The sequence below is a fragment of the Ictidomys tridecemlineatus genome, chromosome 5 (assembly GCF_052094955.1).
Source record: "Ictidomys tridecemlineatus isolate mIctTri1 chromosome 5, mIctTri1.hap1, whole genome shotgun sequence".
NCBI classification, from domain to species: domain Eukaryota; kingdom Metazoa; phylum Chordata; class Mammalia; order Rodentia; family Sciuridae; genus Ictidomys; species Ictidomys tridecemlineatus.
The window spans coordinates 95,921,245-96,161,591 of record NC_135481.1 but is presented as its reverse complement, the minus strand read 5'-3'; the positions used below and the strand labels follow the sequence as shown (position 1 = coordinate 96,161,591).

Sequence of the window (240,347 nt, the reverse complement as noted above, 5' to 3'; positions counted from 1 at the left end):
CTGCTATCCCTACCAGAAAAGGAATTCCTTAAGAGCAGGTGCTAAATTTACTTCTACAAACCTGTCAGATTTTTAAAGTTTCACTCACTTATTTCATGCTGAGTTCCAGACCCGAGCATTTTCCCTCCAGGTTTTCAAATTTGTTGCTCCCTCTGCTGGAAAACTGTCTCCTCACCTGATAAAATGCTCTAGTGACCCTTCAGTTTTCAGCTAAGACACTTCCCAGAGGAGCCTTCCCTGCCTACCACCCAGACTTGGCTCACTGTCCCAGCTATCTACTTCCACACATACACATTCTTACTCTATCTGCTTATTTCCTTGAGGATTAAATGGGATGACATATTTTCAGTGCCTGGCATATAAATCCTTCAATGAGTAGCAATAAGCTTATACCCAAATCTTCCACATACAGTCATGTGTCAACAACAGATATATGTTCTGAGAGATGGGCAATTACTCAGTTTCATGACTGTGCAACACTGTGGAATAGACTTGAGAAAAACAGATACAATTTTACTAGAAGTAGACTCTTATGGAGCCCCCAGTGAAGATGTCTTCATCACTAACTGTACAAAGAGCACCTTTGTCTTTCTCAGAAGTGTGCCTTTCAGGTGATCCCTTTCACATATTCCCAGTGTCTAGATTTTGATTTCTCTTGTTAACTTCCCAGAGAAACTTAGCGTATTTTTCGAATACTCAATTAACTTCTATTTGCTTTCCTAAAATATACATCTATAGGTTAGGACCAAACATTTTTTGGACTTTTTTCAGACTTTGAAATATTTGTAAATCTAGAGATAAACCCAAGATATCTCATTATATATGAATTCCAAGCTAAAACATGGAATTCATTTGTTTTAAATGCACCTTATACACATAGCCTGAGGGTAGTATTATATAATCATTTTAATATATCTGCATTTTGTTCAAACTCATAATATGAGGTCAGACGTGGAAATTTCCTTTTGTCATGTCATTGCTCAGTTTCCAACTTTGGAGTATTTCAGATTTAGGGATCAAAGGTGCTCAGCCCAATTGTAGTCTGTTCTTAACAGATGGCAGTATTGGTCCATGGCATTAATGATAAAGACACATTAGAAATCCTAAAATCTGAGTCACAGGCTCAGCTCTGACACTTCTTGGAAAGTCAGCTAACCTGTCTGAGCTTCAACTTCCTCATCTAAAGAATGTGGACAAAGGGGTCACAAAGCTCTTCCCCCTTATTTGAGCTTAAGTGCCCACCTGCTCCCCTGATAAGATCATTTTTTAATTTGTGGTGCTGGAGATGAAAACCAGAGCCTTGCACAGGCTAAGCAGCTTCCACCGAGCTACAAACTATCTTTATAGATAAAATTGTTTATGATGAAATGAAGCCTGGTGATGGTTCAGTGGGACTAGGAAGAACTATAAATGAAATATAAGTACCTGATAAGGACACCATGCTTTGGGCCTCCCTGGATGCTGTAATGCATCACAGGCACACCCTTTGTGGATCCTAGAATTCCATCTATAGAGTTATTAGAAGAGATAATAGTGTCTGTGGAGCAAAAGTGTACCCTGAGCTACCCTCAGAGCACTTCACGGAATGCTATGCAATCTCAAGAACTCCAACCAAAAGGAATGCCAAACACTGCTGCCCTATTGACAAACTGTGCTCGTTTCCATATCCTCCTGAAGAATAGTGCCATGTGTGGCCTATGACAGTTTTGTGAAGTTGAATGTTTATAGTTAAACCCAAGATTCCTGGTGAGTTCTGCAGTGATACCTCCCTTGCCTACTTCAACCAGGGTTGAAGTACTGAATGAGATGGTGTAAAAACACTATATAAAAAAATGGCAAAGCACTGCATAAGTATAATTGCTATAATTAAAAATATAGGGCTAGGGTTGTGGCTCATTGGTAGAGCATTTGCCTCACAGGAGGACTGGGTTTGATCCTCAGCACCACATAAATAAAGGTATTGTGTCCATCTACAACTAAAAATTAATATATATATAAAGTCTCATGGGGTAAAATAAGTTGATTCTTGTTACTAAAGCTAATGGTAAAGGTCACCACAGCCTAGATGGAAACATTCTTTGGCGTGGAACTTTAGAGCCCAGATAATAAAGGTGAAGGAGGGCTGGGGATGTGGCTCAAGCAGTAGCGCTCTTGCCTGGCATGCATGCAGCCCAGGTTCGATCCTCAGCACCACATACCAACAAAGATGTTGTGTCTGCCAAAAACTAAAAAATAAATATTAAAATTTTATCTCTCTCTCTCTAAAAAAAAAAAAAAGATATAAAAAATAAAATAAAGGCAAAGGAGCTGGCATGACAGTGTCCTGCCCTTCACAGGCCCAGCAAAACAATTAAGTACCAGCAAGCATCTGCAACTTGTGCTGAGGCAGAACACCATGTGGCTAGGAAGGAAGCTGTGCTGGAGTGAAAAGCAAAGAGCTACTACTTTTACCTGGCTCTCTTTTGGTTACAGACAAGGAAACTGTGAAAGCCCCCTTTGTCCCAGATGTGCCAGAGGTTCTACAGCCTGCCCTGAAGGCTGCTCTTTGTGACAAGAATGCCAATGTGAAGATGGCAGCAGCAATATGCCAATATGTCATGCAGTCACATAATCCTCTGGCACAGGACATCATGCACATTGCCCTTCTGAAAGGTAACCGTGTAGAAAGAAGGGATAAAGACAGGGTGTCTCACCATCAGCTTTCCCACCCTTTTACCCCAAACTGTCATGTTGTGATGTCTGCCCTTTTGGGTTTGGGGTTATGTTGGAACATTCAGAAATAATTTCTTCATAGGTACTGCTAATTGATACCTGGACCAATCTTTTCATAGATGCATGCCTTAAAATAGATGGAACCAGAGGACATTATATTAAGTGAAATAAGCTAGACACAGAAATAAAAGTACCATGTTTTCTCTCATATGCAAAAGTTAGTAAAAAACAAAGTCAACCTCAATGTAGAAATATGAGAATAGAGTTACTAGAAGTTGGTGAGTGGTTGGGGGGAACAAAACATGGAAAACAGGAGGCTGGATTTGATCAGTGCATATGATATATAATATGAAAATTCCTTGCTAACCCCCACTATGTGTAATACATGTTCATTGAAAATTCAAGAAAAAAAAAAATCAGGGCTGGGGCTGTGGCTTGGCGGTAGCACACTTGCCTGGCATGTGTGAAGCACTGGGTTCAATTCTCAGCACCAAGTATAAATAAATAAAATAAAGGTCTAGTGACAACTAAAAAAAAAATTTTTTAAATGGCCTCTTTCATACCACCTGATTTTTTTTTATAATATTATTAAGTGCATTTTGAAAATTTAAGAAAACCACCACCTGACTATCATACTTCCATTTTTTTTGTAGAGTTAACTTCCAGGTATTATCTGTACACACTGTTGGAGTTATTTAATCAAAAAGGCTGTGTCAGGGGAGAGGCCCAATATACTTAACTGCTCTGAGAAACAAGCCTTACAGGGGGTAGCTGGATGACTGGTTTGGCATTCTGCAGACAGACTTTCAACTGCTTAATTCCTCCATCTTAGGAAAGCCTCCCTCTCTAGTTTTCCCAACCTCCAAGAAGGAAGGCCTTATGCCTGTTACCTAACAATAGTCTTTAGTATTTAACTTTCAGGTTGTAAATTTCAGTTTATATCTAAAATGTTGATATGCTCCATTTAAATATGGTTTAATTATGGGATTGATACACCCCATTTAAATATGGTTTACACATGGGACTGGGGCACAGGGAAGTGAGGCGTCAGGCAGGCAGTGATCTTTGGTACCCATCTCTGGAAGAAAACAGATCACCATCTGCATTCATGTTTTTTTTTTTTTTTTTTTTGCTCCACTGTGGCAGGCAATAGTGTGGACAGCTGGGTTGCAGCTCAGTGCTTGGCTCTGGATGGTATTGCCACTTACCCAGTGATTAGTAGGATCTTCTACCAGCTGTTCAACAAGAAGAATAAGGACACTGAGGACCAGGCCTGTATTCTCCTGAGATATCTCAATGAAAAGACAGTATGTGTCCATTACAGGGTTGGAGAAGGAAACTAAGTTTTGGGGAATTATGATCAATGCATGTAAAGTGTCCAAACTAGAGGAGGTTTCTATGTTTTGCTGCTAAGATAATCAATCACAAATATAGGTAAAATAGGCTAAGTGTGGGTAAACCTGGGTACAGAGGTATATATATATACAGGGAGCTGTGACAACAAATAGCTAAGAAAGAATTGGGTTGCAAATGATTCTAACAATAAACAAGAAAAGTGGTAACATGAAGAATTTGCTTCTGATAGCAGCTTACCATTGAAAACTACACAGACCTATAATTGTGATAAGCTTGGGATATCAATCATGCTAGATGCCATATTAGGATTTAACTTCTTCAAGATTCTAGTATTTCTAAAGGTAATCATGAATGTCCATACAAGTCTTTCATTTCCTCAGACCCTGATACACAACATGCTTGCTGTGGAACTGAATAGCCAACGATGGAGGGATCGGATCCTGGCCTGCAGGGCTTTTTCCCAGATCAATGGAAATGTCTCCTTAGTAAGTCTTATCTTTATTTGCTCCAGGACAGAAAGCCTAAGCAAGGTTGGATGAGGAAGCCTTTCTGTTTTGCTGCTAATATTCCAATCTCACCACATAGATCTCTATCTCACACTGCTGTCTCTTAGTCATAATTATCTTCAAATATCAACATGTCATTCTGTGACTTAAACTACTTCTTATCAGTGTGGTGGCAATCCACAATCTGTATAATACAGCCACAATAAAGCACAAAAGCTAAGAGGAAGAGCTTAGAAACTTATAGTATTCTGACACTGTTCAGTATCAATGGAGTTTATAAAACTATCAGTTAATGACATTTTTCCATCCCACCTCAGCCCTAACACTGATTCTTCAAAAGTTTGAGAAGCACTGAGTTAAAAAAAAAAAAGGACACAACAAACCAACTAAATGTTTGCACAGTTTCTTTGAGTGTTTAGCACACACACATAAAATATGATCCCTGCTTTCAAAAAACCGATATTGCAGTTGGAAGCAACAAGACAAACAAGCACAAATATTCGAGAGCAAGCAATAAATGTAAAGTTCTTTTTTTTGGTAAAGTATTTTTTAAAAACATTTCAGAGAGAAATATTAGTGTGGACTGAATTTATCTGCTAAATTTCTACAACTGGAGAGGAGATTCTAGGCAAGGGAAATCCTGACCTCCTTTTTACCATTATTTTCAAATCATTAGCTGTCCAAATGGGATCTTTTCCAGGATGGCCCAGGATTACACTGCCATTCCTACTAGAAGTAAACAGCCTCCATTTTTTTACTCCTCATATTTTAATATGGAAAACATAAATCAGGCCATTCAGAATAATTGCCTGATGATGTTTGAAATGGCTTAATTCTTTGCTGTTGTTTGTTTGGGTTGAGTCACAATTTAAAAAAAAATTATTAGTGCATAATTATACATAATATTGGGATTCACTGTTACACATACATACATGTGTACAACCTAAAAGACTGAGTTAATTCTGCCTCAAGTGCAGGAGTATCTTGCTGCATCACCTGGGAGCTTGCTATAGAGATGCAAAATCTCACCTCAGGTCAAACCAGTCAGAACCTGCATTGTTACAATATCTGAATTCATTTGCACATTCCCATTATTGGAATTTGTCATTCAGGATTACCAACCCCAAATACACAAACAATCAGAGCTAGCAATGTACAAGATAAAGGTGATGAGAATTTCATGGCAGACTACTGTAATTATGAAAGGCAGTATGTATGAGTTCTTTCACTCATTCACTAAACAAGCAGTTTCTGGGTATCCTACAGTCTCTAGGCATTGTGGATGCAAAGGCAATATATTTTTGCATGGCAAGTGTTATATAAATAGCTAAAACAAAAGCAGCTGTAAGGTATAATGGTAGTTCCCTATGCTCACAGAGATAGAGAAGACTTCACTCGGGAGGTACTTTTTGAGCTAAATCCTAAAGAGCAGGAAAACATCCGAGCAGGGGTGGAAAAGTGAGATGTTGCAGACAAGAATAGCTTTGGGCACATGTATACCATCATTAACAAATTGTAGCAATCTTTGTTCTTTTCCTTCTGAGAAACATGCTGATAGAGTGATCAACTATTCTGGTTTGTCCAGAACATGAAACCTTCAGTACTAAAATTAGGCAAGTCCCAGGCAAACAGGGATGAGTTGTTTACTTCAAATTTTAAGTCTCTCACAAAGATCCTATTGGTCCTGACATTCTGACACTATACAGAATTTCAGAGGGTGAGTGTGAGAAACAGACCTGTATTTGAGTCCTGGCTCTAGCACTTACCAGAGCCTCTATTGTGTCATCTGTAAATGGAAATAACATCTTCCTCAGTGGATTGTTCAAAAGATTAAGGGGTGGGGGGAAGCACAATGTCAAGTACAAAATTCATGTTCAATAAATAATAGCCAATTACACCTGATTACAGGATATGAAACGTAAATTGATCCAGCTTATGTGGGATGACTGGAATAATGAAGTGAGGCAAGCAGCTGCCCAAGCACTGGGGCAAATGAGCCTTGGGAAAGAAGTACATGACACAATCAGGTAAGATCTAGTCAACAAGAGAAACTCTTCTATTCTTAGAAGTGTTTAGGAACCCTTGGATCTAACCAGCATTTGTTGAGCTCAGCATAGTAATAGGTCCAGCTATGAAAAGTCCCTAAAAGAAAAGTCCCTAAAGAAACTAGCAATGGGGCTGGGGATGTGGCTCAAGCGGTAGCGCGCTCGCCTGGCATGCGTGCGGCCCGGGTTCGATCCTCAGCACCACATACCAACAAAGATGTTGTGTCTGCCGAGAACTAAAAAATAAATATTAAAAATTCTCTCTCTCTCTCTCCTCTCTCTTAAAAAAAAAAAAAAAGAAGGAAACTAGCAATATGGCTATGGAAAGAAGCACCAGGTGCCCACTAATGTGAGGCAATATTTTGGGTATTTGAGGGAGTTCGAAGTATGACACAATTCTGATGAACACAGGCAAGATACACAAATGCTTAATTTAAAATAGTATATCATCAGAGGCCACCTCAGAGACAGCATTGTTTGGACCACATATGTTGAAGTCTACAGGAAAAATGAAGGCTTTAATTGAAAATGTTTCAAACTCCTAATGGACAATGAGCTGAAAAAAACTCCTGGTTCAGCTGGTTTGGGAGGGCTGAATTTGGCTAGTAGAAAACAACACTATTTAGTAAATACCTGGCTTTAGTATTCAAAGGTGTACTTTTTAACGTAGAGGATTAAGCAATAATGGAAGCACCATAACTTTGTTTTGCTTTTATGAGATGGTCAGTTCTGGAGCCTCCTATAACATACTGAATTCTGACATGTTTTTCACATTTAGCCAGGATGTTGAAGCCTCCGATCTTGAAAACATTTGTAAGATTTCAGATCATAGAAAGGACATTTGTGGATTTTACTGTGCATTTTAAAATTCTTAACACTAATTTATCTGTACAAATGTTTTATATACATATATTTGGATATAAAACAGTTTAAAAAATTATCTGTGAATGACAATGAGGGTATTGTTATCTTCATTTGTTTTCAGTGAGCATTTACTATTCAGTATGGGTCAGCTGGTATAATGTAAGTTGTTGGAATAAAATATTTGAGATTAGAATCTTCTTGCCTCTAATAGAACTTTTATCTTAGATTCTCTCATTTTTGAAGTGGAGCTTTGAATAGGAACCAGTTGATGTTCACTGCTGCAATTCCATATGCTTTCCATTAGAGGGAAGTTGAGAACCAGGATGGCTGCTTGTACCTCATATTGCATCCAATGCTGAGGAAACAAATGTACTTTTCAAGTGGTGACAGATTGAATTATTGAATTAAATCACTTAAATATAAACCAGATATGCCATCTTTCTTTATTTTCAGTTTAATAAATGGCATCATAAAAATGACTCATTGCTAAGTTGATAATACTTCTGGAAATGTCAGCATAATGGAGTTTAAAAATTTTTTAATATTGGTCAAAATATTTATAATGAAACACTATTAAGTAGGACTATGACTTTCCTATATATTATTTATCATTGGTCAGAATGCTGTTCTGATGAATTAATATAATGCAATGTAATCCTTAGGTGTTACTGGAAAGCAGAGAACTGCCTTTCTCATCTAGGGCTTATAAGGTCATTTATAAGTGCTAAATAAACTTTCATGATTTTCTATTTGTGATAAATTCAGCTAATAGTTAATGCCAGAATTTCTTACCATGAGTAAATATTTGAATTTTTTAAAATTTAAATCTAGTGAAGAAAAGTTATACTTCCTGGAAGGATTAGAAGATAAGTAGAAAGACACTTTAAGTTACTAAAAATGTTTATTGTTCTCCTAAATATTAACAAAAATTATTTGAGATAACTTACATAGTTTGGTTATTTGGCTTAGGTTTAAACTGTGGCATGCTGTTGGTTGATATTGTTTCTAATTGTTTGATATGGTTTAAAAATTCTGCCTTTTAAGAAATTCAGAAAATCCATCTGACACATATTTTGGGCTCCTAAGAAATTTATATTTGCATCAGTATTGAATTTTGGCTAGTGCTCCAATGTAAGGAAGTTGCTATTTTAAAATAAAGCAAACTATTATTTCCCTTGGGAAAAAAATTAAAAATAAAATAATATATCATATTTAAAACTAGAACAAATGGCATATACCAAGACTGCCATAGAAAAATTGATTACTCAGTATGAGCAAGAGAAGGCCATTTCACAGAGAATGGGTAAGACAGTCATTCTGGGCTGGGAGTCAATTGCTGAACTATGCATCACACATATGATAGCAATGCAAGAGAGAACCTGTCACAAGGGGTGAAAGTTGACACTTAATTCTGTCATTCAGCACAGTTGAGTGCCAGGATGAGGCTGGATAACAGAGTCTACAGAGCTAAAAATTTATCCTGAGGGTGAATGGATGAGTGGGCGGCACTGGAAGTTTAAGGAGGGGAAATAAAAGCAACTTGTGCCTTATAGGATTAAGCTGGGTCTAGGAAATCCCCAGAAGCGTGTAGAAGCCCTCTACCTGATAGGTGGGCTCAAGCTCATGACCGCCAAGCTTCTCCCAAGCTTTCTGCGCTGTTTCTCTGATGATTTCATAGCAGTTCGGCAGGCAGCCTGTTTGGCAGCTGGTGCCCTGCAGATCCGCAACAAGATGGTAAGTAAAGGAAACACGTTCTCATCTTACCTGATAGACTTGAAGAAGGCCTACCTTCCCCTCTTGTGCACAGTATACTCTCTTTCTGTGGGGACACTAAATGAGACTTCAGAATCAAGAAGTCATATCAATCAGTATGGAGGACCTTTTAGCTCCCAGCTAGTCCAATCTTCACTCTAGAGAATACCTCTGAATCCTGTTAACTAGCTTCTCAATATCTGGGTGCTGATGGGCTTTAGGATCAATTCCAGTGAATGGAGTTTTAATCCCAAGTTATTAGGGGAAAATCTGATTGGGTATTCATAAGAAATCTGGGACTCGGGTATAACTCAGCAGTAGAACCCATGCTTAGCATGTGCGAGGCTCTGGGTTCAATTCCCAGCACCCTACACACACAAAGTCTGTATGGCCATAGATCTGTGGGTTGAGAAAAATCAATCCAAAAAGCAGATAATCCAACTAATACACTGTGTATAGGCTGGTAAGTTAAAATTCCAGCTTGTTTGTCCCTAGAATTGATAGGTCATTTTTCAGTTAAAGCACTTTGTAAATAAGTGGGCTCCTGGTTTCTGGTCCATTCTTGTTTTGGTTCTCCCCTTTCAATACTGCTTCTTATCCATCCCAGGTGATTGAATGCCTCGTGAATCTGATGCACCAAGATCCATACTGGAAAATCAAGGCTTTTGCCATTCGAGGTATTACAAAAATTATGGCCCCAACTTTAAATACTGTCTCCTGTGCTAATATAGATGATGCCTAAAGGCTCTCTAGTAATTGGGTTGGAATGTAGGGAATGATGATCTTAGCTTCTCAGAAGTTCCTTGCATGAGGAAGAAAAAAATACTCTTCCTCATCTTAATTTTTAATCAAGAATCCCAAATCTAGATCTATGAATGACTTGTTAAAGCAAAGGGCAGCAAGACAGTTCCTAACAACAACACAAAGTTCCAAATAGTTATTTACTGTTTGATACATCTTGCTTTCCCTGGAGGTTTCAACTATAGCACTTTGCAAAAGTCAGACGATGCCCTCTGATATTCCGAGTTTCTCTTTAGGATCTTTGGCATTGCTTCTCTTATTGGCAGTCTTTGGTAGGTCTCTAACATAACCAAACCTGGTAAGTGAAATAACTGCACCTCCCTTCCCCCTCTCTCTGCCTTGATTAGGCTGATCTTCCAAGTTATCTGTCCCACATTTCATCCCTAAATAAGCAAATTACACTTTGTTCATATCCTAATGGGCAAGCATGGGATGAAACAGCCCTTGCATAAGAATCCTTTAGCGATAATACCTTAATCCAATCCATACCAAATACTTTTATAAATGTATTTTTTAAAATATTTATTATTTATTTATTTAATTTTTTAGGTGGACACAATATCTTTATTTTTTTTTTTTATGTGGTGTTGAGGATCGAACCCAGCACCCGGCACATGCCAGGTGAGCACGCTACCACTTGAGCCACATCCCCAGGCCCATGCCAAATACTTTTTAAGTTATATATTTTTTGGACAGTGCAGGGGATCAAACACAGGGCCTCACGCATGCTAGGCAAGGGCTTTACCACTTAGCTACACCCACAGTTCTCTAAAAAGTTCTTTTTAAAAAGAAGTATTACTTTTTCTTTGTGTATGTGTCTATGTTTTTTTAAACATTAATTTTTTTTTTTAGAGAGAGAATTCTTAATATTTATTTATTTTAGTTTTTGGCGGACACAACTTCTTTGTTTGTATGTGGTGCTGAGGATCGAACCCGGGCCGCACGCATGTCAGGCAAGCGCGCTACCGCTTGAGCCACATCCCCAGCCCCTAAACATTAAATTTTAAACCTTAAAATTCTAATGGTGATTGACTGCCATACAAAAGGGAAGATGTTTGCAATATTCAATTTATTTCTGGATGCTAGGATACAGCCAACTCAGGCTTCAGTGACGGTGAAACATGCTGCTCTCTCATCTCTGCAGCTTTGGGACAGATTGGGCAAGCAAGTCCCCAACTGACTGATCTCCTGCTCTGGGCTATCCACTATGAAGAGTCACCAGGTGTACGACTAGAAGCTTGCCGTAGCATCCTAGCCCTCAAACTTCAAGGGGCCCATGTCAGGGATACCTTCCTAGATGTGCTGCTCCTGGAGGAACACGAGGCTGTTTTAAAGTAAGCACTAAATCTCTGGTCTCTGCCATAGCTTCCTCAACTGCTAACTCTCCCATTTTTTTTCACTGAAAATTTTTCTCTGCCTTTCACTCTCCGTAGTGGAAAAGGTAATGTGCCAATCACCTACTTATCCAAAAATCCAGCCTAAGATAGATTGGCAAGTTCATGTTCTCTCCTGCAGGTAATTTCTGGGTTATTCATAAATTCAACTAATATTTATCAAGTGCCTATTTTAGAATACAAAAAAAAAAAATCACACTAGGGTTTAAGTTCCAGTTCTATCGTGTAATAGGTATTTAAGCCTGGGGAAGACACTTAAACTTTGAGCCCATTTTTCAAGTATCAAATGCAGATGACAGTCTACATTATAGAGACAATGAGATTACTTTTAGGTAGGATCTATCATAAAGGCACGAAATACATGTACCTTCAAATATATCATTTCAAAAACTGCACCATATCTATATAAGCTGTGTCACACCATTTTTTTCAAAGGTGGCTCAGCAAAACTGTAGTTAAGACTGGAATTTAAGATTCTTGACTAATTCTAAATTCCATATTTTCCATCCCCACATGCTGTAAGGGTATAACCACTAAAAAGTACTTCTTTCAGGGAAATTTATCATGCAATGAAGATACTCAACTTAGAAAATGAAGGAAACCAAGAAATGATTCAGGAAATCAAGAACAGGGTAAGAAAATTCAAGCAGTGTTTACAAAAGAAAATTCAGAGCTCTCAAGAGTTCCTCAAATCCTTTTTCTCCCTAAGCATGTACATATGCTTTCCCCTATCACAGACATACTTTCTACAACTCCAGACACATATATTATATTGTATGAAGATACAAAACATCTCTGCAGAATTGGGTTATAAAATCCTAATAATAAAGACAACAAAACAAAAATTCTGGTAGTCTTTATCAAGTAGCCCTCAAAATCAGGGTTTACTATTATTTGTTTTACTGATCCCCTCCCTTCTCCCTCCCCGCCTCCACCATCCCTTAAACCCAAAGTGTTCTCTCTTTTTTGCATATAGGCATAAAGAAAGAAGAGGGACCAAACTGAGCCTCCTAGATTTTCTTTTTCCTCCTCAATTTTCCTTAATTTCTAATCTGGGCTCTTTCACCAAAGGAACTCTGTAACTAAAAGGGTTGCTCTAGCTTTTCAAAGCTCTTAGATGAAATGAAGGGATAGAAAAGAATGTTAAAAAGGTAGTTGACAAAACCAACTTCATACCAAGCAGCATCTCTTAACAGGCTCATCATGCCCTCCTAATAGCTGAAGCAACCATTTTCATTAGCAGGTGCAAAAATTTCTATTCAATAGCACAAGAGAACAACATTCTTAGATATTCATAGATCACCTAATACAAATAAGCATGATACAATAGCTAACCTTATTAATACTTTTGGATGACTTACTGCCTAATGTATTTTTTAAAAACATTATTTATTCAAATCTAGATTGAATCACTAAGCCAAAAAGACTTGCTGACACAGAAAATATTCACAATGGAGATGGCCGTAAGAAAAGTGAAGGATGAAGCAAAACATATTTACTCACAACCCAAAAAGGGAAAAGAACCACTGACACTCCAAACTTTTATTCAAGAAACTTTTCAGAGTAAGTTTCCTAGGGGTGAATCCTATGCTTTGACTCCTTTAATAAACCCATTCCAGGATCTAGATGTTTTGGGACTTAGTTGGGGAGCCCTGTGAGGCAAAAGTCAGCAAAGTCTTACTCCCCCCTTCTTGGTTACCAACTACTGAGTCTTCCTATTATTCCTGACAGGTTTTCATTCACTTTCTGTTTCTTTTTTTTTTTTTTTTTTTGGGGGGGGGGGACATACAGCTTTATTTGAACTGACTGAAAAAATTCAAATAAAGGGCATGAGGATACATTAGCTGGGCATGATAGCACACTTCTATCCCAGCTACTTGGGAGGCTAAGGCAAGAGAATGGCAAATTGGAGGGTAGCCTAGGCCAACTTAGCAAGACCTCACCTCCAAATAAAATAAAAAGGGCTGGGCGAAATCCCTAATACCCCCCCCACACACACACACACCACAAAATTACCTCTGAAAAGTAAGTTGGAGGGGAGCTATCATTTTTATTTTATATACATCTTTGCTTTTATAACTTTTAGAAAAAGATTACAAAAGTTCTCAACCTTAAAAAACTGAAACTGCCAGATATAATGACAGGATCTTAAAGAGTTCCAGACACAATCTAAATGATAAGGGTGCAGATATCAAGCTGTTACCAAAATATACTTACAAAATCTGTGTGTCCGAGTGTAGCAGCAGCCTCAGATCACTCAGCCAGCTGCCTAACAGCCACCACCCCAAACCCAGGTCTTCTGGTTCCAAGGCTCTTTCTGGTACATCAGGCTCTTTTCCACCAACCATGAGAGAATATTCACTTGCCAGATTTTGGGAAGTTTCTTCCAACTGCCAGAAAAAAAATGAGAGTGGAAAGTAACTTGAACACCAGCCTTCCCTCCAGGCCAGTTTGCTATAAGTTGGTTGATAAAGGACTGTGAAGGCACAAGTAGGTGACATGCTGCCCTTTAGGGAGCAGAACCAGCCACTGATTCAAGCAAGCAATGAACAGGATACATACTCTTAGTTGACCATGATAGTGGAAAATGACTTTTCTACTAGGATTGTGCTGTTTGGAGTTCAAGTACTGTAATTAAAATGAGTAAAATACTTCCAAAGTTAAAGAAAGGTCCCCAATCAAATGCAATTTTTTTCTTTATTGAATCTGTGCGTATGTGGTACTGGGGACTGAATCCAGGGCCTTGTGCACATGTACTCCACTGCTGAGCTATACCCCTAGCCCTCTCTTTAAAAAGTTTAACATTCTACATTTTATATCCTGCAATCACTCCAGGTTGCTTTTCATGTCAACCATTATAGATTTTATCTGCCCCATCCCCACAACCCACATCTTCAAACCAAGCCACATAAGAATCTAGCCTCAGAAAAGGGAAACATTCTTTGGTACTTTAATAACTCTTCTAATGTTCATACAAACTTAATAAGAAAACAGAATACTGATCCCAACTGCCCTCCCCCACACACCATTTGATGAAAGAGAACTCAAATGAAAGATATAACTTCCAAACAAAAACTTCTAATGTCTCAAGCAGAATGATATAGCCAGTGCTACACAACACACTGAAGCCAGAGGGGGATGAAGCTGGTGCTCTAAAATGATTAGGCATTAAGGTTACTTCTGTAGAAATAGCTCATTTTCCTCCTCCATTTTTTTACTTTTGTACCTAGATGAAGTGGTTCCTTCTAGAAGACTGTCTGAGATTTGTGACGTTGAAGCAGTCATAAAGGTAAATAAGTAAATGTGACCATACTGATGGTCATCAAGGTAAGAACGCCAGTTTTTAAAAAAAAGTGAACTGGTGGCAGTGGTAGTGGACAATCACTACTGCTTTGTTTCCAACAATCAACAAGAAACTAGTTTAGAGCTAGAGGCATCTTGGTGAGCAGCAGCCCCTTATCATACAACATGGTTGCCAAGGAAAGCTGATCCTCCACACTGTCACAAGGCAGATCCCCTACTCTTACAAATTCTGGGTAGGAGCGAAGCAAGAGTTCCATGGCATCAGCTTGCTGCGGGTATATTTCCAAGCACTTGGGTTCCTCCAGATGATAAACACGAGAGTTTTCCACCGTGTAATAGAGAAATAAATGGCCCCCTTCACCCACCAGGCGAGCTATCCCATCCTGAAGCATGTGGACTTCTGTTTCTGTTGTCAACTGGGCTCCCACGTTTACAGGTTCTCCAGCCTCCCAGCGAATTGGAAGCCCATAAACACTTAATGCCCTCTCCCTATCAGTCAACACGGGGGGTAGTGAATCATGGATGAAATCTTTGGCTCGCTGGTCAGCCACAGCATCAACAGGAGCAAAGTGTCCCAGACGGGCAACTAAGACCCGGACCTTCTCCATGAAAGCGGTTCTTCTTGGATCCTTAGAATCCGAATGCTGGGCCCCCATGTAATCCATGAAGTCTCGAGGTAGACCTCTCCGAAATTCTACATTTTCTTCCATTGCGGCCTGCACAGCCAGAGGGAGTATGGCCTCTAGGAAGTCGCCCCAGGTATTCCGCTGGTACGTGGACACGGTGAGGTGCAGAGAGTGGACTCCATCCTGGCATTCAGCCTGGTGAATGAAGCCGCGAGGAAAATAGAGCAAATCTCCAGGCTCCAGCACAGTCTGCAGCACAGGCTCACCAAGGTCCTCCTGGCTGAAGTTGGGGCTAGATGTCAGGGCCAGTTCCTCGTTTGGCACCCGAGGACGATAGACACGCCAGAGTTTCCTACCTTCCAGTTGCAGCACGAAAGCCTCGATGTCGTCATAGTGGGGGGCAAAGCCCTGAGAGTTGGGTGGCGTGAGATAAACGTTGGAGCCTGCCATGCTTCCAAACTGCTCCTGAAGAACAGCCAAAAACTGCCACACGGTGGCTGAGAAAGCCTGAGGGCAGAGAAGGCGCAAGGAGCAGCCTGCCTGGTACAGGGACCAGGCAGCGGCGGGCAGGGCTCGGCCCGGGGGATTCAGGGTCTCTCGCCGCCCATTGATGTAGCGCGCAGCGTCTAAGTGCTGCCCGAACTGCACCTCCTCGTTGCGGAGCATGGAGTCCAAATCGGCAGTAGAGAAAAGGCCCTGGTAGTAGGTGTGGTCCTGCCGCCGCACCAGCACCGCCTCCCGCTCCCAAAGGCGCCGGTAGAAATGTTCCGGCGGCATGGGCGCGATAAGCCACTCAAAGAGGCGCGCCGCCCGCCGTCTGCTGCTAGGGATGCGGCTCAGCTCAGCCAAGACGCGCTGCAGCGGAGAGTCCCAGGGCAGCTCCCTACCCGCGTTTTCCACCTGAGAGCCCAACAGCGTCGCAGGCGTCCAGGGTGGTGCAGCGGCTCCTAAGGGCTGGGAAGCACATAGCCGAGCTGAGGTGTCCACCGCTCGGGTGGGTGCAGCAGTTACCTCTACCAGGCGCGCAGGTGGCGCCGAAGCCGGCCCCAGGCGCGCGGGCGGGGTCTGCGCCTCCACCAAATGCGCCGGCGGGGTCTGCAAGGAACGCGCGGCGGGCGAGGCCTCCAACAGCTCAGCAGGCCCGAGGTGGCCGTATGGCTCTCTCCGGGCCGTCTCTGGACTGGCCGCCGCCGCCGCTCCACCAGGCAGCGAGTCCCCCAGATCGTCCGCCGTCGACTCCACTCTGGAGTCCTCCGAGTCTTCGCTCGGCAGCGCCTGAGCCCTCAGAGCGGCCATGCGGGACGCAATATTTCTCCTCAGCTGCCTTCGGATCTTCCTGGGCCTCAAGGACAGGGCCAAGACCGACCCGCTGTGTGGCTGGGGCTGGCGCCGGCGCCTCAACCTCCCGCGCCTCAACAACCCAGCGCTAGCCCGGAGCCCGTCCATTGCAAGACCGCTCTCCCAGGCCGCTTAAGTTGGAGAAACGAGCCCAGCCGGGCAGTGGCTGCAGTGCACTCTGGGAAGGGGGCGTGGCCTTCAACCTCTGCTGCGTTGGCCACGCCCACCTCGTATCTACAGGGCTTCTCCTGCTCGCCTTAGTTAAGAAAAATTACTTTCTGTAAATGCGCGACTTCACACTACAGAGGCAGAATCCTTAACAATTAACAGAGATTCCATACTTAGAGACCAATTTTTAAAAAATTGCTAGGCACTTCAGGAGAAAGAATATTGGCTAGTTCTTTGCTTGTAGTCTGAATACATAGCGTATTCGCAAAAGAGTCTTTTTTTTTTTTTTGGTTGTAGATGGACACAATACCTTTATTTCATTTGTTTATTTTTATGTGGTGCTGAGGATCGAACCCAGGTCCTTACCTGTGCTAGGCAAGTACTCTACCACTGAGCCACAACCCCAGCCCAAAAGAGTCTTTAATATACGTTCGCCAATAGCTTCCCACTAGAAAGTGAACAATCCTTGTTTTCAAAGAATGCGCTCAGGCAAAGTTCGAGATTCTATACAAATTCCAGTCCAACCGATCCTTTTACCCTGTAGATAACATCATTGAATGAAGCCCTAAGAGGTCCTCCAGCCAACTTCCCTTGCTCCTTTCTCCATTGCAAATCCTTGTAGTCGCATCCTCTCTGAAAAAGAAGTTAGTAAATTCTCTGTGGCATTCTTTATATCTGCCCTTTCTTCCCCACCTGTCTGAGATTTTGTTTCATTAGCTACAACTTCGCTCCAGAATCCTCAAACTCTACCTCCTCTGATTCTTAAATCGACTTCTTAAATCTGGGCTTCTCATTTAACAGGCAATGTGGTTAGTAGGTGGAGGATGGAATTGTTGAGAACATGGTTATTGTCTTTATGTACCTTTGTTGCTTTATACATAAGCAACAAAGATTACTCATCTTCATTTGAATCACATAAGATAAATTCCCAGAAATAGAATTGCTGGATCAAAGGGCAATATAATTTTTGTGATTTTTTAATAGGATTTTACCAAACTGCTCTCTAAATGGCTTTATTTACCAAATCACCCTGCAAAAGGGTGCAAGCAATTATAAGCATATAAGACTACAAAGCCTCTAGGGCTTTTTTTGCTATTCTGTTTGAATTTACAACATGCGTCTTCTCATTCACACTCCTATCCAAACACTTGTCAAAGGTTTTAAATTTTACCCCTACCCATGTCTTAACACCCTGGCCTTCTTTATTTCCCACATGGTCTATTGGTTCTCAAATGGAGGTGATTTTGCCTCCCTAGGGTCATTTAGCAATGTCATATGGGGGAAGGGAGTTTCTAACACCTGGTAAGTACTGACTAGAAAAGCTGCTAAATATTCCACAATGCAAAGTAAAAACCCCCACAACTAACAATTACACAATAATTCCAATAGTATAATTCCAATAGTGCTGAGGCTGAGAAACCCTGATCTATTACAATTAGCCTTCCAAATAAACTCTTTACCTTTACTCACTCTTTTTCTCTTTCTTATATGCTAATAATGCATATGCCACAGATATATGCCACAAGATTAATTTTTTCAAGTTGTGTTCCCGAACCAGACATCACCCCTGTCAAAACCTATCCATGTATCCACGAAGCAACCCAAGCTCCTGTGCTTACATAAAGTGCTGAAGTCACATAGTGCTAATGTATGCCCTATCAGCCTAAACTCTACTTCTACAAGCTATTTGCCATTCCTTGCTCCAGTCATCCTCTACACATTCTCTCATGCTTTTCCTATAAACGCGGTCTCCCAGTCATCTTTTGTCAAAACCCTAAAATCCATTCATATTTCATCTTCTACCCAAAGCCTCTACCATCTCCCTGATTAAAAGAGTACTTTGACCCTTTCACATGAATTTAATATGTTGTACTTTATATTGGTGAGTTATGTACTTGTTACAGTCCTTTCTAAACTTCCTCAACTGTAAACTCCTTCAAGGAAAGGACTTCCTATACCTTTTTATTTTTTCTATAAAATGGAGATAATAATTGAACCTACTTCTCCATAGGGTTTATGAGGATAAAAAATGCAGGTAAGGCACTTAGCCTCATACAGAGCTAAATAATACTTTATTATTATGGAGCAAAGCCCTATAGGAAGAATAGATGGGTAGAATAGGGATGGGCAAGTCCTTGATTTGGGATGGGTAGCCATGAGGGATGAGTATTAACAATTATTTTTGCATATTTTGCATATGGAAGCATTGGAAGATCAGTGGGAACTATATCAGACAAGGCCATCTTGGGAGGTTGCTCAGGAATTGCTCTATACAAAGATTGTTGGCCAAAGGCTAGAGTGGGGGCCTAAACCAGCCAATGTTCTCCCAAGTCCTATGCCCTACTGCAGGAATACAGTCTGGAAGAAGGGGTATCAGGAGGGAGAGCCCTTATCTTAACTGACACACAAGCTGCATGTGCTGGCAGAACCCTGATATTGGATCCTTTAGAGAAATGAAGAAGGCAGGTCATATTTCATTCGGAGATTGAATTGCCTTTCCAAAGAGAGTGGTTTTCAGGTGACAAAGGACACCTCTGTGTGAACAAGGGAATGTACTGATCTTCTCTGCTTGCAAAGCTGGAGGACCCTCCAAGTTTGCCATTTCTACATGCTGTACAAATGTCTCCTCCTCCTAGACTTTCCTGTGAAATCATCCTTTTCTTTTCCCCACATCTTATGATTTCCTCAAATAATAGTTCCCTTGTGATTGAGCAATAACCTAATCAATAAAACCCTGGAATCTGCCCTAGGGTTTTAGCTTTGGAGTGCTTGGTTCTTACTACTGGCTACAACCCTCCTTATAGGGCGAGAAGTCCCGGGGGTCAAATGGGCATGCCCTACCAGAGTCCACACCCTACCTGCCTTTTAGAACACACACTCTGGGCACCCAAAGCTCTGGCATTTCCCACACAGTTTGGGGTTTGGGTGAACTGGGCTGTCTTCCCAAGCATTGCCAGTATACAGCTGGACTCCAGGAGAGGCCAATAGGTGGTTGTTTGCAGGAGTATGTGAACAGAGCTTGAGTATGTAGCAGACACCTACATACAGTCTGGGGTCTCCAGATGTGTAACTGTGAGATCCTCAGTATGGGTTGGAGTTAGAAATGGGAAGAGATGGGTGAGTCACCAATTAGCTTTCCTATGCCACTCCATTCTGGCAAAGAATCCCAAAGAATTTGAGAACTCAAGCTCAGACCTGGTCTCCTCATCAAGGTAAGTATTTTACTCAACATGTTATTAGATTGATTTATAAAATATTTAAATATTTAGATATAGAGTAAGTTGGCTTCTATTTGTACTTTTGTCCCAGAATGAGATTTCATTTGAGGGCAAGGAGGATTTTTTCTCATTATTCTATGGAGTAATAAGACCTGGATTGACACTAGAACTACCTATACACAACTGGGCATGGTGGCACACACCTGTAATCCCAGTGATTCAGGAGGCTGAGGCAGGAGGACCTCCAGATTGAGACCAACCTCAGCAATTTAGGGAGAACCTCAGCAACATAGTGAGATTCTGTCTCAAAACAAAAAACAGGAAGGACTATGGATATTGGTCAGTGGTAAAGCACCACTAGGTTCAATCCTAAGTGCCCCCACCACCTGAATAAAACAAGGGGAAAAAAACCTACATTTCTGAGGATGCAAGGTGCAAGCACAAAACTGGTCATCACTACATTGCCTTATGAGGTTAAAATAGAGCACCCTGAGTGAAACTACCTCATCAGTACATTCCAGGAATAAGAGTCTTTTCTCACAGCTACAAAAATTTCTCTTGTGAAAAAAAAAAAAACGGGAGAAATTAAAAGATTTAAAATGTCCCACAGTTCGAGCTGGGGCTGTAGCTTAGCATGTGTGAGGCACTGGGTTTAATCCTCAGCACCACATAAAAATAAAGGCATTCTGTCCATCTACAACTACAAAAATTGTTTTTTAAATGTCCCACAATTGCTGCCACGAAGCTTCTTTCTATCCAGATGTGCAAAACACAAGCTAACCTCAAGGATCACCATGAAATGGCCATTCCTTCTCAAGTGAATAATTCAGGCCTATTCGCCACATTAGACTTGTGACTAGGGTCAAGGTAGACAGATCTTGAATTTATAGGTTCTGTCTTCTTATTGATTTTAGTCAATCATAGAGCTGTTCTGACAAACTAGAGCTAAAGAGATTTTTCACTTTGGGTCTGGCTTTTCACATGAGACCACATGTCTGACATACTCATCTGCTATTATTTCTCTGCAGCCTTTGAAGCCCCGCAAGCCGAATCCCTGGTTGCAAAGTCCAGCCTTATACCAAAACACAAAAAACAAAGGTCAGTCACGGCTTGTCAGAGATCTACGAACCATTCGGGAAAAAAAGATTGAAATGGGGCCATTTGAATCTCTTTCTGCCATTCAATAGTTGGATAAATACACAGAGGATTTTTTTCTAGCATCAAGCCTCTAGAAAACTTCTCTTGCTCCAAGACGCAAGCAGCAGCAGACCTGGTCATATTTTGTCTCTTTCATTGAAATTGTACAATCTTCTTGTCACTATGTTTATAAAATAAAACTAATAATTGATTTGATATCTTTCTTTATTTCCCCCCAGTACTGGGGATTCAACCCAGGGCCTCACACAGGCAAGCTCTCTACCTTTGAACGATATCCCCAGCTTTTTGTATTTTATTTTCAGACAGATGTTGCTAAATTGCCTGGGCTGACCTTGAATTTATAACTCTGCCACTATAGCCTCCAGAGCAGCTGGGATTACAGGGGCAATGTGCCACTCACCTACTTTACTTGATTGATTGATTGATTGATTGATTGATTGATTGATTGATTTTTTTGTACTAGCGATTGAACTCAGGGGAGCTTTACCATTGAACTATATCCCCCATCCTTTTTATTTTGAGACAAGGTCTCACTAAGTTGCCAAAGATCTCAATAAATTGTGATACTGGCAACTTGTAATCCTCCTGCCTCAGTCTCCTGAATTGCTGAGATTACAGGTGTATGTCACCGAACTCAGCTTGACCTGATTTATTTTTTTTATTGTAGATGGATACAATACCTTTATTTTATTTATATTTGGTGCTGAGGATCAAATCCAGTGCCTCACACATGCTAGGCAAGCACTCTACCACTGAGCCACAACCCCAGCCCTTGACTTGATTTCTTAATATTCACCATTAACACAGAGATTTAAAGAAGACTGAGATTACATTAGGTGACAGGCTTTACTTTTCAATACCCCAAAGGTCATATATAAGTCCAAGCTCCAAATTTTACTAGAGTAGAAATATCAAAAGACTTAATATTGGCCAAGTGTAGTGGTACATGCCTGTACCTCAGTGGCTTGGTAGGATGAGGCATCAGGATCCCGAATTCGAAGGCAACCTCATCAACTTAGTGAGCCCCTGTCTGAAAATAAAAAGGGCTGGGGGCGGGGGTGGGGGGGGCTGGGGTTGTGGCTCAGTGGCGGAGTGCTTGCTTCACACAAAAGGAAGGAAGAAAGGAAGGGAGGGAGGGAGAGAGGAAGGAAGGAAGGAAGGAAGGAAGGAAGGAAGGAAGGAAGGAAGGAAGGAAGGAAGGAAGGAAGGAAGGAAGGAAGGAAGGAAGGAAGGAAGGAAGGAAGGACTCAATACATTTGCAAGCTATAAGATTTCCCTCTAGACCCCAAACTAGAATTCTGTTTATTTAAGAAAGAAATGGTTCAAGTGACTTTTTTTTTTTTTTAATCTGCTTCCACAGGTCAACATGGAAGCCATATCACAGGACTATAATGGAAAAAAAAAAAAGTCAACACAGTTCTCTCCCCCTTCATACTGAGTGGATGAGTATGAACACATTTAGCTCCTGGGAAAATGATGCCACAGTTTCCCAAGGCCAATTAGCAATTCTCATGAGCTTCAGTATACTTAATACTTAAAAGATTTAGACATTGCAAAAGATTTAGGAACAGCTGCAAACTGTATCATAAGACAGGATTGAGTTAAGAGCACATGATAGCCCCAAAAATAGCCATGGTAAAGAAGATACCCAGAATTCAAAATAGTGTGAATCCAGCTTCCTTTCCTAAATATTGATTGCTATTTATACCCTAAAAAGCATTGAAACATTCAACAGTGAAAATAATGGCAGCATGAACCTCTCTTCTTTTTTCTTTCCCTTAATCACATCCTCTTTTTCAGTGATGTTGTTGTCATTGAAATATAAAAAGTAATATTTCCCCCATGAGGAAATAGGGGGAAATATTACTTTTGATATACTAGCAGCTATGAAACATAGCCAGGAGAGAGCTTTGAGGAATATCAGCTAGCCATAAAACAGAAAATCTTCCCTTTTCTTAATTTTTGCAATCTGTTTTTATTCTCTGTTTTAAATATTTCATCTAAGTAAAATACTAATCTAATGAGCATCCACGTACAGTATATCAAAGTTATTTCTACATCTAACTTGAGGATTCTGGGATCTGGCTCCCATAAGGCAATTGAGACAATGAATAATTCTTTACCAGTACTTTTTCAGCCCCTCTATCTTTGAATTTAATAGTGAAAGGACTTTATTGTGCACTCTTTGCATTGCTGGCAGGAGCTAGAGAGCTGAATTGAACCCTACAGTAAGTGAGCCAGCAAGGCGGTACACAGGGTCTCTTAGGCCATCAGTACTGTGGGAGATGTAACAGCCACAGAAGAAATGGCCCTTGTCCTCGAGGAGTTTACAAGGGGTTTCATAAGACACACAGACAAGAACCTTTCCAGACAATATGCCTAATCCAGTGGAGATTGTGTGGTACACAGCAGATGTGCTGAAGGAGTTCAGGGGAGGAGGGAGATTGGGTTGTCCTGGAAAAGCAGGACAACCCTGGGATCTGAGATAGATGGAGGGGAGGAGGGAGAACCTCCAGGTAAGAGGAAGAACAGGAGAAAGGAATAAGCTTGGCAGGGGTCAGTGACAGCTCTTTTTCCTCTCCTGTTTCCAAAGAGGTTTGCTTGTTTCTTTACCACAGACAGAGAGGCTGGCATCCCTCCCCATCCTTGTGTTTTTTCTAATCTATCCACAAGAATAATGTCATAGGGACAAAAATGCTCCAGAATTCCACGAATCCTTCCTAACGGACTCTACCTGTCCTTCCAGTTCTTTCTTCTCACTGACCATTTCCATTGTCTTCTTTTCACTAGCCCTCCCTTTCTTCTGCCTTCATTAGTTCCACTGGTTGATGAGGCAAGTTGCTTCCCATCTTACCATTCACTGGAAGCTTTGGTCTGGCCCAGCGGGTGGGAGAAGAACCCTGCAGGTGTTTCTTAGGATCTAGAGAAATTTTCCATGTTTCAATAAAGATTCATGGTTTTCTTAGTTTACACATTCCATCTAAGTTATCCCCCTTATCGAACCGCGAACCACCAACAGACCAGACAAAGACCAGAGAAACAGCAAAGTGGGGGTTGAGGAGCAGAAGAAAAGCACTGTTAGAATTTACTCTCTCCGCTACCACCTCCTGTTGGTTATTGCTTGATTCTTCCACCCTGCCCTCTCATTTCTTGATAATCTCTATTGTCAGAAAACATTTAACAAATACATGTGCCAGTAGTCATCATGGATATGCCAGCAAATGTAAGACAGGATCTTGCTAAATTGCCTGGGCTGACCTTGAATTTACAACTCTGCCAGCAAGTGTAAGACAGGTTTCCTGACTTTGGAAGGTTTATTGTCTTTGGATAAAATGAGGTTTTCTTTTGAAGACAGCAGCAGAATCTTTCAGAAGTCAAGTGTAAACTAGTCACTCTGATTTTTCTGAGATTCCATCATATTTTTTTTAAATGAAGAGCCAGAAAATATTTTTTAAATTATGGTAGAATTTTAATATATACTTAAATTATTGGGCTTTCTTTCTTTTCTTTCTTTCTTTCTTTTTTTTTTTGGTGCTGGGGATTGAACTGAGGGGCACTTGACCACTGAGCCACATCCCCAGCCCTATTTTGTATTTTATTTAGAGATAGGGTCTCTCTGAGTTGCTTAGCCTTGCTCTTGCTGAGGCTGGCTTTGAACTCGAGATCTCCTGGCTCAGCTTCCAGAGCCACTGGGATTATAGGGATGTGGCACAACAGCTGGCTTTAATTATTACTTTGAAGCACACAAAAAATCATAATGCCAGAAATCCAAAATGACATGAATGTTCATAGAGCAGTATTTATAATAGCCAAGAAGCAGAAACAGTCCAAATAGCCATCAACTTATGAAGGATAAATAAAATTTGGTGCACCTCAGCAATAAAAAGTAATGACCAACTGATGCATAAAACAAAAGGGCACCTATACATAAGTCCATTTATGCAAATGTCCAGAATAGGCAAATCCATAAAGATGGTATATAAGTGGTTGCTTAGAGCTGGGAGAGGTGGGTGGGGCTGGGAATGGGAATTGACTGCTAATGGGGTTTCCTTTAGCCCAATTAATATGTACTAAAATTAGATTGCGGTGATGGTCACATAACCCTGTCACTACACTAAAAACCACTGAGTTGTATATTTTAATGGACAAATTGTATGGTATGATAATTATATCTTTTTAATCAACATTTTTTATTGGTGCATTATATTCATATATAATAGTAGAATTTGTTGTAATAAATTGTACATGCACATACATTATTTGTATTTATCTACAACTAGAAAATATTAAAAAACAAACAAACAAACAAACCAATGAGGCTTGTTCATTTTCTAAGCCTGCACTAAGAAGCTGTCCCTACAGGATGGGTTTGGAACAAACTCAGGCTTCCCTGAGCTTTCAAGATCATCTGTGGCAGGCTAACTTAGAAAACAGTATCAAATGTTACGACTGGGCCCTTTCATCTTCCTTTATCTGACAATGTTTATCATCTCAATTGCTATTGTCCAACCTGGTAAATGTGTGGCAGCAATATAGTCAGCACTTTCATGGATCTCAAAAGCAGATGATATTTAATCTGTGTGATCTCAGAAAAAAATTTAAATTTATCTTGTAGTTATTCAGTTTGGAGCCAAACAATCTCACACTGCTAATTTATCCATCAAAGGAGCAGGTGAATTTAAAGTTCTGAAAAGAAAGAATCTAGAGAATGGATCAGGCAGTCAGTGCCCTCATTGGATCTTGCTGCCCCATCAATACCAAACAGTTATTGGCAGAGCTTCAGCTCAAAGAACCACGCAATTAATTCCCCCAATGCCCTGAGTCGAGACTTCCACAGGAAGAACCTAAGGGGCAATTCCGACCTTCAAAAGTCTCTGCAAAGACAACATGATGTAATGGGAAAATGGTAGATTTCAGTTCAAATTCTTGCAGTTACTCTGTATGACTTTATGGAAATAACTTTTCCTTCTCAGTTTTACTTTTTGTTGTTGTTGTTCCATTGCTTGAAATCAAATCCAGGGCCCCAAACATGCTAGGCAAGTGTTCTACCATTAAGCCATAACTCCAACCCCTGAGTTTTACTTTCACCATTTGTAAAATGAGGATAATAATTATCTCATGGATCTATTGCATATTAAAATCATTTTTATACAATGTCACAATTTGAGCCACACCTCCTGCAAGGTAAATCAGATGGTGAGACCCAGATAGTAGGTATTTTAGGGAGGGAGGAGGGGAATACTGGAGATTAAACCCAGTACCACTGAGCTATATCCAGAGCACTTTTTTATTTTGAAATAGGCTTTTGCTAAATTGCCAAAAATCTTGTAAAGTTGCTGAGGCTGGCCTTAAACTTGTAATCCTTAGCCTCAGTCTTTGGGTTTACAAGCAGATGCCATCACACTAGGTCCAAATGGTATGTTTTAAAAGCTTTACAAGCCGGGCTAAGGTTGTGTCTCAGTGGAAGAGTGCTTGCGAGCACATGTGAGGCAGTGGGTTTGATTCTCAGTACCACATAAAAAAAAATAAAGTTAAAAAAAAAAAGCTTGGCAAGTCATTATAACATGCATACTTGTGAGGATTAAACACTGTTAACTCACATAAAGCAGGTGCTTCCTTGATTTCTGGTGATTCCCCAATTTAAGTTACAAACCAGCAATTACTTTTTACATGTTCTAAAATTGTACCACTAGGTGTCAGTTTGACCATACAAGTTGGTTCCTGTCAGATTCTGATGATCTGTTCCAAGTTTCAACCCTGTGTCATCACCACGACCATTTTTCAAATACCTGTGGTATGCCAGGCACGGGCCAATGACTCTTAAAAACATTTGATTTCTAATCATATAACAAATAGGCAAGTAGCTATTGTTTCATTCAGGAGGAAGGTAAGGGTCAAAGATTCTGTGACTTGTACAAGGATACATTGGAGGTATCAGAAATGGAATCAAGCTTAATTAATTCAAAGGGAGACTGGGGTTTTGACTCAATGGTAGAGCACTTGCCTACTTCACGTGAGGCACTGAGTTTGATTCTCAGCATTGCATATAAACAGATAAATAAATAAATAAAGGTCCATCAACAACTAATAAAAATATTGAAAAAAAAACTACTAAAGGCTCACTATGGTGCTGTGCAATAGCAGAAAAATCATCTATTCCTTTGATGATTGTGACCTGGGACAATTGCTGTTTAGGTCATTTAGGACAGGTAAGCATTTTCACATAATTCTTACTCCATGCAAGTTCATTGTTATTATTCAAGAAGAAAAGGTAGGAACTTCCTTTTACAGTTTTTCTTGGCCTCAGGTTAGCTCCATCTTCTAAGAACTTATATGCTGTGTTCCTAAGAGCATAAAATGACTCTTTAATAGAGTTTCCTGAGATGGCTATGGTGTCTCTAGCCATTACAATGAAAAGTAGTTTCTGAGAGCATACTAGACAACTAAAAACCTTTTAGTCTGGTCTGTTTTACCATAATCTTATTTATTTATTAATTTATATCCTTAGCAATAAACCATTAGTCTAGAGTATATATCTAGCTTTCAATTAGTAAATATTTAGTAAATAAATGAATGTTTAGTATTGTGTTTAAAAACTGTGCAAGAAGAGTCATGAGGGAAATATATAAAGAAGTCTGCAAGCCCGGCACAGTGGCACACACTAGTAACCTCTGGAGGCTGAGAAAGGAGGATCACAAGTTCAAGGCCAACCTGGGCAACTTAGTAAGTCCCTGTCTCAAAATAAAATAAAAGGGCTAGAGGGTGTAGCTCAGTGGTAGAGTGCTTGCTTAGCATGTTCCCAGCCTTGTTCCCAGGTCCAATCCCCAGTACTTCATGGGGAGAAAAGTATGTACTTCATCCTGGTAAGCAAATCTGAATATTTCCTTCCAAAAGTAGTACCTTGTTCTAAAAGCCCCAGCTGGTTCATCCCTGAGGTGGGAAAGACTGATTTTGGAGAAGGCTCTAAATGAGCCAGGAAACAGAGGACTATTATCCTGCTGGATTCAATCCATGGATTTGGAATCTAATGGCTGCTCTGGAGTTTGTTCCTATGTCACAAGGACACCAGCTCTATCTAGTCTGAGTTGTCATTCACAAACAAGCAGTTTGACAGTTAGGACTATAGGGATTATCCAGTTTGGTTCAGACCTTACATTCTATCCAATCTTCTCATTACCCAGTTATGATTAGAATCACTTGAGGAAGCTTTACCAAAATATAATACAGATCCCTGGGCCCTATTCCAACCTACCAAACTGGAATCCTGGGACTAGGAGAAGAACTTGGATTCTACATAGGAGGAGGATTGAAAATGGCTAGTTCAAGATCCCTACAGCTTCATTCATGCACAGCCCTACAATGAATAAATTTGCTCTGATATTTTATGTATTCAGATGATATTCCCTCCCTGGGTAATGAGTTCCATGTAGTTATTACCTTCACTTTGAAGCAGGGAAATCTACCTATCTATCTCCTAAGCTTAACTCTATTAGAACTTGGAAAGTGACATTGAGATCCAAGATTTGGGGATTTGAGAGATGAGACCATGTTGAGTTTACCTTCCCTTTTGTGATACCACAGACTTAGCTCAGCTCTCGCCATGGGAGCTTGCCCAGCAGGCACATGTCCATTCTTGAGATTTTTCTTGGTCTGCAGCAGCTCTGGCTTTATTAAGTGATCTGCTTTACAACAGCTAGGCAAATTTTGTAGACGTCATGCAAGAGTAGAAAAATCATATCTGTTCCTATGGCGATAGTGACTGCGATGGCTGCTTTTTAGTTCATTCAAGACAGGTAAGAACTTGTTCCAGGCTTGATTTAAAGGCCTGTTCTGAGTGTAGTCTGCCTATTAGTTTTGGAGAGACCAGGAAGGGGAATGTAATTTCACTCATGAACTCAGTGACAAATGAGCTCCTTTGCAATGACAGTCTGGATGGTTCAAGGAACAGAGACAAGAAGAAGGAGTGGGGAAGAGAATATTTATGGTTAAACTACACAAGGGATGAATAGAAGAGTATATCAGGGTCACAAGCTGCCAAATAGAATAATGATCTATGTTAAGCATACATGTTCCCTTTTATTTATTTGTTTGATTGTTTGTGTAGAGATGGAGAGTCACAATTGGGATAATCATTTAGGAGTCCATGTGTCCTTTAGTGAATCAAAACTTCCTTTTTTTTTTTTCCCCAAGAAGGGGTCTGGCTATCTTGCCCAGGCTGGCCTCCAACTCCTGGGCCAAGTGATCCTCCTGTCTACCTCAGCCTCCTGAGTAGCTGAAACTGTTCAAGCCCAAGTTTTAAAGTAGCTTTATGCACATGTAAAAGAGAGAGAAGAGAGAGAAATGTTACCAAATTGTAGTCAAGCCCCTTGGCAAGTTAGGCTTGGTCAGAATCAGTCCACATAAGACAACTGTTGAAGCTTGGTTGGAAATTTCTATATTCCAGTGTTGGGATTTCTGGTTGTATTCCTTAAGGACCTCACCATTGACCCTATTCTCGACTAATGCTAACAGAAAACCAGGTCTCCAGGGACTGGTCCACTCAAGATGGAAATACTGCAGCTTCTGATACAGGCTCTGAGATGGTCTGGCTTCTCTATGATCAGTGCTCAAAGTAATGATAGCTTTTCCTGGCATTTCCTTTCATCTAGAGATTTCAAAGCTTCCTGAAAATTTGTGCCCATCCCATAGGCATCTGATTAAGTCACATCTCTGACAGTCATCTTTTGCTTGGGGTCCTCCCCACAAATTGGCAGATGAGCTGGAAATAGAGTGTGGGCCTTCTGATTCAGGGTCTTATGCTGAACATCCACTCTCTCCCTTTGCTACCCAGTCTTGAGCAGTCTGTGGTCTCCCACAGGGCGTAGCTCTTTAGAGGGGGCCTGTGTATCAGATCTGCCTGCTTCTTTGTCGTCAGCACCTCCCACTGATTACATTTCTGGGTTTCTTGGTGTCCTGGCAACTGGGCTGTGCCTTGGCTGTCCTGAATGTGAGAACTGTTGAAGAATCTCCAGGGATTCTTCATGTCTTCACATCCTTCATCCCATTTCATCTCCCCCTGCCCATACCTTCCCTTCCATCCTTCAAAGTACTGTGCCCTCAGGTTTAGTCTTCCTTTCTCTTCTGTTCTAATCTCCCTACGGCAGAAGAAAGAGGGGGGAAAAAAAGACCATGTGCTCTAGAGGTAGGAAAGGAACAGAAGAGTCTTTTCCCCTCTCGGGTAGCCCTCTAGTTCACCGGCAGAGGGCCAAGGCCGTGAACCTTGGCCTCAAATGGGTGGAGGAGGAGATTAGCAGGCTGAGTCCTTACTTCCCACTCCCCTCCATGTCCCCAGAGAGTTGACTTGTTTTGACTGGAGGAGGGGTGACTCAGCACAGACCCTTGATAGGGAAATAAGCCTCAGAGCCTGAAGGGAAAGTAGCAGAGGGCCTGGTTCTTTCATTTTAGACCAGAAAGCTTTCATGGAGTCTAGGGAAATTGAGTTCTCCTTGTTCCCAGTGTTGGCAACTCTGTATAGAATTTCCCAAAGGAATGTCCCTGTCCACAGATAGGCAGTGGGATTTCAAATTCAGAGTGCAGAGATGGCCCTGCACATACTAGTGGAGAGCTTTATTTAGTCGTACTACACCACTGTGCTTTTACCTACTAATTACTATAACCACTAGTGATTATGATATGATAATTAGCACATGCTTTTTTTATAACTCCCAGAGCACCACCCCAAAATAAATGATTGTGTCTAGTGGCAAGGCGGCTCCTAGAGACATTCATTCATCCATTCACTCACTAGATCTTTAGTGATCTACTGATGGCCAGGTCCTGTGCTAGGCAGCCATTGCTGTATTTTTGTTCTCTAGACTAAAAGGCTCGGGGTCACTCCAGGTAAACTGGGCTAACTGGGCTGCACAAAATAACCACACAAGAGACACAAACACTTTTTTCTTTGGGGTCGCTGTGACGGCTCCTCTGACCTTAAGGGTCTGCAGGGAGATAGGCAGAGAGAAAGAAAGAGAGAGAGAGAGAGAGAGAGAGAGAGAGAGAGAGAGAGCAAGCGCGCACACACACACACACACACACACACACACGTGCTTTTTTTGAGGAGAAGCTATTCAAATGAAGCAAGGGGTCAGGTTTCAGGAGGCTGAGTCTATCTTCATGATGTCTACTGTCAGCAGGCTGACTGATATCCTGGTAGGCCACACCCAAGGACAGAGTAAGAGAAGGGGACACACACATGGAACATTCTATCTTAAACAGGGCAAGGGGTTATATTACAAAGGAACAGGTGAGCATAGCTCCACCCAAGGGGCTGTAGGAAGACACCTCCAGGCACAAAGACACAGTCACTGGAAACCTAGAAGAGTGGAGCAGTCTAGCAGCATGGGTGCCTGATGCCACATCGCCCAGCAGGGGAGTTAACTCAGTCACGTGTGAGATGGTCTCACACAAGCCACGAGCAGGAAGGATATGGTCCTTGGATCACAGTGCTGACTCACAGCAGAATGGATAGTCACCAAGCAATTATACCCAGGGAATGTGTGTATCCAAAGTGGAAGTGCAGTGTGTGTAAGAGGGGTACGTGACCCAATGATGGCTAGGCCCCCTGTAATAATAACTTTGAAAGTGATCTGTAGGATGAGAGGGAGCAAGTAAATGGAATCCAACTTAGAGAAAACCTATATGATTTGTCAGGTTTCCAAGAAACATAAAATTAGGCAAATTTTAAGCTGCCTCCTCATGTTAACCCTCTAATGCAACTACTAGGCTAAGCCAATTGCAGCGCCTCCAACTCTGCTTCTATATAACTTGATGCTACTTTGGGAAAGTGTGAAATTCTATTCAGTGGAAGATATAATTATTTTATCCCACTAGAGAGAGTATTTCAGGAAGAAGATGGCACCAGGGAAGTAGGCGTGGTAATCAGGTTCTTCTGTTATTTCCACAATCAAATCCCAATGCCCTGGGATGGTCTGGGTCTGTAATAGGAAATATGTTTGTCTTCACTTGAGCAACAACATCCTTCTTATCAGCTGCTGTCCTGAGGAAGATACTGATGTCCTTTTGCAGGAAACTAACAGGAAAAGAAAGAAAGCTTACCACTAAATGAACTTCCTGAAGGCAAAATGAAATGGCTGATGCTCTGGCTGCAGCATAGGAAAGGGCTGAGTAAATAAATACACCATTCCTATTGTGTAGTCAGACCGCTTCTTTCCCTTCTAAAATGGGCCAAACTGCCAAGGGGCAGACAGAGGTCTTTTTGAGTTATTAAGAGGTATTGAAACTTTCAATCTCCTCTGTCTAAAACATAGAGGAAACACAGAATTGGAATGAGAGAAGATAAGAGTCATCAGAAGAGGAACTTGGTATTGGTACATACCTTCCTTTTATCCTTTCAGCACTTTCTCAGCAACTTCTGCTTTGAGTATTTCTGTGCACAATGTGATAACATTTGTGAATGTGTCAGGAGGAGAAGGGGCCCAGAATAGTGTATCCCAGAAAACTGCTAAGCTTCTTTAAATCACAGCTGCACAGGTGACTTGATTTGGAGGCAGAGGTGCAGGTCATTATTACCTGTGACTACTTTAGCTTTGATGTGTGACACCATAGCAGGTGCTGCTAGAGAAGGTAACTCTGGATCTGGAAAGAATTCCAGACATTTCTTAGTAAGGATAGTTTTCTTCTGCATGGGACACAGAAGAACATGTGCAAATATTGACAGGGGGTGGGGGTGAAGGAAATAATTTGAATAGACATTCCTGGTCTGAAAAGATGAGATGGAATGAGTTGCAGACTTGGACCTTTCTAGAGAATTTTGGTTTAAGACACATTTATACTTCAGGAGATTTTTTCTTCCCCCCCCCCCGCCCCGTCTTATGTAATAATCATGTGTGCCCTAAGAAATTACTCAAAACCTAAATAATGGGGTTTCCTTAATTATACTTCCTTGTTTTCCTTGGCCACAGGCCAACCCTCAATTTCTTCTTCCCTTATAAGGAAGCCAGCTTCAATCCAGCCCTGCCTAGTCACCCCAAGCTCTTAGGCATCATGTTGCAAACTGGACTCTCTTCTTCCAACTTTCTAATTGCAAAATTGCTCTTTATTCAATCTCGTGTTTCTTACTACTTCCAAGGAAGGTATGGGAGCCTCCTCTTGATTGTCTTATCCAGTCTATAGATCCTATGCAGGATTCCTTCTCCTTTCATTCTCAGGTGAGGACTGACTCATCATATCTTCCAGTGACCAGCACTTTTTGAAAGAAACAAAGGTCACACATCCTAGTCTCTGCTCATTCTTCCAGGCATACTTCCCTATCTCTGGAACCTGAATGGCGCTAGGTTTGCACTTTTGTAGGAGGTGCTGCTATAATTAGTCCATCTTATAGGTTTTGAGCATACCCTTCGTGGTATAGGGCAGGCAGGAAATTAGATATTGTTGATAATATTTTATGAACCCCAAATCTGGACTTGTACTCTGGCAAGTATAGAATGCTCAAGGAAAAATGGAACAAAATATATGGAAATAAGACCAATCTTGTAAAGTTGCCAGAGTTACCAGAGTTCATGAATTTCCTTCCAATAGCTTGGAGAGGCAGTTAGATGTTACACATTAATAATGCTAATAATTACTAATGGTTATGGAGCACTTACTATGGTCAGGTCCTGAATTATATATATTACCTCTGTAGTCCTCATAAAAGATTTTCTTCTGGTAGTTAGAAGAGAAAATGAGCTATTAAAGATACTAAATAAACTGAGTGCTGGGCTGCATGCCTGTAATCTCTGTTGCTTGGGAGGCTGAGACAGGAGGATCGCATGTTCAAAGCCAATCTCAGCAATGGCAAGGCACTAAGCAACTCAGTGAGACCCTGTCTCTAAATAAAAATGCAAAAATAGGGCTGGGGATGTGGCTCAGTGGTTGAGTGCCCCTGAGTTCAATCACCAGTACTCCCCGCCCCCCCAAAAAAAGATACTGTATAATAACATTAATAGTAATAATAGTTGTTCCAGTTATATACTGTTATACACAATGACCCCAAATTGAACATAAATTTTCTCAATTAATGATTATTATTGTTGTTGGTATTACTATTTTTGTACTGGGGATTTAACCCAGGTTTCTTACCACTGAGCTACTTCCTCAGCCCTTTTTATTTTTAATTTTGAGACAACTTCTCACTAAGTTGCTTAGGGCCTCGCTAAATTTTTGAGGCTGTCCTGGAACTTGCAATCCTCCTGCTTCAGCCTCCTGAGTCCCTGGGATTACAGGTGTGTATCACTATGCCCTGCTCTCTCATAATTTTATTTTATTTTTCTGGGGAATGAACCCAGGCCTCAGACACTTACGTGGTAGGCAAGCACTCTACCACTGAGCTTCTACCCCAGCCCCTCATTTAATTTTTAAATGAACCCTACAAATAATATATTATTTATTATTAGCCCAAAGTAGGCTGCTTCTAACATGACACCTGCTGGTATTTACATACTCATGTGATCCCCTCTCCTTGAGTGTAGACTGTACCTAATGACTTACTTCTAAGAGATTGTGATAAAAGTGATGGAAGGCCACTTCTTTGATTGTATTACAAAAGATTTGTGACTTCTGTCTTGCTATACTCTCTCTGGCTGGTGCTCTCTCTTGCCTTCTTGTTGTGGCTCTGATGAAGTAAACTGCCATGTTGCAACATGCTCTGTGAGAAGGCCCACTAGGCAAGCCACCTAGCACGCCACCAGCCACCAGCTCCTAAGGACCTAAGAGCTTAGTTTAAAGCCTGTGCAGAACTGAATCCTACCAACAACCATGTGAATGAGCTAGGAAACAAAACCCAAATGAGCCTTGGGATGACTATAGTCTTTTTTATTTTTTTAAGGTAATTTTTTTTTAAAAGACAGAGAGAGAGAGAGAGAGAGAGAAAATTATTTTTTAATTTTTTTTTCGTTTTCAGCGGACACAACATCTTTTTTTAAAAGTTTTTTTAAGAGATTTTTTTTAATATTTATTTTTTAGTTCTCGGCGGACACAACATCTTTGTTTGTATGTGGTGCTGAGGATCGAACCCGGGCTGCAGGCATGCCAGGCGCACGCCCTACCGCTTGAGCCACATCCCCAGCCCCAACTGTAGTCTTTTTGAGAGACCCAGAGCTAGAGGACCCAGCTAAGCCACAACAGGATTTCTGTCCCAGAGAAACTTTGAGATAATAAATGAATAAATGCTGTGATTGTGACTTTTTTTTTTTTTTTGAGATGGGAGTCTCACTATGTTGTTCAAGTTAGTCTCAAACTCATGAGATCAAGTGATTGGCCTGCTTCAGCCTCCTGAGTAACTTGGATTATGGATGTAGGCCACCATGCTTGTCTAATGTTATTTCAAGCTACTAAATTGTAGAGGAATTTGTTACACAGCAAAAGATAGCTAATACACATCTTAAGGAAGAAAGCGAAGCCTCGGGAGATGAATTAACTTTCAAAAAGTCACAGTTAGTAAATGGCAGAGCCAGGATACACACATACACACACACACGCACACACACACACACATTTTAATACATTAGGTTTGAGAGTCCGAGTTTGAGTCTACTATTTTATGAGGTTCCAAGTGATTGGGTCACTGGAGTTCTAGAAGGCATTCTACTCTGAGAAACCTTGGAGAGTAGCCATGTTTCCAGGAAACTCTTTGTACGCATGTAAAACAGGAATGAACAAAAGTTTAAATGGTACTAAGTACTCTGTATAGCCCACTCCCTGCTGCAGAAGAATGGTGGATCCACCCATAGATCTGGTGATAGTAACTAGGGGCTCCTTTCAATAAGCACAATGGCAGAGCTAAGAGCTAATTGCCTAACTATTTTATAAGCCCTTAAAGTCATCTTATAATATGCAAGGTGGGTTGAGGGGGTAACTGCTCTTTCTTTTCTTTTCTCTTTTTTTGTTTTGTTTTCACTGGGGATTAAACCCAGGGGTGCTTAACCACTGAGCCATATCCCCAGCCCTTTTTATTTTTTGAGACAGGGTCTCATTAAATTGCTTAGGTCCTTGCTAAATTGCTGAGGATGGCCTTGAACTTGTAATCCTCCTGCCTCAGCCTCCTGTTTTTTTTTTTCCCCTTGAGGATGAAAATAAATGTACTTAGTAATAAGAAAACATAGTATAGTATTCAAAAGTCACACAAGCCCTGGAATTAGAAAGCAAATGGTTCTGCCTGAGAGAATAGCCCCTTCCATTGTCTTTTTTTTTTTTTTTTTTTTCTTTCTTCCCATCCAGGAAACAGAGCCTTAAACCTTGAAACTACAGTACCTTGTTCCAAGGTGGAAAGCAGCCTGGCTGCCCGGGTTGGGATGGTAAAAACATCTTCTCCCAGATAATCTGCCTTTGTTTGGTCAGAACTTTTTTTTTTTTTTTTGCCAGTGGTCTCCTTTATGAAGATACGGACCTCAGCGGACTGCATGAATCTATTCTTCCTTGTCAGTCTGCCTTAGTGCCAGAGCAGTAGGCTTTGAACTCACAGAGGATTTCCAGGTGGCAGAAGAACAGTCTCATAGGCTGGAGCCCTGGCACACTTCCCCTTTTAACCAGAGGCAGAGACTGTGCTTTGCTGGTGCAATTATGCAACCTGGTGTAAAGTCCACAGCCAGGGAGGGGTTGGAGCAGGGCTCAAAGCTGGCTCAGCACTCAAGTTGGGCTTCTGGATTCTCTTTCTAGTTTTCTTTACCTTCTATTTTCCTGACCCAATGTCTCTCTTTTTCTGTCTTGTCTTTCCTGGCTATCTCTCTCTCCTCCCTTTTCTCTCTCTCTCTCCCACTTCCCTTCTGCCTCCACCCTCTGGGATCCCTAACCAGGAAACCACCTCTTATCCAGTGTCTTGGCTTGCTTCCAACTGCTAGTGGCAGACAGCTCTGGCCCTTGTCTGCTTTCTGAGTGATTTTCTTCTCCATCAGTTGTTTGTTTCTCTAATCCAGTTGGAGTTGGAATTAGAATTGTGTATAGAATACTGGGGAGGGAGGGGGGTGCAGTATGGGGGAGATCCCAAAAATAAAAAACAGAACTTTGCCATGGTGAGATTTTGCTTCTCTGGACTAAAATAGATATGAAAGGAGATTTGGATTCTGCTCTCTTGCAAAGTGACATTATGAAAAGAGAGCTGGAGAAGAAGTAGCATTACTACCCACCAAAGCCCAAAACATCCATATCACTCTTCAGATATTGAGACATGGCTCTGAATCCTCCATTTTCCACTTAATTGGATTTATAAAGGCTATTTTTTTTTTTTTGCCCTTCATATACCTGCCATCCTAGTCTTGCTCCAGTAGCTCTGAACAGATACCATCTTTGCCACCTACACAAGCCTGCCACATAACACAAAGCTCCAGACTCCCAGACTCCAGTGTTCTTGCTTTCTAAGAGGGGGCCCCAAGAGTCAGGGAGAGGCACAGAACACAGGAAGGAAAAGAGAAGCTGGATGGAGTAATTACATTACAAGGTTACTTCGTGCACAGAAGATCAAAACGTATGGTTCAAGGAATAATCTCTTCAGTACTGACAGTCTTTGATAACACAATAGACTTTTGTTAGTTCCAAGCATTTTAAAACTTTCATGTTTTATAAAAAAGGCTTTCCTTCTTACTGGGTTTATGTATTTACATTTTCTTTCTTAACTGATTTTCACAAAGAATGGTGGTCATAAAAGTACATATACATGTATGAGCAAAAGCATTTATGAAAGCCATTAAGTGTTTGAATCAGGATGAATAACTGACCTTTGTGCAATTTTCCCCCACATTTTGTGATAGTAATTTTGTTGAGTTCCTAAACTTAGATGGCAGGTCCTCTTAGTGAGACTGGCCTAATTCTATGTTCTCTATGGCACCAAGTCACTGTGGCTGTGCAAGAGCCATTATTACTCAAAGTACCATAATAATGGCTATTCCCTCCTATGACGTTATTGTTTCCTATCTGCCAGGACATTAATTGCCTTCTAGCTTGCTCTAAAATTGGTAGTATAGCACACTGCCAAGGCTAGAGAGAAGAAAGCTGCTGGTGATATATTAAAAGGCTGTGTGAAAGAATGCATTGCTGTTTCCTTCTCATTGGGACATCTTCACATTTGCATGTTACTGCATTTATTGTGGGATGTTAGCTAAGGCTTTCATCTTGACTTCCAGCTTACCATGGTCAATGTCTGATCTTTCCTTTAAGTGAATGATTCAGACATCTCTGAAGTTATTTTGGATTTTTCACTTTCCTTTTATGGGCTTTTTTCTGAGTCAGTGAATTGAATGGGAGGTTATTTCTAAATTGGAAGGTGAGGATGAGAGAAGGGGGAGTAAAGTTCCGGAAAATAACTAGGAAAAGACACTTTTTATGTATAGTTACTGGAGGAATAATTTCCACTTGGTTTGGTGATAGAAGTGTGTAATTTATTTACATTTTAAAGATATAAGCTAGAAAATTATTTTTTCTTCTGTATAACAAACCATACAGTTTTAGTTTCCTTGTAGCTTGCTCTGCAAAGGATAGGTTAGTAAGTAAAATAGACAGGAACAAAGAGTTAGCAGGAAGAAGGTAGGGGCAAAGTACAAAATTTCCAAAGTCCAGATTCTTGGTCCCACAGAAAGATCTCAATCATAAAGTAGTGCTTGTGAGGTGAACAGATCCTTGATGGAGTTCGTGTATGTTTCAAGGACTGTGGGTTTGCTTAGTATATAGGTAGATATGTGAAGAAGGTAAATTTAAATATGATTTAGAAATTCAAAGAGTAATTAGGACAGCATTTTCTTATTCAGGAGCAGGAAAAGTGGGTGGAAATGAAAAAGAAAAGCAAAAAAGCTAATGATGAATATATTTCTAGGAGCACAAGAGTTTTTATAGCAACACCAGATTTCTCAAAAATGCCTACTGTGATTTGTACCCAAATGAATAAAAAATGCAATCACTTATTCTTGTGCATTGTGCCAAGAGAGACAGAAAAGAAAAAAACAAACAAACAAACACTGCAATTCATTCAATGGCTCTAATTTAGACTGCTAGGAAGAGGTTTAGAAAAAAAAACACAAGCTTTTAAAGTATCTGACACACAGCTCGTAGGACTATTTAAAAACTGCTGAACATTAAAAGACAAACAAGCAAACAAACAAAAAAAACCAAGCAAGGATGGAAGGAGAAGAGGGGGCAGGAATTCTTATTTCCAGAACATCCACAAGGGTAAAATGTGGCCCGCTTATTCAAAACTTGCTGATGACTGGCTGGTCACTTGTCAGAAGCCCTTTAGGAATGAGTCTGGAAGCTGGAGAGCTCTCGAGGTTACACTTCATTTTATTGACGACTTATATAATCGCAACTGAAGTGGACTGTTTGCTGCTAAATAGAATGCTGCTCTTTGCCCTTTAGCATGGAGATTCCCGAAAAGAACTTCAAGGAAACTGGGAGCATTGGGACCTCAAGGAAAGGGGAAAATTTTATCTCTACAGTACCTTTCTTCCAGGGGATTAGAAATACTTCTTAAGCACAACCTCTGGTATTGGTGTTTTGCAAGGGTTACCTCTATGAGTAAGTTGGCACTGATAAGCTTCGCCTTGTAGGAAGGGAGCCGGAGAAGGGGAAGAGTTTTCATTCCACAACAAAGAGTTAACCCTTCCCCAGAAACCTCGGATGTGAGTGTATGCCCCTTCTTGGCTTTCTACTGCGCAACCAAACTGCACAAGCTTGAACCAACCGTGGTGGTCACATCCTTTGCCAGTTAACTTAACAGACACTTCAAGCAGCCTATCAAAACTTCGAACTGCCCAACTATCAACCAATTACAAATAAAGCTTGGTCTAAGGCTCTCCAAGTCCGGGCGGGGGCGAATACACGGTCCAGGAAAAGGGGCGTTAAAGACGCGATGATGGGCGGGTAAATTGAACCAATCATAGCAGAGAGCCGCCGCCCCACGGTCCAATGGATAGGTCGGAAGTATGATATAGGGTGGGCCTGTTGTCATGGGGGAGGTGGTGGCGCTTGGTGGCTACTGGCGGCCGAGGTAGAGGCAGCAGCCCGGGAGTTGGTCGGGGGCCCCGGCAGGTGAGTGCTGTAACGTGGGCCTCAGGTCTGGAGGCCGTGGTGGGGTGGAAACTCCAGCTCAGCGCTCTGGAGGCGGAGGCCGGAGGAAGGGGGCCTGGACTACGGGCCGGGTTGGGGCCGGGGCCAGGGCGGAGGCGAGTTCGCCCTGACTGGGCTGGTGGGAGAATGGCCCGGTTCCTGGAGTTCGCGCTGGGAAGGTAGGCTGGCGCCGGACACCAGCAGGTCAGGCTGGGAGGTCCTTTGGGACATCCCGCTGCTCGGGTCTGGGGCGCTGACTGCGGGCGGCTGTGTAAGAGGTAGCTCCCTGAGGAGACGTTAGCGACTGGGGTCCCAGAGAGAGGGGGGTGACTCGGGGTGACTAGTCCGAGGGCGGGGTGATTTGGGAATAACTAGGACGACTTGGGAGTGAGAAGGGGAGACCCCGAAAGCTCGGGAGCAGCGGGTGCGGCCAGAGCTGGGGGTCAAGGGAACTGGGAGTGGCCCCTATGGGAGAGAGAGGGAGGTGGGGAGCCCGAGGGCGGCCGGGGTCCGGAGTGACAGGGGGCGGCCTGGGTCCGAGTGGGACGTCTGAGGAAAGGCACTGAGCCGGGTGAGAAGTCTCCTGAGAAAGGCGGCCGTCCGGAGGGGAAGGGCCCCTGCGGAGATGGCGAGCGGCGGGTCTTCCGAGGGTCGGACCCGCTGAGACCTTGAACCGTCTCGGGGGAGGAACCGCTGCGCCCTGCCCCCTCCCCCCCCCCCCTTCGGCTAGTTTGGGATCAGAGACCCGAGACCGGACCGGCAGCTTGTGGATCTGAAGATCCCCGGGACACGAGGAAAGAAATCCTCGAGGAGTAGATCGGGTGAGGGTTCCGCGGGGAAGTGGAAGTTCCCTCCAGCGAAATGGAGTGGAGGTGGGTGGAGGTGGGAGGGGAAGAGTAATTTCCCTGTAGGAAGGGAGTAGTAGACGCCGCCAGCGAGCGAGAAAGTTGCGCAGGAAGAGAGTAGTGGTCCTGTGGAGACTAGCCAGGACAGTAGATAAGCGAAATTAATGGTGGTGCCAGTAATAGGTTCTAAGGTCTTCAGAAAGGCTAGAAACTTCAGCTTCATAATTAATACTAAGATCCCATCTAGGACCAGAGAAAAGGTCCTAAAAAGCAAGGTTAAGTAACTTGCATTCCACTGCTTTAGAAATTTGTTTTAGGACGACAGCCATAATACTAGAAAATAAGGACGTTGACAGGACGGGGAATTTGAGAGGGGAAAGGGGAGGAGTACTTGAACCAAGGGAATGGAACTGGGGACTTGATCAGAAGGAAGATATTCATGACAAGGATAGGCATACCCTGCTAAATTGAAAATAAATTTAAATTCTAGTTCCACCACCTGGCTTGATCAGCTTAACTCTGTGTTTTTTTTCTCATCTGTATATTAGGGAGACTGATAGTTTTTTGGTTTTGTTTTGGAGTGTTGGATATTGAACCCAGGGCCACAGGCGTGATAGGCAAACACTTTGTCACTGAGCAACATCCCTGACTCTTTCTAAAAATTTTTATTTTGAGATAGAGTCTTTTAAATTTCCCAGGCTGGCCTCGAATTTAGTGAGCCTTCTGCCTTACCCTCCTGAAAAGCTGGGATTGCAGGCATGCCCCATGGTGCCAGAATTCTCCCAATTACTAACAGTTTTTATTTAATAGGGTTCTAAATTTTTATTTATTTTTACATGTTAGTGTTTGTAGAGCTTTTAGACTAGTGACTGGAACATAGCACTGTGAATTGGATTGTTGAGTAGAGGCTAAAGATCTGAGTTTTTAAGGTGGAGATCTTCAAACTTTTTTTTTTTTTTTTTTTTTTTTACCTCAGAATCACTTGCTAACTACAGATTGTTTGGCCCCACCTGGGGTTTGTTTTTGTTTGTTTTGTGGTATTGGGGTTTGAACCCAAGGCCTGGTGCAGGCTAGGTGAGCAGTATCCCACTGAGCTGGGCCACAAAAGGGGTGGGTACCCCTTTTAAATTTTGTTTTGACTGCTGGTCTCACTAAATTGCCCAGGCAGCCCTAGAACTTGTGATCCCCCTGCCTCAGCTTTGAGTAGCTGCAATTACAAGCAGGTGCCACCATGCTGGGCTCCACCTGGGGTTTCTGATTCAGTAGTCTGGGGTGGGACCCAAGAATTTATATTTATCTCAAGTGATGCTTATGTTGGTTAAGGGACTGTACTTTAAGAACTACTTGCTTTTAAGGAAATAGTAATAATTAGCAGCCTGAAACTACCTGCCCATCCTGCAAAAGAAACAATTAGAGGCAAATTGCAAAAAGGATCCTATTATAAAGGATAGGTGACACCCCCCCCCCCCCTTAAATATATTTCATGCTAGGCAAGTCTCTACCACTGAACTACACCCCCAGCCCCAGGATACCCTTTATTAAGCCTGTTTTTAAAACTTTGGATCATGATTAGTTAGTAATTTATAAAATCAAATTTCCAGATTACATCAGCATGGGAAATACAATGAAGAAGAACAGAATAAACTAGTTGGTAAGGAAAAGTATTATTTTGGGAAATTTCTCAAACATGTTTGTACTAGGTCACAATGTAAAATGAAATTTTAAATTCAAAGTTTGAGAAACTCTTGAGCCATTCAGTATAGTAAGAGCAACTCTCTAATATCTAAGCGCTGGGTTATTTACTCATAGATCTTTACATGGTTATCCTATCTCAGATGATGACATTTCATTAATTTTTTTGGTTTCTGATTTGGTTTCTCTTGTGTTGGTGTTATATATTGTGTTGTGCCTCTGACTCCATATTTTTGGATATTGAGAATCTTGCCTTAAGGACTTAAGAGAAATTGCTGTTTTTCCACTTTTGTTTCACTTGAGCCCTCTTGTTTAACCCCCCCACACTGTACTGTAAAGCATTGTCTGTAATAATAATCATAAAATATAAAAACCCTAAGTATACACAGATGTATTGACAGTAAACAACTGACACTGAAATATTTGAGAACATTTCAGGTATGGAAAGTAAGCAAAAATAAAATAAGAAACATTTCAAAACAAAGTGAAAAGGTATTTTGTGTTTAGACTGTCAAAATATTTTCTTGGCTTTTTTCTTGACCTAATACAAAATACATTTTTAAGGAAACCAGCAATATGATTTCTAGCTTTCTGTAGAGAGAAGAAAATGGTGTTAATACTTGACAGAAAAATGCACTGGGATAGAGGCTTACCTACAAAGACAATTGTTTATTAAGGAGGAGCTTTTGTTTCATTGGTTTTCTCCCCAGAGAGTGAACTGGTTGTGGCATATGTTGTAAATTTAACTTGTTTGAGGAACCTAAAGGTAATCCACAGTATTTATGCAAAGTTATATTAAGAATATGTACATTGGGCTGGGATTGTGGCTCAGTGGCAGAGTGCTTGCCTCACATGTATAAGGCACTGGATTTAATCCTCAGCACCACATAAAAATAAAATAAATAAATAAAAGTATTGTGTCCATCTACTAAAAAAATTTTAAAAGAAGAATATGTTTTATGTTTTTCTTGATTTGATTTTTTTTTTTGAAAACTAGATGGCTTATTTGAAAAAAAGATAGAGTTGATTTAGATCTGTTTTTATGGATATGAGAACAAAAATCAATATTGAAAACTGAAAGAGATCCTTGTAGCTTTCTTTACAATTTTTAATCCAGGATATTATATAACCTTTCATTAATTTTTTATGAAGTTGTGAAAAAACTATTTCCATAGCTTTACATCAAGATTTTTGGATAGTTTTTTTTTCCTTTAAAAAATGTAATTTGAGGATTGGGGTGGTGGCTCAGTGGTAGTGTGCTTGCCTAGCATGTGTGAGGTACTGGGTTCTATTCTCAGCACCACATATAAATAAATGAATAAAGGTCCATCAATAACTAATGGAATTTTTAAAAAATATAATTCGATTACAAGTATTTCTATTTCTTTAAAAAAGTTTATGCTTTCCAGCCTTCAAATAACATATTTGAAATCAAAGGCAAAAGCAGGTTTTTTTTTTTTTTAAACAAAACAAATGTACTGAGTTTTTTGTCACAAAGTTTCCATAGATGAAAGCTTTTGATTTCTTGAATTGAGTTAAATGGAATATCCCTAACACTTTCAGTCATTTTACATTTATATAGATCACTCATTTCTACACCAAGTGATGGAAAAATGTAAAATCTTAAATATGGGGGAAAAAATCTAGAAGTTCATTCTACATAATTGTGAACCTTGAACAGTTTGGTTACTTAATAAATGGACTTTATTCAGTTGAATTATTATTTATCCATAATTTAATCATACTTATCTATAAATAGCTTTAATTGCTCAACTCATTTTTCAGTGAGATCTGTTAAGCTATAGTTGAATCAATTGTGTTTTTTTAAATCCCAAAGAAACTGTGTGCTCCTAATTGTATTATTTTGTGAGATTCAGTTTCACTTACCAAGATTTATTCAGATAAATGATTTTTTTAAAATGGAAGTTTAATTAATGAGTTAATCAAGTTTATTTTCTATTTCATAGAAGTTTTATCCTTTTTTAAATAAAAGAAATTGTTTTTGCATTTTATTTTTTAAAGAGAGTGAGAGAGGAGAGAGAGAGAGAGAATTTTTAATATTTATTTTTTAGTTCTCGGCGGACACAACATCTTTTGTTGGTATGTGGTGCTGAGGATCGAACCTGGGCCGCACACATGCCAGGCAAGCGCGCTACCGCTTGAGCCACATCCCCAGCCCTGTTTTTGCATTTTTTAAAAAATATTTTTTATTTGAGGATGGACACAATGCCTTTATTTTATTTATTTTTCTGTGGTGCTGAAGATCAAACCCAGTGTCTCACACATGTGAGGCAAGCACTCTACCAATTAGCTATGACCCCCAGCCCTGCATTCTTCTTTTTTTTTTTTTTTATAACCTTTATTTTATTTATTTGTTTTTATGAAGTGCTGAGGATTGAACCCAGAACTTCACATGTAATAGGCAAGCACTATACCACTGAGTACACCCCCAGCCCAAATCTTATCCTTTTTCACCCAACCCCTACCCATGGGATGGAATGTAGGCCTTTATCACTGAGCTACATCTCTTATTTTTCATTTTGAGGCAAGGTCTCCCTAAATTGCCCAGGCTGGCCTAGAACTTGTGATCGTCCTATCTGTCTCCCAAGTCTCTGTGATTACAGGCATCTGGCTGCTGTCAACTACCCATACATTAAATTTTTTTTTTTTTTTGTACCAGGGATTGAACCCAGGGGCACTTAACCACTGAGCCACATCCCCAGCCCTTTTAAGAAATATTTTATTTAGAGACAGGGTCTTGCTGAGTTATAGGGCCTCACTAAGTTGCCAAGGCTGGCTTTGAACTCACGGTCCTCCTGCCTCAGCCACCCAATCTGCTGGGATTACAGGCATGCACCACTGTGCCTGGCTCATACATTAAATCTTAATGGAAATTTTGGTGCCTAAAAATATAGTTATGTAAAGCGCAAAACCTCTGTATCTGGTTTTTAGCTTGCTTCAAGAATTCTGTTGTCAGTCTGGTGTGGTTGTTGACATCTGTTGTCCTGCCTATTTGGGTGACTGAAGCAAAAGGATTGCAAGTTCAACATTAGCCTGGACAATTTTGCAAGACCCTGTCTGGGGGCGAAAAAAAATAAAAAGTGCTGGGTGGTAGAGCACTCCTGGGTTCAATCTCCAGTGTTGGGGGATGGAGGAAGAATTTCTTTATCAGAAAAATCACTTGGCCCATTACCCGAGGTACATGTAAGATTCCACAAATGGTGTGACTATATCATGTACAACCAGAGAAATGAAAAGTTGTGCTCCATTTGTGTACAATGAATCAAAGTACCTTCTGTTGTCATATATAACTAATTAGAACAAATTTTTTAAAAAAGGAAAGGTCACTTAGTAAACTTACCACCTTAAAAAAAGTATTTTATGTAATAAAGTAATTGAAAAGCTACATTTTATTTTGGATTTTCTAAAACACATACATTGTGTTTAATAGATTTTGATTTTTAGGAAGATTTTTAATTCTGGAAGTTTCTGAACCCTAATTTGTATTTTTCTTGAAGGGCTAAGAGAAATGAAATAATGTATTCTCACAGGGTGCAGCCTGAAATCCCAGTGGCTCCCGAGGCTGAGGCAGGAGGCTCACAAATTCAAAGCCAATGTCAGAATTTAATGAGACCCTAAGCAATTTATTATTAAGACCCTGTCTAAAAATAAAAAGGGCTAACCTCTGACCCCCCCCCCCCAAAAAAAAAACTTTCTAAATCAAAAAGAATTTTTTTTTTGCCATCTTATTTTTATCTTGACATTATGGTAAATGCTTTAGTAACAAAATTTAAGCATAACATTGTAAATTTCATTATTATAGGTAGAAATATTATATAGGACTTTAGGATTTATATTCAGAAGTGAGACACAGATAATGATGAATAGTTACTAAATACTAGTACTAGTATTGTTACTAAATACTAGTACACTATTTCCATATATTTTGGAGAATATAAAATTATGCCCTTAGAGATCTTAAAGCAAAAATAAGGAATACTAGAGAATGAGAATACAGACATGTGCTTAAGGAAGAGTCTGGAGAATCTGCAGGAAGTATGTCTAGAGAAGTGAGTGGTTCTTGGCAGTTTTCCTGGAGTGACATATGTAAAGGAGGATGGTCCTATTTGCAGCATTCTTCCATGTACTTATTCTTAGTTCTCTGCAGCTTTAATTGTTATAAATCTTCCTTTGTTTTCTTCCACTCAAAAAATCATGTCAGAATGCAAATAAATAGACTGAGAAGTGCTAGTCCTAGAGAATGAGAGGCTGTGTAGGACCATGTTGATTTATCACTGGGTTTTTTGTTTTTTGTTTTGGTTTGTTTTTGCAGTGTTGGAGATGGAACCAGGTCCTTGAGCATGCTAAGCAAGTGCTCTACCACTGAGCTACATCCCCAGCCTTGAGCATGTGAGTTTGGAAGAGGACTCAACATTATCTCTGCTTTTGCAAATTCTGGGAATAGCAACCATAGCTAGGGCAAGCCTTCCTACTTGTCCTCTCCAGTGGAGAAAAGGATTAGAGGGACTCCCTAGTCATCCTTTTTTTTTCCCCTTGTGCTACTGGGAATTGAACCAAGGGCCTCACACATGATTATTAATTTTTTTTCCATTTAGTTAGGGAAGAAACAGGATTGAAATTTGTAGAACATTGCATGCCTCTGAATAAAGGCAGTCAGGAATGCCAGGAACTAGCAAGCAGGTACCTGTACCACTGAACTACATCCCTGACCCTTTTATTTATTTATTTATTTAATATTTATTTTTTAGTTCTCGGTGGACACAACATCTTTTGTTTGTATGTGGTACTGAGGATCGAACCCGGGCCGCACGCATGCCAGGCGAGCGCACTACTGCTTGAGCCATATCCCCAGCCCATCCCTGGCCCTTTTTAATGTTTTAATTTTGAGACAGGGTCTTACCAGGTGCTCAGGCTGGCTTTGAACTTTCAGTCCTCCTGCCTCAGCTTCCCAAATAGCTAGAATAACAGATGTGCACCACTCTGCCAGGCTTCCCCTTAGTCATGGAATGGATTAATCAAGGAATTGCTGTTAGTAATTAATATTCAGTGACTTCTCCCTTTCTCTTCATCCAAATTCTATTTCTCCCCATTTGCTGGCTGCTACTTTAGATTCTTTTAACTAAAATCAGTCTCAAATTCTCTGATTAACAACCAAATCTTAATTATGGAATCTTGGTTATACTAACATATATATAGTTATCTGAAAATGATTATTAATTTTTTTTCCATTTAGTTAGGGAAGAAGCAGGACTGAAATATGTAGAATAGTGCATGGCTCTGAATAAAGGCAGTCAGGAAAGCCAGGAACTAGCAATCAGGTAAATTTATGACTTAGTTAAGATTGATCTTGGATACCTTTGGCCTTGGCAAAGTCAAAGTTAGCAGTGCTTCATTTGGGTCAGTTGTGCATATGTGTAGCTCTGGTACGTTTTAGTTGTATCATGTGGATAATTTATTAATTGCTTGTAATAGAATTAACTCTTATAAGGAATTTTAGCTCTTAGTATTTCATAATCAAGATTAATCCTTTTATTTTTTTTAAACCTAGAATCTCTTTTTTTAAAAGTTTTTTGTAGTTGTGGATGGGCATAGTATTTTTATTTATTTTTATGTGGTGCTAAGGATCGAACCCAGTGCTTCACACATGTGAGGCAGGTGCTCTACCACTGAGCTGCAGCCCCAGCCCTAAACCTAGGATCTTATAGAACCTCAGAATACCTTGATGATGCAGAAAAATATCTGTCATTGCCACATAATGAAATTGAAAAAGGTAACATTTGTATTCAGAGAAAAGCATGGTAAAAGAGACAAAATTCAAGTTTATAATTTTATGACTAAGTTCTTGAATTCTGATTTTATTAGTTTACTGATTGAGAAGTTTATTTAACTTCTCTTAAATTCAGTTTTGTCATCTGTAAAGAGGAATTTATATATCCTCCTTACTAGACTGATGGTGAGAATTAAATGAAAAGCATTTTGTATAATGCTTTGCTTATAGGAGGCACTGCATTCATGGTATTGTTAATAATTAAAGCAATTTTAGACTTACTATAAATTTCTCTTTGTAAGATAAGTTAATATTCCAGATACTGTGATTATAAGCAATATGGTATTTAAGAAAAACACTTGACTTTAAAACTTTACATGTATTTTAGGCATTTATTATCTTTGTGAATGATTTAGATAGTGGATTAGACATATTTTAGAAGGAGACAGATGAGGCTAGCCTTGGGTGGTCAGAGGCTGTATCTCTAGCATATTACATGGTGTTCTAAGCATATGAGTGTTTGGTTAACAGTGGGGAACCACTAACCCTATTACTAGAAAAAACAATTGAATGTTAATTTTATTATCAAAATCATTGCTTTTATTGAATGACTTTATTTAACAATATTATTAATGATTTTAAATTAGTTCTAAATGCCAGTTAGAATCAGCTTATTTCGGGGCTGGGGATGTGGCTCAATCCGTAGCGTGCTGGCCTGGCATGCGTGTGGCCCGGGTTCAGCCCAGGGTGGATCCTCAGCACCACATACATACAAAGATGTTGTGTCCGCTGAAAACTTAAAAAAAAAAAAAAAAGAATCAGCTTATTTTTCCCAAGAGTTAACACATTTTTATAAAAGCTGGGCCAGGTATCTTGTGCCTCCTGTTCCAGCTATTTGGGAGGCTGAGGCAGGAGGACACCTAAAGCCCAGGAGTTTGAGGCTAGTCTGGGGAACATGGTGAGATCATGTCTCAAAAATTAAATAGTAAGAAATAAAAATTGAAAACAACAACAACATTTTTCTTCACAATTCAAGTAGAATTAGATTTTTATTTCAGAAGTTAAGCCCTGTATCTTCCTTAGTAAAGAATTTGGTCAGAGGTGAAAGAAGAATCTTTCTCTCAGCTACTCAGGATCTAAGGCAGGAGGATTGCAAGTTTGAGGCCAGCCTGGGCAACTCGGCAAGACCCTGTCTCAACAACAACAACATGAAAAATGCTGGGAATGTAGTTCAGTGATAGAGCACCTGCCTGACATGTTTAATTCCCCAGCGCTGGGTAGGGTAGGGTGGGGTGGGGGAATCTGTATGTGTGGAAAGCTGCTAAAAAGTTATTTTGTTTTTAAATTGTCTGATGAAAAGTAGGTATGCATTTTCCATCGCATTCATGATGTAATGACTTTCTTTAAATTTCATCAATAAACTTAATTTTTGAATGGTTAACTATTTTAAAAAGTTGACAATCTTATTTTTGAAAATTATTTATTGGCAGTATGAAAGAATATTTCCTATCATAGTTTAAAGTCTTCCTTACTCTTGCAGTGACAGCATTACCATGTACTATATTGAAAATATTGGTAAGAAAATGAACTTCAAATGTTCATTTACATGACTGATCATCTTTTCTTCCTTTTTTTCCCCTCTATGGTGCTGGGATTGAACTCAGGTCCTTGCTATACTACTGACCCACAACTCTAGCCCATTTTTTTTGTTTTATTTTGGGACAGATTCTCCCTGGTTGCCTAGGCAGGCCTCCAACTTGAGAACTTCCTCCTTCAGCTTCCTGAGTCAGGTTTGTAGGTGTGCACCTTTGCCACTGGGTTCTGCATAAATGAACTCTTAGCTTTATTCAGTTTTCTCACCTGAAAAAATTAATTGCTTTGAGGATTATTTGAGATAATCCATGTAAAGTTAAACAGTTTAACATAGTGCTTAGCTCACAGTAAATATCTCAGTAAGTGTTGGTTATTGTTGCGAGGATCCAGCATTTTTAGTGGAGCAGGTCGGAGGTAAAAACTTTTTTTGTGTTTTTGGAAGGGACTGTAAGAAAGACTTATGCATTAAGTTGTACTATGAAACTTAAACTTAAGTTGACATGTAAAGGAATCTTGATTTCTCCTGACTCATATTTTCAGTTATCCTTGGAAAAACTTGAATCTTCATCATTTTAATTCAGCTATGTTTTGCTTTTAGGTCACAGTAAATTCTTATCGGCATGACTTATAGCTAATCACTAAACTCTTTTGGAATATGAAGTATAACTATGGAACTTATTAGATAAATTTTTCATTAGATTTCTATTTTATATGCTAATATTTAAGTATTGAGTCTCCTTGGCATTGAATATCCTTATCAACAGTTTTCAGTCTGTTACCTGCAAAATTGGGGGTAGGTGTTTTCTGCAGTAGAATTCTACAATCTATTATGTTTATCAAATATTATCTGTATACTAAAGTAATATGTTCTAAACATACATGTGTATGTATACTTTCATTATTCAAATAAATATTGAAATGGATTTTTAAAAAAATCTCTATTTTAAAGACTAGACTGAATTCAGAGTAGCTTTGGTTATTTCCACGATTTATTCAGCTATTACTAAGTGTGGTCACTTATAATATTTTGGCTTTTAAGGGCTGGGGATGTAGCTCCGTTGGTAGAGTGCTTGCCTCACATGCACAAGGCCCTGGGTTCAATATTTTGGCTTTTAAAAATGCTTGCCATACATAAAAGCTCTCAGATTACTCTTTCTACTTTTTTTTCTTACCCAAATGTACCATTTCAGAAACAATAATATATATTTCTTCCCCCAACAGAGCATATACATTTTTGACAGTTTTATTCATGTTTGGCATAAATGAAACTGTACATAAAGTATAGTTTGAACTTATATATGCATTCAAGGCAAGACCATACTTATCACTCCCAAAATTGTTGTGCTTTTCTTTTTCTTTTTGGTACCAAGGTTTGAACCCAAGGGCACTTATCCATTTCTTTTTATTTTTTATTTTATTTATTTAAAAAAATTATTTTGTGTTTTGCTGAGGATTGAACCCAGTGCCTCACACATACTAGGCAAACACTCTACCACTGAGCCACAACCCCAGCCTTATTTTTTATTTTGAGACAGGGTCTTCTAAGTTGCTTAGAGCCTCAATAAGTTTATGAGGCTGGCCTCTAACTTGTGATCCTCCTGCCTCAGCCTCCTGAGCCACTGGGATTATAGGTGTGTGCCACCATGCCTTACTTCTTTCTGTGCCTTTTTGTAGTCCATCCCTTTCCCCTACTGGAAACAACCCTGATCTGCTATCCATCATTATACATTAATTTGCATTTCCCATAATTCTATGTAAACAGAATCATAGGGTGTGTGTGTGTGTATGTATATATATATATATAATTTTTTTTGAGAGAATCCATATGGCTTTTTTCACTGTGCCTAATTAGAGATCTATCCATTTTTTTTCTGTATGTCAATAATTTATTCCTTTTTATTGACGAGTAGTATTCCATTATATGGATGTATTGTGTGTGTAATTTTTTTATGCTGCTGAGGATTGAACCCAGGACCTTGCTCATGCTAGGCAAATGCTCTGCTGCTGAGTTATACCCCCAGCCCTGCATGTATTACACTTTAAAATACAAACTTTTTTCCCCCCCAATAATAGATTTTGGATTTCTACTTTTTGCCTATTCAGATAAAACTGATATGAACCATGTACAGGTTTTTGTATAGATACGTATTCATTTCTTTTTAGTAATTTCATAGCAGTGGAATTGTTGGGTCATATAGTAACTTCAAAGTTAGCTGCATCCTGGAAATGGAATCTACAGCTTTGGAAGTACTAGCTCTGCCTCTGAGCTAGACCCCTGCCCCCCGGTTCCCCCCTGGCTTTATTTGTTTTTTGATTAGAATAATTCTAGCAGGTTAAGTTGAAATTCTGGTTTTGATTTTAATTTCCCTGATGGTTGATGATGTTGAGAATCTTTGTGTGCTTATTGACTATTTGTATGTCTTTGAAGAATTATTGATTTTGACATTTGTCCACCAACAAATTTGAGTTGTCTTTATTGAATTATAAAACTTCTTTATATATTCTGGATATAAATCCCTTTTCAAACACAATTTTTTTTTAAGAGAGAGAGAGAGAGAGAGAGAGAGAGAGAGAGAATATTTAGTTCTCGGCGGACATAACATCTTTGTTTGTATGTGGTGCTGAGGATCGAACCCGGGCCGCATGCATGCCAGGTGAGCGTGCTACCTCTTGAGCCACATCCCCAGCCTAAACACAATTTACAAATATTTTCTCCCTTTATACAGGCTGTTTTTTCTGTTTTTTTTTTTTTTCTCTCGTAGTGTTGGGCGTTGAACCCAGGACCTTGCGCATGCTAGGCAAGCATTCTCACACTGAGCCACATGCCCGATTCTACTTAGCATTTTGAAAGAAACTTATTCTTTGTTTATAGAATATTTAACTCTAAATTGGGCTTTTAAAAATAGCATTAAATATTCTCTTTTGGAGATCTTTTTTTTTAAATTTTTTTTTTTCGTTGTAGATGGACACAATAACTTCATTTTGTTTATTTAATTTGTGCTGAGAATCAAACCCAGTGCCTCACACATGCTAGGCAAGCGCTCTACCACTGAGCCACAACCCCAGCCCCTCTTTGGAGATCTTAAGACGAAAGAGCATACATTTTTAAGAGTATTTGAGTTTACATGTCTCATCTCTACTTAAAGAGTTATGTTCTTTTAGAATATGGGGCCACTTCTTTGTCAAGTAAGAACTAATTTCCTGGGAAATCAGATTGCTGGCTTGACTTCTTGTGGTGCCTTTCTCTTCTTTTGTTTCTTTTAAAAGAGCTGAGCCCAGTCCTGTGGAAAATCACAAAATCATCTAATTATTTTCTCTAGTTCAGATTGGTTTATATTTGCATTGTACTGAATTTTATAATTTTTCTAGACTATAGATTTGTTAGCTTACCCTGAAGGCCTCTGACTTCATTTACTAAACTAAGTATTCATGTCTGAAATAACGCTCATGTTCTTTTTGTCCCCTGCTGCCCAGTAGACTAGCTAGTGCAAGTTGTCTCTTGTGTCCTTTTTATGAAGCCCAAAGTACTTGTGAAGTAATTATCATAGTTTCCATGATATTGATCCCTAATTCATTTAAAAAAAAATCACCTCAAAGAGGGGATGTGTGTTGAAAAAAACTGGCTAATGGGGATATGGAGAACAAATATTTGCTTATTTGATAGGGAGAAAATAGTAACTGGTTTTTGAAATTTGTATATATTTGATCACTAGTGGAACATTTAAAATATCATAGGGGCTGGGGGCAGGGAACTCCGTGGTAGAGCATGGATTTAGTTATGAATGAGGCCCTGAGTTCAATCCCCAGCAAAGTAAATAAATTAATTAATTAATTAAATAAAATCATTAACCTTGTAGTAGTCAAACCTTTAAATGAAGTTACTTGTTCCTATTCTTTATTTTTCTCTTGGGTAATCACAAATTCTTAGGTGGTGTCTAAGGATGGACATTCTTCAAGCCTATAACTTACCTGCAGAAAGTTGTCTCATGTCTGTTTCAAATCAAGTTAGTTTTTGGCCTCCCTCTCATGAACTACTCTCCGATTTTATGTTTTTGGGTTTCACAGAAATGGAATCATACCATATGTACTCTCTTTTTTTTTTTTTTTTTTTTTTCTAGCAGCTTTTTTGGATGGGAGAGAATAACTGAGAATTGAACCCGGGGCACCTTACCCATTGAGCTATATCCCCAGCCCTTTTTGTTTTTTATTTTGAGACAGAGTCTTGCAAAGTTGCTCAAGGCCTTGTTGAATTGCTGAGGTTGGACTTGAACTTGGCATTCTCCTGCCTCAGCCTCCCAGGTTCTGTGCCTAGCTTTATCTGACTTAACATGTTTTTGAGATTCATTCATGTTATTGTGTATATTAATACATTGTTTTTTATTTCTGAATAGTATTCCCTTTTTCATATTTTTTATTTTTATTAATGAATAGAAAATTGCAAACTTCAATTGCAAACCACAATTCAAGTATTAAATTTATCTGAAGTCTAGGCTTTATCTTTAATCCTAAGATACCATTTCTATCATAGTCAATTAAATCCAGTCTTCTTTTTATACATGGGGAATTTTGGAAAATACAGCTTTGTTAGGATGAAAATGGATAGAAGTTAGCATAGGAATAAAACATATATGCAAATCCATATCAGAGTATCACTCAATAAAACTCTGGGACTTGTTTGCTTCCAAAAGCACTAATTTAAAAATTTCTCAATAGTTTATAGTGGCAAGAAAACTCAAGTGAGTTATTAAACAAAAAATAAGGATGTTTTCAGAACCAAAATGATCTTCAAGTAGGGATTGTTTAAAATGCATTTTAAGAATTTGAAGAAAATAATAAGATATGCTCATTGAATAGTAAATTCTATATCGTAATTGTAGACAACAGATACTTCCTAGGCGGCACAGTATTCCATTTTATGAATACCCCTCACTGTTCTTCCATTTCTATTTTTAATAAACATTTTTGTTATTTCCAGTTTTGGGCTATTTGAATAAGATTGCTGTAAACATTCCTCTACATCTTCATGAACATATTTTATTTCTCTTTGGTGAATACCTAGGAGTAGAATTGTTGGGTCCCAGGATACATGTTTAACTTTTATAAGAACTTGTCAAAAGTGGTTATATCATTTATTTTTAAGCATTTTTTTTTTTTAGTTATCAATGTACCTTTATTTTATTTATATGTGGTGCTCAGAATCGAACCCAGTGCCTTACACATGCCAGGTAAACACTCTGCCACTGAGCCACAACCCCAGCCCATATCATTTAAAAAATATTTTTAATTATAAATGGAAACATACCTTTATTTTATTTGTTTTTTTATGTGGCGGTAAAGATCAAACCAGGTGCCTCACATGTGCTAGGCAAGCCCTCTGTCGCTGAGCCCCAACTCCAGCTCAAAAGTGGTTATATCACTTTATACTCCACCAGCAGCATGTGAGATCTTGTTGCTTTACATTCTTGCCACCACTTGCATTGTTAATATTTTATCCATTTTAGTTTTTATGAAGTAATGTTTTAGAGTGGGTTTTATTTACATTTTCCAGATGACTAAAATAATAAGAACTTACTTGTTTTGGTTAAAATCTTTGAAAAAAGCAATTTTGCCATTGATGGTAAATGTCGTGTGTGTGTGTGTGTGTGTGTGTGCGCGCGCACACGCACGCACTGGGGATTGAATCCAGGACCTTGCACATGCTAAACACTTGCTCTACTACTGAGCTACCCCCAGCCCTGTAAATAACTTAATAAAAGGTTCATTGAGTTTCATTACTCTCTATGGGTCTAGACATTAATTTGGTATTTAAGATAGAGATTAATTTGTAATTAATGCTAAATTGAAAATCAATTATTCCAAGATTTTTTTAGAAATTGCATATTGTGGAAATCCTTATTGATTTCTTGGCATTAAGTAAATATTTGCTATTGATTAGTATTAATGGAAACTTTGATAATTAAAGGACAAATGGAAGACTGCAGGCTGTGTTTTATATAGCTGCCTTTTGAATTTGGTATATTGAATCATTGGCTTAGGAATATTAAAATTGCATAATCTGGTTGGGAAACTATTTGAGCCACATTCGAGAACTATAGTAAGGCATTAAACGACAGCAACAACAATAATACTATCAGTAGCTAATGTTATATTCCAGGAATTGTTCAAGTGCTTTACTTTCATTAATTTAATTCTCTCAGTGGACCCTTCTTATTTTCTAGTGAAGGAATCAGAAACAGGATGGGTAAAAAAAAAAAAAAAAAAAAAAAAAATTCCCAGTATCTCAGAGCAGGTGGAGACAGGTATTCAAACCCATGTGATTAGACTCCAGATCACATCCTTTAGCTTTCATTGCTAACGTCATTTAAATTCAATGCAATCGATTTTGTCTTTAGAACATATCATTATGTGGTAATGATGGCCCAAGTTTAAGCTGAGATTTGTGAGTTAACAATTAGCCTCTTTATCACTCTCTTTCTCTTCACTACCAACATTCCTGTCATATCCAGGAAAGTTTTATCTGAATTAACAGAAAATTTCATTGAGATTGAGGACTTTCTTAGAGAAGATGTAATTTCTCTCTAAACCATAATTGAGTAATTGAGTCTTAGAATTGGAACAGCTACTTTTAGACATTCTTCAGATCTTTGTGAAATTTCTAATTGTCAGTGTTTATCATAACATCTCCTGCTGAGTGTCGTGGCTCACATCTGTAATCCTCGGGACACAGGAGGCTGAGGCAAGGGGATCACAAATTAGGGACCAGCCTTAGCAATTTAGTGAGGCTCTGAACAACTTAGTAAGACCCTATCTCAAAGTATACAAATTAAAAGGGTTTGGGGATGTAACTTAGTGTTAAAAGGGCCCTGGGTACAATCCCCAATATGAAAAACAAACAAACAAACAGACCCCCCCCAAATCCTCTGGAAACTGAGTGAAATATGAAATTGATGAAAAGTGTTTGGCTTAATAATTGATCCTAATGAAGTTATACCTAAGTACTTGGTATTCAGGGGTAATCTGTTAATACCTGTGACACAAGAATGGTAGTTGTTAAAACTCTTTGTTGTTTTTTTTTTTTATCCTGAATTGTCTGCATACTGAAACCATGTAACTAGTTTTTGTCATTAGTTTGGGTTTAGAGAAGATTGATTTTTCCATGGGAAGGCTAGAGTTTTTGGCCAGTTGCCTTGAAAGAGGATCTGGGGATCTAAGGAAATGAAAGTATATATTTGGCTGTTTCCTTCATCACACCTTTTAATGGCTTCCATTACTTCTGATTTGATATTCTTATTGCTACCATGGATGGCTTAAAGAACTTGGGGTGAATGGAAATGTTCATGTATGTGTTGAATATGTGAATGTAAATTTATTAATCATAAGGTAGGAGTTTAATTCCTGTACTGTCATATTCTTTGATTTGGCTAACTACCTTCTGGGTTTCTGTTTCTTCTTTTATAATGTGATGTATTGGACTGGATGATATTTAAAGTTTTTTTTTTTTGGTGAAATATTTCAGTTATTCTAAAAGTTATTATGAGTAATTTAATGAATATAATTGTTGATTTTCCTCCTGATAGTGGAGATACAACCCAAGGACTTGCATATGAAAGGCAAGTCCTCTACTACTGAGCTACACCCTCAGCCCTTTAATTCTATTTATTTATTCTACTGAGAATTGAACCTAGGAGCACTCTACCACTGAGCTACATCCTTAGCCCTTTATTTTAACTTTTAAAAAAAATTTTGAGGTATGGTCAAAGTTATTCAGGCTGGTCTCCAACTTACCTTGGATTTCCTGCCTCAGTCTCCCAAGTAGCTAGTATTACAGGTGTGCCCCACCATGCCTGGATTCAATACATTCTTATTGGATAAATGTAATGAAAATCTAGTTACACTTTTACATATAAGAGTATTTTAAGTGAATATCAGTAAATCAGTAAAATCATTACTAAATTTTGAGTGTGCTGCTAAAATACTTTTTCTTTTAGAAGTGTTTAATTAAATTACTTTAAAATTTTGTCTGGGTATAATACTTAGGAATTTCCTAGAGTCTGCCCACTCCACCCTTTCCTATTATTCCATATTCCCTTTGGTTGACAGTTTTGGAAAGATTATTATTTTTTAAAAAATTGTTTAGACAGGTAGTTTAAAACTACCTTGGGCTGGAGGTATAGCTCAGTGGTAAAGTGCTTGCCTACCACCCATGAGGCCCTGGATTTTATCCCCAGTACCGCAAAAACAAACACACAAACTAAAAACAACAACAACAACAACAACAAAACCAGACTACATTAAAAAGGTGTGGTAAACTGGTGGCATGATGATACATGCCTCTAATTCTAGCAACTTAGGAGGCTGAAACCGGAAGATTGCAAGTTCGAGGTCAACATGGGCAATTTAGAATGATCCTGTCTCAAAATAAAAATATAAAAAGGACTGGAGATATAGCTCAGGAGTAGAGTGCCTCTGAGTTCCATCCCTAATACCAAGAAAAAAATTTTTAAATGCATGAAAATAGTGAATTGTATATCTCAATGAAAAAACTAACAGAATCAAATTTGATTTTGTTGAAGGCCACACTTAAGGTTAACATTTAAGATGATATGAAGGATTAGAAGGAACCACCATGCAGAAAGTTGGAGGTAGGGTATTTTCTGCATGTGGGGAAAATCTAAATTGGGAAAGAGTTTGAATTTTTGAGGAATGGAAGTGAGGCTAGAGCTAAGTGGGTGGTGTGAGGAAGAGTAACTTTTTTTTTTTCCTGGAAATCAACCTAGAGCTTTGCTGCGTGCTACACATGCATTCTATCATTGAGCTATATCACTGAGCTTTCATACTGTGAAATATAAGTTGGATAAGATGGAAATAGGACCAGGAGACTGATGAGAAAGTATAGGGTTTTCATAAATTGATCTCATCAAGAACTACAAATTATTTCTGAGGGCCCACTTGAACAATTGAATTGGAAGTATCAAAGTTTTTACTATGTCATTTTTCTGCTTCCTTCTCATGTACATCCAAAGTGAACAGAATTTTTAATTTATACAGATAACACACTTGGAAACTGCCATTTAAATTAAGATAATTTAAGCCTACATTCTAGCCAAATTGATTAAATATATTCCACATAAGAGTGATTTCAAACACTATTTTAAAGTCTATTAAAAATTTTTGTCTATTTGATAAATACAAATATTTATTAATCAACTTCCTTTGTTAACTTCTACTTTCTTTAAATAGGTCACAGGAAAATCATTTCCTCTGATAAATATCTGTATATATTTAGGATATTTCTGGGAAATTTGTGACATAAGATCTAAACTTGTTTTTCCTTAAAACCATTCAAAAACTCTTACTCATTGTTGGTACAACCCTTTTGGAAAACAGTTTGATAGGTTCTCATGCACAAAATATAATGAGCCTAATCTACTTTTAGATATTTACTCAAATAAAAACTTAGTCTTATAAAAGCCTTACGCTAATGTTGGAATTGCCAAAAACTGGATTCACCAAAATGCACTTTAGTTGATAAACTAATAAACCTTAATACATCCATACAATGAAATATTTTTTGGCACTGTGTTCAACGACATGGATGAATATCAAATATATTATTCTAAGTGAAAAACGCCAGAATCAAAGGCTATGTATGATTCCATTTTTATGATATTTTAGAACAGACAAAACTATAGGGACAGAAAACTAGGGGTTGTCAGAAGTTGGGTGAGGGTTTGACTGCAAAGAGAATGAGGAAATTTTTTTGAATGTTCTATTTGTATGTATCCTCTATCTTGATATTTATAATGGTTACATGACTATGACTATGTATTCCTCAGACCAAGATGTATAGCACTAAAAGGGTGAATTTTAGTAAAAATTATACCTCAGAGTTCTAGCTTTTAATATATTACTCTATTGGGAAGTATTGGAGTATTTCTGAAACATATCAAATGTTTGTTTTTAGATGCTTCTTACGTGATATTTGGGGGTGGGAGAGAGGGACAGGCATTATTAGCACTGATAAAGTTCTTGAAAGCATTATGTAAATGCTGATTATCTTTGTATTTAGCAAATCTTCCTATCATGTGTTTAGAAGGATATTATAGTGTTAGGGTTAGAAAAGGCTGGGATGTAGCTCAGTGGCAAAGCATCTGCCTTGCATTCTCAAAGCCTTGGGTTCATCTCCCAGTTCCAAAAAAAAAAAAAAAAAAAGAAAAGAAAAGAAAAGAAAAGCCCAGTAGACCTTATGAAGTGTCCTCATTTTACAGTAAAGAACTAGAAACTTAGGTAGATGAGTTAAAGCTGCATAACTAGTTGGGGGTACAGGTAGGTCTAGAATGTAAGTTATAGAGTACTAATTTGATGCTTATTTTACTAAAATACACTTTTTATTTCAAGCTATTCTCTCTAGAGACTATTTTTAATTCCTTTTCAAAACCTTTCAATTGTGTCATCCTAAAACTGGAAACCACTCCCTTCCTAGTGGTAGGAAAGTCCTGTGTCTGGTTGATGATAATAAGAGGCTAAATTTGAGATTTCCCACATCATTTAAGTTCGCTTAGACAAAGTCAATAAATTTAAGTATAAAGACACTTTTCCTTAGCTGTGGGAAATCTGAATGCTTAAGTTTTGTAGTTATTGAATAGTGCAAGTTAAAAACAGGCTTTTGTGATTTTTTTGCATATAGAAAAATAATCTTTTATATTATCGTGATTGTTGGTTTATTGGCAAGGTAGAAGAGATTTAAACTTCCTTAGTTACCTTAAGTGATGAGGGCTTATCTTTTAAATGAGGGATGTGAGGGAACACTGGAAACTGTGTATTTTTTGGGAGGGGGCCCTAGTGGGTACCAGGGATTGAATCCAGGGATGCTTTACCACTGAGTCACATCCCCAGTCCTTTTTATATTTTAATTTTAGACAGGATCTCACTTAGTTGCTTAGGGCCTTGCTAAGTTGCCGAGTCTGGCTTTCAACTCAGGTTCCTTCTGCCTTAGCCTCCCGAGCTGCTGTCATTACAGGCATGTGCCACTGTGCCAGGATGAAAACAGTTTTTAATATAGTCATGCATTTGGGAAATAACAGAATGAAATATTGTTCTGGATATAACAATATAAATATTGTTCAGGAAATTATGTATTTTATTTAGAGACAGGTTTTCACTGAGTTGCTAGCACCTTGCCATTGCTGAGGCTGGCTTTGAACTCCTCCTGTCTTAGCCTCTCAAGCTGCTGGGATTACCGGTGTGTGCCACTGCACCTGGCTCAGCTATCTTTGTAAAAAATTTTTTTAATATGTATTTTTTAGTTATGGATGAACCCTTATTATTTATTTATATGTGGTTTTGAGAATTGAACCCAATGCCTCACACATGGTAGGTAAGTGTTCTACCACTGAGCCACAACCCTGGCCCCAACTTTCAGCAATCTTCTTAGTCCCACTTGTATAGCTCTTTTACAGTTCCTTGTGGAGCCCAGTTCTGGAACCAGCCTTAGAGTTCCTACCTGGCAAGAGATATTGATGATTTTGAAAATACAGTTACAGAGCTGGCAGGTGACTAGGGTTCTTTTTTTGTTTTGTTTTTTTCTTGGATTGGAAGCTGTATCTGTGTCCTCCAGCCTTTCTGGGAGTTATTTCTTAAAAGCCATAGCCCCAGGCAGAAGTTGTTTTCAGCTGCCTTTTATAAGTAAGGAAGCCCTGTTCCAGTCCTAGCTCTGGCTTGTTTTCTGTCTTACACAGTCCCTGTTCCCTAAGGAAGCCACCTCCCTATCGCCACTGCCTGTTTCTAAACCAAGATACTCATAGGCCTCCTGCTTCAGTCCCACTTTCTGATTTCCCCTTATATTCCTGAAGAAAATGTTTCTTCTTTGGGTGTTACTGCGGTTTTAGTTCAGGGGTGCTGTACCATTAAGCTGCATCCCCAGCCCTTTAAAAAAGTTTTTATTTTGAGATAGAGTCTTACTACGTTGCCAAGGCTCACCAAGTTTCTCAGCCTTCCAAGTTGTTGGGATTATAGGTGTACACGACTGTGCCCAGCTTTCCTGAAAGATATTTGTTATTTTTTGAGCCAGCTATGTATTATTTATTTGATACATTTATAGATATAATTGTTATTTAGGTAAATTTACTATCTTGACCAGAAGCCTCTTTAATCATTCAAATCCACAGTTTCTTGTCTTGAAATTGGGAATTAGAACCCATCTTTAATTGTTACAAAATTACACACACGCACACACACATATATTCTCAGTGCCTAGTATATATGGGTGCTGTATATATGGAAACTATTATATTTGCAAATAGGTCCTATAATTCCTTGTTGGCTTCTGTGTTAAGACAGTATATATAATGACTTCAAAGTACTTGTCAATCTGTATTCAAAATTTGTGCAGATGTGTCTGGGAATTATGGAATGTTTTGACAAATTTGGGTGAGACATTTAAATTTAGTTTTAATCTATATCTTAGCAATCTTGAATTGGATGATTCATCATTACATGATGAATTACAAAACATTTTTTAATATGACAGAGTAGTGTTTTGTATTTATAGTAGACTTTTTAGAAATAGTTAGATGTTTGTTTTTTTTGTAGTGCTGGGGATCCAACCCAGGGCCTCGTGCATGCTAGGCAGGAGCTCTGCCTCTAAACAACATCTCCAGCCCTTAATGCAATTGAGCTTAAAAGAGTATTATCTTCCCCTTAGCTACTAATCATTGAAGTCAATATAGTAGGTATAGTTGTCATAGAAGCATCATTATGGAATTTGTAATGGAGTACATTTTTTTTAAAGGAGTAAGATTTACTCAAGTGTGAAGAAAGAAACAGAACTCTTGCAGGGGCAAGAGGGGATACTGAAGTGAATTTTAAATCGGGAAAAAGGATGTAAAACAGTGGCATGAAGGAGCACATAAGGTGATGTGTGGGTTAGAGATGTTGGCTCAGAGTACCATAATTCTGACTGAGGTAAAGATTCTCTTGGGATGGGTCTGGGGATGTGGCTCAAGCGGTAGGGCGCTCGCCTGGCATGCGTGCGGCCCGGGTTTGATCCTCAGCACCACATACAAATAAAGATGTTGTTTCCACCGAAAACTAAAATAAATAAATAAATAAATAAATAAATAAATAAATAAATAAGTATAAAGATTTTCTTGGGGAAAGAGGAACAAAAAGGAGGTAAAAGTATTATGAGGACAAACTCTTGGTTTGCAAGTTTAGACTAATATACAGGTATATTATAATTCCTAAACTCCTTTCTCTAGTCAGTCTTAACCTATGAATTCAGAAGTATATATTTTTTCTTTCTTAAATACTTATTTTTTAGTTATAGGTAGACACAATATATTTTATTTTTATGTGGTGCTGGGGATCGAACCCAGTGTCTCACTCATGGTAGGCAAGTGCTCTACCTCTGAGCCACAGCCCCAGCCCCAGAAGCATAAATTTTTTTAAAAGATATATATTTTAATATCAGATATCAATTAAATTATTTTTTCCTGTTTGGGTTTGAATGAGGGGAGGGATGAAGCTTGTAGATTATTGTCTACTATTTTTTAGGAAAGGCTAAGTATATTATTCTGCCCTTTAGAGATTGCACTTGTTGATCAATTGTCCTACTTCCTTATTTCCTCAGCTGAAAGAATAAGACACATCACTTTTCTTCTTACATCAAGCCCTTGGTTTTGTTTTTGTCTTGTAAACTGGTGTGTGCAAATAGGTGCTTGGAACCATGGGAGTGTTTTATCAAATAAAAAGCATGGCACCATTCCATTAATACTTTGATGTTAATCTACAAGCATGAGTAAGAACTGACTCAATATGTCATCCTGTCATGTATTCATTCTTTGATAAAGATGAACTTCAGATAGGTGTTCCTTAAAGGAATGATATAAGTGACTACATTATAGGCACTTTGGTTAAGCTGAGGTTGTATAATGTTTATAGATTTCCGAGATTGTATAATGTTTATAGATTTCTCCCTGAACTGAAAGGTTTTTTTTTTTTTTTTTTTTTTTTGTGTGTGTGTGTGTGTATGTGTGTCTGGATAAGCCTAGGGCCTTGAATATGCTAGGTACCTACACCCTTAGCCCTTTTAAACAATTTTTATTTTGAGATTAGGGTCTTCATTGCCCGGGTTGTCCTTGAATTTACAATCCATCTGCCTCAATCTTCCAGTCGCTGGGATTACAGGCCTGCTTCATTGTGCCCTGGCTCTAAAAGGTTTTTGACAAGTTTGTTAACTCTTTGTCAGAATCTGTGGTGGTATTCAATAATGTCTGATTAAATTGAAGATTCATTAAGATTCTGATTCAGAATCTTTTAGGAAATAGGAAGTAATTAGACAATATTATGGTTACTCCTAAAACTTGTTTTTTGTTTATACAAATGGTTTATTACATAAATTTTAAAAATATATAAAATAAATTGAGTAGTACAATACTCCTGTCTCCCAGTTTCGACATCTGTTAATTATGTGCCATTTTTACTTGTTCTATGTTCCTACCCATTCCCCAGCCAGGCCCCATTTTATTTACTTTTGGCTGAGTTGAGATGTACACATATTGAATGTAACAAACATGAACAAATACAGTTTTGACAAATACACCTATAAAACCTTACTGCTTTCAAGCATAGAATATTTACATTATCCCATTGTATACATCTATAATCCCAGTGACTTGGAAGGCTGAGGCAGAAGGATTGCAAGTTCAAAGCCAGCCTCCGCAACTTAGGCCCTTATTATCTTCGCAAGATCCTATCTTGAAATAAAATATTAAAAAAGGTGGGGCTGGAGTTGTGGCTCATTGATAGAGCGTTCGTCTAGCACTTGCAAGGTTCTGGGTTTTATCCTCAGTACCACATAAAAACAAATAAAAAAATTTAAAGATATTATATCCAACTAAAAATAATAAATAAATATTTTTTAAAAAGGCCTTGGTTAAGCACCTCTGGGTTCAATCCCCCATACCCCCAAAATATTTACAGTGTCCCAAGAAAATAAAACTATTTTCTTTGTCAATGTTGTTCTTTTTCTTCATGAGACATGTTAGTTTTGTTTTGTTTTTAAACGCAGGAGGCTTTATTTTATTATATATTTATTGGCAGTGTTGGGGATTAAAACAATGTTAGCTTTTAAAACTTTCTCACTTTGAGAAATAGCTGATATATATAGTACAAGTTTAACCATCTGTCATGTATCAAAATAGATCAGGAGGCTTTATATTAATCTTTTGCCAGTAACACTTCACTGTATAGACTGACAAATTTTCTTTTATCTGTTTTGCCATACTGGACTTTTGTGAAACAGTATGGACTGAGTAAACAACACAGAATTTGAAATCTGAGAGCTTGAAGTCCTGTGTCTTGTCACCTAATAGCTCTGTCACTTTGACAGTTCTGGCATTTCTTGTAATTACTAGGCGAAGAATGCTATCTGTCTCATAGAATTGATATATAGATTAAAATAGAATAAAAATGCTTTGTGTAAACTTTAACATACCTATGAGTGTAACATTGTTTTATATTTGGACATTTGTATTTTACAAAATAACACCGTCTTCAAAGATAGGTGAAGACTGCTAACCTCTGGTTTGAGGTATTATTTTCATTTAGGGGCAGATATCTTTATGTGTGTTTTCTCCTTTACCCCCAATACCCACTTGTTTCAGGGATTGAACCCAGGGCCTTGCATATGTTAGGCTAAGTACCCCAGTGTTGAAATTGCCACTAGCCCCTTTTATGTTGAGACAGGGTTTCAAAATTACCTAGGCTGACCTCAAATCTGAGATCCTTTTGCCTCAGCCTCCCAAATAGCTGGGATTGTGGGTGTGCATCACCACACCCAGCTCCTTAGTTTTTATCTTTCTATTTCCCTAGTAATAATTTTTGCATTGTGTAAGGATTCTTCTATTGCCAAAGTTAGAAATTGGTTAAGTTTTTTGATTTTTTTTTCCAACTAATTTTTATTGATGCATTACAATTATACATAATAGTAGATGGTTATGCTTTATTTATTTTTTTCATTCTTTTTAGATGTACATGACAAAGTAAGTGTATTTTGACATATTATACATACATGGAGTATAGCATAGTCTAATTAAAGATGAGTTCTTAATGGAGACAGTACTGCTGCTATGGGGTGTTTATATCTTTGAGGGTGCAATTTTTGTTGACACATTAATATGGCAGGATAGGTACAGCTTTGGTATTCAATAAGCAGGAAGAAGCCAGGAATGCCAGTTGCCCCACAAGGCATGATACAGTTCTGTATGACATTTCTACACTTCCTTGTAGGTGAAAAACCTGTTTATCCAATTCTGATCCTAATTCCATTTTACATTTAAGCACAACGGGCCTTTATTTTTTAGGGAGTTAGTAGATAGTGCATTTTCCAGGAATGCAACTACTCAGTAAACCAAGGGAAAATTGAACTTAGTTTTGTTCAGAACTTTACTAACAGTTGTTTGCTATTTAGAAAATCCTTTTATCAGTGGCATTGCTCCTTATGATATCTGATTTTCCTATTCAGTTTGTCTGCATTTCTAGCCATCACACTCATGGTGATTCTATGTATAGTTATGGACAGGTATCTATTTCCTTAATGTAAATGTGAGAGCAGTTATACATGAGCATTTATATATTAAACTTGTTTATTAAAATTTATTCTCTTTTGAATTTCATTGGACATTATATTAATTTTTTTGAAATGGGGGGTGTTTTACCATGCTGCCTAGGTTGGTCTCCAACTTGGAATCCTCCTGCGTCAGCCTCGAGCAGCTAGGACCACAAATATATGCCATTGCACCTTATGTTAATTTTTAAAATTTAAGATATATGAGCTTTGTACTTGCATTTCATTTCTGCTTTATGCCCTTGAAAAAAATAAAAACTTATTTTAGTGGAGTTTACATGGAAGTCCATGTTGCCTTTTTAGGGAGAGATAAGAGGTCCATGTTGACCTGCATTATAGGTGTATGTATACTTTTCTTTCCCTCCATTTCTTCTTCTTCCTGTTTCTCTTTATGTTATAAGGTATTTGATACATAAGTAAGAACATAGTACTCTTTGTGTAAGTAATGAGCATGTGATAAAACCTGTGAACCCATCCTCCCCCTTAAGAAATAGAACAATAATAGTAATATTGGTATACTTCTCCTGATTTCTATTTAGCTGTCTTACTACTAGAGGCAAAACTATTCAGAATTCTGTTTTGGTTTTATTTTATCATTCTCTTCCTTTCCTTATCAAACTATATTGTTTAGTTTTGCTACTTTTTTTAACCATACTGTATTTATTTATTTATATTTATATTTGCTTTGTTATTATTATGTTTTTAAGATTCTTTTATATTGATGTCTATAAATGTGGTTTATTTTCTCAGAGATAGGAGTTAATTGTATAACTACCCTAATTTAGTCATTTTTTAAAAGATGGATATTTGTTTTTTCTATTTTGTTAATATTACATATTCTTATGTATTAAGGTGCACATGTACAAGAGTTTCTCTGCAATAGTTAATATTAAATATTTTTATGGTGATCTCTTTCCCAGAGTTGAAAGAAAATACTCACCTATATACATGTGATACACTAATCTTTTCCATTCTCCTCCTCTTCTGTCTTCCTTTAAGTACTGATTGTAACCTTCTAATGATTCCATAGTTAATCTTGCAACTGAAGATAGCTGTCTTAGTTTCCTTTGGAGAGTATGTTGACTTAACTTTCCTTTGCTTCATTGATTGTGTGAGAGGACAGCACCTCATGGGATGAGTACCTGGCTAAGCCAGAACACTACTCCCACACATGGAAACACAGTTCTTTCTTTCTTTCTTTTTTTTTTTTTGTAAACACAGTTCTTGAGCTCAATAAAGTTTTAGCTAGGACTAAATTTGGATTCAGCTCTTAAGTATCCCCCTATTCTTTTTTTTTTTTTTTTTTAAACACCATTTATACTTGCATCTGGGCTTGCCGGTGTTTTTTTTTTTTTTTTTGTTGTTGTTGTTGTTGATGTATGTTCTCAAAATCTCATGTGTGCTGTGCTTAACCCCTATTATTGATGGAGTAAATCCCCCAGGTGTGCCCCATGTAATAGTTTGGACTATGCTAGAATTACACTAATCTCTGAGAATGCAAGGGGTATAGTAAAATTGGTTGGGGCTTTCAATTCTTGATATTTACTTTGATGTTAGACTTATCTCCCCTTTTTATTACAAGTTGTGTGTTTTTTAAGGCTCAGATCTCAATAGTTTATTCTTTATTGTATGTATATACTACATATATTTATCTCTTCATTCATTGATGGACATTTGAGTTGTTTTTATCTTTTGGATGTGGTAAATAATGCTGTTGTGAATGATGGAGTACATATTGAAAGTCCCTGCTTTCAATTTCTATGTATAAGGTTTTTTTTTTTTTAATAGTTGTAGATGGACAGAATGCTTTTATTTTATTAAATTCTAAGGATAGAACCCAGTGCCTCACACATGCTAGGCAAATGCTCTGCTATTGATCTACAGCCCCAGCCCTATGTATAAGTTTTTTTTAATATTTATTTTTTAGTTGTAGTTGGACACAACACCTTTATTTTACTTATGTATTTTTATGTGGTGCTGAGGATCGAACCCAGGGCCTTGCATGTGTTAGGCAAGTGCTCTATCAACCGAGCCACAACCCTAGCCCAAAGTTTTTAAGTAATGTTTTGAGGTAGGTGTGTGTGTGTGTGTGTGTGTGTGTGTGTGTGTGTGTGTTTCATATTACAGGTGTTTTGTATATATGTGTGTATTTTTTCTGGGGATTGAACTCAGGATCTCACATATTCGAAGTACCTTTTCAACTACTGGGCGACCCTTAGCCCTACACACACCTAGGTAGGAGTGTGCTTATTTTGAGTGATATGCTGTATTGCTTATACTGGCCTTAAACTCCTGGGCTCAAGTGATCCTTGTGCCTCAGCCTCCTGAGTTGCTGAGATATGTACCACTACTCCCTAGCCTTGATAGGTGTTTTTTATTTATTTTTTATTTGTGGGGCTAGGGGAGCAAATTCAGGGCCTTGTGCATGCAAGGCAAGGACTTTACCACTGAGTTATAGTCCCAGCCTCCTATAGGTATATTTTTCATCAATAATTATAGCTCTGCATTATCATTTTCAATAGCTATATAGGATTTTAATTGCATGGGTATGCCATGGGTGTATTCATATAATAGATACTTTGTAGACATACCTATTAACAGTTGCCATTATAAATAATACGATTAATTGTTTCATCAAATATTTATTGAACACCTACCATAGGCCAGGCATATGTAATGTATCTTATACATGTAAATATTAGCATAGTTATTAATTTATTTAGAATAAATTTTCCAAAAGTAATTTGCTTTGAGTTAGAGGATGAGCATATTTGAAGTGTGATTATTTCCCTAGAAGCTTTTATACTAGTATAACATTATTGGATATAGCCTAATAATAGTGATGACAAGTGCCAGATTTCCCATACCTTATACAATATTAGATATTATTGATCTTTTAAATGTTTGTTTGTTATGATGCTCATTTGTATCTTTTTATTACTAGTGAAGTAAAAGTCTTGTGCTTATGGTTTAATTTCTTTTGTCAGTTGTATGTTCATGTATTTCTGCTCATGCCTTTTTTGTTATTGTTTTTAGTACTGGGGATTGAATCCAAGGGTAACATTGAGCTTTTATTTTTATTTTGAGACGGGATCTCACTAAATTGCCAAGGCTGGTCTCAAACTCACAATCCTTCTGCCTCAGCCCCTCCAGTAGCTGGGATTATATATGAGCACGTCACCCTACTGGCTTTTTAAAATTTTTTATTTTTTTAAAATAACTTTTAAGTTGTAGATTAACACAGTGCTTTTATTTATTTATTTTTATATGGTGCTGAGGATCAAACCCAGTGACTGACACGTGCTAGGCAGACACTCTACCACTTAGCCACAACCTCAGACTGGCTTTATTTATTTATTTATTTTTATTGATTTGTAAGAGTTCCTTATCCCATTAAGGGTATTAAATCTTTGTTTTATGTTTTAAATATTTTTCAAATTTGTCATTTGTCTCAATGCCTTTTTGCAGTGTAGATTTTTTATTTTTGTATTCAAATTTATTAGTCTTTTATGATTACTGTTTTAGTCCCTTGTCCTGGTAGTCTTCCCTTCCTTATTTTAGTCTTAACGTAATTTTTTTCCTTAAAAATAACAATTCTGGAAATTTGTTTTGTACTAGGGATTGAACTAGCTATATCCCTCAGTCTTTTATTTTTTATTTTGAGATAGTCTCATTAAGTTTCTTAGGGTCTTGCTAAATTGCTAAAGCTGGCCTTGAGCTGTAATTCTCCTGCCTTAGCCTCCCAAATTCCTGGGATTACAGGTGTGTGCCATCATGCCTGGTAGAAAATGTTTTTTAGAAAAATCAATCTCCAAGTGCATTAATAGCATCTGTTTTAGACTGATAAGCAGTTAGGGAAAATGAGCTATAGAAGATAAATGCGGTATCACAATATTAATGAATTTTAAAAAATATTTATTTTTTAGTTGTACTTGGACACAGTACCTTTATTTTATTTCTTTATTTTTATGTGGTGCTGAGGATCTAACTTAGGTGAGCGTTCTACCACTGAGCCACAACCCCAGTCCTTAATGAATTTTTTTAAGGTGAAAATCTTCATAGATATTGATGAAAACTTTTCTATAACAATACTTACCATAGAAGACAATATATATTTAATTTAATTTGCTTTTAATTGATCTCTAAAGGGTTAGGGATATTATTTCCTTGTTAATTTAGATATGTTAGATTATGATAAGTAGAGAAATGAATTTGTTCTAAAATTTTCTTACATTATTTGTCTTAGAGGTTATTGAAATGGGTGCTGCTTCTGTTGCTATTTCTGTGCTATTAGCTGCCTTGCCTTTTCTCCATAAATCATATTCCTGAATCTCTTGATTTCTTCTAATCTTTGTTCTTTTTCTGTAATCTCTTGCTATATCTATTCTATAGTATTTTTCATTTTGTTTTTTGGTACTGGGTATTGAACCCAGGGACGCTTTACCTCAGAGCTATATCTCCAGTCCTTTTTATTTATTTTGAGATGGGAGTCTCAGTTGCTTAGAGCCTTGCTAAATTGTTAAGACTGGCCTTCAATTTGTGATCCTCCTTACTCAGCCTCCTGAGTCCTTAGGATTATAGGCTTGTACCACCAAACCTGGTGTGTTGATTTTTTTCTTTTTCATAACTTTTTTTTTTTTTTAGTACCAGAGTTTGAACTCGGGGGCACTTAACCACTGATCCATATCTCCAGCCCTTTTTTGTATTTTATTTAGAGACAGGATCTCACTGAGTTGCTTAGGGCCTTGCTGAATTGCTGAGGCTGGCCTTGAGGTTGCAATCCCCCTGCCTCTGCCTCCTGAGCGACTGGGATTACAGGTGTGTACCACCATGCCCAGCTCTTTTGGTTTTAAAGAAATTAATCATTTTTTGTAATCTTTAATTTTTTATGTCCAGATTCTTTCCAATAGAGTGCACATTTTTGGTTTACTTAAGCTCCAAGTGCACAGTTTTTCTGGGTAGTTGAGTTTTTGTGGATGTTAGTGTATATATAGAAGAATGTTATTGTCATTTGACCTGATGCAATAATGAAATACTGATCTGATAAAATATTAGCCTTCTGAACTTAATAGTGAACCTGCTTTGTAACCTTGATCATGTAATTTAAAGTAGTATAGTTTTCATTTTGTAAATTTAGGCGATCTCATATTTTACCTTCTGTTTCTCTGGATAGAATTTTGCTATCATAGCAAGTAAAAGAGCCAAAGATTTAAGGAGGACTTTTAGGGATTATCTAGTGTCTGTTTTGTTCTTTCTATAAATATTTGCCTGGTACTGTTTTAGTTTTAACAATACAGTGAAGTTCCAGGATTTATGGAGTTTATAATTTTTTATGAAAATAAAGTTGTGAAGAAACTATATTCTTAAAGTTTCTCTGCTTTATTTTGGTGAGACTTTATTATTATTATTATTATTTTTTTTTGGTACTAGGGATTGAACTCAGGGGCAAACAACCACTGAGCTACATCCCCAGCCCTTTTTTGCAGCCCTTTTTTTTTGCATTTTATTTAGAGACAGGGTCTAATTGAGTTGCTTAAAGCCTCCCTAAGTTGCTGAAGCTGACTGTGAACTCGTTATCCTCCTGCATCAGTTTCCTGAGCTGCTGGGATTATAGGCATGTGCTACTGTGCCCAGTTTTTGATGAGTCTTAATATGATCAAAAGGAAAAAAAAATGTGGTTCCTTATATGCCAGATAGGATATAAGGAACTATAAAGAAGGAAAGGATCCTGAATGATTGAACTAGACAGTGCTTCTAAAAATTCTGTGTGTGAATAATCTGAGGATTTGTTAAAATGCTGATTCTTATTGGGTGTGGTGGTACACTCCTGTAGTCCCAGCTACTCCAGAGGCTGAAACGAAGGATTGCAAATTACAGGCTAGTTTGGGCAATTTAGCAAGATCCTGTCTCAAAATTTAAAAAGAGCTAGAGATAAAACTCAGTGATAGAGTTTGCCTAGCATGTTGCAAGCCCTGGGTGAAATCCCCAGTATTAATACAACAGAAAGGAAGGGAGGGAGGGGAGGTATGGAGGAAGAGAGCTGATTCTCATTCAGTTGACCTAGTGTATGAGCTGAAATTTTGCATTTCTAACAAGCTTATTTATAGGTGTTGGTGATGCAACTGGTCTGTGAACCACATGGTAACAAGAATGATTTGAGTATATAATTAAGAGAAAAGAAGTGTATCCTGCTGCTGCTGCTGCTTCTTTTTTTGTGTGTGTGTGTGTTTGTGTGTGACAGAATTGTGCTAAGTTCTTTAGGGCCTCCCTAAATTGCTGAGACTGGTCTTGAATTGTAATCCTTTTGCCTCAGCCTCCTGAGCCCCTGGGATTACAAACATGCTCCTGCTATCATTTTGACAAGAGTTGTTTGAAGCCAGCAGCAGGGTCAGAGTTGTGAGCTGTAGATCACAATTGGCCTTGGTAAAGTGAAATTATAAGAACTGTTGATGTTGGTACTTGAAGAGGAGACAAAGTACCAACTTCTTTTTTTTTGAATAGCATCCACAATTGAGATTGGATGGTGAGCGGGTCTAAAACCTTTGAAAAGGTACTAGGACTGGCATTCTAAATCTCGAAAGAGGAAAGGATCTTTCAGTGTTATAAAAGTTAAGTATTTAGTCAGATAAATGAAATTTAAGAGTTAAATATTTTTATTTCCCAAGAGAACTTTGGAATTGGGATAGTTTCTCTCACTTCTCATATTTACTGTAACTAGCATAGTGATTCTACTAAGAAAGTAAAAAAAAAGTATGAATTTTTTCAATTAGATAATATTTTTTTCCACAGCCATATTCTGTATGGAGAGTAAGTCAAAATTCTTTTCCAAGACTGAACAAAGTTTAAATGTTGGGCTAAAGTTCTCTCAGAACTCTTCTGCCAGTGGCAGCTGCCCCACATGTAAACAATCTGGGTGTTCTCTTCAAAGAATTAGGAAGTAGAATAAAGTGTTATAGTGATAGTGAAATTTGTCCATAAGTGAAAAAGATATTTAAAAAAAATATATATATTATATATATATATATTAGTTATAGATGGACACAATACCTTTATTTTGTTTATTTTTATGTGGTGCTGGGGATTGAACCCAGTGTTTCATGCATGCTAGACTAGCGCTCTACCACTGAGCCACAACCCCGGGCCTTATAGGTGAAATTTTGACAAGCCAAATTGTTGCATTAGCAACCTTTTGTAGTTTGCTTCTGTGAATTCACAGTGCCAGTGTTTCAATTGTGTTTTTAGAAATTTAGATTTTTGTTTCTTTTCTGGTATTATTTTAGAAATAATTCATTAGGGTTGTGGCTCAGTGGTAGAGCCTTACCTAGCACATGTGAGGCCCTGGGTTCAATTCTTAGCACCACATAAAACTAGATGAATAAAATAAAGGTATTGTGTCCATTTACAACCAAAAATAATTCATTTTCACATTTCCTTTAGTAATAGTACCTAAACTATTCTAATGCTAAAATACTGAGAAATTACGAATAACACCCAGTTTGTCTTTTTGACTAATGTCATTGGAATATTGGTTTCCTTAAAAATAGTTACAAGACAGTAAGGAGACAATTTATTGTGCTGTTAGAGGCAGAAAGATGTGAAATGTAGTCCTGGAAGAAGGTGAGATTTAATCTTATAAATTAAAATGTTTCTTTAATTATATCAGCTACTTCAATGTTCATTTTGGTCCTATATGTCAGGTCTTTTCCATAATAACACTGGTTGCTTGCATGTCTTGAAAAGCATTTGCTACACCTATTGTTATTTCTTTTTTGTTGGTATTTAGCTCTCCATTAAAATTGAAAAAACAAAACAAAACAAAACATCAAACACATTATAGTCTGTTTAAGAATCAGGCCAGTGAAAAAATGAATTGAAACACATTACTGGCTAAAAATACAATTTGCAAATTACATCTGTAGCTGTTTTGTTAGAGCATCTATCAGAAATGAAATTCAGTTGTTTTTATTCTGTTTGTTTAAAATGTCATTATCTCAAAGTAGATGACCACACAAGAGTTTTTAATGTCTCTCAGTTTTTAACCTATTTTTCCTTCAAAATTGTATAAACCCTTCCTGTAATCCTCTGAAAACTCAAGGTAGTAATATGTGAAATTAAGAATAAGTAAAAAGGAAATTACATATAAATCTAACATTGAGATAGTTGAATGTAAAACAATAAAGTTTTGGTGTGACTACTCCCCCACCACCCCACCCCAAGTGCTGGGGATTGAACCAAGGTCTTGGCTCATGCTAGGCAAGTGCTCTTTCACCGAGTGCTTTGACTACTTAATGTTATGGTACCACACTGAAGGGTTCTTGAGGGCAGGGACTGTATCATATATTTGTATTTAGCATGCATAATAAAGGAATTCTTAGTTAGAAAAAGAAATCATTGGAGCTGGAGTTGTGGCTCAGTGATAGAGAACTTGCCTATCTGTGTATGGGGGCACAGGGTTCGATCCTCAGTACTACATAAAAATAAGTTAATGTATTGTGTCCATCTACAACTAAAATTTATATATATAGTTTTCATATATATAATACACACACATATATATAATACACACACATATATATACATATATATGTTTATGAAATATGTATATATATATGAAAACATCTGGGGCAAGTGCTCCTTGTTCTGGTAGTCTGGTTTTTTTAAAAAGCAGTTATTTAGGTAAAGACATTAGAGTTAGACATTCTGATTTCCTTTGTTGTTGTTTTTTTAATCTTGGCCCCACCACTTAGTAGTTTTGTGCCTTTGGAAGTAACTTGAATCCTCTGTGCCTCAGTGCCTACTAATTGTAAAGTGAGAATGTTATTAGTCTGTTTCATAAGAGACATTGTCAGGATTAAATGAGATAATCCTCAGAAAGAGCTTAGAAATAACAGGAGGCAAATATAAGTGCCCAGTAAATGTTAATTGCTGTCAGTCTTTGTATTCAGGAAAACCATTATTGCATTGTCTGTGGTAAATTTATTTTGCTTCTTAAAACAGGTATATGCATATTCAGATTCAAATATGGTATGTGTAGCCACTTAAATTATACACTGAAAATTCGTTTTGAATAAAAATCCTAAGAATTTTTACTTTTAACTACTGTAACTTTAATCCCTATAAAAATAAAGAAACTATTATTTCACTCAGTCATTTTTCTCTAATAAACTATTGATACCTGCTACTTATTAGGTGCTTGGAATGTAAATGGAGCAAACTTGGTTCTGACTTTAAGCTGTTTAGAGGCTAGTGGAGAGAGGTATAGTGTTTTAAATAAAGAATATTTACATTGTTGTTAAAAAGAAACTTTTTCACTAGGCCATTAATAAAATGATATTTTATTAAAATTAATTTGTCTCCTGGAAGGTGTCTAAATTGAACTTTCTTGTGGATTGTTCTTTTACTTTTAGCATCTTATCCATTTACCACAACTCCATGGCACTATAATTATTCCTGGTTTGCAGATATGGAAATCAAGATTCAAAGAAGTTAAGTAACACAATTGCAGAACTCACTCTAGACCTACTTTATTTTTTTTTTATAGTGTTGGGGGTCAAATCTGGGCCTCTTGCATGGTAGACAAGCATTCTGCCACTGAACCATACCCCCAAACCACCTACTAAATTTTAAAATTCATGTAACCATTCGTCCCTTTATATGGTTTATTGCGTCAATGGAAGACTTGACCCAATATATATATATATTTTTTTTTAAAGAGAGAGTGATAGAGGGAGAGAGAGAGAGAGAGAGAGAGAGAATTTTTTTTTTTAATATTTATTTTTTAGTTATCGGCGGACACAACATCTTTGTTGGTATGTGGTGCTGAGGATTGAACTCGGGCCGCACGCATGCCAGGCGAGCGCGCTACCGCTTGAGCCACATCCCCAGCCCCATTGACCCAATATATTGTATTGGGGTTTAGGTACCTGTTTCCCTATTCAATTAGGAGCTTTGCTAGAACAGAGACTGACCTTATTTGTTTTTTGCCTCCTATCCCAGCAACTAATAGAGTACCTGTCACATATTAGATATCTATTATATTGATAGTATTGTAGAATGTCAGAAGTAGAAGGAATTTTAGATCTCTTGTAAATCATACAGATACCTTAATTTCTAAAAAGAATTTAGGTTGCTTACATGGGATTACAGCTTTTTATTTCAACTTTGCAGTGTATCTAAACACCCCCCCCCACACACACATACACATACACACACACAGAGCTGCTATCATCACATTATAAGAGAAGCCACCCCCCACCCCCACAGGCCCACACACTTTTTTGGTGGTACTAGGGATTGAAGCCAGGGTCTCCACTTGCTAGGCAAGTGCTCTACCACTAAGCTATATTCCCAGCCCTGTCATCCCGACCACTGACTCTGCCTTTTATTTTTATTTTGAGACAAGAGTCTCACTAAGTTGCCCAGACTGGCTTTAAACTTGGGAGCTTCTTGCCTTAGCCTCCTAAGCAGCTGGTATTACAAGCATGCACCACTGTGCCCAGCAAGAAGCCATTTTCACCTCAAAAAAGTAGGAAGGTCATTCTTATATTAAGCACAGTTGGTAAGTTTACAAACATTATTTTGTGATGACTGGCATCTATCTGTTCAGGAGCTGGACTTTAGAAACCATTATCTAATTCAATCCTTTTCTTTTAGAAATGATAAAACTGAGCCCAGGTATGTATCACAGTTCTAAAAGCAAGGCAAAATAACTGAATTTGGAACCTGGATCTTCTGATACTCAGACTAAAAGTTTGAGCCTGTCCCCTGAGTTTTCCTCATATGATCAGACTTAGATACAGAGAACATGTCATATGAATTAACAAAGATCCTATGGTTCTTAAGAAAGTAGAGCTGGGGGCTTGAATCCATATCACCCAACTCTGTTTTTGGTGAAACCTGTGCATTTACTTCTGTTTACCGTAATGGATTCCATCCATACCCATTTAACTATAGGGGTAGAATTGTAAGTGATTGAAATTGAAAGGAGATATCTGTATTTAGGATTTCCTTTCATTGAAAATTTCAGGGAAGAGTGCTAGTGCAGCTGCTGTTGCCATCCAAGATCTTGATCCATATACATAGATTGGAATATTGGTGGGGCAGCAATCTTAGACACCTCACTTAGGACAGGTAAGTGAAAGAGATAGTTTAGAAAAGAAAAGTGGGTTGAGTATTAAATGCCAAATTCCTTCCTGCTTTTAGATGAAAATTAGATGACTGCCTTTAAAAATGTAACCCTTTATTTTGGTAAAAACAAAGCATTTGGAATGTTAGGTGATGGGGCACAACATTTTCTTGATTGTAAAATGTGTCAATGTTAACAATGGTGAAACTTTTTTTTTTTTTAAGAGAGAGTGAGAGAGGAGAGAGAGAGTGAGAGAGAGAGAATTTTTAACATTCATTTTTTAGTTCTCGGCGGACACAACATCTTTGTTGGTATGTGGTGCTGAGGATCGAACCCAGGCCGCACGCATGCCAGGCGAGCGCGCTACCGCTTGAGCCACATCCCCAGCCCCAACAATGGTGAAACTTAAATAAAAATTGTTTTTCTTTCTATTTTTGTGCAGTTTCCAAATTGTATTTATGAGATTGTTATTATTACAAACTACCCCAAATTTAGTGGCTTAAAACATAATCCTTTATTTTGCTTATGATTCGACAATCTAGTCAAAACTCTTTTGGACAGGGGTGCTTGTTACTGTTAATAAATGACATGAGGTAGGATTTCTGGAAGGGTAGGGGAGACTCAGTGCTAAGAGCTAAAGTAGTTGGTTGGCTTGCTCATTCTTATTGTATGGTGATGCTGGCTGTTGGCTGGGATCTCAGCCTGGGCTATTGGCCAAAACACTTCCACAACACCTACCCTTATGGCTGCTTGGCTTCCTCATAGCCTAGAGGCTGGGTTTCAATAGAGCGTCTTAAGAGAGGAAAGTGAAGGTGCATGGATTATGTGATGTAGTTTTGAAAGTCACAAAGTGTGTCTTTATTCTGTTGATTGCAGTAGTTACAAAGGTCCACCAGGTTTGGAGGAGGGTTGAACTAGGGTGTATGTACATAGACCCCTACTGCTTGAAGTTAAGAGTATCAGTGTTACATTGTAAGAAGGGCAAGTGAGATGGACTCTACTTTTGTAGCCATCTTTGGAAAATATAATTTGCTATAATTTGTAATACTTCAAAGATAAAGAATATAAATAATATGTGAAAAAGTAATATTTGCAGGAAATTATTGTATATGAGTCCAATAAGATTTTGATAGTCTCTTATTGTCTGGTAGAGCATGATTTTGAAAATGGGATGCTTAAGTAGAAAGAAAGGAAACATATTGGGTTTTCTTTTATGTCCACAAGGCAGATTACTGCTATGATCAAAAGTAGAGACTAAAGTTCATAGGGCTGGGATTGTGGCTCAGTGGTAGAGCGTTTGCCTAACATGTGCGAGGCACTGGATTCGATTCTCGGCACCACATAAAAATAAATAAAGGTCCGTTGAGAACTAAAACATATTTTTAAAAAAAGTTTATAAACAAAGTGAAATATAAGGGGCTTGGGATGTGGCTCAAGTGGTAGCGTGCTCGCCTGGCATGTGTGAGGCACTGGGTTCGATCCTCAGCAACATATATATATAAAAATATAAAGATATTGTGTCCACCTAAAACTAAAAAAAAAAAAAAAAATTAAAGTGATATAAGATTTGTAGCTTGGATTTTATTTATTTATTTATTTATTTATTTAGAATTTAAATATTTATTTTTCAGTTTTCGGCAGACACAACATCTTTGTTTGTATATGGTGCTAAGGATCGAACCCGGGCTGCACGCATGCCAGGCGAGCGCGCTACCGCTTGAGCCACATCCCCAGCCCCTATTTATTTATTTTTTTATTTGTATATGACAGCAGAATGTATTACAATTCTTATTATACATATAGAGCTTTTATTTTTGAGAACATACTAATTATCTTAAAGTTAGCTTGGATTTTTTGGTATTTTTATAATTTGAGAATTATTTGGGCAATGGGTCTCCAATATAAAGTAGAAGAAAACCAGTGCCATTTTAATCATTATATACATTTTATTTGTCTTTGCTTCTGTTAATTATGAGCATGTGACCTTTTTTAGACTCATATAACAGTCTTACCTACTGAATTTCCAATAGATTTAAAATTTTTATCAATGAAACAGGAGAACTTATTTATAGAATATTTGGTTGTCTTAATTGATCACACTTATCAATACTCAATTTTTGGATGCAATGGTATAATATTTTTGGATAATCTTTTAAGCTTTGTTTAGAGCTTCATTCACTGTAGTTAGGAAATGGGCTCTAAAGATCATCTCTTTTTTGTGTGTGTGGTGCTGGGGATCGAACCCAAGGCCTTGTGAACGCTCGGCCAGCACTCTATACCAACTGAGCTGTGTCCCCAGCCCCTAGAGATCATCTCTTAAACCCAGTAAATTTTCTTGATGTCTAGATGATTTCCATTCCTAAGTACTTTAAATCAGCGAGTCTAATTCAGCTGAGTTAGTTAGCACAATTTCCTCACTACTCAAAGGTAAAGAGATATTCTACAATGCAAAATAATTGGACTAGTATAATAATAATAGAAGTAATCTCAGAAGTTTGCTAAATCTTCACTGTGAATGATGCGAATTGACAGTTTTGTAAAACGGCGTGTTTTAGTTCAAGAATTGCTGTGTGTACTCACAGGTCTAAAGATTGTTTAAAAATGCAAAATGAATTTTTGATAATTGTGGAAGGCATAAATTATATTGCTTTGGGGGTTAATTGAACTTCTCTATGGTATATTCATATATGGACATAGGAAAGGTTGGTTAGATTCATTCTACTCATCTTCTATTTTTCTGTCCCTCCTCCCTGCCCTTTTTAGTCCCTTTTACTAATCTCTGTTTTCATGAACTTTCCTTTTAATTTTTATTTAATTTTTTGGTGGTGCTGGGAATTGAATCCAGGGGCACATCCCCAGCCTGTTTTACTTTTTATTTTGAGACAGGGTATTGGTAAATTTCTGAGGCTAGAACTTGATATCCTCCTATCTCAGCCTCCCAAGTTGCTGGAATTATAGGTACGTACATGCTACTATGCTGGAGAGATCCCTACTTGCAAAAACAATAATGATTCTAATTTTTAAAAATATTATTCAGTTTGGCTTATGTAGGTTTCTTGACAATACAGAGTTGAATGACTTCTTATTATCCCCTATCACTCCTTAGTTTATTTCATTAGTACTGAGAATTGAACCCATGGATATTCTCTACCTTTGAGCAATATCACAACCCTTTTTATTTATTTTTAAAAATTTTTTAAATTGTTGATAGACCTTTATTTATTTATATGCGGTGCTGAGAATTGAACCCAGTGCTTCACACATTCCAGGCAAGTGCACTACTTCTGAGCCCCAGGCCCAGCACCCCCTTTTTATTTTTTATTTTGATATTGGGTCTTGCTAAATTGCCCAGGCTGGCTTTGCACTTGCCATTGTCCCATCTCAGCCTCCTGTGTATCTGAGATTATAAGTGTATGCCACTATACCTGACTTAACATCAATTATTATGTGACATAGTACTTTTTATGAATGCTTAATGAAAGTAGTTAAAATGCAGAGTAAGGATGATATTAGCATAGCAGGAGATTCACCATGTTAACTGTTTTTAAATGTATTGTTCAAATGTTTATGCACATTCAAATTATTATGTAATTCATCTCCCAAACTCCTTTCATTTTACAAAACATCAACTCTCTATTCATTAAATGACAATCCTATTCCCCTCCCCTTCCATCTCCCAGCAACCACCATTCTACTTTCTATTAATTTGATTACTCTAGATTTGTCATATAATTTGGATTGTGCAGTATTTGTCTTTTTGTGACTGGTACATTTTTTTCCTTTCTTTTGAATACTTTTTTTTAAAATTAGTTACACATGACTGTAGAATGCATTTTGACACATCATACATAAATGGAGTGTAACTTCTCATTCTTCTGGTTGTACATGATGTAGAGTTACACAGGTCATGTAAGCATATATGCCTATAGGTTAATAATGTCCAATTCATTCTACTATCATTCCTACCCCTGTGCCCCTTCTGTAGTTTGATTAGTTTTTAAATGTTTATAACCAATATAATCAATATAAAAGCATTTCCATTACTATTTTAAAATTTGAAATCATGCAGACTGTTTCCTACATGATTTATTACATTAGAAACCAACAGAAAGATATATAGAAACCCACCCCCATGTCAACTATTTCAAAATTAAATGTTGCACTTATAAATCTTTCAAAAGTCAAAGAAGAAAGCATAAGAAAAGCAAATAAAAAGTGCTTTGAACTAAGTAATAATAAAAGCTAGAATATCAGGATCTCTGGGATGAAACAGTATTCTGTTGGACTTTTGTAACTTTAAAGTACTTGTATCAGAAAGAAGCTAGAATAACAAATTATTTCCAAATTATGTAAGAAGGAAAAAAAAGTAGGAGCAAAAATATATAAAACAGAGAAGATATAATGCAGCTGTAATTTGATAAAAATCAACAAGTGTAATCAAGAAAAAAGCAAGAACACAAAATTAAATATCATCAGAAAGGGAATTCTCAAAATAACCCTGCAGAAGCTAAAAATATATTAACACTACAATTGTATGCCAGCATATGTGATAGCTTACATAAAATGGTCTATATTAGAGAAGGATCCGTGTGCTGCTGAGAAGAAAGTGTATTCAGTTATTGATGGATGAAATGTTCTATATATATGTGACTGGTACATTTCACTTAGCCTAGTATCCTCAAGGCTTATTCATGTTGTGGCACATGTCAGACTTTTCTTTTTAAGGCAGAATGATATTTATTTGTGTGCATGTGCATATGTGTGATGTTTATTCATTCGTCAGACACTAGGATTTCTTCCAGTTTCTGGCTGTTGTGAATAATGCTGCTGAGAGCATGGATACGTAAGATATGTTTGAGGTCTTTTTTTAATTCTTTTTGGGTGTGTAACCAGAATTGGAATTGCTGAATGATCTGATAATTCTGTTTTCAAATTTTTGAGGACCCTGCCATATTGGTTTCCATAGTAACGCATGCACACGTACACACGTGTGTATATGTATATACATCACACATATGGTTTTATGAATGTATGTATTTGAGACAAGGTCTTGCTGTGTTGCCTGGGCTCCTGGGCTGTAGTCAAGTGATCCTCATGCCTCAGCTTGCTAAGTAGCTGTGACTATGGGTACATGCCACTGTGACTGACTTTTAGCAATTTTATTGACAGATTATTTGTGTCCCATAAAATTAACTCATAGTAAATATACATAAGAATGTTTTCTTTATCAATTTACAAAGTTGAACAATCATTACTATAAGCTAATTTATAGAATGTTTTATCACCCTAACTCCTAAAATCCTTTGTGTCTCTTTGCAGTTAATTCCTGTTCCCACTTCTAACCTCAGGTAATAACACATTTACTTTTTTTAATATTTATTTTTTAGTTATAGGTGGACACAATATCTTTATTTTTTATTTTTATGTGGTCCTGAGAATCAAACCCAGTGTCCCACACATGCTAGGCAAGCGCTCTACCTCAGAGCCACAACCCCAGCCCAACACATTTACTTTTGTCTCTGCATATTTGCTTTCACTAGAGTTCTGATATAAATGAAATCATACAATATTTGGTGGCATCTGACTTGTTTCACTTAGATTAATTTTTAAAAAATATTTTCTCTACTTGTAGTTGAGCACAATACCTTTATTTTGTCTATTTATTTTTATGTGGTGCTGAGGATCGAACCCAGGGCCTCACACGTGCTAGGCGAGTGCTCCACCACTGAACCACAACCCCAGCCTAGCTTAATGTTTTTTGAGGTTCATTACACTGTAGCTTGCATCTACTTTATTCTTTATATTACTGCGTAGTATTCCATTGTATGGATAATAGCACATTTTGTTTATGGATATTTGGATTGTTTCTATTTTTTTGTTATTACATTTATTATCTCTATTGTATGTGTCTAATCAGGTATATAATGTATGAACACAGAAATAACTTAAATGTAATATAAATATATATCTAAATGTATATGTTGAGGGATATACTCAAAATTTTTTAATAATAGGGATGTAGGATCAAAAATATTTTGAAGTCACTGTTCTAGTTTGAAAAATAGAAAATGAGTAGAATTATCCTTTACAGAGGTTTGGTTCTACTACTCATAATTATACTCTACTACTAAAGAAATAAATTAAATTTGTTAATGTGATATTTAAGGTGCTCTGCCATCTGACTAAGGTTTTTTCTCTGCTTTCTGCCCCTTTGGTCTTATAACTTGGTACGTTCTTTTAGATTATTACCACCAAATTTCTTGTTCCTTCAAGAAATGATGCTCTTCTGCCTTTTGATCTTTGCAAACTGTTCTCTTTGCCTAGAATGCAGTATATTAGTTAAGCTGTAGATAAATAACTTCTCTGAAGTGCTCCTTGGTTTATTCAGATCAATTTAATCACTTTATCTTGTGCAGTACTTCTATGGTACACACTTTATAATAGCTCTCAAACTAAATTGTGTTTATTTCTAAGCATATTTGCCTTCCTGACTAAACTACTTCTTGAATAAGGAAAGAACCTAATTCAGCCCATATTTGTTGAATATATGAATGGGCAAGTAGCCTTGTGATTGAGGTGCTTGTATGCCTCTGAGAGTGTCTTCTTAAATTTTAGGCCCTAGTCATCTCATTTGCCTCACACTACTTTCAGTCCTACTTGTCAACTCAGGTCAAATGGGTTAATGATAAGTGTTGCAGAAATGAATTTAAGGATGTGTAAAGCCAGATATATATTTGGGAAATCAAGGAACACATTTGAGGACCATCAAAAGAGCGAGCGAGCAAGCAAGCGATGCTTTTGGAGTTCTCAGGTTCTTCTTTTAAAAGAAACTTGGTGAGTGGTGGGCGTGGGAAGGTATGTGAGGATAACAGAATTCTGGTAATGACATGATGGTTTATAGTGGTCTCCAATATCTGATACATAGTGTTGAAAAGTCCTCTAACTTACAGATTTCTTAAAATAACATCACTCTTTGTTTAATCTATTTATTGTGGTCTGATTAACAGTGCACAAGGTAATTTTCATGGGTGAATTTATGGTAAATTAGATTTACAAATTTCCAAGAAAATTTGGAGTGACAGGTCTGGAATAAAGAGTGGCTTGGGAGTGAAAGACCTGGAAAGGAATGAAGAACGTCAGATTAAAATTATATTTACTTACCCTTCCTTTTTTCTCCTTTCCACTTATTCTTTTTAAAAATGTTTTTTTAGTTGTAGATGGACACAGTACCTTTATTTTATTTTTATGTGGTGCTGAGAATTGAACCCAGTACCTCACAAGCGAGTGTTCTACTATACTGAGCCACAAACCTAGCCTCAGAGATTTAGTCAAGAAAGCTAGAAATATGCACTTGAAGAGAAAAAATGTGATGTGTTTTGAAATTAAGATGTGCTTTGGGGGTCCTAGACTTTTTTTTTTTTAATATAGTGGAGGTGAGCATGGGAAGATATATGGGGATGTCAGTCAGATGATCATGACAGTTTATGGTGCTTCAACTGTTCCAAGGATCTTCATGTTGATATTGTCTCCATTATCTGATCAATAGATAACATTTTGAATGTCTCTCATTTTACACATTTCTTAAAATATTGTATCTCCCTTTTGCTAAATATTCTGAAAATGTTTGTTTTAGTATATTGCACAGGAATGTTTTCAGAAGTGAGTGAATTTATAGTAATTTTTAAGATTTGTAGATTTCTCAGAAATTTGGGAGTGATGAAAGAAAACTGACTTGAGAAAAGTATGAGAAACTTTAGTAAAAGGCTTTACTTCTTTTTGTCCCCTTTCTACCTATCTTTTATTTCTTCTATTTTATCTCAGTCCCAGCTATGCAGAAGAATCACTTGAGCACAAACAAGAGTTTGAGGCCAATCTCGGAAAAAAAGGAGAGAAAATATATTTTAATTTGAAGGATGCTGACATTTTTTCCTACAACTTTTATTTTGGCTATTATCTTTTTTAGTTTTAAAATTTCTCTTTTGTTCTCTTTGTCTTCTATTTCTTGGTTAATGATTTCTGTATTAATATTTATTTCAGAAATATTTGGTGTTGAATATTTGTCTATTTTTGCAACAGTTGTTTTAAAGTACCACTCGGATAATTCCATTATCTATTTCTTTTTTTATTTTTAAAGAGAGAGAGAGAGAGAGAGAGAGAAATTTTTAATATTTATTTTTTAGTTTTCGGCGGACACAACATCTTTGTTTGTATGTGGTGCTAAGGATTGAACCCCGGCCGCACGCATGCCAGGCGAGCGCCCTACTGCTTGAGCCACATCCCCAGCCCTCCATTATCTATTTCTAATTCTTCATTGAAGTAGTCTTTCCCAACATAAGTTAAGATTTTGTGATTCATCTTGTGCTGAGTAATTTTGATTTGTACCCTAGATATTTTGAATATTATGTAATGAGATTTGGTTTTCTTTGTATTCTGTGGAGAATGTTGATATTTTTGTTTTAAACTTCTGTGGCTTGAGGTTTCACTTCAGTTTAGTTTTCAGAGCTCTGACAGTTATGTTCAGATCTGTCGTATATGTGTTCTTCCCAGTGGTCAATCTAGAGTTTGGGTTGACATTTACCGGTATCAGACCCATACCTATACAGGTTGAGCCCAGTAGTTCAAAAACAAGTTTATGGGGTCACTTTCCTATGGAGAGAAAGAGATAGGGAAGGAAGGAGGAACAAAAACAAAACAACAACCAAAAAATTAATGGGTTTTGGCCTGCTCACTTGGAGGTAGTGCTCTTCTGAATGGAGAAGTAGTTTCCCCTCCCTCAGAATTTTTGCTCCTGAAGGCTTTCTATCCCCTAGTGCTGTTGTTGTTTTTGTCATAAATACCGTAGATGACCTGAGGACTGGGATATGAGAGTATGGAAAGACAGGACAATGAAAAAAATTCACGGGGGATGTTCAACAGGTTCTCTAAACATTTAGGAGGTTTCTCCTGTTTTTCTGCCTGCATTATAGTGCTTATCATTACTGGGTTTGGGTTTGAGTTTAGGCTGGAGGTCACTTGAGAGAAAAAAATGGTAAACTCACACCTTGTGTGATGATACTTGGAATTCTGGAGCACTTCCTGGATCCATCTATGGTATTTACTTTTCAGAGTATACAAATAGCTGCTCTTACATTCTGTCCCTGTTTTATAGTGGAAGATAAAATGGAGGTGTGTATTTACTTCATCTTATTAAACTGAAAGTCTTCTCAAAATTTTTGTTTCAATTTTTTATTTTGAAATGATTTTAAAGTCATAGGAGGTTGTAAAAAAGAGGCCAGTGAAGTCCCCTGTGCACTTTACCTAAAAACCCAAGGGTTATAGTTATATAGCTGTGATACAATCCCCAAACCAGGAAATTCCCATTAATACCAACTTTTTATTATGAAAGATTTTAAATATACAAGAATGTATGTTTACCATCTGTATGTTTTCCCCTGATAATTCAGTAATTTTTCACATTGTTCCATGATTGCTTTATATGTATTCTGATCTGTGTGCTCTTTTATGAACTACTTGAAAGTAAATTGCAGTTATTTCAATTTATTTCTGTCCAGCAGGAACAGGTTTTTTTGTTTTGTTTTGTTTTGTAGTGCTGGGCATTGAACCCAGGTCCTTGTACATGGGAGACGAATACTCTATCAACTGAGCTATATCCCTAGCCCAATTATTTTAATTTACCTATAAATATTTACACATGCATCTTCTGAGAAAAAGATTATACTTAATAAAGATTTATTGAATAAATGCAAACTGTTTCTAAATAACCTTAATACCAAGGATAATACCTAAGAAAATTAATAATGCCTTTATTTATTTATTTATTTTGATAGGAGTCTTAATGTTCCAGGGTGTCTCTTATAAGTAAGATACTTTTTTTTTTTTTTTTGTGATGCTGGGTATCGAACCCAGGGCCTTGTGCATGCAAGGCAGGAAGTAAGCTACTCTTTGAAAGGTTTTTGTTGTTTTTAAAAGGTAGCCCTCCTGATGATATGCTCTTGGTAATTATTTTGAGAGTCTAGACTCTGCCATGTATGTGATTGAGAGCTCAGGGAGTTCCTTGATTCCATATTCTGTTGTCTCTCATTCTTCCCTCAGCTCAGTATTACAGGTCCCTGAGCAAATATACATTAGAATAATTCTTACCAGGAGATTGTAACATTGTCAGAGTAATTTAGGACTAGCATGTGACTGTTTTAAAGTATTAATCTGGAAATTACTTATAGTTAAATCATGGTGAAGTTTCTGATATGGTGATTTATAGTGATTATATCTAATTTGAAGCAACTGAAAACCCAAGTACAAGGCTTAAACAGAGGTTTGTTTTTCTTACATAAGTTTGGAAGTAAGCAGTTGCCTTAACATTTTTAAGGGCTGTATTTTTGTGATTTGATTGGTCTTCATGGTCCTAAGAAGCTGTGTCCAGTCTTTTACCTACATTCAAGGAGGAAAGCAAAAGGACCATGCCAAGCGAGAGTTTTCTTATTAATGCTTCTAGCAAACACTTCAATGTCTTGGACCAAAACTGAATCATATGGTCACCTCTAGCAGTTTTTAATCTTTTGACCTCTATAGTGAGAAGCAAGGAGGGAGTAAAGATTTAGAAATGACTTTTTGTATAGCTAATTAATGGGATCTGTCACAATTAATAAGATGTATTTGTTTAATTTCTAAATTAAATTGTGTTCATTTTGTTTATCATGTTCAGCACATAGGTGTTTTATGGTTATATAATTACACTTTACCTGAATATTGTGGAAAACAAAAGAACTGAAAACAGTAAAAATATTTCTTTAGTTGCAAAGGTAAGCTTTTTGTAGTGTGACATGGCATTGGCTTGCATTTTGGAACCTTGGGCAATTTATTGAACTTAGAAGCTTCTGTTTCCTCACTGTGAAATGAAATTAATAATACCTGACTTTTATGATGTATTAAGAACTGTGTAATGTTTTGAACGACCAACAATAAAAAAAAAATAATACCTGACTTTTAGGGTAATTTTGAAATGTGAAATTTTGATAATTTATATAAAGTACCTAATGTGGTACTCACTGCATTAGAAGTGTTCCACTGGAAGATATTGTAATTGTTAGGTGGGTATACATTGTCATAGAACGGAAGAACATAAGCTTTGTAGTGGACAGATTTGATTTATTCCTAGTTTCACTACACACTTGATGTGTGGTCTTAGGCAAATTGGTTCATCTCTGAGATGGTTTACTAATATAAACAATCTAGGGGTGATTTACTACTGAGCTACATCCTCAGCCCTTTTTATTTTTTATGTTGAGATGGCATTTTACTAATTTGCTGAGGCTAACCTCGAACTTTGTAACCTCCTAAATTGCTGGGATTATAGTCAAGCACCACCAGGCCCAGCCTTTCACTATGGTTTTAAATTCTTAATCTTAGATATTTTATTAGTGGTTTTCATTATACATAATGGGTATCCTCAAGTCCTTTTCATACTTCCAGTTTTGCACTTTTTTCCTGTCTATAGCCTGTTAATCCTTATTGGCTCACATATTATTAATCACTATGGGGTGTGCTGGGGATTGATCCTAGGGCCTTGCTGGCGATTGATCCTAGGTCCTTGCACATGCTGGCGAAATGTTCCACAACTGAGCTACAAATCCAGCCTATTTTTTATTTTATTAAAAAAATATTTTTTTTGGTTCTGGGAATTGAGTCTAGGGCCTTGTGTATATTAAATACACACCCTTCCCCTTCCCCCATCATCTTTTTTTTTTTTCAATTTAGGCAAAATATTTTTTCAATAAAAATGTAGAAATAATTTACATATTATAATGAATCAATATAAAGTCAAAATTCACAATTTTACACGTTCCTAAAAATTCCAAACATTTTCCTCAAAATGATTGGTTTCTGTACAAGATTTAGATATCCAATGCATGTAGTTTTTACTCAGTATGCTATAGCATTTAGAGGTTTTGCTCCAGTATTCCCCAAGTCAAGCACAGAAGCTGTCTCTTCATCAGTTTCTCCAATGACTGCAATATTGTCGCTTCTTAAAATATATAGCCCTAGTACCACTTGTTCTACTCCCTGTGAAAAGCTATTCATGGCTTTCATCCAAAATCAAATTAATGGTCTGGTCAAAACCTTTCAGTGTTCCCACAATCATTCTCCCATCAGAAGTAATAGCAGCAAGAGTTTGATTGATATGGTTTTCCAAGGTGGATGTCATGCTGCTTGGCCCTGAGGTTCTGGGCACTGAAGCGGTACAGGCAACAAATAGAGCTAAAAGGGCCCTTGAGAAACAAGCCACAGATTATGCCCACCAGTGGCAACAAAACTCCACCATCTGTTTTTGAAGACTTAATTTTTTAAGAACACTTATTATTTTTATTAGAACACATTTTTTACTGGAGGTTGAAAGTTTTTTAATTGTGGAGTGAGCTTTGGTCCTTGGGTGCATTGTCTAAGATTAGAGCAATCATCCTGACTAGGAAACAGAAGTACAGCAAGGCAGGATAGTAATCTGAGCAGGGATATTGGAAGGTGAGGGAAAGGCAAGAGAAAGTGAGATATAACCCAGAGAGGGGTGGGTGGGGGGAGGGGCAGACCAAAATGCTCCATAGTGATTAGGCTTTGGGCTTTTGTTAAGATGCAGGTGGAAAACCTTAGAGAAGCCATTTCAGGCCTGGCACTTGTTCAGCTGTTGCCGTCTCAGGGGTAAGTCATAAGCCTGCACTGTGAGAAAACTGAAGGCATGTACCTGCGTATTTAAGTCACTTCGCCCTTTTTTGCCTGGCACAGCTAGTGGAAGGAAATACATCAGTCAACTGACCTTTGGAGCAGCTTGTGGGCACATGCACAACCTTGGGAGCATGATGTATACTCATAAATCTCCGAAGAAGTGTGATGGGCCCCTTTGCTGAAATGTGGGGGGAGATTGGTGGTGCTACTCAGTGGCTAAGTAGCCGGCCTACCTTCCTAAGACAGATTTCTTACATAGCCCCACCCATGAAAGGGGGGGGGAATTTATGTCCTTATAGGATAACATGATGGGTATTGAGTCCTCTAGGTCAGTTGCTGGTCATGGGCCCTTTTACAGCTGCCCCGCCTCTTGTTTCCCCCTTCTCTCATTCCTGCTCATCTTTAGCTGACTACCTGCACTACCAGTTTTAGGTTATCAGTGAAATGAAGTACAGAGTACAGAGAGCTCCCATATATCCCCTGTCTTCACAGGCAGCCTTTCCTACCATCAGTATCCCCCTCCAGAATGGTACTACATGAAACATGGTGAAAAAAAAGAAACCAAAGTGTTTCCCTACTCTTGCACAAAATACAACAGCACCTGTAGTCACCAAAATATGAAGATTTCTCTCCATCAGCAATCCATTAGTTCAGCTGTGAACACCAACTTTGTGTCATATAGTTTAACATCTGGAGGTGGTGTCAGATCATAGTTTGAGCATTAATTCTACAAGATTGTACCTTCACTTAAGATCTCAGTAGCAAACCCCAGGTTGTGACCTGTGTTTCTGACTGGGTATAAATTCACATTCCCAAGACCCCCTCCTTAGATTTAATTAATTTGCTAAAGCAGCTTGCAGGAATTTGGGAAACACTTTACTTACCTGTACAGATTTATTATAAAGAGTATTACAAAGGATACAGATGAACCGGCTGACGGAAGAGGTATACAGGGCAAAGTGTGTGGAAAAGGGACCTAGATCTCCCATGCCGTCTTCATTCTTGCCTCTCCAGGAACCTCCAGAAACTCTGTGAACCCTGGTTTTTTTTTTTTTTTTTTTTTTTTTGTGGATATTATGTAGGTATGACTGACTAAATCATTGGCCATTGCTGTCAGGTTGCCCTTTGGCCCCACTCCCTTCTCTGATGTTGAGGGATAGGGCTGAAAGTCCCAACTCTTTTATCATGCCTTGCTCTTTCTAGTGACCAGCCCCCATCTTGAAGCTATCTCATTTGCATACAAAGATACACAGCATTCCAGAGATTTCAAAGGCTCTCCAAACTGTATATCAGAAAACCATATAAATAGTTCAGAGTATTGATACCTCATTATTATCCAAAGTCTATAGTGTACATTAGGCTTCACTCTTGGCATTATACATTCTGTATACCCCACATCCACCTATCTTACTGACTAGTTCCACAGCCCTAAAAATGGTCTGTGCTTCAACTATTCTTCCCTTTCTCTCCCCTAACCTCTGGCAACTACTGATCCTTTTACTATCTCCATAGTTTTGCTTTTTCCAGAATGTCATACAGTTGGAATCCTACAGTATGTAGCTTTTTTGGATTGACTTTTTCCACTTGGTAATATGCATTTAAAGTTCTTTTATACCTTTCCATGGCTTAAGAGTTCATTTCTTTTTTTTTTTTTTTTTTTAAAGAGAGAGTGAGGGGGGGAGAGAGAGAGAGAGAGAGAGAGAGAGAGAGAGAGAGAGAGAATTTTTAACATTTATTGTTTAGTTCTCGGCGGACACAACGTCTTTGTTGGTATGTGGTGCTGAGGATCGAACCCGGGCCGCACGCACGCCAGGCGAGCGCGTTACCGCTTGAGCCACATCCCCAGCCCAAGAGTTCATTTCTTTTTAGCACTGAATTAAATAATCTGTTGTCTGGGTGTACCACAGTTTGTTTATCTGTTGATCTACTAAAGGACATCTTGGCTGCTTCCAAGTTTTAGCAATTAGGAATAAACTTTCTGTAAAGAGCCATGTGCAGGTTTTTGTACCATCTTCTTGTTTTTATTATTTTTTCTTACGTATCCCCAATTTAGTACATTTAAAAATTTTAATATATTTAATATGTTTAATATAGGTATATACATATTTTTAAAATATCTTCATATTTTGTTTTAAATCTGTATAATGGTATTTTCCTGTGAATATAACTTTTTCCTTTTTGCTCAGTACTGTTTAAGATTTAAACATTTATGGGCTGGGAATGTGGCTCAAGCGGTAGCGCACTCGCCTGGCATGCGTGCGGCCCAGGTTTGATCCTCAGCACCACATACCAACAAAGATGTTGTGTCCGCCGAGAACTAAAAAATAAATATTAAAAAAAAATCTCTCTCTTAAAAATAAAAGATTTAAACATTTATTTACAAATCTAGTTTACAACAACTGACTTGAATAATATTTCATTATAAATGCGCTTATACATTTTATGCATTTCTCTATATTCATCAGCTTTTCATTACTAGATCAAAATACCAAGAGAATCGACTTCAAAGGAGGAAAGGTTTATTTTAGTTCAGTTTCCATCCATTGTTGTTTGGCCCTATTGCTTTGGCCCTTGGAAGACATGCTCTTGACAGGAGCATGTGGTAGAGGAGTTCTGTTCACCTAATAATGCCTAAGAAGAGAGACAGAGACAGGAGGGGACTGGGGTTCCAAATCCCCTTCAAGGCATGCCTTTGATGAGGTATCTTCCTCCCTTTTGGCTTCACCTCTTAAAGGTTCCACCACCACTTTCCTTTTTTTTTTTTTCTTTTTCTTTTTTTAGGTAGGTAGACACAATATCCTTATTTCATTTTTATGTGGTGCTTAGGATGGAATCCAGTGCCTCATGCATGGTAGTCGAGTGCTCTACCTCTGAGCCACAATCCCAGTGTCTCCACCACCACTTTCTAATAGAGCCAACTTGGGGACTAAGCCTTTAACACAAGGGCTTTTGGGTGGCATTCCATATCCAAATTATTGCATTAGGTATCCTTTGAAAACTGCTAACATAACTAGTATTACTATGAACGTTGTTATACATAACCCTTATTATGCAAAGGTTTTTCTGTAGTACATATCAAGGAAAGGAATTGCTGACTTGTGGCTCATATACATACTTAATTTTACTAAATATTATCAGATTGTATTCCAGAATGGTTGCACGGGTTATGCTCCCACAAATAGTGTGTTAGGGTTCCCATTTCCCCAAATACTCATCAACATTTGGTCTTATCCATCTGTTTAGCTTTGCCAATTTGATGGGTGTAATAGTTTTTTTCATTTATATTTCTGACATTGAGAATGAGAATGGAGCATCTCTTCATTTGCTTTTTAGATTTGGATTTCCCCTACATGTTAATTTATAAAAGTACATGTACACATATGACTTTGTACATGTACCCAAGTCATACATGTACATATACACAAACATGTATTTGTTAATCAATGGGATCATATGCACAATTTACATTTTTTATTTCATAATAATTTATGACCATTTCCCTATGTTTTTCTGTATCACCATGTAATATATATGTATCATTTCATTTTATGGCTTTAAGTTATTTAATATTAGTCATGGAATATTTATGTTGGTAAACTATTAATCAAGTTTACATTTTTGATGTGCCACAGCTAAAGGGAGTAGTAGGCTCATGCTCCCTTTGTGAAACTGGTTTTTATAGCAAGTTGCAGAATAGGCTAAGATTAGGCTATTTTCTGCTTGGATTCTAGGGCAGCTATTAACACCCCATTTTATAAAAAGATATTAGCCCTTGATGTTCCAAGACAGCAGTTCAAAGACTTCCCAGTTGAGCTTTTATTCTCCTTCCTTTCTTCCTTTTATTTATTTATTTATTTATTCATTCATTCATTTATTTATTTATTTATTTATTTATTTATTTATTTATTTATTATTTTCCACTTTGGCAAGGCCAGGTTAGCATAGTAAAGTGAAAGAATGTACTTAGATCCACTTTTTTAAAAAAATATTTTTTTAGATGTTGATGAACCTTTATTTTGTTCTTTATTTATATGCGGTTCTGGTTATCGAACACAGTGCCTTACACATGCTAGGCAAGCGCTTTACCACTGAGCCATAACCCCAGCCCTTAGATCCACTCTGATAGGCTGGTCAATTTCAGCTATATGAAACTCTAAATTAATAACTTCATTTTGTTTTTCAAAATGTTAGTAGCTTTTTATTATAAAATTAAGAATGTTCATAAAACAATTAAAAATGGAAAACCAAAGCAAAAATAAAATTACTACATTCCTCCAAAGATAAATGCTATTACCATTTCATTATACACCTTTAAATGTTTTTCTAAAGTTGTGGCTTGAGCTTTTTAGGACTGGCTTACCAAAGCCAACAACTAGGGAAACCCACATTGTTGGTAGCTTGGTATCAGCCATATGAGAGTAGTTATATCATGAAATTTGACAAATGCTACAAATCAGGGCTTTCTCCTCCCTACCAAACTCCTTCCTGAGCCACTTTATCAGTATGTCACTGAATAGGAATATAAACCTATTTCATATTTAATGACATCACAGAAGTCCACTGTCTGTATACAACATTGGTTCTGTTTGGTTCTTGGACCAGCAGTATCAATAAATTATCTGATTGATCTGATGATTTCTTATGATAAATTCTAGGTATTTGTTTCATGTCTTCTGTATGATAAACACTAGGTATGTGTTAATTTTTAAAGTTTTCAGATGCATATTACAAAACTTCTAAAACGGCTATTACTAGTTTTCTTTCCCTGAATGGATATAGGTTTTCTATGTATAGAGGAAAACAGCTGTTAAAGTTATTTGTTAACCCATGATATCTGTCTAGCCATCCTAGAACTCAGTTCACCTGCATTTTCTTCAACAATATATATATATATATTTTTTCCCTTAACCATACTAGGGATTAAATCCAGAGGTGCTTCACCACTGAACTACATCCTCAGCCCTTTTTATTTCATTTTATTTTGAGTTAGGATCTCACTAAATTGCTGAGGCTGTCCTCTAACTTGCAATCTTGCTGCCTTACCCTCTCTAGTACCTGGAATTGCAGGAATGTGGTGCTATACCTGTTTTTTACATTAAAAAAAAATACAGGGGGCTGAGGCTGTGGCTCAGTGGTAGAGCGCTTGCCTAACATGTGTGAGGCACTGGGTTTGATTCTCAACACTGCATAGAAATAAATGAATAAAATAAAGGTCCATACATAAAAAACAATTTGGTTAGGGATGTAGCTTAATGGTATAACACTTGTATGCATAAGGCTCCTGGGTTTAGTCCACAGCACCAAATAGAAAACAAGCAAACTACAGATAACTGAGATTTTGAAACAAAAACTACAGACAACTGAGATGTTGAAACACGAGAAATCATACTTTGTCATTAGAACACATTCAGCATCATGTGTGAATATATTTGTGAGTACCTACTTTTCATCCCTGTATGAATTATTAGATTATAATTCATTGCTTATCTCTGACATGTATCATTAAAACATCATTTTAAAAAATCTTAAGATTCATTGCAAGATTTCTTCATAATAGCCAAGATGTGAAATCAACCTAAGTATCCATTGATAAATGAATGGATAAAAAATGTAGAATAGTACTGGGGTTGTGTCTCAGTGGTAGAGTGCTTACCTAGCACTGGGTTCGATCCTCAGCACCACTTAAAAAACAAATACAAAATAAAGCTTAAATTCTTTTTTTAAAAATGTAGAATATGTACACCTTGGTAATACCAGTCAGCTTTTAAAAAGAAGGAAATTCTGACATTGCAACATCATAGGTGTTAGGTAGGCTAAGTGGAAGGTGTTAGGCTAAATGAAATAAGCCAGGCACAGAAAGACAAATACTTCAAGATCTCACTTATATATGGAATCTAGAGAAGTCAAATTTTGGGGTAGGAGTGGGGAATTGGGGAGATGTCAGAAGGCACAAATTTTCAGTTAGATGGTATGAATGAATTCTGGAGGTCTCTTATGTAGCATTGTAACTGGAGTTAATGTATATTTAAAATTGTGAAGAGTATATCTTAAGCATTCTCATAACAAAAAATGATAAATATGTGAGGTGATGAATGTTAATTAGCTTGATTTAACCATTTCACAATGTATACATTTATCAAAACATCACAATGTATACCCTAAATTATGTAATTTATATTTGTCAACTATATCTTAAAATTAATTTAAAAAGGGTCAGATTAATTTTTTTCATTAGTTTATTTTAATTAGGTATATATGATAGCAGAATGCATTTTGATTCATTGTACGCAATTACACACAACTGCATTTCTCTGGTTGTATACTATGTAGCGTCGCACTATATATACAGTCATATATGTACGTAGGGTAATGATGTCCATCTCATTCCATCATCTTTCTTGCCCCCATACCTTCCCTCCCCTTTGTCCCATCAGAGTTCCCCATTACTGATCAGCATCCACTTATCAGAGAGTACATTCACATTTGGTTTTTTGGTGTTGGCTTACTTCGCTTAGCATGATATTCTCCAACTCCAGCCATTTACCTGCAAATGCCATGATTTTATTCTCTTTTAATGCTGAATAATATTCCATTGTGTACTTATACCACAATTTCTTTTTTTTATTTAAAGTACTTTTTATTTATTTATTTTTATGTAGTTTTTATTTATGTATATATGACAGCAGAATGCATTACAATGTACACAATTTCATTATCCATTCATTTATTGAAGGGCATCTAGGTTGCTTCCATGGTTTAGCTATTGTGAATTGAGCTGCTATAAACATTGGAGTGGCTGCATTACTGTAGTATCCTGATTTAAGTCCTTTGGGTATAGACCAAGGAGTGGGGTAGCTGGGTCAAATGGTGGTTCCATTCCAAGATTTCTTAAGGAATCTGGATTCTGCTTTCCAGAGTGGTTGCATCAATTTGCAGTCCCACCATCAATGTATGAATGTGCCTCCCCCCACACACACATCCTCGTCAACACTTACTGTTGTTTGTATTCTTGATAACTGCCTTCTGACTGGTGTGAGATGAAATCTTAGAGTAGTTTTGATTTGCATTTCTCTGATTCGTAGAGATGTTGAACATTTTTTTCATATATTTGTTGATCAAATGTATTTCTTCTTCTGAGAAGTATCTGTTCAGCTCCTTAGCCCATTTATTGATTGGGTTGTTTGTTTTTTTGGTGTTAAGTTTTTTGAGTTCTTTATATATTCTGGAGATTAGTGCTCTGACATACATGTGGCAAAAATTTGCTCCCCAAGTGTAGGCTCTCTTTTCACCTCATTCATGGTTTCTTTTGCTTTTTAGTTTGAGTCAATCCCACTTATTAATTCTTGATTTTATTTCTTCAGGTTAAATTCTTTAAAAAGTATCATGTATTACTTGCTATGAAAGTTGTTACTGATAGTGTCAAGCTGTTAGAAGTGGGGAAAAGATCCCAGCAAGAACTTGTGACTCTTTTTGGCTCACATAGAGAATAAGCTGGAAGTATTTTATTTAAAAACATGTATTAGATTAGGAGCCAGAATGTATAAGTATTAGTGAAAAAGAAGGATAATTTTGGCAGGATTCCCATATTTTATTGATTATTGACACCTAATGTTTTTTGATTTTATGCTTTTGTTGAAGAGCAACTGTAAAGGCTAAAACTGGCCCATTTCCCAAACTTTATCTTTTGGCTGCTCCCCCCAAGTTTTGGGGGCTAGTAAACTGTTAATTTTATGATGTCATTAATGGGAGTCTGCCAAATTGCCAAGCTTTCAGATTTAGTCAGCCTCAGAAATCATTTGATTTAATCAGACATTGCATATTTTTACTTTCTTTTCTTTTGCATGGTACCAGGGATTGAACCTAAGGACTTGTGAATGCTAGGCATATGCTCTACCACTGAGCTCCATCTGCAGCCTTTTTTTTTTTTTTTTTTTTTTAAATTTTGAAGCAGGATCTTGCTGAGTTGTCCCAGCTGGCCTCCCCAACTTGCAATGTTCCTGTCTCAGACTCCTGAGTAGCTGGGATTACAGATGTGTGCTACTACACCTGGCTTTGCATATTTTTATTCTTATTAATATCTTCTAAGTTTGTTCTTGATCTGAAGAGAAATACGCTCTGAAAGAAATGATTAACATTGCAACTGAAATGATAGCCCCTTTTATGACTCTCTGTGTGTGGGGGGGGTGCGTGGCATGGCTGAGGATTAAATCTAGAGCAGAGTGCATGCTAGGCAAGTACTCTATTCCTGAGTACACTCCAGCCCTAAAATGACTTGACTTATATATAGTTCACTATAGTATGGTAGCTTGGATATCTAGCCTTAATTTTTTAAAAATATTTATTTATTTTTAGTTGGACACAATATTTCACTCATTTATTTTTATGTGGTGCTGAGGATCGAACCCAGGGTCTTGCACATGTGAGGCAAGCGCTCTACCACTGAGCCACCACCCCAGCCCCTTAATTTCTTTTCTCAGTTTTCTTATCTGCAAAATTGGCTGCTGATGCTCATTTCACAAGATTATTATTTAAAAAAAATTTTTTTTTAGATGTTGATAGATCTTTATTTTATTAATTTATTTATATGTGGTGCTAAGAATCAGACCCAGGGCCTCACACATGCTAGGCAAGTGCTCTACCACTGAGCCACAACTCCAGTCCCTCACATGATTACCATCAGGATTAAATGCAATATGATCCATTCATAGCACAATTCACATAGCACTTAGTATTTCATAGATTCCTTTTAACTTCTTAATATAAGTGCATTTCACAGTGTATTTCTCCTTTAATATTTCCTTTCCTTACATAAGCAGTTGTTAGTCTCATCTGCTCTTTAGAATCTGATTTAAGCAATGATCCCTATTCTCAAAAACAGGAATGTTTATTCAACTTTGTCTATTATTTTAGGACTGCATAGATCCCCTGAAGCTCATCTGTGTACCAGGTTAAGCACCTTTGTTGAACCTCTTCCTTTTGGCAGACTTAATAAGTTTTCTGGCTTGAGTTGTTACTTCAGTATAGATGGCTTCTAAGTCTGGTTTTTGCACTTTTGAACTTAGACCTGCCACTATTTATGTAACCAATTTAATAGGTAAATAGAAAAAAAAAAGTCACAAAATTTAATTATTGATATTGTAAGCCCAATAAATATGACACTGTGGCTAGACCCACAGATCTTTGCTCATAGGAAACTATCGCTAATAAAGTTAAATCAGGTTAGCTGTTAACCAAGGTACAACTGTCTAATTTCCTGAAATATCCATTGAAGCTATCTTGTGAACTCACAAAAAGGTTTTCTTTTGGTCGTAAATTTTAGCTAGAAAATTAGCTTCCAAGAGGCCCTCAACTGTAGTAGTGTCTTTCAGATTATAGGCTACTCCAAAATGTAATCCCCAAAATTGGCTATTTCACTTTCTAGTATTATGAATTTCATTGTCAAATATTATCATGGATGCTATTGAAGGACTTTTGCCTTCACTTCTTCCACTCATTCTTCTCTCCGCAGTTTTAATTAGCACTCTTAGAGATACAGGTAACAAAAACCCAGTTTAAGGAAAAAAAATTATTGGTTTAAGAAATTGAATAATCAAAGTTAAATCTCATTCAGATTATTTGAGCCAATCTATTTTAAGAGCTTAAATGACTTTCAGGGACTCTTACTTTTTTTTCCCCCCTTTGGTACCAAGAGTAAACTCAGGGGCACTTAAACACTGACCCACATCCCCAGCCTTTTTTTGTATTTTTTATTTAGAGACAGGGTCACACTGAGTTAGTTGCGTAGCATCTTGCTAAATTGCTTTGAACTCAATCCTCCTGCCTCGGCCTCCAGAGCCACTGGGATTATAGGCGACCAGTGACTCTTAACTTTTTTATGCCTTACTTTTCAGCTTTGTTTTTCTCTGCCTCTTGTCCTTCCTTCCACTCCTAAAGCAGGAAAATAAAACCAAGTCTGGGAGAGTTTTAAAAAGTAATCTAGGTAGTGTCTCTAAAAGTTGAAGTAAAATTTGAATGTATATGTTCTACAAGTGTTTCTAAGTATTTAGAGGCTAGAAATGCTTAAGACCTAGTTTTTGTCCTCAAGGAGTTCAGTCTTATGAAGAAAACAGTAGGATAATGACTCCTATAACAAAAATAGCTAAAGAGTAATTTGGGGAACAGTGGAGGGAACTTTTGACTTTGCTTTGGAGGATTAGGGAAGTCTTCAAAGAAGAATGGGATCTTTGATGTTTAAATAGATAACATTTTAAAAATTCCTTTGATAAACAAAATTTCATTCTACTTTTATACTTAATGAAATTTCAACATAATTAATGTTCCTGAAAGTAAATCAAAGCAATGAAAACTTTAGATTTCTTTTTTCAAACTACATTTGCCCTCTATTCCAGTTTTTTTTTTTTTGGGGGGGGGAGCTAGTGCTGAGAATTGAACCCAGGAGCTTCATGCCCACTGCATACTAGGCAAGCTCTCTACTACTGAGCCATATCCCAATCCCTATTCCAGGATTCTAGTGTGTTCTTGTTTTAGCACTTCAGAATTTTAAAAGCTACGTTGTATATCATAGTTTGGATATATCAATTTATTCAACTAGTCCTCATTTTATATATTTAAGGTTACAATTTTTAGTATTATAAATGGTGCCACAATTAATGTTCTTTTGCAGTAGGCTTTTTGTATTTGTATTATGCCCTTAGTATAGTTTCAAGAAATAAAATATTTGACCAAATATTTCTATGCAGATTTATGCTTATTTAGTCATAGGTCATTATCCTCTACCCTTTTTTCTTGAGTGGTATTTGCATGTCATTTTTTATAATATGAATTACATTATAGTTTTTTTAGTACATATATTTCATTTTTCATTTTTCTTGATAAGTAGATAAAATGTAGGTTAAATTTATGATGGTCTTTTAGCATATAAGCATACAGAATAATGTATTACACATAACCTGCATGTCTATGGAAGTGTGGCTTAAGGTAGTATATCAGAAAGGAAAAATGCCAGTGGCAATAAAGAGAAACATTATTGTCTCATTTTAAACAATGACTATTTAGTCATTTGATATTACTCATTTGCTTCATGTGTTTATTTCCCTGTCAATGACATAAGCTTTTGCCCCCTCTATATGATGAAAAGGGAAGATAATTATAAAATAGAACCAGTGACATTATGTGACATATATGAAGACAAGAAATTGAATTTCACTCCCCTTTCAAACAAGTTTATAGGGGTATTAATCTTGCCTCTGCTGAAAGTTTTTTTTGGGTGGCACTGTGGATTGAATCCAAGGGTGCTTTACCACTGAACTATACACCCAGCCCTTTTAAAAAATATCTTTATTTTGCTTATTTATTTTTATGTGGTACTAAGGATCAAACACAGTGCCTCACATGTGTGAGGCACGTGCTCTGCTGCTGAGCTACAATCACAGCACCCCCAACCCTTTTTATTTATATATTTTTTTATTTTGAGGCAGGGTCTCGCTAAGTTGCTTTAGGGCCTTGCTAAGCTGCTGAGAATGAACTTGAATTTACTATCATTCGGACTCAGCCACCTGAGTTGCTGGGATTATAAGCAGGCACCACTGTTCTGGGCTGTAGAAACTTTTTATGTATGAAATAAATTAGCTGGTTGAATGTATATCCGTCATCTCTTCTTTCATATTTGATTTACAAATGATTAAAAATGTAAAACTGAGTTCTTAGACTTGTGGTAGAGAAACTACACTGATGCTTAAAAGGAAAAATGACAATTCTGTACAAATAATTTATTCTAATAAATGTCCACCAAGTTTGTTTTCTGGTATAATACAGTCATTGAAAGTTTTAAGTTAGTCCTGAGTTTTTAAAAAAGATATCCTCACAAGGAAGTTTTGTTGTTTTTTTTTTGATAAGGAACATTTTTTCCTGAATTTTAGTTTTAGGAATAAGGCTTTTACCTATTAGAATTCTCAACAAAGCACCTGATAGTCTTTTTATCTTTCCCTGACATGTTAACAATTTCAGTGATTAGAATTAGGGCTAAGTGCTTACCAATTCTCAGCAAAATCTTTGTGGGTTGTAAATACTGAAGGCCTGTAAAAATCTTAAAACTTAACTATATAGAACAAATTTTGAATTGTAGTTTACTTACTTCTTTGGTGTTCTGTTGAATTTCCTGGTAGTATTCAGTTAAGACTAAGGGATTTTGTTCTGGAGATCAGGCAGTCTAAGGGAGAGTTATTCAAAATCTTTTCTTTGTGGTATGTGCTTACCAGGCACAGGAGCCACTGTATTCCAGTAAGAGAACCTATTGCCAAAACACCCACTAGAGCAGAAAACTGACCTACTTAATGCTGACAAGTTAAAAAAAAAAAAAAATCCATGGAATTGTAGCAACATTGAATCAATTTCTTCCTTCTCTAGTGGTAGATGGGGTGAGAGTCGAAAAGAAGATGATAAAAGAATGCTGAACTGCTGCAGGGGATTAAGTAATACAGCAAATGAATATTTAATTACCTGCAATTGATTTGATTAAAGATATTCATTTGGTGCAACTTGAAGACCTCTAAAATGTGGTTGTTTTTTTTTGTACTGGGGATTGAACCCAGAGGCACTTTACCACTGAGGTACATACTCCAGTCCTTTTTATTTTTTGAGACAGAGGCTCACTTAGATCCTGAGGCTGGCCTTAAACTTGCAATCCTCCGGCCTCAGTCTCCCAAGTAGCTGAGATTACAGGCTAGCAGTTCTTGTTAAATCACTTTTTGACTTAAAAAAATGTATACATGCACACATATATAAAAATATATAATATATACCTGGAATATATTTACATATATACCTGGAATATATTTACATATATATATATGTATACAGATAAATATATACCTACAAATTATGTGTGTATCTCTATCATAGGCATTCCTAGAACTTTCATGGCATTAATCTGGAAAAGCTACTAATTAAGGTTGTCAATCAGCATTTCATGAACAGTTTTCTATTGCAGGATGTACCAACTTTATTTTTAAATAACCTTTCAGTTCATTGTTTTATCAATGTACTGTACTTCAGATTTATATATATTACAGCCAAAAGAAATGGTTGGAATGCTTGTACCAAGAGATGGTTGGTCTTACCTTTATCAAACTCATTATTTCCACTGTTGTCCAACTAGTTTTTTACTACTTTCAACATCACTAGCATCTAAGTTCTAGAACTGTGCTATTAAATACAAAAGTCACTAGCCTTGTGTGTTAATTAATTAAAATATAATAAAATTAAAACTCTAGTTTCTCAAACTAGCCATAAGCACTAGATTTGCTTGCTTGTTAGTGGCGACCATGTTGGACAAACAAATATAAAAAATTTCCATTGCTGAAGAAAGTTCTTTTGGATAGGATTGTTTTTAAAGCTGCTCCATTGTATCATATTTTACATGTTTTTCAATTTTGGCTCTGTTGACACTTGGGCCACATAATTCTGTGTTGTAGAAGGTTGTCCTTATAGGATATTTAGCAACATTTCTGTTCTCTGCTCATTAGGTAACTGGTAAATCCCGCCTACTCAAACTAAAAAATGTCAAGACATTGCCATAGCCTTCTGTTACTATAACAAATACCTGAGATAATTAACATAAAAAGAAAAAAAGTGTATTTTGTTCACAGTTTTGAAGATTTTAGTCCATGATTAGTTGGCCCCATTGCTTTGGGTCTGTAGTGAGGTGCAAAATAACCGGGGTGGGGGGGTGTGGGGGGTGGTGACGAACAACTTGTGTACATTGATACAGCAGGAGTGGGAGCCGTTTATTGTAGGACAGGAGGGGTATATATACATTCCAAACAGCTTATCTTAATTAACATAAACTAGATACAGCAGTCAACCAATAAGGAATCTCCACACTTAATGGCTGGCTGGCGTTACTTCACAAACCACTCCCTCTGGCAAAATGCCAGGCGCCATCCTGACTTGTTTACAGACTCTTAACAGTGAGGCACTGCATCATGGTAGCAGCATATGGCAAACTGCTCACTTTTTGCCTGGGAAGTGAAAAAGAGAGGAAGAAAAAGGGGCAAGGGACCCATCCCTTTCAAGGGTATGTCCCCATGACCTGAAGACACCTCATAAGGCCCCACCTCTTAAAGTTCCATAGCCTTGGGCTGGGAATGTAGCTCAGTGGTAGTGGGGTTTGATCTTCAGTACCTGGGGAGGGGGGGAAGAGAGAGAGATTTTGGAACAAGCTTTAACATATGGTTCTTTTTTAAAAAATATTTTTATTAGGTGTTAATGAACCTTTTTATTTTATTTACTTATTTATATATGGTACTGAGAATTGAACCCAGTGCCCCACACATGCTAGCAAGCTCTCTACCACTGAGCCACAACCCTAGCCTAACATATGAATCTTTTGGGGACAATTAAGATCCAAACTATAGTAGTCAGTTATCCTAGGGGAGCAAAATTAACCCTGCTTGAAAACCACTAATCTACTTATACTTATAGTTTTGTATCAGCTTTTGCTGCATAAAAAGTTTAGTGGCTTAAGTAAGTTATTTAGTAGTTCATAGTTGGTGTTCTGGTAGTTTTGTCTTAAGCTACGCTGATCTCTTTGGTCTGCCGGGGACCATAGATGGGCCAAATGATACAGAATATAGCCTTACTCATGTGTTTTTTGGTTGTCAGGTTTTTGACCCATTTAGGAGTTGGAGAGTTTCTTCTCTATGTAGGCTAACAGGAAATTTCATTCATCTGGTGGTTTTAGAATTCTCTAAGTAGCAAGAGAGGACAAATCCCAGTGTGCAAATGCTTTTCAAGTCCCTGCTCTTTTCTCATATTCCACTGGTCATAGAAAATCACATGGCCAAACTCAAATTCAGGAGATAGAAATATAGATTCCATCTCTTGATAGGAAGAAAATAAAGTCACATTGTAAAGGGTTGTGAATAAGGAACAGAAGGAATTATTGTATCCAATTTGCACATAATCTAATGTGCAAAGGGCTCTGGCGACCTTACAGCCCCTTCATGACAATTATCATTCCCTCTTCTTTGCTTTGTGTTCATTGTTGTAATTTTAAATAATCCATAGTTATTTAATTTTACCCACACTTCTCCTTTCTGGTGTTTTTGGTTCTTTTTTGTTTTACTTCTATGTATGATTCTTTGGTTTCTTTATAGACAGCTCCCTTCTTTTAATGTGAGTCTGTTGATAGTGAATGTTCTGTTTTGTCTGAAAGCATTCTTTGTCAGTCTTGATTTTGGAAGGATATTTTCACTGGACTTAGAATTCCATGTTGGCAGTTGTTTTCTTTCAGCATTTTAAATACATCATTCTATATATTGTAACTTTACTGTTTTTGTTAGGGAAGCAATTTATTTTGTTTCTAGTAATGCACCCAGGTGTTTTCTTTATTTAAGATGGTTGTGGTTCATAACTTGATATTAGTCTTCTGTCAAGTTTGGAACATCTCTTCTGATATTGTTTCTATTTCACACTTTCACACATTTTCTTCTGAGATTCTAGGTAAGTGCATTACCTCTGAGCACTTCTGGAATTTTCTGAGTCCCATATGTCTATCATGCCCTTTGCTCTATTTTTCCCATGCATCATCTGCATATTTACTGCTGATTTTTCTTGTTGATCTAATGTCCAATCTGTTAAAAGCATCTGTTATATTGCTATTTTATTTTAATTCTGGAATTTCATTTTATTTCTGTTTTGTTTTATAGATACTAGTTCTTGCATATGAGATATGATAGAAGCTCTTGATGTTGATATTGTTTAGAGATGATTTAATTTTCTTCTGATGATAGTTTAAAGTAGGAGCAGATGACTTTGAGCCAATATAGGCTTGAGATGACCTGAGGCTTTGTTTAAGGCTTCATAGGGGCTGGTTTACACTCAGTTTCTACTTACTTCTGGAGTGTTGTCTTTCAGAGGTATCAAATGGAATCCTGGAGTGTTTTGCCAGTTCCTCTATTTCTCAGCAAGCCCTGAACTCTTAATTTTTTCTTTTCTAGTACTGTGAGACAACCAAAGTTCTACCTACTTTTTTTTTTTTTTTTTTTGCCTTAAAATAGGCACTTTGTTGGTTCTTGGCCTCTTGCCCCCACACAGGTTAGAATTCAGTAAATTTCCAGTATAGGATGTCCACACTTGCTTTTCTGTTATTGCCCTTTTTTTTTTTTTTTTTGGAAGTTTTAGCCCTTCAAATCCTGCCTGTATTGGTAGCTCTGAACTCCAATTTCTGCCTTTGCAGCCCCATGAGATTGCCAGAAGTTCTTGTCTGCAGCTAGTTGTTCCAGGAGGAAAAAGTAGTGAAGAATGTCAGGATTAATCCTGTGTTTCCCTTTTCTGTGGTATTTTGGCCTCTTGCGTTCCAGTTGCTTTTTTTGTTTGTTTTTAGAATTTTTCTTACTAGAAGAATTAATCTGATAAAACTATTCCATAATAACTGGAAATGAATTTTCCATGTTACTAGTGATTTATTGATTAAACATTATTATCAATTTCTAATAGAATAATATAAACAATTTCAAGCATGAATTAATCATTAACTTGGTATGTGAACATCCTGCTCTCATTCAACTGAGCTAATCCCCAGCCCTTCTGGAATTTTCTGAGTCCCATATATCTTTCATGCTCATTGAGAGACATATTCTTGTGAGCAAAAAGGTATTAAATATACACTTTATTTATTTAAAATTGCATAAAGAAGCACAGTATGTTAGGAGCTTATTAGAGATCTTGACTTAGTTGAAGTGGGGAGGTGATCAAAGACAACTACTTTGAAAAAATATATTTAAGCAGAACTCTGAAAGATATATAGGAATTAATTTAAAGAAAAGAAAGCGGTTGTTAGAACTGTGGATTGGAGACCTTAAGATGAAAAGAAGCATGTTAAGTTTAAGGCATCAAAGAAGGCTGGTATGGGACTGGGGATATAGCTTAGTTGTTAGAGTGCCTGTCTCGTGTGCACAAGACCCTGGGTTCAATCCCCAGCACCACACAAAAAAAGAAAAAAAAAAAAAAGAAGGCTGATATGGTTGGTCTGATAGGCGAAGGCTAAATCATGCCAAGTTTTTATAAGGCATATTAAGGATTTTCTTCTTTTTCTGATTTAATTCACTTTTTACATTTCCTCAGCCCAAGACAAAAGTTATTTATTTATCTAGTTATTTATTCTATAAAATTAGGTACCTTTTGTAGATGAGGTTCTAAATTAAATACTGAAATTGATTAAGGACAGTGTAGAACTTGGACAAACCTGAGTTTGAATATTAGTCTACTTAGTAGCTGTATAACTTTGGATTAGTTAATCTCTCTGAACCTGAATTTTTCACTAGTTAAATACTAATAATAGAAGTGATATTAAAAGGATTCAATGAACTAACTGTAAACATGCTCACTAAATGGTAGCTCTCATTACTTTAATTATCGAACTATATATAAGCCGTAAACCAGATTCTCAAGATGCCAAAATTTAATGGAATCATAGTATATACCAATAGTTATACCATTTTTTTACTGTCTACTATAATGTATTATAAGAAGTAGAAATAGTGGTGATTCAGAGGGAAGAGATACTACATTCAGACTTGGGGATTAGGACTGCAGTTTCTCTATCCATAATTGGGATGCCATACCCATGAAGGGTTTGTTCACTGAAGTATCCCAAGCACCTAGAACAGTACTTGGCATAGCAGAGACACTCAATAAATATTTGGTGAATGAATAAAACTTTTGGCTGAAGCCTGAATAATATACCAACAGTACAGCAATTTTTTGTTGTTGTTGTTTGTTTGTTTGTTTTTGACTTTCCCAGTCCTGGAGATCAGACTCAGGGCCTTGCTCTTGCTTGCTAGGCAAGCACTCTGTCACTCCCAAGCACAGGAGCTTTGGTTGAAGATTGGGAATTGGAGTTTTACCCACTGACTCCTGCCCTCTTTGACTTGGTGGCATCTCTTAAGGAACACAATTTGAAAATTATAAGTAATGATCTATGAGATTACTAGAATATGGTTCACCCATTTAATTTTATCTTCCTTTTAGTAATTCCCAGAAAACAACTGAGTCTGGGTGGGATGGTCATGGATGCATGTAATGGCTACAGCAAGGCTCATTTATTCCTATAGGAAGTAGACTTACAAACTTTACAGCTCTATGCAACCTCTGTAATTGCATTTAATTTTTCTCTGTAAGAGAGAAAACCCTGGAAGCAATGTATAAGTTCAGAATTATCAGAGAACCTTGCCATACTTAATGCTTCAGATACTTATTAAAAAATGAAACCAGAAAATAAAATCAATAAAAAGGGGATAAACCCTAAAATAAAATAGAACAAATAAAGCTAACTGTATTTCAGATAATAACATAGCCACAGTGAAGTATGAAAACAAGTAATATTTGACCACAGTGTATGCTCAAGATCAAGATAAGCAGAACTACAAACAAATAATGAACCCTAGATTATAGGCTGGCTTTTTGGTATTGTTATATATTATGAATTTTGAAAATATTTTATGGAAATTTTAGAATTGAACAAATGAGTAAATGTATTGAGGATAAAGGAGCCAGATTTTTTATTGCTGGAGAAGGGAGTTTTATAAATAGAAAGAAGGAAGGGTAGAATGAATCCCTGGATGTTGTATTTGAATCGGAGGTTGTGAATTAATGGTTGTTGATCTATTTATATAAAGATAGATAAATATACACATATGGCTGGGTACATTTACATCTTTTTCTCATGTAGAATAAGTATGTATGCACACATGTGTGTTCTTTAATATGCATATATGCATGTTATGTATGTATATCACAGCTTTATTTGAGAAAAGAGCCTAGAAGCAATTACTTTCCTTGTAACAATGAATACATTGAACACCCCTATCTTAGTTTCTCAGTCATTCTCCACTAAAAGGAAACCAGAGCTCCTTAGAGAAGTAGGTCAGGGAAAATACAACATGAATCTGGAAAATTTTATTGCATCAGAAAGTTAACAATAATAAAGAATGATGAGGACATGTCAAAAGGAACAGGAGCCAGTTTAGAGACGCTTACACTGGCCAAATAGGTAATGATAAATAATACAGATAAATACAGATATAACCCATTGAAAAAATAAGAGTCCATGGGTCTGTATAAATATAAGTAAATAAATGAATGTTGAAGTTGGGGAAAATCAAAGTTATTCCTTAAAATTACAAACATAATTGTTTGAGTTAGAAAATGACCATGTGGAAACAATTATGTTATTTTGGCTTATATAAAACTTATTGTGGGTATCAAAACTTTTGGGTGATAGTTTGATGAGGAACATCAAATGACCTTTAGAGCTATTTATTTCCTCATATGATATTCATATGATATTGAGATAATTCCTTTTAAAATATTTACTCATTACAAAGAGAAAAACAGTAACTTTACAGGGGAGAAAGCAAATGTCACCTTAATCAAATGATCAGAGATCGCTGATAATAGAACCAACAAGCAACTTGCAGCTTCTCATACGAAATAGAGTGAGAATAGGACATCACTTTCTGATAGTTTTTCATGTTTAAATTCAGGCTATCAGATAAACATAAATTGAGGGATTATTTACAAAATAACTGGTCTACACTCTTGAAAAATATGGGTCTTAAGAGATTTATAGAAAGACTGAGGAATTGTTCAACAAGATAGAATTTTTGTCCCTTTTGTTTTATGGTACTGGGAATTGAACCTAGAGCCTACCACATACTCTAGGCAAGTTGTCTACCACTGAGCTATATTCCCGCCCTTTTATTTTATTCCAAAGCAGGCTCTCACTAAATTGCCCATGCTGACTTCACATTTTCAATCCTCCTGCCTCAGCCTCCTGAGCATCTGGGATTACAGGTGCACACCCCCACACCCTCAAGTGAGATCTGACAATTATATACAATGCTTGATCATAAATTAGATTCTGCATTAGGGAAATAAATAGCTCTAAAGGTCATTTTTGAGGCAACTGTTGACATTCGAATATGGAATATAATTACATAATAGAAAATTTAATGTGTTACCTAAGCAAATGTCCTTGTTCCTGGGAAAATATAAGAAAATATATAGGGCAGTTCATTCTCATGATTAAAAAAAATGTGTGAGAGACAATGGTTAAGCAAGTGGGGCAAAATGTAAGTACCGTATTTCACTGCATAATTGTTGCAATTTTTTGGGCAAATTTTTTTGCTTAAAACGTTTTTTTTCTTTGCAAGATTAGGAAGCATGTGTACTCAGACATATACCTTAATGCAGTCTGACAATTATGTGATGAAATACTGTAATACTTGGAAATTTTCTTTAGGCTTTAAGTTATGTAATGATAAAATTTACTTACACGCTTTTTAATTAAAATATTTTTTCATATATCCAAATTATAATTGAACCAATTTGAAATTGTTAGTTGTATGTATAATTTATTTAAAAAGGACAAAAAAGTATTGTCATCATTTAGAGAAAGTAATGAAGGAAATATTGATCATGCAGAAAAATTCCAGATTGTTAATGTAAGAGCAGTACATTTTTTTTTGTCTGTTTTCTATCATCGCCTATTCACCCCAAGCACCTTGTATTCTATATTCATCTGCCCTTAGTGTTATAAAATAGGTATTTCAAGGACTTCTTAAATATTGATTTAATTAATAAATTTTCTTAGAAAAGGATGCTTCCTAAAAATTAGATGACTTTTTCCCAGACACATATGAATTTTAAAAGAAAATTTGAAGGCCATTTTTGCTATAAGATAATATTTTGGAAGTAGGCTTTCTTTCATTATTAATATCTCAGCTACAGTGAACACAACACAGTGACATTTTTATAAGATTTATTAGACTGGTGATGTTTGTTTGTTTTGTGGTATTGGGATTTGACCCAGAGCTTGATGCATGTGATAAGCACTGTGTCAACTGAGCTATATTCACAACCCAGACTGATGACATTTATAAAATTTCAACTTGATAATAGTATTGATGAACTGTTTAACAACATTATCCTATAGAATTTTTATAAAATAGTATTCCAAGAAATACCTAGCCTTATCACAGATATATTAATGCCAAATGCAGGTATGATCATGGGCTGAGGTGCTGTGTGGCTCAGTGGTAAAGCATGTGTTTAACATGTGTAAGACATTTGGATTTGATCCCCAGCAACATACGTACATATATACCTACACACACCAATGCAGGTAATATAGAAACATGGCTATTTATTTGATTGAGACTCTAAAGGTAGCAATATTAGCTATTTAATTTTTTTATTAGTAAAATATCAGGTATAAATGAACACAATCACTCTTCTTTAGTAATGATAGTTCTAGAACAATACTACTTACTCTTCAAATATTTGAGTGCTTTTTGTGTGCAAAACTTGTTTGTGTGGTAGGAGGGATGAAGATGAAAGTTCAACTGTGTTCTCTTTCTTCAAGAAGGCAATTGAAGATAACCCCAATACAACACCTATATTAAGTAACATGAGTGAAATATAGTTGAAACAGCAGGCAGTATAGAGGAGGTGGCATTTGAATATGACTTTGAACAAGAGGATTAGAATAGGGGAGAGTTGGCAAAAAAAAAAAAATCTTATTCCTATATAGGAAAAAGGCGGTGTGTAAGGGACTACTAGTAGTATAACTTCACCTTGACTATGTAGGAGGAAGGGAAGGGAACTAATATTTTGGATCAGCATATATTCTGTGCCAGTTACTATACATTTAGTTTCTTAGTTAAACATCACAACTTTATGATCCAAGCTTCTCTCTCTCTCAGAGAGAGAGAGAGAGAGAGAGAGAGAGAGAGAGAGAGAGACCTAGGATTTAACCCAGGGACTATCCATGCTAGGAAAGCCCTCTATCACTGAGCTACAGCTCCAGTCCCACCCTTTCATATTTTCATTAGTGCATTATAGTTATACATAATATTGGGGTTCATTTTGACATAATTGTTCAAGCATGGAATATAATTTGCTCCAATTGAGTTTCCAGTACTTCCCTTTCCCTCTTTTCCTCCCACCCTCTATTCCCTTTCCTCAATTCTGTTGGTCTTCCTTCTATTTATAGTTTTTTAAAAAAATTAGTGCTTTATAGATGTACATAAAGGTGAAATTCACTGTGGTATATTGGTAGTTTGGACAATTTCATTTTACCTTTCCTCCCATTTCCCATCCCTCCTCCCTCCCCTTCAATTCCCTTTCTCTTCTCCACTGATTTCTCTGTCCTATTTTCATAGGATTCCCCCTCACACATTTTTTATTTTTTATTTTGGTCTAGCTTCCATTACACCTATTAGAAAAAAAATTCAACCCTAGACTTTCTGAGTCTGGCTTATTTCATTTAGCATCATGATCTCCGATTCTATCCATTTACCATCAAGTGCCATAATTTCATTCTTCTTAATAGCTAGATAAAATTCCATGTGTCACATTTTCTTTTTCCATTCATCTGTTGACAGGTATCTGGGCTAATTCCATAACTTGGCTATTGTGAATTGCATTTCTGTAAACATTGATGTGGGCATATCATTAGAGTATGCTGATTTTAGTTCTTTAGGTAAATACTGAGGAGTGGGGTAGCTGGGTCATATGGTAGTTCCATTCCTAGTTTTTTTGAGAAATCCCCATATTGCTTCCCAGAGTGGTTTTACTGATTTGTAGTCCCACCAACAATGTATGCATGTATCTTTCCCCTCACAGATAGTCTCACTCAGTTCCTCAGTCTGGCTTCAAACTTAGGATCCTCCTGCCTCAGCCTCTAAGTAGCTGGGATTACATGTATACAGGTGTACATCACCGAACATATTTGTTATTTTTTTTCTGAAGAGTCGAGACTCCTAAGTAACTTGTCTGATGTCATCTACTATTGAAAGTGGATTTGGGTGTGTGGGGGAGGTTTGTGTGTGTGTGTGTGTGTGTGTGTGTGTGTGTGTGTGCGCGCGCACATGTGTGCTTCGTGCTGAGAATCAAACTAAGATCCTTGTTTACGCAACACAAGTGCTCTACCATTGAGACACATCCCCAGCCTGAAACTGGAATTTCAATTCAGATTTGTCTTAATATTATGCTGTCAGCTTTTATCAAGGATTGATTTAAAAACTACTTTTAAACAGCCAGGTATAGTGGCACATCCTGTAATCTCAGCAGCTCAGGAGGCTGAGACAGGATTGAAAGTTCAAAGTCAGCCTCGGCATCAGCGAGGGGCTAAGCAACTCAGTGAGAACCTGTCTCTAAATAAAATAAAAAATAGGGCTGAGGATGTGGCTCAGTGGTCAAGTTTTCCTAAATTCAATCCCCGGTACCAAAAACAAACAAACAAACTACTTTTAAACAATGAGAATGTGTCCAACATGAAATTTAGCTCTAAGAATTAAGACAAATCTGACTTCACCTTCAAAAGAGGAATTCAATGAGAATGTGTATAAATTATATAAGCAATAACATAGATCAATCTCATAAACATAACGTTGAGTGAAAAAAACATGTATAAAACAGTACATCCTATATTAAGCTTTCTATAAAATGCAAAACGGGCTGGGATTGTGGCTCAGGGATAGAGCGCTTGCTTAGCACATGAGAGGTGCTAGGTTCAATCCTCAGCACCACATAAAAATAAATAAAGGCATTGTGTCCAGCTACAACTAAAAAAAAAAATGCAAAACAGACAAAACACATCTGTGTTTTGTTGAAGTTCTTAACAGCTTTTGTAGAAATTATAATAGTGATATCTTTTATAGGAAGAAACAATGGGGTACTCACAAGAGGGAAGCATAAGAGGAATCTAGGATACTACTGTTGTTTTCTTCTTGATCTGGGTGCTAGTAATATAAATGTGCTTCTTTGTGAAAAGTAATTGAGCCATATACTTATTTGTGTACTTTTTTTTATATATGCTATACTTAACAAATTGTTAAAAGATGTTTGTATCCTATGTGAATCTGTTACTAAAGGCACATTTTTAGTGCGTTTTTTTCATAAAGATCCATATAATAAATTCCTCTTTTGAAGGTGCAGTCAGATTTGTCTTAATTCTTAGAGCTAAATTTCATATCCAGTTGTACTTTTTAAATTCTTTTTTCAGAAGCTTATGAAATATTAATAAATGAATTGAATGAATAGCCTTAGTTACTTCAATTTTTTTCTCTTTATTTTTCAAATTTTTTGGTATACAATTTTAAGGTAGTATTTCAATTATATAGCTATTCTTGTCAAACTCCTTTTTGAAAATATTCTCTTAAATTTATTTAATTTTCGTTTTCAGTCTCCATTTTAATAGTAGCCAGTAGACAAAATACACCTCCTTATAGACAAAAACTTTTTGGTTTAAATTGTCTTTATATTCAGAAGTTGAGGTTGTTGGAATATCATTTTTCAAATCCTTCAGTGAAATCTTTCTTCATTTCTTCCGTCTAATTCAGTAATCTCAACTTCTCTTAAGTCAAACAGTGATTTGTGCTGTTCTTAAAGCATTTATAGTTTGCTATAATATAGTATTTTTAATATTTTTTATTGCTCCCAATTGTATTTTTTTATTAATGCAAAAAATTAAAGGCAAAAAATGTACTATAAATCTGATAAACAACAGAATGCAGGTGATATTCAATAGCATGATTTAAAAATATAATGACATCTGAAATTATACTTACTTTAGTTGACATGAATTGCATCATATATAGAAAAATTATCATCTTCAATTTAAAAAAAAAAGTAAAGGTTGAAAGATGGCATACTTTTAAAATGCTTGATGGGCAAGGTAAGATATATGGTAGAAGTTGTAAACCATGTGTATGTTCTCATCACTTCAAATGTGAGGCCACATGAAAGACGGTACATCTGTTAAATTCCATAATCTGTTAATGAAAAAAAGGAGGGAAGGCTTCAACACCCCATCCCCCAGTATTCTCAATATTAAAAGCATAGATGAAGTATTAGGATTTGAAATCTGATACTGCCCAGGTACTATGAGAACCTAGAGCTTAGAGATTGTTATTTTTCTATACCTCTCCTAATATTAAGTGTATTAGTCAGTTTTCTGTCACTGTGACAAAAATCTACTTACAAGTAGGAAAGACTTATTTTGGCTTGTAGGTTGAAAGGTTTCAGTCCATGGTCAGCTGTATTCATTGTATTTAGGCCTGTGGCAAGGCAGAACATCATGGCAGGGAGCACATGGCAGATCCAAGCTCCTCAGCTCATGGTCGGGGGAAGGGGCCAGGAATAAGATGTAACCTTTAAGGGAACACTCCCAAAGACCTACTTCCTCTAACTAGGCCTCATTTCCTAATTTTCATCCATCAACCAGCATTAAATATTGTTCATTCGTCATACATTTACCATGGGTCTTTGATAGAATTAGATCCATCATGATCCAGTCATCTTCCAAAGGTGCCACCTCTGAACCCTTTTTGCTTTGGGAATCAAGCCTTCAACACTTGAGCTTTTGGGGAACATTTCAAATTCAAACCCTAAGTATTGTGATCATAGTCCACTTGACAGATTCAGATAGTCAATCTGAATTGCCTTGTGTTTTTCCTGGAGTGCTATTTCATAACTTAATGTTGCTTGTATAATTTTCTCCATAAAGCAGAGATCTTCAATATACATTTTCATTTTTAAAATATATTTTTAGTTGATGATAGACCTTTATTTTATTTTTAAGTGGTGCTGAGAATTGAACCCGGTGCCTTACACATGCTAGACAAGTGCTCGACCACTGAACTACAACGTACCTAACCCCATATTTTATTTTTGACCACTTTTTATTAAGATTCAATCCCAGTTCTATAACTGTGACTCTATAGTATTTACCCTATACCAATCATAATTTTTGTTTGGGACAGAAGAAATATACAGAACAAAAACATTCTAAGCTAAATATTTTTTAACACTTTGAGGAACTACTGTTTGCTACAAGAAAATGAACAGAGTTTTTTTTTTCTTTTATGAAGAAGAACATACAGATATGATTGTGGAATTAAATGTGGAGATACTCTAGATTGCTTTGAATAAGTTTCTCTCGTATTCCACTGACCCTGGGTTCATTTCCCACCCTACCTTTCTTTCTGTTTTTCTTTTATAAAAAATTCTTTCCTACCAGTATCAGGAATTGATCCATCTTGACATAGCCCTTCTCTTTTAGGCCCCTTAAATACTACTAGTCTTAAAGGGAATATGTATGGAATGGGATTTGTGGGAATGGCTGTCAATAAATAGCAATGTACTATTTGCCTCTTTATGTATGTGCGGTATTTTTGTTTTAAAGATCCAGTGATTTACTTCTAGGTGTTTGATTTTTTTTTTTATATAGGGACATTTTTGTTGTTGTTATATATTAGAGAAGACTGTGGTTCTACTTTAGTGTGTGAATCTTGCAATTGCTGCAGTAACTTGAAGTAATCATCTTCACTATGTCATTATAATAAAGTCTTGTTTCCTGGGAGGAAATTGAGAGCCTCCTCTTTTTATTTTGTGTATCTTTGTTTACCATATCAGTATCATGTAGCAATAATTATGTTACTAACAACAATTTTGTGAGATGTTTATTATTCTCATTTTACAGATGAGGAAACTGAGGCTTGGTGAAGTTATGAAACTTGTCCAAAGTTACACAGCTTGTAAAGGGCACAGCCAAGATTCAGAGCCAGGTCTGTCCAGCTTCAAAACTATTCATCATAGCCATGACACTTTGAAATAGCTGTGAAGTATCAACTTATGATAAATTGTTTTAGTATTATATTGCCTGTTACTTAACTCTTAACTAATTTCTAATGGAGAGGTTTTTTTTGTCCTTCATAATTTCCTTTATCATTTTAAATATATTGTGAAAAGCAGCATAATGTAGTAACTAAGGGTTTGGGCTCTGGAGACAGACTACCTGGGTATGAATCTCCAAGATTTTCCACTTATTATGTGATATTGGAAAAGTAATTTAACTTTTTATACCTCAGTTTTCCTATCTGTAAAATGATGACAGTGTACCTGATAGGATTGTTGTGAAAATGACATGGTTTAATATGAATCAGCACTTATAGAGGAGTGCCTGGTGCATAGCAGTCATTCAATGTATGTCAACTATAAATATTGTCATCTTTGGGTAACTCTAAAGCAAATGATTATTATTTATAATTCCTTTAGGAAATTTAGGTAGAGCAAAGTTTAGGCAACAATGTAGAATATCACAAAAATTATAAACCAAAATTAAAATTAGATCTAAAGAAAATCACTCATTTTGTCAAGTTTAGATCGGTTGTAAAGCAAATTGGATACCTGCTTATAGGTTTTACATATACAAGAGTCAAACATATATAAAGACCAAACATAAGTCCACTAGAGACATTTTTTGAGCCTAATAGAATCATTGTATTATTAATGCATTTTGCCTGTTTTCCCCTGAGAGTACAATTTCAGAGTAAATTTCTACATTTTCAGGTGACTTTTAAGGAGATGATGTTTTAACATGTTGACAGATCATTACTAAGAATCAAACCTTACATGTTCTGTAAAATGTTGGCAACATTCCATCACTGGTGGGAGTGGTTATCCGAATTTATGGTATAGTGAATGTACATGACTGACCTTCCAACCAGTAGAACCACAGTCATTCAACTAGAACCCATCCATACTTGTTTGTTGCAGTTGTTAGAATTCTAAAGTGCTGTTTCAACTTTTACTACAAATTAATTAAAATGCCTATGAGTAGTGATTATTGTACCTATGATTAGTTGCTGAACTATCCTGAATGGGAGGTAATTTGAGTCAAATTTGCAAAAATTCACAAGCTATTGAAGAATGGGATTTGTCTTTTATATGTGTATGATCTCTAGCTTTTAATCTATGCATACATTTAATTTATTCCCTTATTTTATGGCATTAAACCTTATTGTTCTTGATCATAGTATATCTTTCTCATTATTTAGATATTTTAAGATACCTTTCAGTAATCTTAAATTTAATTATTAGTTATCTTATTGTTAATGTTGTATATATTTTTTCTTTACAATTTCTATTTGCTCATATAAGCTTTTTTAAAAAATTGAAAAGGTTTATGCTCAGTCATCTTCCTAAATTGTTTATTCTAATAATTGATCTATGAATGGTTTTGGGTTTTCTATGTAGTCAATTAAACTATTGTGAATGAAAATTCTTTCTAGTGCTTATCCATTTAATTTTTTTCTTGTCTTCCCGCACTAGTTAGGACTTCTAATAACTCAGTACAACTTTTAATAGTTGGGATCTTTATGTTGCTCTTAATTTTTTTTTAAAGGAAATGTGTCTTAGGTTTCACCATTAACAATAGTGTTACAGAGCTAGGTATGATGACATGTACCTGTAGTCCCAATATTCAGGAGGCTGAGGCATGAGAATCACTTGGGCCCATGAGTTTGAGACCAGCTTAGAAAACAGAAACTATCTATCTACCCATCCACCCATATGTCTGTCTGTCTCTCATTCACAAACACGTGCGTGCGTGCACACGTGCGTGTACACACACACAATATTGAACCTGGGGCCTTATGCATGCCAAGCACATACTCTGTAGTTGAGCTACACCCCAGTCACATCCTGTAGATTTTTTTAAAAAATTATACCCTTTAAAGACATTTCTATTCCTAGTTGGCTAAGATATTTTTTGTGTGTGAAGAATGAGTATTGAATTTCATTAGATGCCTTTTGTGCATTTGAGATGATCATGTGGTTTTCCTCCTTTCTTCTGTTAATGTGGTAAATGGCATTTATAATTTTCTAATGTTAAATTACTGTTGTATCACTGGAATAAACCCATCTATGTCATGATAGTGTTTTTCATATACAATTGGATTTGGTCTTTTAATCATTTGTATGAGATTTTTACATCTATGGTCATAGGTGAAATTAGCCCATAATTTTTGTTTCTTTTATTGTCCTTACGTAGTTTAGATATCCAGACCAGATTATGCCAACTTCACAGATTGAGTTGGGGACTATCTTCCCCACCTTTAAAGGATTTATGTAAGACTGGAATGATCTGTTTCTTAAAAGTTTGGTTACACTTGTACTCAACTTCCTGGGCTTAGTATTTGGGGTGTGGGGTAGGGTTAATATTTTTAGAGGGGGGGAAGAGGCTATGTTAAATTTTCTAAATGGTTTTATTGAGGGTCAGTTTTTAGAAAGTTTCTCTTTTTCAGGAATTCACTTATTTTGTCTGAGATTTTCAAGTATTTGGCATAAAGTTAATCAAAGAATTTTATTACTGTTAAATTTCTTTAAAAAATTTTGCTGTTTATATGTTTCTGTCTTTGACTCCTAAAATTTGTTTTGCACCTTCTTTTTTTCTTCATCATTCTTGCTGGAGGATATATGGTTTTAGCTTTTCCAAAGAATCAGTGCTTGAGTTTGGTTTTCTGTATTTTATGTTTTCTATTTAATTAATTTCTGGCCTTTCTACTTTATATACATTTTTATAGTAACAAGCAGAATTTAAGATAAGGACACAGAGATATCTGTAACTTCCCAAGGACAGAATGTTATTAGGTTCCAGGAATAGCTTGAACCAGGGGTCTAAAATGCTTTTAGGAACTTGCCTCATTCTTTCTTTTATAGGTCTGCTTTATAGGTCTTTCTCCCTTTCTGTCAATTGACTTTCTGCTCTTCAGTCTATGGGGTAGAAAACAATGATCACGAGCCTCTGAATTTGATGTCAATTCTAAACTTTTGTTTTGATTACTCTTAGTATCTTAGATTTTTCTGTTTGGATTACTTTCTTCCTGAATATTTTTTTTCTTAAAGGTGTGTGTGTGTGTGTGTGTGTGTGTGTGTGTGTGTGAGAGAGAGAGAGAGAGAGAGAGAGACAGACAGACAGACAGACAGACAGACAGACTTTTACTGGGAATCAAACCCAGGGCCTCAGGCATAGTAGATAAGCACTGTACCATCAAGCAGTATCCCTAGCCCTAGAGGTCTCTTAATGAGATTTTCTGTAGTAAACTCTTTTTAAAAAAAAAAAATATTTATTTTTTAGTTGTAGTTGTACACAATACCCTTATTTTACTTATTTATTTTTATGTGGTACTGAGGATCGAACCCAGGGCCTCACACGTGCTAGTCAGGCTCTCTACCACTGAGCCACAACCCTAGCCCTCTGTAGTAAACTCTTAAAGTTTTATATCTGAAAGTAGTTTTATCACCCTCATTTTTGATAGATATTTAATTATATATAGAATATGAATTGGCAATATGTTGTATCCCCCTGAATAATTCCACACTTTTTCTGGTTTTAATTGTTACTATAGACAAATTAGCTGTCCAATTAGTTGTTCTTTCAGGCCTGTCCTTTTTGTGTCCGGTTGCTTATGGAGGCCTCTGTGTGTTTTGGTTTTCTATGTTTCATAAACTGTGTGTAGATATGGCGTGCTGTTTGGTTTTTACCCTGTATGAGATTATGATTATAAACTTTTTATTTTCTCTGCAAGAAGTCTTTGTGGGTATTCTTGGGGGCTCAAGATGGAAATGTATTACATCAAGATGATTTGCCTTTGTTTTTTCCAGGTGCCTCAAAGTACTTTGGTGAAACTTTAAATTTATTCCTTGAAGCATTTTAGACTACCAAGTGAAGTATATTCGAGTTGCAAATATGTACATGGACTTGCTTATGTTTACAATCTCTTAGAAATCTTTCTTCTGTTCAGCAACAAGAAGGCAACTTTCCTGTAGTCCTTTAGTTAGGTGTGGGGTTGGGATAGAATGGTTCACTCTTTTCCAGCGGATGAAACTTTTGGGTGGGGGGAAGCAGTAAGGTTCCAGCTTTATGTGGAAGGAATCTTTATGTGGAAAGATTGCCCATGGTAGGTGGGCCATGAACTTTTTTTTTTTTTTTAAAGAGAGAGTGAGAGAGGAGAGAGAATGAGAGAATTTTTAATATTTATTTTTTAGTTCTCGGCGGACACAACATCTTTGTTGGTATGTGGTGCTGAGGATCCAACCCGGGCCGCACGCATGCCAGGCTAGCTCGCTACCGCTTGAGCCACATCCCCAGCCCCGGGCCATGAACTTTTGACCTCTCTTCTTTCCCTAGAGACCATCAAAACTAAACTCATGTTTGTTAGAAGTCATCACGGAAAAATCAGTTTCATATGCCACGTGTCTCTTTGAGTTTCTGCTTTTTCATGGATTTTGGTCTGGTAATTCCTTTGCCGTACTGTCAGCTCTTCAATGTATTTAAGATATTTTTGAAATAAAATTTTATTCATTTTTTGTTTTCAGTGAGAAAACTGTTAAAACAGTCTAATATGTTACTGGAAGTGTATTTACTTCTAATTTTTGTATCTTTAGTTTCTATGATTCCTTAAGATAGAAGCTTATCAATTATTGACCTTCTTTTGTGTGTGTGTGTGTGTGTGTGTGTGTGTGTGTGTGTGTATGCATGTGTGTGCGCTGGGGATTGAACCCTGCATGCACTCTACCACTGAGCTATACCCACAGCCCTTATGTTCTAATATATTTGGCGCTGTTAAAAGTAGCTCGCTCTCTCTCTCTCTCTCTCTCTCTCTCTCTCTCTCTCTCTCTCTCATACACACACACACACACACACATATATACAATAAAACAAACAATAAATAAAAGCAGCTTGCCAGGCACTACTATAGTGCATGCCTATAATTCCATTGGCTCTGGAGGCTGAGACAGGAGGTTCACAAGTTAAAAGCCAGCCTCAGCAACTTAGCAAGGCCTTAATAACTCAGTAAGACCCTGTCTCTAAATAAAATAGAAAAAAGGGTTGGGACATGGCTCAGTGGTTAAGTGCCCCTGGGTTCAACCCCCAGTACCAAAAAAAAAAAAAAAATGAGGGGCAGCTCATGAGTTTTGAAATGAATTTTGAAAATCAGCCCATGAGTTTTCATTATCAATTATATATTTAAATTAAAATTTTTTATGATAAAAAGATTTCCCCCACCTCTTTAAGCCATGAACTATGATTCACAGATCATTTACAAATGTGATTTTAAGTTTTGAAATATTTGGATTTTAAAAGAAGGATCTTTTTGTTATATTTAACTTACCTTTTTAAAAAAAACACAATTTTTAATTTGAATTGTAAAGCAAGGCACAACTGTGTATATGAGGCATGCTTAAAACAAAGTAACCTAGAAAAGTTAAATATAAAAGGGTGGGCAAAGGAATACAGGCAAATAGAAATTTTAAAAAGTAAGAATTGCTGTATGACCTCTCTTCACTACATCCCTCTCCCCTTCCTGATAACAAACATGTGGATAACCAGTGTTCCATGGAAGACTGATTTGTGTTAATAATAGAAATGTTGATTTTCTTTTTCTTTCTTCTCTTTCTCCTCTTAACTGCTTTTTCTTCTCACACTTTAACATCTCTGGAATTGGCATGTATCTCTTCTTGGAACGAATTTTACTATTGATGATATGTAATTAATGAACAATTAACAATTTTGACAGCATTTTTCTTCTTTAGTAGAATAAAAAATAATGGTGCATCTTGCAATTGATCCTATAATAACCTTAATATATATTTTATTTTTTTATACACATAACCATAGTTCTTCTCCCTCTGTCATGCCCCCTTTCTTTTTCTTTCATTCTGCACTTATCATTCAAGGCCTTCCTTAGGGCCTTAAAGAAGGGGTGTTTATGGGGGTGTGTTTAAGGTTGCTTTCCCTCCCATTTGTGGTATTGGCATTTGAACCCAGGCCATGCATATGCTAGACAGGTATTCTACCACATGCACAGCTCCCAGGAAATAATTTAATTTTTCTGTCTTGGCTCTTCTTCCAGCACTTTCTTCTTGATGAGAGGAGATATATATTTAAGATTATTTTGAATAGAACAGAAATCTTTAAGGAAGGTAGAAATTTTACTGAATGGATGTTAAAGTATCTGATCAAATTCAAGGAAAAGTTGAATAAATGAAACAAAAAAGTTACAAATTATAAAGCAGTAGAAAAGAAATAAAACAAGTAGAGTAATAAAGAATTATATAGAATGATGTTTAGAAAGTTTAAAGGGCCTCATCTGAGAGATAAAATTTAGGTTAAGTCTTGAAGTGTGAGTGGTAAACAGAAGCACTTGAAGAGTCTGGGATAAAATCATTTCAGGGAGAAGGAAACAGCAGGCTCAAGTTGGAAACAAGCCTGCATTCAACCAAAATGATGATAAAGAGTTAGGAAAAGTGCCATTTCAAGGTAAGAGAGTCAGGTAGGATCATACCTTAATATAATAACATTTACTGAGCATTTGTGATATTCTGAGCACTCTTCTAAGCACTGCCTGAGCAGCGTGAATTATTGTGTTATACTGACTCACTGAATACTGAGAGTTTAGATTTAATTTGAAGGTGCATTAAAAGCCATGGAACTATTAAGCAGTGTCATGATCCATTTTACATGTTTAAAAGATTTTACTAGCTACATTGTACACAGTTGATCAGAGAGGAACAATAGAAGGAGTAGAAATAAATCCTACTTGGTGGTTTATAGTAGTCCAGGTAAGAGATGAAGTTGTCTTGAATATGGTGGTTCTGGAGGTAGAGACAGGAGTAGTGGACAGATTTGAAATATATTTCAGAAGTATTTTGTTGATGGATACGGGGAAATATAATTAGAGAAGATTAAAGAATTAAAGAGATGTGTAGATAAATTGCCAAGTTATTTGTCAGTAAAAGGGAGCAGAGCTGTTTTTAACTGGCTTCTTTTCTCTCCCTCTCTCCTTGCCTCCTACCTTTCATTCTTGGAACCAAATATATTTTTTTCCAGTATTTCTCTCCAGATTCCAACACCTTTTTCTCATCCCACACTTGACAGATGCTTAGAGGAGAAAAGTCAGTGTAAAAAGTAGGCTAGCATTTTCAGCAGTTCTGCCCTTTTTCATCAAGATGTTCCTTGCTAAATCAGTCTTTGATATATCAGAACAAAATAATTTTGTTCGCAAAGTAAAGATTGAATTCTTAAAGTAATGATCTTAATGAAGTCTGTATATATATGTGTTGTGTGGTTCAGAGTGATGGCCATATGTTTTTATCTGTAAAATTTTAACATGACTTAAAAGGTAAGGGTTGCTGAATCACAAATTCAGCTTGCCAATTGGAACTCAGTAAAAAGGCAAATAACCAATTAAAAATAAAATTTGTTTTATAACTATAAGAAAAGCTTTCTCTTTAAAAAAAATTCCTAAATATATTCAGGTTTAGCTTTAGCATTCTTTGAAACCACCTTTGACTGAAGTTTTAAATAGACAGGGTTCTTCCTTGGTTTTTGAAGCTTTAACTTTCCATGATTATCTTTAAGGAGTAAATAGGAAAGCCCTGTATCAAAACAACAGGAGAAGTTTTTTGGACAAGGTAAGTGGGGAGATGAAAATTCATAAGGCAGAAACCTAAACGTAAAGCCAGATAAGGATGACCATTTAAATAAGTGGCAAATTTTATGTCATCATAGAATTCTTTGAGATTTTGATGAAAGAAGAATCTGGCCCCCAAAAGCAAACAGACATACATTCAAATTTGTATGTAATCTTAAAGGGTTACTGAACTCAAAGAACCTGTAGGATGGATGTACATTGTTGTCCCCTGGTGAAGAACATGTGGTCTAAATGGTAATCAGGGCTGAGGAGTATGTGGCTGGAGAACTTTGACATCCAAACTATGACACTGCTCTGTTCTCAAATACCAGTCTTTAGTACAGCCAAAACTTAATTTGTTGTTTTAAAATGTTTGATCTGACAGCTAATGAAGCAAAGTAATTTTTAGTTTTAGCTCTTAAGAAATTAAAATCATCTATTCCTAATTTTTTTCTTTGAAAATGCTGTACATGGTATAGTTTTCTGAAATAAGTGAACATAGTCCCTAACCTGTGTAGCCTATTTTTTAAAGAAGAGTTGAACTGGGCTAGGGTTGTGGCTTAGTGGTAGAGCACTCACTTAGCATGGGTGAGGCATTGGGTTCAATCCTCAGCACCACATAAAGATAAATAAAGGTATTGTGTCCACCTACAACTAAAACATATTTTTAAAAAAAGAGTTGAACTGAAATAAAAATAAGTTTCAGATTTATGGAAGCTAAATGAATGTTTCTTTTGAGAAGTAGGATTTAATAGGATACATATTATCCCTCTGTTTTCATTATCATTCCGTGAATCAGTCTGTAAATTAACTTCTATCAGAAAACTACAAACTTTAAAATGAATTTTATTAGTCATGTAAGTTAACTACTAGGTATTTATGTAGCCATTAGTAATAAAACTACTTTGTCACTGTTTATTCATCTCAATGCTTAAGGTACAACACTGAATCAAGGATGCACTTGGTTATGAATTGTATCTTTTTTTTTTTAGTTGTAGATGGACACACAATACCTTTATTTATTTTTATGTGGTGCTGAGGATCGAACTCAGTGAGGCAAGCACTTTACCACTGAGGTTCAGCCCCAGCCCACAAATTGTTTTTTGTTAGACAAATTATATCAGTTAGGTTAATATTGCATGTAATCTATTGATAGAATAGAGGATTCATCTGCTTCTTCTCCTTGGCCATAATAAGAATATAACATTCCAAATATATATATATATATATTTTTTTTTCCAGTTAACTTGATTAAATAAAAGGTTTTTTTCCCTTCACTCTGAATCTTGAAAGCAAGCACATCATAAGAAATAACAAGTCACTGACTACTATGACATATATAGCAAATATTAGTATTTTGATGTATTAATATTCATGCTGTGTTTTCAAAATAATGAATGAATTATATTGACATATAAAATCAAAGAAAGAAAATTTTAAAATAATATTTTATGCTTATAATTTACTTAAATGTCATAATCATTTAATTTGATATTTTAGCTTGAATTTCAGCAAGGGAACAAATGATTTCTTTATTTTGGGGTAATGCATATTTTCTTAAGATTTTGGAATGCAAGTGTGACTAAGAATACAGTGGAATTGTATATATTAACATTGAAGCATAATTGTTCAGGAAACAATAAAATTGAAGATTTAAAACAATTTCTGGATTTGTACTTGCTAAGTTTCTGCTGTACAGTGTTTTTATTTTCTGCATCCCATGATGTGAACATGTTTAATTCTAGTGTTATGTATTTTTCTCACAGCCTCTAAAAATAAAACTCCTCCTTTAAGTGTGTTTAGTTGAAAATAACAAACTGGTCTATACTTGGGGGAAAAAAACATGACTGTGATAGATTTATTGGTAGTGTACTGTGTAGGTTAGCTAAAACATTTTTAATACAATTTTGAATTTGTGATTTATGTCTTTAGTGATACCTTTGGAATTTTTTACCTAAGTGAGCGTAGCATCTCCTGAAAAAGAATTAACTAATTTAAGATAATTTGCAAGTATATTATTAACACAATGATAAATACAATATGCCCATAGTTTTATGTGTTATACATTGTTACATTTGGAATTAACTAATGTAAAAATTAAAGTAATCTAACATTTTGACTATTTATTTATTTCAGGGAAATGATATTAAGTATCAGGGTCATGTTTGTGAATCTCTTGTGTGTATTGTTTGTACAGTAGGGATTTGTTTTTTGCTTCATTTTTTTCATTGTGATTTTTTTAAGTATAGATCTAGTCTTTGTAATTTATATGTTATGGGTACAGTTGTGGTTATAGAACAATGGAAAGCAAATAAGCTTAATTTAGGGAAGAAAAGTCAGTCCCTCAATCTCTTAAGAGTTGTGGCTCTTTAATGACCTTTCAAAAGTTTTTGTACAGACTAAATTTCAATAAATATATTGTTTTTAGTAAAAATGAGAATGTGTGTGTGTGTGTGTGTGTGTGTGTGTGTGTGTGTGTGATGCTGAAAATTAAACCCAGGGCTTCATGAATGCTAAGCACATACTCCACCACAGAGTTCTCCCCAGCCTGAGAGTTAAATTTTATAACTATGTATGACTTACTTTTCTTTCTTACCTTTTATTGGATGTTTCATAATTATTTGTATGTGTATGTTTATATTTCTACAGCCCATGTCTATTCTCAATTTCAGAAAAGACTTTAAGTGACTTAGTTTTTACTACTTAAAAGTATGAACTAGTTGATATGTACAAAAGAGTATATGTAATGCATGTATATGAAGCATGATAAAACTCATTAGAATATGACTAAAACTTTTGTACTCCCCATGCAAACCCATCCTAATTATATTCAACTTTCTTTTCTCTTAAAATTAGCACTCTATTCAATTACATTTATTATTCTCTTGTTTTTCTTTATCATTTTTCTTAGCATATATATCTCTAAATGTTATCTTGTTTAGTGTTGTGTATTTTTGAGAGGTAATGTAAATGTAAGGATAAGTGCATAGGTTCTGACACCAACAGATTTCTGCCATGCACTGAGCAGGTGATTTGGGCAAATGACTTAACTGCTTTGTGCCTATTTCCTCATTTATGAAATGGAAGTCTAATTACTAGGACTGTTAGGATTTCATGAATCATTATATGCAAAGTGCTTAAAAGAATGCCTGGTAGTATTTTCTGAGTGTCAGTTGTCCAGTATTTGTAAAAAGGAATCATAATATGTATTCTGCAATTTGTTCCTCTCCCTAATGTGTTTATAAGATTCATCCATGTTGATGATTATAACCTAAGATCATTCATTCTTACTGTAATGTGATAATGAAATAGGTGAATATTGTTTCTCTCTTTTGTCAATGGATATTTAAGTTCTCAGGTTTGTTGTTATTTTACTGTTGTAGACAATATATAATTCTACAAAGACATTGTGCATTCTCTATGCATGTGTAGGAGTTTCTCTAGGGTGTATACCTAGAAATGGAATTATTGATTGTATTCAGCCTCCCAAATTGCTGGGATTATAGCTGTGTGCCACCACACTCAACTGAACATCTTTCTTTACTGTGTTCACAGGCCATTTCTCTTCTATTGTAAAATGCTTATACATTTTGCCAACTTTCATTAATATTCTATTTTAAACCAATATTTTATTTTATTGACTTAGAAATTATTTTTATTAATTTTATTGGTATGTTATAGTGGGATTCATTGTGATATATTCATATGTGCACATAGCAATTTGGTCTATTTCATTCCTGGCACCTCCCTTTTCTCTCCCCTTCTTCCTCCCTTCCACTACTGTACTAGTCTCTTCTCTTTTTGGTATTTTAGGTTAGAAAATTTTTGTTTGTTCAGAGACATTGTTAGTATTATACCTTAACATGACTGATACGGTTTTAGATTCTTTAGGGAATTTTAAACTTTTTAGTTAGTATGTATAACAACACAGTTAAATTTTGCTTACCAGTTGAGTCTTTTTTGAACTGGAGATTGAACCTAGATGTTCTTTACCACTGAGCTACACCCCATTCGTATTTATTTTTTTTTAATCTTTCGACAGGGTCTCCCTAAGTTGCTGAGGCTGCTCCCAAACTTGGATCCTCCTACCTCAGCCTCCAAAATTGCTGAGATTATCGGAGTATGCTCTGTGCCTAGCTCCAAATAAGTTGAGACTTTTTCTTAAATATATATATCTTTAGTTGTAGATGGACACAATGCCTTTATTTTTATGTGGTGCTGAGGATTAAACCTAGGGCCTCACACATGCTAAGCAAGCACTCTACCACTGAGCCACAACCCCAGCCCAAGTCTTTTTAAATGTTTTTATTTTTTATTTTTTTACTGTTTTAGTTGTGGATGGACACAATACCTTTATTTTATTCATTTATTTTTATGTGATGCTGAAGATGGAACCCAGTGCCTCATTCATACATGCTAGGCAAGTGCTTTACCACTGAGCTATAGCCCCCAGCCCAAGTTGAGGCTTTTTTACAGAAGAGAATTCATTTAGGAAGTTTTATTTTGCAATTCTTTTTTTAATGTTTAATTTTTTATTTAAAACAATGTTTAATTTTTTAAAACCATAATTATATCCCATCCCACAACACAAGCATGACTCAGTATGAGTGACATGACCAAGTATTGACATGCATATAAAACAGGTAGAAAGAGCCACTCTGGCAACAGTTTTGCCATTCTGTTAACACATTCCCTAACACAGAGATCCACTTCAAGAATCAGTCATTGAGGGCCGGGGTTGTAGCTGAGTAGTAGAGCACTGGCCTAGTATGCAGGAGGAACTGGGTTTGATTCTCAGCACCACATGTAAATAAGTAAAATAAAGGTCCATTGACAACTAAGAATATTTAAAAAAAAAAAAAAAAAAAGAATTAGCCACTGAGAAAGACAATGTGATTTTTGTTAAGTTTCTTTCTAACTGTGGCTTCTGGGGAGCATTACATGATTAATAACTTGCGTCAGGCATTTCATATTTCTTAGACTTATAGAATTATTTCACATGGGTAGTTTTCACAAGACTTGCACAGTGTTTATTAACACTGAAAAAAATGTCAAGTATTTCTCACATTAACAGGGTTTGGATGCAGTGTGCATTTTTTACATGTTGTAAGCTGCAGGCTAGCTGAAGATTTTTCCACATTGTTTAAATTCAAGTTCTCTTTTGCTGTGTGTTCTTCCATCACTTCAAGTTCAGCTTGGAGAATGAAAAGCTTTCCCATGCTGATAATATTTGTAGGCTTTCTTTCTATGGTTTTCTCACATGGGCCAGTAGGGTTGTGTGAAAAACTGTCCCACATTCTGTACACAGTAAAAGTAAAAGTCTTTAATGCTTGGGTAATACCGTATTAAATTTTTTTCATGTACTTCTAACCGAAATAACTGAAATAACCATGTCACACTCGTAATTCTTTTTTGTTTCATATAGAACACTTTGGAAATGATTCTGCAGTTTGTCTCTTCCCTTTAACTGGGACAGTCACTGAATAATAATGTATAAACTTCTGTATAAAACATCTTCTATAGTACTGTTTGCATAGTGGATACTTACTATTTATTATTTCTTCTTCTCATTTTGTTCTTTTCAAGGTAGAATGAATTACTGTGGTTGGGGGAGGGGGCAGTATTTGTGTATGTGTACATACATACACATACATGTGTACATGAAATCTAGATATGACTTCCTGTTTGAAACAGTTGTGTTAATGAGTAAGATGAAAGTAAAACAACAGTGATGCGTGTTAAAATTTCATTATTGGTTGTATTCAAAAATTGTTGTGGATTCTAAAGTCTAATATCTGAGTCTGGCATTCAGAAGCCTCTACAACTTAAACCAAATCTGGAAACCAAACCCCTTAAACAATTACCTCAAATTTAACAAGTATAAACATGAAGATTTTTTTAAATTCCAGCATAAATAATACAATCTTTTCTCTCATTTTAATAATCTAAGTCTGATTTCAATAATTATTTTCTTATTGGATAGGGCATTTTCTGGAGGTTGTATGGAAACAAGATTCAGGAGCACATCTACCTCAAGTTCCATCCATTTTTCTTTCCCCAGACCCTCTTAAGGATTTGTTAGAATTTGTATTCTTGATGACTGATTCAAATGTCGGTCTATCTATTTAGGGATGGTTAGTTTTTCCCCCCTCCTTAATTTAAAATTTTATCCTGCCCCCAGCACTTTTAATTCCCCTCTTAGCTCTGCTTATCTTTTTCTGTGTAGCGATTGCCACCTATCCAGTTTGCTGAGGCATAACATATTTAGGTTTCTCTTCCTTTCTCACCTTCCAAAGTCAATCACCAATTTCTACTGTTGACTTTCCCTACAAAGAGAATCTTATTTTTAAACAATGAATTTATTCAGTTTATTGAATGGAGAGCTCGACTTTAACAGTAGTTAAAGGAAAGTAGTTAAAGTAGTTATACTCAAGTAGTTTAAGGAAGTTCCTTCAAAGTGAGATTAAACAAAGTATGTGACACAATATTTAGAATAAGTGGATATAGCAAGAAATGATCTTTTGTTATCCTGCAATTGCCCTGATTTTAAAATTGCCCAGATAGATTAATTCACAAGAATCTCCTGAAGAAAACAGGCTGGTTATTGGTTTATATTCTGCTCATCCTAGGCAAAAGAAATGTCCTGGAGTACAGGTACATCAGGTTGGTTGACTCATTTCCCACTGCTAGTCTTCTAAACTTTTCTTCAGTGTCCTTTTCTCCACCAGTGCCAATACCATTGCCCTAATCCAAATTCTCTCATAACTTGCCCAGACAGATTAAAAATCCTTGGAATTTGTATGTAGTCTTTTCCCTCTTGGATTTGTTTTCCACACCCCCACCAGAGAATGTAAACTAAATTACATCTCTGGCCTGTTGGTGATGGCTTAAACCCTTTAAATAGGTTCTGATTTCCTATAAATCCTAGATCCTTATAGGACATGATCCATGCCTGCTTTTCCAACCTCACTTCTTTTACTTTTCAAAATGCATTGCAACATATCATTTGATTTCCTGCATCTGTGCTTTCGTTAATGCTGTTGCCTCGCCTTTTTTCTTTTCTTTCTTTTTTTTTGCCTCCCCCTTTTTTTAAAAAAATATATTTATTTATTAGTTTTTTTAGGTGGACACAATATCTATATTTTATTTTTATGTGGTGCTGAGAATCGAACCCAGTGCCTCACACATGCTAGGCGAGCGCACTACCACTTGAGCCACATCCCCAACCCCTTTTGCCTCTCCTTGAAGTAACTTTTTATCCTATCCACTACTGTATGTGGCTATTTGTTTTTCTTTTAAAATTTATTTGACTCAGGTGATATCTCCTGTATCCCAGAGGATATGTGTATAGTACTATTGTTATATTCACCCTACTGTATAGAAATTTACATTTTATAAGGAGACAGAGCCACCTAAAGGCAACGAAGTAGTCTTATTTCCATATCCACTAACACTAACAATAGTATCTAGCACACAGTAAGTTCTAAAACAGTTTTTACTGAACCAAACAAATTGGGGTGGAAAGGGAAAGAACTTTAGGGATAGGAGATAAGAGGTGATGATTTAAGTTTGTTTTAGAAATAATACCTCTGTACTTAAGTAGAGAAATTTGAATAAGAGAGCAAGATCTCCTTTTCACCCAGAAGTTGGACTACTATTACATCTACAATCTTTTCCAATAGATTCTGTGGTATCATATGTCTAGATTTACCCTACCTACTAAATAGCCTCTATTATCTTTTTTGTTCCAAACTCAATTTAAAAATGGTTGGAAAATATGAATGCTGCACAAAAAATGATATACAGATGATACAGCATATGAGAGATGCCAAATACCATATGTCATTGTGGAATTGCGAATTAAAGCAACAAGATACCTATATACCTATTAGAAATGGCAAAATCCCAAACACTGACAACACCAAATGTTGGCAAGGATGTGGAGCAGCAGAGACACTATTCATTGCTGTTAGAGATGTAAAGTGATAGAGCTAGGACTCTGTATTTGCTAGGACTGCCATAACAAATGGCCTTGACATGCTACAGGCTGGTAGCTTCAATTTATTTTCTCACAGTTTTGCAGGCTAAAAGTCCAACATCCAGCCTTGGGCAGGTTAATTTCTTCTGAGGCCTCTTCCCTTGGCTTGTGGATAGTGTCACATTGGTGTTCCCTCAGTGAGAATGCATTTCTATGACCAAATTTTGTCCTCTTATGGTACTGGATGGGTTGGATTACAATATATACAATCTCTTTTATTTTTTACTTTTTTTATACATGACAGTTGAATTTATTTTGACATGTCATACATACATGGAGTATAATTTCCCATTCTTACGGTTGTACATGATGTGGAGTTACACTGGCTGTGTATTCATATATGAATATAGGAAAGTTATGTTCAGTTTATCTACTGTCTTTCCGTTTCTCATCCCTCCTCCCTTCCCCACTTCCCCCTCTCCAATTGGTGAACTTCCCCTCTTTCCTTCCCCCAATGCCTATTGTAAGTCAGCATTCACATATCAGAGAGAATATTTAGCCTTTGGTTTTGGGGACTGGCTTATTTTCCTTAGCATGATAGTCTCTACTCCCATAGTCTCTAGTTCCATCCATTTATAGGCAAATGCCATAATTTCATTCTTCTTTTTGGCTGAATATTCCATTGTGTATATGTACCAGATTTTCTTTATCCATTCATCTGTTGAAGGGCACCTGGGTTGGTTCCATGCTTTGGGATTGCGAATTGAGCTGCTATAAACATTGATGTGGCCAAGTCATTATAGTATGCTAATTTTATGTCCTTTGGGTATATGCCGAGGAGTGGTTCCCTTCCATGTTTCTGAGGAATTTCCATACTGCTTTCCATAATGGTTACACCAATTTGCAGTCTTCACCAGCAATGTATGAGAGTGCCTTTTCCCCCACATCCTGGCCAACATTTATTGTTACTTGTATTCTTGGTAACTGCCATTCTTACTGGAGTAAGATGATATTTTAGTATAGTGTAGTTTTGATTTACATTTCTCTAATTGCTGGAGATGTTAAACATTTTTTCATATATTTTTTGTTGACTGATCATATTTCTTCTGTGAAGTGTCTGTTCAGTTCCTTTGCCCATGTGCATGCAAGGCATGCACTCTACCAACTGAGCTATATCCTCAGCCCTGAGTTCTTTATGTATCCTGGAGACTACTGCTCTATCTGAGGTGCAGGTGGTAAAGATTTTTTCCCATTTTGTAGGCTCTTTCTTCATAGTCTTGATTATTTCCTTTGCTGTGAAGAAGCTTTTTCGTTTGATAAAATCCCACTTATTGATTCTTGGTTTTATTTCTTGTGCTTTAGGAGTCTTGTTGATGAACTTGTTTCCTCAGCTGAAACCAGGGTCTCTGGTCTAATGCCTAGGTATTTAATCAACTTTGAGTTGAGTTTTGTGTAGGGTGAGAGATAGGGGTCTAAATTCATTTTATTACATATGGATTTCTAGTTTTCCCAGCATCATTTGTTTGAAGAGGCTATCTTTTCTCCAGTGAATGTTTTTGGTACCTTTGTCTAGTATAAGATAACTGTATTTATGTAGGTTAGTCTCTGTGTCTTCTATTCTGTACCATTGGTCTTCATGTCTCTTTTTGCGCCAATATCATGTCATTTTTATTACTATAGCTCTGTAGTATAATTTAAGGTCTAGTATTGTGATGAACTCCAGCTTTAGTTTCTTGCTGAGGATTGCTTTGGCATTCTGTCCTATAATTTTTCCAAATGAATTTCATGATTGCTTTTTCTTCTTCTATGAAGAATATCATCAGAACCTTAATAGGAGTTTTATTAAATCTGTATAGTACTTTGGTAGAATGGCCATTTTGACAATATTGATTCTGCCTATCCAAGAACATGATAGATATTTTCATCTTCTAAGGTCTTCTTCAATTTCTTTCTTTAGTGTTCTAGAGTTTTCACTGTAGAGGTCTTTTGCTTCTTTTGTTAGATTAATTCCCAAATATTTTATTTTCTTTCAGGCTGTTGTGAATGGGATAGTTTTCCTAATTTCTCTTTCAGTTGATTTATCAGAGATGTATAAGAATTCAGTTGATTTATCTGTGTTAATTTTATATCTACTACTTTGCTGAATTCATTTATGAGTTCTAGAAGTTTTCTGGTAGAGTTTTTTGGGTCTTCTAAATATATAATCATGTCGTCAACAAATAGGATAGTTTGAGGGGTTTTTTTTTTCCTATTTGTATCCCTTTAATTTCTTTCTTCTGTCTAATTTCTCTGGCTAGAGTGTATGATGGTCTATTTTTCCTTATTATTATTGATTGATTGATTGATTGATTTTTTAAAAATATATGTCAGCAGAATGCATTACAGTTCATATAGTCATTATATTTATGACTTAGAATTTCATCAGAATCATTTCATTGATTCAACCCATGATAGTCTATTTTATCTTTCATTTCTTCAAATTTAGAGTATGCTCTATATGACAGGCACTGTTAGGATGCAGGGACACTATTTAAATAAATAATATGCAGTCCATCATTAAAGAAATAGAAATTGCTCTAAGGTTTGATGAGCATAATAATAAAAGGTAGCAGAGAGTATTAATGAAAGAAAGCATTATAAAGTGGATGAACCTAACCTTGATCAGGTAGGGGCTTATCAGAAAAGTAATGCTAGCTTCCCTGAAGAGGTTAAAACTCCTGTGCTCACTCTCAAAGTTGAGTAGACTTCAACCAGAAGTGAACAGAGAATCGTCTTTCTTTCTAGGCAGGTAGGAGAGCACATACTAAGTCATTGGAAGAGGACTTACTTTGGAGAATTGTGCATAATTTCATGTAGCTGGAATTTAGTATGTGAATTGGGATTAGTGAGAGAAACCTACTAAAGGATGGAGCAGTTTGTACTTTATCTTATAGGTGATGTAAAGCAATTGGAGGATTTTTAAGTGGAGTAGTTACCTGGTCAGATTTATGTTTTAGAAAGTACTCTGGCAGTAGTCAGGAGAACAAATTGAAATGAATCTCTGCTGGAAGCAAAGAGACCAAGTAATAATCTTTTGTAATAATTTAAACCGAAATGTCTCAAGAGAGTGGAACTGTTAGGATGGGAATCCAAGAGATATCAATGAGGTAAAATCAGAGTTATAGATGAGAGGAAGAATGAATAGAGGGATGATCATCAGACATCTGGCTGGACCAAGTGAATAAGTGGGTAGTTGTTAGGACACAGGGTGGGAAATTATGAAGAAGGGACTTATACGCTTTTTGTTGAGTTCCATCTTAAGCAAAGATAGAGATGCTTTCTATTTTCTTTATTTATATTCATGTATATTTTTATTTTTATTTATTAGCAATACTTGAGCTCAAACCCAGGGCCCCATGCTTGCTAGGCAAATGCTCTATCATTGAAGCTACACCCCTACCCCTGTGTATATATTTATATTTTTATTCTAATTAGTTATACATGAGAGCAGAATGCATGTCGACACATTGTACACAAATGGAGCACAACTTTTCATTTCTCTGGTTGTACACAATGTTGAGTCCCACCTCCTGTGCAGTCATACATGTACATAGGGTAAAGATGTTCATCTCATTCCACCGTTTTTTCTACCCCCATGCCCCCTTCCTTTCCCTCCCTTCCTTTGCCCAATCAAATTTCCTCCATTATCCCTATGCACCCCCCCACCTGCCCCCATTATGGGTCAGCATCTGCTTATCAGAACATTCGGCATTTGTTTTTTGGGGGGGATTGGCTTACTTTGCTTTGCATGATATTCTCCAACTCCAGCCATTTACCTACAAATGCCATGATTTTATTCTCTTTTAATGTTGAGTAATATTCCATTGTGTATATGTACCATAATTTCTTTATCCATTCATTTATTACAGTTTAACAATTGTGAATCGTGCTGCTATAAACATTGAAATGGCTGCATTACTGTAGTATGCTGTTTTTAAGTCTTTTGGGTATAGACCAAGGAGTAGGATAGCTGGGTCAAATGGTGGTTCCATTCCAAATTTTCTAGGGAATCTCCATACTGCTTTCCAGACAGGTTGCACCAATTTGCATTCAAACCAGCAATGTATGAGTGTACCGTTTTTCCCCCACATCCTTGCCAACACTTATTGTTGCTTGTATTCTTGATAACTGCTATTCTGACTGGCATTAGATGAAATCTTAGAGTAGTTTGATTTGCATTTCTCTAATTACTAGAGATGTTGAACAATTTTTCATATATTTGTTGATCAAATGTATTTCTTCTGAGAAGTGTCTGTTCAGCTCTTTGGCCCATTTATTGATTGGGTTGTTTGTTTTTTTGGTGTTAAGTTTTTTGAGTTCTTTATATATTCTGGAGATTAGTGCTCTCTCTGACATGTGTGTGGCAAAAATTTTCTCCCCAAATGTAGGCTTTCTCTTCATCTCATTGATTATTTCTTTTGCTGAGAAAAAGCTTTTTAGTTTGAATCCATCCCATTTATTGAACCTTGATTTTATTTCTTATACTTTACGAGTCTTGTTAAGGAAGTAAGGGCCTAACCCAGCATGATGAAGATTTGGGCCTATTTTTTCTTCTATTAGGCATAGGGTCTGTGGTCTAATTCCTAGGTCCTTGATCCACTTTGAGTTGAGTTTTGTGCATGGTGAGAAATAGGGGTTTAGTTTCATTTTGCTGCATATGGATTTCCAGTTTTCCCAGCACCATTTGTTGAAGAAGCTGTTTTTTCTCCAATATATGTTTTTGGTGCCTTTGTCTAGTATGAAATAACTGTATTTATGTGGGTTTGTCTCGACATCTTCTATTCTGTACCATTGGTCTACAAGTCTATTTTTGTGCCAATACCATGCTGTTTTGTTACTGTAGCTTTGTAATATAATTTAAGTTCTGGTATTATGAAGCCTCCTGCTTCACTCTCCTTGCTAAGGATTGCTAATTGGCAATTCTGGGTCTCTTTATTTTTCCAAATGAATTTCATGATTGCTTTTTTCTATTTCTATTTTGATGTGTTTCTGTCTGGTTTGGGTATCAGGATGTGATACTAGCCTCATATAATGAATTTGAAAGGGTTCTTTCCTTTTCTATTTCATGGAATAACTTGAGGAGTATTGATATTAATTCTTCTTTTAGGTTTTGTAAAACTCAGCTGAGAGTCCATCTGGTCCTGGGCTTTTCTTGGTTGGTAGGCTTTTGATGATGTCTTCTATTTCCTTGCTTGACATTGATCTGTTTAAGGTGTGTATGTCCTCCTGGTTCAGTTTGGGTAGGTGGTATGCCTCTAGAAATTTGTCAGTGTCTTCAAGGTTTTCTATTTTACCAGAGTATAATTTTTCAAAATAGTTTCTAATTATCTTCTGTATTTCAGTAGTGTCTGTCATGATATTTCCTTTTTTAGCAAAATTTTAGTAATTTGAGTTTTCTCTCTCCTTTTTTTTTTTAAAATATTTTTTAGTTGTAGGTGAACACAATACCTTTATTTTATTTTTATGTGGTGCTGAGGATCGAACCCAGTGCCTCACACATGCTAGGTAAGTGCTCTACAGCTGAACCACAACCCAGCCCCATCTCCTTCTTTTCTTTAGGGTGGCTAAGGGTTTGTCAATTTTATTTATTTTTCAAAAAACTAGGTTTTTTTTGTTTTGTCAATGTTTTGAATTATTTCTTTTCATTGATTTCTGCCCTAATTTTAGTTATTTTCTGTCTTCTTCTTTTAGTATTGGTTTGTTTCTCTTTTTTTTTTTAAAGAATTTTTAATATTTCTTTTTTAGTTCTCGGCAGACACAACATCTTTGTTGGTATGTGGTGCTGAGGTTCGAACCCGGGCCGCACGCATGCCAGGCGAGCGCGCTACCTCTTGAGCCACATCCCCAGCCCATTGTTTCTCTTTTTCTAGGACTTGGAGCCATAATTTCAGGTCATTTATTTGTTGACTTTTTCTTCTTTTAATGAATGAACTCCATGAAATGAACTTTCCTCATGGTACTGCCTTCATAGTGTCCCAGAGGTTTTGATATGTTGTATTGGAGTTCTCATTTACCTCCAAGAATTTTTAATCTCCTCCCTGATGTCTTCTGTTATCCATACATCCTTCAGTAGCATATTATTTAGTTTACAGGTGTTGGAGTAGCTTCTATTTTTTATTCAATCATTGATCTCTAATTTCATTCCATTATGATCTGATATAATGCAGGGTAGTATCTCTCTTTTTTTGTATTTACTGAGACTTTCTTTGTGGCATAACATATTGTCTATTTTGGAGTAGGATCCATGTGCTGCTGAGAAAAAAGTGTATTCACTTGTTGATGGATGGAATATTCTAAATATGTCTGTTAAGTCTAGATTATTGATTATTTTATTGAGTTCTATAGTTTCTTTGTTTCATTTTTGTTTGGAAGATCTATCCAGTGGTGAGAGAGGTGTGTTTAAGTCACCCAGTTTTATTGTGTTATGGTCTTTTGATTCTTGAAGTTAGAAGGGTTTGTTTGCTATAAATAGAGTCCCATTGTTTGGGGCATAGATATTTATGATTGTTATGTCTTGTTATGTATGATTCCTTTAAGTAGTATGAAATGACCTTCTTTATCTCTTTTCCCTAAGTTTGGTTTCAAGTCCAGTTTATCTGATAAAAAGAGGAAACCCTTGCTTGTTTACACGGCCCATGTGAATGATACGTTTTTTTCTCATCCTTTCACCATCAGTCTGTGGATGTCTTTTCCTATGAGTCTCTTGAAGGCAGCATATTTTTGGTCTTTTTTTAATCCAATCTGCTAGTCTGTTTTTTAATTGGTGACTTTAGGCCATTGACAGAGTTATTATTGAGACATGGTTTGTATTCCTGGTCATTTTGGTTTATTTTTGGCTTTTACCTTGCCTTGGTTTTTTCCTTTGATTGGCCTTTCCTTTAGTGTAGTTCCTCCCTTGGCAGATTTTCATTGTTGTTTTTCATTTCCTCCTCCTGGAATATTTTGCCAAGAATGTTTTGTAGTGTAGGCTTTCTTACTGTAATTTTTTTTAGCTTTTGTTTATCATGGAAGGTTTTTATTTCATCATCAGATCTGAAGTTTAACTTTGCTATAAGGTTATAAGATTCTTGGTTGGCATTCATTTTCTTTCAGAGCTTGGTATGTTTTGTTCCAGGATCACCTGGCTTTGAGGGTCTGGGTTGAAAAATCTGCTGAGATCCGAATTGGTCTTCCCCTATATGTAATCTGATTCTTCTCTCTTGTGGCCTCTAAAATTCTATCCTTATTCTTTATGCCAGGCATTTTCATTATAATGTGTCTTAGTGTAGATCTGTTGTAACTGTGCATTTGCTGACCTGTAAGTCTCTTATATTGGATTTTCCAATTCATTATTCATGCTTGGGAAATTTTCTGATATTATTTCATTGAAGAGATTGTGCATTCCTTTGAAGTTTGAATCTCTGATCTTCCTCTATCCTGATAAATCTTAGATTTGCTCTTTTAATGTTATCCTATAATTCTTGGATATTCTGTTCATGGTTTCTTACCATCTTCACTGTGTTGTCAACTTTATTTTCAAGATTATATATTTTATCTTCATTGTCTGAGGTCTTGCTTCCAAGTGATCTTGTCAAGTGATCTCTTTGTTGGAGTGATCAATTTTTGCCTGTATTTTCTCCCAGATCATTTTAATTGTGTACATTTTGAATTTCTTCTCCTGTGCTATCAATGGATTATATTTTTGTAGTATCTTGATTGGTTTGGGGCACTTTCCTCACTTGTTTTTTCATGATGTCTATGTGTCTTCCTCTCTTGCAGTATAGATCTGAGGTATTGCAGCTTCTACCCTATTGTCTTTTACTGTCCCTGCAGGTTACCAATATCTTACCTTTAAGGGGGTATCAATGTTCCAGCACCCAGTATAACCAGTATGTAGCAATAAATCAATTAGCTTCTATTTTGACATTTACTGTTTTGTTGCTATAAGCAGAAATGATGAGTTTGGTTATATTCTACCATGTATATGGTCATATATATGGTCAATAGGTTTGCATAATGGTTTACAGTTTCTAATGGTACACAGGGAAGGGGATAGGATGTGAGAATATAGAGGTATTAGATTATATGACTAGGAAAAAAGAAGTTGGCTGTTAGCAGGAGAAAAAAGAGAGTCAACCTTGTTACCTCTGCAACAGGACAATGATTGTTAGCACCCCTAGTAGAGATACCTCTGGTGCACCCAGACCCACAGGGACCTTGTTGACATTTTACCAGGTCATGATTGTTGTCCCTAGATTGAAGCCGTGATGTTATGGCTTTGGTTGCAGCTGCTTTGTCAAGCCTGTAGGTACCTTGATGTTGGGCTGTGGAGCCACACTCTGGTGAATAGGGAACCGCATGGGTACCAGGTATTCCACTCCATACAGGCATGGGGTATTCCTCTCTGCAGAGGCGGCCAGTGTTTGTGGGTCAGGCCTCTCCTGTATATATTTTTAAAAGTGATTTGAAAAGAATATAACAGGATATATTTTCAAGGAAGGTTATGGAATAATTTTTGGAAGTTTATTAGGTTAAGGTAGACTCATTTAGGTACTTTTTGGAATGGGTAATCTGCTTTTATTTATTTTTAGAAGGTCCATAGATTTTTATATTTTTTGTCAGAAGTTTTACTTATAATGAGTGGTAAGCTTGGCTTGTCTCTGCAAATTAGCTAATTTGGCATAATATTTCTGCTTTGATATTATACATTTTAAAATACAAAATGATCTGCTCAGAATGCAAACTTTGATTCTCAAGTCTTTCATTACTGTCATGTGGAAATTAATATTCCTGAGAATATGGTTTCTTTTTGTAATTTTGTCACATCATTTCTGGATTTAAGAACCTCAACTAGCCTCAAAGTGATCTTAACTCCTTCTGAAAAAGAATGAGCCATGCTTCTTAATAGAAAATTAGAGATATTAGTTTCACATTTTGAGATTTTTCCCTTTTATAAAGGGGCACTTATTCTATCACATATATTTTGTGTCTTGAATGTTGTTTCTTATCAGTTAGTTCGTCTTTTTCTTCAGATTAATTTAGTCCTGGTAGAACTTTTTCTTTATGTTGAAAGAAAATTTTTCATCCTCGTCACAAAATATCTTTTATGAAAAGATGACTACAGTTCCTGCTTTGCCTATTGTCTTTCAATAATAAGTCAAAAAGATCCCCAAGTTTCTGAATGATATTCTTCTTAACAAGTTAGTATAAAAGTTTTTAGAAATTGTTAAATAGTCTATACTTTGGCCTACATGTAAAATTTTCATTTTCAGAAGAGAGAATTAATTTGAGAAATAGATCAATAAGAATAATTTCTCATTGTTTTAGAAAATTAAATGTTTGAAATTTCTTAAAATAATATTGTTTCAATTCCTACTTGAAATTGTTATAGTTTTTATAAGGACTAGTATTGTAGTTGTCTTTTCAAAAAGAAAAATGATTTGTTTGACTTCTTATCATTCTAAAAGGAAATATACTAATTGCTCATTTCCTCTTAAGCCAAAACCTTTAAATTGGGGCATTATGTTTTTACTAGTATGGTATCCTAAGTTTAAATAAGTAAGAAAATCATAACTTCTTTTTCATATGTCGTTTACTCTGTCACAGGTTATAAAAGTTAAGATGAACAAACTACGACAAAGTTTTAGGAGAAAGAAAGACGTTTATGTTCCAGAGGCCAGTCGTCCACATCAGTGGCAGACAGATGAAGAAGGAGTTCGAAATGGAAAATGTAGCTTCCCAGTTAAGGTAAAAGCTGATGCTTATGTAAATCTATGTGATGAAAAAAAAGAAGAAGAAAAATGGCAGCCATTGTATGTGAAGACCCATTAATTAGGACAATTAAATGAGAACCCTCCAAAAATGAATTTCTTCATATTCTGCTTCAATGATGGAATTAAATGAGAAAAAATAAATTACAATTAGTGTTTTTTCTTTTTGTATTTAAATAAGAATTTTTGCTGTTATCTGCAATCAGTACAAATACATTCACTTCTGATGAGACTACTAATCCTGAAATATATAAAGAGTCTGAATTTTCAGGACTCAAATTCTTTTCAGTGAGATTCGCTTACTAAGTGATAAGGGGGTGGGAGTCTACTTTGTTAAATACAGGTTTGGTATGTTCTAGAAATCTAAGGAGAGTTAATCAGAAGAATTAAAACAAAGGGAGTTTTCTCTTTAATATTACAATTTTTAATCATATAGAGGTCACTGCTTCTGTTTCCAAGGGTAGAAAATGGTGCAGTTGCACCTTCGGAGTTGGTGGCTTGAGATTAATGGGGTTCTATTTTCTCAAGGAAATAGGAAGTGAAGATATCTGTAGAAGAGTGAGTAGAGAAGTTGTGGGTGTGAAATTGATTTTGAGGATGGTAGAACAGTCACTGTGAAGAGTAGGAGAGAAAAGCTTAGAGGAGATAACCAAGTTAACTAAAACTAGCTTCATCCTACTGTGTATGTTTAAATGCACTATAACTTGCTCATTATTAGAGTAATGATAAAGTAGTTTTCAAGCTCTGTCTTACAATTCTATCTGTGACTGTAACAGATAAATTTTTAATGGAGGAAGAAAATTAACATGACAAATGAAACATTACCTTTCCATACAAAACTTAATCTAGTGGTTCTCAAAGTGAATTCCCCAAAACCTTTTTCAGGAGTCCTTAGGTAGTCTCTTTTCCAGCCATGTGTCTGTTTGAGGTCAGACTTTCTTCATATACTTTTAATGGAAACAACATAGTGCAGCAGCTTGAATGTAGATTAAAAATATGGGAATCCAGTTTTCTTATAGTAAGCCAGATATTAAAGAGATTTTTTTATATTTATTTTTTTGGTGTAGATGGACACAACACAATGCATTTTTATTTTTACATGGTGCTAAGAATCAAACCAGCGTCCTGCCCATGCTAGGGTGAGCGCTCTACCACTGAGCTATAATCTCAGCCCAAAAAGAGATCTTTAAATGTGATTATATGGAAAATAGTTATTTTTATTAAAAATCTTATTTATGCTAACACACAATTGAGTTTATCATCATTTTTTAAGTAACATTATTGTATTTTTTATGCCTTTATTTTATTTGTTTATATTTATGTGGTGCTGAGGATTGAACCCAGAGCCTCACACATGCTAGGTAAGGAGGCACTCCACCTTGGTCCTATTATCATTTCTTTTTTTTTTTTTTTTTGTAATGCTGGGGATTGAACCCAGGGCTTTGTGCATTCAAGGCAAGCACTCTACCAACTGAGCTATATCCCTAGCCCTATTATCATTCTTTTTAAGTGAGTTAAACATTTTAGAAGTTCTTAATTTCTTGTATAGTAATTGTTATTAGCTATAACTGAGATAAACAAAACTCTTTGGGAGCCTCAAGGTAATGGGGTCTTGAGACCAAAAATTTTGAGAACTGATGATTTAAACAGTACTTTTTATCAATTAAAATAATATACTAAGAATCTATAATTGCCTAATAACATATTTTTAAGTGCTGCTATTAATTATGACTGTTAAATAAATTGGTAGAATCCAAGCCAATCCCTTGATTTATACTAAAAAATCTTAATCTTCTGATTAAATAGAACATATAACATGTTAAAATGGACCTTCTATTGGGTATATTTTGGAGGTCACATTATCTTCATATTTGAAGGCATAGAGATTAAGGAACTGAATGCAGAATTCATACCTATTAGTTATATTTATAAGTTAGTTTGATTATTTTAACTCACTGTTAAATGAGATGAAATTGTTTTCTTATCCCTTTGTTTCGTGGGCTATAACACATTTATTCAGTTGTTCGTAGGAATTATGTGCAAGTAGGATAAACCAGCTGGAGAATTGAGCATATGGATAGTAGAATTGGCATTTGTTTGTTTATCTCCTAGACCAACATTTTGTTTTATGAAATGATCTTCTAGATGGTTTAGAGGACCACACCCTTCTAAGATAAGGATTGTCATTGTGCTAGAAATTATAAGAGATATTTTAATAACAGGCATTTCTTATTTTACATGGAACTAAGAAACCATGGTGGAGAAAGTAGACCTCCTCCTACTTCTTTATTTCTAAGAGGCTAGTTCCTAATCCATCTACCATTTAATAATCTGTGACTTCAGAGGCTCTGGTTGTGGAGCAGGGGTAGAGCCTACCTAGCACATGTGAGGCACTAGGTTCAGTCCTTGGCACCATATATAAATGAATGAATGAATGAATGAATTGTGTCCATCTACAATTAAAACTATTCTTTTAAAAAAATTTTTTTAGTTGTAGATAGACAAAATATCTTTATTTTTATGTGGTCTCACGTGTGAGACAAGTGCTCTACCACTGAGCTACAATCCCAGCCCTAAAACTATTCTTTAAAATCTGTGATTTGGGGTATAAAATGTTATGCCAAACTAGAAGTTGCTACAAATAAAAATAAAATGGGAAAATAGAGATGAAATTTGAAAAATTTACTCTATACACATAAACCTGAAAAACAGGGATAAAACTGATAATATTCTTAAAATGACCAAAACTAACTCCTAAGAAACTAAAAGTAAATAGTATTAAATCTTGGAAAAAAAATTCAAAAAAAAAAAAAAAGGAAATAGTAGGGGCTGAGGCTGTGGCTCAGTGATAGAGCGCTTGCCTAGCATGTGTGAGGCACTGGGTTCAATTCTCGGCACCATGTATAAGTAAATGAATAAAATAAAGGTCTACTCATATAAAAAAAAATTTTTAAAAAAAGAAATAGTATTAAACCTTAAAAAAAAGATAAAATTCCTGCTTTATCTATTCATAAAAGCCTTTTAAGTTTGTTTTATAAACTTATAAATTCTTTTTATATATGTATTATTTAAAAAGATATAGAACATCAAAAAAGGAGATTAGGCTAAATTAATTTATAGATATCAATATAAAGCTCTGGATAAAACATTACAAACAGAATCCAGCAACCCAGTTAAGGAATAGTTGGGTTACCATTATCTAAAGATACAAAGTTAGGAAGCAAGTAACTTTTGTATCTGGATGGGATAGTTCTTTATACACACACACACACACACACACACACACACACACACACACACACACGATTCTTATTAGGATCAAAGGAAATGCTGAAAACGTAATAACAAGGAAAGCTAAGAAAACAATTATTTTTTATTTTCAACCTATACCATAGAGGTGTAGGCTCTTCTAACAGGGAAACTGGTTGAAGGAATGGTTATCTTATAGGCAACTAACAGTGTCAACTGTTCAAATGGTTATGATTTTTATCTTAGTTTTGTTAAGTGGTAGACCTCACTGACTGAATATTTTGAACAACCAACCTTACATTTCTGGAATCTCAACTTAATACCCACCACAATCAAGTTGAGTATATTACTTTTATTTGCTAACATTTGTTCAGAAATTTTATATCTATTTTTGAGACAGATTGACCTATAAAGTTTCCTTTCTTGTAATATCCTTGTCAGATTTTGTATTAAAAAATTGAGGCTGGATTAAGTTTTGGCAAGCCTCTGTCTACCTATGATTTGCTTCCATTGCTAGGGCATACATTTCAGTTGTTCCAGCTGAGAGCATGGGGTGTTCAGTGGAGCCCACTTCTCTTGTAGGTTCTGAACTAAGGTGAAAATAAAAAACTCATTTTGTTTAACATGTTCCAGCATTTCCTTTACTTCTTTTGAGTTGGTAGTTTCATAGGTTTGATCAGATTTAGCTTCAGTTCCCCCCATACCCAAAATATTCATTGGTGGTATATACTGTTTTCAGGAGGCACACAGGCCTGCCCTACCATGCCCAAAAGAAGTCCAAAGTTCTATTATTGGCTCTGTTAATTTATTAGTTACATGACCCCGTCTAAACCACTTAACTTTGTTGACATCTAGGGTAACATTTTTAAAGTGAATTTTTTAGGGCTGGGGTTGTGGCTCAGTGGTAGAGCACTTGCCTCACAAGTGTGAGGCACTAGGTTTCATTCTCAGCACTGCATATAAATAAATGAATAAAATAAAGGTCCATCAACAAATAAGAGAACTAAAAACTTCACTTTTTAATTTTTTTAAGAACTAAACTTATAAAATTATATTTAATACATTTGCTTATGTCATGATTTGTTTATAACTATAAATTGTACTACAAATTTATAGTTAAAAACTAGCCTATTTTAATTTGATTTCACTATTCCTCTTTGGTTAAAGATACAAAACAAGGCTTGATATTGTTTTCTGCACATCTACATACTGTATTTTCTATATAGTATAGACTATGTATATGTGATAAGATACCTTATAATTCCTTATAAATTAATGATTATAATGTTACTTTTTATTAATGCTGGGAACTGCTAATGGTACAGTGTCTCACATCAGAGCTCTGTTTCTTCTCATGGATAATATTACCAAAGTGGGGGGTTGGTATCTATTTTATAAATACTTTTTTTCAAGAATGGGAAAAAATGATTTGATTCATTCAAGAATGAAATTCCACATAATAGTTTTTCTAAGTACATTTTTGTGAATAAAAGTTCCCTTACTCAGAGGGAGTTTGGGAAAGGAATACAGACAAAAGAAGTCCCAGTGTCAAATATTTTAGCCATTAAAGCATAAGTCAGCTGCAATTCTTCAGTGAGGTAGTGTCTCAGAGAAGAAAAAGACCTTTTTAATAATGTTTATTTCAAACAGGCAAGTTTTTCTCATAGTCTAATAAGATACAGGCTGATTTCCATCTTCACATTTCTAAAATAGATAATACAACTGAGAGTCAGTCCAAATGCAGAATATTTTGTTCTCTGCATTCTACCAAGTTTCTTTTTGGTGGTTGTTGTTGGCATGAGTAGCCATATGTGACCAAATGAATTGATTAAGGTAGATGATAGAATGAAAACAGAAATTCTTAGAATCTTGTATTCATTCCTCAAACTAAAGGGAACTCAAATATCATAAAAGCCTACTTTCTTTTTTGGGGGGGTGGGGGGTTCTATTTATGTATTTAAATGTGATGCTGAGGATCGAACCCAGGGCCTCACACATGCCAGGAAAGTGCTCTACCCCTGAGCTACAATGCCAGCCCATAAAAGCCTACGTTCGCCAGGTGTGGCAGTTCACACCTGTAATCCTAGCAACTCAGGAGGCAGAAGGATCACAAGTTTGAAGCCAGACTTAACACTTTAGTGAGACCCTAAGCAACTTACTGAGACCCTGTTTCAAAATTAAATAAAGATAAAAAGAACTAGAGATGTAGCTCAGTGGTAAAGTACCCTTTGGTTCAATTCCCAGTACCTACATAATAAATAAATGCCTACTTTTAAATTTTATTCTTAATTTGAAGTGAAAACACAGAGACTGAAGTTAGTAGTAGAAATGAGCCTTAATAAAGAAAAAGAAAGAAAACACTCTGTGTGTGTGTATGTGTGTAGTGAGAGAGAGTGTAATATACATACTGACATACATACACTGGAGATAAGTGGGGAGACCCAACCAGAGACCCCCAAAATTAAGTTGCGTACTTGTAATTTATGTTGATAATTTTGAAAATTTAACAAACTGAGTGTTTTAGGAAAATATATCTTATTAAAATAAACTGAAGTTAAAAAAAAAAGAGAGAGAGAAAGAACATTTGAATAGACTCCTAACAGTAAAGGAAAAGAAACTAGAGAAAGCTATTATAAAACAAAAAGTAGGGCTGGGATTGTGGCTCAGCGGTAGAGTGCTTGCCTAGCATGGGCGGACCCGGGTTTGATCCTCAGTACCACATAAAATAAAGGCATTATGTTAAAAAAAAAAAGTATCTCTAAAAGGACTGGGTATAAATGGCTTCACATGTTAGATCTTTCAATTCCTCAAAGGATAATACCTATGCTATTCAACTGTATTAAACTATGTAGGAAAAAAATGGACAGTTTTCACATTTTTTGCAACATTTATCTGATAAAGCTACCTAACAAAGCACAAAAATAAAAAGAAAATTATAGATCAAATCCACTTATGACCATACATGAAGAAGTAGTCATAAAAATAGTACCAATGGGATTGGAGTTGTGGCTTGAGTGCTTGCCTAGCATGTGTGAGGCCCTGGGTTCAATCCCTCAGCACCACATATGAATAAACAAATAAAGTAAAAAAGAAAACCATTGGCAACTAAAAAAAATATTTAAAAAGAAAAGTACCAAATGGATTTTAAAAGTATACCAAAGTCCAAAGTAGAGTTTAACACAAGAATTCACAAATGGTTCAATATTAGCAAATTTGATAACTATAGCTCATCACATTAATAGGTGTAAGAAGAAAGAGGACTTCATCATCACAATGAAAGCAAACTTGATTTTAAAACAGTACAAAGCTATAGTGTTCAAATTATTGTAGTATTGGCATAAGGATAGACATATAGAACAATGGAATTGGATCTAGTGTCCAGGAATAAACCTATATGACTATGGCCAATTGATTTCTAACAAGAGTACCAAGACCAATGGGGAAAGAATAGCTGCCACAGTCTGGCTGGGCACAAATCACAAGCCACTCAAGCAGGAACAAACTTTATTTCTGAACTCCACCAGCACACTCCACACACGCTCCCCCCCCCCCAACTCTCCCAAACTCCACCCACGCGGCTCCTCCAGGAACCACCAACTGGAAATCCCTCCTTGGGCACTTCCCCAACCAATGTGAACTCTCCAGGAATCCCATGAGAACTCCAAAGTAGCAGGCCAAGGCAGACAGTAAAGGTCTAATATACAATTGAATCAATCCAGCATCATCTTAATGGCTCGCCTCTCAACCAATACTATTGGCAAAATGCCAGGGGCCATTCCGACTCGGCTGTGGCTCTCAGCAAATAGTCTCTCTATCAAATGGTAATGGGACAAATGGATTTTCAAAAGTAAAAAAAAGAAGTTCAGGGCTGGGGTTGTAGCTCAGTGGTAGAGTGCTTGCCTGGCATGCGCAAGGCACTGGGTTCGATCCTCAGCACCACATAAAAATAAAATATTATGTCCACCTAAGACTAAAAAATAAATGTTTAAAAATAAAATGAAATTCAGCACATAAATCATATTCCGAAATTAAAATAAACCAACAACATAAATAAAACTTTTAGGAGATGACTCAGCAATAAATCTTCACAAACTTGGATCTGGCAATGGATTCTTGAATTTGACATGAAAAGTACAAGCAGTCAAAGGAAAAATAGAAAGTAGAACTTCATCAAGGTTAAAAACTTTTTTTAAAAAATATATTTTAAGAGAGAGAGAATTTTAATATTTATTATTTTTTTAGTTTCCGGCGGACACAACATCTTTGTTTGTATGTGGTGCTGAGGATTGAACCCGGGCCGCACACATGCCAGGCAAGCGCGCTACCACTTGAGCCACATCCCCAGCCCAAGGTTAAAAACTTTTGTACATCAAAAGAAATAATTAAAAAAAGTGAACAGGCAACTACAGACAGCAAAAATACAGGAAATCCTACATCTGATCAGAGTATAATGTTCCAGAATATAGAAAGAATTCTTACAACTCAATAATTTTAAAAATATACAGCCCAATTTAAAAATGCACAAAGGAGGGGAATTGGAATTTCTCCAAAGAAGATACAGAAGGGCCAATTTTGCTGGCACATGAAAATATTAATACTCAACATCTTTAGACATTAAAGATAGCAAATCAAAACCACAGTGAGATGCCACCTCATATCTATTTTGATGGCTGTAATTTAAAATAAATAAGCAGGGGCTGGGGTTATGGCTCAGTGATATAGTGCTTGCCTAGCACGTGTGAGGCACTGGGTTCGAGCCTTAGTACCACATGAAAATAAATAAAATAGTTGGGTATGGTGGCACACATCTATAATCCCAGCATCTTGGGAGGCTGAGATAGGAGGATTTCAAGTTCAAAGCCAGCCTTAGCAAAAGCGAGGCACTAAGCAACTCAGACCCTGCCTTTAAATAAAATATACAATAGGGGATGTGGCTCAGTGGTCAAGTGAGTTCAATCCTCGTACCCCCAAAATAAATAAATACATAAAATAAAGGTATTGTGTCCATCTACAACTAAATATTTTTTTTAATAAGCAAAGTTTGGCAAGGGTATGGGAAAATGAAAACTCCTACATTGCATGGGAAATGTAAAATGGTGCAAAAGGGTAGAAAATGGTTTATCATTTCCTCAAAAAGCTAATAGAATTACACTCGTGAGGATATACACAAAGGAATGAAAGCAAGGATTCAAATAGATACTTACATATTAGTGTTCATTGAATCCTTATTCACAAAAGCCAAAAGGTAGAAACAACCCAAGTGTTAGTCAATAGATGAATGGATGAACAAAATGTAGTATACATATGCAATGGAATATTATTCAGCCATTAAAAGGAATGAAGTTCTGATACTATATGATGAACCTTAAAAATACACTAAGTGAAATGAGCTGGACCCAAAGGACAAATATTATGTGATTCCCCTTTGAAATAGCTAGAAGAGGCAGATTCGTGAAGACATAAAGTAGATTAGAGGTTGCCAGGAGTTGTGGGGAAAGAGTGGATGGGGAGTTACTGCTTAATAGTTATAAAGTTTGTGGTTAGAGCAATAAAATAGTTTAGGAAATAAATAGCACTAAACAGTAGTACAGCATTGTGAATATAATTAATGCCACTGAATTATACACTTAGAAATGATTATAATGGTAAATTTTGTATGTTTTTTACCAAAATTTTAAAGTTAATAATATACCAAAAACTATTGTACATTTTGAGTGAATAAATTGTATGTACATGAATTATATCCCAATCAGCCATAAGAAATTAGTGGATTACTTGGACACAAGTGAAACTACGGGATACCAAAGACTAAGACAATTCTTAAAGCAATCAGAAAGAAAAAGATTATACAAATAAAAATAGGTGTATACACTTATTAGAATGCCAAAATCCAGGGCTAGGGTTGTGGCTCAGTGGTAGAGCACTTACCTAGCATGTGTGAGGCACTGGGTTCGATTCTCAGCACTGCATATAATGAATGAAATAAATAAAGATCCATCAATGTCTAAAACATATTAAGAAAAAAAAAAGAATGCCAAAATCCAAAACACTAATACCACCAAATACTGGCAAAGATGTGAAGCAACTGGAACTTTCATTTATTGCATATGATACAAAATACAAAATTGTTGGTACATGAAAATATTGATATTCAACATCATTAGTTATTACAGGTATGGAAATCAAAACAACAGTGAGATGCCACCTCATACCTATTTGGATTGTTGTAATTTAAAACAAAGAAGCAAAGTTTGGCAAAGATATGGGAAAATGAAAACAGCCATTTTGCAAGACAGTGGCAGTTTCTTATAAAAACTAAGAAAATCTCTAATGCTATTCAGCAGTCATCCTCAACCCAAATGAGTTGGAAAACTTACTATATTCATAATTGCTAGACTGGGAAGCAACTAAGATGTCCTTCAGTAGGTAGATAAACCATGCTATGTCCAGGCAATGGGATATTAATTTAACACTAAAAAAAAGTGAATTATCAATCTGTGAAAAGACTCGGAAGAAACTGAAATGCACATGGCTCAGTGAAAGACATTAATCTGAAAAGGCTGTATACTGAATGATTCCAAATGCTGTTTTGGAAAAGGCAAAGCTATGGAGACAGTCAAAAGGATCAGCAGTTGCCAGAAGCTGATTGGGAGGGATGGATGAATAATGTAAAGGGCAAACCTATTCACAGTAGCGACAAAATTATGAAATTCTTAGTAATCTATAATGAAATGTACAATACGTGTAAAGCTACTGTAAAACTTCACTAAGAGAAAAGACTTGATTAAAAAGTACTGAATGGATTGACTCAGTATTATAACAATGCTAAGGTTTAGATATTTATGCGTTCCCTAGAGGTCCATAAGCTAGGTAAGGGCTTGCTCCTCAGGGAGGCACTGTTGTGAGGTAGTGGAAAATTTAAAAGGGGGGACCTACTGGGAGATCATTGGGTTATTGGTTGTTGGAGGCTTACCTTGTTCCACACCCCTGCTCTTTTTTTCCTCCTTCTGTGAACAGTTTTGCTGCCTTTCCACCAGCCCAACCCAACAGGGCTAACTAGTCATGGGCTAGAACCTCTGAAACTGTAAACCAAGAGAAACCTTTTCTCTTTGGAAGTTGATTATCTCAGGTATTTGTTGTATCAAAAGACTAGCACAGAAAATTTGTTACCAGTTTTCCCTCTTTGCTCTTATTGTACACCTCATGATGTGGAAGAGCCTTTGGAATTACTTTCCAGGAGAAGTTTGGAAAAGTTTGAAGTAACAGGCTAGAAAAAGACTAGAATGCTATAGGTAGAGTTTAATGGGTGATTTTGGTGAGATCTTAAAAGATCAAAATGTAAGCCAAGCACAGGGGTGCATGCCATATAATCCCAACTACTTAAGGGGCTAAGGCAGGATGATCACAAGTACAAGGTCAACCTCAGCAATTGATTCTGCCTCAAAAAAAAAAAAAAAAGTAAAAGGATTAAGGATGTAGCTCAGAGGTAGAATTCTCCAGGGTTTAATCCCCAGTGTGTAAGTGTGTATAGAGTAGGGGATTAACACAGAGAATATTGTTAGGAATGCAGACAGTAAAGTCCAGGCTGATGAAGTTTCATATGGAAACCAGGACTCAATTGGTAACTGAACTAGAGGCAATCCATATTACACCATGGCAAAGAATTTGTCTGAATTTTGTCCATACCTGATACATTATAGAAGGCCAGGTTTAAAGGCAATGGACTAATTTATCTGGTAGAGGAAATTTTAAGGCAGCAGAGCACTCAGATTACAGCATAGTTATTACTGGCTTCTTTTAGCCAAATTTGTAGTGAGAGTTGGGATGAAAAAGAAGCAAAGCAGAAATATATGAAAATTTGTTACATTCTAATGTTAAGCTTTGCAGTATAAAAGCTATCAACTGATTTTTCCACTAAACTGGAATTTTAAACTTCATTTCTGTGTATTTTTGATTTTGACTTATTTAGAATTTGAAAATTAGTATAGTCTTAAAGAGGATCTGTTTTTTTAAGGATGTACATAAAATGCAGAACTATAGAAATAAGGATAAAGCAGAAAATAAATTAATCCAGTTCAAGAATATATTTTCTTGTAGCTTAAAAAAATGAATAATGTACCCTCTACAAGTCATATATATGAGCTAGAATGATCTCTAAGAATTGTTGTACTTGAGTAGTACAAAAATCCATCAATTTCAATTGTATTTAAAGTTTTCTCAATAATGAGAACTTGGTCAGTACCATTTAAATGTCATTAAACCTCTCAATCAGCCTCATCTTAATAATTCTTTTCAAAGTGGAAATTCTGAAACTTGAGAGAAATTGAAGTGAATAATGATGAAATTATTTTAGAGTTTTCACTGTATTTTCAGAAAGACTTGCTTATTACTCAGTTTTAGCCCTATGAGAGGGAAAATTTTTCAGATGAAATAGCTTTTATTTTCAAAGTTGTAGGAAATAAATATAGCAAAAGAAAATTATTGGTTTTTTTTAGGTTTGCTTGTAATAGGAGTGAGTAACTAGAGAAAGTTTTCTTGAATTGAGGTAAAGTCAAGCGGGAAGACTCTTAAACTTTGGAATCAAGATTTTAAATCCTTCTTCTCCCTTACTAGCTAAATATGTGGCATTGGGAAATTATTCAGCATTCTTAAACCTTATTTTCTTTCCTCAGTTTTAAAATCAGGTGATCATACATACCTTTCTGAGTAATTACTGAATGTTTAAAGCACTCAGTTACTGGCACTTTGTAGGTGATGAGTGTTATTTCCTTTTTCCTATGCTCAGGAAATGCCTTTTCCTTCTTTCTCTACTTTTGGTCTTTTACATTATTTCTGAAGGAGCTAAAAACCAAAATATACAAAATTACTTTTCAAGTTTTAATGCAGGGGTGTTGAATAGGAGTGGTAAGAGGACAGTCTTGCCTTGTTTCAGATCTGGGGGGCAAAGCATCTGATTTCTCACTATTAAGTATGATGCTAGGTATAAATTCAGTTTCAGTTTTTTCTATCTTCAAATTCAACTCTTTCTTCTGTCATCTCCATTCTCCTATTGAGTGTGTTTTCATTTTAGTGGTTGTACTTACCAGTTTGAATTTTTCCATTTGGTTCTTTTTATATTTTCTCTTTCTTTCCTGAGACTTTCCATTTTTCTTCTGTTTCTAGACTATTAGCTCTTGCATTTTTTAACTGCTTTAAAGTCTTTGTCGGATAATTCAAATAACTGTAAATTTTGAAGTTTGTAGATATGGATTTTTTTTCTCCAAGAAAGTTAAAATTTTCATGACATCATCTAGGCACAATGGTGCATGCCTATGATCCCAGCGGCTAGGGAGGCTGAGGCAGGAGGATTGCAAATTCAGAGCCAGCCTCCTTCACAACTTAGCGAGGCCCTAAGCAACTCAACAAGACCCGATCTCTAAATAAAATATTTTTTAAAAGGGCTGGGGATGTGATGTGGCTCACTGGTAAAATGCCTCTGGGTTCAATCCCTGGTACCAAAAAAAAATAATAAAAAAAAAATTCATGACATCAAATGCCAATTGATTTTGGATATTGCATTGTAAGAATTTGGGTCTTCATTAAAATCCTATAGAGGTTTTTGATTTGGTTTGATTTGGTGTGGTAAGGTGTGGTTCCATCATAGAGATGGAATCCAGGCTTTTGTGCATGCTAGGAAAGTGCTCTAACATTGAGCTATACTCCTAGTCCCAAGAATATTCTTATTCTTATTTTAGCAGACAGTCAATCTAGTTAGGTTTCAGGCAGCAAGTTCAAACTTGTTGGACTGCTTGGCTGTGGTTCTGATACAGGTTGCATTTTCCTTATCTGAGAGTGCTTGGGACTAGAGGTGTTTTTCAGATTTACATTTTTTTTTTTTTTAGGTTTTAGAATATTTGCATGTTTGTAATAAGATATCCTGGGGATAGGACTCAAGTCTTAACACAGAATTCATTTGTGTTTCATTTATACCTCATACACATGGCCTAAAGTAACTTTATACAATTTTTTTAGTGTACTTTGTATTTTGAGTATGACCCATCACCTGAGGCCAGGTGTGGGCTTTACCACTTGTGGTGTTATATCTGCACTCAAAAAAATTCCAGATTTGGGAGGATTTCAGATTTGGGGGTTAGATAATGCTTAACCTGTATTGATTTACTTTTCAAAGCCTTTATTATAATGTTCTATGTATGTATCACCATTGACAATTCTGGAACTATGAGGTGGTTTATCCATTGGTTTAGCTCTAAAGTCTCTGGTGTGCTAATTAGGAGCAGATTCTTACTTTATAGTTCCAGGATAAATCCAGGAATTCATAAACAAATTGGGATCAGTTTTCCAAGCTTTGTCCTCCCTGTACTCTCCTCAATATTTTCTTGTTCCTTGAATGTATCCAAGAACCTGATACTTTGGTTCTCTGATTATTCTGCTTTATCCCATGTTCTCATAATTTCACTTCAATCTAGGATCAAATTGAGAGAGATTCATAGTGAGAAAGAGTTGGGGGGGTATATAAAAAGGCGTTGTCCTCATCTTCCTATAATCATATACAGTTCCACTAAACAGAAAGGAAGGTGTGGCCCTTGAAGATTTTCATTGTTTTCCTGTTGCTACACTACCACCACCATCACCACTGGACATCCTGGGACCCTTTTACTCTCTCTGAACATAGGAGTTGCCATTCATGGTCCTCAAGCCAGAACTGGAATACTTTTCTCAGAGTTCTTTTTGTACCCTATCATTCATATCTGTGTTAAGTTTAGGCTGGAGGTGCCAAAGGCAAAAGGGGAAGTAAATGCTTTACCAGTTCAACAGTATCTTGGATTCTGGCATTTTGTGATTTATCTGCTATTATTTACTTTTCAGAAATTTCAAATAGCTGCTCCATGTATTCTGTCCAGATTTTATGGTTTCATCCAATGTGAGGGACCTGGAACCAAACCCTGAATTTCCTTTCAAAAGGGAGCACTTATAATATTGCCACTATCCCTTCTGCTTTTCTAACCAAGGACCAGTCCCATAATAAGATATAATCTGAATCATTACTACTTTACATTAAAAAAAAAAATCATGCTGGGTACAGTGGTGCATGCCTGCAATCCCAGATACTTGGGAGGCTGGAGGAGGAGTTCACAAGTTTGAGACCAGTCTGTGCAACTGAGCAAAACCCTGACTCAACATAAAATAAATAAAAAGGGCTACAGATATAACTCAGTAATAGAGTACTTTCCTAGCATGCACGAGGCTCTGGATTTGATCCCCAATACTACCCCCCAATTTTTTTTTTTTAAGTTTGCTCTCTATTGCTTCCAGGCTTAAGTGTAGACTCCATATTTTAGGACTCAAATTCCCCAACTAAATGTATCTCATATTCCAGCCAATAGGAATACTTGCTTATATATAATGGCCTATTACATATGTGTAATTTTGTTTATGTATTTCTTTTCATTCTAAAATCGTTTCTCAGCCTTCCAATTTCTTCCTTATCAAATTTTACATGTCTTTTAAGCTTAGGTATACCACCTTCTTTTTTTTTTTAATATTTTTTAGTTGTTGATGGGCCTTTATTTTATTTATACGCCGTGCTGAGATTCGAACCCAGGGCCTCACACATGCCAGGCAAGCACTCTACCACTGAGCCACGATCCCAGCCCCGGTATACCACCTTCTTAAAACTTGAATTATCCTCCTTGCTTTTATGCATTTTCCATAACAAAAGTTGTGTGATCTCTTTGTCCTTTGAAATATTGTTGGTTTGTTTGTATTTTTTCATATATATATATATCTTTGTCTTGGAATAATTTTTATGTATAAAGATATAACTATCTCACACCAGCTATTATGCTTTAGGATCAATGGATTCAGGTAACATTTGATGCCTGTCATATACTGTTTTTTTAGTTGTAGATGGACACAATACCTTTCTTTATTTTTTAAATAATTTTTTTAATATTTTCTAGTTGTTGAAATACCTTATTTTTATTTATTTATATGTGGTGCTGAGGATTGAACCCAGTGCCTCACATGTACTAGGCAAGAACTCTACCACTGAGCTACCCACTGAGCTCTACCCCAGCTCCACCATATGCTTTTTCACTTACTCTCCTATAACAACTCCACCATATGCTTTTTCACTTACTCTCCTATAACAACATAGCAATAATGTGAACATTTTTTCTTCTTTTTACAGTACCTTGGCCATGTAGAAGTTGATGAGTCAAGAGGAATGCACATTTGTGAAGATGCTGTAAAAAGATTGAAAGCTGTATGTATTTGATGGTTGCTAGTATTGATCTATATATTTTGATCTATATGTCAATATTTTCTTAAAATATTGTGCTCAGTAGATGTTAGTGACTCAATATCCAGTAAAAACAATGTTTCTTTTGATGCAAAAGATGTGGGCATACTAAAAGAGAACAACATCTCATGCTGTCCCTCCAGAGGTATAAATTATAAAGACCAACCTCTTCAATTTAGGCCAAACTTCACCCCAAATGTACTTTTGATTTATTATAATCCATATGAAACAAGTGATGTAAAATCTGATAGAAGAATAATACTCTAAAAGCAGAATAAAAATGGTTAAAGTTAACATCTCAACCTGTGATAATTGGGAAATATATTTATTTTAAATCTACTATGACAAACAGCTTTCCAACAGAAAGTAGAAAATAGAAATATCTGTGTTGATGCCTCACAAGGTTTACTTCTGGGATTTCTTCTTCTTGTCCTCAGTCCTACTTCCCAGCTTTCTTATCTACATTCCTCTAACAAAATCTTTTCTACTGCCTTTTGCATAAACTTTAGCACACTTGGAATGGAGAGACCCCTTTCCAGGATAAATGTTTCCTTTGCCTATTAATGCTATAGAATACATCCCAGGCACATGCTTGCGGATTTAGTAAAAGGAGAGAATTGGTTCATGGTTCATAAAGGTTCAGATTAAATTGTTCATATTTTTGAGGTTTAAGGAACATTCCATAGATTCTGAAAGCCCTCTTCACACCCTTCCTTCTTTCCAATATGTGGCCTTTTCCCACTTGATGTGAAAGCTTTTAAGTGTTACTTCTGCATGCCTTTTTCCCCAAACAGCATTAAATACATGTTGCTTTGGGTTTGCTGATATGGTACGCTGTCTCAAGTTTGGCTGATAATGACTGCTTTTTTTTTTTTTCTCAATTTGCTTAATAACTGAAACTTCTCTGCTTGTTGATATAATCTATATTTCCTCTTTATCTATAATTTCTCTATGAAATATATAGAAATATATAAAATTAAAAAACATCTCAGAGGTAGATTTTATTTTGGAATAAATGTATGAATTTGTTGTAAAAGGAAAAAAGGAAAAAAATATCTGATTGTAGTTACTATACAAAGAACTAAACAATAATAACTCTGTAGACACAAGTATACATATATATCTCTCCACAAATGTACATATCTTTACCTCAGATTCTGGTCATTTACATTCTTAAATGATTGAAGCCATTCCTAATTTATCCTCTCTAATTCATCATTAATGTTAAAAGGATTTATGTGTTATGATACATGAAACTATAGATTTGCTGTGTGATTTGAATATATTCCCCAATTAAATATAGATTCAGACAATTTAATTTTCCATTTTCACCAAAACCTATATAAAAGAGAAATGAAAATTCAATTTTCTTGTTTACAAAATAATTCTTAGTTGATGAATTTAGGTAAGAACATTTTAAAAAATAATACAAATACTTACATTTCTTAAATAATGTAACATTGTATTACTAATGACTAAAAACAGTAAACCAATAAACCAAGTAGACCTGAGTCAAACAACAAATAGGTATTAAAATCTTATAACTTACATAACTTAGGGTTAAAAAGCCACTGTGAAATGAGCCTTTAGAAAATCTTTTAATTCAGATTATGACTTCATGTTCATTATCTAATAAAACACTAAAGATGATTTAAGTTTGTCCAGAAGATATTAAGTTGTTAATGAGCAGTCATTCCTCTTAGCTGTCTAGTTTTATGGGTGCTTTGGGGTGTTCTTTTTCATTTTTGTGGTATTTGGGATCAAACCCAGGGCCTTGCACATGCCAAGCAAGGGATCTACCACTAAGCTATACTCCAACCACTGTTTAGTTTTTGTTTTAACTTCTTTTAATTAGAAACATCTCTGTACATATAGGCAATATATGTTTATTATACAAAATACAAATGAACCTAAAAATGCATAAGTAAAAAATTTGTTAATTCCAGAGATAGCCAGTATTTAACCATCCAGTTTTAAGCTTTTTTTTTTTTTTTTTTTAAGTATTGAGGACTGAACCTGGGGGGCACTGTACCACTGAAATACATTCCCAACCATTTTTATTTTATTTTTTGAGACAGGGTCTCACTGAGTAACCTGGACAGGCCTCAAACTTGCAAATCCTCCTACTTTACCCTCTCAAATTGCTGGGTGGGATTACAGGTTTGTGGGATTACAGGTTTGTGGGATCACAGGCTTGTGCCATTGCACCAGACTAAAACTATATTTTTAGTTGAGTGGATTTTTTTGTTACCTTTTTATTTTTTTAAACCAAGAAGATTATCAACTGCATGCATGTTTATTTGAGGCATTGGTTTATTTAGATTCAATTTAATGAGTTTATAGTCACCAGAAATGGGAACTAAATTGCCATTTTAAGAATTATACATATGTCTAGAACAATTTCTGACACATAGTAGCTACTAAAAAAATATTTCTGGAATGAATATACATAAAACAATCCAATCATCAATATATGGTAAAATTGAATCTTATAGTAATTATTATAATCTCATTTTATGTTTAATATTTTAAAGTTTAAAGTTAAAATATAATTTTGCATATCTCTAAATCCTTATTTTCCTGTGGTGTTTCCTGACTGAAAGGAAGTTTTATATATATTGATGATGGCTCTTCTGGGAGTACTTAAACTTTTGAACTTCAAGGGAAAATTGACCACAACTTTTCATCAAAAAGTTATTTTAGGGCTGGGGATGAAACTTATGGTAGGGTGCTTGCCTAGCATGCTCAAGGCCCTGGGTTTTCCATCCCCAACACTGCAAAAAAAACATAAAATAAAATTAAAAATTATTTTTAAAATTAGTAGGTGCCGAGCAGGGTAGTGCACACCTATAATCAGTGGTTCAGGAGGCTGAGTCAGGAAGATCAAAAATTTAAAGCCAGCCTCAGCAACAGTGAGGCACTAAGCAACTCAGTGAGACTCTGTCTCTAAATAAAAATACAAAATAGGGCTAGGAATGTGGCTCAGTGGTTGAGTGCCCTGAATTCAATACACAATATCAAAAAAAAAAAAAACCCGAATTGCTAGGCAAACCCTATCCAGGAGATTTGAAGCAATTATATATAGTTCTGAATTGGCAAACTTGTTATTTTTTAAAAGGAGATTGAAATTTTTGGAAAACCGAGGTATACCTCCTGTTTATTATGCTCAATGATACTTCCCCTTCCTATGAGTATTCTTTCTAGTACTATACTAAGAATCTTGCAGAAGATCAGAGACCTTCAATATGTTCTTCTCAGATCATACTAGTGTACATATATTTTATGATTTTTGTTTACTACCTAGCAGTATCTAGGTGCCCTTTTCTCCCAGGAACACACATTCTTCTAACAAACATCCACTGGGAACCTACAACCTGCTTTGCCAGATGCTTATATTGTGCTGAATGCTATGTCTCTAGAGTTTTTTTGCTCACTTTTTAAAAAAAATAAATCATAAAGGTTCCTCTTAATTTCAAATAAATGGAAATAAAATGTCTTTGGAATTAATTTGAATATCAAAGTTTTAGAATTTAAAGAATTATATAGCTCACATATAACACTTAAGTAGCAAAACAAACAAACCTATCATGTGATTGATCTTTAAACTAAAAACTTAACATTTTTAATTTTTTTTTAACTTGGGGAGAATTGAAGGAGAAGATAATTTGCAACTGTAGTTATATGTGTGGGTTTTTCCCCAAAGTAGTCCCTTACAATTTTGAATTATTTCAACTTCAGTGGGAAGTCATCTGTGTATTTGATATTCTTAAATGAAAAAAATTCCATCATTAAACAAAATAGTTTTTAAATATGCTTCTCAGAAAATATATATGTCTAAAATATATTATACTTTCTATGCATAAAGTTAGTTATTTTCAACTCATTTACTTTGTGATGTAATTTCACTAATTAGTTACTATAGAACTTAGGTTATACAGGATAAATGAAAGAAATGGTTGTTGCCCATTTTTGTGGCTTTTATGGTCACAGGGTGAGGAGTATTGACATTTATCAATCAGATATATAAATATTGTGTCAGGCCTTTTATTATCTTGCTTTACTCTAGTTTAATATGCCCTTCATTTTAAAAGGTCATTTCTTCCCATTGACTCTTAAATGTTTCTCCCTGTCTGTCTTGGTTTTAGACTAGTTTCTTTATACTACCAGTTTCTAATATGTTGTGTTTTTTTATTCACTATTTGATATATTTGTTTTAATATATGTTCTTGTTTTAGCAGGTAAAAGAATCATAACTTAATTTTTAAAGAACATTAATATTCTCTAATAACTGTCTTTTATGCATTTTTGCACGTTAACTTTCTTCATTAACATCTGGGGTCTTTTATAAGAAATGTAAAGCACCATACTTAACAAGAGACTTTTCTAGGAACTAAATTAAATATTAACAATCTCCTTCCCTTACCTCCCGCTCCTCAAAAATGGTGAATCTTTGAACTTTGGCTGCATCCTTAAATACTGATGGATACTCATAGTCTTAACAAAACTAGAGTCACCAAATTTGGCAGCAGAAATAGTCTTATTGTGATAACTGTCCTATTATATTATTTTACCAGCACAAATTCAAAATATTTTGTAGAACTATTCGATGCTGTTTGACTTTCAAAACTTAGGAGAAAAACATCCTTTATAATGTTTTGAGAGCATTGAATGAATTCATAAATTATCTGAGAACAGTTGTCTTTTCCTAGATGTTTATCCACTAATAAAAATTTACGATTATAAAAAGTAAAGACTTTAAGTATAGTTCAGTCCCAGTAAAATTAAGCCAGATTGGGTGAATTAGAACTCAAATACAATGCACAAATTCTTCAGAATTTAATTAATGGCCAGTTTTTATAAATGGTGCTTAAAAATTGGTGACAGAACCATAGATAGCTATGCCTCTCTTATCCAGATAGTTTCATACTTACAAATGCCAATAAAAGTTTATTTCAAAACAACAGCATTTAGAAGGAAGCAAAATGCTTCCTTAAATTTTGTTTGTGGCCCACGGACATGGATAGGTTCTTAGATATGTTTTCTCAGCTCCAGGTCAGACATTAGCCTGTGTTCTTTATAGGTGATTTTTTAAAAAATCTGGAACAAATACATCTGTTATTTCCCCATGTGTGTTATGGAATTGATCAATACACACACAGAGATTGATACTAGTACATAAGTAAACGAAAGCCAGTGATTAAGAGTCCCTTAAGTAGATTGGAGGCTTCTCTAGGTGACTTCTTAAACTCAGTAAGAAAAAGTGTGACAAGGATCATTGATGCATACTCGTGCTTTATGTTTTGCTTTGTTTTTTTCCCTTCCGTGCTGAGGATCAAACCCAGGGGCTCACCACTTGCGAGGCAAGTTCTTTATATTGAGTTACCTCCCCAACCCCTACAGTGCTTTTTTTAATCTCTTATGTATATATGTGTAGCCCCAGGGTCAGGCAGGCATGGGCCCTCTTTCCTTCCATACACTGTTCAGTATATTCCACATACATATATTCAGCTCAGCAAAGAATATAGTTGGCCCACTACAATTGCATTCCCAGCCCTGTTGTACTTTTTATATGTGATTATGTGGTTTCATTTTTAATTGATGATTTCCACATAATTGACCATAGTTAACCACTTATTTTATTTCAATAAATGGGGTCTTGGGGACTGGGGTTGTGGCTCAGTGACAGAGAGCTTGCCTCTCACATGTGAAGCACTGGGTTCGACCCTCAGCACCACATAGAAATAAATAAACAAAATAAAGATATTGTGTTCATGTATAACTAAAAATATTTTTAAGAAAAGAAAAAGAAATGGGGTCTGGGGCTGGAGTTGTAGCTCAGTAGTAGAGCACTTGTCTAGCACGTGTAAGACACTGGATTCAGTCCTCAATACCATATAAAAATAAAGAAAGGTATTGTGTCTATCTATAACTAAAAACTTTACTTAAAAAAAAAAAAGAAAGAAATAGGGTCTTACTCTATTTTCCAAGCTAGTCCTGAACTACTGAGCTCAAGTGATCCTCCTGCCTCCGTCTCCCAAGTAGCTGGTACTACAGGCATATGCTTCACTGCACCTGGCTGCCACTGATTTTAAATTGAAAAATGTATTTGGAACCAATCTTCTATTTATTACTCACTGTTACGAATTTAAAATGCAAAAATCATACCAAACCAGTATGTCCTGATCTTTTTCTCTGCTGCCAAATTTGGATAATCTCTGTTTAAAAAGTAAATAGAGATTACTAAATTAACTAGTTGCTCTGCATGTCTACACATTCTCATATCTTCTCTTTCTGTGGATTCTTAGGCCATACAATGTGTTTCCTGCATTTTCATGCACCCTTCCCTTTCCCCTGTCACCCCTGGTATGGATAACTCTTTAAAACTCTCACTCCCTTCCTTTCTCCCACTTTGCCCTTTTCCTGACTTCTGTATGTGCTTATTGATGTAAAACCCTAGGACATTTAGCCCATACAATAATAGCAATCGACTTGTCCCCCTGTTCCTCCAGGAAAGGAAGTTCTTCAAAGGCTTCTTTGGAAAAGTAAGTTTGATGCCACATTCATGCTTGCTTTATAAGGAGTTACACCCCTAGTATATAGCACTGACATATTAAAAGAAGTATAGCTTTGCTGTCTTTTAAAACTATGTATAGAAATTAATGAATTAGATACTTCCTGTTGATCTGTGATATTTCCTGGGTCTTTTGATACTAATTCTGGTGATTTCTAGGGAAGTCCAAGAAATGAATTGAGTAAATTAACAAATGATTATCTCTTCAGCACTAGGTATTAAAATAAATTTCATTTGATCTTACAAAACTCTGTTTATATTAGGGTATTAGTCACATTTTTAACAGGCAGATTTTATATAGTGCCTAATATTGACAAAGAAAGGGGGAGAAATATTCAAGTGAAAATTTAAAGTACCCCAAATTTTACATTTGACACTGTTATTTTTTCAAACTAAATTAATTTTTCGTGACTAAGTAAAAGTACATTTATCTTTAGGGATCCTACTATGATTTTTAATCTGGGCTGCTAATATAAGAAAATCAGGCAGGGCAGTAGTGGTGCACATCTGTAATTCCATCAGTTTAGGAGATTGAGGCAAGAGGATCTCAAGTTTGATGCGAGCTTCAACAATTTAGCTTAGTAATAGCCTATCTCAAAAAATAAAAAGGGCTGAGAATGTAGCTCAGTGGTAGAGTGCCCCCGAGTACCATCCCTACTGTTGCCAAAACAAAGTCTTAATTATTAGTCTACCAAATGTTTATCATGTGGAACGTACTTAATGTAGATATTTTCCTAGTAATGATTGTTTAATGTTCAAATTAAGAATACAGGGCTGATGATGTAACTCAGTTGTAAAGTTCTTACAAAGCATGTACAAGCCCCTGGGTACCACAAAAACAAAACAAAAATAATAACCAGGGTGGCAGTATACAAATAGGTAAATATATTTTTAATATTTTTGTATCTAAGTTTATCTTTAAGAGTTTTTTTTTAATGTTTTGTTTTGTTGTTGTACTGGGAATTGAACCCAGAAGCACTCTACCTACCTCTGAGCTATATTCCCAAATATTGTTCAGTGGTAGAGATCTTGCCTAGCATACATGAGACTATGAGTTTGATGATCCCCAACACTGCAAATCTGTGTTTGTTTAATATGTAGGATTTATATCTATAAATAGACTCGTGCAGACATTTATAGCATTATAAATTGGCATTATACCTATTGGGAAATTTTATAATTGTTAAGGAAATTTTTTGTGTAATAATTATTCTTTCCTAAATAGAATTTTTAAAAGCAATTCCACATCATCACAATTATCATACAATTTCAGTTATCTTCCTAGAGATCTGTTTTATCTACTGTAGTTAAAACAGCCATGCCTAGGTAGTAGAAAATGTTGCTGAATAGAAAAGCAATGTTAATAGTATATATTTTTAAAAAGTTATAACATAGAATTAGGTAACAAAGATATCCCTCATTTCAAAATCATTCCCAAGGTGGACAGTCATTTCTGTATATAATGGGGCTATGGCGTACCTATTTTGTGGCTGTTATTGTTAGCTGTTTTTTTTTCTTTTAATATTTTTTAGTTGTAGTGAACACAATACCTTTAATTTATTTATTTATTTATTTATATGTAGTACTAGGATCGAACCCAGGGCCTCACATGTGCTAGATGAGCACTCCACCACTGAGCCACAACCCCAGCCCCTTGTTAGCTGTTTTCACTGCATTTTTGTCACATGTTGAATTTATATAATGTAAGAGAAAATTATGAATCATCTCATTTAATCATTTTAACCTTAAAGTTAATATTCAGTTATAGAATGAGAAAACTGAGGTTTACAGAGATCAAGTTACCTGCCTGAGTTCACAGATCCAATAAATAGTTGAAGATCAAATTTGAACCCAGATAATCTGACTTCAGAGCCCATCTCTTAAACCACTATGCTATACAGTTACTCTATTTTCATATTATTTATAAGGAAATTTAAAAGATATCAGCTTCCTAGAAACTCACTATTACTTTCCAACTTTCGTTTTAAAGGGGAATAATTTAACTTTGGATTTTATCTCTAGTTAATTTACCTTTTTAGTAAAGATTAAAGAATCATCTTTGCAACTCTGATTGCCCGCACTCCTATTTTCAAGTGTGTATTTTCCCTTTATAATCTTTTGCTCTACCATTCTTTAAAAAAAGAAAATAATCTTTTTTAGTGGTTCAAACTAACATTTTTGAAATTTGGATATATTTAAATCCCAGTAGTGAGATGGACTTCCACAGGATTTCCTTCAAAGATGCTAAGTGGTCCCATAATGGCATTCCTAAACAAATGTGACTATCAATTATTTTCTTAAGTTATTAGGGGAAAAATTATTTTTATGTCAGGGCAGTTTTATTCTAACATACAGTTTTGAAAATTATAGTAAGTCAAAAAGTTTTATTCAAAGAGTTTGGAAAAAGAAGTGGAAAAAAGCATTACTTATATATATTTTCACCAGAAATGTGCTTTGTTAATGTTTTGGGGGACAGGTTGCTGGGTTTTGTTTTATTTTGTTTTCTCTCAGTGCTGGGGATAGAATCCAGGACTACATGCATGCTAGGCAAGATTCTTCTCCTGAGCTATACTCCCAGCCTGGGAATGCACTTTTCTTTCTAATTTTTTTATTTGTACATATTAGTGGGATTTGTAGTTACATATTCATATGTGTGTACAACCTAATTTGGTAAATTACATTCTCCTATTACAAATGTGCTTACAAATGCAAAAATTTAATTTGGAGATTTAAATCTTCCATCATTCAGTTCATCCCCATAGTAGTCTGCAAGAAATAGGCTGATGAAGAGACCCACCTGATTTGTTGAATATGCCAGATCAACAGTGATTTGAGGAAAGCCAAAAATGAAGAATCTTCATAGAATACAATATATGCTAGGGAGGTTTTTTTTTATTTTTTAGTTGTAGATGGACCAATACCTTTATTTTATTTATTTATCTTTTTATGTGGTGCTGAGGATCAAATCCAGTGCCTCACACATGCTAGGCAAGTAAGTGCTCTACCACTGAGCCACAACCCCAGCCCACTAGGGAGTTTTTATCCAGTATAGTTCCTCATAAATTTTAAAACTTTGACTTTGAATCTCTATGTTTTGATGGTCCAGGATAAACAGTAATGAAGAAATGTAATATTTCCTCTCAACATTTTTACATAAAAGTAGGTAAATGGAAGAACTGTTCGCCCTAATAGCTAAGAGAACTACTTTCTCTTTTCTCCAAGTTACCTCCTGGACCTGACCACTGTCCCTTCCCTATTGCTGCATTATCCACTGATAGGAGCAGTACCTCCAGAAACTTTAGCAAGAGGAGAGCAAATAAATCTGGTCTGTGGCTGGGGCTCAGCAGTAGTGCACTGGCTGGGCATGTGTGAGGCACTGGGTTTGATTCTCAGAAACACGAATAAGTAAATAAAATAAAAGTCTATCAACAACTAAAAAATACATGTTAAAGGGCTGGGGTAGTGACTCAGCTATAGAGTGCTCGTCTAGCACATGGGAGGCCCTGGGTTTGATCCTCAGCACCACATAAAAATGAATAAATAAATTAAATAAAGATTTACATCTACAACTAAAAAATAAACAAATATTTTAAGTTTGTTTATTTATTTATTTATTTATTTTAATCTGGTCTGTTACAGAACTGTATTATCAACATCTTTTTTAAAAAAGTAATGAGGACCTGAGATAAACTTTTTCCAAACTAACTACATGAAATTGCTCATTGCCTTAGGAAATCAAGTAATGTGCACAACTCTTAAATGAAGTTGTACATAATAATCTCTAAAGAGTTGCACATTTTATTAGTATAGTTGGCCATACTAAGCAAATACTTCCTTACTAGGTAATTACATGGCACCTAACATTTAAATAGGATTCTACAATTTTAATGTATTTGAGAAACTCCATGAGCATAATCTATAATCCCATTTTGAGGCAACTGACAACAAAGAGAATAGTGTTCTTTGGTTGCTCTTGTTAAGATTTTTTTTTTTTTGTTTTAAAGCCACTTATTTATATATCAGGTTTTGTAATTCATAATATGCTCCGACCTACTTTCTAATTTGCTACTTACAACTCAGCGAATTAGTAAATGACATTGCAGTTTACAAATAAATGAACAGAAGCTCAAGACTATGTTTCAGCTAGTACTAAATGGCAGCACCTACACTGAAACCAAGATTTTCTGAAACTTGGTTTTCTCGCCTACCCCATGTTGATATTCTCTCATTTAAAAGTATTGGTCTCTGCTTTCCTAGGATATTCTTAATTAGGATGAATGGTGAAGTATCTAATGAGAGGACACTAGACAGCTCAACGGCCGGAATACTTACACAAATGTGGATTGTATGGCCTGAACAGGGTTCATAAATTTGAAATTAGTTGCAAATATTTTAAACATGGAGAGTTTTTATATGAAAAATGAAGCTCTCATGGGACTGGGGCTGTAGGTCAGGGGTAGAGTGCTTGCCTAGCACAAGACAGACAATGGTTCCATCCTCAGCACCACATAAAAATAAACAATAAGGGTATTATCTCCATCTACAACTAAAAAAAAATTTTTTTTTTTAAATGAGCCTCTCTTAAGAATTAGAAAATCTGACAAAATCTCATGCTTTCCATGTGGCAGTAGGGTGCCCTTGGATTGCCTATTCATCATAGTCCTTGAACTCATCCTACATTCGCCCTGCCTCTCATTTTGTTACCTGCCTTTAACCCTTAGGCATTTGAGTTGTGAAATCCTCCCTAGGCTATTATGTCACTTACTTCTAACTATATATAAATCACTAAAAGAATTAGAATGTTTGTTCTAGCAGATCCTCTTAACATATTGTTAAATATACTTTTTAAAGTTTTTATCTTTTTATAATTGTTAAATAGTGCCATTAAAAATAGTTATGTTTTAAAGAATGCTTGATTGAAAAGAAATGCATGATTATGTTGTTTTTTTACCTAATTCTTGAGAATAAAACATTTTATGGTACTTTGGATCATATTTGCATTCTATTTTAGATTTTTTTCTTCTATGAGAAATTATGCTTAATGCTTATCCTCCTTAATCATCCTTTTATTTAAAGTGGAGAAATATCTACCTTTTTTCTTCCTTCTTGTTTTTTAAATTATCATGCTCTTTCTTGTGTAGATTTTACCTCCTCTTATATTTTATTGGATGGATCTTTTAGGATTTAGTTTATTTTTCCTCTGGAAGTGCCTTATGATAAATTCCTAGGAGGGTGAAAACAAAACAAAAGACAAGAGTCATCAGAAGATAGTTTCATTTTTTTTTTCCCGTGCCATGATCAACTGGCAATGTTAAAGGTCTTTCACTGACCTTTTCTAGACTAAAAAGAAAAAAATCATTAGCCTTCAGAGTTATCTTTTTTCACTATGTTCATGACAACCCAGTAGTTCTAGAGCCTCAAGTCATAGTATTTAAAACCTGCTAGGGGTTGCATTATCTATTACAAAGATAAACAAGCCAGTCTCTCTTAACCCAACTACTCTCTTGTTTTTAGATGACTATTTCATGCCTCCTCTTTTTCCTTAAACCTCTAGAGTTTCTTACTCTATTCTGTTTTCAGCTTGCTTCATACTTCACTGAGAAAATAAAACCAATCTGAAGAAGACTTTCACAAAAGCCAACTTCCACATCCACTCACCTATCTGTATCCGTACTCATATATTCTCTTTCCCTTCTATTCAAGGGATGAACTACCTGTGTCCTGAGGCCAACTTTCCACTACATTTTTTATTATTTCTGCTCTTATTCTAACAATGCAACCGGCTTTCTCCTCCATAATCAGTTTTTTTTATTTCATGGATCATTATAAAAAAAAACCATCTTTTAAAAAAAAAAAGTTTCTTCTTGGTACACTTCAGCTCCTGCTGTCCTTCTTTTATTGATTCCATTTAAACATCTCTATCACTCCACCAGAGCTGCTTGCTCTTGTCAATTCTTCTTTTATATTATTATTCCAATGAGCCTGTCACCCAACTTGGACCATCAGTAGAATCTGACATAACTCATCCTTCCATACCCCTTGAAACACTGTTCATTCATAGCTTAGAAATCAGACCCTTCTGCTTCCTTTATCACTGCCTACCTCTCAGTCTGTGGATTCTTTCCTGCCTGCATCTCTCCCATGATGAACCCATTGAGTGTCATGTCTTAAATACTATGCTGATGGTTTTAAAATTTTTGTCTCCAGACATCTTCTTCTGTCGTAGAAGCAATATAGCGTAGGAGTAAAGGGCAGATTCCTTCTGCTTAATTCTAGTCCAAGTACTTACAAGCTTTGTGACTAATATCTACCTCATGTGATTGCTGTGAAGATTAAATGAATAAATAAAAGTGAAGTGTACAAAAAAAACCAGCTTCCTGTCATAGGTAATTGCTAGGTATCATTATCATCTCCTCTGGTCTTACTCAACTCAATATACAGCAACTCATGTCTGTCCCTATGCTATAGCCAAAAATTCCAGATGACCTTGACTTTTCTCTTTTCTCTTACAACCTACATCCAGCCAATTAGCAATTCCTGTCTGCTATAGCTTAATCAATTCTAACTACACCATTATTGCCCTGGTCCAAACTAGCTTCTCCTCTCACATGAGTCATTGCAGCAGCATCCTAATTCCCCTGCTTCCATTGTTGTCCCCCTAGCATCTCCTATCAAGAAAGCCTGAGTGATCTTTTTAAAACAGAAGTCCAGTTTTGTTGCCCCACTGCCCCAGATCCTCCAGTGGCTCCTGACAACAGAGTAGAAGCTAAAGCTTTTTAGGCCTTGAAGGACACTGGACGTGAATTCCCTCTCCCTTTTTTTTTTCCTCTTATCTAGTTCCACTCTCCCTATTACTCTGTCTGTTCAAGCTATACTATCCTCCTTGCTAATTCCTTAAACACCAGATATACTTCTACTTCAAGGCCTTTATATTCTCTATTACCTCTAGTTCAGAACACATATCACCAGAGATATATGTGTGGCTCACTTTCTCCATTTCCTTCTCTTTTCTCAAAAGCCCCATCTCAATGAGTACTTTCTTGGCAACTCTATTTTAATGTACAGATACCAGCCTTCTCCATATAGATATACATATATTCCTATTTTCCTTCCTAGCTTTATTATTCTCCACCATTTGTCATTCCATATATTTTATTTATTTATATCTTTCACTAAAATATAAGCTCTCTGAGGACAGGGATTTTTACTTATTTTGTTCACTGCTGAATCTTCAGTTGATAGAATAGTATGTGGTCTAATAGTTGCTCCACAATATTTGAGTTTAGTAAATTAATGACAGATATGCTGTTCCCAAGTTCACCTTGGGAATCAGATAGTGTTAAGAAATGGTTACCAAATTATTGAACAATAACAGGTGCTAATGGAAGAGAGGAGGAAATATTAGATATTAGTCACAAAGCTTGTAAGTGCTTGGACTAGATAGGTTGTAATTCACGCAAGCGTTTAGAAAATGACACCTAAGACCAAGATTTAAAATTATGAAAAACAATAAAGTAAGTTAGAGAAGAAGGGGACTTCAAACAGAAGGACCAACACTACCAGGGACATTGGATGAGAGAGAACATGCTCCACACTCATTTCATTCATTCAACTTAGGGATGTGGAAAAGAAAACATAAGATGCAATTCAACTTTCACATGTGGATGACCAAAGGGATGGTGGAGTCATTCATTGTGAGAAAGGGATATGATGAATTTGATTTTGAACAGGTCAAATTTGAAATACCTGTAAATTTTTCCTTTTAGCTATTAGATATATTTAACTGGCACATGCACATTTCTTTCTCTATATATGTATATTTGAAATAGTCACCTAATGTTAAAATAATCCCCAGGTCTCTCTCATACCCCACCTCGGTAAAGTGATTTAGCAAACTAGAAGAACTGAATTGTCTCTAAAAGTCTCTTAGCTGTTTGGCTCATGATATACTTTTATCCTTATTTTTTTTTCCCAAAGCCTTTAACTATCCTCTCTTATTTAAGAAACTATCGGAAATAGTGTATCTTAGTGTCCCAGACTAAAAGTTATTGTATTTTTAATGAAGTAGCCATTGGAGATGGCTAAGAAGTTGTGATTCTGTCCATTCACTGCTTTGGGGAATTTTCATTGTATTTATCCATTACACCATTCTGTTCAGAAGTTCAAATACCAAATTATAGACTTCAAGGCTTGTCTTCAAGTTTAAAATTAAAAAAAAAAAATGAAGCCAAGTTCTCTGTAAAAGAAGTCTCTTATTCACTTATTAAAAGGCACACTGTATCATAGTTGCCTTCCCAATGTATGGTTATTACTTTTATCTCTATGTGTAGGTATGACAGAAAGACTGACCAGCAATTCTTAACACACTGGGTACCCTTGAAGACCTTTGGTTTGTAGCTGAAAGAACTTTGCACAGTGGAAATGCAAATCATTTTTACTCAGAAAGAGTGACTTCCTCTGGGCCTCTTACTCAAATTGGTCTGTTTGATGCTGTTGCTTCTTAATACTTCATAGCTATGCCAAAATATGCATCCCTGTGTCTTTATAGCATTTCTTTGCTTTAGCTTACAATAGAACATCTGCTTAACCTTTTTGCTCTTCTGTATCATATGCCTAGCCCATCTTGGGTACTATCTTGCCTCTAAATATCACTTCTATTTATATTGGTTAATTGCATGTTTTATCTCCTTAGTGACCTTGGGAATCATAGAATTTTAGATTGGACAGCATTAAGATGGGAGTCACAGTTTAAAATAATAGAATATAAATATGTTTGTCAAAAAAATGAGGTAACAGGATTTAGGGACACAATTGCAAACAGATCTAATGTTTCAATATAATGAATTGTCTTTCCAAAACGGTTTAATTAATGATCACTTTTTAGAGCTGGGATTGTGGCTCAGTGGTGGAGCACTTGCCTGGCATGTGTGAGGCCCTAGGTTCGATCTTCAGCACCACATATAAATAAATTAAATAAAGGTATTGTGTCCACCTACAACTTAAGTCAGCAGACTACAACCTGCTATTTGTTTTGTTCTTTTTTTTTTTTTTTGGTGGTGGTACTGGGGATTAAAACCAGGGCCTTGTACATGTGAGGCAAGCACTCTACCAACTGAGCTATATCCCCAGCCCTGTTATTTTTGTTAATATATATATATATTTTAATGAAGTAGCCATTGTATATATAAGTAGCCCATATATATATATTGTAGTTGGACACAAAACCTTTCTTTTTATTTATATTTTTATTTATATGTAGTGCTGAGAATCAAACCCAGGGCCTCACATGCACTAGGCGAATACTCTATCACTGAGCCACAACCCCAGCCCTGCTATTTGTTTTTGAAAATAAAGTTTTACTGGAACAAATCCATACCCATTTGTTTACTTATTGGTTGTGGCTGCATTTGTGCTACAATGCCAGACTTAAGTCGTTGCAATAGAGATTATATGGGCCATAAAACTCCAAATATTTGCTATCTGGCTCTTCACCAAAAAGCCTACCAATCCCTCACTTCTCCAACTCATATCTCCCCAGTATTTACTTCTTCATCAGTATGTAAAATGAAAAAGAACATAGGGATCTTTCAGCCTACTAAGAATATCGTCAATTTGTTAACTTCATCTTTTTTCGATTTATTTTGTAAAGTGGCTTCTCCTTTTAAAAACTATCATACTTTGGAGATAGATAAGTAGCAGTTCTTTGTAGTAGTTGGATATTTCAATTGTATTTTCCTGTGTACAGTAGAAAATGATCTTACAGTGCATTGTATTTCACTTACTGTTTCTGTCATTTTAATCTTTCTTTACCTTTTTTTTTTTTTTTTTTGGTAGGGAGGTAGCAGGGATTGAACTCGGGGCACTTAACCACTGAGCCATATCCCCACTCTATTTGGTATTTTATTTCGAGACAGGGTCTCATTGAGTTGCTTAGTGCCTCGCTTTTGCTAAGGCTAGTTTTGAACTCACGATCTTCCTTTACTATTTTTTATGTTAAGATTATCTGTATGTTTCTCTTACTTGCAATACAAATTTCTGATTTACTAATTTTTAATAAATCCACTAACTTGTTATCATATTCTTCTGGGTCAGAGCCTGCTTAACTGCTATTTTGATTTATATTACCCATAATAAGGGTTCAAAGCAGATGGTAATTTTTAAATTCTAAGCTGGCTATTTAAAGAATAGAGTGGTTATTTGAAAGTTATATTTTCATTTGTCATTTTTCACTTATAGGTTAACTTGATTCTTCTGTTTAGATTTCACTAGTTTAAATTCTAAGTTACTAGAATTCTGTCCATGTTTGATCCATTTTCTTTCTTTGAAGAATTAGCAATTTTATCTTTATTATGTATGAAATTTTTTCATGATATTGACACTACTCAGCATTAATTTCACCTGTAAACTCAGTTTTTATTAAAATAGAACATCTTAGAATAGCAGTTATGAAATAATTGCTAATATCTTACATTACTTTATCACTGCCACAAATTTAGTAGCACCTAAAGTATGCAGTATTTTTGAAGGGGTATTTATACCACAAAATTTATGCAGTTCTGCATTTCATACTTTAAGTTATCTTTTTTTTTTCCTCCCAGTCCCTTTAGTTAGCCAGCTTTGACCTGATCTCCGAGAATTATTGGTTTAAATAGCTAGTTTTAAAGCAAACAGAAGCCAAAAAAAAATTCATTTTCTATGACTTTTATCTTCTTTTATTCTTAAAAGTGCCAAGGAATGGGCTGGGGCTGTAGCTCAGTTGGTAGAGCGCTTGCCTAGCATGCACTAGGGTTCGATCCTCAGCACCACATAAAAATAAAATAAAGGTATTGTGTCCATCTACTATAAAAAATATTTATTAAAAAAAGTTCCAAGGAATCTCAGTTTATATTATCAGAAGGAAAGACTCTAAAAGTTTACAAATAATACAGAAGTGTCACTATTACAAAAGTTCTAAGAGGAAATCTAGAAATATCAGCTACAAGCATCTTTGAATATTGATATCTCAGTACCTAACTGAGTAAATGAAATGAGGCAAAATTCAAGAACTGGCACTCAAATATATTAATAAATACAAAAAGAATTCATATTATCTTTCCCTATTTTAAAATAGCAGAAGCCATGAATATGACAAAATACAACTTCTCACTAATACATTAGTATAATGGTATACAAATTTTTATAAAGGCATATCTCAAAAAGTTTTCATAACCATAAAATTTGGCCAAGAATGTTGTATTTGTCTGAATATTATAAGGAAGCGAACTGGAGAACAGTCCCATTATAAAATGGCCTTTTATTTTTCCCACCTTCAGTCTTCAACCTTGAAGTAATCCGCTCTCTTCCCTCAAATGCTGAACATGGCAGGCTACAATTACAGAACATGCAGACTGATAAAACTGTAAATTTAAATGTCTTACACAGGATTTTCAGTGCCATTTGGCAGCCTTCTATGTCATTGATTACTCATTTTCCATTCCTTAGAGTACTAGACATTTAGCAAATTTCTTCTTTCAACAAATATTTCTTAAATTCCTACTCTATTCCAAGCATCAAGATCCGGATACAGGGGCTAGGGTTGTGGCTTAGCGGTAGGGCACTCTCCTGGCATGTGTGAGGTGCTGGATTCAATCCTCAGCATCCCCCATAAAAATAAATAAATAAATAAATAAAGGTATTGTGTCCATCTACAACTAAAAATTTTTTTAAAAAAAATCAGGATGCAGCAGAGAACAATACAGATGGGAAAAAGTCCTCACAGAGCTTACCTTCAACAAAATATTCAATGTTACATTATTGGTTAAAAATGGGCAGTTAACATTGTTGATGGGGTGACTTTTTTTGTCCCAGATTGCCTGGAACAGCCCCAACATAACATCTGTTCCTAGGTTTTAATAGTGCCCCCTTTCATTTTCAAAATGGTTCCAGTGTGGACGGTAAATTATACAACCAGCCTAGTTCTAAACTTTTTATATACATAAACTCATTCTCATTTTATTATCACATTCTCATAAGATATATGAAATTATTAACATCATTATACAGACGTAGAAACTGAAGTATAGCAAAGTTAAGTAACTTATCCTTGGTCATGCTAGTAAATTGCTGAACCAGAATTCAAACCCAGACAGCATCTTGATTCTTGGTCACTAAACTACATTGCCCCTAGGACTGCTATTCTAAATCTTTACTGTTTCACCCTGCCATCCTTCCTTTCTCACCCCAGGAAGTAAAGCAAGTAATGTCATCTCCTTCACAAATAGATTTATGCTTCTTTGGGTTGAATTTCTCCAACATGTCATTTCTTCCTTTATAAATTTATCTTCATCTCTACTCTGCCTCATGACATCTTTCCATTACAGAGGAAAGGACACCCTTCTGCATATCTACAACTTGTATTCTAGCTCCATCCCATCCTGTCTCCTGAAGGAATTTATTTTCTGAAGTAGTCTTCTCTCTTTTTCTGGGCCTCTTGTCTCCATCTTTACACTGGTTTTCCCCACTCAGCATATAAACATGATCAATTGTCGTCATTGTTGAAAGTAACTCTTTCGAGAAGTTTTGCTATTGGGAGAATTTTTTTTAATTTTTTCAATAGTAATGTAATGATGATTAATGACTACCAATTATTTATTACCCTATTTAAATTCTAGATACTATAAATAATGTGTAACCCATTTAAACCTGCAAATGTTTTATAGATGAAGAAATTGAAGCTCAGAGGGCTATATCACTTGCTTAGCTTATAAATATCTGCACAAAATTCAGACTCTTATTTGTCTTACTCCAAAGCCTATTCTGTATCTAATATAACATGCTAGTTTATTACAGATCTCTTCTGCCTATACTTATTGCTCTACAGCTCTCCTCCTTTTTACAGGAAAGCTTTTTAAAGAGAGTATTTAATACTCATAGACTCTTCTTGCCTTTTGTTTACTTCTCAACCCATTCTAGTTTAACATCCACTTTTTTATTAGTCAGGGCCTTCCAGAGAAATAGAACTGACTAGAATGTGTCTGTCTATCCATTCTTTTGTGATGTTTCAAGGATTAAAGAATTGGAACAATTCTTTAATTTATTGGTGTTCTTGCTCTCTTTATTACTCCAATCATTGATCTCTACCAAATCTTAAAATTCTATCTTAGAATACTCTATTGAGCTTCAAACATATATCCAATTGCCTATTGAATTTCTCCTCCTGGATATTACAGACATCTCAAACTTTGCCTGAAATCCTATTCTTCCCCTCTCAAACTGGCTTTTACATCTCTTCTGTTCTCTTTATTGGTACTACCCTCTCCACTCAGTTACCCAAGCTAGGAATTCAAGAAAAATGCTCACTCTTCCCTTACATTACCATTTAAAGCCTTCTGTTTCCATATCCATCAGCCAAGACAGCTGGATCCTCATTTTGTCACACATCCAACCTTTTAGTCATCCTGCTTCCCTGACTCTTTCCAACCTGCACACTGCTACCAAAGTTATGTTTTAAAGGTGCAGATCTGTTTTATTGTGTTTCACTTGCTTCAGTAGCTTCTAATTGCCTACAAAAAATCCTTAGCAGGCATACAAGGCCCTCCATGACAAGGCCTTTCCTACCTCTTTTCTCCCATTATTCCTCACTCACTCAACCTAGTTTCATGGAATATTGAAAAATGTACAGAGCCCAGACTTGTATGTTGATTGCTTTCAGGTCTTTACTGTTGTTTCTTCCCCCTTGCAGGTCCACTACCACTGTTACTTCTCTATATCCCTACTCCCATACTAGGGCTTTAAGAAAAATTGTTCAGAACCTAGGTTGATAATTTTGGTATAGGCTGTTCCAGTTCCACAAATAAATTTGATTGTGCCCGATGGCTGGCATATTGGACCTTGTTTTCAGTTCTACTCTAGCACTTATTACTGTATTTTTGTTTATCTGAATATTTCATTGGACTATGAGCTTTTCAAGTATTTCCACTTGCTAACAAATTATAGGCATTCATCAAATGTGTGATGATGATGGAGATGATGAACCTCTGGAGTGGACCAAAACAGTTCATTTAAATAAGATTAGACCTCCCATATCAAGGATTCCTGGCCTTGGGCACATGTAGAGGAGAATGGTATTTGGGGTATTCTCTCATCTCATCTAGAGGCTGCTGCTCCAAATTTAGTACCAGCATCCTTTTTAATATGTATTTCTATTACAATGTAATACCTGTTTTTGACCTTTGTTTTGTTTTATTTGCGTGTATCCTTGGAGCAGTTAAGAAGAAAGGACATTTTAAATTACTATTGCATTCCATCATTGGAGAAATTAAATATCAGTTTTTTCTCATGTGAGTCATATGTACCAATAAAAAGTCTTTTCTCAGCCAGTAAAAATAAAATTCATATTATAAGAAGTTTGTTTACTCAGTTTTTAGATCATCCTATGTTTCCAAATGTCTCCATACATTTAATGTCAAATTAAAAACTAAAGTTTTGTGTTAAACTTGAGAGGAGAAATAGTGTTTTTTTAAGGATGGTTAATAGAATAATAAAGACTTCTTGCCATTTTTAATATGAAAATTTCAGGTAACCAAGGGTCCTGCTATTCACATTGGGGTCAGAGGATAGTGGAAGGATTAGCATTTAGACTTACCTTTTACTTTCTACTCTGTGTATATTTGTAGAAGCTACTTGTGGTGTAACTCCTTATGTACTTAATATTTATCTGACTCTTGGTTTTCTTGGTTGGTTTTTTAAATGGGTGAAGAATCTAGTTATAAATTCTTTGCCCCTTATGGAATGTGATATCTTAGTTTTGATTCCATCTGTCCCTTCCCCCCTTACTTAAGTTTTTCTTATTGTTTCGCATTGGGTTTCTAAAATAATGGCTTTGGCTTGTTTTTTCCTGAATGTTTCTGCAGTTTGGTTTGAGTATCTGGCTTTGGGTACCCCTCCTGAACTTGGACTTCGTCTGTACTTGTCACTTTTGGAAGGCAGAAGTCAGTATTTTCTATGGAAGATGACTATTTTTTAATATTATATATGTGTATCTCCCCTTCCCCTCCTTTTTTGGTTTCTCTTAAAAGACTGGAAAGAAGGCAGTGAAGGCAGTCCTGTGGGTATCAGCAGATGGACTCAGAGTTGTGGATGAAAAAACTAAGGTAAGATTTTTGTAAGCTTAAATATAACTGCTCGTATCATATTTAATAATTTTTTATCCCTAATGATCAAATATGATGCCATTAAGCTGTTATAATCACTGTATATCCTTCCACCTTGTTCAAAGTACAGTATTTTGAGAGACTGCTTAATGTTCAGGAAACCAATTTAATTACTTATTTACCTTATGAAAAATGGAATTCTCTCAACATTTTGTTCTACATGACATAGTATGTTTAATGTACTAAGCACTAGCATTTAATGTTAAGATCTGAGTTTTGGTTTTTTTCTTACATATTTAAAAATGTTTCACCCCCCACGAATATAAAAGATGCTGCACCTTTTACCATAAGTAAAAAAAAAAAATTTAAATATGACAGGCTACATCTGAAATTTCTTCTTGTTCCTTAAAAAAACACTGTTTTTAGAAAGTGATAGGTAAACTATCACTTATAATTAACCTGCTATTTAACTGGAAATGCAACATAAATGAACATTTTAAGCCTAGAGAATGGCTCTTTGGTTAACATTTACTTAGGATTCAAACAATAACTCAAATCCTAGGTAGCATTTTTATTTGAGAGAATGTGATCCTAAATGACTAAGAACAGACACATTGACTCTGCATCAAGAAATCATATAGTATTACATAAATGCATTTAATCATTAATTAAGATTTCCTGGGGCTGGGATTATAGCTTAGTAGTAGAGCACTTGCCTAGCATGTGTGAGACACTGGGTTCGATCCTCAGCACCACATACAAAAAAATAAATAAACAAAGGTACTGTGTCCAACTCCAACTAAAAATGTTTAAAAAAAATTCCTAAAAGATGTAAGTTAATAAAAAAAAGTTTAATAATATGACAATTTTTTTAAAAAATCAAATTTCACTGGAAGGAAGAACATCTGTCAGATAAAAAGCAGTTTTGATAGGAAATTTGCCTGATAAATTTGGAGTTACTGCATTTTAGTTAGTTTACTTTACATGTAAGACTCTTTTTAATTTCAGAGAAGCAGTGGTCTTAAATTTCAGTGCATTACTTTTGGAAACAATGATTATATTAGTCAATTTGGTTTTAAGAATGTGTATTATTTTCATTAGTGTTTTGGATGAACCCTATTCTTCTTTTAAGTCTGGGTATTTGTTTTATACTGTAGTTGGAAAGTGATGCTGCCCCCTAGTGGGCTGTTTTCAGCACTTCCATTCATTAATTTAGTTTTTAACAGATTGGTAGTAGTAATTGGTGGCTTGTCACTTTTGAATCCATCTTCCACCTTTATATTTTGCCATGAGCAGGGGTTAATACACTTTTGGGTTGAGTATGACAAGGTCACACCATGATCTATACAAATTTTCCATGGTACAGAAGCCAAAATTTGAGGTCCCTAACCTTTGAGCAAGAAACTATCAATTTGCCTTGCTATCCGTCTCCCCACCCATGTCTATCTTGGTTCTTCTAACGTGTACCTACTTAAGAGTATAGTTAAATACTGGATAGTTTCTTAGAAAAAGGGATAAATAAAATTGAATCATGGATGGAAATGAAATTTATATTACTAAGAGGAAAAATTTTTTTTTAAAGTATCCTCAATATGTTTCACTTACAGCAAGGTTTCACTTACACAAATGCTCCTATTGGACTGATCCTCCTGAAAACAACAGTAAACTCTGAACAAAACAACCCAGTTATCTGAAAGCACTAGAGAATAACCCAAAGCAGGCAGATTCTGGAAAGAAGTTGACACTTGGAAGAAGGAAATGGCACTAGGTCATTTCCCATTTCATAGTTTCTACTCTTTGTTATAGACCCTAGTTTATATATCATACAGAATATCCAAAACTCTTAGTCATTCTGGCCAAAAAAAAAACAGAAGACAGAAATTGAAGCAACAGCAGCCACCAGAAAGTGAAAGGGGTATCCTGGCTATGAGAGAGCCAAAGAGGAGGAGGCCTAAATTCTAATCTCTTAACCATGCAGGTGTGAGGCAGACTCTAAATAGTCCAGCTAACAATAAAAAAACTGATATTTGAGCTGCTATCCAAAAGATAGAGTTGGCCATTTGAGTGTAATCTAGTTAACTACCTGCTAAAACCAAAAACACCACACTTGCAAGGAATGTAAAAGAATCTAGACTGTCTACAAATAATATCCACAAAGTCTATAATACAGTGTAAAATAACTTAGCATACAAAGAACAGGAAAGTATGACTTGTTACAGAAAGCAATAAAAACTGAACCTGGAGATAACAAGAATTTTGAAGTAGGTATGATAACTCACTGATGTAAAGGAAATATGCTGATCTTGAATGAGTAACTAGAAATCCCAGCAGAGAAACAAACTGAGTTAGAACCAAATGGAAGCTATACATATGCAAAATACAGTACCTGACTAAAAAAATTCACATGTGGGGCATATTCTTAATTGAAAAAAGCAAAGTATGGAACAGTATATATTAAAAAAATAATTTGTGTAAAAACGATAGTAGAAGCATGATTATCATATTTTTAGCTTATATTGCAAGTAAACCAAAAGGATTAAACATTGATTTGCATATATATATATATATATATATATATATATATATATATATATATATATAAAATCAAATTGAACATACATCTCCCATGAAAGAGATCTAAAACTATAACCAACCAAAATATATTTTAGAACATAGAGATGAAACAGGGTGCAGTGATATAAACCTAAAAACCCAGCGATTCAGGAGGCTAAGGTGGGAAGATCGAAAATTTGAGTCCAGCCTGGGGAACTTAGTAAGACTGTGTCTTAAGATAAAATTTTTAAAAGGGCTAGGAATGCTGCTCAGTGATAGAACACTAGCCGAGCATGTGTGAAGTCTGTGTTCAATCCCCAGTGCCACCAAAAGAAAAAAAAGTAGATGAAGCGAGAGAGCCGTCTGGACAAAGCAATGTCTCTTAAGTCAAATTCTTGGTTTCAAATCACTATTTTGTCGCCTAGTTGCATCTCATGTAGGGATTCTGTATTGTAAAATGAACCTCCTGTGTTTATTCTGAGATTAACTTCATAAATCCTCTTTCTTTGTGCTTTCCGTTTTCTAGGACCTCATAGTTGACCAGACAATAGAGAAAGTTTCTTTCTGTGCACCAGATAGGAATTTTGATAGAGCCTTCTCTTATATATGTCGTGATGGCACCACTCGGCGCTGGATCTGTCACTGCTTCATGGCTGTCAAGGACACGGTAAATCCAACAATGTATATCCCATCATGGGTATTCTCAGCTGAGCTCCTTCCAGGTTGAATCAATCAAGCAGTTTCCACTATAGTTTTAATAATTACATGATGCCTAGGCTGCTCTTGGAAGCACTTTTTAAGATTTTACTCCTTTTATTCAAATAGTTCACATTCTTGATGTTATCCTATGCATTGCAATGCATAAAGCAAAACGATTGGCTGGGATCCAGTCATTAAAGGAAAGAAACTGAGTATACCTGCAATCCTAGTGATTTGGGAGACTGAGATAGGAAAATGGCAAGTATAAGGAAAAATTCTTCAACTTCAACCCTGTCTCAAAAAAAATAAATACAACACTGTAGATCTGGCTCAGCAATAGAACACTCTGGACTCAATCCCTAATACTGCAAAAAAATAAATAAAGTAGAACTGTCTTTGTGGGCTGTGTAGCTCAGCCATAGAGCACCTGCTTAGCATATGTGAGGCTCTGGGTTTAATCCCTAGCACCACAAAAAAAGGAAGGGAAAAAATTTAAGAATTGCTATGGTGATGGTGGTTTCTAAACTTTAGTTAGAGTTTTTATTATTGGAAGTATTTTCAGGATTAATTTAGTAGCAAAGAGGCTACTACAAATAAAAGAACTGAATTGGAATATATTTTCAGTTAAAATTAAAAACAATAGAGGGCTCTGTGGTAGAGTACATGAGATCCTGGGTTCAATTCCCAGTACCATTAAAAAAAAAAAGAGAGAGAGATACTAAATCATGATAGAATAAACTATGCTAGATATTAAGAAATTATAGCCAGACTTGGTGGTACATGCTGGGTAATCCCAGCAGCTTCGGAAGATGAGGCAGGAGAATCATAAGTTCAAAGCCAGCTTCAGCCACTTAATGAGGCCGTAAGCAACTCAGCAAGACCCCGTCTCTAAATTAAAAAAAAAAAAAAATTTTAACTATTTATATGTGCCGCTGAGGATCGAACTCAGGGCCTTGCACATGCAAGGCGAGCACTCTATTGTTGAGCCGTAACCCCAGTCCCTGTAAATAAAAAAAAAAAAAAAATTTTAAGGACTGGAGATGTGACTCAGTGGTTAAGTGCCCCTGGGTTCAATCCCTGGTACCAAAGGAAAAAAAAGAAAAGAAATTATTGCATGGCAGACTTCATGTGTGGTGCTGAATCAAATCCAGGGCCTTGCACATATTAGGTTAATGCTTCACCATTGAGCTATATCCCCAGCCAGAAACTTATATTTGTGTTTAAAATAGAGAATAATTTCTCCTTTATTTATATTACCCAGAATTCTGACATAAAAGACAAGTCTTTTAGATGATGATGATCTTAACAATATTTAGCATTAAATATGCTAAATATACTTTCTGGATTTTTAAAAGTTCAGACAGAATAAGGTATTTGTGAAGGCTAAAATTCAGCAAAGCTCTTGCCAAAGTTTAATTTGAAGCAAAGTAGTACTGCTGACTTTAAAACTGGCAAAAAAAAAAAATTTAACATCTTGGAGACAATGGTATAAACCCTGAGTCAGATATGGCGTCCAGTCCTGGTTCTGATTCCTGCTTTCTGTGAGGCAAGTTACTTAACATTTTCTAAGACTTAGTATTCACTTCTATAAATGGAAATAACTGTTGTGGAAACTAAATTAGGTAATTATAAGCACCCTTAATATAGATTCTGGCCAACAATAACTGTTTGAAAATCGTAGTTAATCATCAAAGCTGAGGTGTTTTGAGAAATAAATTGAAAGAACTACTTTTTCTTCCTTTCTCTCAGGCTCTAAGAAAGCCACTAAAACTATATTTTGGGTTGGGGTTGTAGCTCAGTGGTAGAGCGCTTGCCTAGCATGTGTGAGGCACTGGGTTCAATTCTCAGCACCACATATAAATAAATAAAATAAAGGCCCATCAACAACTATAAAAAGGTATTAATAAAAATATATATTTTGCCATCACTATATTCATGAAATCCAGAGTTCAAGAGTTTCCTAAAATCATATTTTTTTTTGAGAAAGAGAGAGAATTTTTTTTTTAATATTTATTTTTTAGTTCTCGGCGGACACAACATCTTTTTGTTGGTATGTGGTGCTGAGGATCAAACCCGGGCTGCACGCATGCCAGGCGAGCGCGCTACTGCTTGAGCCACATCCCCAGCCCCCTAAAATCATAATTTAAAACTGTTTTATTGTCAAGCTGTTTGGCTCTTCTAGGCCAGTGGTTCAGCTATACCAGAATCACCTGGAGACTAGGTCCCACTCAGAATTTTTCATTCACTTAAGAATGTGTATTATCAGTTCCCAAATGATGCTGTTAATGGGGAATGGAGGTTCACTTTAAGAACTTTTGCCTTACTAAAACATAGTAAAGCTCAATAAATAAAATTGTAGTTATTATTACTACTATCATTGTTATCATTACTATTTTTCAGTGGAAAGGGTATACACTCTTACAGTTCTCATAATTTTGATTGATTGATTGTTAATAGGTAATATCTAACCTTTTTTGGCTGAGCTATGGATATTATTAGATGTCATTTTATGTAGTTGAAAAGTAAAACAAAATTGCCTTCATGGAGAAAGTGCTTATATGGGAAGAAATAGCAGTCCTCTAAAACTTGTGCTTATTTGTAGCTGCACAGAATGAAATTATTAGAACTACTTGGTGATAAAGGTTTCTTAAAGATCATATACATAATGAAACACCAAATAATTTTCAAAAGAACTTGTGGGCTGAGGATGTGGCTCAGTGGCAGAATACTTGCCTAACCTGTACAAGATCCTGGGTTCAATCCCCATTACTTCCAAAAGAAAAAGAACAAGAACTTTTTCTCTGACCTAGGATAAATGACAAACTTCCTTGGGCTATAGCTTTGTCCTTACAATAGAGCTGTGCTCAAAACCAAACAGGTTCTACGAATCATTCACTATCCCCTACACCCATTTTATGATTTCATATCCTAGCCTTATATCATCTTCTTAGAAAGTTAGATAGGAACTCATGTGAATTCATAATGTTTTAGTCTAAATAGCCAAAAGGTACTGTCACATAAAATATTAGAGACAAAAATCATTTTTAAACATTATCTTCTTATGATACCTGATATTGGCATGTAAAGTCCAATGAAATAACTTGTTCACCACCATCTGTAAGAGCAGCTGCCTTCATGGTATCTTCTAAGAACACCACAAAAGCCTCCTTGTTCCCAAATGATGCCAACAATTACTATACCATCTCTAATCTTTTTATTCTTCAGTTAGGAATATGGTTTAAAATACAGATGACCTTGGTAAAAATAATCCATTGAATTTGTTAAATTGACTGTTAAGTAATCAAGTGAATCTATAAAGAAATTAATTTATATGGGGTTGGGGTTGACACTCAGTGGTTGGGCGCTTGCCTAGCATGTGCGAGGCCCTGGGTTCGAGCCTCGGCACCACATAAAAATAAATAAATAAATAAAATAAAGATATTGTGTCCAGTTACAACTAAAAATAAATATTTTTTAAAAAGATATTAGTTTATATAAGCTCCCTTTAATAAATTAAATAAAAGTTATTTCCTTATTAGTAGAGTATATGGATGCAAATGTGCTTTCACTTTGGACTGTGTGTGGCTGGGAGATAGAGTTGAGGGTGAGAGCTTAAAGAAGATAAGGTAGGCATGAGAAAAGTCTAAAAGCACCAAAAGCCAGAAATGGGGGCATTCAGAAAAGGGAGAGGAAACTAAGCTTTCCTTTTGATTCCTTTTTTTTTTTAATAGTTGGGCAGCATACTTTTATTTGTTTCATTTTTATGTGGTGCTAAAAATCGAACCCAGTACCTCATACATGCTAGACAAGTGCTCTGCCACTGAGCTACAGTGCCAGCCTCGTTTGATTCACTTTTAATCAGGAGTTTTATGTATCAGAAGTTTTAAGTTTGCACCTTTTTTTCCCCCTAAATCTGTTAACAATGTATTTAAACTCCTGGAGTATACCCAGCCTTTCCAGTGGTTTTTTTAGAAATGTCTGCTAAATATTCCCACTATTCCCTAATGGGAAGCTGGAGGTTTACATGTTAAGTTTTAGAACCTTGAGCAGTGTGTCCTAAAGCTGGTGGCCAGAGCTGACATGACAAAGAGAGCCTCAGTGCTCAGAAGCTCTCCAGCTGTCCACAAAACCACGGGTTATTGATGTTCACTTTGCCTAAGACCTGAAAGTGTTAATGTAATTGAAGTATCATACACATTAAGATAATTTACTCACTTAAATTAATTTTGCCTATAATACAAATTAATTTGAAGCTGGAGTTTGCAACATTTTTTCTTGTATAAAAACGTATTTATAGCTAGGCACTGTGGCGCATGCCTGTAATCCCAGCAGCTCAGGAGGCTGAGGCAGGAAGATCACGAGTTCAAAGCCAGCTTCAGCAACAAAGAGGTGCTAAACAACTCAGTGAGACCCAGTCTCTAAATAAAATACCAAATAGGGCTGGGATGTGACTCAGTGGAAGAATGCCCCTAAGTTCGATCCCTGGTACAAAACAAACAAACAAAAAACTCATATACTTGTATGTCATTGTTGGTACTGTAACTCCAAAAAGGCTTAAAGAACCTTTCGCTCTCTCCAGGGTGAAAGATTGAGCCATGCAGTAGGCTGTGCTTTCGCAGCCTGTTTAGAGCGTAAGCAGAAGCGGGAGAAGGAGTGTGGAGTGACTGCTACTTTTGACGCTAGTCGGACTACCTTTACAAGAGAAGGATCATTCCGTGTCACAACTGCCACTGAACAAGCAGAAAGAGAGGAGATCATGAAACAAATACAAGATGCCAAGAAAGGTACAGTCTGTTCTACTACAATGTGTTCATTTAATGTAGTTTTCCCCAACAGGCTAATAATTTGAAGCTAGCAAGAATATGTTTTCTCATACTCAAAGAGAACTCTTGGGAATGAGGGTATATATATATATATAAAAAGAATAAAAAATTAATGATAGTGATTTGAGGGTGGGGCTGGGAGAGTCTCATTATGTTACCCATGCTGGCCTTGAACTCCTATCTCAGCTTCCTGAATAGCAAGGACTGCAGAAACATGCTAGCGCAACAGGCTGATAGTGACTTCTTGTAAGCATTTGTGCTAGGATACCAAAGAATAAAAAACATATTGGCCAGGCGTGGTAACATATGCCTATAGTTCCAGCTACTCAGGAGACTGAGGCAGGAGGATCATGTGTACCCAAGAATTCACGACTAGCCTGGGCAACAGAATGAGACCCCCTCTCAAAAACAAAACAAATCATGTATCATTACTAGAAATTTTTATCTAAATATTATGATTTAGTATGTTTTAGTGATTTTCAGACTGAAAATTTTTGGATTTGTTTTGTTTTTTCAGTGTGGGGATCAAGCCCAGAGCCTCACATATGCTAGGCAAGCATTCTACCACAGCTACAACACCAACCCTGAAACCATATTATTTAACTCATTTTGACCCATTTTCCCAAGATGTAGCATACCATTTAAAATTTAAATACATAATATTATTTTACATAATTAGAGAAGAACATAATTATTATTATATATGTAAGCTCTAGGTTGTGATTTCCAACCTATTTTAATGCACCTGTGTTGATTTTGTTAATATTCACAGAATTGAAAACTTAGGACCTGATGGGTTAATGTCACCAAGCAATATTGCTATACACAGCAGTTGACAGAGATTGAGTTCTAAAGTCTACAAAGAACCATGAAGGTTGGGTAAAGACTTGACATAATCAGAATGGGATTGAACTGGTGCTCACATGGAAAAAGTCTTATTTCAGGACTTTGAGGACTGAGTCACCTCAATAATATAATATAGAGGAGTTATATAAGCCCCTTTTTTCCCTTTTTCTTCTCTCCTTTTTTCTTTCTTCTTTTTTTCTTCTTCTTTCACCCTCCAAATTTTACTTTTACATCCTGTATTTTTCTAAATACATATGTGTGTTTGTTTTATGTACTCTACTGTCTTCCCACATACTTGTCTACCCTAAATTACTTCCTGTCTATTCCCCTGCTACTAACCCTCTTCATTAGATTTCTCTTTTACCTTTTCTAAAATAATATTAACTCTATACCCTCACATCTTTCCCCCTCAGCATATCATCCTATGCCAGACCCCCAGTTCATTGTCTACCACCAGAAACTGTAAACCTTTTTACAGAACTGCTGGTTATATTTTAAATAATAATTAAATCAAACATTTCTGGACATTGAAACTAACCTGTAAATGTCTGAATAACAACAAATTGTTCATAGGTGATGTATTGTTGATATTGGGATTTGTTAACATTGTCCTTCCCCACAAGGGAAAGATCTTGGAACCCTACAAGAGCACTACAAATCTATAGGGTAAAAACAACAACACACCAGACCCACAGAGCTGGAAAGGAACAGACAGGAGCAACATGAAAAGACAAGGGAAGAAAGTACCACAAACAAATCAAGATAATACATCATTAGAATCATTGGCAGCTAGAGCAGAAAAAATTACAGAGAAAGATTTCAGGATATACATGGTTAAATGTTCTGTGAACTCAAGACATAAGAGAGCAAATACAAGCAGTGAAAGATCACTTCAACAATGAGCTACATAAACAAATCCAAGAAGCGAAAGATCACCTCAACAGGGAGATAGAGGTTCCAAAAAAATAAAAGAAAGAAATCCTTGAAATGAAAGAAATAATACGCCAAATTACAAGCTCAAATGAAAGCATCACCAACAAAGTAGACCACTTGGAAGATAGGACATCAGACAATGAAGATAAAATATATCATCTTGAAAAGAACATAGATCACACAGTGAAAATGGTAAGAAACCACAAGCAGAACATTGAAGAAATATGGGATTGCATAAAAAGACCAAATTTAAAAGTTATTGGGATAGAGGAAGGCATATACTTCCAAACCAAAGGAATGAACAATTCAATGAAATAATATCAGAAAACTTTCCAAACATGAAGAATGAATTAGAAATCCAAGTTCAAGAAGCCTATAGAATGCCGCATATACAAAATCACAACAGATCCACACCAAGGGACATTATAATAAAAGCACCCAACATACAGAATAAGGAGAGAATTTTAAAAGCCACGAGAGAAAGGAATCAGATTACATAAAGGGGAAAATCAATTAGAATAATGGCAGATTTTTCATCACAGACCCTAAAAGCTAGAAGATCCTGGAACATATATCAAAGTCTGAAAGAAAATGGGTGCCAACCAAAAATCTTGTATCCAGCAAAATTAAGCTTTAGATTTGAAAATGAAATAAAAACCTTCCACGATAAACAAAAGTTAAAAGAATTTATAGCTAGAAAACCGGCACTACAAAACATCCTTGGCAAAATAGTCCATGAAGAGGAAATTAAATACAACAATGAAAGTCAGCAGAGGGAGGTAGTACAATAAAGGAAAACTAATCAAAGAGGAAAACCAAGTCAAGTTAAATAACAAAAATAAACAAATATGGCTGGAAATACAAAACATGTCTCAATAATAACCCTGAATGTTAATGGCTTAAACTTACCAATCAAAAGACATAGGCTAGCAGATTGGATTTAAAAAAAAAAACTACAACAATATGCTGCCTCCAGGAGACTCATCTGATAGGAAAAGACATACACAGACTGTAAAGGGTTGGGAAAAATCATACCACTCACAAGGACTGCAGAAGCAAGCAGGGCTTTCCATCCTCATATCAAATAGACATCAAGCCAAGGTTAATCAAAAGGGATGAAGAAGGACACTACATACTGCTCAAGGGAATCATGCACCAACAGGACATAACAATCATAAATATATAAGCCCCAAACAATGGTGCAGCTATGTTCAGCAAACAAATTCTTCTCAAGTTCAAGAGTCAAACTGACCACAACACAATAATCTTGGGTGACTTCAACACCCCTCTCTCACCACTGGATAGATCTTTCAAACAAAAGTTGAATAAAGAAACTATAGAACTCAATAATACAATCAATAACTTAGACTTAACTGACATGTATAGAATATTTCAACCTGCATCAAGCGGATACACTTTCTTCTCAGCAGCACATGGATCCTTCTTTAAAATAGACTGTCGGAATCCAGCTCTGGCAGGGGGTCTCAGAAGATGAACAGATAGATGGTGAGGAGCAAAAGGTGGAGGAGAACAACACAGACACAAGAGTGAAGGTGTTGAATCTTATCCTTTACTTGTGAAGTTAATCATATATACTTTTCATTTTGGCAGGCTCACAGTATTTTGTGGTTACAAAACAGGAATCATTATTCAAAGAAATGAAATTTTACGTAGCTACAATTAGATAAGAAGAATGTATCTTGGCTTATGCATAAGCAGGCATTTTTACTTTCAGTTTGCGTTTTGCTTTGAGCTGTTTCCACTTAGTTAGCTTTTAATAATAGTTGGAAATGTCCCAGACTATTGGCCTATACCTTGACTATTCTTTCTTGACTTACTGACTAGAACTGGCGCTGCGGTTATGGCAAGTGGTTAACTTGAAAAGAGAGGCTACTAATTTTAATCAAACAAGAGTAAGAGCATCAGACCATTGTGCTCAGGAACAAGAACAAGTTGCCCAGTACCAAGCACTAATCTGTCTTCTTAATATTAATTTTTCATCTCTAGATTTTAATTTAATTTCTCCAAAACTTCCTTGACTGTTTTTCCTACAGAGGGTTTCTCATTAAACATTAACAATTTACGTTCCACAGCTGAATCATTGCATTTAGAGCAAACAGATTTATTCTTTTTTTTTTAAAGAGAGAGAATTTTAATATTTATTTTTTAGTTATCGGCGGACACCACATCTTTGTTTGTATGTGGTGCTGAGGATCGAACCCGGGCCGCATGCATGCCAGGCGAGCACGCTACCACTTGAACCACATCTCCAGCCCAGATTTATTCTTTATAAGTAGTTGCATTAATTGGGAAAGTCATGTTTTTTCCTTCATACCTAATGGTCATATGAGAAGTCGCAACTATACTTATTAACAGGAATACAAAAACAAACCAGCCCATTCCCAGAAACATGCTGCGCTCCTCCAGAGGATGGACGCCTTGTGCCATCCACCTCAGTAGGTCCTTGCCTTTGCATGAGTCAGGGGAGGGGCACAGCAATAGACCATATACTATACCACAAAGCAACTCTTAGCAAAAACAAAAAGTACAGATACTACCATGTATTTTATCAGATCAAAATGGAATGGAATTGGAAACCAGCAACAAAATAAAAATAAAAATTTCTCTATCACCTGGAGACTAAGCAATATACTACTGAATGAACAATGGGTTGCAGAAGACATCAAGGAAGAGATTAAAAAATTCTTAGAGGTAAATGAGAACATAGATACAACATATTGAAATCTCTGGGACACTGTGAAAACAGTACTAAAAGGAAAGTTCATTGCATGGAGTTCATTCCTTAAAAGAAGAGAAAGTCTACAAATAAATGACCTTACATTACATCTCAAAGCCCTAGAAAAAGAAGAATAAATCAACAGCAAAAGCAGTAGAAGGCAAGAAATAATTAAAATTAGAAATGAAATCGATACAAAAGAAACAATTGAAAAAAATGACAAAACAAAAGGTTGGTTCTTTGAAAAAATAAATAAAATTGACAGACCCTTAGCCATGCTAATGAAGAGAAGGAGAGAACTCAGATTACCAGCATACATCTTGAAAAAGGTAATATCACAACAGACACTACAGAAATACAGAAGATAATTAGAAATTATCTTGAAGTCTTATACTCCAAATTTTTACCCCTCACACATCAGATAGAGCACTAATCTCTAGGGTATATAAAGAACTCAAAAAGCTAAGCACCAAAAAAACAAATAGCCCAATTAACAAATGGGGCAAGGACCTGAACAGACACTTCTCAGAAGAGGACATACAATCAATCAACAAATATATGAAAAAATGCTCATCATCTCTAGCAATTAGAGAAATGCAAATCAAAATTACCCTAAGATATCATCTTACTCCAGTCAGAATGGCAGCTGTTATGAAGACAAACAATAAGTGTTGGCAAGGATATGGGGAAAAAGGTACACTCGTACATTGCTGTGGGACTGCAAATTGGTGCAGCCAATATGGAAAGCAGTATGGAGATTCCTTGGAAATGTGGAAATGGAACCATCATTTGACCCAGCTATCCCTCTCCTTGGATTATACCCAAAATACTTAAAAACGGCATACTCCAGGGACCCAGCCACATCAATGTTTATAACAGCACAATTCACAATAGCTAAACTGTGGAGCCAACCTAGATGCCCTTCATTGCATGAATGGATAAAAAAAAAAAGTGACACATATAGATAGTGGAATTTTACTCAGCAATAAAAGAGAATAAAATCATGGCATTTGCAGGTAAATGGATGGCATTGGAGAAGAAAATGCTAAGTGAAGTTAGCCAATCCCCCCCAAAATAAATGCTTAATGTTTTCTGTGAAATAAGGAGGCAGACTCATAGTGAGATAGGGAGGAGGAGCATGGAAGGAATAGATGAATTCTAGATAGAGAAGAGGGGTGGGAAGGAAAGGGAGGGGCAGGGGATTAGCAAGGATGGTGGAAAGTAATGGACATCATTATCCAAAGTACATGTATGAAGACACGAATTGGGTGTCAACATATTTTATATACAAACAGATATGAAAAATTGTGATATATGTGTGTAATAAGAATTGTAATGCAGAAAAATAAAGTATATATATAAAGACATGAATTGGCATGAACATACTTTACATACAAAGATGAAAAATTGTGCTCTATATGTGTAATAAGAATTGTAATGCACTCTGCTGTCATGTATTGAAAAAAATAAAATCAATTTTAAAAAAAAGGAAAAAGTCTTATTTCCAGGTTTAATCCAATTTTAAACTTTAATTCTGCATCCACCAATGCATATTATCCATGATCTAAACTCTGCTTTATGAATTTTTGACACCTACTCAAATTTATATTTATTTAGAACTTTCTGACTTTGCCTTCCCCACAAGTCACCCTCCACCAAAAACCACTGAAGATCATGATCCATGATTCTTTAAAGAACCTCATATGAGGAGTTTATTAAACTGGGTTTGTTCAAATTTTAACTTATAATCACTATAAGAGAATTAAAAGTTTTAATATTTGTGTTTTAGTAAGCATGCTATGTGACATAAAACCTTTATCTGTCTGAAAAATAGGGAATTTACTTCTAACCTATCTTTTAGGAGACATTGAGAAGGAGATGAGTAAAAGAAAAAGAGGGCTTTTGAGTTCCTCAGGTCTATAAACTTAACATATTTGAAGATCATTGTTAAGGTCCTCTTTCTCTCAATTTTCTTGAGTTGAAACAGATAAGACAGTTGTTGGTTCATCAGTGGCTCCTGGCAACACTGCCTCATCCCCATCCTCTCCCACTTCTCCCACTTCGGATGCCACTGCCTCGCTGGAGATGAACAATCCTCATGCCATCCCACGCCGGCATGCACCAATTGAACAGCTTGCTCGCCAAGGCTCTTTCCGAGGATTTCCTGCTCTAAGCCAGAAGATGTCACCCTTTAAACGCCAACTATCCCTTCGCATCAATGAGTTGCCTTCCACTATGCAGAGGAAGACTGATTTCCCCATAAAAAATGCAGGTAAGTAGCATACATCTGACTCACTGGGCACTGTAGCACTGAAGTATTATCATCTCTTCTAGTGGCAACACAAATCCCATTAAACTCACCATTCCTCTCTCTCTAAAGCTGGTTGATGGTTGTATCTTGTGTTGTTTCCATGGGAGAAAACTCAGATCCTTGGAGGGATCATTAATTTCTCTTCAACAAAGATGAAGTACCATGGTTTCTGCTCACAAGGCCAGAAATTGTCCTGATGTAAATGCACTACCTCTCAGTTGACCTGTTTCCAGACATCAAGGGTTTCAAATTTCTATTCTTATTCTGCCACTTGGGACGCAGGAAAAAATTAATGAAAGAGGCTTTAGAAACATGTACAGTTAAATAGCACAACCAGCAGATATACCAGAAGAAATGGTATATTCTTTGTCCTTGTGACTGGTTGGCTGCATAGGAAGGAAACTCTAAACAAGCCTCTTGTATGAATCTAAGATCTTTTGTTCCTTAGAGACAGTAGGCTTGCTCACATTTGTCCATTACCTTTCAAAACTGCCACACAGACCTTTGTGTGGGCTCTGTTCAGTTGAGCCAGCTCCTAAGCTCTAACCTCATCATATGATCCAGAATTAAAGTATTAGATCTGGTTAGTTCTTTTATTGGGCTCTATTTTACGTCCCTCTGGGGTCTAGCAAACTGTTGCTATATGTGAAGCAATCTGTATCAATATGCATTCTCACTGATAAAACAAGTACAGAGTTAAATAAATTAACAGATAAAACTAGGCCTAAAGAACAGCTGGAGACTGGATAATCACCAACAGTCTTTTAAACTTTTTAAATGCCTTTAAAAACTGAAACTCCAGATGTTTCAAGTATCTCATTTCAGTATACAGGTGAGGAACAAAAACTATTATTCTCTTCTCACAGATGAGCAAAAATTTAGCACTTATAAATAATTAGCTTCCTCAGTGATATAAAAGTATTGTAGAGTCAATATTAAGAACAAGTTTCTAGAGTCTTCCACTTCAGTTCACTTTTTCTTGTTATCACAGTTCATATATTTGGTATTAGTAGTTTTGGAGAAAAGTGAAAGTGATGACATTGTAGTTTATTACAGAGAAATGCACTGAGCAACCACTGATTCTCTAGACTCTACCCCATATTTCTGATAAAATTATTTAGTAGCTTCAAAAGTTGAGTCAAGTTTTGAAGCTTGGGCACTGGTTGGAAGGCAAACAGGTCACAGGCATCTCTCAGAAAGATCCATCTAGCAGAACTCTTGACACAAAAGGAGAATACCAAATTCCTGACAGTGTTATGAGAGGAAATAAAGAAGTTTGAGGATTTACAAGGAAAGAAGATGTACCATAGTACCTGAACTGTTGACATTCTACACCTTCCCATCTGAAAAGCCACTGAAATGGTGGTCACCAAATTTTTTTGGTGCTTTTGTATCCCTTCACTCAGTTAATTGAGCCTTTTCCTTCCATAAGAGATAAAATATAAAATGTCAGCTTGTATCATACTTTCATATTTCAGGAGTATCCTATTTTTCTGTCTGGAACCATTTTCTGTTTGCTTTGCAGTGCCAGAGGTAGAAGGGGAGGCAGAGAGCATCAGCTCCCTGTGCTCACAGATCACCAATGCCTTCAGCACACCCTCTGAGGACCCCTTCTCTTCCGCCCCAATGACCAAACCAGTGACAGTGGTGGCACCACAGTCTCCTGCCTTCCAAGGTTGGTGCCATCTGACCTGCTCAATTGTTCTTTTAAAAACTAGTCATTTTGGTAGCTGCTCACTAACTATAAGTTGCATCCTGAGCTTTTCTGGAGATAGTCAGACCCATTGTCAATTCCCCTAATTGACAGTTTGTGCTTTGTTCCCCTTCCTATTTCCTAAGATGTCTGTGTTCCTCATTGTGCATGTATGTACCCACCTTTCACCCACTTCTGTTAGGAGCTTCTGTAACTGGTTTATTTGCTACTTTACTGTTAAGGGTCAGAGTATTCTAGTTTTCAAGAAGCAGTAGTCATGGGGACTGGTTTTAGCATTATCCTTTTTTAATGCAGTGGTCTCAACCAGGAGCAGTTTTGCCTCCTTGGAGAAAATTTGGCATTCATTATGTGGGGACATTTTTGGGTTTCACAAGTTAGGGAGAAGGGGTAATTTTATTGACATCTGGGTAGAGGCAAGGGATACTGCCAACACCCTCAATGCACAGAACAGCATCTGTAACAAAGAATTATCTTTCCCAAGATGTTAATAGTGCCAAGGTCAAGAAGACCTGGACTCACTAGTCTCTACCCTGTCATAGAGGCTTATAAAGAAAAAGGTAACTTCTTTTGGCTTTCTAACTATGTCATATTCTTTAACACGTGCCTAAATTTTGCCTTTGTGACATTGAAGAGACTACAAGATTTTTTTCAGAGATACTGAATTAATAGTCGAAATTGACTCAGGTCAACAAAGAATGTATGTAACTTAAATTAAAGACCTCTAATTTGAGCTTCTGTAATCGCACATCTCATTTCTTTTGAAAGAAAGCTTAGAGTTTGCCCTAGAGATAATAGTAGTACCATGTGGGAAGAAGCTACTATTTGCTTTGACTCTGAGAGTCAGAGTCGGTGTCTCTCTCTCTCTCTCTCTCTCTCTCTCTCTCTCTCTCTCTCTCTCTCTCTCTCTCTCTCTCAACCTTTATAGTCGTATACTTTTCATGTCTCCAATTAGCTTTTCATCTAATCTAACAAATATAATGCTAATGATTATTAATAGACACAATGTATTTGTATTGAGCACTTAACACAGTTCACATTGTGATAAGTACTCATGCATTATCTCATTTAATTCCCTCAACAGTCCTTTGAGATGGACATCACAGATAAGAAAAATGAGGCTCAGGAGGTTAATTGCACAAATCATACAAACAGAATTTAAATTCAGATCTTCTGAATATAGTACCCATTATGTTCTACTGATCTTGCATGTTTACAAGGCACTGGGTATTCAGAATCTAATGGGGCATAGTCCTTTCCCTGCTCCCAGACTATAGGTGAGATTTTTTTTTTTTTTTAAGACACGCTCTGGGTAAATAATATCAACACCACAAGCATGGTTGCCCAGTTCTAAAGAGGGAGTGTTTATGTTGAAGGCAGGGGAAGATGCTTGCCTATCTGCTTCATATTAAATATGATAGAGCAAGCTGGGATAAGTGGTAGAAACTGATGTGTAATTATCTGGAGTAAAAGAAGGATTAAGAGATTTTAATAAAAGGATATGATTAAGAGATTTTAATAAAAGAATATGAGGAAAGAATAATAGGCACTTTGAGATATTGTGAACTTTAGGAGGAAAATCTTCAAAAAGGAGAGAGATGTATAAAATTAATTCTGTAGCAAATTACAAATTTCGTAAGCAAATAAAAAGGGGACAAGTTTGATTTCTCATCTGTTACATGGAAATAAAATAGTAGCGCCCCCTTATTCCTGGTTCCACTTTTTTTTTTAACTTTTTTTTAGTTGTAGATGGACACAATACCTTTATTTTATTATTTTATTAGTTTATGTGGTTCTGAGGATCAAACCACGCATGCAAAGCAAGCACGCTACCACTGAGCCACAACCCCAGCCCCTGGTTCCACTTTTCAAGGGTTCAGTTACCCTTGGTCAATTATTATCTCAAAATATTAAATAGAAAAATTCCAGAAATAAACAATTTTTTTTTGGTGGCGGTGGGTACACAGATTGAACCCAAGGGTGCTTAACCACTGAGCCACATCCCCAGCCCTTTTTTATTTTTTGAGACAGGGTGTTGCTAAGTTGCTGAGACTGGCTTTGAATTTACAGTCCTCCTGCCTCAACCTCCAGAGCTGCTGGCATTACAGGCATGAGCCATCGTACCCAGATCAAATAATTTTTATTATATTCTATTGTTATTAATTTCTCACTATGCCTAAACTTTATGACAGGTATGTATGTCTAGGAGAAAACAGTATATGTAGGATTTGGTATTATCTGGGGTTTTAGGCATCTGGAATGTCAGGGAACTTATCCCCAGCAGTATTGTGCCATCCTTATGGGGGTTTTGAAAGAATTAAATAAGATGATGCACATAAAATACTTAGTCTGGTGCCCAATGCATAATAAGAAATCACTATATTGTACCCATTATTATAGTTGTTATTGGCATAATTTGACCTTTGGGAAAAATGTGGAAAAAAAAAAAAGGGAAGTGCTTTTATCTACTTTATTAAGCCAAAGGCTAAAGTTCTATCTGGATTAATTAGGGGTTTTTGTGCTGCTCACAAGAGCAGCTCTATTCAACTTAATATGTGGGGATAAGTACTAGAGATTGAACCTATAGCACTCTACCACTGATCTCTATCCCCAACCCTTTTTATTTTGAGACAAAGTTTTGCTAAATTGTCGAGGCTGGTCTCCATTTTTTGATCCTCCTGCCTTAGCCTCCAGAGTCACTGGGATATTGACATTTACCACTGCACCCAGCTAGTCAGCAATTGTTTTTATAGGCTTAATTTTTCCCCTCCTCATGCATATGTTTTCCCAAAACAACCATTGACTTTATCAGTACAACCATTTTAATTACAACCTCTAATCCTCCTTTGCCAAAAGATATGTGTATCCACTGCAAGATGGCATGGTTATTCCCACATCAACTATTCCATCTTATCTGTCTCACCAATTTTGTTCCCTGGCCTGACTGTCCCAGCTCCATGGGATCCCTCGTACACCCTGCATGAATTAACTCCATTGATGTTGTCTGCTCCCATTATAGCTAATGGCACTGACTCAGCCTTCCATGTGCTTGCTGCTAAGCCAGTCCATACTGCTCTAGCACCCGTAGCAATGCCTGTGCGTGAAACCAACCCTTGGGCCAATGCCCCTGATGCTGCTAACAAGGAAATTGCAGCCATTCATCCGGGTAAGGTGGCCACAGATGGTGGTGAGGATTCTGGGATCAGATAAGTGACCCTGGTTCTAATGTCTGCCAATTACCTAATGGGATCTAAGGATAAAAATCCTTTTAGGAAAAGTGTGTTCCCTTCTGGAAATAAATCATTATTAAGAAAGAATAGTGATGGTGAGAAACAAGAGAGATTACAGCAATAGAGAGCAGAGCCACCTGTATGGCTTTTATAGATTCCTGAGCCCAGTCCCCAGAGAATCTATCATAGGACTTGGCAATATGCAGACATGACTATAAGAAGAGGGGATCCTGCCTCCTGCAATGGTAGACATACAAAAAGTACTACGTTAAGCATCATTTTCCTTTTCTTTTTTGTGTTTTTCCTTTTCTTTTTTCCTGTAATGAATAGTCATTTACTATAACTGAGGTTTTAGGCATAAAACCAAACTATAAACTATGAAACCAAAAAAAAATAGAATCTTTCACCATAAAAACAACATATGGCTAGAAACCAGGCAGGGGCCAGCTAATTATGGCCAAGTCACTGGTTATTTTCTTTTTGCCCTATTAGAGCAAAGAAGGATCCCTCAAGCCCTGTAGAACATGCTCCTGCTAGTTTCTGTACCTTGGATTAACCATGACAACAAAGTGGGGTTCCCAACCCCAGCCAGCTGCCTTGGCTCAGTGCATTTGAGCTATATCTAAACAGCTTCTCAACATGGCTGACAGCAAATGGTCTGACAGGTTCTCTTTGTCCTACCACAAAATCTCTTCAGTTGGTAATACTTTCCTCCCATCTGCCAGAACCACAGATTGTCCCACTTGGGGGACTTGTGCCACATGTTAGGGTCCTTCAAATAACCAAGGTTATAATGTGAGGAAAGAGGCCAGTAACTCTTCTTTTGTCTGCATCTTGCTCATTCCAGGGACTGAGTGGGGTCAATCTTCTGGTGCTGCATCTCCAGGTCTCTTCCATGGTGGTCACAGACGCACTCCCTCTGAGGCTGACCGCTGGTTAGAAGAAGTGTCGAAGAGTGTCCGAGCCCAGCAGCCCCAGGTCTCAGCTGCCCCTTTGCAGCCAGTTCTCCAGCCTCCTCCACCCACTGCCATTTCCCACCCAGCACCACCTTTCCAAGGGAATGCATTCCTCACCTCTCAGCCTGTGCCAGTGGGTGTGGTCCCACCATTGCAGCCAACCTTTGTCCCTGCCCAGTCCTATCCTGTGGCCAACGGGATGTCCTATCCAGCCCCTAATGTGCCTGTGGTGGGCATCACTCCCTCCCAGATGGTAGCCAATGTGTTTGGCACTGCAGGCCATCCTCAGGCCACTCATCCCCATCCATCTCCCAGCCTGGTCAAGCAACAGACATTCCCACAGTATGAGACAAGCAGTGCTACCACCAGTCCCTTCTTTAAGCCTCCTGCTCAGCACCTCAACGGTTCTGCAGCTTTCAATGGTGTAGATGATGGCAGGTTGGCCTCAGGAGACAAGCACACAGAGGTTCCTGCAGGCACCTGCCCAGTGGATCCTTTTGAAGCTCAGTGGGCTGCATTAGAAAGCAAATCCAAGCAGCGTACTAATCCCTCCCCTACCAACCCATTTTCCAGTGACTTACAGAAGACATTTGAAATTGAACTTTAAGCAATCTCTCTGGCTTATGTGTCTTGTCTGTACCTAGGTAAAAGCAGGGGGTGGAGGTCAAAGGAGCAAAGAGACTTTGTATTCCTGATCAGTATACGTTTCACTAATCCCAAAGGTCCCAAGGAACAAGTCCAGGCAGTGAGGGGTAATTTTGAAAGAAGTGAAGAAAGCCATTCCTAGCAAAGATTGTCTTGCAGCTAAGCTAAAGAAGTCAAGAAAATGTTGTGCTCTCTAAACCCTCTTCCCTTGCCCCCTTACAATCTCTTGACAATAGAAAGGCAGAAGTACCTGAACAGGAATCTGTATTCAAAGCACATTTACTAGAATAAAAGCAAAACAATCTCCCTTTACTTTTCAGGCCATTCCCCTGCCTCCTCCCAGTCAGTACTGACCTGTCTTAAAGATCAAGAAGAGTGGTCTGTGCTCAGGCTGGGAAGAGAGGCAGAGGATGCTGCCAGAATTCCTGGGAGGGCACATCAGCAACTGCCCAGCAGAGCTCTATTTTGGGGGTAATGTTGAGCTTCCATTTTGAGTAACAGAATAAATATTATAAATATATATCAAAAAAGCCAAAATCTTTATTTTTATGCCTTTAGAATATTTTAAATAGTTCTCAATATTAAAAAATTGTATGAGTTGTAAGTAATCTTGCCAAAAGTAAAAAGGGTTAGTTGTAAGAAATTGTACATAAGATTGATTTATCATTGATGCCTATTGAAGTAAAAAGAGGAAGGGTTGGAAGTTGCAGACAGGATCCCTAGCTTGTTCGATATCGTTCATTGTAAGTAGTACATCGCATCAACAATCATGCTTATGACCAATACATTCACTAGATTGTAGTTTAAAGAAAATGAAAGCAGTATTGTCCTGGTTTTAAACCTCTGTTGAAATTCTAATGTCATTATTTTAATGGAATCAATCTAAATATGTTTTAGAAAATATGTATTTTATATATTGTTGCAATTTCCTTATGTTAATTCTTTACTGTTTTAACACTAAGGTGACAATGACATAATCATCCACAGAAGGGAACACAGGTTTCTGTGTTGGTTTGTGATGTGGGTCTTGGTGGGTTTTTGTCCTTTAAATTTTGTTCCCACGAGTTTTGTGGGGATGGGGATTCTGGTTTTATTAGCTTTGTGTATGTGCTCCCCCCTCCCCACCTCCTTTATGGTGAGCAGATCATCCCATTGCCAGTTGCAGCCACTTGACCTCGGGTAACAACATGAGATCCCATCTCATTTTTACTTTTGAACGTTGGCCTTACAATCAAATGTAAGTTATATATATATATATATACATATATATATATTTGTACTGATGAGAATTTATAATCTGCTTTAACAAAATAAATGTTCGTGGTAGAAGCTTTTGTCCATGAAGGAATGTTTTTATTTTCCATTTGTTTGCAAATGAGTTTGCTTTTTGTTTTCTTCGGTGTTATTGTCTCTCCTCTTTGCTCTTTCTGCAGATTCCTAGTTTAGTAGCCACAGATATTTTATTGCGACTAATATATCCTAAAAATTCACATTTTTGTTCATACTTAAGAGATGCTAACAGGATCAAACAAAGGCTAAAGTCAGATTCTTGCTGTTCAGCATGTGGTCTAGCATAATAGGCTTCACCCAGGAGCTGGCTGGAAAGCAGAATCTCAGCCACACCCCAGGGCTGGAATAGTGCCTCCTGACTTTGGCTACATGGTAGAATTACCTGGGTAGCTTTTAAAGTCCTAATGCCTAGAGTTGGGGTGTAGCTCAGTAGTAAAGCACATGCTTAGCATGTGAGAGCCCCCACCCCCAGTGCGCACACACAAACTTGAATGCCCAGCCTATACACAAGACCAAATAAATTAATTTCAGAGTGTGTGTGGCGGGGTGGTCAGAGAACTCCAGGTTCAGTGACCCTGGAAGATGGTTGAGAACCATTGTTCTTGAGTGAGTTTGGCCCTGTCCTCTAAGCCACTATTCTGGGACTAGTTCTAACATGGGCTAGCTCAAAAGAGCTAGCTGTTTTTAGATGTAACTTCTAAAGTGTGTGCCAATAGGATAAATTCTGGTTTTATTAAACTAGGAAATCCATGAAAGCAACATTTATTTTTCTATTTCTATAGCAAAACCAGCCATGATAAATGAAAGGGTATGCATCTCAGTACTTTTTTTTTTTTTTTAATGGAAAGGGAAAAACCTCTGCCCTTGGCCCATGTTTCTTTTGTTGGATGAGAGGTAGACCAGAAAGCATCACCCAGACAGTGTGTTGGTAATAAAAGTTACCTTTCAGGGTTTTGGTCCCTATGATGCTCATCTTTCCTCTGTCAAAGAATGACCTTTATTACTAGGCAGTCCTCTGGAGGATTCATAAAAGAAAGTTGAATAAGACTTGGAAGCTCCTTGAATTTAGGCCTCTTGTTTCAGCATTGAGGAATTAGAAATTCTGAGAGGTAAAGAATGACTTCCTCCAACTCAAACCACTTCCCTGTTATTACATTGCCTTCACCCACCACCTACTAGTTCCCCATCCTGCTGATGCTATTTTTTTTTAATTTTTAGTTGTAGATGGACACAATACCTTTATTTTATTTGTTTATTTTTATGTGGTGCCAGGGATCAAACTCAGTGTCTCATTCATGCTAGGCAAGTGCTCTCCACTGAGCCACAACCCCAGCCTGCTAATGCTGTTTTTAACAACCGTCCGATCTTTCTCTGGAAGCAAACATTCTGCTTTACATAATACTTAAGGAAGAGGGGCTCCTTACTGTCACTGCACAGAGCAGGCTGGTCAACTTTACGAAGGATTCAGATGAACCTCTACAGCCAGTTTTGCATGTTGACCTCAAGAAGGCTTTGGGGTCCAGCTTCCCAACAAAGTAAGCAATTTTTCCAGTTCTTTCATGCTCACATGACAGTATTAACTTTGCCTCTTTCATTCCTAATCCCTATACTAAGGCCTTATATTCCACTTTTGCTAAGAGGTTTCACCAGCATTATGCTCTTGACCTTGTGGGATATGAAGCTGACTGCTACACTCCTTCGAAAGGTGAGAGAGACTAGAGCAATGGACCACTGTTTGATCTCACAGGAGACTCTGTTCTAGCACAGAATACTTCCCTGAAAGCAGGAATAGGCATGCCACTTACAAGGCAGGTGTTAATTTTGAAATCATTACACACCTCTCCACCTAGCTTTAAATGAAGTGAAAGCCCTGACAGTTTGCTTTAAGTGATGACATGACCCTCAGTGTTTCAGATTTTAGAGCATTTCAGATTTTTGGATCAGGGATGCCTAAGTGGTTAAGTATGCAAATTTTCCACAATCTGAAACACTTCTGGTCCCAATATTTCAGACAAGAAATTCTCAACCTGTAACAGAACTTACAAAAGGAAGTTGTAAAGGAAAGTTTGTCCCTTCTTCAAACAGATTCCTCTTCTTGACAACTCAGCAGCAGCCATCCGTAATGAGAGACACAGGCACTGCTGAGTTCTGCAGAGGAAGGCCGGTCCTGGAGGCTGCTGAAGCACAACACTGAATGGTGACTGAAAGGACCAGTTTCTCTGGAATATGATGCCAGCCAGAGAGAGGAAGTCGATTCCATCTTCCTTCTCCCCAGAGGATTGTTCAGAGCCAGAGGTAGCCTTCACCCCTGCTGCCAAGTGGGCTGAGTGTGTGGCTGGGAGCGGGAACAGCTGGCACAGCAGAAACTGGAGTAATACTCATTGCCACAGAGCTGGGCCTGCAGGATCAAGTCACAGTTGGCCAGCTCTGGCTGGTCGATGCATTCCCTGCTGGGGTCCCTGGGCTGTGCGGCCAGTGCTACAGAATAACAGGGGAGAGAGGGCTTAGGCAGCACTGTGGACTCTCACCACAAGGAGCAATTAAGAGTTTCCGCCATCTGTTGGCCTCACTTCAGCATCCAGTGCTCATCCTCTTATTCTTATTTGTGGCCTCAGCCCCATGCATAGCTCTTCCCAGACTCCCAGGTATTCATTGACCAGATGGTTAAACATCTCTTCAAGTTAACTCTTACCCTGGAGAGCTGATGAGCGAAATGACAACTACCTTAGCCTCGAGTTTGGAAGAAAGAGTTTGGAAAGAAGGGGTAGGATCAGCTTTCAGTAAAATCTGACTCAACAAGACCTATATTATCTTCTCCTTTTTACTCCTGGGGTCCTCCAACCCCCCAAAGTTTTGTGCCTTCAAAATCCTCAACTGGGGCTGGGGGTGTGGCTCGGTGCTAGAGCACTTGCCTAGCATGTGTGAGGCATGGGTTCCATCACTAGCACCACAAAACAAATATCCATAACTAAGCTATAAATGTCCTGACACTTGCTACATATTTTGTAATACACATATATATAAAGCATACATCTCCCCAGCTTGTCTGAGTCACCTAGATCCCTATATTTCTAGTTTTTCCACTTCTCCCAGAGAAAGTAATGAATTAATGGCAGGAAAAGACTTGGAATGACTCAAATGCTATACTGAGGACAGAGCCTTTGTTGCCTGCCCCTCTACCTTTACTAGAAGCGTCTTATATCATCCTAGGGCTTAGTGGCCTTATTGAGTGAGGTGTCTTCTTTCTGAAAGCGATCTTATAGCTCAGCTCCACTTAGATCCAAGCTGCACCTTCCCTAACACCAGGCCTCCCAGGGATAGGGAACATTCATCCTCTCCTGTTTCCTCACAAGATGACCAGGAAAAGCCCAACTTAGCCAGTGAATGGTTAGAAATAGAAAGATTTGATGTATTAATAACCAGAGGGCTAACTACTTACGTTAATATGAATAACAAGGTTATTTATGCATAGTGTTTTCTAAAAATCAGTAAATTTCGTATCAATTTTATCTGAGCTTCTGCATCAGGTATATGAGAACAGGCTGCTTGGCCCAGGACACTATCCTGATTCAGTCCCTCAGTGAACCACAACTGAGGGAGAGCTCAGTGGGCAGAGTTCCCCTCCCCTTTCCCACAGAGCTCTAATGAGTTTGAGCATTAAAACTGTCTGTCACCAATTCCAAAATGTACTTTTCACATCTCTCAAATCGGTCTGCGTATTAATTGATGGTGGTATGTCACCATTGTCATTTAATTAGCAGTATCATTTTTTGTACTGATACCACATACAATATAGTACTTCGATTGCTGAAATATGAAAATTCACAAAGAGCAACATCTGGAGAATATATAAGGCTAAAATATCAAATTGGTGAATAATTACACTTTGTTACAGGTGTAATCGTTCAGGGAAAAGAAAAAAGATTAACCATGAGGAGTCATAAAACCAGAGCTCTAGTCCCAATTGGGCCACTAATCTGCTGTGTGACTAGTAGAAACATCCCTTAATCTCTCCAGGTACCAATCTCATTTGTAGAGTGATGATAACCCAGAAAGGAGAGGGCAGGGTTATGTGCTCAAATGGCCAAAGAGGCCCCTTTTAGTCATTGGACCGCTTTCTGCCACACTGACTAGAATGGACAGATTTTAGTGGCCTATGGACCATAAGTATTAAAACAAAATTCCAATCATTTTTCTGAATAAAAGTGGCAAGTCTAAATGACAATGCCTAAAGAGGTCATAAGCAGTGTGCAGCAGGCGTGCTGCCTACTTCCTTTCACCTGGCTTCAAGGGGTGAGGCCACCCACTGCACAGGGTGAAGCCTTTGCAGAGTCACACTACCAGAAACAGGCAGAGTAAGTCAGCATTTGAATAGAGTCCCCCACACTGCTGAGCCTGCACCCTTCTTCAGCTTACAACCAGCCAGGCCCCAACAGTGAGTAAATGCCCTCCCACCCTGGTAGGCATGCGTTCTTACCTGCTGGGGCCACCTTCACCTCTGTGCTACGGCTGACTGCCTGGCTCCCGCGGTAGGCACTGCATGTGTAAGAGCCCTCATCCATGGCCCGCAAGTTGTGGATCAGTAGTGTGCCATCTGGGGACTGGTGCACACGGTGGCCATCGGCCTGCACTGGCAGTCCATTCCTACAGGGGAAAGGACACTGGTGAGCTGTCCAGGGCCTCCTTCAGGCCCTAGAAGAGTGGAAAATGGGAGGAGGAGGGAATCAAAGGTGTGTGGCCATTCTAGAGCCAATCCTCCCCTTGAGGGTAAGCAGATGACCCTTGTCTCAAGGAAGAGAGGGAATAGGCATACCAAAAAGGTAGGAGACTATTACCAACACAAAATTTCACAAGTAAGGTAAACACAAAGTAAGCATGCTGATCTAAGTAACTCTAGATTCACCTCTGTTCACAAAGGAATCGTACTCGGGCTTTTCTCTGTGCTGGATAAGCCCACAGAGCACGAGCACTCTCTGCCCCGGGTGTCCCAGTTGTTCAGCTTCTGGCCAACCAAGAGGAAAACCAAGGCTGGGATGTAGAGCACTCAGCTGGCATGCCTAAGTCCCTGGGTTCAATCCCTAGCACTCCACACACAAAATTAAGAGGGAGACTAAGGAGACTCCCCTGAAGGAAGGAACGCCACAGCCACAGCAAGGAAGAGGGAATGCAGGAGGAAGTATACACTGCAAGGTGGCAGGGGACAGAAACTAGTCAGCAGGGTCCTGGGGGTGATGGAGAGATGTGGAACTGATGGGCTGGCCTGGAAAAGGGCATCCAGGGAAGCAGACGCTGCCTTGGTGCACACTGGGTAGACGACGAAAGCAGAAAAATAGAGGATTGGGATGAAGGTCAGATGTGGGAGGCAGGGGAGAGGAAGCAATCAGACTTGCATTACTGGGTGATGGTGATGTCCCTCCAACCTGGGGAGACCCAGGGCAAGGCGGGGGGGAGTGAGTGTTAAAGTCATGTTCCACCATTTTGAATATGTGTGCAGTGAGATACCAGGATGTGTCAGTTGAGGTCTGGAGCTCAATAGAGTCCAAACCCAGATGTGTAGCAGCAGGAGGTGGTGGCCCCAGGAAGTGTGCCTCTCCAAGGCTGTCCAAGGTAAAGTCACAGTAAGACCACCAAGGACAGATTGGCTTCCTGGAGCCAGGGAAGGGGCATTTCAAGGAGTGAGTGGTCAGCAGAACAACACTGCTGCAGGTCATGTAGGACTGAGATGGTTCTGTGGTAAGGGGAACGAGGAGGGGATTGGTGGCCTTAACCAGGCCAGTGTTCCTGGAACAGGGGCTGGATCTGAGGAGAGCAATGAACAGGTGGAGACAGCCAGGTTAGATAGCTGTGCCATAGGGGACACTAACACTGAAGCCACTGAAACCAAGGCCACTCTGGAGGCAGCTGAGCTTTATGACCCCATCAATTCGCCCACCTGTGTACAGCCCATTCCCATTCTAGCATCCTTCCTAAAATACTTACCTTTGGTACTTGCTGCCTCCCCCACCGAGAACAGCCTTCCCTTCCTTAGCCTTAAGGCCCAGCCAGCCAGAATCACCTCCCCAGCCTCCCCTTCTTTGACTCCTCCAGACCAAAAGCAGCCTCATCTCCTCTGTGCACAGATAGCACTTGGGACTCCTCTTTGGGAGCTCCTGGGACACAGAGCCAGCTCTTGCTGGGGAGTGCCCTAGGGCTTAAATGACCCCAGAATCCCCAGAACCCAACATAATCCTGACATATTCCAGGGACTGGGGTAGGGGTTTGTTAAATGAACAAAAGACATTGATCTGGAATAAAAGACCACAGAAGTTCCCCAGAGTTGAATGCAGCACAGTGGTGGTGATTTGGCCACCCAGGGGAATGTGGCAATGTCTGGAGACATTTTGGGGGTGGAGAGGAGTACCGGGGATTAAATTCAGGAGCACTCCACCACTGAGCCACATCCCCAGCCCTACTTTACATTTTATTTAAAGACAGGATGTCACTGAGCTGCTTAGTGCCTCGCTTTTGCTGAGGCTGGCTTTAAACTCAATATCCTCCTGTCTCAGCCTTCCAATCCACTGGGATTACAGGTGTCTGCCACTGCATTCGGCCTGAAGATATTTTCTATTGTCACAACCTGGACATGGGCTACTGGCAGCTAGTAGGTAGACATCCTGGCTGCTGCTAAATATCCTGAAATGCATAGGACTGAACCAAACTTATCTGGTCCAAATGTCAATGATACTTAGCTTAAGAAACCCTGTTATAGCCTAACCAGTGGAAAAGCAAGCTGTCCCACAGGGCCTCCTCGTGTAGGATGAGGGTACTGTACCCCCACCCCAGCACAAGGCCTGGTGGAGGGATGGAGCTAGGTACAGAGGCAGTGGTGACAGCAATGGCCCTGGCAGAGAGGTAGACCTCCCACACCTGAGGTTGTAAGGGCAGGGACTTTCTGGAATAGAGCTTTACCTGGACCATCTGATGTTCACACTCTCTCCTGCCACCACACACACCAGTCTGGCTGTGTCACCCTCTGGCACTGTCACAGTAGTGGGTAACTCTGTGATTGTCAGCTCCCCTGGGCACAGGAGGAGACACTGTCAAACACTATCCAGTTCTGGCCCCACCATGCCACATGACCTCAAAGGCCATTGGCCCCACTCAGAACTGCCATCTTACCCAGAACTCTGAGCTGGACCCAGCGCTGGTCTCGGTTCTGTCCATTGAAAGCTATACAAGTGTAGAAGCCACCATCTTCCATAGCCACTCCACTGATGACCAGAGAACCATCAGGCTGGAGCTGGTGTCTGGAGACCAAGTACAATGGGTTGGCTCCAGCTCCAGGGGTCAGGAGGGGGGTGAGGGAGAGACGGTGACTGGGATCAGAGGTTGAGTGGCCCCTACTGTCAACCGAGGTCTACCAAAGAGCCAATAGGCCTCAGGCCCTCACTACCTCCTGCTGCCAGCACTTCACTGCAAATATACCTGGCTTTTAGCCTCACAATAAATCTCTTCAAGTTTTCAGATATAATTCTGGTTTGGGTTTCTAGACTTTGCCATTCTCGAGTAGGCTCTAACACTGGTTCTACCACTTATGAGCTATGTGATGTTAAGCTCCATATGCACAATGGAGAGAAAAGAGCACCTGCCTCAGTATGGCTCCTTTGAAGCTTATATGAGAGAAAAGCTCACTAAGTGCTCAATAAATGCTAGCAAGTGATCAGAACTGGGTTCGGACTCCATTTCCTTCCTCAGCCATTGCCCATGTTAGCCCACTTCTTATTTCTATCCACCAACCACACTCTGGAAAGACCCAGTGACCCAAATATTGGCCCACCCCAGGAGCCCTGCACTCCCAGATCCATCTCTCAAAGAGCCCAGGAGTCCTGCTCGGGCCTCCACAGGATGGGGTGGGCTGGGCAGAACAGGAAGGCAGGGAGGAGACGGGTGAACCTGGGAGAGGAGAGGGGCTGCCCATGTCTCTGCCACTCGATGGTCGGGGGAGGGAAGCCTTCAGCATGGCAGGGCAACCGGATTCGCTGACCCGGATTGGCATCCACCACAGCAGGCTGTGTCCGGTCCAGATGCAGCCTACGAAACAAGCCACCCACAGCCATGAGAGTCCCTTGCCGCTGCCTCCCTGACTCCCATGGGGCCTCCACGTGAGCTTCCTCTCCAGCCAGATTCAGCTTCCTACAATCACCTCTGTGTTCTGCTCAGGACACAGTAACTAACGGGTTCGTTTAGCCCGTGGCTGGTTAAACATACCCACCACCTCCCTGTCTTCTCCCCACCCTACACATTTGCTACCAGGGCCTTGACTTGGGCACCCCATCAGCCTTCCACACACCCTCCATAAACTGAACCAAGACTCAAGGCCTTCTTCCTCCAAGCTGGCTGGGCCCTCTAGCTCTGGCTACCTTCCCTTCCCTTCATCCCAGGCCTGTAGAGCTGCTTACAGGCAAGGGCTTCCCTTCCTCTCCACGAGGTCCAGCTCAAAGAGCCACGTTTCTCATCCTCACCTTGCAAAGCCCCATGCAGGAGCCAGCACGGCCTGGTTACAACATATACCTTTCCCTTCTCTCACCCACAGAGTCCATGGTCCCTGCCCTCAGGTGGGAGAGACTGAGAGCAAGATGGCACTGACGAGTTGTTACCTGGCTGCAGGCCGTGGGTGTGAGGAGGAGACAGCCCCCAGGCCCCCCGCATCCCTCCTCGGGCTGAAGTCCTGAGAACTGTGGTCCTGGACTGGGTCCCTGGTCTGAGGAAAGTTTTGCCTCAGCTCAGTCTCAGACAGCACCACCATGTCCTCCCCTGTCATGAGGTTAGGAGAAGCAAGGTGTGAGCTGGGAAAGAAGGGAAAGGAAGGAAGGGTGGAGAAACGAGAGCCACAGTGTGGTTCCTGCCGTCAGGAGAAGCTGACCCATGGAAGCACTTCAGGCCCCTCTAAGGTGGGAACAGCCCTAGCACAGGCCCTCCCATCCAGTCCCACTCTGGGGCCTATGACACCTGTGAGACGAAGCTGGATCTTCTGGGTGTCACTGCCTGGGCTGTGGCCACCACAGCTATAGATGCCAGCATCCTCTGCCTGCAGGGAGCTGATGACCAGGGAGCCATCAGACTGCAACTGGTGCCTGAATTGAAAGAGGGACGATGTGAGCTCAGGGCTCCTGAGGGCAATGAGTTCTCCCTCAGGCCCCAGTGCTGCTCCCAGAGTGGGTCCCAGCTCCGCAGAGCACTCCTGAGCCCACTTACCTCTGTCCCAGGGAAGCTCAGAGGGGCTACTGTGGGGAAAGACACAAACAGGACTGTCCCTGTTCAACATACCTGTCAGAGGAGATAAGATGGCCATCTTTCTGCCACCCACCCTGTGGTTCCGGGGAGGTGTTGCTGGGACACAAAAGCTGCACCATCTGCCCCAGGGCTGCCTGCACCAGGAAGGGCTGCGAACCTGCCAAGCTAATCCTGAAGAAGTGAGAGGTGACGCTCTGCCCCCTGGCATCAGGGCCAGGGACCACCTCTTGGGCACCAGAACAAACAGCTTGTCACAGACACTTGGGCCAGAGAGTCTCAAGGGAAGCCAACTCCAGCACCCCAGGGACTCAGGACTCCAGCCCCTCCCACCTGCCCACCATGCCCAGGCGCTGCCTCTAAACCTGCTCTTTCAAGAGCAACAAGGCACATGAAACTCAGGGGCTGAGAGGAGGCTGAGGAGTGACCCCCACATAAGATTCACATAGGTGGCCGGACTACATGCTTGACCCTATGGCCTGTAAGTTTTGTTTTTTCATTTTTTTCAAATCCCTTATTAATGATAACCCAGTCCCAAGAATAATAATGAATGGAACCCACACCAAATCTCCAGGAGAAATTCAGGGCAGGAAATAACATCACCATGTTACAGGTCAAGAAACTGAGGCCCAGAGAAGCTGGGTGACTTGAAGCCAGCAACATTTTCTAGCTAGACAGGCCCTAGATACCAGCAAGAGCTGACAGAGAACCCAGAAGCTGGAGTCTACATCAAGGTCTCATGGGGTCTCTGAAGCCTCAGCTTCCCCACCCATAGAAAGGAAGTTACAGGTGGCGATCAGAAGTTAGGGACGGAAGAGGAGCCAGCTCTGCCTGGCCTGGGCACTCTATCCTCCTCCCTTGGGAAGGTGGGCCTCACCTGTAGGAAGAACCGTGGGAGGGTGGCGCTGGCTGTCTGGCATTTCCACCTAGTCCAGGGGTCCTGGAACCAAGCTCCTGGCCCCCAGGCAGGTCTCCAAAGGTGGCCTTCCCAGGGCCAAGCTCTTGTTCTCTCCACCAGAGGCCGCCAGAAGGCAAGGGCAGTCTTGGAGCAGTAGCTCCTGTCCTGTTCAGACCAGGCTCCTGGGAGCCTCCGGGACTGCTGCCGCCACCATCTGTGTGTGTGCTCTGGCCAGAGACCCCAGGCTCAGGATGGTGGGGTCCATGTTGAGGCCCCCGACAGCTACTCATACACTCCTGCTCCGATGCAAAGTTATTGGCATTGCCATGACAGCCACCATACCAGAAGCGGTTACACTGGCCCACAGATGGAACAAAGTACCAGCGGGCAGCCCAGTCTGCACAGGAGCCAAGGGCACTGGGCAGCAGGCACCGCACAGGGTAGGCTGGAAGGGAAGGGGTGAGACAGGTCACCCAAGTGGACAATGAAAGCTGCACCCACCATCCCCTCAGCCTCAGACTTGGGAACCATATCTTTCTCTGTTTGTGGAGTGTGACTATAATCCTGCCTGGGCCACTGACCAGGCCTTGGGAACACAAAATACTTGAGAATGTCCACTGCCCAGACTTGCCGTAAGCTAGGCCCCAGCCAGCTGTCAGCTCCTTCGGCCAGGTCCCTCTTGTTCCTCCCAAACTGGACACCCCAGCTAGAGCTTAACCTTACCGTGCCCACCCTGGTGGGTCTGTGACAATACCCAGCAAAGAGCCCACCTTTGTCCCCAGGAGTCTACACCAGCCTTCAAACCTGCCCCCCGCTGCCAGCCCGCCCATTCTAACAGCCCTCCTGGCCAGCAGGGCCTGCTCCACCTCAACTTTCAGATGTGACCATGGCCACCCATCTAGGTGTCTGGCTTCCTGTAAAACCCTGACCACCAGCCTATCTGACTTCTGATATCTGCATAGTGGTCCCTGGCAGCTCTACCCATGCATCCCGTGCTCCAGCCTCAATGACCCCCCCCCCAGGCCCCAGCACTCTCTCCAAGACTGTCCCACTGCCCCATCCACGTCCCAAGCAAGATAAGGCCACTCCTGCCCTTCCCGGCTCTGCTCACCCTGACACTGTCTCCACTTCAGGACGAGGCTGACTCCCAGGCACAACATGGGCCCTCTCTTTTCTCAGGATCCCTCCTTGCCACTTTCTCTAACTCCCAAAGCTGCCAGAAGGCCTCAAGTACAATCTTGGATCCAAGAACAGTCTGGCACCGTTTTCTGGCCTGGCCTCTAGTAGGCACTCGGGAATTTGTGGGAGGAATGGATGAGCTGACGGGCGGGTCTCTGTCACTGGGTGGGGGGTGGGAGTGCAGGACACAGTGCGACTAGAGGCCACCTCCTGGGAAGGACGAGAAGAGTGTGTCCACTCACCATATCTGGGCTGGCCTGCGCAGCCCTCCCCAAGGGGGCCAGTTGCAGAGGCGACATTGTCATAGCAGCAGCCAAACTGGGAGCCCCGGCACTCACTGGGCTCATTCTGCTGGGCCTGCGGTCTATGGGCCTCAGGAATCTGGAGAGAAAGCCCAGGATTGAGAGGCTGAAAACACATCTGGCTCTTGGTGAGGACCCTGGGCTGCCTGGGGAAGGGCAGCAGGAACCAGGAAGAGACAGGACCATAAGTCTGAGGGTCATAGCCTCAGTGATAGGGGTGACCAGAGGCCAGGAGGATGTGGAATGAAGCTCCAACCATAAGCCAGGCCCATCTCTGAAGCCAGGTGCCCCCAAACAGATGGCCCAGGCCAGCCAACTTGCTGGAACTTTCCTGTTCCAAGGTCAAAGCTGGAAAAATCCTGGGACAAGTAGCACTGAGAAAACCAGGGACAAGCTTGGTACCTCTCTCACAGGACCCAGATGCTTACCGTGGAAGACACTGCCTGGGACCCTGGTCTGCTCCCAGATCTTGCGCAGCCAGCCTGCTGGGGCCCCTCCGCCACAGACACCCCATCAGGACAGCATCCGTACCTAGGCAGACAGCACACAGCACCCCTCAGTGCCCAGCCCTGACCCCGGCCTTCCAGGGACCCTCATGCCTCACCTTCCAGCACCACAGGAGGCAGGTTCTGAGGCTCCCCGTATGGAGGGTAAGACCCCTGGTGGAAGAGCATACCACTCCATGTGCCCCTGCCTCTGCCCATGTCCACTGCCACCTTGCGGCTGCCCGCGAGGGCTACAGTAAGCACAGGCTGCAGCCCTGAACACTGATACTTGATTCACACACCCTACCATGAATTAAGAAGGGGAATTCATCCAAGCCTGTCAAAATAGCAGGCTCCCAAGGAGCTTTTACAAAACAATAGCAGATGGCAAAAAGGGGGGTTAAAAGGAGCCCACCATTTATCTCACCTCCACCAACCAGGTGTTGGGAAGCAAGGTGAAAGAAATGTGGTGAAGCACTGTCTCTGTGCCAATTGTTAACCTATTTCACCTTCACATCAATCCCTACCAAGTGGCCACCGTTGTTCCCAGTTCTCAGAAGAGGAGGCCAAGATCAGAGATTAAATAACTTGCTTTAACTCACCCATGGCACAGCTAGTAAGTGGCTGGGCTGACAATCATCCCCAGGCTACTGACCCCAAAACCTGGGCCCTTCCACCCCAGGCCCTGAGGGGCATCTGCCCAGGGCAAGCCTTGGAAGGAGAAAAACCAGCCCCAGGGAATTTGGCAGAGGTTGGAATGGCTCAGCCCTTCTCTGCCAGGCTGGAGTGGGTGGGGGTGTTGGGAACGGGTCAGCTTTGGTCCAGCTTCCCTGTGCCTGACTTGGATCTAGAGAGAGCTAGGTCCAGATCTAGAGCCAGAATCATCCCTCCGCCCTCTCCAAGCCTCTGGCTTCCTCTCCACAGGCTGATTTCAGCAGGGAAAACAGGAAGTTGTACCCCAGCTCCAAAGCCAAGGCCCCAGGATTGCACAATCAGGGCAGCTCAGAGACAAAACCCTGGGAGTCCTAATCCTGAGCCCTGCAACCCCCTCCCCATCCCTTTTTCTTTTTTCTTTTTTTTTTTTTCAACCTGGTGAAGAAGAAGAACTGTCCCCAGCACCTACCTGCTCTGCTGACACAAGGCCCCAGTCCCAGGACAGCCTTGCCACTGTGGCCCAAGAGATGCTGTATGGCCATCTGGGCAGCACCCATGGGGACTGTATCTGCAGTCACTAGTCCCTGAGCCAGACCTTGGGGGCAGCCAGTGGGGGGACTGCTGCAGAGAGGGGGCTGGGCCCAGGGCTGACAGTTGGAGGCCCTGGTCCCTCCTGGGATTGCTCTGGAGCCAGGGCCGTTCCTGAGCAGCCCATCGCTGGTCTCTGGAGTCTATAAAGGCAAAGCAAAAGCCACACTGATGTGTCCACCTGGCTCCTCTCCCTCCATTCATGTCCACATCTAACCTACTCTCCTCCGTTTCCCCTAAACCACTCCTCTCAGCCATTGGTACATCCCCACCCTTGACTTCTACCTCCAGGTACCACCTACTCAGACATAAAGATGAGAAGCCCTGGGTAGGCAGCCGAGGCCCAGCTTCTCACCTGAGGCTGGAGCTTCCTGAGGACCCAAAGGCATCCAGGAGTCCCTGGGACCAGCATGCAAGTTCTGCACACTGGGGACCTCTGCACGGAACCAACACAATGAGTGTAGAGGGCAGGATCCAGCAAAAAGAAGAGCCAAATACAAAATTAGCATCCCCACCACATAAAGCAAAATATGGTAGATTTTTTTTTTTAATTGGGCTGGGGGTGTAGCTCAGTGGTAAAGCATGCTTAAAGCTCTGGGTTTGAACCTCCCCCCTACACACACACACACACACACAAAAAACGGAACAATGAAAAGATAAATAATCCAATTTTTAAAATGAACAAAGAACTTAGACATTTCTCTAAACATACACAAATAGTCAAGCATATAAAAAGATCTTCATCATTGCTTGTCATTAAGAAACTGCAGTGCTGGGGACATAGTTCAGTTGGTAGAGTGCTTGCCTCGCATGCATAAGGCCCTATGTTCAATCCCCCAGCATAATAAAAAAAAATGCAAATAAAAACCACAATGAGATAACACTTGGCCCCACTAGGATGTCTATATGCAAAAAAGGCTAAAAAAATAACATTAACATCACCAAACATACAATAAAAGAGTTAACCGTATATTATATAAGTTTGACCTCAGTTTTTAAAATTCCATATTAAAAAAATATGAAAAACATCTAAATGTACAAGTTAGATGATGGGTATGTGGCTGCTCACGGTACAGATTTTTTTCTAATTTTCTACAGTAAGCATGTTACTATGTAACAGAGTAATTAGAATAGATAAGTGAATATTCCCTTTCTACATGGATAGAGCTTCCAGTCCCTGGGAACATTGAAAATAGTAATTTAGGATTGGAAGATACCAAGAGGTGTGCAGTAAGATCCTTAATTTTATTTCCTAACATAGCCAGGTCAGAACCTGGGATGAGGCCGATTTACAGTTTTTCCCATATCTGCATCTCCCACAGACAAGTGCCCACCATCTCTCTGGCCCTGTGTTCACAACCTTGGAATCTCTATCCATTGTCCCTTGGTCACCTCAAATTTAAAGGCATCTGTGCCAAGCCTGTCCTGCCCTCTGGCTTCCCCTCATACGTCTCTTCCACCTCTGTAGGCTTAGCTCAGTCCAGGCCCTGGGCAGCAAGCCCTCATGGGCCACACCTGCCCTTCATTCCCACCATTTTTCTTTGTTTTAAACAGTGCTGGTGATGGAACCCAGGGCCTCATGCATGAAAGGTCCCAGAGCTCTTTCTAGTGCATGAATTCCTGCAGTCTGCTCCCAGAGATGCCTGCATCTTCTCATCTGTCTCCACTTCCGTCTGATCCTCTCAAATTTCATAGTGACTCCCTCTAGCTCCAGTCAATGTCTCCCCTGGGTCTTTCGAGTCCCAAGCCTGAAGCCCTCGGCATCCATCCAGCCCTAAGAGCATCACCTCATCCCCAGGGCTGAGGACCCTCCTGGTCTCACAGCTACTGGGTACTTGAAATGTGGCTAAGTGATGGAGGACCTGGGTCTTCAATTTCATTTAATTACAAACAACTAAATTTTAAAATCAATATTGATTCACTTATTGAAAAACACCTAAGTATGTTTGTAATAACTTGGGCTCCAAATTTCATGAAATCTAGTTTTATAGTAAGTATTCTGGTGAAAATTTAGCATCTGAATTAATAGGAGCCGTAAGTATAAATTATGCATTAAATTTTGAAGACAGGTTTTAATTTTGTAAAAGAGAATACAAAGGCTAGAGTGCATCTCAGTGGTAGAGCACAAGGCCCTGAGGTCAATCCCTGTACTGGGGAGGGAGGGAGGGGGGGGGAGGGAGGGAGGGAGGGGGAGAGAGAGAGAGAGAGAGAGAGAGAAAATATGCAAACTCTCAAACATTTTTATGTTGAGCCAGGCATACTTAGCAAGACCTTATCTCAAAAAAGAAAAAGAATCAGAGATGTAGCTTAGTGGTAAAGTGCCCCTGGGGTCAATCTACAGTACCCTCCCCCAAAAAAATGCTGAATACATACTGAAAATATTTATATTGGATTGAATAAAATATATTTTTTGTTTTGCGGTTGGAAATTAAACCCAGGGGCACTCTATCATTGAGCTGAATCCCCAGCCCGTGTGTGTGTGTGTGTGTGTGTGTGTGTGTGTTGCTGGGGATTGAACCCAGGGCCTTGGGCACACCAGACAGGCACTTTACAACTGAGCTATATCCCCACCCCTCCCAGCCCTTTTTAAAATGTTTATTTTGAGCCAGGGTTTCACTAAGTTGCCTAGGCTGGCCTTGAACTTGCAGTCCTACGGCCTCAGTCTCCTGAATATCTGGAATTACAGGAATGTACTACAATACCCAGAAAATAAAATATATTCTTAAATATAAATTCATCTGTTTTTACTTTTTTTTTCCCCCCCTTGCAGCCCTGAAGACAGAATCCAGGGCTGCATACAAGCCGGGCATATGCTCTACTCCTGAACTTCACTCTCAGGCCACCTTTTGCTTTTCTAATGGGGCTCTAGAAAATCTGAACTGATATGCATGGCTTAGATTCTACTTCCTGTGGAGAGTACTGCTCTAGGGCCTAGAAAGAAGAGGAAGCAGAGGGCACTTGGACACCTCACCCTCAGTGGGTCTCCCCAAGGGACAGCCCCAAACCACTCCCCTTCCCTCTGACACACACCAGTAGGCTCTAGGGTATTAATTACCCCAAACACCAAAAACCACTTAGATTCTAAATGATCACCCTGTGAACTTCTGTGGAAGTCCTAGAGATCATGAAGCTGGAAAATGTCCACCGAGAGAATAGAATGACGGGGCAGAATCGGAATCGAAATTACGTACACATTTCAGGGAAATACCTTCAAGACGAATCCCATGAATGGATGGAGTTCAAGGCAATTTCAATTCTTTACATACTACTTTCTAATTTTTCCAAAACTTTCACACTGAACAAACATTATTTTATAGTTATAAAAACAGCAATGTATTGAATTCTCTTCCCTCTCAGCCTGGCCCGAGACGACCTTTCCTGCTTTACTATGTGACCCCTACTTGTCCCTGGCGCAGGCTCAAGACTGCCTCTTCCAGGAAGCCATCAGGGCCCTGGACAGCAGAGTAGCTCCACCCAGAGACCCACACCTGGGTCCCAAGTGCTTTCCTGCTGGTGAGGCCAGAATCCAGGCCCAAGGTCTGGCCCTGAGGACCCTCCAGATGGTCACTGTGGCTAGGCCTGCCCACCGAGGCTCACTAACACCACTGCCATTTACCTGGGACCCACCACAGCCTGCACTATCAGAGGAGAGTGCTTGCTGAGGGCCATACAACTGGTCAGCCCAGAGCGAATAAAATTCTCTGCTGTGGACTCATGGTTCTTTGGCCCCCTGCCATACACCTCCACTGGCACCCTGTCGTCCCCACCTCAAGGTCCCTATAGTTCCGATCACTAGCACTTCTACCATATCCTCCCCTTCAGCTCAGCTACAACCCACCCCATTCCTCAATGTCCCATCTGCACATCAGCAAATGCTGGCCTGTGCCCTTCCTTCCACAGATGCCCGTATCTGGACGCCCTTCCTTCCCCCTGCATCCAGGCATTCAACAAACAATTGCCAAGTACCTCTCTCCTGCTAGGTACATTCTGTAGGGGACATAAGGAGGAACAGGAAGTCATGGACACCATCCTCAAAGAGCTTATAGCTAATAGGACTAAGAAGCTATATGTCCCCCCCCCTGTGCGGTGGAGGACACCTATAATCTCAGCAGCTTAGGAACCTGCTGCACGTTCCTACAGTGGCTGGGTGGCCCCACGGCACAGATGATCTGTCAGGCAGGAGGATCACAAGTTCAAAGAAAGCCTCAGCAACTTAGCAAAGCACTTAGCAACTCAGCGAGACCTTGTCTCTAATATTAAAGAGGGGTCGGGGCTGGGGGTGTGGCTCAGTGGTTAAGTACCCCTGGGTTCAACCCCAGTACCCAAAAAACAGAGCAGCAGCAGCAGATGTATGCCAACCACCACGGCAGCATGACATGAGTGGCACAGACATGAAGCACGCTGGGGGCAGTGGGGATGAGGGGAAGACACTGCTGCCCGGTGCGGGAAAGCAGGGATGGCTTCTGAGGTCGCGGAAAGATGGACTTTGCAAGGGCAAAGGCTTCAGCAGACACAGAGGCAGAGAAGGCAGTCGGGGGCTGCCCGCAGGAGTGCAGCTGGGTGTGCAGTGAGTGGGAAGGTCAGTCCTGGGCCCGCCCTCCCGCGACCTCACCCTGAGGAAGATGGCAGGACTGCGGGTTACAGGTCTCCACCTCCGTGGGCTTTGTCTGCTGCAAGTTCTGACAGTGGCTGGGCGGCCCAATGGCACAGATGACCTGTCGCCTCCGAGTCCCAGAGCTGCAGCTCTTGGAGCACTGGGGCCGAGGGTGGGAGTGGGAAGATAGGGACTCTAAGGCTGGGGCACCCACAGGAAGAGGGGGAAGGGAAGGGACCCCGCGGTGCACATCAGATCCAGGTGGGTCAGCAGGTAGGGGCAAGGACAAACACTCACAAGACCCCAGGCGCCAACATGCCAGGCCTGGACATTGAGGAAGGGACAGGCTTCACGCACACAGGGCTCAGTGAGTGGCGGCTGGTCCTCCAAGGAGCACGCAGAGGCATGGAGCAGAGACCCCTCATCACCCCGGCAAGTAACGCTCCGCCTCCGGATGCCGGCACCACAGGTGACAGAACACTGCAAGGTCAGGCTGTCAGCAAGAGCCGCCCGAGGGGGCGCTGATGGGTGGGACAGCTCGAGGCCCACCAGGCCTGGCGTATGAGTAGGGCATACTCATCCCATTGCCTGTGTCCTGACCCCAGGCCCAGAGAGGCTGTCCTCCCCTGAGGTCACACAGTCTGACCTCGGCAGCTGACACCAGGCCAAGGGACATTTTTCACCTCCCTTCATTTGTAACTTGAGCATATGTAGGTGCTGAAGTAATGACCAGCAGCCCCAGCCCCTGGAAGCCCCTCCCCTGCCCTCAAACTACATGCTCAGCTGCTTCTTCAGGCCAAGGCCAAGGCTTCCCATCCAGCCCAGGACCAGGATCCAGGAACCTGCTTCTAGTCATCCCTGGTCACAGCTTCCAAGACAGCCACCTATGAGGTGCCAGGCCTCATGCTCAGGGCCCTTCACTGACCCTCTCAGAGACCACTGCCACCCGCCCAGGATCTCAGTTTCCACAGCAGAGGACAAGCCTCCAGCCCAGCCTGCTGCTGCCCAGGCCTAAGGCCCAGCTCTGGTTTCCAGCCTGGTCAGGGCCAGGGGCCTCACCTCTCCCCAGGGCTCCGTGCTCCAAGCTGCACAGCGCTGTAGGTTGCAGGCCTGTGTGGTCGGGGGCTTCGCGGGCAGGCCGGCACACGCGGCCTCCTCAGCTGCCTCCTGGCCGCCGGCCCCATCAGACAAGACACAGTAGACAGAGCGGGACTGGGAGCCACCTCCACAGGAGGCTGAGCAGGGCGCCCACGGCCCTGTCTTCCAGCTGGTGAGGGTGGGAATTGGGTAAGACTGGCCTGGGAGCAGCTGCCCTCACACACAGGAGCAGACGCGTGGGGAGGACCCCAACTCCAGCCCTGCCCACCCTCTGAACATCCAGGACCCTGAGGGTGGGGACAAAGAGCTCTGCATAAAGATCACAGGAGGCCCTCCCAGGCATGCCCCCACCGTTCAATGGCCATCTGAGGGATCCTGACGACTGAGCCTGGCCACTGCTCCTCAGCGTCCCTATCCTTGCTCACCCCAGATCCCTCTTCCTTCTCCCCAGGTCCCCAGCGCCCCAGCCAGGCCGTTTCTTTGTGTCCAACCTTAGATGGGAAAGTCTTAGATGGCTCCCCAACGTGTGGCCCTAGAGGAAAGGTGACCCCCACACACCATGCAAAGCCAAGCCCACCACCAGCTCACAAGGATAGCTGCCACCAAGGCCGGTGGGCAGCACTGCGGGAGCCCGTGGCCAGATTACCTGTTCCCACACACACGCTGGGCCCCAGCACGGCGCCAGGCTCCGGGCCGGTGCAGGTAAGAGATCCTTTGTGCACGAACAAAGGCATTGCTGCTGCCGACAGGCCCTTAGCCAGACCCCTGGCTCATCCCTAGCATGTGCCAAGCTAAGCCCCCTGTGACTCAGGCAGGGACCTCCAGTACTGTCCCCAGCCCGCTGCCACCAGCCTGGACATTCTGAGGACTGCATGGGCATACGAGAGTGGAGAGAAGGACCCTGGGCCTCATGTTCAGGGCCCTTCGTGGACTCCCTCAGAGTCCCCAGCCACAGCTCTGCAGAGCCCTGGGCAACCCAACCTCTTTGTTCTACTCCAAAAGCACCTTAGACACCCCCTCCCTTCCCACCCAGGTTCCTCGCCCCACCACGAGTGGAAGGGGCCCACAAGGGCCTCACCGCTTGGTCTGCGGGCAAGGCTGAGGATTGCACGGGCGGCGGTCAGCCGGCCGAGGCTGGCGCTGGCACAGGTGGTCGGGGTAGGCCTCATGGTCGATGGTGCAGAACACCAGGCGGGACTGGTGACCTGTGTGGGGTCAGAGCCAAGGAGGGCAGCCGTCCGTCAACTCTCAGGAAACAGTCCTTCTCTGGGCCAGGCACTGCTCTGGACTCCACCCACAGGTCATCCTGGTTAAGTATCAGACAACCCTCTCAGGTGGGCCTGATCATCACCCCCAATTTACAGATGAGGAAACCAAGGCTCAGAGTCTTAGCCAAGAGTGACAGCTGAGCCTGACACCTGGTCATCAGCTGCTGGCCTGGCCTCCACTCCCAGTGGAATAATGTCAAGTCCTCCCTCTTGGGGTCCTGCATGGAATCCTACAGATCCCCAAGTGTCCCCAAGGTGACCCCACAACCTGAGATTTTTCACCTACCAGTCCTCACTGCCTCCGCCCTGCCTTGAGGAGAGAGCTGCTACTTGCCCACCTGTGTGGCTTGCAGTGCCTTGAACCCAGGGCCCATTCCCTCCCCTGGCCACGGGGCCGGGTGCTCACCACCACCACACTGGGCACTGCAGTCACTCCATGAGCCGTGGCTCCAGCTGAAGACACCTGGCTGGGGGCTGCCCAGGGGCAGGTGGTACTCGTAGCGCACGCCAGGGTTGGGCTCCTGGCTGAGGAGCTGTGCAGGGGGGGTCCCTGCTGAGGTCAGGCCGTCCCACTGGCCAGCCTCAGGCTGAGACTCCCAGCCCAGCTGTGTGCCAGTCCCTATGCCACCCAGGTCCCTGCTCACCTCAATGACCAGGGGCTCTGAGGTGGGACCACGGGCCTGGAGCCGCTCAGGGGCCAGGTCCCCCTCGGCACCCCGCTCGTACTGCAGGATGGTGCTGGCCACTGGCAGGGCCTGGGCTGCCTCGATGGTCCAGTGCCCGTTGAGATAGTACTCACCGCGGACGTTCTTCACCGCTGTGTAGGGGCAAGTGCCCGGGTCAGCCCTGAGGGCAGAGGCTCCTCCCACACAGACCAAACTCACCCAGCACCCAAACTGCTGCCTCACCCAGGAAATTTCTGCTAGCAGCAGCCTCCTCGATGCGGATGCTGGTCGCCCCCATGGGAACTATGAAGATCTGGTTGTAGCCTGATGGGCAGAGATTCAGGGGTGGGGGTCTGAGCTACTTTGTCTGTCACCCCTCAGACCCCAGGAAAGAGCTGTTCTTGGGGGTTCAAGTGCCAAGAGGCACAGATGAAGGGAGGGGGGACAGGCAGGCTGGGCTGCTTGGGGGTCAGTGTTCCTGACAGAGGAAAAAGCTTTATGAAGGCTAGAGAGGCAGGAAGGCTGGGGAGGGAGCAGGGACAGGGTGGGTACCAGGGGGAAAGGGATGAGAAGCGGCTTCTAGGTGTCAACAGTAGGAGATCAGAATGGACAAGTAGTTAAGAGTGTGGTCTCCTCCCCGCAGCCACGGGGAGCTGTTAGGATGAGACCCAACAGACGCACTGGTGGTCATGAAGCCACCTGGCCTGGAGCCTGGTCCAGAGAGGAAGACAGGCCAGCGCCAGGCAGGCAACAGAACCCCCCTACAGGGGCCCCCTACCTCTGCTGAGGTCATTGGCATCAAAGGTGCCCGTGACCGGATAGCAGCTGGTGCCGTCACCCCCACACTGCAGACACTTGTCCTCCTGCTTGGATGAGTCTAGCTTGTGGTCACAGCCGACAACCTGCCAGGGAGGGATATGAAAAAGCAGAAGGGGACACGGACCAGGCAGGACGGAGGAGCTCAGGAGTTACTCAGTTGCAAGCCAGGGACGGCTGAGCACACCTGGCCTGGGGTGTCTCCCTTTCTCTGGTGACTACACCCTAACTCCACTGGAGGTCACCTCTCCTCACACAAGTTGGAGGGAGCTCCCCAAACGTGGCTTTGGCAAACCAGCAGGTCAATCGCCCTCTTCAGATCAGAGGCCAGCCCAAGTTGCTGGGACTCCTGGGAAAGTAGCCATGCCCTGCAGTTGCCAGCTGGCACCACAGGGACCTGAAGCTGTGGGAGGCCATCTTGTTACACCTCCTGGAAAGAATCTGCCTGACTTTGACCCAGATGGGGCGAAAACCAAGAGGAGAGAGTCCCAGCACTACCATCCCAGCACCTACAGCCATCCATTAGTGATGGGTTTGGTTGGGGCTGGTTTCTGTTTGGTTTTGGGACTGGAGATTGATCCCAGGGGCGCTTCACCACTGAGCCACATCCCCAGCCCTTTATTTATATTTATTTAGAGACAGGGTCTTGCTGAGTTGCTTAGAGCCTTGTTAAATTACTGAGGCTGACTTTGAACTTGCAATCCTCCTGCCTCAGCCTCCTGAGCCACTGAGATTACAGGCTTGCGTGACCGTGCCTGGCATGGGTTTGATTTTTGCTGAAGTCAGTTTTAGCATGCCACCCAGAGTTCCTTTTACAAGGTCAGCATTCTTTTTTTAATATTTATTTTTTAGTTGGACAGAATATCTTCATTTTATTTATTTATTCTTAGGTGGTGCTGAGGATCAAACCGAGGGCCTCACACATGCTAGGCGAGCGCTCTACCACTGAGCCACCACCCCAGCCCAAGGTCAGCATTCTTCAGGGGTAAGGAGAAGGGGGTGAGAGGACATCTGTGATAGCTATAAAGCATCCTCAGAGTTGGGCTTGGTGTCCTGGTAACTTGAGAAGACACTGGGCTCCTGACAGCCACCTGGCCCTGCTGGTGGTGAACAGGTATCCGCAGAGGCCTCCAGCCAGCTCAGAGGGGGGGGGGAGACACAACTCACCCGACAGCTGCCGTCCACACAGACATCCCGTTTGCCAGGCTCGCAGGGTGTCCCGTCCACCACGGTATCCTTGTGCTTGTAGTAGAAGTTCTCCCCCTTGGGAATGCAGTTCAGCTCACACTTGTTTGGGGCTAGGATGGGCAAGAGAACAAAGCTGAGATCTGGGCCTAAGGCCTGGCCTTGAAGCAGGGAGGCTCAGGCAGGCCCAGGAGCTCATGTATGACTGGGAGATGAGGCCCTTGCCTCAGCCCGCAAGGTGGCACAGAATCTCACCCTCATCCCAGGCAGAAGAGATGTCCCCCATCTGGGTCTCTGGGGACCCAGTCGAGGAGAAATCCCAGAATAAAGAAAAAGCTACACTCTTAAGGAGATCTACCCCAGCATTAGAGTAGCTCAGGTGTTCATAGTCTACCCTGATTATCAAGGAAGTGTTGTGTGTGCTTGACCACGCAGTTCAAGTGAGGACTATGGAGACCGTACATTTAAATGGGAAAACGCTTTCAAACACAGAATGATGCTGAGCACAGTGGCACCTCCGCTACTCCAGAGGCAGAGGCAGGAGGATACCAAGTTGCCAACCGGGGCAATTTAGCAAGACCTTGTCTCAAAATAAAATAAAGAGGGCTGAGGGTGCAGCTCCGTGGCAGAACACTTGGCTAGCATGTGTCAGTCTCTGGGTTTGATACTCAGCACAAGGGGAAAAGAAAAATGGAAATTACTGTGTAATAATTGCCCATATGCAAACAATATAGAGAAAATGTAAAAAGAGCTAGCATGGACTGCTGCCAGTGATCGTAAGAGGCTGTGAGGGCAGGGCACTTGTCTTGTATTTACTATCTAGGTATTACACATGAACAGCCAAAGTGATAACAGGACTTTAATCAACTCCACAATGAGGAGGCCCTCCTAGACATTTTTTGGGGGGGGTGGGGGGATACCAGGGACTGAACTCAGGGGCACTCAACCACTGAGCCACATCCCCAGCCTTACTTTGGATGTTATTTAGAGACAGGGTCTCACCGAGTTCCTTAGCACCTCACTTTTGCTGAGGCTGGCTTTGAACTCATAATCCTCCTGCCTCAGCCTCCCAAGCCACTGGGATTACAGGCATGAGCCACAGCGCCTACCTAGACTATTTTTAACATTTTTTTCCTGTTTCCGTTTTTCGAAGATGTGGGTAGATGAGAATTATTTTTGCACATATCCACCCCAGGATGCGGCAGGATTACTGAATGCCAAAGCTCCTCCCACCTCCCAGGGCCTGCAGGGGGCATCCCTACTGGCCAGAGTAGCCCCCACACAGCACACACAGAGGACAGAATACTCGGTGTTCACTGATGTAGAAAATCTTCTGGAGTTTCCAGAAGTCATTTGTCTCCAGTGTGAAAACACACACTCAGGGTCATCGCAAGGCTTCTGACTTCTCTAAATGTCTTAATTACGTACACGATGGTGTTTTTATCTTGAACTGTATCTTTCTAAAAATTAGCGACCTCCACCCTGCTCAGCGTTACCCAGACCCTGTGCTCAGGCCCCAGATGGGGGTAATGGGGTCTTCTCAACCAAACCCTGCCTGCAGTTTGCCCCATGGGTCACCGATCCTACCCCTCCCTCCCCATCTCCACCTCTGTGCAACGGGCAGAGAGCCTTGGGCTGAACAAAACCGCTCCAAACGCTACAGACCACAGCGTTCAGAATACAGGCAGAGACAGACGGGAAAGGTCCCCAAAGGCGTCAAAATGACAACCGTGCTGTGTTGCAATGGGCACGGGCTAAGGGTACTGGAGATTCTGGAAGACACATGTGACCAGGCGTCTAGAGTGTGGTGACAAGGACTGCGAGTCGCCAGGCGCTTACCGCCGTAGTAGGGCAGCCACCGGTACCGCCGGCCCTGGAACTCGGCGCCGTCGAACTCGGCGCACTGCTGGGCCCGGAAGTCCCGCGCGCCGTCGGGGCAGCTCTGCGCGGCCGGAGCAGGAAAGTGGGTCCCAGCGTGGGCGCCCCGGAGGCCGGGACCTGTCCCCTCCCACCGCCGGTGCCTGGAGCCCTGGGTCCTCAGCCTCCGGCCCGCACCCCAGCCAGCTGCGGCGCTCAAGGCCGCTCCCCGGGGTACGGGTGCAGAAGGCGCTCAGGAGCCACCAAGGGAGGGTGCCCCGGGGGCCTCAGCCGGGTGCGCCTTGGAGAGGTGGCGCCGCGCGGCCTTTACCTCGGTACTGCAAATGCGGTGGCTCCGGGCTGGGCCCACGCAGCTGGAGCCTCCATCTCTCCTGCGGGCAGAGGACCAGGAAGACCCCAACATCCCGCCCCATCCTGGGCCCTCCTGCAGGCCCCCAGCTTTGGTGGGGCTTCCAGGTGGGCAAGGCTGGGTCAGAGGGGCGGCTAGATGGGGAGGGGCGTGCACACACACAAATCCCCTTGGGTGGGCACCATTAGTCCTGTTCCTCCGGGAGAAGTGACAGAAGCCTGACTATGCTGTGGTTGGTCTAACTCAGGCCTCTTTAAAGCAAATTTCCAGGGAAGATCCAAATTCTGCCCTTGGAAATGGACGTAATATTTACCCACCTGTGAGACTAGTTTAAAATTTACGGAGTGAATAAGTGTAGGGCACTTAGAATAACACGTTTTTTTCTCCCTCTCACCCCGCCCTCTTCTCACACAGGTTCTCAGGAATGAATTGGAAGGACACACTCTTCTTTTGGTCCCCACCTCCTCCACAGAACCCATCAGAGTGCAGAGCACATACTAAGTGCTTAATAATATCACTTAAGTGGCGAACATCTACACTTGACAAAGCTGCTGGAGGTAAAATAATAAAAACCACGGGAATTAAAAATTTTTTTAAAAACATAACAATTTACTGCAAATGAGAAGCCCGAGGCTCAGGGGTGGAAAAAGCAGACCAGCTCCAGTTCCTCCAAATCAAGGCTGATGGTTGAAATGGGTGGGTAGGTACACAGGAAATGGTTTGCTTTCCTATACTCCACTGAGGCTGCTTCCAAAATGAATGTCGTTTGCTGGCCCCTGATGCCTCGCTCCTGACCCAGTAACTGGCCTCCCTCGCACCTGCCCTCTTTGGGCTCTCCTTAGTCTCCCCTACCTCTGGGAGTAGCAGGGGCGCTCCCTGAAGCTGATGCCTCCTCCGCAGGTCCGGCTGCAGGGACTCCACTGGCCCCAGGGGCCCCAGGTGTCACTTTGCCGCCTCACCTTGGGAGCCTGAAAAAGGCATGCTCAGGCTTGTGAGTCAGCACCACCCATCAGGGACTTGAGCTAGGAGCCCCCATAAGGGCCCTTTGCCTAAAACCACTCCCTTACCTGTTCAAAAAGCCTGTAGGACACAGCAACACTGCCCTGGCATCCCAAAATGCTCACTTACAAAATTAACAAGCTTCAGAGCAGCGTGGTGGCACACTGTAGGCCTGTAATCCCAGCAGCTTGGGAGGCAGAGGCAGTAGGATCACAAGTTCAAGTCCAGCCTCAGCAAATTAGCAAAGCCCTAAGCAACTTAGCAAGCATCTGTCTCAAATAAAAAAATAAAAAGGGCTAGAGATGTGGCTCAGTGGTCAAGTGCCCCTGGGTTCAATCCCTGGTACCAAAAAATAAAATAAGAAGAATTAAATCAACGAGGCTTTACCATAGGAACTAAGTCAGGCCTGAGTGTGGGAGAGAGGGTGTTAAAAGGGTCCATGCATCAGGGAAGAGCCAGAATTTCCAGGGCCTGCTACCCTGGGTGAGGGGCTTTATGGCCGGGGCTGTGCACAGGTTTTTGTGGGTCAACATTGATGTGGGGAGGGAACTTTAAAGGAAAAAAGGGATCAACATAAGACAGGGACACACAGCTGCATGTCCTTGGGTCATCACCTAACCTCAGTCAGCTGTGGTTTTCTTACCTGGCAAAGTAGCCAGTACCAGCAGCATCTCTTGAACTCCTACTGTTTGCCAGACATGGTAGGGAAACTGCCAACCCAGGAACAGAGACTCTTCCCCCTGACAATGATATACTCTGGCCAGAGCCTAGCTTAGAACTAAAGGGTCTGCAGCCCACTGACCATGAGCATGAGCCCCCAAAAATGGACATATAAAAGGGCAGGAAGGCCTCAAGTAGGACGGGAATGTCACCCACAGGCAGAGAAATGCTTCCCCAGGTTCCCACACCAAGCCTGGTGGCACTTGTTTCTAGAAGTTTCTAGAGCTCTAGCCTATGAAACTGGGAACTTAATCTAATCCTGGAGGGAGGCTGCTGTGGTCTCTTCCTGCTGATCTGCGGCAGAGACTTCCAAGAGTACCTCAATAGCCACTCCCCTTCCCCCATTATGAGAGAATCTTTGAAAACTTGACTTTTAGCCAAATTCTCTTAACTTCCTGCAGCTAACTGTGGCTACATCACTAAATTCTCACCAGTGTCATGTAAGTAAAAGTGTTGGGCTTGCATGTGTATTTATCCTTTTCCTCTTCCTCCTCATGCCTTCCTGATGACTGGAAAACAGATGTGATGGCTGGAATTGGAGCAGCCTTTTAATCTGTGGGGGAATGAAGGACTAGAGGCTTCATAAAGAAGGATTCTAAGTCCTGGGAACCAGAATTTTGCAGCTAGCATCAGAAGTCCACACGTGACACCCTTATTCTCTCACTTAATCCTCAGAAAAACCCAATAGAACCCATTGAATAACAAATGTGAGGCAGAGAGAGAGGAAGCCACACAGGAACGACGGGGCATAATGGTAGGGCAGCCTCACTCCAGGCTGTCACCGTGGGACTGTATCCCTGCCTGCTTCTCAGGGACAGCCAAATGAAACATTAGGTAAGTCCTAAGGAGCTGGACAGGAATCTGACTTGACTTCACAATCTGCCAGGAAGCAGATGATGGACTGCAAACACGTCCCATTTTCTGGAAGAGGACTTTATTTTAGGGTGTTGCCACATAAGAGACTTCAGGAATAGAAAGCCCCCCCCCCAATTTTTAGAGAACGCTCAGGTGGGAACGTGAGCTCTTCTTGCTGGGACTGTTACAGTGGTCTCCGATGACGCAGAGGGCTGCTCATCTCCAGCGCGGAACACCTGGTCACCCTTGCTTAATAACTGACCAGAACTCCAGGCAGAGAAGCCTGCACTCAACTTGCTGAGCCCGGCATACCAGAGGGCTCTGCTCTCAGTCTTGAGCATCATCTTCAGTTCCCGCTGCCACAAAGGCGATAAGCTTTCAAAACCAGTGAGCCAAGTATCAAAGTAGTCCCTCAACGAAATCGAAGCTGATTTTACTTGGATTAAGTTTCTAGTTTAAAAAGGAAGTGACTGAGCAGTGGCCAGTAGCTTTCCAGGGACGAGGGGCAGTGCAGGCCCGGATTCCAACACCTCTTCCCCGTAGGCATTAAGCCCTGGCCACCCCGTGGTGAGAGGGCTGAGCCTTCTCTCCCTGCGGGTGTGGGCCTAGCTCTGGTTCTCTGACCCAGGCCCCTTTGGATGTCTGTCTTGGTTCCCTCGTCCAGCTACCTGAGCTTCTCCAAATCCCCCCTTCCCTAAGGTCGGGCTGGGCTGGGCAAGCCGATGCGGTCAAGGTGAAGTGGGACCTCCCTACCATGGAGTCACCTTGTGCCCATCAGGATGAAGTGGGGACTGGTCTGAATACAGGCTCTGTGTGTGTGTGTGTGTGTGTGTGTGTGTGTGTGTGTGTTTGTGTACAGTGGATTGAATCCACTTAGCTACACTTAGCTACCACTGAGCTACACCCCCAGTCCTTTATTTTATTTATTTTTTATGTTGTGCTGAGGATGGAACCCAGGTCCTTGAATGTGCTAGGCAAGTGCTCTACTGCTGAGCCACAACCCCAGCCCCCAGCCCCCACCCCCAGTCCTTGTTTAAAAAATATTTTATGAGTCATTGATGGGCCTTTATTTATTTGTATGTGGTGCTGAGGATCGAACCCAGTGCCTCACACAAGCTAGGCAAGCGCTGTACCACTGAGCCACAACTTCAGCCCAGTCCTTTTTGATTTTTATTTGAGACAGGGTCTCACTAAGTTGCCAAGGCTGGTCTCAAACACTTGGGATCCTCCTGCCTCAACCTCTTGAGTCACTGTGCCACCAGGCCCTGCAAGAACACAGGGCTCTCTCGAAGGTGAGAGGCCTTACAAACATTCTCCGGCTTCCTGCGCCCAGCACCCATGAGAATGGCATCTACGCGCTGGGCCACCAGCAGTCAGCGTTGGAGAGCCCTAGCCTGGGTGATTCCCCCCGCTGTGCTGTGCCCCTCTCCATCCCATCTCTCCACGGAAGGAACATGTTTAGTCACGAGTGGCACTAGCATGTTTTATTCCCTGTAATTACCCAGACCATGAGCTGCATGATGGTGTGAAGCCAGAAAGGGCTGATGCAGCCAGCCTCGCCCTGGGCCTGTCCTTGCCTGCCCTGTGCTGTGTTCAACATCCACCCTGCCCCCACCAGGAGCAAATCAGGAGCCCCCTTTCTGCTGCACTGCTTCCAGGGGAATCAGCTTAAGGTGGTGCATGGGGGAGGGAGAGAGATGGAGAGGAGGCAGGTGGGAATGGAGGCTGGGGCACCAGCCTTTAATTGTGGGAATGGAGGCCAGCTACCTCCTTTAATCATCCAAGTCAACCCCTGTTCAGCACTGAGAATGATCCCCAGGTGCTGGGAATCTTATGGGAGACCCTGTCCCAGCTGGAACCAGAAATGAAAGCAGCTGAGCTTCCAGCTTGGGCCAGACCCCTTCACCAGATGGGTAGAGGACAGCAGGAGCAGGGTTCTCAGCCCAGGCCATGACCAGCCCCATCTGGGACTAGATGCTGGGAACAGGAGGAGGCAAGAGATTATTCCAGGTATTCCTAAGGGAGAAAGGACCCAGGGTGCTCTGGTTTGTTTCATCTGAGTGATGGGCATTGTAACTCCCAAATTAGGGGAATCTTAGGCTTGGTGATTTGGCTAGGGTCATACATTGGGATTTTGTCCTGGGATCATGATGGCCCCTCCACCTGGGCTTTGACTTGCATGCAGCTGGGACATCAGAACTCCCTGAAGGATCTGAGTGTAGCGTTTAGGAAGCAAGGGTCACAGGGTAGCAGAGGTGACATGGGAAGCTGGCAGGTAGTGGAGAAGGATGGCTGTAGCCCACCCACTTCTCTGTGACCAGCATTGGATCCTCAGGCACTTGGAGGACTGTGCCCACCACAGACCTCCATCCCGGCCTGCTCTGCTCATCTTCCTCCTGCATTCTACAGAGGTGGCATTACCCCTGCCCTCCCTACAGCAACACACAGTTTGGGTCCTTTCTTGAGGGGGTCCTTCCTCTCCCACCTGTGCCTGCCTCACAGAGGCTGGGCAGGGCTGTGGTCTCCCCAGTGAGAGCTCTCCAAAGGCAGAATGGGGGCCTGGCTATCTCTATGCTCTCTTTTCTGTCCAGCAAGCCAGGGCAGCACCCAACTCCACAGACTCTCTCCTCCTCAAAGTGGGTCCTGCAGTCTAGAACATTCCCTGTATATCCTTAGACCCCAGGTACCTTCTCCAAGGAACCCTGTCCTTTGGGTCCCTTTGCTACTCTGATGGCCAGTTGGCTTCCTGTAACCACTAAGTTTTGCTCTGATACCATAGCCAGTAGCCATTATGTGACTATTTAAACAAAAACCAAGTCAAATTTAAAAGTTCCTCACTTGCAATAGCCACATTTCAAGTGTTCAATAGCCACAAGGGACCTAGAGGCCACCTACTGAACATCAGAACGTCTCCAAGATGCAGCTCCTCTCAGAAGGTTGTACTGGACAGTTCTGCTTAGGGGCAAACCCCAAAGGCAGAGCAAGTTGACAAACACCCCAAACAGCTACACTCAAATAGCGGAGCTGAGGGACACCAGTATTTGGTTCCAGGTGGACTGCAGGTGTCTGGTGGGATGGGCCATCTTGCCCTACACCTTGACTGGTCCTGGTATGGTCCCCACCTGACTTTCCTCCTTGGAGCACCACCAAGAGAAAGGGCTCTCTTCTCTTAGCATTAGCCAGGGCCCAATGGAATGCACCCACCACCTTCTGAAGGGTGCATTCCATTGGTGGCAGGTTGCCATCCCTACGGATTGTTCCCTGCCTCCCTGCGGGCAGTCCCGGGAACTCCTGCAGGAGCTGGAGGGCAGAGATGTGGATTGCCTCCTCTTTCCCCATCTTCTCTAGCACTGCCCCCCTGTCTCCTGGGTAAATTGCTGCCACCGATGGGCTCCAGCCCACCTCGCCTCGCCTCCTCCGCAGGGTCCCCCCGGGGGCGGGGCGCGCTGTACTCACCGAGGTCCCTGGCGCCGGAGCCAGCAGCAAGGGCACAAGCAGGAGCAGTCGCATTTCCAACTGCGAGAGAGGTCGCGGGTTAGAGCTGGCGGGGCAGGGGCAGGGCACCGCCTCCCGCTGCTGCAGCCCCAGGTGTGGGGTCCCACAGGCGACCCGCGCAGGGAGCGCCGCCGGGGTGCGAAACAGAGAAGACACCAGGCGCACTCCACGGCTGTGCCATTCACACACGTGGGAAAGAAAGCGCCCGGCAACTGGCAGACATTCAGGAACAACTTGTTTCAGGGAACCCGAGAAAAAACAGGGCAATTAAAGCACTACTGTGTTGTTGAAAACAGGGAATTCATACTAAAAGTAAGCACAGTCACTGCTTTAAATTCACTAAGAGATTCCTCTGAAAAAGCCATCACACCCGTTGTTTAAAAACACCTGATAAAAGCCGGGTGCAGGGGTGCACTTCTGTCATCTCAGGGGCTCAGGAGTCTGAAGCAGGAGGATCTCAAGTTCAAAGCCAGCCTCAGAAACTTAGTGAGGCCCTCAAAAAATAAAATGGACTGGGGAATGTGGCTCAGTGGTTAAGCCCCTGGGTTCAATCCCTAGTTAAAGTAAATAAACAAACAAATAAATAAATAAAATTTAAAAATATAGATTTGTATATCAGTTTTTATTATTTAAATTTTTTAAAGTCTGAAGATAATTTTAAAATTCAACTGCTTTTAAAAATGTTAATTGGGGGGGGCTCAGTGGTAGAGCGCTTGCCTAGCATGTGTGAGGCCCTGGGTTTAATTCTTGGCACCGCATATAAATAAATAAAATAAAGGTCCATGGACAACTAAAAAAAAATTATTAAAAGAAAAAAAATTTTAAAGTTAATTGGGGCTGGAAGTGTAGCTCAGTAGTAGAGTGCTTAGCATATGTAAGGTCCTGGGTTCAATACACACACCCACACCCACACACGATTGTATCATATACATGGTATTGCATATATAGTATCATATATACATTTATACACAAATAATGGAGATTGAGCTCAGGGTCACTTTACCACTGAGCTACATCCATTTTAAATTTTATTTTGAAATAGGGTCTCACTAAATTGCCCAGGCTGACCTCCCATCCCAGTCACTGGGATTTGGGGCCTGCACCACCACTCTGACTTTGTATCTTATTTTAAACCCAGGCCAGCTTTTCTCTGTACAGAATCTCCATGAACAGGCTCCATAACTAGTGTGGATACAGGCAGGTGCTCAGTGTGTTGTGCAAGATTAAGTCCGGGCAGTGCAGTGTGGGTACAATGGCTGTGTGATTTGGTGTGTACCATGTGTGCGTAGGCAGTGTGGTATATGTGCGTTCAGTATGCTCACACTGCACTTGTATGTACTAGTCACTGTATCAAAGAATGATATAAGAAACGGGTACCGTTCAGTACAAAACATTTAACAAGTACTGACCTGTATGTTTGAATTTTAAAATCTGTAATTCCACCAAAGTCTTTTTTTTTTTTTGGTTGTTTGCTTTGTTTAATATAAAATGATTTCAGGTTACTGGGGAAAAAACAGCATGCATAAGCCAAGTTTGGCAAAATTTCTCCTGGCACCCGTATAGACATAGGTACTGGGTACTTGGTAAAAACAATCATTCGCCTAGTAACCGTTTTCATAGTCAAGTCCGAAAATCCTGGGGTTGGTGTGAGGGAGATTTGTGCCCTCCCCTCTCCAGCCTCGCTAGGCCCGGACCTCGGACCTCGCTGGAGGCAGCTCCGGGGACAGCATCCGCTCAGAAGGGGAAGCCGGCGCAGCTGTAGGAGCCTAAGACTGATGACAAATTGGCTATGCGAGATGCTTCTCTAAGGAGACAAACCTTTAGGGGCGGGTGAGCTTAGTTATGGGAGAGGAAGGACAGGAAGGAAAAAAAATTAAAAGTTACAATTGCTACCTGCAGTACCCCGGCCTCTGCAGATGCCCCGGACTACAACTCCATATCTGCAATTCCAAAGTCCCTGAAGCCTGAAAAGTTGTTTTTTCAACTAGTGGTGACAAACAACCTGTCCGGTTCCAGGGCTAGCTCTGCTGGGTTTGGCCACCGAGCTACTCCGGGGTTGGACAGGGGCAGGACAGAGCGCCCCGGATGGCAGGACGGACACTCCAAACGCGGTGGTGCTTCACCAGACTCAAAGGCGGCTGGTGGGACCCGGGCTGGGGCTTCCCGCGGGGCAGACCTGGGCCTGGCGCCTTGGTGGCGCTGGGCACCACCCTCCTGCACCGTCCCTAACTGATGTGGGTTCTGCCGGGGCTGGCATGACGCTGTTCCCCTTTTCTGTCTTACCCTGAAGGGGCGCCCCGCGTCCCCACCCCGGGGAACTGCGCCCGTGAGTCTCTCCAAGACCCCAGATGTGGTTCGCAAGTGAGGCTGGGGGCAGCCGGGCACCTGTGGCAGCAGCCGGGCTCCGGGGCTTCAGCTCCCCAGGCCCAGATCCCCAGCGTCAGGTCGGGAGGGGACGCGCTGGGCCTTCAAGTCCTCGCCTCTGCGACGCGCAGAGAACGGCGTCCCTCCGAGGGAAGGTGGCGGGGAGCGTGGGCGCTGGGACCGCGGGGTTGCGTGGGGCCCTGGGACCCTGGCCGAGCGGTTCTCCGCACCCTGTCCCCCTGGCGGGACGGCGCGCGGTGCAGAACGGCGACCCCGCCCTGCGCGCACCTCGGTGGAGGGAGCGGGAGGTGGGCTCCCCACGCCCCACTTTCTCCGACACCGCAAGCGCCAGGAGCTAGGCGGGGCAAATTCCTGCAGACGCCGGGGTATGCCGCCCCTGACGCCCACCGCCGGCCTCTCCACCTTCCTACCTGTCTCCGAAAGCGCCGGGAGCCCCGCGCAGCGCTGCCAGGGCCGCTCCGTCGGTGCCCGCCCCTGCCCTAGCCTGGAGGTCGGCCCCGCCGCGCGGAACGCCCGCGGAGGTTGGGCTTTCTCTCCCCGCCGCTGGCTGCCCTCCTCCCCGCCCATCTCCCCCCACCCATCTCCCCCGACCCAGCCCCGCGGACACCCGCTCCGATCTCCGTGGGAGGACAGTGCCCCCGCGGAGAGGTCTCCGTGGTGACCAGAGAAGCCCCGTGCCTCCACCCTCTTGGGTCCTGGCCAAGGCTTGGCTTCTCCTCTCCTCCCTTCCCGGGGCTCCGGGTCATTCCTGTCTTGGGTCTGCGCCAGTCGCCTCTGTGATCTCACTTGCCCTTGTTCCTTAACCGTAGCCCCTCCATCACTCCCCACACCCCTCGTGTCCAGCCACCCTCTTTGTCCTCCACCCTTGAATTCTCTACTTCAGCTGCAACTAATTTCTCCACTCGTGTTGCTTATCCCCACATCCCAGCCAGCTTTTTTCACTGTCTAGAATGTACTGTCCCAAGCCCCTCTAACTCCTACTCATCTCTCAAAACCCTGGTCAAATTTCACCTGTGGAAGCCTTCCGCAGACCACCCCCTGGGCAGAGCTGTTGCTCCCTCAGTTCTTGCCGCTCGCTGTAGTTCTGTGGTGCATCTCAGTGGTGCTCAGTCCCCTGAGTCAGCTCTGAGTTCCCAGAGGGTAAGGCCTGCATCCCCATCTCCTGTGCCCAGGGCACTGGTTGGCCTCAAGGCAGGAGCTAAGTAAATGTGGTAAATTTAATTTCCTTTCTCGCTTGTCTTTTCTCACAAGCAAAGCACCCCTTGCCTGTCGTTCCTTTTCTAAAACTGGAATTCACTCATCTGTAGGAAAATGGCACTGGCCCTGAGCCTGTGGAAGGTGGGAAGCTCACAGAGGCTGGTTCCCTCCCCCCATCCTCTTCTGCCTTTGGCCCCTTGCTGGTTCTGGCCAGTCACTTCTCCCTGATCTCCTGTGAGCAGAGAAAAGTCACCCATGGGGGGGGGCTCAGCCCTCTTCAGAGCTGGGCTTTTGCAGTCGTTGCCTTGAGCCCTCGCTGATGCTGGGACAGAGTGCGTGTTAAAACACAAACCCCAGGGCCTTTCTTACCTATCAGGGTAGAGAGGAGGGGCTGCAGCAGCTGTGTCCCAGGGGCCCCTGGGGAGGAGTGTGAATTCTTGGGCAAAGATAAAGCTTGGCAGAGAAAGCAGAGTGGAATTACCCAGAGCCTCTCTAGAAGAAAAAAAAAAAAGTTTCTAAAAGTCCTAGTCCCTGGCCCCTCCAGCTAGGACCTTTCTGAGCTTGGTCAAAGGTCCCTGTTAATGGGAGAGAAATGCTTCTCCCAAGGCTGAATGGGGCAGCTGAGGCCCCAGGAGTTCATCCTACTGATCTGCTCCTGGATTTCCTTTGATCCCTTTGTCTCAGACACCCAGACTTGGGTCTTCTTACTCCTCTCCCCAACTGCAGAGAGACCCCTGAGGTTGGGGAGGCAGGACCTGCCCACAGCCAGGCCCCGCCACTCACTGTCTTGGGCCTCACTGTCTTGGGCCTCACGTTCTCCTCTGCCCACCTCAGAGAGACAAGGGAGCACAGTGCCCAGCAATAATCAGTGCACAGAAATACGGTAGTTTCAGAAAATTTTCTGAAAACTTCCTTCCTATTGTAAATTCCCTTCTGTACTGGCTCCAAGACACGCACTGGCAGAACCAGAGACCCCCTTCCATTTGGGGATCGGGGTAGCCTGGGGCAGCAGCAGGAGCAAAGTCCTGGGAGACCGACAGACCAGGGTTGGAAACCAGCTTTGCTCCTCACAGTGTATGAACTTGGGCAAGTCATGTCACCTCATTCAGTCACAACCTGCTCACATGAGCCCCGTGGAGATGGCATGCTTCCATACAGCTCCCACTAGGGTCTGAATACATGCTAATTCCTCCTGCTCCACACGCCCCCTAATTCTCTACATTGGGTCATTTCTGTAAATTGCATAACTAGAGGCAAAGCTAAGAAATAAGCGGTCAGATCCCTGTGTGGCTGGGTTGGGATGGAAAGCTCAAGGTTAAGACAGGGAGCTGCTCTACCATCCACCTCTGGCAGGAAGCCTTCCCTTACCCCAGCCTCTGTGGCCCCTGGGCCAGGGTTGGCCCTGCTGGTCTCTTTTCTCTTTTCTACTGGTCTCTTTTCTCCCTCCAAACTGGGAACTTTGCAAGTGCAGAAATCTCTTTTCCCTTGTTATATCCTGTGCTAGAGGTTTGCAGTGGTCCTAAAGTTTTCCCTCTGGAGAGGGTTGTGGGAAGCCCAGTTGCTTGGCACCTCCAGCTGGTGCCTGGTTCTCTTCCACATTCCCAAGTCTCCCTGTCTGGCTCCCCGCATGGCTCCCCCATGGTTCCCTCCATGTTTATCTTCATGGGTCTTTCCTTCCACTGCTCCCTTGCACACCTAATCCCATCTTGGCATCTGCTCCTCCAGGGACCTGAACTGACTCACAGCGTTCTTGGTTGCAAACCACAAAAAAAAGGATCCAGTCAACTTAAATAAAAAAGTTGCTTCGAGGAAGGACATTGGGAGCTTGGGAGCTCATGGAATTGACAGGAAGGCTGGAGGGTCAGGCATGGAAATGGGCTGGAACGCCTGTGAATGTTGCAGATTGTGGCCCAGGAATGGCTCTGGTTAGGAACTATGCTGCTGGATGCTGGGCTACTTCCACCACCTCTTTCCGGCAATGCTGACCAAGGTCACCCCCAAGAAAACACCTTGAATGGTCCTTGTTGACTCAGACCCCATAGAGCATGCCTGCACCTCATCTGCCAGGCCCTAAGACACGAGAGTTGGCAGCCCCCCCAGATGGGAAGGTGAAAATGAACCCTAGAAATGAACCCCCAGGAAATGAACATCTACCGTCTCCCTGTGGCTTCTTCTTGGTGGTGGTGGTTGTTCATGCATGTATTTATTCCTGGAATATCTAAGTGGCTAGACTGCTGCAGAAGCTGGAGGCAGCCCCAACCGGCTGTGGTCAATGTTTAACAGCCAGCACTCTGGAGCCGAAAGAGCCCTGCTGGGTAGGGGCGATCAGGTCCACGGTGTAAATGCCCCACCATAGCCTCCCTCCAAATACCCATGGCCCCTTCCCTTGTGTACACTTTAGTAAGGGGTTGCATTTTGTGTGGGGGGGGGTATTAGGGATTGAACTTAGGGGTACTCGACCATTAAGCCACATCCCCAGCCCTATTTTGTATTTTTTTAGAGACAGGGTCTCACTGAGTTCCTTAGTGCCTTGCTTTTGCTGAGGCTGGCTTTGTACTCGTGATCCTCCTGCCTCAGCCTCCCAAGCCGCTGGGATTACAGTTGTGCACCACAGCACCTGGCTATGTGTTAATTCAGACTGAAGCTGATCTTAAAATCTGAATATTCAAATAGTCCTATTATTAAGCTTAAATATATTGG

At 38.9% G+C, this 240,347-nt stretch overlaps 3 protein-coding genes and 1 pseudogene across 28 annotated transcripts; 1 reads left to right on the top strand and 3 right to left on the bottom strand.

Annotated features, from left to right (window-relative positions):
• Nucleotides 1–8,365: 8,365 nt before the first annotated feature.
• LOC101972350 (ribosomal oxygenase 1) lies at nucleotides 8,366–16,888 on the bottom strand. 2 transcript variants are annotated; one of them, XM_078050493.1, is made up of 3 exons: nucleotides 14,657–16,888; nucleotides 13,648–13,820; nucleotides 8,366–9,196 (listed from the first exon to the last, which is right to left on the bottom strand). In XM_078050493.1, exon 1 carries the CDS (start codon nucleotides 16,803–16,805, stop codon nucleotides 14,847–14,849), a length of 1,959 nt encoding a protein of 652 aa, XP_077906619.1. In that variant the 5' UTR covers nucleotides 16,806–16,888; the 3' UTR covers nucleotides 8,366–9,196; nucleotides 13,648–13,820; nucleotides 14,657–14,846. The 2 variants fall into 2 exon arrangements, with proteins under 2 accessions (XP_077906619.1, XP_077906618.1); XM_078050492.1 differs by lacking the exon at nucleotides 8,366–9,196 and having other exon boundaries at nucleotides 13,461–13,820.
• A 23,256-nt stretch (nucleotides 16,889–40,144) lies between these two features.
• Numb (NUMB endocytic adaptor protein) lies at nucleotides 40,145–202,806 on the top strand. 14 transcript variants are annotated; one of them, XM_078050483.1, is made up of 13 exons: nucleotides 40,174–40,291; nucleotides 47,180–47,256; nucleotides 83,299–83,327; nucleotides 117,239–117,323; nucleotides 142,618–142,758; nucleotides 158,221–158,295; nucleotides 179,959–180,033; nucleotides 183,113–183,253; nucleotides 187,865–188,069; nucleotides 194,603–194,896; nucleotides 196,461–196,610; nucleotides 199,666–199,812; nucleotides 200,724–202,806. In XM_078050483.1, the coding sequence occupies exons 5-13, from the start codon at nucleotides 142,633–142,635 to the stop codon at nucleotides 201,437–201,439; spliced, it is 1,929 nt and encodes a 642-aa protein (XP_077906609.1). In that variant the 5' UTR covers nucleotides 40,174–40,291; nucleotides 47,180–47,256; nucleotides 83,299–83,327; nucleotides 117,239–117,323; nucleotides 142,618–142,632; the 3' UTR covers nucleotides 201,440–202,806. The 14 variants fall into 14 exon arrangements, with proteins under 14 accessions (XP_005321262.2, XP_040131484.2, XP_040131483.2 ...); XM_005321205.5 differs by lacking the exons at nucleotides 47,180–47,256; nucleotides 83,299–83,327 and adding an exon at nucleotides 164,841–164,873 and having other exon boundaries at nucleotides 40,145–40,291; XM_078050482.1 differs by lacking the exon at nucleotides 83,299–83,327.
• Nucleotides 89,899–90,284, bottom strand: LOC101971766 (U6 snRNA-associated Sm-like protein LSm8 pseudogene; annotated as a pseudogene).
• Nucleotides 202,807–204,005: 1,199 nt separating the features above from the next.
• Nucleotides 204,006–238,067, bottom strand: Papln (papilin, proteoglycan like sulfated glycoprotein). Of its 12 annotated transcripts, none has more exons than XM_078050473.1 (28): nucleotides 238,017–238,067; nucleotides 234,027–234,086; nucleotides 228,849–228,964; nucleotides 227,958–228,018; nucleotides 227,609–227,711; nucleotides 225,752–225,882; nucleotides 224,547–224,670; nucleotides 224,012–224,092; nucleotides 223,748–223,920; nucleotides 223,510–223,636; nucleotides 222,914–223,040; nucleotides 222,482–222,547; nucleotides 221,797–222,004; nucleotides 221,035–221,217; nucleotides 220,756–220,897; nucleotides 216,499–216,579; nucleotides 216,025–216,286; nucleotides 214,845–214,947; nucleotides 214,357–214,495; nucleotides 212,915–213,380; nucleotides 212,074–212,211; nucleotides 211,756–211,880; nucleotides 211,404–211,560; nucleotides 210,700–210,837; nucleotides 209,926–210,053; nucleotides 209,716–209,824; nucleotides 207,245–207,411; nucleotides 204,006–205,245 (listed from the first exon to the last, which is right to left on the bottom strand). In XM_078050473.1, exons 2-28 carry the CDS (start codon nucleotides 234,078–234,080, stop codon nucleotides 205,070–205,072), a joined length of 3,885 nt encoding a protein of 1,294 aa, XP_077906599.1. In that variant the 5' UTR covers nucleotides 234,081–234,086; nucleotides 238,017–238,067; the 3' UTR covers nucleotides 204,006–205,069. The 12 variants fall into 12 exon arrangements, 11 of the variants coding, with proteins under 11 accessions (XP_077906599.1, XP_077906596.1, XP_077906595.1 ...); XM_078050470.1 differs by lacking the exon at nucleotides 238,017–238,067 and adding an exon at nucleotides 237,462–237,758; XM_078050469.1 differs by lacking the exon at nucleotides 238,017–238,067 and adding an exon at nucleotides 236,861–237,000.
• Between the last annotated feature and the right edge of the window lie 2,280 nt (nucleotides 238,068–240,347).

Excerpts from the sequence above, each read along its gene's own strand:
- LOC101972350 (XM_078050493.1), bottom strand. The coding sequence starts at position 16,805 with ATGGACGGGCTCCGGGCTAGCGCTGGGTTGTTGAGGCGCGGGAGGTTG.
- Numb (XM_005321205.5), top strand. The coding sequence starts at position 142,633 with ATGAACAAACTACGACAAAGTTTTAGGAGAAAGAAAGACGTTTATGTT. Across the intron at positions 158,296-164,840 it reads CTGTAAAAAGATTGAAAGCT|GAAAGGAAGTTCTTCAAAGG; the intron begins GTATGTATTTGA and ends CTGTTCCTCCAG. Across the intron at positions 196,611-199,665 it reads ACAGTCTCCTGCCTTCCAAG|CTAATGGCACTGACTCAGCC; the intron begins GTTGGTGCCATC and ends CTCCCATTATAG.
- Papln (XM_078050473.1), bottom strand. The coding sequence starts at position 234,080 with ATGCGACTGCTCCTGCTTGTGCCCTTGCTGCTGGCTCCGGCGCCAGGG. Across the intron at positions 211,881-212,073 it reads CATCTTATCTCCTCTGACAG|GCACCAGTTGCAGTCTGATG; the intron begins GTATGTTGAACA and ends CTTTCAATTCAG. Across the intron at positions 210,838-211,403 it reads CACCCACGGCCTGCAGCCAG|GCTGCATCTGGACCGGACAC; the intron begins GTAACAACTCGT and ends CTTGTTTCGTAG.